The 258,552-nt window shown below is 49.5% G+C and overlaps 12 protein-coding genes and 5 pseudogenes across 17 annotated transcripts; 12 read left to right on the top strand and 5 right to left on the bottom strand.

Moving 5' to 3' along the window:
• Positions 1-5,987: 5,987 nt before the first annotated feature.
• Positions 5,988-6,920, top strand: LOC311428270 (olfactory receptor 14A16-like; the record flags this gene model as incomplete). The annotated part of the gene is made up of 1 exon (XM_084539799.1): positions 5,988-6,920. The coding sequence occupies one exon, from the start codon at positions 5,988-5,990 to the stop codon at positions 6,918-6,920; it is 933 nt and encodes a 310-aa protein (XP_084395925.1).
• A 2,001-nt stretch (positions 6,921-8,921) lies between these two features.
• LOC311428269 (olfactory receptor 14C36-like) lies at positions 8,922-9,871 on the top strand (annotated as a pseudogene). The gene has a single exon. The product of its transcript is annotated as an olfactory receptor 14C36-like (transcript).
• Positions 9,872-19,344: 9,473 nt separating this feature from the next.
• Positions 19,345-20,310, top strand: LOC311428268 (olfactory receptor 14A16-like; the record flags this gene model as incomplete). Its single annotated transcript, XM_084539798.1, has 1 exon — positions 19,345-20,310. One exon carries the CDS (start codon positions 19,345-19,347, stop codon positions 20,308-20,310), a length of 966 nt encoding a protein of 321 aa, XP_084395924.1.
• A 9,326-nt stretch (positions 20,311-29,636) lies between these two features.
• LOC311428267 (olfactory receptor 14C36-like) lies at positions 29,637-30,551 on the top strand (the record flags this gene model as incomplete). The annotated part of the gene is made up of 1 exon (XM_084539797.1): positions 29,637-30,551. The coding sequence occupies one exon, from the start codon at positions 29,637-29,639 to the stop codon at positions 30,549-30,551; it is 915 nt and encodes a 304-aa protein (XP_084395923.1).
• Positions 30,552-46,369: 15,818 nt separating this feature from the next.
• LOC311428266 (olfactory receptor 14C36-like) lies at positions 46,370-47,785 on the top strand (annotated as a pseudogene). Its single transcript has 2 exons — positions 46,370-47,061; positions 47,543-47,785. The product of its transcript is annotated as an olfactory receptor 14C36-like (transcript).
• A 9,350-nt stretch (positions 47,786-57,135) lies between these two features.
• On the bottom strand, positions 57,136-66,991 carry LOC311428265 (scavenger receptor cysteine-rich type 1 protein M130-like). Its single transcript, XM_084539796.1, has 16 exons — positions 66,606-66,991; positions 66,171-66,491; positions 65,776-66,090; positions 65,062-65,650; positions 62,894-63,000; positions 62,357-62,662; positions 61,922-62,248; positions 61,527-61,841; positions 61,087-61,401; positions 60,560-60,604; positions 60,164-60,472; positions 59,777-59,812; positions 59,376-59,516; positions 58,628-58,723; positions 57,772-57,924; positions 57,136-57,540 (listed from the first exon to the last, which is right to left on the bottom strand). Exons 1-16 carry the CDS (start codon positions 66,949-66,951, stop codon positions 57,284-57,286), a joined length of 3,978 nt encoding a protein of 1,325 aa, XP_084395922.1. The 5' UTR covers positions 66,952-66,991; the 3' UTR covers positions 57,136-57,283.
• A 21,324-nt stretch (positions 66,992-88,315) lies between these two features.
• On the top strand, positions 88,316-96,891 carry LOC311428264 (uncharacterized protein; the record flags this gene model as incomplete). The annotated part of the gene is made up of 3 exons (XM_084539795.1): positions 88,316-89,209; positions 89,298-89,382; positions 95,930-96,891. The coding sequence occupies 3 exons, from the start codon at positions 88,316-88,318 to the stop codon at positions 96,889-96,891; spliced, it is 1,941 nt and encodes a 646-aa protein (XP_084395921.1).
• A 14,730-nt stretch (positions 96,892-111,621) lies between these two features.
• On the top strand, positions 111,622-199,076 carry LOC311428258 (olfactory receptor 14C36-like; the record flags this gene model as incomplete). Its single annotated transcript, XM_084539792.1, has 3 exons — positions 111,622-111,999; positions 197,829-198,344; positions 198,996-199,076. The coding sequence occupies 3 exons, from the start codon at positions 111,622-111,624 to the stop codon at positions 199,074-199,076; spliced, it is 975 nt and encodes a 324-aa protein (XP_084395918.1).
• On the bottom strand, positions 154,162-155,115 carry LOC311428262 (olfactory receptor 14A16-like; the record flags this gene model as incomplete). The annotated part of the gene is made up of 1 exon (XM_084539794.1): positions 154,162-155,115. The coding sequence occupies one exon, from the start codon at positions 155,113-155,115 to the stop codon at positions 154,162-154,164; it is 954 nt and encodes a 317-aa protein (XP_084395920.1).
• On the top strand, positions 165,801-166,784 carry LOC311428261 (olfactory receptor 6E1-like; annotated as a pseudogene). Its single transcript has one exon. The product of its transcript is annotated as an olfactory receptor 6E1-like (transcript).
• Positions 171,552-172,487, bottom strand: LOC311428260 (olfactory receptor 14C36-like; annotated as a pseudogene). Its single transcript has one exon. The product of its transcript is annotated as an olfactory receptor 14C36-like (transcript).
• On the bottom strand, positions 176,981-177,937 carry LOC311428259 (olfactory receptor 14A16-like; the record flags this gene model as incomplete). Its single annotated transcript, XM_084539793.1, has 1 exon — positions 176,981-177,937. One exon carries the CDS (start codon positions 177,935-177,937, stop codon positions 176,981-176,983), a length of 957 nt encoding a protein of 318 aa, XP_084395919.1.
• A 9,504-nt stretch (positions 199,077-208,580) lies between the features above and the next one.
• LOC311428257 (olfactory receptor 14C36-like) lies at positions 208,581-209,543 on the bottom strand (the record flags this gene model as incomplete). The annotated part of the gene is made up of 1 exon (XM_084539791.1): positions 208,581-209,543. One exon carries the CDS (start codon positions 209,541-209,543, stop codon positions 208,581-208,583), a length of 963 nt encoding a protein of 320 aa, XP_084395917.1.
• A 6,983-nt stretch (positions 209,544-216,526) lies between these two features.
• LOC311428287 (olfactory receptor 14I1-like) lies at positions 216,527-221,936 on the top strand (annotated as a pseudogene). The gene is made up of 2 exons: positions 216,527-217,420; positions 220,998-221,936. The product of its transcript is annotated as an olfactory receptor 14I1-like (transcript).
• Positions 221,937-231,224: 9,288 nt separating this feature from the next.
• LOC311428256 (olfactory receptor 14C36-like) lies at positions 231,225-232,157 on the top strand (the record flags this gene model as incomplete). Its single annotated transcript, XM_084539790.1, has 1 exon — positions 231,225-232,157. The coding sequence occupies one exon, from the start codon at positions 231,225-231,227 to the stop codon at positions 232,155-232,157; it is 933 nt and encodes a 310-aa protein (XP_084395916.1).
• Positions 232,158-238,155: 5,998 nt separating this feature from the next.
• LOC311428255 (olfactory receptor 14I1-like) lies at positions 238,156-239,079 on the top strand (the record flags this gene model as incomplete). The annotated part of the gene is made up of 1 exon (XM_084539789.1): positions 238,156-239,079. The coding sequence occupies one exon, from the start codon at positions 238,156-238,158 to the stop codon at positions 239,077-239,079; it is 924 nt and encodes a 307-aa protein (XP_084395915.1).
• A 10,513-nt stretch (positions 239,080-249,592) lies between these two features.
• Positions 249,593-250,540, top strand: LOC311428254 (olfactory receptor 14J1-like; the record flags this gene model as incomplete). The annotated part of the gene is made up of 1 exon (XM_084539788.1): positions 249,593-250,540. One exon carries the CDS (start codon positions 249,593-249,595, stop codon positions 250,538-250,540), a length of 948 nt encoding a protein of 315 aa, XP_084395914.1.
• Positions 250,541-258,552: the final 8,012 nt, after the last annotated feature.

Below are 258,552 nucleotides of genomic sequence, written 5' to 3'. Positions count from 1 at the left end.
CTGAGGTCAACTGTGTTATAAATGGCTCAGGATTCAACTTAGGATTAAATAAAAAAATAGGATTTATTGAAAGAATATAAAGGAATAGAGGTAAGCAAACAGCGCTGGGTGCACCGGGAGTTTCCGCTCCACCAGGACACACACCAGTTACATCAAGCAGCTGATTTTTATGCTCCTAGACTAATACATATTCATTACTATTTCTAAAAAAATAGATTATTATAATTAGCTTCCGGGGTGCAGTCCCTCCTACTGGAGCATGCACAGTCTCCTCTGGGGTCTCTTCTGGGGGTCTCTAGGGGTCTTTCATGCTGAAGGCTCGTAGTCTTCCTCTCCCCCTTTGTACTTACTGGGCACCATACCAAGTTTATAGAACATCCTCTTCAAGTCTTGTCTCCCAGCCGTCCTTCAGCTTCTTTCTCCTTCCTCTTTATCTCTCGGCCCCCCCTAACCAGATACCAAAGATCCACATAGTATCCCATAACAGTCACTAGTTGTTATCAGTTGTTCTGAAACTCCCAGACACACAAGTAATTAAAACATTCTTCCCCAGCCATTCACAGACACATCTATAGCAGTGTTAGAAATAGAAGTCCGGAATAACAAAAGCAAACAGGTTCATAAATTTAAGAAGTGATAAATTGACTAGAATGAGGGGGAGACTGGGACACACTGCATCTGTGGTTCAAGAATTAAATTGCCAGTGCAGGGCCCAGAAGCAGACAGGATTCAAACACAATTGTTCTTTATGGACACGAATTGTTAAAACATTCCTCACAATCCCTTATCTTCTTTTTAATATCAACAATTCGTGTCACTTCTGTTGTTAATAACTGGATTTCATCAGTCCGTTCTTGGAGGGTCCTATTCTTAAACATCATAATTGACATATCCCCTTCCTTTTTTAATGAAGTTATTACCAATGTACAATTTATCACCCGGTGTATTAATAACGTAAGGCAAGGTATCATACAAGGTATATACAATAACATAATTACACCACGTGACAATAAAAATAACACTCTTTTAACCCATGGTCCACCAGGTAGCCATGAAAATAAATCCCATTCCATATCCTTCCAGGTTTGTGTTTGCTCGCTCACCTCCCCCATCCTTCTCTGGGATGGGAGAGAGAAATGGGAAAGTGAAGCCTGTGAGTTGAGATAAAAACAAGAAAATAATAACAATAATAATAACAATAATGATGATAATAGTACTACTAGTAATAATGTGTATGAAACAAGTGATGCACAATGCAATTGCTCACCACCTGCTGTCCGATGCCCAACCTAACCCCGAGCAGTGCGGCCCTCCTCCCAGCCTGCCTGCTGACAGGACAGTGAGAAGCTGAATTTGGCTTGGTCCTTGGCTTGGTGTAAGCACTGCTCTGTAACAATTAAAAACAATTAAAACATCAGCATATTATTAACATTCTTTTCATCCTAAACCAGAACATAGCATTCTATCAGCTACTAGGAAGAAACACCCTTTTTATCAATCTTTAAACAGCAATTACTAAAGCTAATTTTTCCACAGACTTCTCCTTCTTGTGCTAGTAAATAATCCAAAGCTAGGCAATTTTGATACAAAGCAGTTCTCATCTTTATAACTCATTTAGATCAGTTCTCATCATTTATAACTATTTCTATTACAGCTAATAACCTAATTATTCTATTAAGTATATATACTGGGGTCCTATAGTCCCAGGATCTGTCTTCTGCCCACGTAGCTGGATTATAATAGGCAAACGCCTTCAGTCAAGGAGTTAAGCCTGCTTTCAGGGTCAATTCAGGCTTGTGTTACCGTTCGGCCTGTCAGGGTGATCCAGCTCCTGGAAAACGAATCACAATTTTATTTACGTTTAAAAAAGAGTTTTTTTTATGTTATTTTCTCGGGACAACCTGATCTTAGTGTGGGAGAAGTCCGGTCGAGGCCCTCTCACTCGGCAGTCAATACCCATAGGGGTTGCCTCCCTCGGTAGACCATACACACCGCAGTGGAGGGTCCTGCCCCGGTCTTGCCTTCTCCCTTTTCTCCCTTTAGGCTTGTCCCCTTTATTTGGCATCCTTAATTCATGCAGAGCCTTGTTGCCAGAATATTAGTTCTTCCTTAGCTTGAGTTTCAGTTTCCCAGGAGCGGACTCAACCCTCCAAGTTTCAGTAGTGACTGGTCCTTTTATTCTGGATGCGTGGGTCCCTTTCTGCGGTTCTCACAGCTGTTTCAGTAGTCAGTAAAACAAGGTACAGTCCCTCACATCAGGGGTTCAGTGATTCTTCCCTCCCATGGCTGCTTGTTGAAACACTTTCTTTTTTATCTTCTGACAAGTTAAGCGACGGTTATGTAATTTGCTTTGCTGTAGCAGGATTCATCTGATAGCCACGGCTACATTCACATTTGTAGCCACCTTTCAGGTTGATACAGATTTGACTACAGATACCAGGGTTTTGGCATTCATCACTATCTCCACAGTTTCCCAGCTGGACAGTCACATTCATTTATGTTGCATTCCTTCAGGGGCTCATCACCCCAGTCCTTGCAGTCTCTCTGCTGGTTACACACGCTATTGATATCTATGCATTCTCCACTTCTGCACTTGAATTTGCCAGGTCCAGAGCACTGAATAACATTGTTACAGTTTGCTTCATCAGTGCTATCCAGACAGTCTCTCACACCACTGCACTGCCTACTCCTATGGACACCGTTCCCATCTTCACATCTGAACTAGTCTGGTCCACAGGTCCAAGAAGGGCAGTTAATTTCATCACTTCCATCCTTGCAATCAGGATCTCTGTCACATCACCACTTCTTGTAGATACATTCACCTGAGCTGCACTGCACCTCACTCACAGAACACTTCACCGGAGGTGCAGGCTGGGGTCCACACTGCTCCAAAGATTCATCCGAGTGGTTGGAGCAGTCACCTTGACCATTGCAGACAAAGCTTTTGGAAATACATTGTCCACTGCTGCATGTGAACTCTGCTGCACTACAAGTCACATAGCCACAATTTTCTTCATCTTCTCCACTGTCACAGTCTTTTTCACCATCACATTTCCATGACACTGTTCTCATATGACACAGCCCAGCACTCTCATCAGACCCATTTTCACAGTCTGGATCCCCATCACACTGCCATCTGTTTGGCACACACCGACCACTGTTGCACACAAAGTCAGATTCGGCACACGTCTTCTTCACACAAGCACTCTCATCACTGCCATCTGAGCAGTCTTCACATTTTGCTCTAGCACCGTTGGCAGCAGTGCACAGGCAGGCGAAGGCGAGCAGCAGGCAGAGCGCCCCGCACCATCACCTGTGTCACTCGTACTACTCCTATTACCCGTGCTGTTAGTGTCAGTGGCATCCTCCTGGTACCGTTTCTGTCTTTGTCGCCCCTTACTCTCCCCCTTTTCTTTTTGCCACTGACCATTCACCACAAATGGATGAGACACATGATTACTAGTTAGGAAAGAGAGTGTTAACATCTGCTATACGGCTGCAGGCAGTGCCAGCTGCAACCTTAAATGCGGTTTGTGAAAATCATTAGTAATGTGGTTCGTCATTAGTAATAGTTATAACACCGATCTGAGGACGAATAGTCTTTTTTCATTGCAAGATAAACCTCTTATGAAAAGAATGCTAGAGTGAAGCAGCACAGCTCAGCACAGCTGCCACTGCCTCCATGGTTATGTCAGACAGGCTGCAGGGTCCTGATGTCCGCCCCTCTGCTCTGTGCCGACTCGCCACACGGTGAGGGTCGGCTGCCGGAGTCCACTGACGCCTCTGGTCTCCCGTACCAACTCGATCTCTCGGCGCCGCTCCGGGCTCCCAGCCTGTTGGGGTCTCAGCCTGTTCGGATCCTGGATGGGACCTTGAGCACTTCTGGTCTAGTGGGAGGTGACTCTGCCAATTTCACGGGAACTGGAACTAGAGCTTAAGGTCTTTCCTAACCACAAACATTCTATGACTCTATGAGCTTGCTGGGTTGTGTAGTCTGTGTAGACAGAGGGATTTCATTTGCAGTGAAAAAGATTAGTTCTCTGGAATATCAACAGGTGCTTGAAAGAAATGCAATAAAATTTGTGGGTGTCCTAACTAATAAAAGGACATGAAAAGATGATTCCCATAACAAACACGTATTTTGATTTAAGAGAAAAGGTAGCACTGGAAATAGGTGTCTCTCCCTAGCTGACAGCAGGAAGAACAGTGACTGCATCGGTTTGATTCCAAGTTGATTCCCCTGGAGGCCCAGGGGCTTGTCAAGAGCTCCCAGTGCTGTTCACAGTAGAGGCAGTGAATGGTCACTGTGTAACATAGCCAGGGCAGTTTCCAAATGTGAGGCATGGGAGAGAGCAGAGACCCCTTCTAGCCTCTGGACAGCAAACAAAGAAGGAGGTGCCTTGGTTGGCTCAGTTGTAACCTTTCCCTCAGCAGGGAGAAGGAAGATCCATCCCTGTCCTTGCAGGAGTGTCCTGCCTAAAAACAGGGCATGGAAAGGTGATCCTTGGACCTCATCCATTTTCTGAATAAGGAAGGATGGAGCTGGAAATGAGATTCCTTCAGCAGCTGAAGGAAGGAAAATCAGTAATTATTTCAGTGTGTTTCAAAGGTGGTTCCCCTGGAGGCCCAGGGAGATCTCAAAAGACATAAGAAAGGGGAGAGACAGAGAGGCGTTGGGCTGGAGCTGTGCTGCTGAGCTGGGCCGGGCTCATGGGCCCAAGGGGAGCTCCTGGCAAGCGGGCAGCACTGCAGAGAGACAGCTCTGCCCAGGAGCAGCTCCTCTGCACAGCGCAGCAGGGCTGGGGGCACTGCCTGCAGGGGACAAGGGTGGCTGAGAGAAGGGAGGGAGATGTTAAAGGCAGTGTGGAGGGGGGATGCTGAGAGCTCACTGCAGGAGAAATCTTCAGAGCCCTGAACAGGGTAAGTCTCTCTCTGCAGGGCAATGCAGCTGTTGTTCCTGGTGCCATCTTCAGATTTTATGGCAGATCCAACAGCCTATGGGATCTTTCAGGAGAACTCTCAGAGTTTCTTTGGATAACAGAAGAATGTCAAGCTCCAGAGCAGGGATTACCTACCAAAGCTGTCAGAGGGACAGGACTTGAGGGTTCCTTCTCTTGGGGCTGGCTTCAGGCTGTGCAAGCAGGGTGCAGGCAGGGGTGCCCAGGGCTGTGGTGCAGAGTAGGGTCCCTGCTGTGCCTCAGCAGCTGTGTGCTGGGGCAGGGCCTCTGCTGCCTGAGAGGCTCAGCACTCAGCCTGCCCGGGGAGCTACCCAGGACACTGCGGGGAGAAGCTGTGGCTGGAAGGACCAAAAAGCCAGGGCAGAACAGGGTCCTGCTGCTGGCAGGGGGCTGCTACATGGGCCAGGCTACTCATATCTCCCCAGCACCCCCAGGGCATTTCTGGGGGAGATTCTTGAAAGGGAAGAACAACACCTGCCATAACTGACAAGATGGCACTCTCTGAGGTCTCATTTTTTAATTTCCTGCTTTGGATGACAGTCAGGGAGATTATAATTGTGTTGTTAGGATTGTAGAAGGGACCTAAACTCATAGAGTATTACAGTTAAAAGAGATGTGTAGGTCTTTGAGGAACCTCACAACTTCACTCCGCACCCTTTAGCCTACAGACAGCACCAGCACAACCTTCTTTGTTTCTTGTGGGATTGGTGGATGTCCTTCTCAGCACCTGTAAATAGGGAGATACCTCTGGCCAGAGGATGCCTGAGATGCACCCCTGGTGTTCTTTACCAGCAGCACTGATTACTGCTGAGATTACAGAGGATCTTCATGGTCTCTGTGGCATCTTTAGGCAGACAGATGCAGAGCTCCAGGCAGGAGCAAGTCTTCTTGAGATGAAGAGGCAGTGAGGATACAGCCTTGGTGAGGATGTTTTCTATGAAATAAGGTTTAGTTTTTGCTCAGAAAAGTCTCTCTAACATGTCACTGTCTATTACTCCATGGACAGGCAACCATGCCCTGAGGCAGCAAATGTCCAACAGCAGCTTCCCCACTGAGTTCCTCCTCCTGCCATTCGCAGACAAACGTGAGCTGCAGCTCCTGAACTTCGGGCTCTTCCTGGGCATCTACCTGGCTGCCCTACTGGGCAACGGCCTCATCCTCACTGCTGTAGCCTGTGACCACCGCCTCCACACCCCCATGTACTTCTTCCTCCTCAACCTCACCATCCTCGACCTGGGCTGCATCTCCACCACAGTTCCCAAAGCCATGGACAATTCCCTGTGGGATACCAGGGCCATTTCCTCCTATGGATGTGCTGCTCAGATTTTATTCTTTGTCTTTTTCATTTCAGCAGAGTTTTCTCTTCTCACCATCATGGCCTATGACCGCTATGTTGCCATCTGCAAACCCCTGCACTACGGGACCATAATGGCCAGCAAAACTTGTCTCAACATGGCAGCAACTGCCTGGGGCATTACTTTTGTCTATGCTGTGCTGCACACTGCCAATACCTTTTCTCTTCCCCTCTGCCAAGGCAATGCCCTGGACCAGTTCTTCTGTGAAATTCCCCAGATCCTCAAGCTGTCTTGCTCTGATGCCTACCTCAGAGAAGTTGGGCTTCTTGTGGTTAGTGCCTGCTTAGCATTTGGATGTTTTCTTTATGTTGTGCTCTCCTATGTGCAGATCTTCAGGGCAGTGCTGAGGATCCCCTCACAGCAGGGACGGCACAAAGCCTTTTCCACATGCTTCCCTCACCTGGCCGTGGTCTCCCTGTTCATCAGCACTGGATTATTTGACTATCTGAAGCCCCCCTCTGTATCCTCCTCCTCCCTGAATCTTTTGCTGGCAGTTTTGTATTCAGTGGTGCCTCCAGCAGTGAACCCCCTCATCTACAGCATGAGGAACAAGGAGCTCAAGGATGCAGTGTGCAAATTGATAACTGGATATTTTCAGAACCAATAAACTGCCATTCTTCCTCTGCATATCATTTATAATGTAGCTCATTACAGGCCTAGAAGTTGGAAATTTGTGTGTGGTTGTGTTGCATTATCTTATCTTTGATTTATATGTGATGGTGTTGCACACAAAGGTATCATTATTCATCCCCTTCCATTTCAGTATCTACCTGTCTGTGTGACTCTGAGACATGGAATAAATGAGAAGCCAAGCTCTGTGTATTTAAATAAAAGAAAGAACCCTGCTGTGATTTGCTTGCCTGAGATTCTTCCTCAGAGACCTGTGGTGGAGCTGCAGGGGCACTTGGTTGTGTGCAAAGGTGGAGGGAAAGAGTCCTGGCACAGCAGCACTGCCAGGGAGTCCCAGGATTTATTTTATTTTGTTTTGTTTTGTTTTGTTTTGTTTTTATTTATTTTATTATTTTATTTTATTTTTTTCCCAAGCTTCCCTCTTTCACCTCCCACATTCTTCTTCAGAGCCCTTGTGTTACTGTGAGGACTGATTCTTCTTGTTGCTCAGGAGAGGCAGGAGAGCATGGAACATACAGAACATGAGTCTGTCCAACGTGGAGGCAATCAGGTGCTAAGCATTCAAGGTGCTAAATCAGTGCAAGGAGAGCTCTGCAACTCCAGGAAACATGGCAGGCATAGGGAAAACAATCTCCTGGATTTGTTGTTATTCCTCTGGTTGAATTTCACAGAATCACAGAATCACAGAATTTCTAGGTTGGAAGAGACCTCAAGATCATTGAGTCCAACCTCTGACCTAATGCTAGCAGTCCCCACTAAACCATATCCCTAAGCTCTACATCTAAAGGTCTTTTGAAGACTTCCAGGGATGGTGACTCCACCACTTCCCTGGGCAGCCTGTTCCAATGCCTCACAACCCTTTCAGTAAAGAAGCTCTTCCTAACATCTAACCTAAAACTCCCCTGGCTCAACTTAAGCCCATTCCCCCTCGTCCTGTCACCAGGCACGTGGGAGAACAGATTTATATACTGAATACTGTGAAAAACAGCTCCCAACATTGGAAATGAGTTGGACTTGATGCTTCTTGTGGGTCCTGTCCAGCTCAGACTATTCCATGAGTCTCTGACTCCGAAGAAGGCCAGCTATCTGTGCGCAGCCTCCATGGCCAAGGAACCACTTGTGTGGGAGGCACTCAGTGGCAGTGCCCCCCACCAGCTGGCTCTGCCTTCCCAGCCTGACCAGCATGGCCCTGCAGAGTGCCCCCACGGCCCTGTGCACCACAGCCCTCGCTCTGCAAAGCAGCACCACCAGCTGGGGGGCTGTGGGCAGCATGGGAACGGGCTGCAGGAATGGCTGCTCAGGCCAGCCCAGACGTGCTGGGCTGGGGCAAGGCTGTGTGGGACATGGGGTGTCCCAGGAGCAGAGCAGGGCGCTGAGTGTGTGCAGTGTTGCTGCTTGAGGAGCCCCAGGGCCAGCAGTGTGGTGCTGTGCTGTGCTGGGGAGTGGGTCTGGACTGGGGGGCTGCAGGATGTCTGAGAAGGTGGAGTGGCGGGGTTTACATCCTGCAGATGGCAGCAGCAGGGACACTGCTACTGACCTCCCCTTCTCCATTTCCTGTTTGTGTGCCATCCCAGCATGGGCTGTTCTGCTGGGCTGGGCTGGGCTGTGCTGGGGAGAGGAAAGGAGGTGTGGAGAGCTGGGGAGGGTTTGGGCTGGGGTGGCCTCCTGAGAGGACAGCAAATGTCCAACAGCAGCTTCCCCAACTTGTTCCTCCTCTTGCCATTCGCAGACACACGCAAGCTGCAGATCCTGCAGGAAGGACTCCTCTAGAGCCTGAAGCAGCCCCTGCTCCCAGTGCCTCCCTCAGCCAACACCAGCTGCAGCTTGAGCTGGAGAGCTGCAGAACAGTTCTCGTGCTAAGAGAGAGGCTCTGTTTGGGGGTGCTATATGACTTGCATTAGGTTTTCCTCAGAGAAGTCTGTTCTAACTTTGTTTTGCTTTCTCCTCTTCAGCAGACAGCCTTGTCCAAAGTCAGAGAATGCCCAACAGCAGCTTCCCCAATGAGTTCCTCCTGCTGCCATTCACAGACACGCACGAGCTGCAGCTCCTGCACTTCGGGCTCTTCCTGGGCATCTACCTGGCTGCCCTCCTGGGCAATGGCCTCATCCTCACTGCTGTAGCCTGTGACCACCGCCTCCACACCCCCATGTACTTCTTCCTCCTCAACCTCGCCCTCCTTGACCTGGGCACTATTACTACCACCATTCCCAAAGCCAAGGCCAACTCCCTATGGGATACCACAGCCATTTCCTACACAGGTTGTGCTGCTCAGGTTTTTTTATTTTTCTTTTTTTTTTTTTTTCAGCAGAGTTTTATCTTCTCACCATCATGGCCTACGACCGCTACATTGCCATCTGCAAACCCCTGCACTATGGGAACCTCCTGGGCAGCAGAGCTTGTGCCCAGATGGCAGCAGCTGCCTGGGGCAGTGGCTTTCTCTATGCTATCTGGCACACGGCCACTACATTTTCCCTGCCCCTCTGCCAAGGCAATGCTGTGGACCAGTTCTTCTGTGAAATCCCCCAGATCCTCAAGCTCTCCTGCTCTCACGCCTATCTCAGGCAAGGTCATCTTCTCATCTTTAGTGCCTGTTTAACCATTGTATGTTTTGTCTTCATTGTGGTGTCCTATGTGCAGATCTTCAGGGCCGTGCTGAGGATGCCCTCTGAGCAGGGCCGGCACAAAGCCTTTTCCACATGCCTCCCTCACCTGGCTGTGGTCTCCCTGTTTCTCAGCACTGTCATGTTTGCCCATCTGAAGCCCTCCTCGATCTCTTCCGCATACCTGGACTTGTTGGTGTCATTTCTGTACTCGGTGGTGCCTCCAGTAGTGAACCCCCTCATCTACAGCATGAGGAACCAGGAGCTCAAGGATGCCTTGAGGAAACTGGTGCATTGTTGTGTTTCAGAAACAAGAAATTTCCCTTAATCTTCTGCATAAGAGTGATAATGTAAAGCATTTCAGGCACAAGATGAATTCTGGTGTCTTTTTGGACATTTTTAATAGTCTGCAGAACAGCACCGTCTCTGGGCTGTATGGAATGGGAGTTGCATGGTGAAGGGGTGCAGCTCTGTCTGTCCAGGCCAGCACAGATGCACTCAGCTGCAAATTGTCCCCTGGGAGACTGTATGTCTCAGGAGAAGAGCAACTCCCTGTTTGTGTGCAGTGGAGATATGGGGAGAGAAACCCTTTGCTACTGGTGCCAGTAGCCACATTGTATGCACACAGGAGAAATGAACACAAAGGAGCACAAAGGCCATCAGTTATTCCCATATATTTCATGAAGGCCAGTGGGGCAAGATAGTGTCACGAGGCCAAGTAACGTCTCCTGGGAAGCCACCTGAGTGCAGTCCTGGGGTGTGATTCCTTGAACCGAGGTCCCTGTGCCCATTCCTCATGCCTTGGGGCATCTCAAAGGAGGGTAGAGCAGGAGAAAGCACCGCAGGGCTGAGGTGCCTTCCAGCCTCTGGCAGTGGCTACAGGACCAAGAGGGACATTGCAAGCGCTGCAGTGCACTGCATGTGGTGTGCAAGTCAGGGACTCTATGACATTTGGAAAAGAGGGTGGGCCACTCAGGAAGACTATAAGGATGTGGTAAGGCTGTGCAGGGACAAAATTAGAAAGGCCAAAGCTCACCTGGAGCTTAATCTGGCTACTGCTGTTAAGAATAACAGAAAATATTTTTATAAATACATAAACATGAAAAGAAGGACTAAGGAGAATCTCCATCCTTTGCTGGATGTGGGGGGAAACTTAGTGACAAGAGATTAGGAAAAGGCTGAGGTGCTTAATGCCTTCTTTGCCTCAATATTTAGTGGCAAGACCAGTTGTTCTCTGGATACCCAGTACCCTGAGCTGGTGGGAGGGGATAGGGAGCAGAATGTGGCCCTCATAATCCACAAGGAAATGATTGGTGAACTGCTACAGAACTTACATGTACGCAAATTGATGGGGCCGAAAGGGATCCACCCAAGGGTGCTGAGAGAACTGGCAGAAGAGCTGGCCAAGCCACTTTCCATCATTTATCAACAGTCCTGGCTATGAGGGGCGGTCCCAGTCAACTGGCGACTAGCAAATGAGATGCCCACCTACAAAATGGCTGGAAGGAGGATCTTGGAACGACAAGCCTGTCAGTCTGAACTCGGTACTGGGGAAGCTCAAGGAAGCTTGTGCCATCACACAGCACTTGCAGGGCATCCAGGCAATCATGCCCTGCCAGCATGGGTTTATGAAAGGCAGGTCCTGCTTAACACACCTGTTCTCATTCTATGACAGTGACACACTTAGTGGATGAGGCTGTGGACTGTGGCTGTGGTCTATCTTGACCAGTAAGGCTTTCGACACTGTTTCCCACAGCATTCTCCTCGAGAAACTCACTGCTCATGGCTTAGTCTCATGTACAGAATCACAGAATCACAGAATTTCTGGGTTGGAAGAGACCTCAAGATCATCGAGTCCAACCTCTGACCTAACGCTAGCAGTCCCCACTAAACCATATCCCTAAGCTCTACATCTAAAGGTCTTTTGAAGACTTCCAGGGATGGTGACTCCACCACTTCCCTGGGCAGCCTGTTCCAATGCCTCACAACCATTTCAGTAAAGAAGTTCTTCCAAACATCTAACCTAAAACTCCCCTGGCGCAACTTAAGCCCATTCCCCCTCATCCTGTCACCAGGCACATGGGAGAACAAACCAACCCCCACCTCACTACAGCCTCCCTTGAGGTACCTGTAGAGAGCGATAAGGTCGCCCCTGAGCCTCCTCTTCTCCAGGCTGAACAAGCCCAGCTCCCTCAGCCTCTCCTCGTAGGACTTGTTCTCCAGGCCCCTCACCAGCTTCGTCGCCCTTCTCTGCACCTGCTCAAGCACCTCCATGTCCTTCTTGTAGCGAGGGGCCCAAAACTGAACACAGTACTCGAGGTGCGGCCTCACCAGAGCCGAGTACAGGGGGACGATCACCTCCCTAGCCCTGCTGGTCACACTGTTCCTGATACAAGCCAGGATGCCATTGGCCTTCTTGGCCACCTGAGCACACTGCTGGCTCATATTCAGCCAACTATCCACCATCACTCCCAGGTCCTTCTCTGCCTGGCAGCTCTCCAACCATTCCTCTCCCAGCCTGTATCTCTGCTTGGGGTTATTGTGCCCCAGGTGCAGGACCCGGCACTTGGCCTTGTTGAACTTCATGCAGTTGACCTCAGCCCATCGGTGCAGCCTATCCAGATCCTCCTGCAGAGCTTTCCTACCCTCGAGCAGATCGACACACGCACCTAACTTGGTGTCATCTGCAAACTTACTGAGGGTGCACTCGATGCCCTCGTCCAGATCATCGATGAAGATATTAAAGAGGACCGGCCCCAGCACCGAGCCCTGGGGGACGCCACTAGTGACTGGCCTCCAACTGGACTTGGCTCCATTCACCACGACTCTTTGGGCCTGGCTATCCAGCCAGTTTCTAACCCAATGAAGCGTGTGACAGTCCAAGCCAAGAGCAGCCAGTTTCTTGAGGAGAATGCTGTGGGAGACGGTGTCAAAAGCCTTGCTGAAGTCAAGGTAGACCACATCCACAGCCTTTCCCTCATCCACCCAGCGCGTCACGTTGTCATAGAAGGAGATCAGGTTCGTTAAGCAGGACCTGCCTTTCATAAACCCATGCTGACTAGGCCTGATCGCCTGCTTCCCCTGCAAGTGCCGCGTGATGACTCTCAGGAGGATCTGCTCCATGAGCTTCCCTGGCACTGAGGTCAAACTGACATGTCTGTAGTTTCCCGGGTCTGCCCTCCGGCCCTTCTTGTAGATGGGCGTCACATTTGCTAGCCGCCAGTCAACTGGGACCTCCCCCAATCGCCAGGACTGCTGATAAATGATGGACAGTGGCTTGGCCAGCTCCTCTGCCAGTTCTCTCAGTACCCTTGGGTGGATCCCATCCGGCCCCATCGACTTGTGCACATCCAAGTGCCGTAGCAGGTCACCAACCAGTTCTTCGTGGATAGTGAGGGCCACATCCTGCTCCCCATCCCCTTCAACCAGCTCAGGGTACTGGGTATCCAGAGAACATCCGGTATTGCCGCTAAAGACTGAGGCAAAGAAGGCATTGAGCACCTCCGCCTTTTCCTCATCTCTTGTAACTATGTTTCCCCCCGCATCCAGTAAAGGATGGAGATTCTCCTTAGTCCTCCTTTTTGTGTTGATGTATTTATAGAAACGTTTATGTTATCTTTAACGACAGTAGCCAGATTGAGCTCCAGATGAGCTTTGGCCTTCCTAATTTTGTCCCTGCACAGCCTCTCTACATCCTTATAGTCCTCCCTAGTGGCCTGCCCACTTTTCCAAAGATTATAAACCCTCTTTTTTCTCCTAAGATCAAGCCACAATTCTCTGTTGAGCCAGGCTGGTCTTCTTCCCCGCCAGCTTGTCTTTGGGCACGTGGGAACAGACCGTTCTTGTGCCATTAAGATTTCCCTCTTGAAGAGCGCCCAGCTTTCCTGGACCCCCCTGCCCTTCAGAACCGCCTCCCAAGGGACTCTACCAAGTAGTGTCCTGAGCAGCTCAAAGTCAGCCCTCTGAAAGTCCAATACAGCGGTTTTACTGGTCCCCTTCCTGGCCTCACCAAGAATAGTGAACTCCACCATTTCGTGGTCACTCTGCCCAAGACAGCTCCCGACAATCACATCCTCCACCAGTCTTTCTCTGTTTGTGAAGAGAAGGTCTAGTGGGGCACCACCCCTGGTAGGTTCACTAACCAGCTGCGTCAGGAAGCTATCTTCCACGCTCTCCAGAAACCTCCTAGACTGCTTTCTCAGGGCTGTGTTGTGCTTCCAGGATATGTCAGGGAAGTTGAAGTCCCCCACGAGAACAAGCGCTGAAGATTTCGCAACTTCTGTCAGTTGCCTGTAGAACTCCTCAGCCATCTCCTCATCCTGGTTCAGCGGTCTATAGCAGACCACGACCAGGACGCTCCGTGCTGCTGGATGGCTGTCTGTGGGAAGCTGGAGTGAGGCCTCTGCACCCTCACCTGGGAGGGAAGAGCTGAGATCCATCTCAGGCCCCCAGGGACAAGGTGAGGATTCTGTCCAGCTGCACATGGACTTGGGTCTTCTTTGCTCTCAGCTGTCTCCCTTTTCTTGTACATTAATCACATTCAAGTACATGAATGTGATTGTTGTCCTAAGCATTACAGGGGTAACTGCAAAAAAATGAAGCAAGGAAAATATGCTTTCCACAACTCTGTGGTCAGATGAGTTGTTCACAAGGCTCATTCATCTGACAAGTGGACTGAACTAGAGGTTGCTCCATGTTCCTGCTTCCCTCCTGCTTCATAACAGGAACACCTCCTCTGGAGCCCACAGCAGCCCCTGCTCCCAGTGCCACTCTCATCCAGCATCAGCCACAGCTCAAGCAAGAGAGCTGCAGACAGGTTCTCCTGCAAAGAGAAAGGCTGGTCTGGGGGGCTATTCTAAGACTTGCAATAGGTGTTCCTTGGAGAAGTCTGTTCTAACTTTGTCCTGCCTTCTTCTCTTCAACAGACAGCTGTGTCCAATGTCAGCAAATGTCCAACACCAGCTTCCCCACAGAGTTCCTTCTCCTGCCATTTGTAGACACACGTGAGCTGCAGCTCCTGCACTTTGGGCTCTTCCTGGGCATCTACCTGGCTGCCCTCCTGGGCAATGGCCTCATCCTCACCACAGCCTGCGACCACCACCTCCACACCCCCATGTACTTCTTCCTCTTCAACCTTGCCCTCCTTGACCTGGGCTCCATCTCCACCACTGTCCCCAAAGCAATGGCTAATTCCCTGTGGGACACCAGGGCCATTTCCTTCTTTGGCTGTGTTACCCAGGTCTTTATGTTTGTTGCATTTGTCACAGCACAGTTTTATCTTCTAATCATCATGGCCTATGACCGCTACATTGCCATCTGCAAACCCCTACACTAAGGGAGAATAATGGCCAGCAAAACTTGTGTCAACATGGCAGAAGCTGCCTGGGGCAATGGCTTTCTCTATTCTGTGCTGCACACTGCCAATACCTTTTCCCTCCCACTCTGCCAAGGCAATGTCTTGGACCAGTTCTTCTGTGAACTTGCCCAGATCCTCAAGCTGTCTTGCTCAGATGCCTACCTTAGAGAAGTTGCATTCCTCATCTTTAGCGTTTGCTCAGGTACTGCATTTTTTGCTTTTCTGTTGCTGTCCTATGTGCAGATCTTCAAAGCTTTGCTGAGGATCCCCTCACAGCAGGGACAGAACAAAGCCTTTTGCACGTGCCTCCCTCACCTGGCCATTGTCTCCCTGTTCATCAGCAATATCATGTTTGCTTATCTGAAGCCCCCCTCTATTTCCTCCTCATGCCTTGATCTCTTGCTGGCAGTTCTGTACTCGGTGGTGCCTCCAGCAGTGAACCCCCTCATCTAGAGCATGAGGAACAAGGAGCTCAAGGATGCTGTTAGGAAACTGATTTGGGGAATGTTTTTCAGTACTCATAAAGTTTTTTTCACTCTCCAGAAGTGAAAATTGTGCATCTCATTCCAACACTTTTTTTTTTTTTTTTTTGCTTCTTTGTTTGTTTTTATCATTATTAATAAAATTGCTTTTTCCTTATTGTCATTTTTACTGTTTTTGCTCCTTGCATTCTGATATAAATGTTTGGATTCTTCCCACTACAACGAATGACTGAAACTGCTCTGTATCATATAAATGCTTTATACATGTACAAGTAACTGTGAGTCAGTGAAGGCTCTCATAACACTTTTGGTAATAAACAGGATAACTCATGTACACTGCCTGAAGGCTGGAATTTCCTAGCCAAGCCAGTGTCAAGAATAGGCCCAAAGAATTGCTCCCTACAAGAGTCTGTTTCTGCTTTGGTTCAGGATGGAATGGCTCATTGTTGCATTGTCACCTGTCAGAGACCAAGGGCTAGATTTAAGACTCACCTGTGGGTGTCTGCTCACAGCAGAGGCAGCGCATGGTCACTGCATTATGTAGCCAGGGCTGTTCCCACATGTGGCCTGTAGGTGGTGTCCTTCAAGAGGGGAATCTGGAGCTGCCTCCAGAACCCAGGGTACCTCCAGGGACAGCGGAGCATGGCATGAGCACTGACTGCAGCCCCTCTGAAAGTGAGAGATCTCCCACTGCGTGCTCAGTCACAAGGAAAGAAGTAAACCCAGGTATTCACAGGGAAACTGCTACTCTGCAGTCTCAGAGAAGAAAGTCTCTGAGCCCAGCCCTGAGCTCTACAATATCAAAACACTCTCTAATATCAGGCACTACACCACCGAGCCTCCTTCATTGCCTGTCCCTTCTGAAGAACTTATGGCCATTCTTAGCAGCACTCCAGGGAGGCTGACGAGGCATAGGCAAGCTTGAGAGGTCGGCCTGTGCAAAACTCATGAAGTTCAACAAGGCAAAGTTCAAGGTCCCACATGTCCTTGGGGTAATCCCAAGGACAAATACAGGCTGGGCAGAGAATAGATTGAAAGCAGCCCTGAGGAGAAGAATGTGGGGGTGTTGGTGGAGCTCACCATGAGCCGGCAGTGTGTGCTTGCAGCCCAGAAAGCCAACCGTATCCTGGGCTACATCAACAGAAGCATAGCCAGCAGGGCAGGGGAGGGGATTCTCCCCCTCTACTCTGCTCTCACGAGACCCCACACAGAATACTTTGTTAGCTCTGGGGCTCCCAGGACAAGAAGGAAGTGGGAATATTAGAACAAGTCCAGAGGAGGGCCACAAAGATGATCACAGGGCTCAAGGTCCTCTCCTATGAAGGCAGGCTGAGAATTGTGTTTTTTCAGCTTGCAGAAGAGAAGGCCCTGAGGAGACCTTCTAGCAGCCTTCCAATACCTAAAGGGGGCTGTCCTGGTTTCAGTTAGGACAGAGTTGGTTTTCTTCCTAGTAGCTGGTGGAATGCTGTCTTTTGGCTTGGGATGAGAGGAGTGCTGATAACATGTTGATGTTATAATTGTTGCAGAGCAATGCTTACACCAAGCCAAGGATGTTTCAGCTTCTCACCTTCCAAGAGGCCAAAGACTGCTCTCCCGAAGACCAGAGTTGTGAGCTTGCTATTTGCCAGCTGTGCTGCCCTCCTGCAGGATCAACTCCACCATGGTCCCTGCAGGGAACATTGTGGAACATCAGCCCCGAGATCCTTTTCTGCAGAGTTATGCTCCATCCACTTGTCCCTCAGTCTATATGTATATTCAGGAATACACGGCCTGATGTACAGAATCTGGCACTAGTTCTTGTTGAATTTTATATTGTAGGCGACTGACCAATGTTCCAATCTATCAAGATGTCTCTGTAACGCCCCTCTACACTCAACTCAATTGACTAAGCCTACTAATATAGTAGATGTAGGGCAGTCTACTCATGTGCCTAAGCTTTCAAACACCTTTTAGAAAGTACTGTCTCTAAATTACCGCTTCTCCATTAATCTACTCCCACTTTTGGGAATGAGAGAGATATGTTAAAGGGGAGGTTTATATTATTTAGCTAAATGACAAGGGACAGCTTCCAGGTTAGTGACAAGGCACAAAGGGAGGCCACATTTTTAGGCAGTCTACACTGAAAAAACTCTAATACCTACATTCCCAGTCTCTGAAGTCCTAACTTAAAGGATTACTGCTTAGTCGGACATCCTCGGGCACCTCAAATGTCAAATGGCATTTGCATTTGAACAACTCACTGTTCTTCTCTATCTCCTTTAATTACCGTGGGAGCTTAGCCTAGAGTATTTTGTACATATCTGAACAGAGGTGAGAGAAATCCCATATCATGTGGGTTTGTGGCTGATATGGAAGGTTCTGGGCCCCATTACAGGCCTAGGACATCAAACTCAGAATGAGATGCATCAGTTGACTCCCTGTGATCACTTCCCTCAGCTTGGGAAAATGTGATCCCTGCCAGTCACATTCTGGGTGTCCTGCCTAAAAGTGGAAGATGACAAGGGAATTCTTTGATGAAACTTCTCCTGCTACAAGAAATGACACTGCTGGAAGTAAGTATCTCTCCTCAGCTGTGGGAGGGAACATCAGGGATTGCTTCAGCCTGTTTCAATGTTGATAACCCTAGAGACCCAGGGATATCTCAAGGGACACAAGACAGGGCAGAGACAGTGAGGCCCTGGGCTGAAGCTGTGCTGCTGAGCTGGGTTGGGCTCTTGGGCCCAAGGGGAGCTCCTGGCAAGCGGGCAGCACTGCAGAGAGACAGCTCTGCCCAGGAGCAGCTCCTCTGCACAGCACAGCAGGGCTGGGGGCACTGCCTGCAGGGGACAAGGACAACTTAGAGAAGGGAGGGAGATGTTAAAGGCAGTGTGGAGTGGGGGATGCTGAGAGCTCACAGTAGGAGAAATCTTCACAGCCCTGAATAGGGTAAGTCTCTGGCTGCAGGGCAGCACAGCTGTTGTTCCTGATGCCATCTCCAGATTTGCTGGCAAATCCCACAGTCTACGGGAGCTTTCAGGAGCACTCTGCTTTCTCTATGGTAGAGAAGAATGACAAGGTCCAGAGCAGGGATTCTCTGCCGTAAATAACAGAGGGACAGGACATGAGGGTTCCTTCTCACAGGGCTGGTGGCAGGCTGTGCAGCCGTTGTGCAGGCAGGGGTGGCCAGGGCTGTGGTGCAGAGTAGAGTCCCTGCAGTGCCCCAGGGGCTGTGTGCCGGGGCAGGGCCTCTGCTGCCTGCCAGGCTCAGCACTCAGCCTGCTTGGGGAGCTGCCCAGGGTGCTGTGGGGAGAAGCTGAGGGTAGAAGGGAAGGAAGGAGCTGTGACAGGGCAGGGTCCTGCTGCTGCCCAGAGGCTGCTCCCTAGATCAGGCTGCTCACATTTCCACAGCAGCCCCATTGCATGTCTGGGGGAGATTCTTCACAGGGAAGACCAATGTCTGCTGTATCTGAAGGGAAGGCACTCTGTGAAGTTTCTGCTTTCACTTTTCTGTTTTGAAGGGCAGCTAGGGGGATGGTAATAGAGTTGTCAGGTTTGAATGAATGACTGAAGATCAGAGAACATTACACTGAAAGGTCTGTCGGTCTTTGAGGAAACTCACAATTTTGTTCTACACCCTTTCACCTAGAGAGCACCAAAACCACTGTCACTGTTTCTTGAAAGATTGTTGGATATCCTGCTCAGGATCTGCAAATAGGGAAATACCTCTGGCCAGTGTGCACCTGAGATCCATATCTGGTGCTCTTTACCAGATGCTGTAAAGTAGTACTGACTTCTGATCTCACAGAGGATCTGCCTGATCCCTGACACCCTTAGACAGAAAAAAACATGGCTCACAGGGAAGAAGCAGAGTGTCTTGCTGTGGAGGGTTCTGTGAAATATGTTAGAGGTTTTGGTCACAGAAGTCTACCTAACTTGTGTCTGTCTTTTCCACCATGGACAGCCAGCCATGCCCTGAGACTGCAAATGTCCAACAGGAGCTTCCCCAATGAGTTTCTCCTCCTGCCATTTGCAGACACACGCCAGCTGCAGCTCCTGCACTTCGGGCTCTTCCTGGGCATCTACCTGGCTGCCCTCCTGGGCAATGGCCTCATCCTCACTGCTGTAGCCTGCAACCACCGCCTCCACACCCCCATGTACTTCTTCCTCTTCAACCTTGCCCTCCTTGACCTGGGCACTATTACCACCACTGTCCCCAAAGCCATGGCTAATTCCCTGTGGGACACCAGGGCCATTTCGTACTTGGGTTGTGCTACCCAGATTTTTATGTTTGCTCTCTTCGTCGCAGCAGAGTTTTCTTTCCTCACCATCATGTCCTATGACCGCTATGTTGTCATCTGCAAACCTCTGCACTATGAGACAATAATGGACAGTAGAACTTGTGCCAACATGGCAGAAGCTGCCTGGGGAAGTACTTTTCTCTATGCTGTGCTTCACACTGCCAATACCTTTTCCCTTCCCCTCTGCCAAGGCAATGCCCTGGACCAATTCTTCTGTGAAATTCCCCAGATCCTCAAGCTCTCCTGCTCACGTGCCTACCTCAGAGAACTTGGTCTTGTTGTGGTTACTTTATGTTTACTCTTTTTGTGTTTTGTTTTCATTGTGCTGTCGTATGTGCAGATCTTCAAGACTGTGCTGAGGATCCCCTCACAGCAGGGACGGCACAAAGCCTTTTCCACATGCCTCCCTCACCTGGCCGTGGTCTCCCTCTTCATCAGCACTGGCACATTTGCCTACCTGAAGCCCTCCTCCATGTCCTCCTCCTCCTTGAATCTGATGCTGGCAGTTCTGTATGCAGTGGTGCCTCCAGCAGTGAACCCCCTCATCTACAGCATGAGAAACCAGGAACTCAAGGATGCAGTTAGGAAAATGATGACAGAATGTTTCTCAGAGGCATTAATCTTCCTGTTTTCGTCTACATATCACTCATAACATAACTTGTTACAAGCCCTGATTTTCTACTTTTAATTTTATTTTTATTTATTTTGTTTTTATTATTTTTATTTTGTTTTTATTTGTTATTTCTTTGCTTCAGTTGTCATAGTGTTTTCCACAAAGATATGACATTATTCATTCCCTTCTACAGGCAAAGAAGAGCTCTGCTACACTAGGTAACACAGCAGCCATAGAGAAAGGAGCCTGGTGAATTATTTGCCATTCCTCTATTGAAATCAGTGGATCTAGTGAATCACCCCAGAAGACTCTGGAAATGGTGTGAACTCTATGATCCATGTGATCCGTGGATTCTGTGATTCTTGTGAATCCCTTCCAACTCAGGATATTCCACGTGTGGAGAGTAGTTAGACTTGTTTGTGTCACTGATAGGCACCAACACAGGACAAAAGGGGAGTTGAACAGCTTGTTCCTGCTTTCTCTTGTATAAACTTAAAGATGGTGATCCACAATCTTGGTGTGAGAGACAGCTGAAGGAGGGAGTGTTCTAGTGGCAGGACAACCCTGTTTGGTGACAGAACAAAATATTGGCAGCTATAATGTCTAGAGTGAAAGCTTTTGCATGATTATTTGTAAAATGAATATTGATGTTAAGATCTCTGAATATGATAATGAGCTCAATGAAGTACATGATAAACATATGTGACTATAGTAGTCAACTCTGCACCCAAATCATGCTAAATGTCACTTCTCAGGTGGTGAGGGGATGGCAGGGTGGGGGGGTGATGGTAACAGATAACAGTAGGGTATGAAAGAGTGTTGGTGATAGGAGCATAATTTAGAGATAGGGAAAAAAAGGAGTAAGAGTGAGGAAAAAGAAGGTCGGGGGGGGGGAGGAAGAAGAACCTGGGGACCTTGTCCTGGTTTCAGTTAGGACAGAGTCAATTTTCTTCCTAGTAGCTGGTAGAATGCTATGTTTTGGCTTAGGATGAGAAGAGTGCTGATAACACCCCGATGTTTTAATTGTTGCAGAGCAGTGCTTACACCAAGCCAAGGACATCTCAGCTTCTTGCTTTGTCCTGCCATCGGGCAGGCTGGGGGTGCAGCAAGAGCTGGGAGGGGACAGACCCAGGACAGGTGACCCAAACTAGCCAAAGGGGTATTCCGTACCATCTGACATCATGCTAAACAATATATAGGGGTGGCTAGCCGGGAGAGGGTGGCCAGACTGCTTGGGGTTAGGCTGGGCATCGGTCAGCGGGTGGTGAGCACTTGCATTGTGCATCACTTGTTTGTACACATTATTATTAGTAGTACTATTATCATCATTATTGCTTTATTATTGTTATTATAGTTATTATTATTATTGTTATTATTATTTTCCTGTCTTAATAAACTGTCTTTATCTCAACTCATGGGCTTCACTTTCCTGTGTCTCTCACCCATCCCAGAGAGGGAGGGGGAGGGTGAGCGAACAGCTGTGTGGTGTTTAGCTGCTGGCCGGGTTAAACCACAACAGTCCTTTTGGCGCCCAACGTGGGGCACGAAGGGTTGAGGTAACGACAGATCTGACCAGAGTGTGTTAAACTAAAATTGGTATAAGTATTAGACCTGTTTAATAGTCACTTGTCATAATGCTGATTGCTTTAATCTCAACTCTGCTGCACTTGCTTTCCAAATTGAGTATTATAGCACATTATTTTCCGTATGTGCTCCCTGTCATGTTGTTTATCCTCTCCGGGCCCTGGTTTAAGATCATTATGGTACTGTGCGTTGTAACAGTGGCTTATGAGACGATGAAATATCTGGTCATGACTCTAACTTGGTATTTGTACTCAGCAAAGTCGTCGACTCTATACTTTGGAAATCATATCTCAGAAACTATTAGCAATCATACCTATTGCCTTTTTTCAGCAGGGAGTCAATCTGTGGAGGGGAAAGGGGAAGATATTTTTTCTCACTCGTTCACTCTCCCTTTCTCCTTCACCACCCTCTTATCCTCCGAGCTTGTTACAGTAGCTCTCCAAGATATTGAATATCCTTGGGATACTTAGACCAGCATGGTCTTGTTGTTCTGCCTCCTGAATGTGCTTCAGGTTTTGCTTAAATTTAAACAACTACTTAGGAATCTCATCCAGAGATCTGCCTGGAGGCAGTATAGTTGTGGGTGGCAGGGAGTATGGGAGGATATGGGCAGGCATTTAGAGCAGTGGGCACCTCCAGTGTTTTGGAAATTCACCCCTGAACAACTGCAAAATCCTAAAAAACTGGTAGAATGCTTGAAAAAAAGGTGTCATGACTATGGCAGTTCCAAAGTGACATAAATCATTGTAAAGTGCTGGGGCCTGACTCATGCCTATTGAGCTGCAAATGATATTACTATCAACTCAGTGACAGACCCTATGGCCACTCCAAGTCCTGTGAAAGATCCAATGGCCACTGCGACCCCTACGGTGGACTCTGCAGCCACTCCAGCTCCAGTTCCTGCAGCCGCTCCAGTTCCTGCAGCTACTCCAGTTCCAGTTCCTGCAGCTGCTCCAGCTCCTGTGGCTGGGTCAGAGAAACGAGCTGTAGCAGTGCAAGTTGCCCCTGTAGAGGAGGTGAAAAAATGGTATAGGAATTCAGGTTGTTTAGAACGCAGAGAGTCTTCTGCCAAATCTAGGTATAGAGACGACGATTCTGGGCCATCAGGGATTCAGGAGGAGGAAGATGAGGATGACGAAAAATCAACAGTAACTACCCAAAAGCTACACCAGCGTGAGCTATGAGATGTACGAAAAGATTTTGGTTGTTGCATAGGTGAGCATCTTGTCACCTGGCTGCTCCGGTGCTGGGACACTGGAGCCAATTTTGTGGAATCAGAAGGCAGGGAAGCCAGGCGGCTGGGATCCCTTGCTAGAGATGCAGGCATTGACGAAGCAATTGCAGATGGAGCACAATCTCACAACCTCTGGAGGCATCTCCTCTCAGCTGTGAGGGAAAGGTATCCCTTCCAAGAAGAACCTGTACGTTTACCAGGCAAGTGGACCACTATGGAGAAGGGAATCCAGTACCTGAGGGAATGAGCTGTACGGGAGGTGATTTATGAGGACCCAGACCTCAGAAAAACATCCACAGATCCAGATGAAGTCAGGTGTACACGACCCATGTGGCGGAAGTTTGTACGGAGTGCACCATCATCATATGCCAGCTCATTGGTGTCGTGGTTCCGCTCGAGTGGGCAGCCGAGCTCCACCACAGCCGCTCTCTCACTCCCCCTTCTCAAAGAGGAGTGGGGAGAAAATATGTGAAAAGGGCTCAAGGGTTGAGATTAGGACGAGAAAATCACACAATAATTATTGTAACGGGCAAAACAGACTCAGCATAAGAAGATAGTAAGATTTATTGCTCATTACGAACGAGCTAGAGAAGTGAGAAACAAAGGAAAGAAACCAAAAGCACCTTCCCCCCCCATCCACCCTCTTCCACCTCCTCCCCCCGAGCGGCGCAGGGGAACAGGCAAATGGGGGTTATGGTCAGTCTACAGCACTTCTTCTCTGCCGCTCCTTCTCGGTCACTCTCGTCCCCTGTGCTGTGGGGTCCCACCCACGGGATGCAGTCCTTGATGAACTGATCCAGCGTGGGCTTCCCATAGGCAGCAGCTCTTCCAGAACTGCTCCAGATATGGGTCCATACCATGGGGTCCATCCCTCAGGAGAAAACTGCTCCAACCTGGCCCCCCTACGGGCAGCAGCTCCTGCCGGGTCACCTGCTCCTGCGTGGTCTCCTCTCCACGGGCTACAGGTCCGGCCCGGAATCTGCTCCGGCAGGGGTCTTCCACAGGCAGCAGCCTCCGTCGGTGCAGGGCCACCTGCTCCACCGTGGTCTCCTCCACGGGCTGCAGCGTGGAACCCTGCTCCACCGTGGTACTCCATGGGCTGCAGGGGGACAGCCTGCTTCACCATGGTCCTCACCACAGGCCACAGGGGACTTCTGCTCCGGTGCCTGGAGCACCTCTCTCCCTCCTTCTTCACTGACCTTGTCACCTGCAAGGCTGTTCCTCAATCCCTTCACTCTCCTGGCTGCTGTGTGGCGCAGCGTTTTTTTCCCTGTCTTAAATATGCTCTCACAGAGGCACAAAACAACATCGCTTATTGGCTCAGATCTGGAAAACAATGGGGCCCTTCCCAAACATGGGGCAGCTTCTAGATCTTTCTCACAGAAACCACCCCTATGGTCCCCTGCTACCAAAACCTTGCCACGTAAACCCACTACAATTGGCAATAATGGCCTGGAAAGACGATGAGGAACCTACAGTGGATAAAGTGGCTAAACAATTCTGGCAGTACGAAGAAAGTCTCTCCTCTTCCTTACAGGCCTGTGTCTCAGCTGTGGAGAAACTTTCAGAAGAATTCCACCAACTTAAAGAGAATTTATCTTTCTCCCCACCTCAACGAACCAGTGTCCACCAACTAAAAGAGAATACGTTGGAGAAACTTTCTGAAAAGGTCCACCAACTTGAAGAGAGTTTATTTTCTTCCCCACCTGTACAAAGCAGTGTCTCAGCTATCAGGAGTAAGCATTCATCCACACAAGGAAGACAATATGGTGGGTACACACCCCGTGCCACACTGTGGTTTTACCTACATGACCATGAAGAGGACATGAGAAAATGGGATGGAAAATCTTCCTTGACCCTGGAGGCACGGGTATGGGAGTTGCAAAAGAAAACAATTGGGAAAAAGAGGTTCTCTGAAAAATTTGCTGCTCCAATTTCCAGCAGGCAGTCCTTTAGACACAGAAACAGAGATTCTGACTAGGATTAGAGGGGCACTGCCTCCAGCCAGGGGGAGAAGAGGGACAACTGAGTTTATTGGACTGTGTGGATTTGGTGGCCTGGCATGTCAGATGCACAGAAGTAGAAGGCTTTAGTAGATAACAGTGCACAGTGTACTATAATACCATCAAGCTATAAAGGGCCAGAACCCATCTGCATTTATGGGGTGATGGGGGGATCCCAGCAGTTGACTGTATTGGAGGCTGAAGTGAGTCTGACTGGGAATGAGTGGCAAAAACATCATATTGTGACTGGCTCAGCTGCTCTGTGCATCCTTGGCATAGACTATCTCAGGAAAGGATATTTCAAGGACCCAAAAGGGCTTTTGGCATAGCTGTCTTAGAGACAGAGGACATTAAACAGTTGTCTACCTTGCCTGGTCTCTCAGAGGACCCTTCTGTTGTGGGGATGCTGAGGGTCGAAGAACAGCAAGTGCTAATTGCTACCACAACTGTGCACTGGCAGCAATATCGCACCAACCAAGACTCCCTGATTCCCATCCATGAGCTAATTCATCAATTGGAGAGCCAAGGAGTGATCAGCAAGACTCATTCACCTTTCAATAGTCCCATATAGCCAGTGCGAAAGTCTAATGGTGAGTGGAGACTAACGGTGGACTATCATGGCCTGAACAAACTCACGCCACCACTGAGTGCTGCAGTGCCAGACATGCTGGAACTCCAGTACAAACTAGAATCAAAAGCAGCCAAGGGGTATGCCACAACTGATATCGCTAATGCATTTTATTCAATCCCTTTAGCAGCAGCGTGCAGGCCAGTTTCCTTTCACTTGGAGGGGTGTCCAATACACCTGGAGTTGGCTACCCCAGGGGTGGAAACACAGCCCTACCATTTGCCATGGGCTGATCCAGTCTACGCTAGAGCAGGGGGAAGCTCCTAAACATCCGCAGTACATCAGTGACATCATTGTGTGGGGTGGAACAGCAGAGGAAGTTTTCGAGAAAAGGAAGAAAATAGTCCAAATCCTTCTGAAAGCCGGTTTTGCCATAAAACAAAATAAAGTCAAAGGACCTGCACGAGAGATCCAGATTTTAGGAATAAAATGGCAAGATGGATGCTGTCAAATCCCAATGGATGTGATCAACAAAATAACAGCTATGTCTCCACCAACTAGCAAAAAAGAAACACAGACTTTCCTAGGTGTTGTGAGGTTTTGGAGAATGCACATCCCAAATTACAGTCTGATTGTAAACCCGCTCTGCCAAGTAACCCGTAAGAAGAATGAGTTTGAATGGGGCCCTGAACAACGACAAGCCTTTGAACAAATCAAGCAGGAAATAGTTCATGCAGTAGCCCTTGGGCCAGTTCGAACAGGACCAGATGTAAAGAATGTGCTCTACACTGCAGCCGGGGAGAACGGCCCCACCTGGAGCCTCTGGCAGAAAGAACCTGGGGAAACTCGAGGTCAACCCCTAGGGTTTTGGAGTCGGGGATACAGAAGATGTGAGGCCCGCTACACTCCAATAAAAAAGGAGATGTTGGCAGCATATGAAGGAGTTTGATCTGCTTTGGAGGTGGTCGGTACAGCACAGCTCCTTCTGGCATCCCGACTGCTGGTACTAGGCTGGATGTTCAAAGGAAGGGTCTCCTCTACACATCATGCAACTGATGCTACATGGAGCAAGTGGGTTGCACTGATTACTCAGCGGGCTTGAATAGGAAACCCCAGTCACCCAGAAATATTGGAAGTGATTATGGACTGGCCAGAAGGCAAATACTTTGGGATATCATCAGAGGAGGAGGTGGGTCATGCTTAAGAAGCCCCACTGTACAACCAGTTACCAGAGAATGAGAAGAAATATGCCCTGTTCACTGATAGGTCCTGTCGTATTGTGGAGAAGCATTGGAGATGGAAGGCTGCTGTATGGAGTCCTTCAAGACGAGTTGCAGAAGCTGCTGAGGGAGAAGGTGAATCGAGTCAGTTTGCAGAAGTGAAGGCCATTCAGCTGACTTTAGATATTGCTGAATGAGAAAAGTGGCCAGTTCTCTATCTCTACACTGATTCATGGATGGTAGCAAATGTCCTGTGCAGGTGGTTACAGCAATGGAAGCAAAACAACTGGCAGCGCAGGGGTAAACCCATGTGGGCTGCTGCACTGCGGCAAGATATTGCGGCCCGTGTAGAGAACCAGGTTGTAAAGGTATGCCACGTAGATGCTCATGTGCCCAAGAATCAGGCTACTGAAGAACATCAAAACAACCAGCAGGTGGATCAGGCTGCTAAGATTGAAGTGGTTCAGGTGGACCTGGACTGGCAACATAAAGGTGAATTATTTATAGCCCGATGGGCCCATGACATGTCAGGCCATCAGGGTAGAGATGCAACATACATGTGGGCTTGTGATCGAGGGGTGGACCTGACCGTATAGCTATACGGACAATATAGCACAGGTTATTTAGGACTTTGAAACGTGCGCTTCAATCAAGCAAGCCAAATGGTCAAAGCCTCTTCGGTATGGAGGACAATGGCTGAAATACAAATATGGAGAGGCCTGGCAGATTGATTACATCACACTCCCTCAAACACACAAGGGCAAGCACCATGCACCTACAATGGTGGAAGCAACCACCAGATGGCTGGAAACATGTCCTGTGCCCCATGCCACCACCCAGAACACTATCCTAGGCCTTGAGAAGCAAGTCCTATGGCGACATGGCACCTCAGAAAGAATTGAGTCAGACAATGAGACACATTTCCGAAACAACCTTATAGACACTTGGGCCAAAGAACATGGTATCGAGTGGGTGTAACACATCCCTTATCATGTACCAGCCTCCGGGAAAATGGAGCTATACATTGGACTGTTAAGGACAACACTGAAGGCAATGGGTGCTGGGACATTCAAACATTGGGAAATATATTTACCAAAAGCCACCTGGTTAGTCAACACGAGGTGATCTGTAAAAAAGCTGGACATGCCCAATCAAACATGTTATGTTCTGCAGAAGGAGATAAAGTCCCTGTAGTACACATAAAAAACATCCTGGGGAAGACAGTCTGGGCTATTCCTGCCACAGGCAGAGGAATGATATGCTGAACAATTAATATGGGGAGGCTGGCTGGGGTGGGAAGACCAGCTGCTGCTTGGGGATAGGTTGGGCATCGGTCAGTGGGTGGTGAGCAATTGCGTTGTGCATCACTTGTTTTGTACACATGATTATGAGTAGTACTATTAGCATTATTATTATTTTCCTTTGCTTTCTGTGCTAATAAACTGTCTTTATCTCAACTCAAAGGCTTTCATTTTTTCTGCATTCTCTCCTCCATCCCAGAGAGGGAGTGGGGAGTATGAACAAATGGCTGTGTGGTGCTTAGCTGCTGGTTGGGTTAAACCACAACATCATGGTAGAAACCCTCACCCTAATAGCAGAAAGCATACTTTTAAAATCCATCTACCTTTTGTTCAGAGAGGAGCAGTTGGTGATGACATCAGTCTGCTTCAAGCACCACACCCCAGCAGAGACCCTGCTGCCTTCAAGAGCTGTCAGCCCTGAGGCCTTGGGGACACTTCAAGGGAGCCCAATGGCACAGAGCAAGCGATGCCATGGTCGGGTTCTGTGCTGCTGAGCTGGGCTGGGCTCCTGGGCACAAGGGGAGCTCCTGGCAAGAGGGCAGCGCTGCAGAGATACAGCTCTGCCCAGGAGCAGCTCCTCTGCACAGCGCAGAAGGGCCGGGGGCTCTCACCACAGGTGGCACGGGGAGAGGAGAGAAGGAGAGAGGGCTTGGAGGCAGTGAGGAGTGCAGCAACAGTGGGTAGAGTGTGGCAGGACAGATTTGCAGCCTCTTGACACCATGAGGCTCTGGCAGCAGGGCAAAGCCGGTGGGGTTGCCTGAGGGGTCTTCTACAGCTGGCACATCCGATGCCTGATACAGCATCTGTCCAGACTGTTCTCTCTGTTTCTGAAGTGCTTTAGAGAATGGCATTTATGAGAGGGCATTTCAAGAGGAAGATTGAGGCTTGATTTATCTGAAGGGTAAGTCTTTTTCTGCAGTCTGTGCTTTCAGATTCCTGCAGAGGAGGGGAGGCAGGTTTCATGGTAATGGACTCTCAGTATTTTGCAGGAGACTCAGATGCCCAGGATTTCTGTTTTAGAAAAACTCATCAGGTGTGGTGGGGTAGCAACAACAAACAATCTGACCCCATAAAAGGAAAATTAAAAAAATATATATCCATATATATATATATATATCTGATCTGAAGTTAGGTGACCTGGGAGCAACACTGGGGCAAAATTCTTTGATATCAGGGGTGAAGTGAGTCTGAGATTACTCTGTGTTCCTCTTTACTTCTGCCAGGGCATAACTGACTCTTCCATTTCCCACAGAGGAGTCCCCTGCTCACAGGGATACCCTCAGGCAGCATCAGGAAGAACTTATGAAAAGAACCTGCCAAATGACTTCCTGGAAGTGGATAATGTTTTTGGCAATTTTAAATAAGAGATGGGATGAGTTTTCTTCTGATAAGTCGGTTGTACGTTATTACTGTTCTTTCTCTTCTTTGTGCAGGACCACATCCCCAGAAAGGCAGATGTCCAATAGAAGCTCCATAACTGAGTTTCTCCTGCTGCCATTCGCAGACACACGCGAGCTGCAGCTCCTGTATTTCGGGCTCTTTCTTGTCATCTACCTGGCTGCCCTCCTGGGCAACGGCCTCATCCTCACAGCTGTAGCCTGTGACCACCACCTCCACACCCCCATGTACTTCTTCCTCCTCAACCTTGCCCTCCTTGACCTTGGATCCATCTCCACCACTGTTCCCAAAGCCATGGCCAATTCCCTGTGGGACACCAGGGCCATCTCCTATCAAGCGTGTGCTGCACAGGTCTTCTTTTTTGTCTTCTTGGTTGGAGCAGAATATTGTTTTCTCACCATCATGGCCTACGACCGCTACATTGCCATCTGCAAACCCCTGCACTACGGGAGCCTGCTGGGCAGCAGAGTTTGTGTCCAGATGGCAGCAGCTGCCTGGGGCAGTGGCTGTCTCAATGCTGTCCTGCACACGGCCATTACATTTTTACTGCCCCTCTGCCAAGGCAATGCTGTGGACCAGTTCTTCTGTGAAATTTCCCAGATCCTCAAGCTCTCCTGCTCAAATGCCTACCTCACAGAAGTTGGGGCACTTGTATTGAGTTTTTCTTTAGCATCTGGCTGTTTTTTCTTCCTTGTGTTGTCCTATGTGCAGATCTTCAAGGCTGTGCTGAGGATTCCCTCTGAGCAGGGTCAGCACAAAGTCTTTTCCACGTGCCTCCCTCACCTGGCTGTGGTCTCCCTGTTTGTCAGCACCACCATGTTTGCCTACCTGAAGCCCCTCTCCATCTCTTCCCCATCCCTGGACCTGATGGTGGCAGTTCTCTACTCGGTGCTGCCTCCAGTAGGGAACCCTTTCATCTACAGCATGCGGAACAAGGAACTCAAGCAAGCTCTATGGAAACTGATGACTTGATGTGTTTCAGAAGAAATTAATTTTCAATCTACTTCTGCAAATGATTTAAAATGTCACTTATCAAAAGAACAGACTATATTCTCTTTCTTTTTTCTTTGTGTGTGTCTGTGTGTATATGAGCATGTGTTTTTAGTATTGGTATTTTTTAGTTTCAATTCATCTATGGATTTCCAATAAACTGTCATTATTTGTCCCACTTCCATTTCAGTATGTATGTGTTGAATGTATATACTGAAACTCTATACATGAGGAGCCTATCTCCCTGTGAATTTAAATAAAAGAAAGGATCCTGCAGTGCCTTCTTTGTCTGACGTCCTTCCTCTGAGACCTGGTCTGGATCTGCAGGGGCAGTGCCCGTGTGCAGAGGAAAAGAGTCCCATCCCATCAGCACGGCCAGGGAGCACCAGCACTTGGTGCATGCAGAGTTGCTCTCTTGCCACTGCCACTCTCTCCTACTGAGCCCTCCTGGTGGAGGCAGGCCCAGCTGCTCCTGTAGCTTGGTGTCAGTGCTGCTGTGGGGCTGTGCTGGGACTGCAGGTAGGGACAGGAAGTGGGCACGACAGTGGCACAGCTGGTCTCCAGAGAAGTGTTTCAGTACTCAGAAAAGATCTTCTCAGGGCACTGCTTGAAGGCTGATGTCTTCTTAAAAAACTGTGGTCAAGAACATTTTCAAGGAATAGACAGCAAAGATCATTGCCTTTCATGTTTCTCCATTAGCTCAGTGTGTTGAAGTCAGGATCACAGCATGGTCGTGTAGGGACTGAGGGCTCAGCAAGGACTCATTTGCTGTTGGTTGCACCTGGCAGGCAGGGAAAAACCATAGAGCCATTAGCTCACTGCCACCATATGAGTCAAAAACAGAAGAAGTGCAAGAACTCTTCACTTGAGGTAAAGTCAATCTAATAAGAAAACAAATAACAACAACAAAAGAATAAAAATAAAACATAAAAAGATAAATATAAAAAAATAAATAAAAAAGAATAATAAAATAATAAAAAAATAAAAAGAAATCCACCTGTAGCCCATGGAGAGGAGCCCACACAGGAGAAGCTGACCTGGCAGGAGCTGCTGCCCATGGGGGGGCCAGGTTGGAGCAGTTTGCTCCTGACTGATGGACCCTGTGGTATGGACCCATGTCTGGAGCAGTTCTTGAAGAGCTGCTGCCTGTGGGAAGCCCATGCAGGATCAGTTTGGGAAGGACAGTATCCCATGGGAGGGACCTCACAGCACAGGGGAAGAAAGCAACCGAGAAGGAGTGGTGAAGACAAAGTGCTATAGACTGACCACAGTCCCCGTTCCCCCATTCCCCTGCACCACTTGGGGGGATGAGGTGGAAGAGGGTGGATGGGCGTAAGGTGTTTTTGGTTTCTTTCCTTTGTTTCTCACTTCTCTAGCTTGTTAGTAATAGGCAATAAATTTTACTGTCTCCCTACTCTGAATCTATTTTGCCCGTCATGATAATTGATGAGTCATCTCCCCATCCTCATCTAAACCCTTGAGCCTTTTGTGTCATATTTTCTCCTCCTTTCCCTTCGAGGAGGGGGAGTAAGAGAGTGGTCGTGGTGGAACTTGGCTGCCCACCGGAGTAAAACCACAACTGTGGCAAACTCATAAAGCTCAACAAGGCCAAGTAGAAGGTCCTGCACCTGGTCAGGGCACTCCAAGCACAAATACAGTCTGGGTGGAGAATGGATGAGGTGATTCTCCCCCTTTATTCTGCTCTCATGAGACCCTACCTAGAGTAGTGTGTTAAGTTCTGGGGTTCTCAGTATGAGAAGGATATAAAGCTATTAGAGTGAGTCCAGACAAGGATGCAAGGATGATCAAGAGGTTGTAACACCTCTCATGCATGGCATCGCTAGTCAGTTGAGGGAAGTGATTGTCCTGCTCTACTATGCACTGGTGCAGCCTCACCCTGAGTACTGTGTGCAGTTCTGGGCACCACAGTACAAAAAGGATGTAAAACTGTTGGAGGGTGTCCAGAGGAGGGTTACGAAAATGGTGAAGGGTCTAGAGGGGAAGACGTATGAGGAGTGGCAGAAGGCACTGAGCCTGTTAAGCCTGCAAAACAGGAGGCTGAGAGGAGACCTCATCACGGTCTACAGATTCCTTGCAAGGGGGAGTGGAGGGGCAGGCACCGATCTATTCTCCTTAATCACCAGTAATAGGACCTGAGGGAATGGTGTCAAGCTGAGAAGGGGGGGTTTAGGCTAGACATCAGGAAGAGGTTCTTCTCTGAGAGGGTGGTCGCACACTGGAACAGGCTCCCAAGGGAAATAGTCACTGCACCAAGCCTGGTGGAGTTTAAGAAGTGTTTGGACTGTGCACTTAGTCACATGGTCTAAAATTTTGGGTAAACGTGTGTGGTGCCAGGAGTTGGACTCGATGATCCTTATGTGTCCCTTCCAACTTGAGATATTCTATGATTCTATGATTCTATGATTCCTATTAAAACTTGCTGAGGGAGCTGAGGTTGTTCAGCCTGGAGAAGAAAAGGCTCTGAGGAGGCCTTATTGCGTCCATCCAATACTTAAATGGGGCTACAGAAAAGCTGGGGAGAGACTTTCTTTCAGGGTGTTCAGTGAAAGGACAAGAGGAATGGTTTTAAACTGAAAGAGGGTAGATTTAGAGTAGATACTCAGATGAAATTCTTGACTTGAAGGTGAGGCTCTGGCACTGGTGCTGTGGGTCCAGAGGTCACCCAGAGAGAGTTTGGATCAGGTCATGCCCTTGTGTTTGAAGGAACAGCTGGCAAGAATGGAGAGGCATCAGTGAAATCATGGGAATAGCAGAGTGACAGCCAGGTGGGGAAGAGAAGTGGCTGTCTGCAGCCTTCAGAGAGAAGTGGGACAGCATAGGAAAGCCTGTGGAGGAGAAGGCAGAGGGCTCTGAAAAGAACAGAAGGCTTCAGCAGCACTGACATCTTTGTTCCTTTGGCCATGGCTTATGAGGAGACGTGTTATGGCATTGGGACCATGTATTCTCCTTTCAGCCATCTGAAAACGCTGGAAGGTATCATAACATTGTCCTTCACATGATATTATGGGCATTAAACCCTACCCCACAGACTCCAGGAAGAGCCCTGAGTGAGACATGCAGGTGCTGGGGGTACAGGATCTCCCCTCCCAGTGGCTGGGGTCAGGCTTTGGCCTTCTGCTTCACCAAAACAAACCAAGACTTTTCTCAGCACAGTGCCTTTGGCTATCTGTAATCATGGCTTCCAATTATCTGCCTTAACAGTTCCCATGGGAGACTTTCATAGTAACAGACTTGAATAGCCAACAGAGTATAGAGTATAGAGTACTCTAATACTACGGAATAGAGTAGTCAACAGAGGTGAGACAGGTGCTCTGATGTTATGAAAGCCATCAGAAGGCTGATCACAGTTAGATGACTGATATGGGAAGGTCAGAAGTAGCCTGACCAGGACAAATTTGGGGGAGGGAAGAGGAAAGGAAAAGGAGCTTGGAAGCTTACCTTTGTAGAGGTAAGACAGTTCATGTAATGTTGATGCTGCTGTAACACTGACTTAAAACATGTCACATATGGCCCTTACAGTATTTTCAACAGTAACAATAATCCCTCAACCTATACATTAGCCCAACACCCTGACAGGAATCCACTACTATAAGGCAGACCTCAAAGTATCACCTGAAGCAAAACTCAGCCCATAGTCCCTTTCCCTTACCTTTACTCTCTTGCAGTGTCACTGCCCTTAACACTAACATTAAAATGTTCTATTTAACCCTAGACTTCTTGACAGACCTAAACAAAACCCTTAACCATAATGCGTGCCCATACCCTAACCAGAGACCTGACAGCACAAGCAGAACACCAAACACTCCATCTAAAACTTTGTTTAATCTCTAACCCAGAAAGGTAAAATCTAGTCCCTAGGAGACTAGAGAGAAGTCAGCTCTGCCTCAGGATATCCTGCCCCAGCAGGAGGAATGTGACTGTGGAAGGGACTGTGAGGTCACTTCTGTCTGTAGGTGGCAGGTCACCCTTGACTTCTCCCTGGGATTGGTACGTTTTGGCTGACATCTGCCAGTGGTACTGGTAGGCCAGCAGAAGGCACCTGCTTGGCATGCTTACTGTGGGATACCCTCTGCCTACAGACCCAGGAGGACCCAGACAGAAAGAAGGCCCCAAGATGGGTTGTCCTGTCTCTTCTCAGAATCACAGAATCACAGAATTTTCTAGGTTGGAAGAGACCTCAAGGTCATCGAGTCCAACCTCCAACCTAACGCTAACAGCCCTCCACTAAACCATATCCCTAAGCTCTACATCTAAATGTCTTTTAAAGACTTCCAGGGATGGTGACTCCACCACTTCCCTGGGCAGCCTGTTCCAGTGCCTCACAACCCTTTCAGTGAAGAAGTTCTTCCTAACATCTAACCTAAAACTCCCCTGGCTCAACTTAAGCCCATTCCCCCTCGTCCTGTCACCAGGCACGTGGGAGAACAGGCCAACCCCCACCTCGCTACAGCCTCCCTTGAGGTACCTAAAAAGAGCGATAAGGTCACCCCTGAGCCTCCTCTTCTCCAGGCTGAACAAGCCCAGCTCCCTCAGCCGCTCCTCGTAGGACTTGTTCTCCAGGCTCCTCACCAGCTTCGTCGCCCTTCTCTGCACCCGCTCAAGCACCTTCATGTCCTTCTTGTAGCGAGGGGCCCAAAACTGAACACAGTACTCAAGGTGCGGCCTCACCAGAGCTGAGTACAGGGGGACGATCACCTCCCTAGCCCTGCTGGTCTACTTGAGTCCATGACTGGACAGCAGGAGGCACAAGGCTTGGCTATGTCTAGCCAAGAAGCTGCAAGGCCAGCAGCAGGCCCATGGCTTGGACGATGCTGGTGAGGTGACTTGTGTCTGGTTGGCTGACAGGCTGCAAGGAGCCTGATGAGTTGGGATGCCTACTTTAGGAGTGGTTTCCGCCGAGATGGAGCTTTCTTTGGTGGTAGGAAAGAGTAGGAGAAAAAACTTCCACAGAGTGCACCTTGGAAGGTTGACTCTGGCCATGAGGAGGAAGAAATGTCCCTCAAATGGTCATGTTGTGGTGCCAGAGGTCACCCAAAGAGTGTGTTTAATCAGACCCTAGCTTTGTGTTTCAAGGACCAAGTGGTGAGGGTTGATGAGACATTGGTGAAATGACGGAAATGCTGGGAGGAGAGCAGGGTGGTGAACAGAGATAGGTGTCTGAAGACTTCAAGGAAATAAGACAAAGTGTTGGACAGAATGGGAAAGCCTGCAGAGGAGAAGCAGAGGGTGCTTTTAAAAATGAAAGACCCCAACAAAGGTCCCCTTTGCTAGAACTTATGAGGAGATATTTTATATTCACTGTGATGAGGCTTCATTGATTCCTTTCAACCCCGTGCAGCACCTCAGAGCTGTCATACCACTGTTCTTGTGGCATCACACTGCCCACCACATCCCCCAGACCCCAGGAAGAGCCTTGAACTGGATGTGGGGGTGCAGGATCTCCCCTCCAGTGGCTGGGGTCAGGCCTTGGCTCTTCTGCTTCACCAAAACCAACCAAGACTTTTCTCAGCACATCGCTTTGCCTGTCTGCAATCATGGCCTCCAATTGTCTTCCCTAACAAGTCCCTGAGGAGAATCTCTTGGTAACGGCCCTCAGTGGGGCCCATTAACACTCCAAGTCACTTCAACTTGTCCTTCTGACTTTACTTGATCAAGCGGTTACGCATTGGGTGCTGCCATGTTCTGCCTGCTGCCATGTTCTGTCCTGCGGGCCTCCGCTCACCCACCGCCACCGCTGCTTTCCCCCCCCGCCAACCTCCACCCCTGGGCGCCCCCCCCTCAGCCCGCCGGCCCCTCTGCTGGTGCTGCGGGCCACTGCCAGCAGCTCGGCCAAGGATGTGGGTGGATCCCCTGAAAAGGCGGACACAGATCTCAGCAGTGAAAACAAGAAACTCAATAAATGTCAGCAGCTGAAAAAAGTTTTCAAAGAGTGTGGTGTTGTAGGGGTCTCATTCCATGTTGGAATTTCATTAGTATTTCTAAGAATCTTTTACCTGACTGTATCAAGTGGTGTGACGTAATTATTTGCCATTATATCACAGAATAAAAACAGAATGGATGACATTCTGTTTTGTAGGCCAGAATGCTTCCAGGATTCAGATCTAAAGTTTATTCAGAATACGCTAGAAGCAAAACGGTGGAAGTTAGCCCCAGAGAAGGTTCAACGGAAACAGCCATGGCTATACTTAGGATGGAAAATATCAGACTCTACCATTCGTCCACAGAAAGTTGATATATCTACAGTGTTACTTAATTTGACAGATGCACAAACGGTCCTGGGTAACATTCAGTGGGGTTGCCACATTGTATGGATTACTAATGATGACTTAGCTATATTATTACGTCTATTGTGAGGAAGAAGTGCAGAGCAGGAGGTTAAACTAACAAATGAGCAAGGGCAGGCTCTTTCACAAATAGTTGCTAAGGTTGCAGCTGGCGCTGCTTGCAGATGTATAGCATAAGTTGCACTCTCCTTACTAGTTAGCAATCATGTGTCTTGGTCAGTGGCAAAAAGAAAAGGGGGAGAGTAAGTTGCGACACAGACAGAAACAGTATCAGGAGGTTGCCGCTGACACTAACAGCACTGGTAATAGGAATAGCATAAGTGAAACAGGAGATAGCAAGAGCAGAATGATAGGACAGGATTTTTGAGTCCTGGAGTGGATTTTCTGGCTGATTCAGCCAAAAACGAGTGCTCAAACATAGGCAGAAGCTATCGCAGAGTTAGTACATAAGGGTCGTTCTCGGAGTATTGAGATCAGCAGGCAGGAATCAGGAGACATTAGTCTGCCAATGACTCGGGATCTTTTGGAATGGTGTTTACAGTAGTCCATACCGCTACAAGAAGCTGTGTTAGGTTATCCGGGATTGGTGCATTCCTGAACCTCAAAGGGGCCTCTCTGGCAAGTTATAAGATCATATAAATGGCAGGTAGTACCACGACTCTCATCCCGACCAGTGGTGGGCTGCACTGTATACACCGATACAGGTGCAGAAAGTAGGAAGGCTGCGTGTGTGTGGTACAAGAATGGGAGTTGGGAAAAATACTTAATTCAGGGCAGACAGGGGATTCATTACAAACACTGGAATTGTCAGTAGTTGTTTGGGCTTGTCGGTGCTGGATGTATGAGCCAATCAATATCGTCTCAAACTCTCTGTATGTTGTCAACATGGTAAGCCGGACAGAGGATGTCTTGATATGGCAAACTAAGAGGGACATATTGTTGTCATTATTTCTGCAGCTGTGAGATGCCATTCAGGGGAGAACTTCACCTTATTATGTTATCCGTATACATAGTCATCAGTTCTCGATTGGGTTAGCGGAAGGTAATGCACAAACAGATAAGTTGGTGAGTATGGTCACAGTGGGGCCAGAGAGTGATTTTGCACGTGCGTGAGTGTTGCACGAAATGTTCCATCAGAATGCAAAGGGTCTTCGGAGGTTTTTTAGACTTACCTGGACAGAGGTGAAAGGCATAGTAAGAGCGTGCCCTTCTTGTAGTCACCATGGACCAGGGTTAGGTTTGGGTATTAATCCATGGGGTGTTAAGGCACTAATGTATGGCAAATGGATGTAACACATGTAACGGAATTTGGTACTAAAAGGTATGTGCATGTGAGTATTGATACTTTTTCAAGATTCATGCAGAGCAACTGCGCAGGGGGGAGAAAGAGCACTCCATGTGTGTACACATCTGACGGTATGTTTTGCCATTATGGGAGTGCCACAGCAGGTCAAAACGGACAATGGTCCAGTGTATGTTAGTGAAGAAGTTAGAAAATTTATGAAAATGTGGGGAGCAAAGCATATCACATGTATTCCATATTCTCCCATGGGCCAAGCAATTATCAAACAATCACATCAGGTTTTAAAGGAACAATTAGTGAAATTAAAAGAAATCAAGGACATGGGTGTGAGGACTTTGAGGGAATGTGCTGTTTGAACCTTTCTGATCATAGTGAGTCAATTCACAAATCCATTACTTTCCTGAAGGAGCACATGGAAAAGATTCAACACGATATTAGTCCTTTCGATCAATGGCTCACTGATTTGTTTGGGATGATACCTAGATAGTTACAGGGATTAATCACAGGGATTAAGGCTTCTGTTTATTGTGGTGTTAATCATCATTGCGTGTTGTATTGTAGTAAATGTGGTTAAAAGGTTACTTGCAAAAATGTTACATCAGGCTTGGATTGCTCAAAAAGAAAAAGGGGGAATTGTTGAGGGATTTTTGAAACAGCAAGGAGGCCGTGACTTGCTGCAGCTGAGCAAACCAAGGTACCAGGATGACTACGAGAAGTTGCCATAACGATGTTCTTCTATCGCCCGATTGAGGAATTAAAAAAATTGTTGCAAGCAGCTGGCACTGCTTCAAGGACAAGATCTACATGACTGCTAATCACAAAGGGGGTTGTTTTCTTGCAGGTGGGGTTGTTTTCTTGTAGTTGTATGTTTGAGTGATTTAACCATATGATTTCACCACATTGGTGTATGTCATGTCTTCGGCCATCCTTCCTGCAACACTTCTGTTGGAGTCTGACAGCAGCAGCGGTGGGTATGCCTGTGGGAGGTGTGCACAGGCTGAAGAATTGCTCAGCCCAGTGGCGAAGCTTTGGGAGGAGGTGAACAGGCTGAGGAGCATCAGGGAGGCAGAGAGGGAAGTTGACTGGTGGAAGCATACTCTACCTTCCTTGAGACAGACTGATGAGCCAACCACAACACAAGTAACAAAGGTTCCTCTATCCCACCAGGCAGCCACCACACAAAAGACAAAAGTTCCCCCATCTTGCCAGGCAAGGAGGGGACCTAGGCCAAGGGGGGGAATGGAAGCAGGTTCCTGCTTGGGGTGGTAGGCGAGCCTTCTCCCTGCCCACCTTTCCTTCCTGACTACCCCTTTGTAACAGCTATGAAGCTCTAGAACATGGCAGTCAAAACAACGATGTAGACAAAAGCCCATCCCAGTTGGAAGGGGTGCCTAAGGGAAGGCAACCTACCCCTTGCAGGACTACATCTTCTGTCAAGAAAGAAAGAAGGCTTATCATCATGGGGACTCCCTTCTGAAAGGGACAGAGGGCCTGATATGCCATCCAGACCCAACCCACAGGGAAGTCTGCTGCCTCCCTGTGGCTTAGGTAAAAGGTATTGCCAGGAAAGTCACTCACCTGGTACAGCTGTCTGACTACTACCCACTACTGCTTTTTTTTTCAGGCTGGTAATAACGATGTAGCAAGGAGAAGTATGAGATCAATCCAAAGGGACTTTAGGGCTTAGGAGAGACTGGTTAAAGGATATGGGGCACAGGTCATATTTGCCTCTTCCTTCCAATAGGAGGAAAATATGTTGACAGGCAGACTCGGCTCATCAATACGTGGCTCTGAGACTGGTGCCACCAGCAGAACTTTGGGTTTGTTCATCACGGGAAGGTCTACGCAACACCAAGCCTCCTGGCATGAGATGGGATGCACCTTTCTCAGAGGGGGAAAAGGATTTTTGCCCAGGAATTATTAGGGCTGATAGACAGGGCTTTAAACTAGAGTCAAAAGGGGAAAGGGATAAAACCAGGCATGTCAGTGATAAAATAAGGGATGGAGTGCCAGAATTAGAAGGAATGTGTGCTAGTGAGGTCCTTCGGGCTTCTCCACCAGGTTCTGCATGCTATGAGGTGCATTTGAAGTGTTTCTACACAAATTCACACAATATGAGGAATAAACTGGATGATCTAGAATTCTTGGCCCAATTCTGGAGCAATGATATCATCAGCATAAGCGAAACCTGGTGGGATGAGTCCTGTGAATGGTGTGTTGCAATAGATGGTTACAGGCTCCTCAGTAGGGACAGGCAGGGCAGGCAAGGTGGTGGGGTGGTGCTGTATGTAAAGGAAAGGCTGGACTGCATGGAGCTTGCAGTTGATGATGGCGATGTTGAGATCCTCTGGGTTAGGATTAAGGGAAAAACAAAGAGGATGTCATTGTGGGAGTCTATTACAGATAACCCAGCCAGGATGACAACACTAATTATTCTTTGAGGAACTAAGAAATACATTGAGATTGACTGCCCTTGTCCTTATAAAGGACTTCAACTTGCTTTGTTTTCTCCCTTTCTTCATAGGGAAGATGCTTCAGGCCCCATATCATCTTTGTGGCCCTCCGCTGGATTCTTTCCAGGAGATCCCTGTCTTTTTTTTTGTACCGCGGAACCCAGAACTGCACACAGGATATCAGAAGTCAATAAGAAGCATAGAATCACAGAATTTCTAGGTTGGAAGAGACCTCAAGATCATCAAGTCCAACCTCTGACCTAACACTAACAGTCCCCACTAAACCATATCCCTAAGCTCTACATCTAAACATCTTTTAAAGACTTCCAGGGATGGTGACTCCACCACTTCCCTAGGCAGCCTGGCTCACTGGCTCAAGGTGCTCGCATAACCCTCACCTGGCGACGTGAAGAGAAATCTGAGGTCACGGGTTCGAGACGCAGCATGGGGGTGCAATGTCCCTCCTTACTAAAAGGACTGTGGTGGTTTTACTCAGGTGGGCAGCCGAGCTCCACCACAACCGCTCTCTCACTCCCCCTCTCCTCAAAGAGGAAGGGGGAGAAAATACAACACAGAGAACTCGAGGTTTGAGATGAGAAAGGTTTAATTAAAGGGAAAGGGAATGGGGAGGAAAAACAGAAACAAAAGAAATAATCAGTCCGCGCGGAAGCACAGAGAGAGAGAAAAAAATTATTCTCTACTTCCCATCAGCGAGAGGTGTTCGGCCACATCCTGGGAAGCAGGGCCTCAAACGCGTAGTGGTTGTTCAGGAGGAACAGCCCCCTCCCCCACGAGAGCCTCCCTTTTTATTGCTGAGTGTGACATCAGCTGTTATGGAATATCCCTTTGGTTGGTTTAGGTCAGCTGCCCCGGCAATGTCCCCTCCCCATCACTTGCCCACCCCCAGATTGCTGGCTCTTGGGGGCTTGGAAGGAGTCCTGATGCTGTGCCAGCACTACGCAGCAATAGACACAACACTGGAGTGATATCAGTGCTGTTCCAGCTACGAGTGCAGAGTACAGCACTGTGCGGGCTGCTGCAGGGAAAAGGTGACTCCAGCTCAGACAGACCCAACACAAGTGTCTAACAACCCTTTCGGTAAAGAAGTTCTTCCTAAGATCCAGCCTAAAACTCCCCTGGCGCAACTTAAGCCCATTCCCCCTCATCCTGTCACCAGGCACGTGGGAGAACAGACCAACCTCCACCTATCTACAGCCTCCCTTGAGGTACCTGTAGAGAGTGGTAAGGTCACCCCTGAGCCTCCTCTTCTCCAGGCTGAACAAGCCCAGCCCCCTCAGCCGCTCCTTGTAGGACTTGTTCTCCAGACCCCTCACCAGCTTTGTTGCCATTCTCTGGACCCGCTCAAGCACCTCGATGTCCTTCTTGTAGTGAGGGGCCCAAAACTGAACACAGTACTCAAGGTGCGGCCTTACCAGAGCCAAGTACAGGGGGACAATCACCTCCCTAGCCCTGCTGGTCACACTGTTTCTGATACAAGCCAGGATGCCGTTGGCCTTCTTGGCCACCTGAGCACACTGCTGGCTCATATTCAGCCGACTAACAACCATCACTCCCACATCCTTCTCTGCCTGGCAGCTCTCCAACCATTCCTCTCCCAGTCTGTAGCTCTGCTTGGGGTTGTTGCATCCCAGGTGGAGGACCTGGCACTTGGCCTTGTTGAACTTCATGCAGTTGACCTCAGCTCATCGGTGCAGCCTATCCAGATCCTCCTGCAGAGCCTTCCTACCCTCAAGCAGATCAACACACGCGCCTAGCTTGGTGTCATCTGCAAACTTACTGAGGGTGCACTTGATGCCCTCGTCCAGATCATCGATGAAGATATTAAAGAGGACAGGCCCCAGCACCGAGCCCTGGGGAACACCACTAGTGACTGGCCTCCAACTGGACTTGACTCCATTCACCACGACTCTTTGGGCCCGGCTATCCAGCCAGTTTCTAACCCAACGAAGCGTGCGCCAGTCCAAGCCAAGAGCAGCCAGTTTCTTGAGGAGAATGCTGTAGGAGACGGTGTCAAAAGCCTTGCTGAAGTCAAGGTATTTCCTAACATTCTGCACACCATCAATAAAAGAAAAAACTTTTTTTTTTTTTTTTCAGTGTTGCTTAATTAACTCAATAAACACATATGTTTTACTTAGTACTCAGCTCAGCCTCAACTTTGTCTTCCAAACAAAGACTTCTGTAACATCTGCTGTCTTCCAAGACTTGGTCACATGTTAAAGGAAAGATGAAAACAAAACAAACACTCTTCAAGACAGCTGTTGCACAGGGTTCTCCAGGGATGAGGTGTTTTAGTGCAGGGGGTAACTGGCTTTGAGAAGGTTTAGAAACAGTCATGGAGTGTGTCTACACAGCATCAAGGGTTTCTGATTCTAATACTGCCCCTCATGACATGTAGGTTGGAAGTGTGCAGGACATTGCGATGGGACACAGCCAGGAGAGCTAACTCAGAGTGATCAAATTGATTTTCCTCATCATCCAGCACCCCCTGCAACCTACCACCTGACTACCAAAAGCATGCCATGCACACCAAATACATGTCCTGTGAAGAGCAGCTGAGAGAGTTGGGATTAGCCTGAAGAAAAGAAGACTCCAGGAAGCATTATTGTGGTCTTCCAATACACAAATGGGCCTACACACGTGTGTAGTGACTAGACTAGACAAGACTAGACTAGAACAGAATAGTTCAGTTGGAAGAGACCTTCAAAGGTTGTCTGGTCCAACTACCTGATCTCTCCAGGGCTAAACAAAAGTTACAGCATATCAATGAGGACAATGTCCAAATGCTTCTTGAACACTGACAGGCTGGGAAAAAAAAAAAACAGGTCTCAAGGAAGCCTATTCTAGTGTCTGACCACCCTCACAGTACAGACAACTTTCCCACTCTCCAGTCTGGACCTCCCTGGTGCGTCTGTGTGCCATTGCACACTTTCTCTGATCATTTACTAGTGAGAAGAGGTCATCACCTCCCTCTCCACTTGCCCTCCTAAGACAGTGGCTGAGAAAAATTAGGTTGCTCCTCAGCTTTCTTTTCTCCAGACTAGACAACCCAAGTGTCCTCAGCCTCTCCTTATAGGACATCCCCTTTTACCAGTATTCCCTGTTTTCCCTTGGTTTCTCAACTGACGAGAAACCTGGTCAGATAAACTCGTTGGAAGAAACATCCTCTCATACTCTCACCAGTCAGTGTGACTGACCAGGTCTGGCTCCCTCACTGCCTCCTTTATCACTTGTTTGTCAGGTTTGTGTCCCCAGATGTGTTGTGCTTTATCCCCAGGAGGTAGCCAAGCACCGCACAGACACTCTCTCCCTCCCTACTCTTAAGAGAACAGGGGGAGACACATAGGATAAATATCTGGAGAGACTGTATCAGGGAGTATAGTGATAGGACAAGGGGCAGTGCTTTTAAGCTAAAAGAGAGCAGATTTAGATCAGATCTAAAGAAGAAATTCTTCACGCAGCGGGTGGTGAGGCTCTAGAACAGGTTGCCCAGAGAAGTGGTGCGTGCCTCATCGCTGGTAATGTCTAAGGTCAGGTTGGATGGGACCTTGGGCAAACTGGTCTAGTGGGATGAGACTCTGCCCATTTCACGGGGACGGGAACTAGACCTTAAGGTTCCTTCCAACCCCAAATATTCTATGATTCTATGAGCTTGCTGGGTTGTGTAGTCTGTGTAGACAGAGGGATTTCATTTGCAGTGAAAAAGATTTGTTCTCCGGAATATTAACAGGTGCTTGAAAGAAATGGAATAAAATTTGTGGGTGTCCTAACTAACAAAAGGACAAGAAAAGATGATTCCCATATCAAACACGTATTTTGATTTAAGAGAAAAGATAGCACTGGAAATAGGTGTCTCTCCCTAGCTGACAGCAGGAAGAACAGTGATTGCATTGGTTTGATTCCGAGTTGATTCCCCTGGAGGACCAGGGACTTGCCAAGAGCTCCCTGTGCTGTTCACAGTAGAGGCAGTGAATGGTCACTGTGTAACATAGCCAGGGCAGTTTCCAAATGTGAGGCACGGGAGAGAGCAGGGTAATACATCTGGATTACATTAGGGTATCCTTCTAGCCTCTGGACAGCAAAGAAGGAGGTGCCTTGGTTGGCTCAGTTGAAACCTTTCCCTCAGCAGGGAGAAGGAAGATCCATCCCTGTCCTTGTAGGAGTGTCCTGCCTAAAAACAGGGCATGGAAAGGTGATCCTTAGACCTCATCCATTTTCTGAATAAAGAAGGACAGTGCTGAAAATGAGATTCCTTCAGCAGCTGATGGAAGGAACATCAGGGATTACTTCAGTGTGTTTCAAAGCTGATTCCCCTGGAGGCCCAGGGACAGCTCAAGGGACATGAGAGAGGGGAGAGACAGAGAGGCATTAGACTGGAGCTGTGCTGCTGAGCTGGGCCGGGCTCCTGGGCCCAAGGGCAGCTCCTGGCAAGCGGGCAGCACTGCAGAGAGACGGCTCTGCCCAGGAGCTGCTCCTCTGCACAGCGCAGCAGGGCTGGGGGCACTGCCTACAGGGGACAAGGGCAGCTGAGAGAAGGGAGGGAGATGTTAAAGGCAGTGTGGAGGGGGGATGCTGAGAGCTCACTGCAGGAGAAATCTTCAGAGCCCTGAACAGGGTAAGTCTGTGGCTGCAGGGCAACATAGCAGTTGTTCCTGTGCCATCTCCAGATTTGCTGGCAAATCCCACAGCCTATGGGATCTTTCAGGAAAACTCTTTGGATATTTATCTTTGGAGAATTCTCTTTGGATAACTCTCAGAGTTTCTTTGGATAACAGAAGAATGACAAGCTCCAGAGCAGGGATTACCTACCAAAGCTATCAGTGGGACAGGACATGAGGGTTCCTTCTCACAGGACTGGCTGCAGGCTGTGCAAACAGGGTGCAAGCAAGGGTGCCCAGGGCTGTGGTGCAGAGCAGGGTCCCTGCTGTGCCCCAGGGGCTGTGTTCCGGGGCAGAGCCTCTCCCACCTGCGAGGCTCTGCACTCAGCCTGCCTGGGGAGCTACCCAGGACACTGTGGGGAGAAGCTGTGGCTGGAAGGACCAGAAGGCCAGGGCCGGACAGGTTCCTGCTGCTGGCATGGGGCTGCTACATGGGCCAGGCTCCTCATATCTCCCCAGCACCACCAGGGCATTTCTGGAGGAGATTCTTTAAAGGGAAGAACAACACCTGCCATAACTGAAGGGATGGCACTCTCTGAGGTCTCATTTTTCAACTTCCTGCTTTGGACGGCAGTCAGGGAGATGATAATTGTGTTGTTAGGATTGTAGAAGGGACCTAAACTCATAGAGCATTACAGTTAAAACAGATTTGTAGGTCTTTGAAGAAACTCATATATTCACTCCACACCATTTAACCTACAGGCAGCACCAGCGCAACCTTCTTTGTTTCTTGTGGGATTGGTGGATGTCCCTTTCATCACTTGTAAATAGGGAGATGCCTCTGGCCAGTGGATACCTGAGATGCACCCCTGGTGTTCTTTACCAGCAGCACTGATTACTGCTGAGATTACAGAGGATCTTCATGGTCTCTGTGGCATCCTTAGGCAGAGAGATGCAGAAATCCAGGCAGGAGCAAGTCTTCTTGAGATGAAGATGCAGTGAGGATACAGCCTTGGTGAGGATGTTTTCTATGAAATAAGGTTTAGTTTTTGCTCAGAAAAGTCTCTCTAACATGTCACTGTCTATTCCTCCATGGACAGGCAACCATGCCCTGAGGCAGCAAATGTCCAACAGCAGCTTCCCAACAGAGTTCCTTCTCCTGGCATTCGCAGACACACACGAGCTGCAGCTCCTGCACTTCGGGCTCTTCCTGGGCATCCACCTGGCTGCCCTCCTGGGCAATGGCCTCATCCTCACAGCCATAGCCTGCGACCACCGCCTCCACACCCCCATGTACTTCTTCCTCCTCAACCTTGCCCTTCTTGATCTGGGCTGCATCTCCACCACTGTTCCCAAAGCCACGGTCAATTCCCTGTGGGACACCAGGACCATTTCCTCCTATGGATGTGCTGCTCAGATTTCTTTTTCTTTTTCTTTTTCATTTCAGCAGAGTTTTCTCTTCTCATCATCATGGCCTATGACCGCTACATTGCCATCTGCAACCCCCTGCACTACGGGACCATAATGGACAGCAGAACTTGTGTCAACATGGCAGAAGCTGCCTGGGGTAGTACTTTTCTCTACGCTCTGTTGCACACTGCCAATACCTTTTCCCTCCCCCTCTGCCAAGGCAATGCCCTGGACCAGTTCTTCTGTGAACTTCCCCAGATCCTCAAGCTCTGCTGCTCAGATGCCTACCTCAGAGAAGTTGGGCTTCTTGTGGTTAGTGCCTGCTTAGCATTTGGATATTTTATTTATGTTGTGCTTTCTTATGTGCAGATCTTCAGGGCAGTGCTGAGGATCCCCTCACAGCAAGTGTGGGAATAGAAATGTTGTTTTTGCAGAGTTACATTGTTTAGAAGGAGGGAATGTGGTACTGAGATATGCTTACAGTGATAAGAAAGTTTAGCAGGCGACCTTGTAAAATGCAGACAATCAGACTCCTTAGGACAATTAGGTGAAAATCACGGTGTCAAGTCAAGTCAGATAAGTGAAGAAACATTACCACTTCAAGCAGTAAAAATGTCAAAAGAAATTTGAAATTTAACAGGCCGGCGACTGAAGGCCATGCATTGTTTGTGAAGCATCAGATAGACTGTGAATCTGGATTACCCACTCAGTGGGGAAACAGGGGAGGGTCCTGCCATCAAAAGGTATATAAACTGTGTTTTGGAACTAGTAGATGCGCTCTCTCCTGCTTGTGGGGCGCCCGCCATTGCAATCGCGAATAAATTACTACTTCAGTGAGATCCTCGCCTGAGCCTAAGTTATTGGCTACGGAGTGTTTCTCACACAAGGACGACACAAAGCCTTTTCCACATGCCTCCCTCACCTGGCTGTTGTCTCCCTGTTTCTCAGCACTGCCACATTTGCCTATCTGAAGCCCCCCTCTGTATCCTCCTCCTCCCTGAATCTTTTGCTGGCAGTTTTATATTCAGTGGTGCCTCCAGCAGTGAACCCCCTCATCTACAGCATGAGGAACAAGGAGCTCAAGGATGCAGTGTGTGAAGTGGTAACTGGATATTTTCAGAACCAATAAACTGCTGTTCTTCCTCTGCATATCACTTATAATGTAGCTCATTACAGGCCTAGAAGTTGGAAATTTGTGTGTGGTTGTGTTGCATTAACTTATATTTGATTTATTTGTGATAGTGTTGAACACAGAAAATGTCATTATTCATCCCCTTCCATTTCAGTATCTACCTGTCCATGTGATTCTGAGACATGGAGTAAACGAGAAGCCAGGCTCTCTGTGTATTTCAATAAAAGAAAGAACCCTGCTGTGATTTGCTTGCCTGAGATCCTTCCTCAGAGACCTGTGGTGGAGCTGCAGGGGCACATGGATGTGTGGAAAGGTGGAGGGAAAATGAGCCCTGGCACAGCATCACTGCCAGGGAGCCCCAGGAGTTATTTATTTTATTTTATTTTATTTTATTTTATTTTATTTTATTTTATTTTATTTTATTTTATTTTATTCATTTTTTTTTTCCAAACTACTCTCTTTCACCTCCCACATTTTTTTCGGAGTCCTTGTGTTACTGTGAGGACTGATTCTTCTTGTTGCTGAAGAGAGTAAGCAGAGCATGGAACATACAGAACGAGTCTGTCCAATGTGGAGGCACCCGGGTGCTAAAGCATTCAAGATGCTAAATCAGGGAAAGGAGAGCTCTGCAACTCCAGGAAACACAGCAGGCATAGGGAAAACAATCTGTTGGATTAGTTGTTATACCTCTGGTAAAATTTCATAGACTGAATACAGTGAACCACCCTGTTATAAATGAAGTCTCAACTCTGAATTTAGTAACATAAAAGAATATTTATAAAAGGCAAGTAAATAGCGCTGGGTGCACAGGGAGTCTATGCTCTACCAACACACACACGCACCCGTCGAACTTTCCAAATATATATAGGACATTGCTGTTACATATTTACAAGAAACCCGAGTACACCTATACATATGGATATCCTATCCCCGCTTCATATTATAATTCTCTTTGTGGTGGTCTTTGTGGGTGAAAGGCTCACAGTTTCCCCATCACCATTAGCAACCTTTTGTTCCAGAATGCAGGAGTGGCTTCGACTGTCTCCCTTTTCTTCTGCACACGCTCAGCCCACCACAAGGTTCCCGAAAGCAACAAAACGTGATTGCTTTTCCCGCGTTTCGTTAACCCTTGAAATCACACTAATAATATTATTATCATATAACATTAAACAATAAATGTTAACAGTTCTAACCAGCAACCCCCCCAGCAACTTCCGTGCCTTAACAGAGGGGAAAACAAGCAATCCCAGATGGCAGGGTGTCACCTCAATCACCCTTCTTTGTTTCCTCTAAACTCTTTCCATTCCTGATGACCTCATCATTAAGAGTCTGATGTTATCACCAACCACTAGGCTTTCCAACCCCCATTGCTACATTCCCAAATCTCCCCCTTCTTTATTAATATCAATCATTTTTCTGACATGAATTACCACTCCATATATAACAACCCCAAAACATCTAATGACATTGGAAATGAGTTGGACTTGATGATCCTTGTGGGTTCCTCCTTGTCAGGCTATTCCATTAGTCTCTGACTCTGAAGAAGGTGATCTGTCTGTGTGCACCCTCCACGGCCAAAATCCACTTGTGTGGGAGGCAGTCAGTGGCTGTGCCCCCCACCAGCTGGCTCTGCCTTCCCTGCCTGACCATCACAGCCCTGCAGAGTGCCCCCATGGCCCCACACACCACAGCCCCCTCGCTCTGCAGAGCAACACCGCCAGCTGGGGGGGCTGTGGGCAGCATGGGCAGAGGCTGCAGGAATGGCTGCTCAGGCCAGCCCAGACGTACTGGACTGGGACAAGGCTGTGCGGGACATGGGGTGTCCCGGGAGCAGAGCAGGGTGCTGTGTGTTTACAGTGGTTCTGCCTGAGGAGCCCCAAGGGCAGCAGTGTGGTGCTGTGCTGTGCTGGGGAGCGGGGCTGGCCTAGGGGGCTGCAGGCTGTCTGAGAAGGTGGTGCAGTGGGGTTTACATCCTGCAGATGGCAGCAGCAGGGACACTGCTACTGACGTCCTCTTCTCCATTTCCTGTTTGTGTGCCATCCCAGCATGGGCTGTTCTGCTGGTCTGGTCTGGGATGGGCTGGGGAGAGGACAGGGAGGTGTGGAGAGCTCAGGAGGGTTTGGGCTGGGGTGGCCTCCTGAGAGGACAGCAAATGTCCAATAGCAGCTTCCCCAACGAGTTCCTCCTCCTGTTGTTATATATGGAGTGGTAATTCGTGTTGAGAAAATGGTTGATATTAATAAAGAAGGGGGAGATTTGGGAATGTGGCCATGGGGGTTGGAAAGCCCCATGGTTGAGATAACATTAGACTCTTAATGACGAGGCAATCAAGAATATAAAAGAGTATAGAGGGAACAAAGGAGGGTGGTTCAGGAGACTCCATGCAGTCTCCGGTTTCTTGTTCTCCAGATGGTTCTCTTGTTCTCCAGCCCTTAAGGCATGGATGTTTCTGGGTGTTTGCTGTTGTTGTTACATTCAAAGTTGTTTGACCAATGAAAAGTTGTTTTGAAAAGAACTGCTGTGGAGAGAAGGGTATAAGAGGGGAGCCTGCCCTCAAGATAAAAAAAAAAAAAAAAAAAAGGCAACACAATGAAGTTACATCATCAATAAAGAAGCAGAAAAAGAAGTGAAGAGGAACAGGCTGGCAGAATGGAGACCAGGATGGGAACAGGCATTTTGATTGCCTCATGAAGATAGGTTTGGCCAGACTCAGCAAACCGCTCAGAGAAGCTCGTCGCTGGAAATAGGCGCACTGGAGCTGGAGAGAAGCTCGAGCTGAGAGAAGTGGACCTGTGCACACAACTGCCTCTCGCTGGTAAGCCGTTGCGCATTATGGGGAATCATACGTCCTTAGGAACAAAGACTGTCCTGGTAAACTTACAGCTTATTCTCCTTATTAACAATTGGACAGTTTATGAGCCTGAAATATGGGACCAAACTGCGGTCAAGGTGTGGGACTCTGCAACTAAAAATGACAACGTTGCGGTGGGATTGCTTGGCACCTGGCGAGCAATCTCTGAGGCCTTAAAGAGCCATGTGGAGCCACAATCACAAACGTGTGGCTTGCCTGATAGTGAGGGAGCTGTAGGCTCCTTTACTGATCTGACTGCTATGCCACAGGCCACTCTGCTGCTGCAGCCATCGAAGGCCTTTGCTATTACGCCCCCTGCTGACCTGGACGTGCCTTTTGACCCAGGCCTCATTGGCCTTGCAAAGGAGATGGATATGTTTTTCTTCGATCCGGGAAGAACGGGATACAAAAGGCCTGAAGACCGAGTTGCTTGACAACTTAACGCGAGACATATTGTTCAGAAGCAATGGAAAATGGAGACTTGTTAGTAATCAAGTAAAGGAATGGAAAATGGAGACTGTTAAGTCATGGAACTTAAAGCATTGTTTGTTACCTTTCCTGAGTGTACGTATGTATAGGCATACTCAGGTTTAGTATGTAAAGCAATGTTCTGTATATTTAGAATGTTTGATGTTCGTGTGTGAATGTTGGTGGAGCGTAGACTCCCCGCACACCCAGTGCTGCTTACTTGCCTTTTATACCTTTTAGAAATATTTGTTTTATAAATATTACAAAATTCAGATTGAGTTGAGACCTCATTTATAACACTGCCATTCACAGACACACGTGAGCTGCAGCTCCTGCACTTTGGGCTCTTCCTAGGCATCCACCTGGCTGCCCTCCTGGGCAACAGCCTCATCCTCACAGCCGTAGCCTGCAACCACCACCCCCACACCCCCATGTACTTCTTCCTCCTCAACCTCTCACTCCTCGACCTGGGCTGCATCTCCACCACTGCCCCCAAAGCCATGGCTAATTCCCTGTGGGACACCAGGATCATTTCCTATGCAGGTTGTGCTACCCAGGTCTTTTTCTTTGTTATGTTTGTAGCAGCAGAGTTTTCTCTTCTCACCATCATGGCCTATGACTGCTACATTGCCATCTGCAAACCCCTGCACTATAGGACAATAATGGACAGCAAAGCTTGTGTCAACATGGCAGCAGCTGCCTGGGGTAGTACTTTTCTCAATGCTGTGCTGCACACTGCCAATACCTTTTCCCTTCCCCTCTGCCAAGGCAATGCCCATGGCCAGATCTTCTGTGAAATTCCCCAGATCCTCAATTCTCTTGCTCAGATGTCTTGATCTGGGAAACTGAGCTTGTTGTTTTTACTCCTTGTTCCCTTTTTGGGTGTTTCTTTTTCATTCTTTACTCCTATATGCAGATCTTCAGAGCTGTACTGAGGATGCCCTCTGAGCAGGGTCGACACAAAGCCTTTTCCACGTGCCTCCCTCACCTGGCTGTGGTTTCCCTGTTCATCTGTACTGGATTATTTGCCTACCTAAAACCCCCCTCCATGTTCTCCTCCTCCCTGAATCTTTGGCTGGCAGTTTAGTACTTAGTTGTACCTCCAGCAGTGAACCCCCTCATCTACAGCATGAGGAACATGGAACTGAAGGTTTCCGTGTGGAAAGTGATGACTGGACAGTTTTCTGTAGCAATAAACTGCCTATCTTTTACATATAGCTAAGGTAACTTCTTACAGCTGCAGGGACCCAATATATATATATATATATGTATATATAATTTTTTTTTTTAATTTTATGTTTTAAAATTCATTTCCTTTATTCATGATAGAATAAGAAATGTATTTTTTCATCCCCTTCCATTTCAGTATCTACTTGTCTCTTGTGACATAGAAACTTGGTGTGAAGGAGCCAGGCTCTCTGTGCATTTGCATTATAGAAAGGACGTAGCAAGGAATCGTTGCCTGAGATCCTCCCTCAGAGACCTGTGATGGAGTTGCAGGGGCACTTGTCTGTGTGCAGATGTGCACGGAAAGAGAATCTTGGCACAGCAGCAATGCCTGGGAGCCAAACAGCTTGGTCTGCCCAGAAGTGCTTTCCTTCACCACCCACGTTCTCCTACAGAGCCCTTGTGTTGCTGTGAGGACTGATTGTTCTTGTCGCTTGCTCACTGTTCTGCTGTGTGGCAGTCCTGTGTCCACAGACAGGGACAGGCCAGTGGCACTTCTCTAACACAGACGGCTCCATACCAGCATCTCCAGCATAAAAGGGGATCTGCTGAGGGCAGTGCCTTAAGGCTCAGATCTTCTCCTGGAGCTGTTGTCATGGATATTGCAAAGGAGTAGACTTGAAGGAGGCTCCTTGCTTTGTCTATTTCTCTTCTATGAGTCTCTGACTCTGAAGAAGGCCGGCTATCTGTGCGCAGCCTCCATGGCCAAGGAACCACTTGTGTGGGAGGCAGTCAGTGGCAGTGCCCCCCACCAGCTGGCTCTGCCTTCCCAGCCTGACCAGCATGGCCCTGCAGAGTGCCCCCACAGCCCCACGCACAACAGTCCCTCACTCTGCAGAGCAGCACCGCCAGCTGGGGGGCTGTGGGCAGCATGGGAAGGGGCTGCAGGAATGGCTGCTCAGGTCAGCCCAGGCAAGCTGGGCTGGGGCAAGGCTATGTGGGACATGGGGTGTCCCGGGAGCAGAGCAGGGTGCTGTGTGTGTGCAGTGGTGCTGCCTGAGGAGCCCCAGGGGCAGCAGTGTGGTGCTGTGCTGTGCTGGGGAGCGGGGCTAGCCTACACAGTTGCAGGATGCCTATGGGAGGAGAATCTCCTGCAGATGGCTGCAGCAGGGACACTGCCACTGACCTCCACTCCTCCATTTGCTGCTTTGGGGCCTTCCCAGCCTGGGCTGCTGGGCTGGGCTGGGCTGGGAAAAGGAGAAGTAGGTGTGGAGAGCTGGGGATGGGCTGAGCTGGGCTGGCCTCCTGGGAGAGACAGGAAGGACCAGCAGAGCAGGGGCTGGGCTGGGCTCTTCTTCTCTGGACACCCTGGCAGATGCTGCCGCAGGAGGTCAGCATCAGCCCTAGATCAGCCCCGTTCAACCACCGTTCACAGCACTGGGCTCCAACCCCAGCTCACACAGGCAGTTTCTTTCTTTCTGTGAGAAGAATCCAGAAGTTGTTCCATCTTATATAAGGGGCCTGCCGCTAGTCAGAGCTGAGCCAATAAGCAATGTTGTCTGTGCTTCTCTGAGAGAATATTTAAGGAAAGGGAAAATAAATAAATAAATGCTGCTACATGGCAGCTGGGAGAGAGAGGAGTGATAAATAGCCAGGCAGTGGCCAAGTGAAAGAGGGGAAGGAGGTGCTCCAGGTGCCAGAGCAGAAGCTCTCTTGACGCCTGTGTTGAGGACCGTGGTGGAGCAGGTAGTCCCCCTGCAGCCCATGGAGTACAAGGGTGGAGCAGATCTCCATGCTGCAGTCCATGGAGGAGACCATGGTGGAGCAGATGGACCTGCACTGATGGAGGCTGCGGTCTGTGGAGAACCCCCACCAGAGTAGATTCCAGGATGGAGCTGTAGCCCATGGAGAGGAGCCCACATGGGAGCAGGCGACCTGGCAGGAGTTGCTGCCCACGGGGGACAAGGTTGGAGCAGTTTGCTCATGATGAATGGAACCCGTGGTTCGGAGCCATAACTGGAGCAGTTCTTGAAGAGCTGCTGCCTGTGGGAAGCCCACTCAGGATCAGTTCAGGAAGGACGGCATCCCATGGAAGGGACCCAACCTTAGAGCATGGGCAGAGAGTGACTCAGAAGGAGCGGTGGAGACAAAGTGCTATAGATCGCCCATAAGCCCTATTTCCCCATTCCTCTGTGCCGCCTAAGTGGAGGAGATAAAAGAGGGTGGATGGGGGAAAGGTGTTTGGGGTTTCTTTCCTTTGTTTCTCACTTTTCTAGCTTGTTAGTAGTAGACAGTAAATTTTAATATCTTCCTAATCTGAGTCTGTTTTGCCCATGATGATAATTATTAAGCGATCTCCCTGTCCTTATCTCAACATTTGAACTGGTTTCATCATATTTTCTCCTCCTTTCCCTTAGAGGAGGGGGAGTGATAGAGCAGCTGTGATGAAGCTCAGATGCCCACCTGTATAAAACCACCATAGAAGGCTGCAGAAAGTGGAAGCGAGGACAGGTAACCTGAGAGGAATGCAGAGACATCACCTGAGCAGCCAGGGATCAAGTCTGGAAAGCTAAGGCTATGGTAAAATTGAATCTAGATAGGAAGTTCAAGGGCAACAAGAAGGGCTTCTATAAGTACGTCAGTGATAAAAGGAAGACTAGGGAAAACATGGACCCTCTCCAGAAGTAAAGAGGAGACCTGGTTACCCAGGATGTGGAGAAGGCTGAGGTACTCAATGACTTCTTTGCCTCATTCTTCACTGGAATAGCTCCAGTTACACCATCCAAGTCCCAGAAGGCAAAGGCAGGGACTGGGAGAGAGAAGAACCACCTACTGTAGAAGATCAACTTTGGGAGTATCTGAGGAAACAGAAGGTGCACAAGTCTATGGGACTAGGTGAGATGAATCCCAGAGTCTTGAGGGAACTGGCAGATGAAGTTGCAAAGCCACTACTTGTCATATTTGAAAAGTGGTGGCTGTGCAGTGAAGTTTCTACTGATTGTAACACAGAGAACATAACCCCCACTTTTTAAAAGGGAATAAAAGTAGGCCCAGGGAAGTCTAGCCCAGTCAGACCCACCTCTGAGCCCAACAAGATCATGGAACAAATCCTCCTGGAAACTCGGCTAAGGCACATGACAAAAAAAGATGTGATCAGTGACAGCCAATACTTCTTCACTAAGGGCAGTGAAGTAGTCTGTAGGCCTACTGCAATGGTGTTACGGTGTTTGTGGGTAAGAGAAAAGAAACTGACATCATCTACCTGATTCGTGCAAAGTATTTGACATATCCCATGTGGCATTCCTGTCTCTAAATTGGAGAGACATGGATCTGACAGATGGACCGCTCAGTGGATATAAGGAATTGTCTGGATGGTCACACTCACAGGGTTGTGGTCAACAGATCAATGTCCAAGTCGAGATCTGTTACGAATGGTGTTCTTCAGGGCTTGGTACTGGAACCGGTACTATTTCACATCTTTGTCGGTGACATCGGCAGTGGGATCGAGTGCACCCTCAGCGAGTTTGCTGATGACAGCAAGCAGTGTGGTGAGGTTGATGTGCTGGAGGGAAGGGGTGTCATCTAGTGGGGCCATGACAAGCTTGACAGGTGGGCCTGTGTGAAACTCATGAACTTCAACAAGGCTGAGTGTAAACTCCCACACATGGGTTGAAGCAGTCCTATGCATAAATACAGGCTGGGTGGAGAAGGGAGTGAGAGCAGCCTTGTGGAGAGGGTCCTGGGAGTATGGTGCTTCAAAAACTCAACGTGTGTAGGCAATATGCACTTGTAGCCCTGAAAGCAAAATCCTGGGCTGCATCAGAATGAACATCGCCAGCAGGTCAGGGGAGATGATTCTCACTTTCTCTTCCTAACTTGTGAGACCCCACTTAACATAGTGTGTTCACCTCTGGGATCCCCAGCGTGAGAAAGACATGGACCCATTGGAGCAAGTCCAGAGGAGGGCCACAAAAATGATGAGGGCTGGAGCATCTCTCCTATGAAGAGGGAGAAGAGGGGGAATTAAGAACAGAAGGCCCTGGGAAGAACATAGAGCAACCTTCCAGTAGCTCCAGAGGGCATAAAGGAAAGCTGGAGAGAGAGAATTTATTAGAGGATGTAGTAATAGGACAAGGGGAAATAGCTTTAAACTCAAAGAAGGTAGATTGAGATTAGATATTCAGAAGAAATCATTTACTCTGAGGGTGGTGAGGCACTGGAGGAGGTTGCCCAGAAAGGTTGTTGGATGGTGTCCCATCCCTAGAAGCATTCAAGGCCAGGCTGGATGGGGCTTTGAGCAACCTGATTTTGAGGAAAGTGTCCCTGACACAGCTAGGACAGCTGACACAAATGGATCAAACAGATGTTCCAGACCATCCAGCACCCCCTGCAGCCCACCACCCTACTACCAAAAACATCTCTCAGCCTGCAACAGAGGCGCCTGCTGGGGAAGAGCTGGGGAGGACCTAGCAGCAGGATCAGGGAGGGCAGTATGGGTACTAAGTCCTGCCCAGGGGTCCAACACTTCTCACCACTCTGATCCTGCAGGAGAGGTTCTTCTGTCTGTGGGTTCTGGACAGTCATCCCTGGGTTCCACGGGGGCCCAAGGCTGTAGAAGATGGGTGCTACCAGCGAGTGCATCATGGGACATCACATAGAGCCACTTTTGCTGGAAACTGCCTGTGGCTGGCAGGATGGAAATGCCTCTGTCAGTAGGAATAGTGTCTAGGCACTGGGGGTTGTGGCAGCCCCCCAGCCTGATCCCAACCCTCTTGGTCCCAAGAAATGACCATTCCCCACTATTGCATCTTTGAGCTCTACTCCAATTGGTTAGCCTCAGAGAGAGACCCCGACACCTGGGCAGGGAAACACTGGACCTGGGGCAAAGCCCCCAGAATGTTTTAATATAAACATTTGCCAACACAAAGCACAAAAACAGGGAATACCAAGAGGGGAAATACCCATGTGTGTCTGCAGACTGCTGGAAAAGGGAGACCGTTCCCTGGCACTCACGGCTCTCCCAGTGGCACTGAGCTCTCCTCCTTCCTGGTTGCAACCAGCTGCTCGGCAGGGCTGGGCTCTGCTGGCCTGGAGCTCTGGGACACTTGTGCAGGTGGCTCTGGTGTCACATCCTGGGTGTCCTCATGGGGACATGCCAGAGACACCTCTTCAGCATCGTCATAGCACATGTGTACCAGAAAAGGGGACAAGGTGTCTCCCTCAGCTCCAGGGTGCCCAGCACTTCTCCGGGAGCGCAGGCTTCCCTCTGTAAGCATCAAGGCAGGCTGCTGTGGTTGGGCCTGTGGGGTGCTCCTCAGGGCTGTACAACACCTTCCCCCTCCGCACCAGCCTGAGACACTCGGCCCATTCTCCCAGCCCCCCAAAATATCTCAGGACAGGTTCTCCATGTCAGGAGATCAGGCTCTAAATATTTCATGGATTCTCCTGGCCCTGGGATTGGCACATAGGAAGTGGAAGTGCTGCAATGCCCTCTCACCTGTGGCTGTATTCCTGGGCCCATCTCCTTCCTCTGGTGTCCTGGGCACTTCCCAGTCCCCCTGCCCAGGGAAAGGATGCTCCCCAGGGTCAGAAACCTCCTCAGCATCATCGTAGCCATCCACTGGGTCACCTCCAGGCAGGACAGGGACATCTGAAAGGAGAGGAGAGGTGGTGGCAGTGAGAAGAGACGTTCTGCAGAGCAGAGGATGGAAGGGTGTGTGGGGACACAGGGCTGACATGCTGCTGGTGTCAGGGCCAAAGCAGAGCCCTCGTCCTTCCAGCTCTGATGGTGGCACTCAGTGGCACTGCTGTCTGTCTGTCTTCTGGGAGGAGAGATAGAGCCCTTCCTCTCCCTCCCCCTCCAATCCCTGGGGCTGGCCCCAGACCATCCTCCTCCTCTCTGTGCCTGGAGTAGGGCTTCAGCTGGGGCAGGGACCCCTCTGAAAAGGAGGCTGCAGAGAGCTGCAGTGGGTGCTGTGGGATGAGCCCTGCTGCCCCATCTCGTGGTCAGCACTGCTGGGGATGGGCAACCACAGCACTGGGTCAGAGTGGGGGGGAGACCACCCCTGCTACCCTGGGATGAGCCCATCCCGTAGGGGCTCCCAGAGCTGCCCTGGGACAGCCCCTTCGCTCAGCCCTTGGATGTCCCCAGGGTGCAGGGCCAGGCAGAGAGGGGCTGTCCCCTCTGGGATGGGCAGAGCTGGTGTGGAGGAAGCTCCTCTGTGGGGGCCAACACCTGGATCTCTCCCACAGATCCCATGGTCCAACCATTTCAGGGACCATTGGCAGGAGTTGCAGGGGACAGCCCTGGTCTGGGGTAGGGAGAAAGATCCCCTTCATGAACATACACCCACCTGAGAGACTGAACCTCGCCTGCTTCTCCCACGCCAGGCTGTAAGCGATCTCCTCGTACACGGCCTCAGGGAAGGGCTCCCCAGCTCTCCCAGAGCCTGGGGACAGAGGCAGGGCAGGTCTGGGAATGGGCAGAGAGGGACAGGACCCCACTGGGTTCCCGCAGCCCCATTCCCTAGGCCAGCACAGGGCTGTCCCCACAGCACAGCCCCTCTGTGTTGTGTTGGCACTGAGGCCACATCCCCATGGAGGGCAGCATCCCCATGGAGATGGTCTGGGGCAGCATCAGCCTTGCACCATCCCTTTGGAAACAGCCCTTGTGCCCCTTTGGTCCCTGGGTCATGTCCGAGTGCAGACCCTGCACAAATTCCCTCATTTCCCCTTCTCATGGAGCTGCTCCATCTCTGCCCCACACATCAAAAGCACAGCCCGTGTCCTGTTGGGGGGTGGCTGACACCACAGTGATGGACCCTGCTGCCCCATGCTCCTCCTGGCAGAGCTGCTCAGAGGACTGCCAGCAGTGCATCTTCCCCTTCTCACCCAGCCCAGCTCTCACATTTCTCTCCTCACCCCAGAACTGATGCCCCAGGGTCTGGACTCTCTCTATCCCTTGATGTTCGTCTGTCAGTCAGTGGGGCAGCACATGGGGCAGGAGGCAGCACACGGCTCTGTTTCTGTGTCCCAGGACACCAACACGCCCATCCCTGCCAGGAGGCATCTGCCCCCCAGGACCACTGGGGAAGGACCCACCTCTGCGCCGAGCCCTGGCGCTTCGCACCTGCCCAGCCAGGAGGGCCAGGAGCAGGCAGATGAGGGCCCCAAGGATGATGCAGAGGATGACAGGCACCGAGAGTCTCTCGCTGCTGGTGGTCGGACGGCTCCGTGGGGGATCTGCATGGGCAGGAACATGGCAGGGGCAGCATCAGACAAGGGAGAGGCTGGGGGCAGGATGAGCCACTCCTGACCACACAAGGCAGCAGGGGCTGGGGGGGACAGGGCTGGGTGATGGGGCAGCTCCCACCCTGCTGGGTACATCACAGACTTCTCCCATCTCCCTCAATTTCCTGAGAGCCCAGCAAGGAGCCCCTTTCCCTGGCTGTAGGTCACAGCTTCTCTGTGGGCAGACCCAGCCCTGGGGAAGGACAGCTTACCTGCTTGTGGGGAGGATGTTGCTGTCCTGGGTGCAGCTACAGGGGAGCAGAAGGAGAGCTGGGCTGAGAGGCTGGGGCTGTGGCACCAGGCAGCCTCTCTGGCAAATGACGCCAAAATTTGCCACCTGAATTGTCCCTCCTGTGGGGCTGGGCAGGGTGGCAGGGACAGGGCCCAGCACCACTGCTCTGGGCTGCTCACAGGACAGTGCAGGCAGCCCAGGGAATGTGCTGGCACATCCAGCCCCACAGAGGCTGCTCCCCACCCACCACCAGCCTCCCACTCTGCAGGGACACCCTTGCTCAGGCCAGCACTGGGGCCATGCCAGGATCCAGCAGGGCAGACACCCAAGCCAGCTCCCAGCCATGTCTCCCAGCCCCACTGCTCACCTGAGCAATGCACAGCCGCATCTGCCTTATGCTGGCAGGCACCGCTGTCCCCTGGCTGGGCCCAGCAGTCCTGCAGAGACAGCTCCGTCCCCCTGCACTCCATCAGCCACATGGGGCCCGTCCCCTCTCCAGCAGCAGCCTGGCCCAGGGCATAGACCGCGGGGCCACAGCCCAGCTGCCTGCACGCCACCTCGGCATCCCGCATGTCCCAGGCATTGTCACACAGCGTCCCCCAGGTGCCGCGGTGCCAGATCTCCACTCTGCCCGAGCAGCCGTCCTTGCCTCCCACGGTACGGATCTTCTCCCTGTCTGGGGAGGCAGCAATGTCCCATGGCACCAGGACAACTGGGGGAGCCCTGCCAGGTAAGGGGGGCACGTGCAGGGGCAGCTCCCTACCTGTGCAGCTGGTGGAGTTGGGGCATGCAGCCACCTGCGGCCTTTCTGTCCATGTCCCAAAGGAAAGAGAAGTTGGGCTGAAAAGGGCTGCTCTGGGGGTCATGCAGAAGAGAGCAGAGCTGACCTCTGCTCACATGTCCCCATGCTGGGTCAGGGCAGCAGCAGAACCCTGTTCACTCAGGGGACACACACGGCACTGCAGAGGGGAACCAAGTGCTCGGCCCCACAGGGTCCCTGGTTCACAGAGCAGCAAGAGGCTGTCCCAGGAGGGGGGACTCCTGAAAGCCCTGCATGGTCTCCTCTCAGACCTTGCGTGGAGATGCCTCTGCATCCCCTAGGGGCTGAGGGCAGCCCACATGTTGACTGCTGCTGGTGGACATGGGTGGCTCTGAGAGCTGAAGTCACCTTTGTGCCACCAGCAGCAACAGGGTCTAAAGCAGGAAGTCAAAGCCCCTCTGGGTTCCTTCTCTGCATTTCACCATACCCAGTGGGGAACAGGACCTGGTGCCTTGATGGCTCGGATTTACCATTGCAGGTGATGTGTGTCTCTTCTCGGCTGTCATCACACGACTGCGGATCCCAGGCAGCAGAGGGACACTGCCAGAAGGAGCTGTTGCTTTTCCCACACTCCACGTGATCCAGCCACGCAGTGCCAGACAGCTTCTCATAATTTGAGATTGTTTCCAGTTCCCCCTCATTCCCGCAGCCCAGCTCCTTGCACACCAGTGACGCCGTCTCGGTGGTCATGGAGTTGGAGCAAACGCTGCCCCACGTCCCGTTGTAGAAAACCTGCAGGCGCCCGGAGCAGCCATTGCTGTTCTCCAGCCTCAGGGCCATGAACTCTGGAAGGAGGAAAGGCCCCAGGGATGTCCTTGGATGTCAGACACTGATAGCCTTAGCCTTACCTGGCTCTACCCTCACCCTGGCCTCACTGGCCCCAGCTTTCCTCCCAGCTCACAGCACAGACCTGAGCAGATGACTCCCGCGTCCTCCTTGTGCCTGCAGTCGTGCTGCCCCCAGGCCTTGGCAGGGCAGTCCCAGAGAGCAGCTTCGGCCCCGGAGCAGTTGATGCCATCCAGCCAGATCTGCCCAGAGCCCTCCCCAAACCGAGCAGAGCCGGCTGCCTCCAGGGCCCCTCCGCAGCCCAGCTGGCGGCAAACGACGGCGGCGTCGGCCAGGTCCCAGGCGTCATCACAGACGGTGCCCCAGCGCCCCTGGTAGTAGATCTCCACTCTCCCGGCACAGCGCCCGGCCCCGTCCACCAGCCGCACCCGCCGGCTCCCTGCAGCGGGAAGAACCCCGGCCGTCAGGGGCTGGCTGCCCTCCTGGACCATCAACTGGGGGACGTGCAGCACCACTCACCCCGGCACATGACCCCCACGTCCTCCATGATTCCTGCTGCTGGTGTGATCTCGGGCAGGGAGGTGTTGCAGAGGCTCAGGTCAGCCTCGTGCCCTGCACACTGCACACCACGCAGCCCCACAGGTCCTGGTCCTCGCTCGGCCCTCACGGGGGTGTAGGCTGCCTCTGCCTCTCCGCACTGCAGCTGCCGGCACACCACGCTGGCCTCCTGCATGTCCCATTGCTCATCCAGGACTCTGCCCCACGTCCCGTGCTGGAAGACCTCCACGCGCCCATCGCACCGGCTCTCTCCGCCCACCAGCCGCAGGGGCATGGGGCGAGCTAGGCCTGGTAAGAGGAGAAATTCAGCCTGGTGCTGCCGTGGGGTCCCCAGCTGTGGGTGGCCGTGTCACACACCAGGGGCAAATGGACTTTGCAGCACTGCCCAGCACTCACCTGAGCAAATGACAGCAGCAGCGTTCTCCTGGGAGCACGGCGAGGCCCCCAGGGCAGTCACCGCGCACTGCCCCAGGTGGGCTTCAGTCCCGTCACAGTGGAACGAGTCTCTCCAGACGGGGCCGGTTCCTCTCCCAAAATGCCCTCCTCCAGGAATGGACTCAGCAAAGCCACAGCCGAGGTGCCGACACAGAACGTGGGCGTCCGAGAGGTCCCAGCGGGAGGCACAGAGGGTCCCCCACGTCCCCAGCACCTCCACCTCCACCCTGCCCTCACACGCTGTGCTGCCGTTCACCAGCCTGAACCCTGTGTACTCAAGGACAAAGGAGGGTGAGAGAGGCCACATTTGTGCTCTTGCTCCCACAAGATCTGCAGGAGATGCCAAAGGGACAGTGTGCCTTTCTCCTCCTGCAGCACTCTCATTTTAGGGCTGTAGACCACCACCTCACCCCACCTGTCCCCCACCCAGCACAGCCCAATGCCCACACTGCCCACAACCACAGCCCCAGTGGACACCATCCCTACCCAATTCCTTACGTGTGCAGGTGACATGAGTGCCATTGCTGTGGGTGCAGGTCTTGTCCCTGGCAGCACCCGTGGGGCAGAAGAGGATGGTGGATTCATTCCCCACACACTGCAGCTCTCTGTCCCAGACAGGACCGGCCCCTTCTCCCAGCTGAGCTGCCCCATGGACAGACAGGGCTGTGCCACACTGCAGCTCCCTGCACACCACCTCGGCAGCTTTGGCACCAAAATGGGAGTGACAGACAGCTTTCCACTGGTCCCTGTCGTGGACCTCCAGACTTCCTGAGCAGGGGCTGTCCCCTCCAACCAGCCGGACAAATCCTGGAGCAACCAAGGAGACCTGTGAGTTCCCAGAGCCCTCTGGCACTTCCATGCCCACCTCCCACCTCATCCCTGAGGTGGCCGCATGCAGAGCCCCACGGCCAGCCCAGCAGCTCTCCGTGGGTGCTGATGGCACAAAGAGTTCAGGGCCCCCCTGCTGCTCCTCAGAAACCAGCCCAGCCCCTGGGCTGCCTGCAATGAAACACGCACAGCATGTGGGCCCAGCGAAATGGGCCCAAGCACTGGGGGCTGCTGCAGCTGGCTCTGTCCCACCGGGCTCAGGCCAGGCTGAGGAACCCCTTGGAGTTGCCAGAAAAGCCCCCTGTTCCCAGGGGCTCCTGGGGCTCTTCGGGAACTGCTGTTACATGGGGCACATCTGGGGAGCAGGTAAAGGGGGGTCCTCAGGCAGGGAGAGTGTGTGTCGCTAATCATTCACAACCCCAGCCACCAGCCACACATGGAGAAAAAGTGCAGGCAGAGAGCAGCCCTGGGTTGATACGAGCTCTCGGTATGAGTGCAGACACCGAGGAGAGACAGGAGGTGCTGGCACAGCCCCTGGGGCACAGGGCAGGCAGGAGAGGCTGGGCAGTGGGTCAGCATAGCCTAGAGGGGCCGTGTCCCTGGAGGCTGGTTCTCATGGGGTGACCCTGGGACAGGAACAGGGTGCCATTTGCCACCCTGCTCCTCTGCTCAAGCCCAGTGCTCCTGCCCTCTGAGCAGCCTCTCTGCTTTGGCCGACATTCTCTTGTCTGCTCGGGGTACAACCCAAAAGTCCTGGGCCATTGCACGCCCTTCCCTGAGGCTGCTGGTGGCTGGGGGAGCTGCTCTAGATTCCCCCGGCATAGGGACCAGCCTGCCAGACAGGGCCTGGGTGAATGGGAGGAGAAAGATGGGAACGAGGCAACACAATGGGGAAGGGTGAGGGCTTTCCTCTCCCAGCCCCGGGCACCTCCCCAGGGTTGGCTACTCCAGCTTCAGGGCGAGGCTCAGTGTGCTCCCACTGGGCTTTCCCCAGGGACTAGGGACACCAGCAGTGACAAACCCAGCTCAGAGTGCAACTTGACACACAGAGCCATGTTCTGGTGTCCACTTGTTGCTTCCTGAGGTCACAGCCACGTCCCTTAGAAGTGTCCTCATCCCAGAGATAGGGAACAAGTTCAGTCCTTACCTGAGCATGTCACTCCAGCATCCCGTCTGTGATAGCAGCCTGTTTGACCCCAGCCATTGTGTGTGCAGTCAGACAGGGCAGACTCAGTGCCATTACATTCAACATCATCCATCCAAATGGGACCAGATCCTGGCCCAAAGTGTGCATTCCGAGGAGCTTCAAGGGCAACCCCACAGCCCAGCTGCCTACAAACCACTGCAGCATCGAAGATGTCCCAGCGGTCACTGCACACAGTTCCCCACTGGCCCTGATGTTTCACCTCCACTCTTCCAGCACAGCGCTTACCGCCATCCACCAGCCTCACCTCTGCAGTTCCTTCAAACACCAACACAGGAAGGGTCAGGAGAGCTTCGAGCCCCACAATATGGGTCTGTGAGTGCTCCCTGCCCAGGCAGAGTCACAGGCCCCAGGGTGGGAGCCCTGTCCCCACAGACTGTCACTGGGGTGTTCAGTGGGGTCCTTCCTCTGCCCATGTGCTGCACTGGTCTGGGAGTGCACTACTCCAGCCTTCCTGGGCAGTTTGCTACCCCTCAGCCCCATACCCCCTCTTTCCACCCCAGTGGCCTCCTGGGCAGTTTGCTACCCCTCAGCCCCATACCCCCTCTTTCCACCCCAGTGGCCTCCTGCCCATGCCCACCCACACACCACCCCCTGTCTAGAACAGAGTTCCCACTCCTGCCCAACCCCGTACCCTCTCCAAAGCCCCATGACTCTAGCCCCATATTTCTTCCTGTCCATCTTCTGCCCCAGGCACTTCTCAAATGCACAAAACCCACAGGAGCTGCTAGCAGCCTGGCCATTGACTTCTGCTGGTGAATCTGGGTGGCTCTGAGAACTGAAGTCACCGTTGTGCAACCAGCAGCAACAAGGTCTAATGCTGGAAGTTGGAACCTCTGGGTTCCTTCTCTGAATTTCACCATACCCAGTGGGGAACAGGACCTGGTGCCTTGATGGCTCAGATTTACCATTGCAGGTGATGTGGGTCTCTTCTCGGCTGTCATTACACGACTGCGGATGCCAGGGAGCAGAGGGACACTGCCAGAAGGAGCTGTTGCTTTTCCCACACTCCACGTGATCCAGCCATGCTATGCCAGACAGCTTGGCAGAGGTAGAATCTGTTTCCAGTTCCCCTTCATTCCCGCAGCCCAGCTCCTTGCACACCAGTGACACGGTCTCGGTGGTCATGGAGTTGGAGCAAACGCTGCCCCACGTCCCGTTGTAGAAAACCTGCAGGTGCCCGGAGCAGCCATCGCTGTTCTCCAGCCTCAGGGCCGTGAACTCTGGAAGGAGGAAAGGCCCCAGGGATGTCTTTGGATGTCAGCCACCGATAGACTTGGCTCTAACGGGCTCTACACTCACCCCGGCCTCACTGGCCCCAACTCCCCTCCCCACTCCCAGCACAGACCTGAGCAGATGACTCCCACGTCTGCCTTGTGCCTGCAGTTGTGCTGCCCCCAGGCCTTTGCAGGGCAGTCCCAGAGAGCAGCTTCAGCCCCGGAGCAGTTGACGCCATCCAGCCAGATCTGCCCGGAGCCCTCCCCAAACCGAGCAGAGCTGGCTGCCTCCAGGGCCCCTCCGCAGCCCAGCTGGCGGCAAACGACGGCGGCGTCGGCCAGGTCCCAGGCGTCATCACAGACGGTGCCCCAGCGCCCCTGGTAGTAGATCTCCACTCTCCCGGCACAGCGCCTGGCCCCGTCCGCCAGCCGCACCCGCCGGCTCCCTGCAGCATGGAGAACCCCGGCCGTCAGGGGCTGGCTGCCCTCCCAGCCCCACACCTGGGGGACGTGCAGCACCACTCACCCCGGCACACGACCCCCACGTCCTCCATGATCCCTTCTGCCGGTGTGCTCTGAGGCAGGGAGGTGTTGCAGAGGCTCAGGTCAGCCTCGTGCCCTGCACACCGCACCCCACACAGCCCCACAGGGCCTGGTCCTCGCTCGGCCCTCACGGGGGTGTAGGCTGCCTCTGCCTCTCCGCACTGCAGCTGCCGGCACACCACGCTGGCCTCCTGCATGTCCCATTGCTCATCCAGGACTCTGCCCCACGTCCCGTGCTGGAAGACCTCCACGCGCCCATCGCACCGGCTCTCTCCGCCCACCAGCCGCAGGGGCATGGGGCGAGCTAGGCCTGGTAAGAGGAGAAATTCAGCCTGGTGCTGCCGTGGGGTCCCCAGCTGTGGGTGGCCGTGTCACACACCAGGGGCAAATGGACTTTGCAGCACTGCCCAGCACTCACCTGAGCAAATGACAGCAGCAGCGTTCTCCTGGGAGCACGGCGAGGCCCCCAGGGCAGTCACCGCGCACTGCCCCAGGTGGGCTTCAGTCCCGTCACAGTGGAACGAGTCTCTCCAGACGGGGCCGGTTCCTCTCCCAAAATGCCCTCCTCCAGGAATGGACTCAGCAAAGCCACAGCCGAGGTGCCGACACAGAACGTGGGCGTCCGAGAGGTCCCAGCGGGAGGCACAGAGGGTCCCCCACGTCCCCAGCACCTCCACCTCCACCCTGCCCTCACACGCTGTGCTGCCGTTCACCAGCCTGAACCCTGTGTACTCAAGGACAAAGGAGGGTGAGAGAGGCCACATTTGTGCTCTTGCTCCCACAAGATCTGCAGGAGATGCCAAAGGGACAGTGTGCCTTTCTCCTCCTGCAGCACTCTCATTTTAGGGCTGTAGACCACCACCTCACCCCACCTGTCCCCCACCCAGCACAGCCCAATGCCCACACTGCCCACAACCACAGCCCCAGTGGACACCATCCCTACCCAATTCCTTACGTGTGCAGGTGACATGAGTGCCATTGCTGTGGGTGCAGGTCTTGTCCCTGGCAGCACCCGTGGGGCAGAAGAGGATGGTGGATTCATTCCCCACACACTGCAGCTCTCTGTCCCAGACAGGACCGGCCCCTTCTCCCAGCTGAGCTGCCCCATGGACAGACAGGGCTGTGCCACACTGCAGCTCCCTGCACACCACCTCGGCAGCTTTGGCACCAAAATGGGAGTGACAGACAGCTTTCCACTGGTCCCTGTCGTGGACCTCCAGACTTCCTGAGCAGGGGCTGTCCCCTCCAACCAGCCGGACAAATCCTGGAGCAACCAAGGAGACCTGTGAGTTCCCAGAGCCCTCTGGCACTTCCATGCCCACCTCCCACCTCATCCCTGAGGTGGCCGCATGCAGAGCCCCACGGCCAGCCCAGCAGCTCTCCGTGGGTGCTGATGGCACAAAGAGTTCAGGGCCCCCCTGCTGCTCCTCAGAAACCAGCCCAGCCCCTGGGCTGCCTGCAATGAAACACGCACAGCATGTGGGCCCAGCGAAATGGGCCCAAGCACTGGGGGCTGCTGCAGCTGGCTCTGTCCCACCGGGCTCAGGCCAGGCTGAGGAACCCCTTGGAGTTGCCAGAAAAGCCCCCTGTTCCCAGGGGCTCCTGGGGCTCTTCGGGAACTGCTGTTACATGGGGCACATCTGGGGAGCAGGTAAAGGGGGGTCCTCAGGCAGGGAGAGTGTGTGTCGCTAATCATTCACAACCCCAGCCACCAGCCACACATGGAGAAAAAGTGCAGGCAGAGAGCAGCCCTGGGTTGATACGAGCTCTCGGTATGAGTGCAGACACCGAGGAGAGACAGGAGGTGCTGGCACAGCCCCTGGGGCACAGGGCAGGCAGGAGAGGCTGGGCAGTGGGTCAGCATAGCCTAGAGGGGCCGTGTCCCTGGAGGCTGGTTCTCATGGGGTGACCCTGGGACAGGAACAGGGTGCCATTTGCCACCCTGCTCCTCTGCTCAAGCCCAGTGCTCCTGCCCTCTGAGCAGCCTCTCTGCTTTGGCCGACATTCTCTTGTCTGCTCGGGGTACAACCCAAAAGTCCTGGGCCATTGCACGCCCTTCCCTGAGGCTGCTGGTGGCTGGGGGAGCTGCTCTAGATTCCCCCGGCATAGGGACCAGCCTGCCAGACAGGGCCTGGGTGAATGGGAGGAGAAAGATGGGAACGAGGCAACACAATGGGGAAGGGTGAGGGCTTTCCTCTCCCAGCCCCGGGCACCTCCCCAGGGTTGGCTACTCCAGCTTCAGGGCGAGGCTCAGTGTGCTCCCACTGGGCTTTCCCCAGGGACTAGGGACACCAGCAGTGACAAACCCAGCTCAGAGTGCAACTTGACACACAGAGCCATGTTCTGGTGTCCACTTGTTGCTTCCTGAGGTCACAGCCACGTCCCTTAGAAGTGTCCTCATCCCAGAGATAGGGAACAAGTTCAGTCCTTACCTGAGCATGTCACTCCAGCATCCCGCTTGTGAGTGCAGTCAGATAACCTCTCTTTTAAATACTTGCAGTTAGTCAGGGCAGACTCCATGCCATTACAGTGAATAGGATTCACCCAAATGGGACCAGATCCTGGCCCAAAGTGTGCTTTCTGATGAGCTTCAAGGGCAACCCCACAGCCCAGCTGCCTACAAACCACTGCAGCATCGGACATGTCCCAGGAGTCACCACAGACGGTCACCCATTGGCCCTGGAGTTTCACCTCCACTCTCCCAGCACAGCGTCTGCTGCCATCCACCAGCCTCAGCTCCGCAGCCCCTTCAAAAACCAACAGGAGAACGGTCAGAAGAGCTTTGAGCCCCACATTGTGTCTGCGAATGCCCCCAGCCCAGGAAGAGTCACAGGCCCCAGGGTGGGAGCCCTGTCCCCATAGGGTGCCCCTTGGTCATTTGGGACCCAATCCCTCTCCTCCCCATGGGCTATGCTGGGATGAGGGTACCACGCTCCAGCCCTCCTGGGATATTTGCTGTCCTACAGCCCTCAGCACCTCCTCCCACCCCAGTGTCCCCCTTTCCCTGCTAATGCCCACCCCCACACCACCTCCAGCCCTGCACAGGGCTGCATCTCCTCCCCAGCCCCATGTCCCTCAAATATCCCCCTGCCCTTGAGCACATTCCATTGCCCATTGTCTGCCACAGGCACCTCCCAAACCCACTATCAAACACAGGACCTCTTGTGTGCCTACAGAGCACAGAGTTGATCACAAGGATATCAACAGTCCACATCCCTTCCCCGTCGCTGCTGTCAGACCTGTGCCTCTCCCACAAAGATAGGCACAGATTAAAGCATGCGACTGGGAGACTGAGAACATCGTCCCTCTCATTTCAGTGGTGCCTGGAAAACAACCCCACTCCCAGAGGGATCCCAATGACCCCACTGGTGCCCACTCACCCAAGGCTATGAAACAGACGAGCTGGCACTTACCTCTGCATGGATGCACCCAGAGGAGCAGCCACAGCACCCAAGGGGATAGGAGTCCTTCTGTCCCCATCCTGAGGGTCCTGTCCTGACAGCAAGGCCCTGCTGATGGAACTTCTGGGGACCCACAGTGAAACGGCGATGATGGGAGGGCAATATATCTGTGCAGATGCTGTCCCAGCTGCAGGAGGAGCCAATCGAAGCAGCAGGCACCTTTTTAGACGTTATCGGCACTTATCTCCCCTCCGACGCAGCCCAGCTCTCCAATGAACTTCTCCAGCGCTCTTCATGACCATATATGAGGGACGGCTCCACTGCGGCTCTCACGTCACTGCGGTGGGACATCATTGTGGGGTAGGGCTGGGTGTGGGGGCAGATGGCTCTGACACCCCTTGCAGCCTGCTGTGGGAGCACGGAGCATCTCCTAAGCTGTAGCATCCAAGAGCCCAAGGTACGATTGTCCGGCTGTCCTTGCGCCATGGAATCCTTGGGTCTGTGCCTGCAGCAGGGCTGTGTCAGGCTGGGAAGGGACCAGCCCCTGCCTCTGCTACAGCCCCCTCTGTGCTGGCAGCAGCAGCTGGGAAAGGCCCTTGGGCAGGGCCAGAGCCCCATTATGGGGGTGCTGGCTGTCCCGTCCCTCCCCAGGGAGCCTCCTGTGGGGTCCCGGCAGCAGCCAGAGCTGGTCCAGGGCCTGCCCTGGCAGCAGAGCTGCAGCCCAGAGCCTCAGGCGTCTCCCTGGCTCTCAGCGTGTCACCCAGGGGCCGTTATTCCCCGCGGCGGGTCGGGAGCTGGAGCCTGCCTGCCACTGCAGGTGCACAAACCGCAGCCCACGTGACATGGCGCCCGGGCAGGAAGACGGTGGTTTCCTCCTGGCCCCGTGCCCAGGCATGGCCCTGTGGTGCCTCCCAGCCTCCGCACAGCTCCAAGCCCGGCAGAGTCCAAGAAGTGTTGGGACAATGCTCTCAGACGTATAGTTTATTATATATATATGTGTGTATATATATATATACACATATATATATATACACACACATATATACATATAGTATTTTTAATGGATCACAAAATTTTATAAATACATACAAAATATATTTTTTACTTATACACTATTATGTTATATTATTATGGATTTCATTAGATTACATGTTATTAATAATATTTTATATATTATTTATATATATATAAAATATATAAATAGATTTTATATTATATATATTTATATATATTTATATATATTTATATATATTTATATATAATAATATTTTATATATTATTTATATATAATAATATTATTTATATATAATAATATTAATAATAATACTTGATATTTTATATATTTAAATATTTTATATTTTAATATTTTATATTTCATATTATGTGTTATGTATATTACCAATAATATATATCATATTACATTATGTTATTTGATATATCTTTATATTACATACAGTATTCTAGTATATTATATAGTATTGTTATATTATACAGTATATTATATAATAATAATTATTTTATATATTTTATTTTATTTTATTTTATTACCTTAATTTTATACACATTACATATATATAATCTTTATTTTATATATGTATTATACTTTTAAATATTTTTTATTTATTTATAGCTTTTATAATTATTAAATATATATATATATTTTTTTTTGGTCTGGTGGCTGGAGTTGGACTCTCTGATCTTCAGTTCTTTCCAACTCGGGATATTTCATTATTCTGACCAATCCAGCTCCAGGTGATGCCATAGCATCTTCACCTGCCATGGGCTTGCTCCTGGCCTGTAGTCAGGCAGCAATGACCTCACAAACACCTACACAATTCTTGGTCTGCCAGCTCCTCAGGCACCAGTGGCCTCACAGGTACAATGCATGGGCCTTGCCCTGACCTATCAGCTAATTGATCACCAATGACCTCCCCACAGACCTACACAAGCCATGTGCTTATTCCTGGCCTCCTGGCTTCTCAGGCACCAGGGTCCTCCCAGCATCTAGCACAGGCCATGTTTGCTCTTGGCCTGTCAGCTACTCAGGCACCACTGGCATCGCAGGAACATTCACCTGCCGTGGGCCCGCTCGTGGCCTATCAGATCTTCAGCTGACAGTGACCTCATAAGCACAGATGATCTATTGGAAGATGTCAGAGTCCCTGCCCATGACAGGGGGTGGGTGCTCATGCTCAGCTGGCTGTTGACCAACATCCCCAGGTGCTTTTCTGTTGGCATCTGTCCAGCCACTCTTCCCCAAGCCTATGCTGCATAGGATTGATATGATCCAAGTGAAGGAGCTGGCACTTAATCATTGTTGAATGTCATGTGATTGGACTCAGTCCATCAATCTGGCCTTTCCAGATGCCTCTTAAATGCTTTCCTTCCTCAAGAAGATCAACTGTCCCAACTAACTTGTTATCATCTGCAAATGTACTAGGGGTGTACTTGATCCTCTCAGTCAGATCATCCATCAAAATAGTAAACAAAGCTGGACCCAGTACAGAGGCCTGGGGAATGCCACCCACGACCATCCACCAACTGGATTGATCTCTCTTCACTCAAACTCTTTGAGCATGGCCATCCAGACAGTTCTTCAGCCAGCAAACTGTACACCTGTCCAAGCCATGAGCAGACGGATGGGTTGTCATTCTGCAGGGCTGCTGCTACTGAGTCCACACTGAGAAGATGTAGCTCCTTGTATTAGGCTTTTTGTGATGCCCTGTGCTCAGTCCTTTCAAATCAACTAAGCATGAATTTGGTGCTTGTGATGAGCTGGTTCTCAGCTCTTGTTCCAGTTACTTCCTAGCATGTATCATTGTTGTTGAGTTTATACAGCACTGGCATTCTTGCATTCCCTTTTGTCTCTGTTTGCTTGAGTCTGCATTGTCAGTGGTAGTTCAGGAATACTGGAGGGGTGGCTGCGGGGAAGCATGAGGTTGCATCTGTCATGGTGGGACCTCGGTCAGCATTCACAGTGCAGTGACTCAACTGTGACACAGACAGGAATTCTATCCTTTGAGGGAATCCCAAAGGTAATTCCTTCTTGAAGGGTGATGCCATCCTGAGTCGTGTCCTTGCCTGTGCAGCATCTGTCAAATGGCTGATATAAGTTTCTCCTCAGAAGAAAGTCCCTATCATGAGGGGCTGTCTAGAGCTGGGCTCCTCTCCACAGTTCTGACACAGAGTCTTCTCTTGCAGGGGCTCTCCAAGGGCTGCAGCCTCCTTCAGGCCACATCCACCTGCTCCCACATGGGGTCTTCCATCAGCTGCAGTGTGGAGATCTGCTCCAACATGGTGCACCACAGGTCTCACGGAGAACTTCTCCAGCACCTGGAGCACCACCTCACCCTCTTTCTTCACTGACCTTGCTGTCTGCAGGGTTGTTTTCTCTCACAGTTTCTCAATCTTCTCTCCCAGCTATTCCCTCACGTCATTTTCAACCCCTTTCTTTAAAAAAGTTCTCACAGATGTACAAACAACATTACTCATTGGCTGAGTTTGGCCAGCAGCATGTCCCTTTTGGAGCCAGCTGGAAGTGGCTCTTCTCTAAGAAGGGGCAGCTTCTGGACTCTCCTCACAGACACCAGCCCTGCAGCTGCCCCTGCTAAAAAACCCTTTCCATGTAAGTCCAATACAACCTCCCACCCGCAAAGTAAAAACAGAGCCCAGACAAGCAGCAGCAGACCCATGAGCTGGCAATGGCAAGGCACATAAAGACCTTCTAGCAGAGGCAAACCCTGGGAGAACTGCTCTGAGTTTTTTTGGCTCTGCCCTCCATGGATGAGATAAAACAAGGAGGGTTTTGGCAGGGGTTGAGCTATTCCTCATTTGTGCTTATGTGGGAGGTTAGAAACCAGCCCAGGTGTTTGTACCAAACCCAACACACCCACACATATCCCAGAGCAACAGGGACTGCACTACCACAGGCCACCTCTGCACACCTGTGCATTTCCCTACAGGACACATTGGGTGACACACACCTTGGACATTCCAGGATGAAGGGGCCTCTGCAGAGATACTGTAGCTTGGCTCAGGGCATGTGCTAACCCTGCTCTGGGCTGGAAAGATTCCCAAAGTGCTCAGTGCAGTATTTCCAGCCTGTAGAATTCAAGTAATAGTCAAACAAGCTTTGAGAATGTGCCCCAACACCCTTCTGCACAGCCATGGGCCTCCTGCTGCCTCCTCACACCCTGAATAACAGCTAACCTCAGCAGAGCATCCCCACCCATCTCCTCTTTGAGTCCTGTGACCTGACCACATCCGTCTCACCTCACCTGCTTCCTCCAAGACCAAGTGATTGCTGCAGGACCTCTCAAACCCTGCCCAGCCTCATGAGTTCAAACAGCTTCAGTTAGGTGTCTAGACCACAGGAATGCAGGATTTGGGGATTAGGTGTTCAGGTTAGGGTTTAGGGATTAGATCTAGCCTTCCAGGGTTAGTGTTTGGGCAGCGTATCAGAGGGAGGCCTGTGTTTACTGCTTTGGGTAGTAAACACAGTCTGTGTGTAGTGTTGAGACTATGTTATTTGTTGGGATTTTCTTCAGGGCTCTGTTGAGGAATCATATCATCAGTGCTAAGGATGAAAGGCTGAGGAATAGGTTGAGAAATGAGCTAAGAGTGTATGGTAAGGCCTTATGGGTTTTGGACTTGGCTAACCCATGCCAGGTGAGGTTTGAGGTAAGTAGTGGATTCCTTGCAGAGAGAGGGATAGCATTTAGATGTAGGGGTAGGGCTTATGGTTACTGCTTAGAAATATTGCCAGGGCTTGACCTGGATGTTTTCCTAGTAAGTGTTGCAGCTCAAAGTCTTACCTGAGCCCCTCTCACCTCTTCCAAATCTTTCCTTTCTGTTAGCCAAACCCCTCTTGTCTCCACCAGATTTCCCGCCTTTATTCACCCAGCATTCCCCTGGCCTCCCCAAATGTGTCTCCCTGTTGGGGGCAGCTTTCTGATGGCCTTTATGACCTCGGAGGCTCTGCCTCCCTGCTGTTGTCCAGACAGGGGCTGGGACAGAAGTGACCTCACAGCCAGCATCTACAAGGCTACAAGGAGCTGCTGTGCTCAGGAGGCCTCTTCCCAGCCCACTCCCCCCAGGAGCACTGGGTGCAGGGGATTGTGCCCTGCACAATCCCACAGGTACTCTGCCTGCCAACCAGTTCCTGCTTCAGAAGGCCTGCCACACATCCAGACTCATGTTTCTCCCTTTGGACCTTCAGCTCCTCCAGGATTGCTTTAGAGGAAATTGCCACCTTTGTATGGACAAGTGAATCAAGCACTGAATGTGTGTTTAAGAGAAACATCAAGAACTTGTCAGAAAAATGTTGTAAGAGCTGAAAAATTCCTTCAGATCCATTCTCAGGGGACAGAATCCTCTAAGGGAAATGAAACCAAGAAACCGTTTGTCCCAGAGGAAATGATGGCACCCATAGTTTATAGTCTATGGCACTTGTGCTCACATAGGTCCATCTCACTGCACCAATACTATTGTCAGTCTCATATGGACAAGGGAAACAAGGATTTCTGATTTAGCCATTTGGTGTCCTTCCATGTAGAAACAAACCACCTGTGTGAGCTGGGAGAAGAGCCCAGTGCTGGGAAAGGTGGTTGTGAGGGGCCGCTTTCGGACCACTGCCCTGGGGCAGCATCTGCCAGGGTGTCAAGAGAACAAGGGCCCACCCCAGCCCCTGCTCTGCTGCTCCTCCCTGTCTCTCTCAGTAGGCCAGCCCAGCCCAGCCCCTTCCCAGCTCTCTACACCTCCCTGTCCTCTCCCCAGCCCAGCCTAGCAGAGCAGCTCAGGCTAGTCTGGCCCCAAAGCTGCAAATGAAGCAGGGGAGATCAGTGGCAGTGTCTCTGCTGCAGGAGATGCCCTGCCACTTCCCCCCCCCCCCCCTCCCAGCTTGGCCCTGGGACTGCTCAGGCAGCACCACTGCACACACTCAATGCCCTGCTCTGCTCCTGGGACATCCCATGTCCCACACAGCCTTGCCCCAGCCCAGCACATCTGGGTTGGCCTTAGCAGCCATTCCTGCAGACCCTGCCCATGCTGCCCACAGCCGCTGAGCTGGCGGTGCTGCTCTGCAAAGTGAGGGGCTGTGGTGTGTGGGGCCTTGCATTGAACTTGTGTGATTACCTTTTATTGCACAGATGCTATGAGAAAGTCTTCACTGACTCACTTAAAGTGTTGTTGCACATTTATACAGCCTCCATATGAGACAGAACAGTTTCACTCATTCATAGTAGTGGGGGGAATTAAAATATTTATGTAGGAATGCAATGAGCACAAGCAGTCATAATGACAATAAAAAAGGAAAGGAAATGAACGGGAAAGGGAAGGGAAGGGAAGGGAAGGGAAGGGAAGGGAAGGGAAGGGAAGGGAAGGGAAGGGAAGGGAAGGGAAGGGAAGGGAAGGGAAGGGAAGGGAAGGGAAGGGAAGGGAAGGGAAGGGAAGGGAAGGGAAGGGAAGGGAAGGGAAGGGAAGGGAAGGGAAGGGAAGGGATAAACATAAGCCTAGAAGGGGATGTACTAGGATTCATTATTAGAGAGTGAAGGGATCTTTATGAGTATTGAAAAATATCCCACATACTTGTTTCCTAACTGCAACCTTGAGCTCCTTGTTCTTCATGCTGTAGATGAGGGGGTTCACTGGTGGAGGCAGCACTGCCAGCAAAAGGTTGAGAAATGGCAAAGAGATGGAGGGGGACTTCAGGTAGGTAAATATAGCAGTGCTGAGAAACAGGCAGACAACAGCCAGGTGAGGGAGGCACGTGGAAAAGGCTTTGTGCCGGCCCTGCTGTGAGGGGATCCTCAGCACAACCCTGAAGATCTGCACATAGGACAGCACAAGGAAAATAAAACAGCCAGATGCTAAAACAGCACTAACCACAAGAAGCTCAATTTCCTGGAGGTAGGCATCAGTGCAGGAGAGCTTGAGGATCTGGGGAATTTCACGGAAGAACTGGTCCAGGACATTGCCTTGGCAGAATGATAGGGGAAAGGTATTGGCAGTGTGCAGCACAGCATAGAGAAATGTACTGCCCCAGGCAGCTGCTGCCATGCTGACACAAGTTCTGCTGGCCATTACTGTCCCATAGTGCAGGGGTTTGCAGATGGCAATGTAGCGGTCATAAGCCATGATGGTGAGAAGATAAAACTCTGCTGAAAGAAAAAAGAAAAAGAAAAATACCTGAGCAGCACAACCTGTGTAGGAAATGGCCGTGATGTCCCACAGGGAATTGGCCATGGCTTTGGGAACAGTTGTGGTAAAAGTGCCCAGGTCGATGAGAGAGAGGTTGAGGAGGAAGAAGTACATGGGGGTGTGGAGGTGGTGGTTGCAGGCTACGGCTGTGAGGATGAGGCCGTTGCCCAGGAGGGCAGCAAGGTAGATGCCCAGGAAGAGCCCAAAGTGCAGGAGCTGCAGCTGGCGTGTGTCTGCAAATGGCAGGAGGAGGAACTCTGTGGGGAAGCTGCTGTTGGACATTTGCTGCCTCTGGGCATGGTTGGCTGTCCATGTTGGAAAAGATATAGACAATTAGGACAGGGTTTTTGAGCAAAACCCACTTCATTTCTCACAGACCCTTTGCACACCCACTTTCATTCTCCCCACTCAGGATGGTATAGTTATAGCTACCCAGCTGGCAATATGCTCTGTGTTAGTTGAGTGCACTGTGAGAAACCTGGAGGCTTCCTCACAGAAAGCCCCCCACTTCTGGGGAGGTTCCTGTTGGTGGATGGCCTGAGATTTGAGAAGGGAATTTGTAGCTTTGTCCATGTGGGACTAATCTCCAAGCCCAGCATTCAGCATTTATGTTGGCACCCATGGCCATCTGCCCCTGAGACAAGATCACTGGGAGGGATTCTTCTGCTTACAATCATAGAATCATTAAGGTTGGAAAAAACCTCCAACATCATCTGGCCCAACCATTCTCCTATCACCAATATCACCCACTAAACTATGGCCTTAAGTATTACATCCAAGCTTTCCTTAAACACCCCCAGGGAACGTGACTCCAACACTTCCCTGGCAAGCCATTCCAATGCCTGACCACTCTTTCTGGGAAAAACATTGCTCCTAATTTCCAACCTGAACCTCCCTGGTGCAACTTGAGGCGATTCGCCCTTGTCCTACTGCTGGTTATCTGTGCGAAGCGGCCGACCCTCAGCACCCCACAACTTCCTTCCAGGTAGTTGTAGAGTCCTTTCTCTTCACCTTCTTCAGTGACCAGGTGACAGAGCCAGTAACCACTGAGACAAAGCCTGTTCTCACCTCAGCCTGTCCTCTGCTCTTTCTCTCCAGGCATGAGAATTGGAGAGGGCAGGCTGGAGGAAACAAGAGTCACTGTGCTGTGTGCCCTTGGTGAATTGTACACATTGTACAGAAAGGCTGTGCAGTAGCTTCATGCTCATTCTTCAGAAGATGGGCTGTGACACGGGGTCATACTGATGCCATTCCATAGGGCTTAGCTTCTCCCACTACACCTGTGCAATGTTCTCAAAGGGGTAACCATCCTTGTCTTCGGGCCGATGTGAAGTGCCCTAAGGATCAGTACTTGCGAAGGCAGAGCCAGATCATTTCTCAGTCCTCTTGACTGCCCTGCCAGGAGCTCCACAGGTTAGAAGGGCCCTTTGGCACCTTGTTCCCCTGCAGACACCTCCTGAACACCAGCGTCTGATCCTCAGCTGAACTCCTCCCCACCACTCCAAGGAGCTGACACACCCAAGAGCCCCAGCTGAAGAGAAAGACTGAAAGAGGTTGAGGGAAAAGGACAAGCAGCATGACCGAGAGAGAGGAGGGGAGAGACAGATGAGCAAGCAGAAAGGGGTTGCCCTGCCAAGCCATGCCTGCTGCCTGCCAGGCAGCACCATGGCAGAGCAGTGGCTCTCAGCCCATTGCTGAGCACTGGGACAGGGCACATAACAGGAAAGGAAGATCTGCCTTCTTCTGGGGCTCTGGCTACACAGGAGGCAGTTGCTACCCAGGACCCCCCAGCCCAGAGGGCAGAGGCTCTGCTGGGTTGGAGAGGAGAGCTGAGGGGGGTTGCTCAGGGACAGAACCTGCACTGCAGGGGATGGCAGGAGGTGCCTATATGTCTTCTGCAGCAGGGTTTCTCTTTGCAGTTCCCTCTTTCCCTGCTGATCTCTGCTGCCTGCAGCCGTTCCTGCCAGGAGCTGCATCTCTGTCGCCACATCTGTGCCCTGACAGTGCTCCCAGAACCCATCCCATCTGCTGTGGGATATGTCAGCAAATCTGGAGATGGCACCAGGAACAACAGCTGTGCTGCCCTGCAGCCAGAGACTTACCCTGTTCAGGGCTCTGAAGATTTATTCCACAGTGAGCTCTCAGCATCCCCCCTCCACACTGCCTTTAACATCTCCCTCCCTTCTCTCAGCCACCCTTGTCCCCTGCAGGCAGTGCCCCCAGCCCTGCTGCGCTGTGCAGAGGAGCTGCTCCTGGGCAGAGCTGTCTCTGCAGCGCTGCCCGCTTGCCAGGAGCTCCCCTTGGTCCCAGGAGCCCAGGAGCCCAGCTCAGCAGCACAGGGAGCTCTTGCCACGTCCCTGGACCTCCAGAGGAATCAACTTTGAAACAGGCTGATGCAATCACTGATTTTTTTCTCTCAGCTGGGGATGGTCACTTATTTCCAGTAGTGTGTTTTCCCCTAATTTGAAAGAAGGGTTTGGCGTGAGAGTACTCTTTTCTTGTCCCATTATGAGATCAGACACCCACAAAGTGACAGGGAGGCTGCATCCCATCACTTCCAAATGTTTGTTGATATTAAGTGGGAGAAACATTTTGACAGAAACTGAAATCCCTCTGTGTACATAAGCTACACAACCAATTGCTGGCCTGCAGGATCATTGTATGCTAGAATCCTTTGGGTCTGAATGGATCTTACAGACCATCTAGTCTCAACCCCCATGCCATGGGCAGGGCAACTTCTCCTAGGCCAGGTTGCTCAAGGTTCCGTCCACCCTGATCTTTGGTCAGTTTGGTTAGGCTTTGGAACAGGTTCTTCAGGGACGTGGTGAAGTCACCTTCTATAGGGATGTTTAAGGAAAGCTTCATGCCTGGGACACTGTTTAGAGCGTAATATCGATGGTTGGGTGATGGTTGATTTGGAGGTCTTTTCCAACCTTAATGGTTCTATGATTCTATGAATTGTAGGCTTCCAGGATCTAAGAATCATAGAATGCTTTGCATTAGACAGGACATTAAAGACCATCTAGTTCCAGCCCCCTTTCCATGGGTAGGGGCTAATCCCATGAGATCGGGTTTTTCAAGCTCTCATCCACCTTTATGTTGAACACTACCAGGGAGGGGGCATCTACAACCTCTTTGTGTAATCTTTTCCAGTGTCTCACCACCCTTTGTGTGAATAATTTCTTCCTTAGATCTGATCTAAATCTACTCTCTTTTAATTTAAAACTTGTTGTCCTAGCACTACACTCCCTGGAAAAGGGTCTTTCCAGCTCTCTCCTATTTTTCTCCATCTGTTCTGCTAAGGAGGGTGAGGGCGAGAGTGGCTGTGGGGAGCTTGGTTACCTCCTGGGGATAAAGCACAACACATCCAGAGACACAAACATGACCAACAAGTGATAAAGGAGGCAGTGAAGGGAACTAAACATGGTCAGTCACACTGGCTGGTGAGAACATGGGAGAGAGAGAAAACACTTCTTGCGGTCAGGTTATCTGATCAGGGACCTTGTCAGTTGGGAAACCAAGGGAAAAGGGGAAATGCTGGTAAAAGTACATATCCTAGGAGGACAGCCTGAGGACCCTTTGGCCATCTAGTCTGGAGAAAAGAAGGCTGAGGAGTAACCCCATTGCTCTCAACAACTTCTTAAGGGGGCGAAGTGTTGAAGGAGGGGATGATCTTTTCTCTCTTTTAACTGATCACACAACATGTGGGAATGGCACATAGATGCACCAGGGGACATTCAGATGGGGCATTAGGAAAATTTTACGTACTGTGAGGGTGATCAAACACTGGAACAGGCTTCCTAGAGACCTGGTTGATGCCCCATGTCTGTCAGTGCTCAAGAGGCATTTGGACAATACCCTCATACATAGTCTCTAATTTTTGTTTAACCCTTAAGAGGTCAGGAAGTTGGACTAGATGACCTTTGAAGGTCCCTTCCAACTGAACTATTCTGTTCTAATCACTACAGACTTGGCTAAGCCCCATTTGTGTATTGGAAGGCCACGATAATGTCTACTGGAGTCTTCTCAAGGCTAAGCAATCCTAACTTTCTCAGGCTGTCTTCACTGGAGGTGCCCTTCTTGTGCATGGCATACTTTTGTTAGAGGTGTAGTGGGCTGCAGGGAGTGCTTCAGTTAGTTGTCCTTGCTGTGCCAAAGAATCACAAAATGGCTTAGGTTGAATGGAACCTAAAAGATCTTCTTGTTCCAATGTATGTGCCTTAAACAGACATGCCACCAACTAGATCAGGTTGCCCAGGGTGTTCTCCAGTTTGGCCTTGAACACCTCCAGGGATGGGGGATCCATAGTTTCTCTGCACAACCTCTTCCAGTGACTCACTATCCATGCAGTCAAGAATTTCCTCCTAACGTCTAGTCTAAATCTATCCTCAGTTACTTGAAGACCTTTCCCCTTGTCCTATCATTATCAACTCGAGTAAAGAGTCCATCTCCATCCTTTTTTAAGAGCCCTTTAAGAACTGAAAGGACACAATGAGGTCTCCTCAGAGCCTTCTCTTCTCCAGGCTGAACATCCCCAGCTCTCTCAGCCTTTTTTCATAGGAGAGGAGCTCCAACCCTCTGATCATCTTTGTGGCCCTCCTCTGAACTTGCTCTAACAGGTCCACATCTTTCTTGTGCTGGGGTCCCAAAACCTGAACACAGTACTCCAGGCGGGACCTCATGAGGGCAGAGTAGAAGGAGACAATCACCTTACTTGTCTGCTGGCCATTCCTCTTTTGATGCAGCACAGGATGCAAACTTCACGATGTTTTGCACACCCCCAACCTACATGTCATTGGAGGCAGGATGAGAAACGGAAACCCTTGATGCTGTGCAGACATGGTTCATCGATATGTGAATATCTAATATTTAATCTAAATCTACCCTTTTTTACTTGAAAGCCATTGCCCCTTGTCCTATCACTACATTCCCTGGTAATGAGTCCTTCCCCAGGTTTCCTGTAGGCTCCCTTTATGTACAGGAAGGTTGCTGTAAGGTCTCTCCAAAGCCTTCTCTTTTCCAGTAAATGATAATGATAATGATAATGATAGTCATCATCATCATCATCATCATCATCATAGTTCTCCCAGTCTCCTCTCTTAGCAGACGTGCTCTAGATCATTTTTGTGGTCCTCCTCTGGTCCTGCTCTACTAAGTCCATGTGTCTACTGAGGTGAGCTGAGACATGAATAAAAAGATAGGCATTTATTTAACTATTTAAGCAACACTAGCAAAATCTGTTTTTGTCTTTTATTGGTGGTATGAGGAACATTGCAAATGGCTAAACATCTGCCTGTCAATGGCAAATGGTGAATAATAAAATAATAAGTTCTGGTTTTTGTTTGTTTGTTGGTTGGTTGTTTTGTTGTTGTCGTTGCTTGTGTGCACATCTAGCTGTTAAACTTTCTTTATTCCAGCCCACTTTTTTTTTTTTTTTTTTTCACTTTTACCTTCAGTTCTTTTCAAAACACCCCACTAGGTAGGAGGAATGAGCTTGTAGCCCTGTGGTGCTTAGCTGCCTACCAGGTTTAATCTACCTCGCAACTTTACTGAAGTCAAAGTGTATCGATATCCACTGCTCTGCCCTCTTCTACCAGGCCTGTTATTTCATCAGGGGTATTTCATGTCCCAGTTGGTCAAGATTGACTTCCCCTACATGAAGATATCCCAACTGCTCATGATGATATTATTGTTGCTCCTGTGCCTGGAATAGGGTTCCAGGATGAGCTGCTCCATCACCTTTCCTGGGATGGAGTGGAGCCTAAGCAGCCTGCACTTCCCTGGGCCCTCCTCCTTGCCATTCTTGCAGCAAAGATGGACATTTGCTTTCCTCCAGTCTTGGGGCACTTCTGCTAGTCACCAGGATTGATCCAAGATGACCAACAGTGACCTTGCAAGGACATCAGCCAGTTCCTTCCACTCTCATGGGTGAATCCCATCAGGTCCAATAGAATCACAGAATCTTAGAATGGTTTGGCTTGGAAGGGATTTTATACATCATCCAATTACAACCCCCCTGCCATGGGTAGGGACACCTTCCACTAGATCAGTTTGCTCAAAGCCCCATCCAATCTGGTCTTGACCAATTCCAGGGATGAGGCATCCACAACTTCTCTGGGCAATCTGTTCCAGTGCTTCACCCTCCTCAGAGCAAAACATTTCCTCCTTAAATCTAATTGAATCCTACCCTTCTTTAGGTTAAAACCATTACTCCTTGTCCTATCGCTATGCTCCCTGACAAGGAGTCCCTTCCCAGCTTTTTGTAGGCTTCCTTTAGGTATTGGAGGGCTGCTATACAGTCACCCTGGAGCCCTCTCTCCTCCAGGCTGAACAACCCCAACTCCCTCCCAGCTCTCCTCTCCAATAGGAGAGGTGCTTGAGACCCTTAATCATCTTTGTGTCCCTCCTCTGCACTCATTCTAATACTTCCATGTCCTTCTTGTGCTGGGGACCCCAGAGATGAATGCAGGACCCCAAGTGAGTTCTCACAAAAGCAGAGCAGACGGGGAGAATCACCTTCCTTCACCTGCTGGCCATGCTTTCTTTGATGTAGCCCAGGATAATGTTATTTTTCTGTGCTGCAGGCACACATTGCTGGCTCATGTTGAGCTTCTCATCTACCAGCACCCCCATGTCCTTCTCCTCAGGGCTACTTTCGATCCATTCTCTACCCAGCCTGTAAATATGTTTGGGATTGCCCCAGTCCAGATTCAGGACCTTGCACTTGGCCTGGCTGAACTTCATGAGGTTCACACAGGTCCACCTCTCAAGTCTGTCAAAGTCCTTCTGGATGGCTTCCCTACCCTCCAGCATGTTGACTTCTCCACATAGCTTGCTGTCATAAACAAACTTGCTGAAGGTGCATTTGATCCCACTGGCCATGTCACCAACAAAGATGTTAAACAGTGCCAGTCCAATACTGACCTGTGAGGAACACCACTCGTTACTGATCTCCACTTGGACATTGAGTCATTGACTGCAACTCTTTGAATGCAACTATCCAGCCAATGCCTTACCCACTGAGTGGTCCACTCGTCAAATCATTGTCCAATTTAGAGACAAGGATATCATGGGGGACAGCATCAAATGATTTCCACAGTTCCAGGTAGATGATGTTAGTCCTTCCTCTATTCGCCAGTTCTGTAACCCTTTTGTAGAAGTCCAGACAATTTGTCAGATATCACCAGATTTGTCAGGCAATCCATAGACTTGTATATATCCCATTTTGTCAAGTATGCCCTGACCTGATCCACTCCCTCCAAGTGCCCATGCCCCAGACCTTCCTACGTTCTCTGTGACCTGGGATTCCTGAAGGGCAGTCTTGCCAGTAATGACTGAGGTGAAGAAGGAATTCAGTACCTCAACTTTTTCCATGTCTCATTTCAACTGGTATTGGGCCTCATTCAGCAGTGGGTCCACATTTTCTGGAGCCTTCCTTTTGCCACCTATGTACTTTCAGAAGCCCTTCTTACTGCCTTTGAAATCCTTGCCCAAGTTCAATTACAGGTAGGTTATAGCTTTCCTAAACTCACAGGATTCTTCCATGCAGATAGGTGAGGAGGCCAAAGACGGCTCTCCCGACGGCCAAGATTTTGAGCTTGCTATTTGTGAGCTATACTATCCTCCCCTCTGAATCAGCTCCACCATCTCATGGTCGCTGAAGGAAACCATGATGCAATTAGACAAATATGACCTAACTGCTCTCATGGAAATGTGGTGGGACGGTTCACACAACTGGAAGCACTGAGGGTTACAAGCTCTTCAGAAGAGATAGACAGCGAAGAAGGGGAGGGAGTATTGCCCTGTATGTTAGGGAAAGGATTGATTGCAAAGAGATGCTTCTGAGAAACAACCATGGACAGGTCGAGAGCTTGTAGGCAAAAGTTAAAGACCGCACCAATAAAAGACACCTTGTGATTGGGGTCTTCTCCAGGTTACCTGATCAAGAAGAGCTTGTGGATGAGGCCTTCATGCTTCAACTACAAGAAGTGCCATGCTCTCATGCTCTCATCCTGATGGGGGAATTCAACTACTCGGGTGTCTGATGGAAAAGCTACAAAACATGCTGTAAGCAATTCAGGAGACACTTAGAGAGCATTGAGGATAAGTTCCCAGTCCAGGTATACAGAGCAACTAGAGAAGTGTTACTGGCACCGGTGCTCACTAGTGCTGACAAACTCATGAAAGAGGTTAAGATTGGAGGCAGTCTGGGCTGCAGTGACAATGTCCTCATTGAGTTTGTGATCTCAAGGAATGTGGGCCTGGCGAAGAACAAAGTCAGGACCCTGAACTTATGAAGAGCCAACCTCAAGCTACTTAAAGACCTTGTGGACGAGATCCCCTGGAATACTGTCCCTAGGGACAAAGAAGCTGAACAGAGCTGGCAACTCTTTAAGAATGTTCTCCTTAGAGCATAGAAACTCTCCATCCTCCTGCATAAGAAAGTGGGCAGGGAGGGCAGACAACTGGGGCAGCTCAGCAAGGACCTGATGGTCAAACTGAGGCACAAGAAGGAAATGCACAGGCAGTGGAAATGGAGACATGTGGCCAGGGAAGAGTACAGGGATGCAGTCCGGATATACAGGGATGGGATCAGGAAAGCCAAGGCACAGAACTAGAACTTAGAACTGAGCTTGGCAAGGGATGCAAAGAATGACAGGAAGGGATTCTAGAGGTACATTGGCCAGAAAAGAAAGGCAAATGAGAGTGTGTCCCTTCTGACGGATAAGAAGGGTGAACTAGTAATAGCAGATAAGGAGAAGGTTAAGGTACTCAGCAATATCTTTGCCTTGGTCTTCACTGCCAGTCAGGCTTCCCAAGTCTGAACTTTTGTTTCCTTGAACCTGTAAATGGAGGCTGAGGAAGTCAAGTCTCACCCACTGTAAGTGAAGAGCAAGTTTGAGACCACCTGATGAAAGTAAAGGCATGCAAGTCTATGGGGCCTGATGACTTGCATCCAAGGGTCCTGAAGGAACTGGCTGATGCAGTTGCCAAGATTCTTTCCATCATATTTAAAAAGGTGTGGCAGTCAGGTGACTGGAAAAAGGTAAACATCATTCCCATTTTTAAAAAGGGTAGAAAAAGGACATGGGGAACTACAGAATGATGAGCCTCACCTCTGTGCCTGACAAGATCTTGGGAAATCACAGAATCACAGAATTTCTAGGTTGGAAGAGACCTCAAGATCACCGAGTCCAACCTCTGACCTAACACTAACAGTCCCCACTAAACCATATCCCTAAGCTAAGCTCCTTCTGGAAGATCCTCCTGGAAGCAATATCAAGGCAGGTGCAAGAAAAAGAGAAAGAAAGACGTGATCCAAGACAGCCAGAATGGCTTCACTAAAGGCAAATCATGCCTGACCAATCTGCTGGTTTTCTACAATGAACTGACTGCATCAGTTGACAAAAGAAGACTGACTGATGCCATCTACATGGACTTCTGTAAGGCATTTGACATGGTCCCACATGACATCCTTGTCTCCAAATTGGAGAATCCATCCTGGTCCAAATGTCTGGACTAGAAACTTATCCTCAACATGCTCTAGGAGTCTCTTGAATTGCTTGAATGTTGAACCAGTCAGTGGGTAAGGAATTGGCTTGAAGGTCACACCAAGAGAGTGGTGGTCAATGGCTCCATCTCCAAGTTGGAGGCAGGTGAAGAGAGGTTTACCTCGGGGGTCTCTCCAAGGACTGGGACTATTGAAAATCTTTATCAATGAAATAGACAGTGGGGTTGAGTGCACCATCAGCAAGTTTGCAGATGACATCAAGCTGAGAGTGCAGTTGATTGAACAGAAGGAAGAGAAGCCATTCAAAGGGAGCTGGACAAGCTTGGGAAGTGGGCCCAATGTTAACATAATGATGTTCAACAAGTCCAAATGCAAGATTCTGCACCTGGACCAGGGCAACCTCAGCCATGAGTACAGACTGGGAGAAGAAATCGTTGAGAGCAGCTCTGCAGAGAAAGGTCACTCATGGAACAAATACTTTTTCAGATATGAGGTACGATAGTGCTGGAAAAGAGTTTCTTTCCTTAGTGGAGGGAAATAATATTAGTGATCGTTTCAGTCTGCTTCAGGCTGGATTCCCCTGAAGGCCCAGGGACTTGTCAAGAGCTCCCTGTGCTGTTAAGCTGGGCCAGCCTCCTGAGGCCAAGGGGAGCTCCTGCCAAGTGGGCAGTGCTGTAGAGAGACAGCTCTGCCCAGGAGCAGCTCCTCTGCACAGCACAGCAGCGGGGCTGGGGGCACTGCCTGCAGGGGACAAGGGCAGCTGAGAGAAGGGAGGGAGATGTTAAAGGCAGTGTGGAGGGGGGATGCTGAGAGCTCAGTGTGGGAGAAATCTTCACAGCCCTGAACAGGGTAAGTCTCTGGCTGCAGGGCAGCACAGCTGTTGTTCCTGGTGCCATCTCCAGATTTGCAGACAAATCCTACAGCCTGTGGAGCTTTCAGGGCGACTCTCAGAGCTTCTTTGGATTAGATGAGAATAACAAGGTCCAAAGCAGGAATTCCCTGCCACAGCTGTCAGAGGGACAGGACTCGAGGGTTTCTTCTCACAGGGCTGGCTGCAGGCTGTGCAGCCAGTGTGCAGGCAGGGGTGTCCAGGGCTGTGGTTCAGAGCAGGGTCCCTGCTGTGTCCCAGGGGATGTGTGCTGGGGCAGGGCCTCTGCTGCCTGCCAGGCTCAGCACTCAGCCTGCCCGGGGAGCTGCCCAGGACACTGCGGGGAGAAGCTGCAGTTGGAAGGAGCTCCCGCAGCAGGGAAGGGCAGGGCAACATCCTTCTGGTGCTCAGAGGCTGCCTGGGCAGGCTGGTTACAGCTCCACAACATCCCCAGGGAATCTTTCAGGGAGATTCTTGAAACGGAAGAGAAATGCCTGCACTAGAAGTAGGGAAGACACTCTCCTGGGTCTCTACTTTCAATTTCCTGCCCTGAAGGACTTGCAGGACAGGTCAGAGCTGCTGTATATCTGCTGAACATGAAGAGATATTCCTGGACAGTTCTCTGGGACAGGAGGTGTGTGCAGAACAAAGCTGAGCACACATCAGGTGGGATAGGGTCTGTGAGCAATGGCAGGGAGGAGATGTGGGAACAGGGAAGGAGCTGCCAGCAGGGAGAGCTCCAGGCAGCAGAGACCTGGGCAGGGAGCGAGAGGGAGCTGCTGCCTGAAACACCAAGGGAGGTGATTTTCAAGCACTCCCTGCCAGGCCTGCAGTGCAGGCCCCTTCTCTGCAGCAACCCCCTGCTCTCCTCTGTCACCCAGCACAGCCTCTGCCCTCAGGGGCTTTAGGGCATGAGCCACCTCCTCTTCAACTGGACCTTCAGAGGAGGAGAGGAGCCTGTGTCCTGCAAGGTGATACATAACGATGAGGCTAAGAGTACCTGCCCTGCAGTGTCACTTCCATAGCTGAAATGCAAGGTCAGAGAACGGTGATTTCTGTGAGAGAATCAGGGGAGTTTGTTCAGAGAAGTTTCAGTATCTCATCTCTGTGTTTTTTTTTTTTTTTTTTTTTTTTTGTCCCAGAGACAGCAAATGTCCAACAGCAGCTTCCCCACTGAGTTCCTCCTCCTGCCATTTGCAGACACACGTGAGCTGCAGCTCCTGCACTTCGGGCTCTTCCTGGGCATCTACCTGGCTGCCCTCCTGGGCAACGGCCTCATCCTCACAGCCGTGGCCTGCAACCGCCACCTCCACACCCCCATGTACTTCTTCCTCCTCAACCTCGCCCTCATCGACATGGGCTCCATCTCCACCACTGTCCCCAAAGCCATGGCCAACTACTTCTGGGACATCAGGGTCATTTCCTATGCAGGTTGTGCCACACAGGTCTTTTTCTTCGTTGCCTTTGTCACAACAGAGTTTTCTCTTCTCATCATCATGGCCTATGACCGCTACATTGCCATCTGCAAACCCCTGCACTACAGGACAATAATGGACAGCAGGACTTGTGTCAACATGGCAGCAGCTGTCTGGGGCAGTGGCTTTCTCAATGCTGTCCTGCAAACTGCCAATACCTTTTCCCTACCCCTCTGCCAAGGCAATGCCCTGGACCAGTTCTTCTGTGAAATTCCCCAGATCCTCAAGCTCTCCTGCTCAGACACCTACCTAAGAGAAGTTCAGCTTCTTGTGGTATGTGCCTGTTTATTTTTTGTGTGTTTTGTTTTCTTTGTGCTATCCTATGTGCAGATCTTCAGGTCAGTGCTGAGGATCCCCTCGGAGCAGAGCAGGCACAAAGCCTTTTCCACGTGTCTCCCTCACCTGGCTGTCGTCTCCCTGTTTCTTACTACTGTCACATTTGCCTACCTGAAGCCTCCCTCCATCTTTTCCTCATCCCTAAATCTTTTGTTGGCAGTTCTGTACTCGGTGGTGCCTCCAGCAGTGAACCCCCTCATCTACAGCATGAGGAACCAGGAAATGAAGGATGCAGTTTGGAAAATGATGATGTGGATTTTTTTCAGTACTCATAAAGATCCCTTCACTCTCCAGTAATGAACCCCAGTACATCCCCTTCCAGGACTGTGTTTTGGTTGCTCTTATTCTTGTTCTTATTGTTATCATCACCATCATCATCATCGTCATCATCAGCAGCATCACTATGAGTTCTTGTGCACCTTGCATTCCTACATGTGTTTGCATTTCTCCCATCCCGCTTTCCACTCCACCCCCCGCTATAAATGAATGAACCTATTCTGTCTCATATGGAGGCTGTATAAATGTGCATCTAACACTGTGAGTCAGTGAAGACTCTCTCATGACATCTCTGTAATAAAACAGAATTACCCCAGTGCAATGCCTGAAGACTGGGCTTTCCTTCCCAAACCACTGCCAAGAATAGGCCCAAAGGATTGCTCCACACAAGCATCTGTTCCTGTTTCAGTTCTGGAGATAATGGCTCATTGTCACATTGTGACCTGCCAGAGACCAAGGGCTAGATTTAACACTCACCCATGGGTCTCTACTGACAGCAGAGGCAGTGAATGGTCACTGCATTACATAGCCAGGGCTGTTCCCGTATGTGACCCGTAGGTGATGAACTTCAGGAGGGAAATCTGGAGCTGCCTGCAGAGACCAGGGTACCTCCAGGGAAAGTGGAGCCTGTGACTGCAGCCCTTCAGAAAGTGAGAGATCTCCCACTGTGGGCTCAGCCACAGGGAAAGAACTAAAGCCTGGTATTCACTGGGAACCTGTGACTCTGCAGTCTCAGAGAAGAGAGTGGGCACCCAGCAGGCAGAGAGGAGGGAAGCTGGTCAGTGATTCACTTCCCCCTTTGTGAAGTACCTCTGTCTGGTCCAGCCCAGTGATCCGGACCTGGCTGAGTCTGCTTCCCACCCTGACCAGCATGGCCATGCAAACTCATTCCACAGCACCACAACCCATTTGCTCTGCACAACAGCACCAACAGCTTGGCAAACACTTGTGGGGAGCATGGGAATGGCCATTCCCCACTGCCCAAAGGGAGATGATCTTTGAAATTTGACCAGCTCCATCCTTCTGCTGGCATCAGTGTCTATACTAGGGGAACAGCCATCAAGACAGTAGATCATCACTGGGTCATGGGCACACAGATTTTCAAAACCCAGTTGCAGAAAGCACTGACTAACACAATCGACCTGTAGAGCTATCACTACTCAGAGAAAATGATGGTAATGAACATCTCCAGAGGTCCCTTCTGACTCGGGGAAGAAGGTGTTGGACTCTACTGTCAGAATGTGTGACAATCCTGTGTTTTAATCATCAACCAATGTAACAGAAGATTCCAAGAGATTCTGCAACAATAGAAACAGTGACTTAGTTAAAGGTTTGAGAATGGCAAGGTTCTTTAGGTCACTAATAGAAAGGCCACTTTCTGTGGCAAAGTGACATGCTTAGTAAATTAGGGAAAGGCTGTGGATGTGGTATACCTTGATTTCAATAAGGCTTTCGACACTGTTTCCCACAGCATTCTTATGAAGGAACAAGCTACCCATGGCTTGGACTGGTGTATGCTTCTCTGGATTAAAAACTGGCTGGATAGCCAGGCCCAAGGAGTCATGGTGAATGGAGTTAAATCCAGCTGGAGGCCGGTCACTAGTGGAGTCCCCCAGGGCTGAGTATTACTGCCATTTCTCTTCAATATCTTTATTGAAGATCTGGATGAAGGGATCAAGTGCACCCTCATTAAGTTTGAAGGTGACACATGTTAGGTACATGTCCTGATCTGCTCGAGGGTAGGAAGGCTCTGCAGGAGCATCTAGATAGGCTGGACAGATGGGCTGAGGCCAGCTGTATGAAGTTCAACAAGGCCAAGTGCCGGGTCCTGCACCTGGAGCACAACAACCCCAAGCAGCGCTACAGACTGGGAGATGAGTGGTTAGAAAGCTGCCTGGTAGAGAAGGACCTGGGAGTATTGGTGGATAGTCGGCTGAATATGAGCCAGCAGTGTGCTCAGGTGGCCAAGAAAGCCATCAACATCCTGGCTTGTATAAGAAGCAGTGTGGCCAGCAGGGCTAGGGAAATGATTGAACCCCTGTACTCAGCTCTGGTGAGGCCGCACCTCAAGTACTGTGTTCAGTTTTGGGCCCCTCGCTACAAGAAGGACATTGAGGTGCTCAAGAGAATCCAGAGAAGGGCAATGAAGCTGGTGAGGGGTCAGGAGAAGAAGTCTTACGAGGAGTGGCTGAGGGAGCTGGGCTTGTTCAGCCTGGAGAAAAGGAGGCTCAGGGGCAACCTTATCTCTCTCTAGAGGTACCTTAAAGGAGGCTGCAGCGAGGTGGGCATTGGTCTGTTCTCCCACGTGCCTGGTGATAGGACAAAGGGGAATGGGCTAAAGTTGTGCCAGAGGACGTTTAGCTTGGATATTAGGACAAACTTCTTTACTGAATAGGTTGTTAGACATTGGATGTATCAGTGTTAGGCATCAAGGTACTGGAGGTGTTTATAAGCTTCCCCTTGTCCCAGAGCAGTCTGGATCAGTCCATAGCAAATGGCAGAGCTGTGTATCCACCCCTGGGACAGTCAATTCTAGGTGTATTGGACACCCCTGATGTGAAAGTGAACTGTGGTCTTCACACTGCTGTCAAAGGGCTGGCTAAAAATGCATTAGTGATATCCATTGTGGCACACCACTTGGCTGCCTTTGACTCCAGCTCGTATTGCTGTTCTGGCATGTCCAGCATATCAGCACTCAGTGGTGGAGAGACTTCATTCAGGCCACAGTAGTCTACCATTAGTCTCAACTCAGCATTATACTTTCACCCTGGCCATATGGGACTATTAAAGTGTGAGTGAGTCTTGCTTGTCACTCCTTGGCTCTCCGGTTGATGATTTACTTTATGGATGGAATCAGGGAATCTCAGTTAGTGTAACAGTGTCTCAGGTGCACTATTGTGGTAGTGATGGACACCAGTTGTTTGTCAACCTTCATCAACCCCACAACAGAAGTGTCCTGTGAGAGACCAGGCAAGGCAGACAACTGTTTACTGTTCTGTCTCTAAGGCAGCTATGCCAAAAACCACTGGTACCTTTTTGAGTCTTTGAAGTTTCTTCTTCTGAGGCTGTCTATGCCAAGGATGCAGGGAGCCTCTAGGCCAGTCCCAATGGGGTGCTTTTGCCACTCTTTCCCAGTTAGACTCACTTCAGCCTCCAATACAGTTAACAGAAATACAGATGGGTTCTGCCCCCTTATAGCTTGATGATAATAGGGTACACTGTGCACTGGTGTCCACTAGAGCCTTATGGTTCTGTGGGTTGCAGATGCCAGGCCATTGAATCCACAGTGTAATATACCTAATTGTCCCCTTCCTCTCCTTGGCTTAAGGCAGGGTTCCTCTAGCCTTGCTCATGGTATTCATTACTGTGTCTTAGGGACTGTCTGATGGAAACTGGAGCAGCAATTTTCTGAGAAGAACCTCTTTTTGTGTGTGTTTTTCCTTGCAACTCACGTACCCATGCTCCTAGGGTCAAGGTAGATTTTCTATCCCATTTCCTCATGGCCTGTCCATGGTCAGATTGCAGGGAGGCATGTGGTGTGTACCCAATATATCCCCTTTCTTGAGCAGAGGGACGTTTACTGCTGATAGATGAACTATTGTTTCATAGAGGTGGGAAGGAAGCTACATTCTCTTTATGATGTTGGACCTCTTGGGAAAGTTTCTCCATAGCATTCTCTTGGAGTTGGTGAGCCTCTTGAGAAAGTTTCTCCTCAGACAATACAGAAGCCCATTGGAAAGAAGAGAGACTTTCATCATACTGCTGGAGTTGAGTAGCCAATTCATCCACTGTGGGTTTCACCTGACTTTCACATCCATTGTTTTCTTTTGCCTAGAGGAGCAACTGATACTGGCTTAGGCTGTTTCTCTTGGCCAGACATGGGGCCATCATATTGGCAGGAGTAGCTGCAGGGACTGTCACAGATGGAGTGTCACAGGAGCAGGAGTGGCTGCAGGGCCTGTTACAGGGGTTGAGGTCTCTGATGGGCCCGTGGCAAGAGTCACTGTGGCTGCAGGAATACTAAACAATTGTTTGACCTTAAACAAAAGCTGAAACACATTCATGAGACATAACAATAGGAAAATGTTGGTTTTACCATCCCAAGGATATTCAAAGCTTTGCAGAGCTATTGGGAGTACCCTGAAGGAGAAGGGGGAAGTGAAGGAGAAAGGGAGAGTTAACAAGTGGGGAAAAGTGTCCCCCTCTTGTCCTCTCCATGTCCCTGTCTAACACTTCTGGGGGCTGAGTATCAGGACAACGACTGGTGCTGCTGCTAAAGACTGAGGGAAAGAAAGCATTGAATACCTCAGCCTTTACCTCATCTCTTGTCACTATGTTTACCCCACCTACAATAAAGGATAAAGATTTTCCTTAATCTTCCTTTAAAGTATTTCTATAAAGAGTTTTGATTGTCTTTGACAGTAATAGATGGATTGAGCTCCAGCTGGGCACTGACACTTCTAATTTTGACCCTGCAGAGTATCATAACATTTATAACATCTGGACAAAATGACAGCACACACGAAAAGGAAGCACAGAAAAGCTGGAACCTAGCAGCCTGCAATTCCCTACCCTTCTGAGACTCTGTGTTGCAATTCCATTCAGCTGGTTACCTCTGTATTATCCAAACTTGCCTGCAAGTCCTGATGCTGATCTCTTGTCAGAGATAACACAATCACAGGAAGGTTGAACCGTCTGCCTGCAGACATTAACAGCTGACAGAATGGAGCGTCAGTGTGGGGGAGCCTTGAGAAACTGTATGGATTTGCCTACAGAAATCTCTTGACATTTACAAGGAGAAGAGTCTAGTCCTGCACCAGAGGAAGAGGAGCCCCACACATCAGGGCAGCCTGGGACCCTGCTGAGTGAGCAGTGCCCAGGAGGAAGAGGAGGGCCTGGGCACCACCATGGATGCCATACGACCAGTGGTGCCTGCTCACCATGAACCAGGCCAGATTCCTACAGAGCTGCCTTACAAGGAGCATGGCCACCAAGAAAATCTCAATTACCAGACTCGTCTCAGATCTGGTGAGACACCACATGGAAGAGGGTCTACAGCCAGCAGGGAAAGAGGTGGAGTTATGAGAGTCCCAAGGACTGCATGGTGTGGAATGGAACAAGGGCTGTGGCAAGGCTGAAAGTCCAAAGACAACCAAGTTCTTTGTGTCCATGGCTATGGCTGTTGTCAGTGTCACTGAGGCCTATGAGGAGGCAGCTTATCGCTAAAGTGCCAGGGCCTCATTGCCTCCTGACACCCAACCATGAACCAGGCAGAGGTCATACCACTGTCCTGCACTTGGCAATGCACATCCCCATCTCCTACTGTCCCGGAAAGAGCCCTGAGCAATGTGTAAAGAGAAAGGATCTCCCTTCCCAGAGGCCAGGGATCAAGGCTCAGCCTTTGTGCTTGGTGAAACATATCCAGTTTTTCCAAAGATCACTGTCAATTTCACATTGCCTTTGCCTCCTTGGCCTCACCACTTCCAATGTTTGTCTCTAACGAGCTCCAAGGGAGGCTATGTCAGTGCTGGCCCTTGGGGGGAAACTCCAGAAAACTTGCATCTGACTTGGACTTCTTGAGAGAGTTCTTCACTTTCCACTCAGTGCCTGAGGTTCATGAGCTCATCACCAAAGACACCAGAGGGGTGATTCCACTGTCTTGGGCTGGGCCTCTGCTGCTGAGCTGGGTCGGGCTCCTGGGACAGAGAGAGCTCCTGGCAAGAGGGCCCTGGTGCAGAGAGACAGCTCTGCCCAGGAGCAGCTCCTCTGCACAGTGCAGCAGGGCTGGGGGCTCTCACCACAGGTGGCATGGGGAGAGGACAGAAGAAGAGAGGGGCTGAAGGCAGTTGGGAGTGGGAGAATGCTGAGAGCTGACTGCAGGAGAAATCTCCGCAAGGTAAGTCTCTGGCTGCAGAGCCATGCAGCTGCAGGTCCTGGAAGGGTCTCCTGCTGGGTCTTGTTTCTGGGAGGGCAGTGGGCAATGCAGTAGGCTTTGAGAGTCCTGCTGGGTTGCACTGCAAGGGGAGGAAGTCTGGCAGAAGCCCCTCGGAGTGACCTAAGCCAGGTGCCCCCAGTCAGCCCAGAACACCCTGCCCTGGCTGGCCATGCAGAGCCCAGATGAGGAGAAGCTTCCAGACTCCTTCTAGCTGAGAGCTTCTCCTGGAGACAAGGTGAGGATTTGGTCCAGCTGCACTCGGACTGGGGCTTCTCTGCTCTAAGCTGTCTCCAGTTTCTTCTCAGGAAAACACCTGAGTGGGATTGTACTGCAGCTCACAGAGGGGTAATACAGGGCAGCTGAGAGCAGGACTGGTTGGCAGGTCTGCTCTGCTCAGTCTTCACCAAGGCACAGTCCTGTTGCCTCCTGGAACCCACAGGGTTTCACTAGGAGTGTACATGACCTGTCAGGCCATTCAACCGTCTCATACATCTCTTAAGCATTATAAGGGCAACTCTGATAAAATAAACCAATAAAATATCTGCAGCTCTGCTCATCATTCAGATGAGGTGTTTGCAACAGCACTGCAAAGCTCATGTCTTATTTGTGGACTGAACATGAGTTTCCCTTACTCTCCTCTTTCATTTCCAGTTTTTCTCATTTAATTCTGCTTTCTCTCTCTCTTTTTTTTTTTTTTCTTCTTTTTTTTTTTTTTTTTTTTTTTTCCTTCTTCTCTTCAACAGACAACTGGGTCCAATGTCAGCAAATGCCCAACATCACCTCTTTGAGTGAGTTCCTCCTGCTGGCATTTGCAGACACATGCAAGCTGCAGCTCCTGTACTTCGGGCTCTTCCTGGGCATCTACCTGGCTGCCCTCCTGGGCAACGGCCTCATCCTCACCGCTGTAGCCTGTGACCATCACCTCCACACCCCCATGCACTTCTTCCTTCTCAACCTCGCCCTCCTTGACCTGAGCTGCATCTCCACCACTCTGCCCAAAGCCATGGCCAATTCTCTCTGGGACACCAGGGCCATCTCCTATCAAGGATCTGCTGCACAGGTCTTTCTTTTTCCTTTCTTTCTCACAGCAGAGTATTCCATGCTTACTGTCATGTCTTACGACCGCTACATTGCCATCTGCAAGCCCCTGCACTACGGGAGCCTCCTGGGCAGCAGAGCTTGTGCCCAGATGGCAGCAGCTGCCTGGGCCAGTGGCTTTCTCAATGCTGTCCTGCACACGGCCAATACCTTTTCCCTTCCCCTCTGCCAAGGCAATGCTGTGGACCAGTTCTTCTGTGAAGTCCCCCAGATCCTCAAGCTCTCCTGCTCAGATGCCTACCTCAGAGAAGTTGGGGCTCTTGCGTTTAGTTTTTCTTTAGCATTTGGGTGTTTTGTTTTCATTGTGGTGTCCTATGTGCAGATCTTCAGGGCTGTGCTTAGGATGCCCTCTGAGCAGGGCCGACACAAAGCCTTTTCCATGTGCCTCCCTCACCTGGCCGTGGTCTCCCTCTTTGTCAGCACAGCCTTTTTTGCCTACCTGAAGCCACCCTCCATCTCTTCCCCATCCCTGGACCTTGTGGTGTCACTTCTGTACTCGGTGGTACCTCCAGCAGTGAACCCCCTCATCTGCAGCATGAGGAACCAGGAGCTCAAGGATGCAGTGAGAAAACTGTTTCTATATGTGCTTCTCAAGCATAAGTACTGATACCATAATTGTGATTCATATCACAACGTTTTTCTCATTAGCAACACTACCATAATATAACCATTAATAATAACCCTGTCAAGATGTTTGAGAAACTGAGGTGCCAATTTTCATATTATTTTGTGCATTATTCTTTTCATAAATTTTGATATTGTTTGAAATGGTCTTATTATTTACATGTATACTTCCTCTTAATTAATTTGACTAAATCTTCTAATTTACCTAAAAAACTAGGCTTCCAGTGTACATAAAGACAATAAAGAATCCATCAGAAATTCATTGATCTCATCTGCCATCTCTTGCCATCAGCTCTGGAGCTTGGAGAGTAGCCCCAGCACACAGGAGGGGCTCAGGAGCCCTCGGGGCTGCCCCTCACTGCCTGCTGGGCTCTGCCTTCCTGGGTCGGGGCTGCTGCTTCCCTGGAACCATGGCCATGGCCAGCAGCAGGACATGGCCTTTTCACTGCTGCTCTCTTTTGGCTTCCACATTGTTCCTCTGTGCTCTTGCATTTCTCTTAGCCCCCAGATCTCATGTATCTTGGTGACAGTCCTGTTGTCTCTGCAGTGGCATCCCTGTGGCTGTGGGCAGCAGCAGGCAATGTGCAGCCCTGGGTCACAGCTGGCCTCCCTGCTAGCACCACAGTAACAAAAAGGGCTGCTCAGGGCAAACCCAGAAGCCTGGACACCTCTTCCAAAGCTGCTGTAAGACATACAGCCAGGGAGTTACTCCCTGGTTTTCTGTTTTCTGTGATTTTTCCCAGAGTGAAGGACACAGGCTGAAAGTCCCAGCATGGTCTGTGAGGAACCAAGGGCTGGACCAAGAGCTCCCTTTGTGGTGGCACATGCCCAAGCAGACAACAACTGGTCTTGGACTCATCTACATTGGAATGTGTCCCTGCAGTGGGGCAGATAGCCAATGCCTGCCTGGAGAGGAATCTGGAGCTGCCAGATGGCAGGGGAACCCAGGGAAAATGTGCTTATTGGATAGTGATTAGAACCTCATAAAAGGAGTAACCAAGAAGAGTCTGGGAAAGGAAAAGGAAAATGTGAGGTGTCCAGGGGCTAAGGAAGACTCTGCAATTCCTGCTGAGGTGGTGAAGAGCCAGCAGGTGAAGGCCCATAAGAGTAATTGAGGACACCCACCTTGAAGCCTGCCTCATGGGCCAGGTCTGATATAGCACTCACCTTCCCTTTGTGCCCTTAGAGACATCCCATGGCCCTACCAAGCATGGCCCTATAGTTCTGAGCCATCAGGGGAGCTGGAAGGGGGCTCAGCAGCAGAGATCCCCATGGAGTTGGGGCTGATGACCACCTGGAGAAGAATGGGTGTGTCGGAGTCCTCCAGGGGACCCTGGGCACCACAGCCTGCTGGATCTGCAGAGCAGAATCGCCAGCTCAGGACCCTCCATTTCCTGAGCCATGGCTGGTCCCAGCCTGGGGGCTTCTGGGGAGGCCCAGAGCCACCTTTGTCCTAGCAGCTGTGGTGCCTTGTGAGAGGCTGCAGCTGTGGTGGCCATGCCCAGAGCCCTACAGCAGCCTGTGGTGGGCACTGCCCTGGGGCTAGCCCATACTGGGCTGATGGGCTGGGCTGCTGGGGTAGGCTGGGAAGAGGGCAGGGTGGTGGGGCGAGGTGGGCAGGGGCTGGACTGCGATGGGCAGTGCCCGGTACAAGGCAACAGCAGCATCAGGGAGCAGTGGGAGCACGCAGGGGAGGGCTCCCAGCAGGGCTTGGTGCTGCAAAGCCAGGGATGCGCAAAGGGAGCCCAGAGGTGCAGGGGAGAGGAGGCCGCTCTGGGCATTTGCTGGCCTGGGCAGAACAGGAAGGTGGCCCAGGGCATTTGTCCCCTCACCATGGCCTGCCAGAACCTGCAAGGTGGTCATGGAGTGTCCAGGGCCAGGCTCTGCACTGTGGCAGTGAGTCCTGCCTGTCCTCGTCCTGACACGCTCCGTGCGGTGGCTGCAGCAGAGGAGACCCCTAGCCAGTCCCTGCATGAGCCTCTGCCCCCCGCTTTGCCCTAGCCCTCTCCAGCAGCATCCTTGCTGCTCTCTGATGCACACCAGGACCTCCCAGTGCATGCCAGCCAGCACATCTGCTGAGGGCCAGTGCAGCTGCTGCAGGGGCAGGGAGCTCAGCATGGCACATGCAGCCACCTGCGCCTGGGCCTGCCTCTCCCCTTAGCCTCGGCCCCGGCCTTGTCTCTGCTGGCAGGAGGGCTCTTGGCATGTGCTCCCTGGCCTCCCCTCACCTGCACACAGCTGCTGCCCACTCAGGCTGCTGCCACAAACTTGTTCTCACAAGCAGCACCACCCGTTGGGCTGCTCTCCTGCTTCACTGCCTTAACTCCTTGTCTCTGCTGGGCCCCCTCATTGACACCCAAATGTGTCCCTTGGCTGTTGGCTCCATCTGTCCTGCCCCACAGGATGGTATATATGGGGTGGGACATGTTACTTTTACATGTGGAAGTGTTTATGTAATCCTAATTCGTGATGGCACAAAACAACAGTTCTTTCACCAGTGATCTACATCCTTCTTCAGGTGAATTTTCAGGATCTATATTCATCACAGGAGAAGAAATATTGATGGTCACGAGCACTTGCATTTTACTGCTTTCTCCATCATGCTGTATTCCCTCATCTTCCAAGCACTTCCACCCATCTAGAAATAAACAATCCCTGTTGAATGTCCCTTTTCCAGCTGCCTGTCTGGACCTATGCACTTCCCATGGTTCTCCTGCTTCTTCCTCCCCTTACTCTTTGATCATTCAGACCACTCTCACTGACCCAGTTGCTGCTTTGAGATTCATTGAGTTCAAGCTTGCCCATCAATTAGCAGTCTGCCTAATGGTTTCTGTAGCAAGCTCCTCATCATTTATCACTGAATTAAAATCATATGGAATAATACTAATCTTAATACCTATAATTTCTTATCAATCAGTATAAAATACTTAATCTACAGTCATCCTTTTGTGAAGATAAGCCAGTGAAGTAAACCTGACTGGAGACATACAAGATGAGGAGCTTGCTTTGCTGTTTGGAAAATTGCTGCATGTTTTCTTGTTGTTTGTTTTAAAATAAGGAAAAACCCTTCTGTGTGCAGCCAGGTTTCTAAGGAAAGCAGGTGGGAGCTTGTGCAAAGGGGCTGTATCATCCATCTGCAGACTTCAGTGCAGAAGTCTGGTGTGAGGGAAAGTGATGCAAGCGCCAGGTGGCCAATGAGAGAAATGTCAGGGTTGGGGTGGTGAGGAGCAAGGTTGTCCGTACATTGTCAGACCTCAAAAGGCTGCTTTCCCTCCCTTTGGACGTCTCCATAGGGGAAGTGCTAGATTAATATCAATTGAAGAAAGATACTCAAAACTGAAATGCAACAAAATCCACCCTTTAAAATGAGAGGAGACATTTATTAGGTGCTTTTTGAAATCTTCCTCCTTAACTACACTATGAAATCTCTCCAATTAGTTCTCCAACTCTTGAATACTTGAATAACACTATGAAAGACATATGGTTCCTTAGGTGTTTCTGCATTTTAATGAGTTCCATGGTGGATTCTGGTGCTCTGTCTGTGAATGTCAGGTACTGAGAGGAGAATGATGCAATTGGTTGAGAAAGTCAAGTCCGAAGGAAAAGCTGAAGTGACTTGGAGTATTAATGGGCCCCACTGAGGGCTGTTACCAAGAGATTCTCCTCAGGGACTTGTTAGGGCAGATAATTGGAGGCCATGATTACAGATAGGCAAAGCACTGTGCTGAGAAAAGTCTGGGTTTATTGTGCTGAAGTAAAAGGGCCAGGTCCTGACTCCAGCTACTGGGTGGGGAGATCCTGCACCCCCACGTCTTGCTCAGCGCTCTTGCTGGGGGTCTGTGGGATATGGTGGGTAGTGTGATGCCAGGAGAACAATGGTATGACACCTCCCTGCCTCTGCACAGGGTCTCAAGAAAGCAATGAGCCCCCTTGCAATGACTGTACCTCATCTCCTCATAGGCTCTATCCAAGGGGACAAAAATATCAGGGCTGCTGGTGCCTTCTCTTCTTGCCAGCACCCACCTCCTTGTCACCTCCAGACTTCCCTGTGCTGCCCCACACCTTGTCCAGTTTCCCTGATGGCTGCAGATACCCATCTCTGTTCACCACCTTGCTCACATCCTGGCATTCCTCTGGTTTCACCAATGTCTTGTGAACCCTCACCAGCTGTTCCTTCAAACACAAAGCCATAATCTGATCAAAGACACTCTTTGGGTGACCTCTAGCACCACAGCACAACCCTTTGAGGGACATTTATTCTTCTTCATTGCCAGTGCTAACCTTCCAAGGTGCATTTTCTGGCAGGTTTTACTCTCCTGCTCTTTCCTACTACCAAAGAAAGCTCCATCAGTGTGGAAACCACTCCTAAAGTAGGCATCCCAACCCAATGGCCTTCTTGTGGCCCGTCAACTAACCAGACAGCAGTCACCTCACCAGCATCTTCTAAGATGTCCATCTGCTGACCTTACAGCTTTTTCTGTAGACACAACCAAGCCTTGTGCCTGCTGCTGTCCAGTCATGGACTCAAGTAGAAGGGACAGGACAACCCATATGTGGGCCTTCTTTCTGTATGGATCCTTCTGGGTATGTGGGCAGAGGGGATCCCACAGTCAGCATGCCAACCAAGTGCCTTCTGTTGGCCTTCCAGGACAACTGTCAGATGTCAGCTGAAAAGTACACATCCCAGGTAGAAGTGTGACCTGTCAGCTGCTTCAGACAGAAGTGACCTCACAGTCCCTTTCCGTGACATGTTCCTGCTGCTGCCCTATCAACTGCAGAGATAGAAGTGACCTCATAGTCACTTCCACAGTCACATTCCTCCACCTGGACTCCCACAACGACATCACTTTATTTGTTCATCCCTTAATCCTTACTCAAAGGCTCTCAACTTTGCCATCACCAACTTGAAGTTCAACACAGTGCTAGTGTGGAACCTGCTTTGTGTTAAGGGAAGGAATCAGGGTGAGCAAGAGAGGAAAGGTAATGGAAAGGGGTTATGGACTAATTTTGGATTCAAGGGATATTGTGGTCAAAATGAGAGAAGTGGATTCCTGTCAGCGTGTAGAGTGGCATTTAGATGTAGGTATTAATGTAACAGGTTAAAAAAGGGTAAGGGCCTCACATGACTGCTTTAAGTCAGCTTTATGGTGGGATCAACATTTCCTGAATATTCTTACCTCTCCAAAATTGTTACCTTCTGCTATCCAAGCTCTTCTTTCCTCTCCCAAATCTCACATCTCTCCTGGCCAGGCTCCTCCTGCCTTCCCCATATCAGTCATCTTCTTAGGGGCAGCTTTCTGATGGCTTTCATGAACTCGAGAGTATCTGTCTCACCTCTGTTGGCTACTCTGTTCCTGAGAAAGAAGCAGCTCCTAAGGCAGCATGGAGAAGGACACAAAGGCTGTCAGAGCACCCCGTGCAATGTGCCCTGGAGGTCTGCAACACCACAAAAGTGCGCTTCCTGCCTACATGTTTTGGTTCCAGAATGATTCCTATGGACCCAGGGTAACTTTTTCCCTCCCCTCATGAAGGCTTTGTGTTCCCCCAGCCATCTCAGAGGCAGTGGCCCCCTCTGTGTCAAAAACTGAATGCAGAACTGAAGGATGAATTAGGCAAAAGCTGAAACTTCTGACATGACAACACCTCTTCAAGACCTCTTCCTCTATGGGGCCTGCCAGGGACTTAGGAAGAGAGGATCTCAGAAACTATGTGCAAAGCAGGTGCATCTGCTGGCTTGTCATGGAGACCACCAGAGGTGAGCCTAAAGGCACAGATCCCAGCCAGGAGTCAAGGGATGACCTGTCAGCTACTTCAGAAAGAAGTCAACTCACAGGCTGTTTAACAGCCATTTGCTTCCTACTGGACTTTCTGGACTTACTGAAGTTTCTGAGGCACCACTGCCCTCGTAATACCATACTTATAAAACACTCCCTTCTTGGGCCAGAATCTGCCCAGGTGGAAGTGAGCTGGTTGTGATCCTTCCAGCCCATGGCACTGCTGCAGGACTCCCAGCCTCTCTGACGCACAGCAGCTAGTTCCACCAGATCATCCCCCTTCCACCAGATCAGGGGGATGAGTACCCAGAGAACGACTGGTCTTGCTGCTAAAGACTGAGGCGAAGAAGGCATTAAGCACCTCAGTCTTTTCCTCATCTCTTGTCACTAAGTTTCCCCCCACATCCGGTAAAGGATGGAGATTCTCCTTAGTCCTCCTTTTTGTGTTTCTGTATTTATAAAAACATTTTCTGTTATCTTTAACAGCAGTAGCCAGAGTGAGCTCCAGATGAGCTTTGGCCTTTCTAATTTTGTCCCTGCACAGTCTCATGACATCCTGATAGCCCTCCTGAGAGGCCTACCCTCTTTTCAAATGTCCTAAACCCTCTTTTTCTTCCTAAACTCTAGCAGCAACTCTCTGTTCAGCCAAGCCAGTCTTCTTCCACATTGGCTCGTCTTTGGGCACATAAGGACAGACTGCTCCTGAGCCTTTAAGATTTCCTTCTTCAAGAGTGCCCAGCTTTGCTGGACTCCTCTGCCCTTCAGAACTGCCTCCCAAGAGACTCTGCCAACCAGTGTCCTGAAGAGCTCAAGGTCTGCCCTCTGGGAGTCTAAGACTGGTTTTACGATCCCTCTCCTGACTTCACCAAGAATGGAGAACTCTAACATTTCGCGGTCACTCTGCCCAAGCCAGCTCCCAAGCACAACATTTCCCACCAGTCCTTCTCTGTTTGTGAAGAGAAGGTCTAGCATGGCACCTCCCCTGGTAGGCTCACTAACCAGCTGCGTCAGGAAGCTTTCTTCCACTCTCTCCAGAAACCTCCTGGACTTCTTCTTCTGAGCTGTAATGCTTTTCAAGGATATATCTGTGAAGTTGAAGTCCCCCATGAGAACAAGCACTGATGATTTTGCAACTTTTGCCAGCTGCCTGTAGAATTCCTCATCTGTCTCCTCATCGTGGTTTGGTAGTCTCTAAGATATCCCCACCAGGATGCCTGCCTTGTTGGCCTTCCTGCTGACCCTATCCCACAGGGACTCAACATTATCATTCTCAGCCTCGAGTTTCACAACATCAAAACACTTTCTAATATAGAGCTATGCCACCACTCCTTCTGTGCTGCCTGTCCCTTCTGAAGAGCTTATAGCCAGACATTGCAGTACTCTAGTCATGGGAGTGCTCCCACCAAGTTTCAGTGATGGCAACCAAGTCATAGCTTGCCTTTTGTTTCTTTGCTATTGAACAATGGCTAGAGCTATATTATAATGGACATGCATCAATAAAATCTCTGTTTATGGCCCAGAGGAATTTGGCACTTGAAACATCACTCAAATGTCACCATGGCACCTCCAATGTCACCTGGTGTCTGCATCTGAACAGCTCCCTTCTGCTCTCTGTTGCCATTCAATATGCTGTGAGCTGAGACAGGCAGCTGACATGCAGCTGCCTGGTTTGTGCCCACCTGAACCAGGTCAAGAGGAATCCCAACTCGTGTGGGTTGTGTGTGGAATGGGAGAGGAAGCTGAGCCCCATTCTAGCCTCTGGACAGCAAATAAAGAAGTAGATGCCTTGTTTTACTCAGTTGAAACACTTCCGTCAGCAGGGGGAAGGCAGGTCCCTCCCTGTCCTTGCATGGCTGTTCTGCCTAAAACCACGACAGGGAAAAGTGATTCTTGGACCTCATAGTTTTTCTGTATGAGGAATAACAGTGCTGGAATAGTTTCCTTCTGAAGTAGTGGGAGGGAACATCAGTGATTACTTCAGTTGATTCCCCTGGAGGCCCAAGGACTTGTCAAGAGCTCCCTGTGCTGATGAGCTGGGCTGGGCTCCTGGGCCCAAGGGGAGCTCCTGGCAAATGGGAAGCACTGCAGAGAGACAGCTCTGCCCAGGAGCAGCTCCTCTGCACAGCACAGCAGCAGAGCTGGGGACACTGCCTGCAGGGGACAAGGGCAGCTGAGAGAAGGGAGGGAGATGTTAAAGGCAGTGTGGAGGGGGGATGCTGAGAGCTCACTGCAGGAGAAATCTTCAGAGCCCTGAACAGGGTAAGTCTGTGGCTGCAGGGCAACACAGCTGTTGTTCCTGGTGCCATCTCCAGATTTGCTGGCAAATCCCTCAACCTATGGGAGCTTTCAGGAGGACTCTCAGTGTTTGGATAAGAGGAGAACGACAAGCTCCGGAACAGTGATTATCTGCCATAAATTACTGAAGGACAGGACATGATGTTTCTTTCTCACAGGGCTGGCTGCAGCCAGGTTGCAGTCAGGGGTGTCCAGGGCTGTGGTGCAGAGCAGGGTCCCTGCTGTGCCCCAGGAGCTGTGTGCTGGGGGAGAGCCTCTGCTGCCTGCCAGGCTCAGCACTCAGCCTGCCTGGGGAGCTGCCCAGGGCACTGCAGGGAGAAGCTGTAGGTGGAAGGAGCACCCCCTCCCCTGGCAGGGCAGGCAGGGCAGGGTCCTGCTGTTGCCCAAACGCTGCTTCCTGGGGTAGGCAGCTCTCAGCTCTACAGCACCCCCAGGGCATCTCTGGCGGTGATTCTTGACAAGATGGACCAACTCCTGCACTATCTGCATGGAAGGCACTCTCTAGAGTTTCTTCTTTCATTTTCCTGACCTGAAGAGCAGTCAGGAGAACACTAATGGAGTTGTCTGGTTGTGTCAGTCAGTGAGGCTGTTAGATTATTCCACTGAAAGAGATCTGTAGGTCTGTGAGGAATCTCACAGTTTTCCTCCACACTCTATAACCCTACATAGTTCATTGTTTTGTGACAGATTTTTAGATGTCCTTCTCAGCACCTAAAACACTGAGACACCTGTGGCCAGTGGGCACCTGAAATCCATCCCCACTGGTTTTCAGCAGACGCTGTAGGGTAGTACTGACTCTGGCTGAGCCCACAGAGGATCTGTCTGGTCCCTCTACACCCTTAGGAAATAAAACTGAGCGCTAGATGCAGGAGCACATCTTCCTCAAAGGGAAGGAATAGTCTGCCTTGCTGAGGAGGTTTCGATGAAACATAACATGTAACTATAGGTATTGCTCAGAGAAATATCTCTAACTTGGCTCTGTGCAGAGGTGGAGGAGAGAAGAGTCCTGGCACAGCAGCATTGCCAGGGAGCCTGAGGGCTTGGTCTGTCCTGAGGTGCTCTCTTTCACCTCGCACACTCTCCTTCAGAGCCCTTCTCTTGCTGTGAGTTCTGATTGCTTTTGTTGCTTGCTCATTGTGCTGCTGTGGGGAAGTCCTTTGTCCACAGGCCAGGGTCTCTAACACAGCTCCGTACCAGCACCTCCAGCATGAAAGGGGATCTGGCACTGAGGGCAGTGCCTGAAGGCTCAGCTCTTCTCCCACATCTCATCTCATGGATATTGCAAAGGAACGGACTCAAAGGAGGCTCCTTGCTTTGCTTGTTTCTCTGTGGGCTCAGGGCGACGAGATCAGCTGATCACCAAGGATCAGCTTTTAGGCAGGGAGGGCTGATTTCGGAATTGCCTGCTGGTGTCTGGCACCCATAGAGATGGTGACTTCTCTTGTCTGTATCCACAGCATGCAATAGGTGTGAAAGTGGGCAGGTGTCAGGGAAGTGCAAGTCACCAGGAGAGCCCAGGGGATTGGCAGGGACAGTGTGTGCCAGGGAGTCAGCAGGACATGGAGCCCACAGAGCATGAGCATGTCCAAGGTGGAGCCACCCAGAGGTAAGATGCTAAACCTGGGATGGAACAGGCAAAGGAGAGCTCTGCAACTGCAGGGAACACAGCAAGCATAGAGAAAGCAGTCTGCTGAATTAGTTGTTAAACCTCTGGTGAAATTTCAAAGACTAGATTGAATGAATCACCCCAAAATGTCTCTGCCATTGAAAATGAGTTGGACTCAATGAGCTTTGTGTGTCTCTTCTACAAGGGGAAGGCGAGGAGGTGAGGTAATTTGCAGATGTCAGCAGCAGGGACACTGCCACTGCCCTCCACTTTTCCACTTGCTGCTTTGGGGGCATTCCAGCCTGGGCTGCTCTGCTGGGCTTGGCTGGGGAGAGGACAGGGAGGTGTGGAGAGCTGGGGAGGGTCTGGGCTGTGCTGGTCTCCTGGCAAAGACAAGGAGGAGCAGCAGAGCAGGGGCTGGGCTGGGCCCTCTTTCTCTGGACACCCTGGCAGATGCTGCCCCAGGGCAATGGTCCCAGAGCAGCCCCTCACAAAGACCATTCCCAGCACTGGGCTCTTGACCCAGCTCACACAGGTGGTTTGTTTCTACATGGAAGGACACCAAATGACTACATAAGGAATCCACGCCTGCCCTGTCTAAATGAGACGGCCCATAGTATTGGTGCAGTGAGATGAGCCTGAGTGAACACAAGTGCCAGAAACTATTCCCTAAGGCTGCTATCATGTGGACAGACAGAGTCTCAAGGTCCCCTCTCTTTAGAGGTATGGTCTCCTGGGAAACCAGCTAAATAAAGCAAAATTAGACATCATGACTTTCACATCAACTCCTCTGTAGAGTTCTCACCATTTTCCTAAAATTCATTTCTTGATTCATTTTTCCACACAGAGATGGGCATTTCCTTCAGGATGCACTGGTATTGCTAAATGCTACATGGGGAAACATGAGGGACTGTGCAGGGCATCCCCTGCACCCACTGCTCCTGGGGGGGGAGGACGTAGCCTGGGAAGAGACCTCCTGAGCACAACTACTCCTTGTAGCCCTGTGGATGCTGGCTGTGAGGTCACTTTTGTCCCAGCCCCTGGCTGGCCAACAGCAGAGAGGCAGAGCCTCCGAGGTCATAAAGGCCATTAGAAAGCTGCCCCCGGCAAGATGACATTTATGGGAGGCCAGGGGAAGGCCAGGAAAATAAAGTGGCAGATTGGTGGAGAGAAGACTGAAGTGGCTAAGAGAAAGGAAAGATTTGGAAGAGAGAAAAGGGTTTCAGGTAAGGGTGCTGATGCTGGAAAATATTCAAGTTTGGCAATATTTCTTACTTGCAACCTTAGGACATACATGTAGTTCTACCCAAAATGCCATCCCTCACCCTGAACAAATCCACTGCTCTAATCCCCAGCATCAAATCCTACCTTGAACTCAAACTCCAAACACATCTCCTGTTACCATTAGTCTTAACCTATTGATCACCCTTATCTCAGGCCTTTAATTTCTATTATTAAATTCACAGTTTTAATAGCAGCCCTTATCCCCAAACAAAGCAGATAATAAAACCGTAACCAAAAATCTAGCCCATACCTTAAACAGTAACTGGCTACCCAAAGCAGAACACCAAAGCCTCCCTCTAAGACTCTGACAAATCCCTAAACCTGGAAAGCAAGATCTAATCCCTAGACCCTAACTTGAAGACCTAACTCCCAAATCCCTGCACTCTGATCATGTAATCAAATCAGGTTGGCCCCAAGAGGCTGATATAGATCTGGCCAGGTCATAGGGCTCAAGGAGATGGGTGGGGATGTTCTTCTGAGGTAGGTCACCTGTGCCTCAGGATCTCAAGAGGAGGCCCATGGCTATGCAGGTGGGTGTTGGAGTATTGTGCCTAAGGGCCTGATAGGCCGCCTTCAGGCACATGGCTGGTGTATCATAGAATGATAGAATATCCCGAGTTGGAAGGGACCCATAAGGATCATTGAGCTCAACTACTGGCACCACACAAGTCTACCCAAAAATTCAGACCATATGACTGAGAGCACTGTCCAAACCCTTCTTAAACTTCAGCAGGCTTGGTGCCGTGACTATGTCCATGGGGAGCCTGTTCCAGTGGGCGACCACTGAAAACAATAAAATAATAAACAAAGAAAATAATTCGGTGCCTGCCCCTCCATTCTCCCTCATGAGGAAGCTGTAGACCACGATGAGGTCTCCCCTCAGCCTCCTCTTTTCCAGGCTGAACAGGCCAAGTGCCCTCAGCCGCTCCTCATACGTCTACCCCTTAGGCCCTTCATCATCTCTGTAGTCCTCTGGACGCTCTCCGATAGTTCCACAAAGAAACCCATGTGAGCCTCACCCATAACCTAAATCTCCCCTCTTTTAGTTTAAAACCATTCTCCCTTCTTCTGTCATTAAGTGATTGAGAAAATAAAATAATAAAAAAAAAAACCTCCATCTTTTTAATAAGCCCTCTTTAAGTACTGAAAATTTGCAATGAGGTCACCCCGGAGCCTTCTCATCTCCAGGCTGAACATCCCCAGCTGTCCCCCGGGAGTCAGTACTGGGTCCAGTCTTGTTCAACTTACTCATCCTAGACAATGCAACAGAGTGCAACCTTAGCAAATGTGCTGAAGATACAAAACTGGGAGGAGGGGCTGATACTCCAGAAGTCTGTGCCGCCATTTGGAGGGACCTCGGTAGACTGTAGAGCAAGGCAGTGAGGAACCTCATTAAGTTCAAGAAAGGCAAGTGCAAGGTCCTTCTCCTAGGAGGAATAACCCCATGTACCAGTAGAGGTTGGGCGGTGACCTGTTATAAAGCAGCTCTGCAGAGAAGGACAAGGCAGTCCTGGTAGACAGCATGTTAGCCATGAGTCAGCAATGTTCCCTTGCACCAGCAATGTTCCCTTGGCCAAGAAGGCCAACGGTATCCTGGGGTGCATTTCAAAGAGTGTTGCCAGCAGGTCAAGAGAGGTGATCCTCCCCCTCTACTCAGCCCTGGTGAGGCCTCAACTAGAGTATTGTGTCCAGTTCTGGGCCTCCCAGTACATGGAACATGGAACTGTCCCAGTACAGGGACATGGAACTACTGAAGAGAGTCCAGAGGAGGGCTACAAAGACGATGAGGAGACTGCAGTATCTCTTATACGAGGATAGGCTGAGAGAGCGGGGCTTGTTTAGCTTGGAAGAAGAAGTCAGAGAGGGGATGTCCCTTAGAGGGGGATGAGAGAGATATGTTCTAGGGGAGTTTTATATATTTTTTTAGCTAAAGGTAAAGATCCCATGTTAGGGAAAAGACAAAAAGGAAGGCAATATTTTTAGGAGGTATACCCTGACAAAATTCTACTACTTACATTTCCAGTCTCTGAAGTTCTCATGGAATCTATCTTATACAACGTCTGGCACCTCAGAGGTGCTGTACTTGAGAAGAAGTTAAGAGAAATCCCAACTTTTTGTATTGAAAGTTCTGGGCCCCAGTTGAGCCTTAAGACAACAAACTCAGGATGAGATGTCTCAACTGAGTCCTTGTGATCTCTTGCCTCAGCTTGGGAAAATGGGATTCCTGCCAGTCACAGTCTGGGTGTTCTGCCTAAAAGTGGAAGAGGACAAGGTGATTCTTTGATGCAACTCCTCCTGATAGGAGAAATGACACTGCTGAAAGTAAGTGTCACTCCTCGTCTGACGGAGGGATCATAGGGGATTGCGTCAGCCTGTTTCAAAGTTGGTTCCCTGAAGGCCCAGTGACAGACATCTCAAGGGACACAAGAGAGGGCAGGGACAGTGAGGCCTTGGGATGGAGCTTTGCAGCTGAGCTGGGCTGGGCTCCTGTGTCCAAGGGGAGCTCCTGGCAAGCGGGCAGTGCTGCAGGGAGACAGCTCTGCCCAGGAGCAGCTCCTCTGCACAGCACAGCAGGGCTGGGGGCACTGCCTGCAGGGGACAAGGGCACCTGAGAGAAGGGAAGGAGATGTTAAAGGCAGTGTGGAGGCGGGATGCTGAGAGCTCACTGCGGGAGAAATCTTCACAGCCCTGAACAGGGTAAGTCTCTGTCTGCAGGGCAATGCAGATGCAAGTATCCTAGGGCTCTCTTCTACAGTTGTCAGTTCCATGGCTGGTAGTCCCGAGGGATGTGTGGCTCTAAACTACAGTAATATACGTTTCCTGGTTTATATACTGGCTTCTCCAGTGCAGAGGATGGGGCTGTTTCCTGGATCAATGATTTCCTGCCTAAACTGTCAGAGGGGCAGGACATGAGGTTTCCTTCTCACAGGGCTGGTGGCAGGCTGTGAAGCCAGGATGCAGGCAGGGTGCCCAGGGCTGTGGTGCCGAGCAGGGTCCATGCTGTGCCCCAGGGCAGTGTGCTGGGGCAGGGCCTCTGCTGCCTGCCAGGCTCAGCACTCAGCCTGCAGAGGAGCTGCCCAGGGAGCTGTGGGCTGAAGCTGTGGCTGGTAGGAGCAGGGCTGGGTCCTGCTGGTGTCCAGAGGCTGCTGCCTTGTTCAGACTGCTCACAGATCCACAGCACCCCAGGGGCAACCTTAGGCGAAAACAAAAGGAAAGACCAGCACATGCACTAATGGAAGGGAAGGAAATCTCTGGTGTTTCTCATTTCTTTTACATGCCCTGAAGGAGAGTCTTGGGGCATGATAATGGAGTTGTCAGGCTGTGTCCTTCACTGAGGCTTTCAGAGCATGACACTGAAAGAGAACTGTAGGTCAATGAAGAGCCTCAGAATTTCTCTTCACACCCCTCTCCTTACAGAGAACACCAGCACCACCTTTAGTGTTCCTCATGGGATTGCTGGATGTCCTGCTTGGAACGTGAAAATAGAGGTGCCTCTGGCTATTGGGCACCATAGATTCATCCCCAGCGCCCTTCACCGGATATTGTAGGGCAGTACTGACTTCTGCTGAGCCCTCAGAGGATCTTCCTGGACATTGAGGCACCTGAGAAAGAATAAAACAGAGCTCATAAGGAAGACACAGTGTATCTTGATGAGGAGGAATCTCTGAAACACAGTAGCAGTTTTACTCAGACAAGTCTCACTAATGTGACTATTTTTCCTCCAGTGAAAGGCATCCATACCCAGAGGCAGCAAATGTCCAACAGCAGCTTCCCCAATGAGTTCCTCCTCCTGCCATTTGCAGATACACGTGAGCTGCAGCTCCTGCACTTCGCGCTCTTCCTGGGCATCTACCTGGCTGCCCTCCTGGGCAACGGCCTCATCATCACAGCCGTAGCCTGCGACCACCGCCTCCACACCCCCATGTACTTCTTCCTCCTCAACCTCGCCCTCCTCGACCTGTGTTCCATCTCCACCACTGTCCCCAAAGCCATGGCCAACTCCCTCTGGGACATCAGGGCCATTTTCTATGCAGGTTGTGCTACTCAGGTCTTTTTCTTTGCTGTCTTTGTCGCAGCAGAGTTTTCTCTTCTCATCATCATGGCCTATGATCGCTACATTGCCATCTGCAAACCCCTGCACTACAGGACAATAATGACCAGCAGGACTTGTGTCAACATGGCAGCAGCTGCCTGGGGCATTACTTTTGTCTATGCTGTGCTGCACACTGCCAATACCTTTTCCCTCCCTCTCTGCCAAGGCAATGCCCTGGACCAGTTCTTCTGTGAAATTTCCCAGATCCTCACGCTCTCCTGCACAGATGCCTACCTCAGAGAAGTTGGGCTTATTGTGGTTAGTGTCTGTTTATTATTTGGTTGTTTTGTTTTCCTTGTGCTGACCTATGTGCAGATCTTCAGGGCTGTGCTGAGGATCCCCTCGCAGCAGGGCCAGCACAAAGCCTTTTCCACATGCCTCCCTCACCTGGCTGTGGTCTCTCTGTTCATAAGCACTGCCACATTTGCCTACCTGAAACCCCCCTCCGTGTCCTCCTCCTCCCTTAATCTTTTGCTGGCAGTTCTGTACTCGGTGGTGCCTCCAGCAGTGAACCCCCTCATCTACAGCATGAGGAACCAGGAGCTGAAGGATGCAGTGTGGAAAGTGATGACTGGAGTTTTTGAGAAGCAAATAACTGCATGTCCATTTCATATCACTCTTAATGTAACTCATTAAAGGCCAAGGAAGATCTTGTTGTTTTCTTTTTTTCCTTTTTCTTTTTTTTTTTTTCTTTTATCTTTTTTTTTTTTTCTTTTTGCTTTACTTATGTGGTGATATATTTAAAAAAATAAAAAAATCCTTTTATTTCCTCTTCCAGTTCGCTACTGAATGTCTCATGTGACTCTGAGACTTGGTATAAAATAGGTGTATTTAATGGGCAATTAAATATTTAATGTGTATTTAAATAAAAAGATGGTTCCTGCAGTGACTTGCTTGCGTGAGATGCTTCCTCAGAGAAAGGTGGCGGCACTTGGCTGTGTGCAGAGGTTGAGGGGAAAAGAGTCCTGGCACAGCAGCAATGCCAGGGAGCCCCAGGGCTTGGTCTATCCAAATCAGCTCTCCATTTCACCTCCCACACTCTCCTATGGAGCTCTTGTGTTGCTGCAAGGACTGATTGCACTTGTTACTTGCTCATCGTGCTGCTGCGGGCAGTCCTGTGTCTACAGGCAGGGAGAGGCCAGAGGCACTTTTCTAACACAGCTTGCTCTATACCAGCATCTCCAGTATAAAAGGGGATCTGCTCAGGGCAGTGCCTGAAAGCCCAGCTCTTCTCCCAAAGATGCTCTCATGGATATTTCAAAGAAACGGACTTGAAAGAGGTTCCTGGCTTTGCTTGTTTCTCTGTGGGCTCAGGCAGATAAGATAGGAGTCCCAGGATCATATTTTAGGCAGGGAGGGATGATTCCATTCCTGCCTGTTAGTGCCCAGCACCCAAGAGATTTTGACTTCACCGGCCTGTATCCACAGCATGAAAGGCTGTCTTCCTGGGAGAGTCAGGGAGGACCAGCAGAGCAGGGGCTGGGCTTGGACCTTGTTCTCTGGACACCCTGGCAGATGCTGCCTCAGGCCAATGGTCCAAGAGCAGCCCCTTGCAACCACCGTTCCCAGCTCTGGGCTCTCGCCCCAGCTCACACAGATGGTTTCTTCCTTTGGATATGGACACTAAATGACTACATCAGGAGTCCATGTTTCCCTTGTCCATATGAGACTGCACCCAGTGTGGGTGTGGTGAGGTGAACCTGAATGAGCCCAAGTGCCATAAGCTGTTCCCTAAGGGAGCCAGCCATGAATTCCAGTGGGACAGAGAGAGTCTAAAGTTCACTTCCCATTGGAGGTACGGTCCCCTAGAATACCATCTGAATAAAGCAATCCTAGTCATCATAACTGTCACACCAACTCCTTCTCTGCAGAATTTGCCTCCTGAGCACAACAGCTTCTTGTGACCCCTGTGGATGCTGGCTGTGAGGTCACTTCTGTCCCAGCCCCTGTCTGGACAACAGCAGGGAGGCAGAGCCTCTGAGGTCACAAAGGCTTTCAGGAAGCTGCCCCCAACAGGGTGACACATTTGACGAGGCCAGGGAAAATCTGTGTGAATAAAAGTGGGAAATTTGGGGAAGAGAAGAGGGATTTGGCTAACAGAAAGGAAAGATCTGGAAGAGGTGAGAGGGGTTCAGGCAAGGCTGTGCTGCTGCAACACTTACTAGGAAAACATCCATGTCAAGCCCTTTTGTGGTTCCGCTCGAGTGGGCAGCCGAGCTCCACCATAGCCGCTCTCTCACTCCCTCTCCTCAAAGAGGAATGGGGAGAAAATATGTGAAAAGGGCTCAAGGGTTGAGACAAGGATGAGAAAATCACTCAGTAATTATTGTAACAGGCAAAACAGACTCGGCATAAGGAGATAGTAAGATTTATTGCCTATTACTAACAAACGAGAGAAGTGAGAAAACAAAGGAAAAAAAAAAAAAACAAAAGCACCTATCCCCCCCATCCACCCTCTTCCACCTCCTCCCCCCGAGCGGCGCAGGGGAACGGGGGAATGGGGGTTATGGTCAGTCTACAGCACTTCTTCTCTGCCGCTCCTTCTCAGTCACTCTCGTCCCCTGTGCTGTGGGGTCCCACCCGCGGGATGCAGTCCTTGATGAACTGATCCGGCGTGGGCTTCCCACAGGCAGCAGCTCTTCCAGAACTGCTCCAGATATGGGTCCGTACCACGGGGTCCATCCCTCAGGAGAAAACTGCTCCAACCTGGGTCCCCCACGGGCAGCAGCTCCTGCCAGGTCACCTGCTCCTGCGTGGGCTCCTCTCCACGGACTACAGGTCTGGCCTGGAATCTTCTCCAGCAGGGGTCTTCCACAGGCAGCAGCCTCTGTCGGTGCAGGGACACCTGCTCCACCGTGGGCTCCTCCACGGGCTGCAGCGTGGAACCCTGCTCCACCGTGGTACTCCATGGGCTGCAGGGGGACAGCCTGCTTCACCATGGGCCTCACCACAGGCCGCAGGGGACTTCTGCTCCGGCGCCTGGAGCACCTCTCCCCCTCCTTATACACTGACCTTGGCACCTGCAAGGCTGTTTTCTCACTCCCTTGACTCTCCCGGCTGCTGTGTGGCGCAGCGTTTTTTTTCCCTGTCTTAAATATTCTCTCACAGAGGCACAAAACAACATCGCTTATTGGCTCAGCTCTGGAAGACAATGGGGCCTTTCCCAAACATGGGGCAGCTTCTAGATCTTTCTCGCAGAAACCACCCCTATGGCTCCCTGCTACCAAAACCTTGCCACGTAAACCCACTACAGCTGCTAAGATTGAAGTGGTTCAGGTGGACCTGGACTGGCAAAATAAAGGCGAATTATTTATAGCCTGATGGGTCCATGACACGTCAGGCCATCAGGGTAGAGATACAACATACAGGTGGGCTTGTGATCGAGGGGTGGACCTGACCATATAGCTATATGGACAATATAGCACAGGTTATTCAGGACTTTGAAACATGCGCTGTAATCACGCAAGCCAAACAGTCAAAGCCTCTTTGGAATGGAGAACGATGCCTGAAATATAAATATGGAGAGGCCTGGAATATTGATTACATCACACTCCCTCAAACACACAAGATTGATTTATTGACAAATGGTACTCCTCTGTGTCTAAGGACTTCCAGAATGCGTCAGCCTATGTGTCTTGAATAAAGTTTATATTTTAGACTATTAGAAAGCTCTATAGCACATTATCATTCATTAATGGAAATAGCATTCAGGTGCATTTTATTAAATAAATATTTTGTTTATTGTATTTATTTGAGTCATATATCAAAATTCTGGAACCTATAATGTTACAATGCACACATGCTACTTGATCTCCACCTACTATATTTTACCACCAGCAGTTATTGCCATGAATACTGCACCAAATATGCAAAAGAGTTGCATGAACTCTCTATCATACAAGAAAATTATATATTATGTTTTCTATTTTAGAAGTGTATCTGATTTTAAGCGGCCCTTAAGCACTCACTCTAAGAAATTTTTAGTAGGAAGAGTGTGTGCTGTAAAGCTGAAATTGGATGTAAAATGCTTCATTAAGCATTATCTAACATGTCTAAACCAAAATGCAACTAAAGACGTGGTACTTTGGATGTTATTATAATTTCCCCTAGCATCATATGTAGAATTACAATGCCAAGTGATTAATTTCCACACTTAAATGTCAGCAGAAAATGAAGCTCTAAGTTTGATTTCAGAATATAAATATACTGTGGTAGTGGAGAATAATTAAGGGCTTGATGTTCTCGTGTACTTTCTTGCAGATGGTTGGAGTCCTGTTAACTGAACCATAGGCTCCACATGGGAGAATAGGTCTGCCCAGGCAGACTGTAGTGCTCATGTCTCAGGCTTTCAAATGCACTGGTGTTCAGACCTTTCGGACTGCCTTTGTCACTAGTTCATAATTCTTTGGGGATAAGGAACAGAGTTTAAAAAAAGACTGGATTTGGAGACGTGGCATTTTTCAGGCTCAAGACTGGCGAACTATCCCTGATTAAACTGGTGTTTTTCAGAACTATTTTCCAACCTTTTTGCCATTTGACTTTCTCATTGTTGGAGAAAAATGTGTGAATGGCAATACTGTCTAATAAGCAATAAAATGAGAAGAGATCATGTGTTATTCAGACTCTCAAAAACAAATCTGAAAGGTTTTTTGTATGTTTGTTTGTTTGTTTGTTTGTTTTTTTCCTTGATGTTTTGTCTCAGTGCTAAGATGCTTGAAACAGGGTCTAATCACATTCCCTGCATGGGTATGATCTTCATTGTTTCTGTTCAGATTTCTTAAAATCATTGCAAACATCTACTGACAGTATCCATTTAGAACATTTCTCAGATCTTTCCTGTACTGATAATTATTTGGCAGGGACCAGGACTTGCTACTACAAGACTGTTTTTTACTAGGGTGAGACTACTATCAACGGAAGGAGAAATTTGTTGGATTATCGGAAATCCAGAGGAAACCAGCTGTGAGGCCTACCATTGAACACTGCTCTATGAATGCCAAGCAACATCTAAAATGTTAAAAATAGGCTTCAATCCTTAGAGCCATAGGCTTTCAAACCTCAACGTTTTTTCTAATTGTCTTGGTGTGAGAAAGCTGCTGATACTCTCATTTCTTGAGTAGTTCCAGGAAGAGAAAGTCTCAGCCTCTTGCTGTGTCATGGGTTTACGTGGCAAGGTTTTGGTGCTAGGGGGCCACAGGCGTGGCTTCTGTGAGAAGGATCTAGAAGCTCCCCCATGTTTGGCAAGGGCCCCACTGCTGGCCAAAGCTGAGCCAGTAAGTGATGTTGTTTTGCGCCTCTGTGAGAGCAGATTTAAGAAAAAAAAAAAAAAAAAAAACACAACACTGCGCCACACAGCAGCTGGGGGAGTGAGAGGAGTGAGGAACAGCCTTGCAGGCACCAAGGTCAGTGAGGAAGGAGGGGGAGAGGTGCTCCAGGCGCCGGAGCAGAAGTCCCCTGCGGCCTGTGGTGAGGCCCATGGTGAAGCAGGCTGTCCCCCTGCAGCCCATGGAGTACCACGGTGGAGCAGGGTTCCACGCTGCAGCCCGTGGAGGAGCCCACGCAGGAGCAGGTGACCTGGTAGGAGCTGCTGCCCGTGGGGGACCTGTGCTGGAGCAGTGTGCTCCTGAGGGATGGAGCCCATGGTATGAAGCCATGTGGGAGCAGTTCTGGAAGAGCTGCTGCCTGTGGGAAGCCCACGCTAGGTCAGTTCAGCAAGGCCTGCATCCTGTGGGAGGGACCCCACAGCACAGGGGAAAAGAGTGATTGAGAAGGAGCGGTGGAGAAGCGCTATAGACTGACCATAACCCCCATTCCCCCACTCCCCTGCGCTACTCGGGGGGAGGAGGTGGAAGAGGGTGGATGGGGGGGATAGGTGCTTTTGGTTTCTTTCCTGTATTTCTCACTTTTCTAGCGGCTTACAAATAGAGAATAAATCTTACTGCTGAGTCTGTTTTGCCAGTCACAATAATTACTGTGTGTCCTCCCTGTCCTTATCTCAACCCTTGATCCCTTTTGGTTGTATTTTCTCCCTGTTCCTCTTTGAGGAGGGGGAGTGAGAGAGCGGTTGTGGTGGAGCTCGGCTGCCCACCCGAGTAAAACCACCACACTGTGTAAGGAGAAAAGCAAGGCAGAGCACACATACCCACACTTCAGGTCACATAGCAATCCAGGTGGCCACACTGTGACCCGTGTTGTTTATGCATGTTTCTACTCCTTGCTATTTTTCCCCTAAAATATTGTTCCTTTCAGGGAAAGGATTACATAACTGCTTTTTCTCTTTAATCATCAACTTGGTGATGAGCTTGAGACATTTAGAAGCTACTTAGAGAACCAAAATTTTATATCAAACTTTGACTTAAAAGTTGGACATGCAAAATCTACAGATCCAAAGGCAGATGCAGGGATAAAACTGTATGGAAACTGACTTTTAGATCAATAAAACTCACAGATACTTTGTTGTTGTTATTATTAAAAGTCCATGCAATGGCCAATTGTACAAATTGTCAACTGTCAATTGTAGAAAACTGGAGAGCAGCTAAAACTGAGCCATACAAGGCAGTAAACTTCTGAACAGTAAATGCAATTACCTTTTATAAAATGAACTTTTAAATTTTAGTTTATTTATTTATTTATTTATTTATTTATTAAGAAATAGCTTCCTGAGTCCAATCTCTGTTAGCAAAAATATGATCTTGAATCTAGGTTCCTCACATTGGTGTGAGTGTCTGCCTGTAATGTGCTGTGGAGGTTGGCTATTAGGCTTTGTGCGTGGCAGCAAGGTCATTTGTGAACCTCATTCACTGGAAACAGGGAAATGTCAGAGAAACTATTTAAACATGTATCATTTCTCTCTTCACAGCTAGTCTCTACTTTTCATCTGCAGTCCCTTCTCATCTACTCACATTTTTCTTCCAGCACCAGTAGCAAAACAGATGGGCTCACAGGTCATGGGGAATTTATGGGGAATGCTGTTTCAAACGTGTTACTGGCCACAAGATCCTTCTTTTCCTCTTGTTCAGTGAATGGGACTAGATAAAGCACTACACTTCCCTGATATAATTGCAGTTTTTTTTTTTTTTGTTTTGTTTTTTTTTCTGGCTTCATCCCTGATGAATTACTTGTATTTTGAAAATATATTCTTAAATATATCTCAGATTTTTCCCTGCATTTCCTTTGGTGAAGCTTGATTCTTTTGGGCTACTTTTAATTTATTTAATATTCAGTAAGGGTCTGATTTTATTTAACATGCAAGTGCAACTTACCCCCCCCCCAGTCTTAATGCCATTGCAACCACATGCACTGCACTATATATTTATTGTAATACTCTCCCAGCTTTCATTGTATTCATCGTGTCTAGTTTATTTCTATTCACTATATCCACATTACCCTTTTCCTGTGGCCTGAGTGGCTTTTGAGCATATTCCGTAAGGAAGCAATCCTTTTTTACTCTTATAATCATGCTTGCATGGTAGTTTTTCCCACTAACATTTTCCTAGGAAATGTCTAGGTAATTGAACTCCTCCACTGGATCATTACGCTGGATTCGATACAGACTTCCTTCATCTGTAAAAATGTTTCCTGATACGCTTTCTCATCCTCTCCTGAAAATCTCTGGCAAGGTCCAAGGACTAACTTTTTCCATATCTCATTCTTCTGTTTACTTCCAATAGTCCCTGTTGTGTCAGCCAAAATCCTAGTGTCATTTATTTCTGTTTATTCAGTATTCTCCCTGTATGCAAATTACTCCCTCCCTCATTACTTATGTTTTACCTCACCCATCCGCAAACTTTATACCTTGGTAATTTTATCTCCCAGTTGATAGCTTGAATTAACGAAGTCTCTGTCATTCCAATGTAATCATAATTTTCCCTCAACATATGTTTCTAATACAGCAATCTTGTTTAATACATGTATCTTTCTAGCATTTGTAAAACACATTCATCCTGTTCTTAGTCCTTTATGATCGCTTTTTTTTTTGAATGTGTAGAAAGAAAGGGTTTCGACATTGACTTAATTTACAAATTCAGTGCCCCTTTCTCTAAGCGTTAAAGTCGTTATCTTTTTTGTCTATGTGAACTCTGGCTTCTGAGCAATAAAAGAAAATTAAGACTCATTAAATTACTTTTCTCATCTCAGTCTGAAAGTGTTTCTGCAGAGTCAATCTCTTTTGATTTTGAAGGGTTGTTAAGCCTTCTCTTTAGGGAAGAGACCTCAAACTTCTCTCCACAGAGGATTTTGAACCAGCATACCAGTAGTTAGCCTATAAGATCAATCCTTTGCCTCCTTTATTCAGATTGCCCTTTGAAAGTTACTTAAATGGTAGACCCACGTGATTAGTTCTTTCTTTGTCAAGCAGACACTCATGCTGTCAGTCCTCTCTGGGTGCCAATACCTTCAGTGTGCACTAAAATTCCTGGAAGCTTTCTGACACCCTTTCAGTATTTTGAACTTTTGTCTGGTTGAGAATTGGAATATTGATTTACTTGTCTGGGTTGCTTATACCACGTGTCGTCGTTCCCCCCCTTTTATTTTCTTCATTGTTCTCCTTTTCTGACAGAGATAGGGTGATACAGAAGAGTTTGGATGCTTATTAATCAAAAATAAATCGAATTTTGGAAATGGAAAACAATCACTTATCTATCTGTAAATGGCAGAGAGCTGCTCTCTAGCTATCTTGCAGCTGCCCTTGGAAAGCAGAAATCTGGGCTCAGAGGGCTGAAATAATTACACCCTGTTCTGTTTTGCACCAGTCTAATCTTCACTCCAGCTGCTTCTGCCTAAACACAGGGCAGCACCTTAACTATCCAAATGGCTGATTAAATGATAGATTTATCACTTTTCCTAATCTGTGAAAAGCGCAGTTCAAAACTATGTGTTTCTTAGTTGAATAAAGCCTGAAGAAAAAGTGATTCTTCCATAACTCAGATTTATAGCTTCGCTCTTCCTTTCCTCCTTTCTCACTTTCACTGTGTCCTATTGTCAGCTGTTCCTCTCCAGTTGCCTTATTTTACAGCTATTGCTTCCCACTTCTTCTGATATATTTACCTATAACCCATGTCTACATCTGCACATCAACCTTCTCTTGTCTAGCTAACCGGAGACATATTTCACTGCAGTTCTGTGAGCTGCATGAGCTCTTATGATTCTGCCAGCTGATGAAGATTGACCTGCTGTAGAGGGAATGAAAAACTGGGACGTCTTTTCATTCTTCCTGTCAGTAAAACACCTGTTTCTAAGCCTTCCATTAAGAGAAATAATAATAAAATAAATCCACCATATTATATTACAGTAAAACTACACAGTGCAGGGAGATTGATTTAGGCAATATGTGTTTATCCAGATTGGAATATACTTCGAAGTCTGAGGGTGAGGGCCTCATACTTCAAAGAGCTCTAAGGATTTATGGAACAGATGGTAAGACTGAGAGTGCCGTGTGAACCCATCAGCGTGGACACAGATCTTGGAATCTAGATGTTCGTGTTTGACACATGACTGAACACATGAACCATAAATAACACTGATCCCTGTTTGTAGGAGATGAGCCTTTGATGCGTGGAAGTGGTTCTATTTTGCTGTATCATGGGATAGAGAGCATGGGAAGCAGTGCATCACTAGTTAGTTCAGAAGTGACTGATAGATAGGGAGGACCTTGCTAGCTCTTGTGTAATCTGTTTGCTACTTGGAGAACTCCTTTCTGCAGTGAGATGTATCTTGCTCAAAACTAAATGGAATCTAATTATTTGTGGGCTGAAATAAGAACAAATGGAGATATAGGAAGAACTATGTCTAAATCAGCAGAGCAATGAAGAAACAGTCCAAGAGAGGAAAAAGTGTATGACAGCATAAGAGAGGAAAAAGGTAATTCAGAATGCAAGTGAATGCATGTAGGAGAAGAAACTAAACAAAGTTACACAACACGATTGTAGAAATAGATTAAGAATATAGACGTAAAAGATAAGTAATAGAGAATGAAAACATGATTACACCAAGAAAACTGTGTTTAAAAACATGCATTTACCTAACTTAGGACTTTAACTTGCAAAATACCATGGCATCAGTGCCAAAGATTACTTGACTACTGTTAGCTTGTGCAGCACTGAAAGCATAATCATGTCAATTGCTTATTTGCAGGATTTTTCGTATTTCTAAGAGTTGATGTGGAAATGATCCGTTCTGTATCAGTGCAATTTCTGAACACTTGAAAAGAGATACTGTGGCTTCCCCTTCAGAAAAGAATCTCAAGAGCCAAGTACAGGGGGACAATCACTTCCCTAGCCCTGCTGGCCACACTGCTTCTTATTCCAGCCAGGATGCTCTTGGCCCTCCTGGCCACCTGAGCACACTGCTGGCTCATATTCAGCCGAGTATCAACCAATACTTCCAGGTCCTTCTCCGCCTGGCAGCTTTCCAACCACTCATCTCCCAGCCTGTAGCTCTGCTTGGGGTTGTTGTGCCCCAGGTGCAGGACCCGGCACTTGGCCTTGTTGAACTTCATGCAGTTGGCCTCAGCCCATCGGTGCAGCCTATCCAGATCCTCCTGCAGAGCCTTCCTACCCTCGAGCAGACCGACACACGCACCTAACTTGGTGTCATCTGCGAACTTACTGAGGGTGCACTCGATCCCCTCATTCAGATCATCGATAAAGATATTAAAGAGGACTAGCTCTAGTCCTGAGCCCTGGGGGACTCCACTAGTGACCGGCCTCCAAGTGGCTTTAACTGCAGTTAAATGTAACTGGATTACAACAGCAGGCATGTTTCTAGCCACACATGCCTTCTTCCAGAGAGAAAGCTGAAGAACATGGTGTACTGGGTCTGGCTGGAATGTTAACTTTCCCAGCAGCAGCCCATACAGTGCCGTACTCTGTACTTGTAGCTGGAACAGCAGTGTTATCACACCAGTGTTGTGTCTACTGCTGAGCAGCAGTGGCACAGCATTGGGCCTTTCTCTAACCCTCCTAGGGGGTGGGCAAAAAAGTGAGGAGAGAAACATCACTAGGGCAGCTGACCTAAACCAATCAAAGGGATATTCCATACCATGTGGTGTCACACTCAGCAATAAAAGGTGGAAACAGGAAAGAAGAGGGGAGGGGTGGGCTCTCGTTGAGAAGACGTCGGTCCTCCTCTCGAACACCGGCTGCGTGCGTTGAGGCCTTGCTTCAAGGACGTGGTCAATCATCGCTCATTTGTGGGAAGTAGAGAGTAATTTCTTTCCTCTGCACTTCCATATAGCTTTCATTTATTTTGTTTGTTTGTTTTCCTCCCTTTTTCCCCTTTCCCTTTTATTTCCCCTTAGTTAAATTGTTTAGTTCATGGTAGTCTTTATTTAATTATTATAATTATTTCCCTTTAATTAAATTATCCTTATCTCAACCCGTGAGTTGTTCTTTGCTTTACTTCTCCCCCTCCTTATCTAAAGGAGGGGGAGTGAGAGAGCGGTTGTGGGGTTTAGCTGCCCAGCACGGTAAAACCACCACAGTCCTTTTTGGCGCCCAACGTGGGGCTCGAGGGTTGTGATAACAATAGAATTGATTAAACGCATACAACTAACACACTTGCTTGCTAGTAACCATGTTCCTTGCCCTGTTAATAATAATGGCTTTGTTCATATGTCATGCAATTCGTGTCATATTCTTCTTTCTCCTATATATCCGATCCGACAAAGTGCTACAATCTGTGTTCACTTTTTTTAATTCGTTGTGCTGCCAAGCACTGACCTTGGTTTTACTCTGGAATTCAGGCTCTGCGCTGTTATCATTTGGGTCCCATGGAAACTATCTTTCAGAGAATATTCAGAACTACACTGCCTTCCTTTTTTCATCTGGACACCAGTTTATTAATAATATCAGGAATGGTACCTTTCCCTTCTTTCACAGTGGGCTAATTACAACAGTTTGGGAGTATTTTGAAGATCCATCTGTAACCCATGTATTGCTATTTCTAATTCTGAATAACAGGTTTCATTTTCTCTCTAAGATTAGTCGATTGTTTAGAAAACTTATTTGGGAATCTGTCCCGAAACAGTCTCGTGGTGAGTGGCACGGTGTGTGGGATGATGTTAGCAGATACCTGTCACGAGTGTCTCCTCCAATAGTTTTGAACTTCACCCCTGAGCAAGTGCTAAATCCTAAAAACTTGGTAGAATGTTTGAGAGTTGTATGTCCTGATCCTGATAATGCCGGAGAACAACAGCTTGCAGCATTGTGCTGGGTCCTGGTTTATTCCTATCAAACACTGTTTAACATCATCCAGCAACTTGAAGAGAGGGAGGAAGTCTCTGAATCTGATGACCAAGTAACACACGCTGTGGCTGACCCAGAGGACCAACCAACTATGGTATCAGTCGCCCCCATAGTCAAGTCAAAACAATGGAAACGGAGGTCAGCTCGTTTAGTAAGGGAAGAAGGCTCTCCTAAGAAGGAGGGAGAAGGGGAATTGGCAGGCACCTCTAAAGCAGAGCCATCACAAAAACAGCAGGAAGATGAGACGGAAATCATAAAGGAATCAGAAATCACTCGATCCATATCCCTGAGTGAGATGCGAGAAATACGAAAGGATTATGGTCGACGCCCAGGTGAACACATCCTCACTTGGCTGCTCCGATGCTGGGATGCTGGGGCCAATAGCATACAATTAGAAGGCAATGAAGCCAAGCAGCTGGGATCCCTCTCTAGAGAAAGGGTAATCGACAAAGTAATTGGGAGAGGAGCACAGGCCCTCAGCCTCTGGAGACGACTCCTGGCAGCTATCAAAGAAAGATATCCCCATAAGGAAGATATTGTATATCACATAGGCAAGTGGACCACTGTGGATAAAGGTCTCCAGCATCTGCGGGAATTAGCTGTGCGGGAGATGATTTATAGTGATTTGGACAATGCCCAGACACCTCAAGACCCCGATGAAGTCCAGTGCACAACATCCATGTGGCGTAAATTTGTGCGGAGTGCACCAGCAGCACATGCCAGTACCCTGGCAGCAATTCACTGGGATGAGGGGATGGGACCAACAATGTATGATGTCTCCTGCCAGCTTCAAAAATATGAAGACAATCTCTCTGCTCCGCTACAGTCCTGTGTCTCAGCTGTGGAGAAATTGTCTAAAGGACTTGACAAGCTTGTGGAGAAAGTATATTCCCCCTCATCTAGACAGAGTGATACTTCAGCCACTAAGAATCAGCATTCGCCTGCTCAAGAGAGAGAGTACCCAAGACGTACACCACATGGCACCTTGTGGTTTTATCTGCGTGACCATGGGGAAGATATGAGGAAATGGGATGGTGTACCTACTTCAACCCTAGTTGCTCGGGTACGTGAACTGAAAGGAAATACAGCAGCAAGAAGAGGGGCTCCTAAGAGAAATGCTGCTCCAGTTTCTATTGGGCAGTACCCCAGAGGCAGTAGAAGAGCTGATGTTATTCTTGACCACGATGAAGGGACCTCTACCTCTCATTTGCCAGAATTTGTGCATTTGCAAGAATTAAGTGGCAGACGCTCCAGCCAGGACTAGAGGGGCCCTGCCTCTGGCCAGGTAGAGGAGAGGGATAACCGGATTTATTGGACTGTGTGGATCCGATGGCCAGGAACATCAGAACCACAGGAATACAAAGCTTTAGTGGACACTGGCGCACAATGTACCATAATGCCATCAGGCTACCAAGGGACAGAACTCACCTGTATCTCTGGAGTGACAGGGGGATCCCAACAACTATCTGTACTGGAAGCTGAAGTGAGTCTAACTGGGAATGAGTGGCAAAAGCATCCCATTGTGACTGGCCCAGAGGCTCCGTGCATCCTTGGCATAGACTATCTCAAGAGAGGGTACTTCAAGGATCCAAAAGGATACCGGTGGGCTTTTGGCATAGCTGCTTTGAGCACAGAGAAGATTAGGCAGCTGTCTACCCTGCCTGGCCTTTCAGAAGACCCTTCTGTTGTAGGATTGCTGAAGGTTGAAGAACAACAGGTACCAATTGCTACCACAACGGTGCACCGACGGCAATATCGCACCAACCGAGACTCCCTGATTCCCATCCATGAGTTGGTTCACCGACTGGAGAGTCAGGGAGTAATCAGCAAGACTCGCTCACCCTTTAATAGTCCTATATGGCCAGTACGAAAGTCTAATGGCGAGTGGAGGCTAACAGTGGACTATCGAGGCCTGAATGAAGTCACGCCACCACTGAGTGCTGCAGTGCCGGACATGCTAGAACTTCAGTACGAACTAGAGTCAAAGGCAGCCAAGTGGTATGCCACAATTGATATTGCTAATGCATTTTTCTCCATCCCTTTAGCAGCAGCATGCAGGCCGCAGTTTGCTTTCACTTGGAGGGGCATCCAATACACCTGGAATCGGCTGCCCCAGGGGTGGAAACACAGCCCTACCATTTGCCATGGACTGATCCAGTCTGCACTGGAGCAAGGGGGAGCTCCTGAGCACCTTCAGTACATTGACGACATCCTCATGTGGGGCAACACAGCAGAAGAAGTTTTTGAGAAAGGGAAGAAAATAATCCAAATTCTCCTGAAAGCTGGTTTTGCCATTAAAAAGAGCAAGGTCAAGGGGCCTACACAGGAAATCCAGTTCTTGGGGGTAAAATGGCAGGATGGACGTCGCCATATTCCAATGGATGTGATCAATAAAATAACAGCAATGTCTCCGCCAACTAGCAAAAAGGAAACGCAAGCTTTCCTAGGCCTCGTGGGATTCTGGAGAATGCATGTGCCAGGCTATAGTCAGCTTGTGAGTCCTCTATATCGAGTGACTAGAAAGAGAAACTATTTTGAGTGGGGCCCTGAGCAACAACAGGCATTTGAACAAATCAAACAAGAAATAGCTCGTGCAGTAGCCCTTGGGCCTGTCCGTACTGGACCAGCTGTGCAAAATATACTGTACACTGCAGCTGGGGAGCATGGGCTCACCTGGAGCCTTTGGCAGAAAACCCCAGAAGAAACTCGAGGTCGACCTCTGGGCTTCTGGAGTCGGGGCTATCGAGGATCAGAAGCCAATTACACCCCAACTGAAAAAGAAATACTCACAGCATATGAGGGTGTTCGAGCTGCTTCAGAAGTTGTGGGTACAGAGGCACAGCTCCTCTTGGCACCGCGGCTACCTGTGTTACATTGGATGTTCAAAGAGAAAATTCCCACTACACACCATGCAACTGATGCTACATGGAGTAAGTGGATAGCGTTAATTACACAGCGGGCTCGAATGGGAAAACCCAATCGCTCAGGAATCCTGGAAGAGATTATGGACTGGCCGGAAGGCAGAGATTTCGGAGTGCCAACAGAAGAGGTAACCCGTGCTGAAGAGGCACCACCATACAATGAGTTGCCAGAAGACAGAAAGCAGTATGCGTTGTTTACTGACGGATCCTGCCGTGTGATAGGGAGCCATCGGAAATGGAAAGCTGCTGTGTGGAATCCCATACGACGAGTTGTGGAAGCCATGGAAGGGGAAGGTGAGTCGAGTCAGTATGCAGAAGTAAAAGCCATACAACTAGCCCTAGATATCGCCGAAAGAGAAAATTGGCCAGTATTGTATCTTTATACTGACTCATGGATGGTGGCAAATGCTCTGTGGGGGTGGCTGCAGCAATGGAAAGAGAGCAACTGGCAGCGCAGAGGTAAGCCTATCTGGGCTGCTACCCTGTGGCAAGATATTGCTGCCCGGGTAGAAAACCTGGATGTTAAAGTACGTCATGTAGATGCCCACATGCCCAAGAGTCGCACTACTGAAGAACATCAGAACAACAAAGAAGTGGATCGAGCTTCGAAAATTGAAGTGGCTCAGGTGGACCTAGACTGGGAACGTAAGGGTGAGCTGTTTGTAGCTCGATGGGCCCATGAAACATCAGGACATCTGGGGAGAGATGCCACTTACAGATGGGCTCGTGATCGAGGGGTGGACTTGACCATTGAGGCCATCACACAGGTTACCCATGAGTGTGAGACCTGTGCTGCAATCAAGAAAGCCATGAAGGTAAAATCTCCCTGGAACAGGGGGAGATGGTTAGGGTTTCAATATGGTGAGGCCTGGCAAATTGACTATATCGGACCACTCCCAAAAACTCGCCAAGGCAAACGGTACATACTCACCATGATAGAAGCAACTACTGGGTGGCTGGAAATATACCCTGTAAACCATGCCACAGCCCGAAACACTATCTTGGGCCTGGAAAGACAAGTATTGTGGCGTCATGGTACACCAGAGAGAATTGAGTCTGACAATGGGAGTCATTTCCGAAACAATCTTGTTACCTCCTGGGCAAAGAGGCATGGCATTGAGTGGGTGTACCACATCCCTTACCACCCACAAGCCTCTGGGAAGGTTGAGAGGTACAATGGACTGTTAAAGACTATGTTACGAGCATTAGGTGCTGGGACGTGGAAACAATGGGACACAAATCTACCAGAAGCCACTTGGCTAGTTAACAATAGGGGGTCTGACAGCCATGCTGGTCCTGCCGAAACAAAACCCCTACACACTGTGAAAGGAGCTAAGGTTCCCATAGTGCATATAGGAAGGTGGATGGGGAAGGCAGTGTGGGTTGCTCCTGCCTCGGGAAAAGGCAAACCCACTCGTGGGATTGTCTTCGCCCAAGGACCAGGGTATACCTGGTGGGTCATGCAAAAGAATGGGGATATCAAGTGTGTGCCTCAAGGAGATTTGACATTGAGAGAAAACTAATCTATAATCTAAGTTATATGTTGTAGGAAGATGCTGTAGGATCAACGACAGGTCAACTTTGCAAGGAGCCGGGCAGTGCAACAAGGACTTGAACTAAGCTGGTGCTGGTGTCCAGACATCCAACTCCGCCTGCCTTGAGTGGCCACTTTGGCAGATGAAGACCTAATCATCAACAGTTCTTATGAACATTTTCCAAGAAAGACCTATGGAATGAAAAGATACATCTGCCTATTAATCCTGTCCTGTTAAATCCCTGTCCTGTTAAAGGACAAGGGATAATGATGAGAATGCTTGTATGCTAAAGTATGGGGATCTGAGTGTGACACAAATGTTATGGAATAAGGGGTGGAGGTTGTACTGGGTCTGGCTGGAATGTTAACTTTCCCGGCAGCAGCCCATACAGTGCCGTACTCTGTACTTGTAGCTGGAACAGCAGTGTTATCACACCAGTGTTGTGTCTACTGCTGAGCAGCAGTGGCACAGCATTGGGCCTTTCTCTAACCCTCCTAGGGGGTGGGCAAAAAAGTGAGGAGAGAAACATCACTAGGGCAGCTGACCTAAACCAATCAAAGGGATATTCCATACCATGTGGTGTCACACTCAGCAATAAAAGGTGGAAACAGGAAAGAAGAGGGGAGGGGTGGGCTCTCGTTGAGAAGACGTCGGTCCTCCTCTCGAACACCGGCTGCGTGCGTTGAGGCCTTGCTTCAAGGACGTGGTCAATCATCGCTCATTTGTGGGAAGTAGAGAGTAATTTCTTTCCTCTGCACTTCCATATAGCTTTCATTTATTTTGTTTGTTTGTTTTCCTCCCTTTTTCCCCTTTCCCTTTTATTTCCCCTTAGTTAAATTGTTTAGTTCATGGTAGTCTTTATTTAATTATTATAATTATTTCCCTTTAATTAAATTATCCTTATCTCAACCCGTGAGTTGTTCTTTGCTTTACTTCTCCCCCTCCTTATCTAAAGGAGGGGGAGTGAGAGAGCGGTTGTGGGGTTTAGCTGCCCAGCACGGTAAAACCACCACAGCAAGTAAGTGTGCAGAGACACCTGTAGCAGGAAAATATCCTCAGAACAACACTCCCAGGCAAGAGGTCTCCTGAGGATGGGACTAAAGATTGTGTTCAAAACATATTCAGGCCTCACAGTTGTCTTTGTGTTTCCCAAGAGGAAAAATGGACCAATGTCCGATGGTTTAATGTGCATTATTCTCCTCTCAGTACCTGACATTCACAGACTAAGCACCAAAATCCACCATGGAACTCATTACAATGCAGAAACTCCTAAGCAAACATATGTCTTCCATAGTTTTATTCAAGTCTTCAAGACTTGGAGAACTAATTGGAGAGCTTTCATAGTGTAGTTAAGGAGGAAGATTTCAAAAAGCACCTAATGAATGTCTCCTCTAATTTTAAAGGGTGAGTTTTATTACATTTCAGTTTTGAGTATCTTTCTTCAATTGATATTAATCCAGGGCTTCTCCAATGGAGACATGCATAGGGAGGAAAAGCATACTCTTGAGGCCTGACAGTGCATGGACAACCTTGCTCCTCACCACCCCAACCCTGACATTTCTTTCATTGGCCACCTGGTGCTTGCATCACTAGACAGGCAGCTAGAAAGGGGACATTCAATATGGATAGTTTATTGAAGAGGGGTGGAAGTGCCTGGAAGATGAGGGAGTACACCATGATGGAGAAAGCAATGAAATGCAAGTGCTCGTAACCATCAGTATCTCTTCTCCTGTGATGAATAGAGATCCTGATAATTCACCTGAAGAAGGATGTAGATCACTGCTGAAGGAAGTGACATTTTGTGTCATCACCAATGCAGATTACAAAAATACTTCCACACGCCATGGTAATATGTCCCACCCAATTCTTGTCTTCCTGTGGGGCAGGGCAGAGGGAGCTGACAGCCAAGGGACACATTTGGGTGACAAAGAGGGGACCCAGCAGAGACAAGGAGTCAAGGCAGTGGGGTGGGGAAGGCCAGGAGAAGCAGCCCAAGGGGTGCTGCTGCTTGTGAGGACACGTTTGTGGCAGCAGCCTGAGTGGGCAGCAGCTCTGTGGAGGTGAGGGGAGGCCAGGAAGTGCATGCCAAGAGCCCTCCTGCCAGCAGAGACAAGGCCAGGGCTGAGGCCAAGGGGAGAGGCAGGCCCAGGGCAGGGGGCTGCAAGGGCCATGCTGAGTTCCCTGCCCCTGCAGCAGCCGCACTGGCCCTCAGCAGATGTGCTGGCCGGCAGGCACAAGGAGGTCCTGGCATGCATCAGAGAGCAGCAAGGAAGGTGCTGGAGAAGGCTGGGGTGAGGCACGTGGCACAGCCCCATGCAGGAGTTGGCCTGGGGTCCCCTCTGCTGCAGCCACCACATGGAGCATGGCAGGAGGAGGGCACACAGGGCTTGTGGCCACAGTGCAGAGCCTGGCTCTAGACACTCCGTGACTGCCTTGCAGGTCCTGGCAGGCCATGATGAGGGGACGAATGCCCTGGGCCCTCTTCCTGCTCTGCCCAGGCCAGCAAGGGCCCAGAGCGGCCTCCTCTCCCCTACCCCTGCAGCTCTGGCCTCCCTTTGCGCAGCCCTGGCTCTGCAGCACCAAGCCCTGCTGGGAGCCCTCCCCTAAATGCTCCCACCACTCCCTGATGCTGCTGTTGCCCTCTGCCGAGCACTGCCCAGCCCAGCCCAGCCCCTGCACACCTCTCCCCACTTCTATGCCCTCTCCCCAGCCCAGCCCAGCACAGCCCAACAGCCCAGGCTGGGCTGGCCCCAGGGCCGTGCCCACCACAGGCTGCTGCAGGGCTCTGGGCATGGCCACCACAGCTGCAGCCTCTCGCAAGGCACCACAGCTGCTGGGACAAAGGTGGCTCTGGGCCTCCCCAGCAACCCCATGTCCTGGTTTCAGTTAGAACAGAATTAATTTTCTTCCTAGTAGCTGGTGGAATGCTGTGTTTTGGCTTAGGATGAGAAGAGTGCTGATAACACCCCGATGTTTTAATTGTTGCAGAGCAGTGCTTATACCAAGCCAAGGACATCTCAGCCTTTTGCTCTGTCCTGCCAACAGGCAGGCTGGGGGTGCAGTAAGAGCTGGGAGGGGACAGACTCAGGACAGGTGACCCAAACTAGCCAAAGGGGTATTCCATACCATCTGACGTCATGCTAAACAATATATAGGGGTGGCTAGCCGGGGGGAGGGGGCCGGAAAGCTCGGGGTTAGGCTGGGCATCGGTCAGCAGGTGGTGAGCAATTGCATTGTGCATCACTTGTTTGTACTTATTATTATTACTTTCCTATTATCACCATTGTATCATTATTATTATTATTATTATTATTATTTTGTTATTATTATTTTCCTGTCTTATTAAACTGCCTTTATCTCAACTCACGGACTTCACTTTCCATTTCTCTCCCCCGTCCCAGAGAGGGAGGGGGGAGGGTGAGCGAACAGCTGCGTGGTGTTTAGCTGCCGGCTGGGTTAAACCACGACACCCCAGGGCTGGGGGCAGCCATGGCTTGGGACATGGAGGTTCGTGAAGCTGTAGGAGTCCTGGTCTCTTGCCTGGGAGATCCCCAGCACAGAGTGCCTGTGTCCCGCAGGGCCAGCCCCACTCCCCAGGCCAGCACAAGGCACAGGGCAGCTCCAGATTCCCCTGCAGGATGACATTTGCCATCAGTCCCAGCACCTTTGGGACACTCCCAGGCCAGTCAAAGGCCAGCTACTATTTGCTGGCACCACAGCTGCTGGGACAAATGCAACTCTGGGCTTCCTCAGCAGCCCCCATGCTGGGGCCAGCCATGGCTCAGGAAATGGACGGACATTAGGCTGCATTCTTCTTCACCAATGTTATAAGTTGCCCCCTTAATTAATTGTCAGAGAGCATTGTATTAATCCTATAAAGGAATCTATTGAGTAAGCAACAAGCAAGCAAAACAGCACTTGGCGGCCAGGGAGTCTCTGCTCTGGCAACAGCGCACACCTTACCCCCGCCAGGGTCCCTTTTTATATCTTGGTAATTCCAGAATTATGCAGCACATCTTGGTATGTTCTGCAACCGTGCGCACTGTTGCTAGGGGGTCATCTCTGTCCCTCTGGTGGTCGTGAAGATGAAGGCCATAGTCTTCCTCGGCATTGTGGTTCAACTTCTTTTTTTTTTTAATTTGGTCATGTTGGCCCAGCATGAGACAGGAAGGCAGGATGTTGATACACTAGTTTAGCAACTTATCAGGAGATGGTTACATGAGCTTTGCAACAGTGTCTTTGAACAAAAGAGGCAACTGAGATGCAGAAAGAGAGAAGGGGAGGGGGTCCTCTTTTTTTGTTACATTAAGCAAAAGAATTTTCATAGTGTCTAGCCAAGCATTATACCGCTCCTTACTTCAGCAGGGAGCTTTCGCAACTCCCGCTCCTCAAACAGAACTCCTTGTTTTTTATAATACAAAAGACAATGAACAAACATTTATGGTTTGTTCATAAACCCCCTTCCTCTCTGCTCTAGCGACTCACTGATGCTGTCTGTGACCCGTCATCCTCATGGAGTGGTCACTGCCTTCATAGCCCCTGCGTGTCACCATCCTGCTTGCTGTTACAGCCTGCAGAGCGGTGGTTGAGGAGATCTTAACTGTCCTAGAGAGCGCTGGAAGTTCCTTCCAGCTGACTTCTCAAGGGCAGAGTGCTCTGGAGTCAATCCTGTGTGTGTCTGGCTGAAAGAGAAGAAGCACAAAACAAAGCAGCACCTCTCTGTGACCATGGGCAGCCCCTGCCTCTCTGCTCAAGAGTTTCTACCGACTCACCGAGGCTGTCTGTGTCCCGTCTTCCTCATGTAGCATTCACTGCCGTCTTGCCCCCATTCTGTCAGCTTCCTGCTTGCTGTGGACCATTATGGGTGTAGTTTAGGGTAATCTTACCTGTCCTGGAGAGCATTAGCAGATCTTGCTTACAGCTGAATTTTCAAAGGGACAGCAGCAAGGTTGTGCTATGGTCTGGTTCCATCGCTGTGCGTTTCTGGCTGAAAGAGAAGCACCAAGAGACAGAGCAGCATGGCTCTGTGAACACGAGCAGCCCCTGCCTCTGTGCTCGAGGGTCTCTAGCGACTCACTGAGGCTGTCATTGTTCTGTCATACTCATGCAGCGGTCACTCCCATCATGGCCCGAGTGTGTCACCATCCTGCTTGCTTTTACAGCCTGCTGGGCATAGCTTGGGGAGCTCTTACCTGTGCTGGAGAGCACTGGAAGTTCCTTCCAGCTGACTTCTCAAGGGGAGAGAAGCCAGGATTGTGCCGTGCTCTCGTCCCATCGCTGTATGTGTCTGACTTTAATAAAAGAGAGAACAAACGGAGCAGCACCCCCGTGTGACCACAGGATGACCCTGCCTCTGTGCCCGAGGTTCTCGAGCATCTTACCAAGTCTGACTCCTGCCATCATCCTGTTGGAGTGCTCACTGCCGTCCTGGACCAATCGAATCACCTTCCTGTTTGCTGTGGACCTTGGTGAGTGTGGTTTGGGGTGATCTTACCTCTCCTGAAGAGCATGGCAAGTTCTTCCTTACAGCTGACTTCTCAAAGGGAGAGAGACCAGGATAGTGTCATGGTCTGGAGTCAATTCTGTGTGTGTCTGGCTTTAATAAGAGAAGGAAAAAGAGGAGCAGCATCCCTCCATGACCATGGGCAGCCCCTGCCTGTCTGCCCGAGGCTTTACCACGACTCACCGAGGCTGTCATTGCTCCATCATACTGATCCAGTGGTAACTCCCGTCCTACCCCGATCATGTCACCATCCTGCTTGCTAATAGAACCTGGTGGGTGTGGGCTGGGGAAATCTTGCCTGTCCTGGGGAGCATTGGCAGCTCTTATTCCAGCTGATTTCTCAAGGGGAGAGTGGCCTGGATTGTGCTGTGGTTTGGTGCCAATGGCTGTGTGATTCTGGCTGCAAATGAGAAGCACCAAAAGGAGCAGCATCCCTCTGTGACCACAGGCAGCCCCTGCCTCTCTGCCCGAGGGTCTCCAGTGACTCACCGAGGCCTTCTGTGTCTCGTTGTCCTGATGGAGCAGTCACTCCCATCCTAGCCTGATCGTGTAACCGGCCTGCTTGCTAATAGTACCCGGCGGGTGTGGGTTGGGGCAATATTACCTGTCCTGGAGAGCGTTGGCAGCTCTTTTTCCAGCTGACTGCTCAACGGGAGAGCGGCCAGGATTGTGCCTTGGTCTGGTCCAATCGCTGTTGGATTCTGGCTGAAAGAGAAGAAGCACCAAACAGAGCAGCATCCCTCTGTGAACCCGGGCAGCCCCTACCTCTGTGCCCGAGGGTCTCCAGCAACTCACCGAGGCTGTCATTGTTCTGTCATCCTGATGCAGTGACCACTCCTGTCCTACCCCGATCATGTCACCGTCCTCCTTGCTGTTAGTTCCTGGTGGGTGTGGGTTGGGGAAATCTTACCTGTCCTGGAGAGCGTTGGCAGCTCTGATTCCAGCTGATTTGTCAAGGGGAGAGTGGCCAGGACTGTGCTGTGGTTTGGTCCCATCACTGTGTGAATCTGGCTGCAAAAAGAGAAGTACCAAAAGGAGCAGCACCTCCCTCTGACCACGGGAAGCCCCTGCCTCTCTGCTCAAGAGTATCTAGCGACTCACCGAGGCTGTCAGAGTCCTGTCGTGTTGATGGAGCGCTCACTCCCGTCCTAGCCTGATCACGTCACCGTCCTGCTTACTTTGGACAGTGGTGGGTGTGGATTTGGGCAATCTTACCTGTCCTGGATTGCGATGGCAGCTCTTATTCAAGAAGACTTCTCAAGGGGAGAGCGGCCAGGATTGTGCCTTGGTCTGGTCCAATCGCTGTGTGATTCTGGCTGAAAAAGAAGAACCAACAAACGGAGAAACATCCCCCTGAGACCACAGGCTGCCCCTACCTCTGTGCCCGACGGTCTCCAGCGACTCACCGAGGCTGTCATTGTTCCATCATCCTGATACAGTGACCACTCCCGTCTTACCCCAATCATGTCACCGTCCTGCTTGCTGTTAGTACCTGGTGGGTGTGGGTTGGGGAGATCTTACCTGTCCTGGAGAGCGCTGGAACTTCCTTCTACCTGACTTCTCAATGGGAGAGCATCCAGGATTGTGCCTTGGTCTCATCCCATCTCTCTGTGTGTCTGGCTTTAATAACAGACAGAACAAAGGGAGCAGCATCCCTCTGTGACCATAGGCAGACTCTGCCTCTGTGCCCAAGGGTCTACCAGGACTCACCGAGGCTGTCCCTGTCCCATCGTCCTCATGGAGCAGTCACTGCTGTCCTACCCCGATCACGTCACCTTCCTGTTTGCAGTTAGAGTCTTGTGGGTGTGGGTTGGGGTGATCCTACCTGTCCTGGAGAGCGTTGGCAGCTCTTCCTTCCAGCCCAGTGGTCAAGGGCAGAGAGGCTAGGAGTTTGCTGTGGTCTGGTCTCATCGCTGTGTGTGTCTGACTGAAAGAGAAGAAGCACAAAACAAAGCAGCACCTCTCTGTGACCATGGGCAGCACGTGCCTCTCTGCTCAAGAGCATCTAGCGACTCATCGGGGCTGTCTGTGTCCCGTCTTCCTCATGCAGCATTCACTGCCATCCTGCCCCCATTCTGTCAGCTTCCTGCTTGCTGTGGACCTTCGGGGGTGTAGGTTGGGGTGATCTTACCTGTCCTACAGAGCATTGGCAGCTCTTCCTCCCAGTTAACTTCTCAAGGGGAGAGCAGCCAGGATTGTGCCGTGGTCTGGTCCAATCGCTGTGTGATTCTGGCTGAAAGAAAAGAAGCACCAAACGGAGCAGCATCCCTCTGTCTACATGGGCAGCCCTTACCTCTGTACCCGAGGGTCTCCAGCAACTCACCGAGGCTTTCCGTGTTCCGTCGTCTCCATGGAGTGGTCACTGCCATCCTAGTCTGATAGTGTCACATTCCTGATTTCTGTGGACAGTGGTGGATGAGGCTTGGGGCAATGTTACTTGTCCTGGAGAGTGCTGGATGTTCCTTCCAGATGTCTTCTCAAAGGGAGAGTCGCCACGATTGTGCCGTCGTCTGCTTCCCATCGCTGTGTGAGTCTGGCTTTAATAAGAGAAAGAAAAAACAGAGCAGCATCCCCTTGTGACCAGGGGCTGAACCTGCCTCTGTGCCCAACAACCTCGAGTTTCTCACCACGTCAATCCATCTCCCGGCATCCTGATGGAGCGGTCACTCCTGTCCTGACCCAAGCGTGTCACTGTCCTGCTTGCTATGACACCGTTGTTGGGTGTGGGTTGGGGCGGAATTACCTGTCCTGGAGATTGTTGACACCTTTTCCAGCTGACTTCTCAATGCGAGACAGTCCAGGAGTGTGCCATGGCTTCATTCCAGCACTCTCAGTGTCTCCAGCTCTAATAGAGGAGGTGACAAACCGAGCAGCCACACCCTCTCAGCACTGGAAGCCATTCCTCCCTCCTTGCAGAAGGCTCTCCCAGCCTCACACCAAGGCTGTCCATCTCCCATCTTCCTGATGTCCAGGAGATGTTTGTTTGTTGTAGATTAAATGTGCCATATTCCCACTTAGTGTGGTGACACCGTGGCGGGGAATGGCTTGGGGCTGTCTTATCTGTCCTGTAGAGCGCTGGCATCTTTTCTGGCTGAGTTCTCAAAGCGAGAGAGGCCAGCAGTGTGCCATGGTCTGGTCTCATTGCTAGGTATGTTTCTGTCTGAAAGAGGAAAAGCACCAAACGGAGCAGCATCCCCCTCTAACCATGGGCATCCCCTGCCTGAGTGCCCAAGGGTCTCCAGCGACTCACCGAGGCCGTCCCTGTCTCCTCATCCTCATGCAGCGGTCACTCCCTTCCTGACCCGATCGTGTCACCATCCTGCTCGCAGTTAGAGAGGAAAAAGAAGCTGACTCCCTCTGGTTGAGGTTGTGTCTGGAGCGGACACTTGAGCGGGAGGAGCAGGCAGCCGAGCAGCCTCCCCGTCAGCACGGGCAGCCGGTACAGGCCTGCCCAACCGCCCAACCGCCCTTGGGGCCAGCATTCCGCAGCCATGGCCGTCCCCAATGCTTTGTGTTGTGCCAGCCTGGGCTTTGCTCTGCCCTTGCCCCTCAGGGTGCAGCAGCCTGTGGGTTGCCATGTGCTTCATCTTGCTCTCTGGAAAAAGGCATGTGTGGCTAGAAGCATGCCTGCTGTTGTAATCCAGTTACATTTAACTGCAGTTAAAGCCACTTGGAGGCCGGTCACTAGTGGAGTCCCCCAGGGCTCAGGACTAGGGCCAGTCCTCTCTAATATCTTTATCGATGATCTGAATGAGGGGATCGAGTGCACCCTCAGGAAGTTTGCAGATGACACCAAGTTAGGTGCGTGTGTCGATCTGCTCGAGGGTAGGGAGGCTCTGCAGGAGGATCTGGATAGGCTGCACCGATGGGCTGAGGCCAACTGCATGAAGTTCAACAAGGCCAAGTGCCGGGTCCTGCACCTGGGGCACAACAACCCCAAGCAGAGCTACAGGCTGGGAGATGAGTGGTTGGAAAGCTGCCTGGCAGAGAAGGACCTGGGAGTATTGGAGGATAGTCGGCTGAATATGAGCCAGCAGTGTGCTCAGATGGCCAGGAAGGCCAACAGCATCCTGGCTGGAATAAGAAGCAGCGTGGCCATCAGGGCTAGGGAAGTGATTGTCCCCCTGTACTCGGCTCTTGAGATTCTTTTCTGAAGGGGAAGCCACAGTATCTCTTATCAAGTGTTCAGAAATTGCACTGATACATAACGGATCATTTCCATATCAACTCTTAGAAATAGGAAAATCATGCAAAGAAGCAATTGACATGATTATGCTTTTGGTGCTGCACAAGCTAACAGTAGTCAAGTAATCTTTGGCACTGATGCCATGGTATTTTGCAAGTTAAAGTACTAAGTTAGGTAAATGCATGTTTTTAAACACAGTTTTCTTGGTGTAATCATGTTTTCATTCTCTATTACTTATCTTTTACGTCTATATTCTTAATCTATTTCTACAATCGTGTTGTGTAACTTTGTTTAGTTTCTTCTCCTACATGCATTCACTTGCATTCTGAATTACCTTTTTCCTCTTTTACGCTGTCATACACGTTTTCCTCTCTTGGACTTTTTCTTCATTGCTCTGCTGATCTAGACACAGTTCTTTCTATATTTGAATTTGTTCTTATTTCAGCCCACAAATAATTAGATTCCATTTACTTCTGAGGAAGATATATCTCACTGCAGAAAGGAATTCTCCAAGTAGCAAACAGATTGCACAAGAGCTAGCAAGGTCCACCCTATCTATCAGTCACTTTTGAACTAACTAGTGATGCAGTGCTTCCCATGCTCGCTATCCCATGATACAGCAAAATAGAACCACTTCCACGCATCAAAGGCTCATCTCCTACAAACAGGGATCAGTGTTATTTATGGTTCATGTGTTCAGTCATGTGTCAAACACGAACATCTAGATTCCAAGATCTGTGTCCACGCTGATGGGTTCCCACGGCACTCTCAGACTTTTCCATAAATCCTTAGAGCTCTTTGAAGTATGAGGCCCTCATCCTCAGACTTCGAAATATTCCCATCTGGATAAACACATATTGCCTAAATCAATCTTCCTGCACTGTTTAGTTTTACTGTAATATAATATGGTGTTTTTTTTTTTTTTTATTATTTCTCTTAATGGAAGGCTTAGAAGCAGGTGTTTTACTGACAGGAAGAATGAAAAGACGTCCCAGTTTTTCATTCCCTCTACAGCAGGTCAATCTTCATCAGCTGGCAGAATCATAATAGCTCAGGCAGCTCACAGAACTGCAGTGAAATATGTCTCCGGTTAGCTAGACAAGAGAAGGTTGGTGTGCAGATGTAGACGTGGTTTATAGGTAAATACATGTATATCAAAAGAAGTGGGAAGCAATAGCTGTAAAATAAGGCAACTGGAGAGGAACAGCTGACAATAGGACATAGTGAAAGTGAGAAAGGAAGAAAGGAAGAGCGAAGCTATAAATCTGAGTTATGGAAGAATCACTTTTTCTTCAGGCTTTATTCAACTAAGAAACACATAGTTTTGAACTGCGCTTTTCACAGATTAGGAAAAGTGATAAATCTATCATTTAATCAGCCATTTGGATAGTTAAGGTGCTGCCCTGTGTTTAGGCAGAAGCAGCTGGAGTGAAGATTAGACTGGTTCAAAACAGAACAGGGTGTAATTATTTCAGCCCTCTGAGCTCAGATTTGTACTTTCCATGGGCAGTTGCAAGATAGCTAGAGAGCAGCTCTCTGCCATTTACAGATAGATAAGTGATTGTTTTCCTTTTCCAAAATTCGATTTATTTTTTATTAATAAGCATCCAAACTCTTCTGTATCACCCTATCTCTATCAGAAAAGGTAAACAATGAAGAAAAAAAAGGGGGACGGGGGGTTGGAGGGGACAACACATGGTATAAGGAACCCCGAGAAGTAAATCAATATTCCAATTCTCAACCAGACAAAAGTTCAAAATACTGAAAGGGTGTCGGAAAGCTTCCAGGAAGTTTAGTGCACACTGAAGGTATTGGCACCCAGTGAGGACTGACAGCATGAGTGTCTGCTGGACAAAGAAATTACTAATCACGTGGGTCTACCATTTAAGTAACTTTCAAAGGGCAATCTGAATAAAGGAGGCAAAGGATTGATCTTATAGGCTAACTACTGGTATACTGGGTCAAAATCCTCTGTGAAGAGAAGTTTGAGGTCTCTTACCTAAAGAGAAGGCTTAACAACCCTTCAAAATCAAAAGAGATTGTCTCTGTAGAAACACATTCAGACTGAGATGAGAAAAGTAATTTAAAGAGTCTTAATTTTCTTTTATTACTCAGAAGCCAGAGTTCACATAGACAAAAAAGATAAGGACTTTAATGGTTAGAGAAAGGGGCACTGAATTTGTAAATTAAGTCAATGTGGACACCGTTTCTTTCTACACATTCAAAAAAAAAAAAGTGATCATAAAGGACTAAGAACAGGATGAATGTGTTTTACAAATGCTAGAAACATACATGTCTGAAACAAGATGGCTGTATTAGAAACATGTGTTGAGGGAAAATTATGATTACATTGGAATAACAGAGACTTGGTTATATCAAGCTATCAACTGGGAGATAAAATTACCAAGGTATAAAGTTTGCGGATGGGTGAGGTAAAACAAAAGTAATGAGGGAGGGAGTAATTTGCGTACAGGGAGAATACTGAATAAACAGAAATAAATGACACTAGGATTTTGGCTGACACAACAGGGACTATTGGAAGTAAACAGAAGAATGAGATATGGAAAAAGTTAGTCCTTGGACCTTGCCACAGACTTTCAGGAGAGGATGAGAAAGCCTATCAGGAAACGTTTTTACAGATGAAGGAAGTCTGTATCGAATCCAGCGTAATGATCCAGTGGAGGAGTTCAATTACCTAGACATTTCCTAGGAAAATGTTAGTGGGAAAAACTACCAAGCAAGCTTGATTATAAGACTAATATAGGATTGCTTCCTTACAGAACATGCTCAAAAGCCACTCAGGCCACAGGAAAAGGGTATTGTGGATATAGTGACTAGAAATAAACTAGACACGATGAATACAATGAAAGCTGGGAGAGTATTACAATAAATATATAGTGCAGTGCATGTGGTTGCAATGCCATTAAGACTGGGGGGGGGGGAAGTTGCACTTGCTTGTTAAATAAAATCAGACCCTCACTGAACATTAAATAAATTAAAAGTAGCCCAAAAGAATCAAGCTTCACCAAAGGAAATGCAGGTATTTTCAAAATACAAGTAATTCATCAGGGATGAAGCCAGAAAAAAAAACTGCAATTTTATCAGGGAAGTGTAGTGTTTTATCTAGTCCCATTCACTGAACAATAGGAAAAGAAGGATCTTGTGGCCAGTAACACGTTTGAAACAGCATTCCCCATAAATTCCCCATGACCTGTGAGCCCATCTGTTTTGCTACTGGTGCTGGAAGAAAAATGTGAGTAGATGAGAAGGGACTGCAAATGAAAAGTAGAGACTAGGTGTGAAGAGAGAAATGATACATGTTTAAATAGTTCCTCTGACATTTCCCTGTTTCCAGTGAATGAGGTTCACAAATGACCTTGCTGCCACGCACAAAGCCTAATAGCCAACCTCCGCAGCACATTACAGGCAGACACTCACGCCAATGTGAGGAACCTAGATTCAAGATCACATTTTGGCTAACAGAGATTGGACTCAGGAAGCTATTTCTTAATAAATAAATAAATAAATAAATAAATAAACTAAAATTTAAAAGTTCATTTTATAAAAAGTAATTGCATTTATTATTCAGAAGTTTACTTCCTTGTATGGCTCAGTTTTAGCTGCTCTCCAGTTTTCTACAATTGACAGTTGACAATTTGTACAATTGGCCATTGCATGGACTTTTAATAATAACAACAACAAAGTATCTGTGAGTTTTATTGATCTAAAAGTCAGTTTCCACACAGTTTTATCCCTGCATCTGCCTTTGGATCTGTAGATTTTGCATGTCCAACTTTTAAGTCAAAGTTTGATATAAAATTTTGGTTCTCTAAGTAGCTTCTCAAGGTCTCAAGCTCATCACCAAACTGATGATTAAAGAGAAAAAGCAGTTTGTAATCCTTTCCCTGAAAGGAACAGTATTTTAGGGGAAAAATAGCAAGGAGTAGATACATGCATAAACATCACAGGTCACAGTATGGCCACCTGGATTGCTATGTCACCTGAAGTGTGGGTATGTGTACTCTGCCTTGCTTTTCTCCTTACAGAGTGTGGTGGTTTTACTCGGGTGGTAGCCAAGCTCCACCACAACCGCTCTCTCACTCCCCCTCCTCAAAGAGGAACAGGGAGAAAATACAATCAAAAGGGCTCAAAGGTTGAGATAAGGACAGGGAGAATGCGCAGTAATTATTGTGACTGGCAAAGCAGACTCAGCATAGGGAGACAGTCAGATTGATTGCCTATTCCTAAGCAGCTAGAAGAGCGAGAAACGAAAGAAACCAAAAGCACCTATCCCCCCCATCCACCCTCTTCCACCTCCTCCCCCCGAGTAGCGCAGGGAGGAGCACCTCTCCCCCTCCTTCTTCACTGACCTTGGCGCCTGCAAGGCTGTTCCTCACTCCTCTCACTCTCCCAGCTGCTGTGTGGCGCAGTGCTGTGTTTTTTTTTTTTCTTAAATCTGCTCTCACAGAGGCACAAAACAACATCACTTACTGGCTCAGCTCTGGCCAGCAGTGGGGCCCTTGCCAAACATGGGGCAGCTTCTAGATCCTTCTCACAGAAGCCACGCCTGTGGCCCCCTAACACCAAAACCTTGCCACTTAAACCCATGACACAGCAAGAGGCTGAGACTTTAAATTCCTGGAAGTACTCAAGAAATGAGAGTATCAGTAGCTTTTTCACACCAAGACAATTAGAAAAAACGTTGAGGTTTGAAAGCCTATGGCTCTAAGGATTGAAGCCTATTTTTAACATTTTAGATGTTGCTTGGCATTCATAGAGCAGTGTTCAATGGTAGGCCTCACAGCTGGTTTCCTCTGGATTTCCGATAATCCAACAAATTTCTCCTTCCGTTGATAGTAGTCTCACCCTAGTATACAACAGTCTTGTAGTAGCAAGTCCTGGTCCCTGCCAAATAATTATCAGTACAGGAAAGATCTGAGAAATGTTCTAAATGGATACTGCCAGTAGATGTTTGCAATGATTTTAAAAAATCTGAACAGAAACATTGAAACATGCAGGGAATGTGATTAGACCCTGTTTCAAGCATCTTAGCACTGAGACAAAACATCAAGGGAAAAAAAAACAAAAAAACAAAAAAACAACTTTCAGATTTGTTTTTGAGAGTCTGAATAACACATGATCTCTTCTCATTTTATTGCTTATTAGACAGTATTGCCATTCACACATTTTTCTCCAACAATGAGTAAGTAAAATGGCAAAAAGTTTGGAAAATATTTCTGAAAAACTCCAGTTTAATCAGGGATAGTTCGCCAGTCTTGAGCCTGAAAAATACCTTTGATGAGTGGAAGATGTTCTATTTTGCTGTATCATGGGATAGCAAGCATGGGAAGCACTGCATCACTAGTTAGTTCAAAAGTGACTGATAGATAGGGTGGACCTTGCTAGCTCTTGTGCAATCTGTTTGCTACTTGGAGAACTCCTTTCTGCAGTGAGATATATCTTCCTCAGAAGTAAATGGAATCTAATTATTTGTGGGCTGAAATAAGAACAAATTCAAATATAGAAAGAACTGTGTCTAGATCAGCAGAGCAATGAAGAAAAAGTCCAAGAGAGGAAAACGTGTATGACAGCGTAAAAGAGGAAAAAGGTAATTCAGAATGCAAGTGAATGCATGTAGGAGAAGAAACTAAACAAAATTACACAAAACAATTGTAGAAATAGATTAAGAATATAGACGTAAAAGATAAGTAATAGAGAGTGAAAACATGATTATACCAAGAAAACTGTGTTTAAAAACATGCATTTACCTAACTTAGTACTTTAACTTGCAAAATACCATGGCATCAGTGCCAAAGATTACTTGACTACTGTTAGCTTGTGCAGCACTAAAAGCATAATCATGTCAATTGCTTCTTTGCATGATTTTTCCTATTTCTAAGAGTTGATATGGAAATGATCCGTTCTGTATCAGTGCAATTTCTGAACACTTGATAAGAGATACTGTGGCTTCCCCTTCAGAAAAGAATCTCAAGAGCCGAGTACAGGGGGAGAATCACTTCCCTAGCCCTGCTGGCCACGCTGCTTCTTATTCCAGCCAGGATGCTGTTGGCCTTCCTGGCCATCTGAGCACACTGCTGGCTCATATTCAGCCGACTATCCTCCAATACTCCCAGGTCCTTCTCTGCCAGGCAGCTTTCCAACCACTCATCTCCCAGCCTGTAGCTCTGCTTGGGGTTGTTGTGCCCCAGGTGCAGGACCCGGCACTTGGCCTTGTTGAACTTCATGCAGTTGACCTCAGCCCATCAGTGCAGCCTATCCAGATCCTCCTGCAGAGCCTCCCTACCCTCGAGCAGATCGACACACGCACCTAACTTGGTGTCATCTGCAAACTTCCTGAGGGTGCACTCGATCCCCTCATTCAGATCATCGATAAAGATATTAGAGAGGACTGGCCCTAGTCCTGAGCCCTGGGGGACTCCACTAGTGACCGGCCTCCAAGTGGCTTTAACTGCAGTTAAATGTAACTGGATTACAACAGCAGGCATGCTTCTAGCCACACATGCCTTTTTCCAGAGAGCAAGATGAAGCACATGGCAACCCACAGGCTGCTGCACCCTGAGGGGCAAGGGCAGAGCAAAGCCCAGGCTGGCACAACACAAAGCATTGGGGACGGCCATGGCTGCGGAATGCTGGCCCCAAGGGCGGTTGGGCGGTTGGGCAGGCCTGTACCGGCTGCCCGTGCTGACGGGGAGGCTGCTCGGCTGCCTGCTCCTCCCGCTCAAGTGTCCGCTCCAGACACAACCTCAACCAGAGGGAGTCAGCTTCTTTTTCCTCTCTAACTGCGAGCAGGATGGTGACACGATCGGGTCAGGAAGGGAGTGACCGCTGCATGAGGATGAGGAGACAGGGACGGCCTCGGTGAGTCGCTGGAGACCCTTGGGCACAGAGGCAGGGGATGCCCATGTAGACAGAGGAACGCTGCTCCGTTTGGTGCTTCTTCTCTTTCAGCCAGAATCACACGGTGATTGGACCAGACCACGGCACAATCCTGGCCGCTTTCCCCTAGAGAAATCAGCTGGGAGGAAGAGCTGCCAATGCTCTGTAGGACAGGTAAGATCACCCCAACCTACACCCCCGAAGGTCCACAGCAAGCAGGAAGTAAACAGAATGGGGGCAGGATGGGAGTGATCACTGCATGAGGATGACGGGACACAGTCAGCATCGGTGAGTCGCTAGATACTCTTGAGCAGAGAGGTGCTGCTTTGTTTTGTGCTTCTTCTCTTTCAGTCAGACACACACAGCGATGAGACCGGACCACAGCAAACTCCTAGCCTCTCTGCCCTTGACCACTGGGCTGGAAGGAAGAGCTGCCAACGCTCTCCAGGACAGGTAAGATCACCCCAAACCATACCCACAAGACTCTAACTGCAAACAGGAAGGTGACACGATCGGGGTAGGACAGCAGTGACTGCTCCATGAGGACGATGGGACAGGGACAGCCTCGGTGAGTCCTGGTAGACCCTTGGGCACAGAGGCAGAGTCTGCCTATGGTCACAGAGGGATGCTGCTCCCTTTGTTCTGTCTGTTCTTAAGGCCAGACACAGACAGCGATGGGATGAGACCAAGGTACAATCCTGGATGCTCTCCCATTGAGAAGTCATCTGGAAGGAAGTTCCAGCACTCTCCAGGACAGGTAAGATCTCCCCAACCCACACCCACCAGGCACTAACAGCAAGCAGGAAGGTGACACGCTTGGGCCAGGAAGGCAGTGACCTCTCCATGAGGACGATGGGACAGGGACAGCTTTGGTGAGTTGCTAGAGACCCTCGGGCACAGATGCAGGGGCTGCCCATGTTAAAAGGGATGCTGCTCTGTGTCGTGGTGCTTCTCTTTCAGCCAGAAACGCACAGCGATGGAACCAGACCACGGCACAATCCTGGCCACTCTCCCCTTGAGAAGTCAGCTGTAAGGAAGAGCTGCCAATGCTCTCTAGGACAGGTGAGATTGCCCCAACCTACACCCACCAGGTACTAACAGCAAGGAGGACGGTGACATGATCGGGGTAGGACAGGAATGGTCGCTGTATCAGGATGATGGAACAATGACAGCCTCGGTGAGTCTCTGGAGACCGTCAGGCACAGAAGTAGGGACAGCCTGTGGTCTCAGGGGGATGCTGCTGCATTTGTTGGTTCTTCTTTTTCAGCCAGAATCACACAGCGATTGGACCAGACCATGTCAAAATCCTGGCCGCTCTCCCCTTGAGAAGTCTTCTTGAATAAGTGCTGCCATCGCAATCCAGGACAGGTAAAATTGCCCAAATCCACACCCACCACTGTCCAAAGTAAGCAGGACAGTGACGCGATCAGGCTAGGACGGGAGTGAGCGCTCCATCAAGACAACGGGACACGGACAGCCTCGGTGAGTCACTAGATACTCTTGAGCAGAGAGGCAGGGGCTGCCCGTGGTCACAGGAAGGTGCTGCTCCGTTTGGTGCTTTTCCTCTTTCAGCCAGAAACGGCAGAATCTTGGACTGTCTGCCTTCGAGCACTCAGCTGGACAGAAGAGCTGTCAGTGGTCTGCAGGACAGGTAAGATCACCCCAACCCACACCCACCAGGCTCTAACAGCAAGCAGGAAGGTGACACGCTCGGGTCAGGAGGTCAGTGACTGCTCCATGAGGATGACGGGAAATGGACAGCCTCGGTGAGAAACTGGAGACCCTCAGGCACAGAGGCAGGGGCTGCCCATGTTGACAGAGGGATGCTGCTCCATTTGGTGCTTCTTCTGTTTCAGCCAGAATTACACGGAGTGTGGACCAGACCATGGCACAATCTTGGCTGCTCTCCTGTTGAGCAGTCAGCTGGAAAAAGAGCTGCCAACGCTCTCCAGGACAGGTAAGATTTACCCAACCTAAACCCGCCGGGTTGTATTAGCAAGCAGGATGGTGACACTATCAGGCTAGGATGGGAGTGACTGCTCCATCAGGACAACGAGACACAGACGGCCTTGGTGACTCGCTGGAGACCCTCGGGCAGAGAGGCAGGGGCTGCCCGTGCTCACAGAGGGATGCTGCTCCATTTGGTGCTTCTCTTTTGCAGCCAGAATCACACAGCGATGGCACCAAACCACAGCACACTCCTGGCCTCTCTCCTCTTGAGAAATCAGCTGGAATAAGAGCTGCCAACCCTCTCCAGGACTGGTAAGATCACCCCAAGCTACACCCCCGATGGTCCACAGCAAGCAGGAAGCTGACAGAATGGGGGCAGGACGGCAGTGAATGCTGTATCAGGAAGATGGGACACAGACAGCCTTGGTGAGTTGCTAGATAGTCTTGAGCACAGAGGCAGAGTCAGCCCCTGCTCACACGGGGATGCTGCTCCATTTGTTCTTTCGCTTATTAAAGCCAGACACAAACAGCGATGGGACCAGACCACGGCAATATCATGGAGACTCTCCCTTTGATAAGTCATGTGGAAGGAATTTCCAGCGCTCTCCAGGACAAGTACGATCGCCCCAGACCACATCCACCACTGTCCATAGAAAGCAGGAAGGTGACACGCTCAGGCCAGGAGGGCAGTGACCACTCCATGAGGATGACAGAACACGGACAGCCTCAGTGAGTTGCTAGATACTCTTGAGCAGAGAGGCAGGGGCTGCCCGTGCTCACAGAGGGACGCTGCTCTGTTTGGTGCTTCTCTTTTGCAGCCAGAAGCACACGGCCATTGGCACCAAAACACAGCACACTCCAGGCCACTCTCCCCTTGAGAAATCATCTGGAATAAGAGCTGCCAACCCTCTCCAGGACAGGTAGTATCCCCCCAACCCACACCCACCAGGTTCTAACAGCAAGGAGGACGGTGTCATTATCGGGCTAGGAGGGGAGTGGCTGCTGTTTGAGGACGACAGGATAATGACAGCCTCGGTGAGTCACTGGAGACCCTTGGGCAGTGAAGTAGGGGCAGCCTGTGGTCTCAGGGGGATGCTGCTCCGTTTGGTGCTTCTCCTTTTGCAGCCAGATTCACACAGTGATGGGACCAAACCACAGCACACTCCTGGCCACTCTCCCCTTGAGAAATCAGCTGGAAGGAAGAGCAGCAACACTCTCCAGGACATGTAGTATCCCCCCAACCCACACCCAACAGGCTCTAACTGCAAGCAGGACAGTGACAAGTTCGGGGTAGAACGGGAGTGACTGCTGGATCAGGATGACGGAACACGGACAGCCTCGGTGAGTCGTGGTAGAGACTCGGGCAGAGAGGCAGGGGCTGCCTGTGATCACATGGGGGTGCTCCTCCATTTGTTTTGTCTTTTATTAAAGTCAGACACATACAGCGATGGGACGAGACCACGGCACAATCCTGGCCTCTCTCCCCTTGAGAAGTCAGCTGGAAGGAACTTCCAGCACTCTCCAGGACAGGTAAGACCTCATCAACCTACGCCCAGCAGGCTGTAACAGCAAGCAGTATGGTGACACGCTCAGGCCAGGAGGGCAGTGACCGCTCCATGAGGAGAACGGGACACTGACAGCCTCGGTGAGTCGCTAGATACTCTCAAGCAGAGACACAGGGGCTGCCATGGGTGCAGGGGGCTGCTGCTACGTTTGGTACTTTCCCACTTTCAGCCAGAAACGGCACAATCCTGGCCTCTCTGCCCTCGAGCACTCAGCTGGAAGGAAGAGCTGCCAATGCTCTCCAGGACAGGTAAGGTCGCCCCAGCCCACACCCACCAGCCTCTAACTGCAAGCAGGAAGGTGACACGCTCAGGCCAGGAGGGCACTGACCGCTCCATGAGGACGATGGGACAGGGACAGCCTCGGTGAGTAACTGGAGACCCTCAGGCACAGAGGCAGGGGCTGCACGTCTTGACAGAGGGATGCTGTTCTGTTTGGTGCTTCCTCTCTTTCTCGCAGAATCACATGGTGATTGGAGCAGGCCACGGTACAACCTTGACCACTCTCCCCTTGAGAAGTCATCTTTGAGGAAGAGCTGCCAATGCTCTCCAGGACAGGTAAGATTGCCCCAATCCATACCCATCGCTGTCCACAGTAAGCAGGAAGTTGACACAATCAGGCTAGGACGGGAGTGACCACTCCATGATGACGATGGGACACATACAGCCTTGGTGAGTCGCTAGATACACTTGAGCAGAGAGGCAGGGGGTGCCCATTAAAATGCACCATAAATGTTTGTTCATTGTCTTTTGTATTATAAAAAACAAGGAGTTCTGTTTGAGGAGCGGGAGTTGCGAAAGCTCCCTGCTGAAGTAAGGAGCTCTATAATGCTTGGCTAGACACTATGAAAATTCTGTTGCTTAATGTAACAAAAAAAGAGGACCCCCTCCCCTTCTCTCTTTCTGCATCTCATTTGCCTCTTTTGTTCAAAGACACTGTTGCAAAGCTCATGTATCCATTTCCTGATAAGTTGCTAAACTAGTGTATCAACATCCTGCCTTCCTGTCTCATGCTGGGCCAACATGACCAAATTAAAAAAAAAAAGAAGTTGAACCACAATGCCGAGGAAGACTATGGCTTTCATCTTCACGACCACCAGAGGGACTCTGGCTTTCATCTTCACGACCACCAGCCGAGACTCCCCCGCCGCCAAGTGCTGTTTTGCTTGCTGTTTGCTTAATCAATAAATTCCTTTCCATGATTAATACAATGCTCTCTGACAATTAATTAAGGGGGCAACTTATAACATTGGTGAAGAAGAATGCAGCCTAATATCCGTCCAATTCCTGAGCCATGGCTGCCCCAGCATGGGGGCTGCTGAGGAAGCCCAGAGTTGCATTTGTCCCAGCAGCTGTGGTGCCAGCAAATAGCAGCTGTCCTTTTACTGGCCTGGGAGTGTCCCAAAGGTGCTGGGACTGATGGCAAATGTCATCCTGCAGGGGAATCTGGAGCTGCCCTGTGCCTGGGCCAGGCCTCATGTGCTGGCCTGGGGAGTGGGGCTGGCCCTGCGGGACACAGGCACTCTGTGCTGGGGATCTCCCAGGCAAGAGACCAGGACTCCTACAGCTTCAGGGACCTCCATTTCCCGAGCCATGACTGTCCCCAGCCCTGAGGTTGCTGGGGAGGCCCAGAGCCACCTTTGTCCCAGCAGCTGTGGTGCCTTGCGAGAGGCTGCAGCTGTGGTGGCCATGCCCAGAGCCCTGCAGCAGCCTGTGGTGGGCACTGCCCTGGGGCCAGCCCAGTCTGGGCTGTTGGGATGGGATGAGCTGGACTGGGTAGAGGGGATCAAAGTGGGGAGAGGTGGGCAGAGGCTGGGCTGGGCTGGGCAGTGCCTGGCAGAGGGCAACAGCAGCATCAGGGAGCAGTGGCAGCATTTAGGGGAGGGCTCCCAGCAGGGCTTGGTGCTGCAGAGGCAGGGCTGCGCAAAGGGAGCCCAGAGCTGCAGGGGCAGGGAACTCAGCATGGCCCTTGCAGCCCCCTGCCCTGGGCCTGCCTCTCCCCTTGGCCTCAGCCCCGGCCTTGTCTCTGCTGGCAGGAGGGCTCTTGGCATGTGCTCCCTGGCCTCGCCTTGCCTCCACACAGCTCCTGCCCACTCAGGCTGCTGGCACAAACGTGTCCTCACAAGCAGCAGCACCCCTTGGGCTGCTTCTCCTGGCCTCCCCCACCCCACTGCCTTGACTCCTTGTCTCTGCTGGGTCCCCTCCTTGTCACCCAAATGTGTCCCTTGGCTGTCAGCTCCCTCTGCCCTGCCCCACAGGAAGACAAGAATTGGGTGGGACATATTACCATGGCGTGTGGAAGTATTTTGTAATCTGCATTGGTGATGGCACAAAAAGACACTTCCTTCACCAGTGACCTATATCCTTCTTCATTTGAATTTTCAGCATCTCTATTTATCACAAGAGAAGAAGTAATGATGGTCACCTGTACTTGCATTGTCATTGCTTTCTCCATCATGGTGTACTCCCTCATCTTGCAGGCACTTCCACCCATCTTGAATAAACAATCCCTGTTGAATGTCCCCTTTCTAGCTGCCTGTCTGGACCTATGCACTTCCCACGGTTCTCCTGTTTTGCCCCCCCCTTACTCTTTGATCATTCAGACCACTCTCACTGACCCAGTTGCTGCTTTGAGCTTCATTGAGTTCAAGCTTGCCCATCGATTAGCAGTCTGCCTAATTGTTTCTGTAGCAAGCTCCTCATCATTTATCATTGAAATAAGATCATATGGAATATTACCAATCTTAATACCTATAATTTCTTATCAGTCAATAGAAAATACTTAATTTACAGTCATGCTTTTGTGTGGTAAACCTGACTGGAGACATACAAGATGAGGAGCTTGCTTTGCTGTTTGGAAAATTGCTGCATGTTTTCTTGTTGATCATTGTAAAATAAGTAAAAACCCTTGTGTGCTTGTGTGCAGCCAGGTCTCTTAGGAAAGCAGGTGGGAGCTGGTGCAAGGGGGCTGTAACATCCAGCTGCAGACTTCAGTGCAGAAATGCGGTGCAAGGAAAAGTGATGCAAGAGCCAGGTGGCCAATGAGAGAAATGTCAGGGTTGGGGTGGTGAGGAGCAAGGTTGTCCATGCACTGTCAGACCTCAAGAGTCTACTTTTCCTCCCTATGAATGTCTGCATAGGAGAAGCCCTGGATTAATATCAATTGAAGAAAGATGCTCAAAACTGAAATGCAATAAAATTCATCCTTTAAAATGAGAAGAGATATTTATTAGGTGCTTTTTGAAATCTTCCTCCTTAACTGCACCATGAAAGCTCTCCTATTAGCTGTCCAAGTCTTGAAGACTTGAATAACGCTATGGAAGACATATGGTTCCTTAGGTGTTTCTGCCTTTTGATGAATTCCATGGTGGATTTTGGTGCTCTGTCTGTGAATGTTAGGTACTGAGAGGAGAATAATGCAACTGTTTGATAAAGTAAAGTCAGAAGGAGAAGTTGAAGTGACTTGGAGTATTAATGGGCCCCACTGAGGGCTGTTACCAAGAGATTCTCCTCAGGGACTTGTTAGGGCAGATAATTGGAGGTATCTGTATTTGCCAATACAAATTGGCAAAGCACTGTGCTGAGAAAAGTCTCGTTTTGTTTTTGTCAGGCAAAGCAGAAAGGCCAAGGCCTTACCCTAGCCTGGAGGAGAGATCCTGTACCCCCATATCTCATTCAGGGCTCTTCCTTGGGGCTGTGGGGTAGGGGGTGATTCCCATAATATCATGTGAAGGACAATGGTATGACACCTCCCAGCATTTGCACACAGTTGAATGGAGAATACATGGTCCCAATGCCATGAGTATAATTTGTTTCCTCATAAGCCATGGCTGCAGGGACAAAGATGTCAGTGCTGCTGAAGCCTTTCATTCTTGTCAGAGCCGTCTGCCTTCTCCTCTGCAGGCTTTCCTGTGCTATCCCACACTTCTCTGATGGTTGCAGACAGCTACTTCTCCTCCCCACTTTGCTCTCACTCTGCTATTCCCATGATTTCACTGATGCCTCTCCACTCTCGACAGTTGCTGTAAAGAAGTTGTAAAGAAGTTCTTCCTAATATCCAACCTAAACCTCATGTGGTGCAACATTAGTCCATCTCCCCTCGTCCTGTCACCAGGCATGCGGGACAATAGAGCAACCCCCACCTCGCTACAGCCTCTGTTAAGGTACCTGTAGAGAGCGATAAGGTCACCCCTGAGCCTCCTTTTCTCCAGGCTGAACAACCTCAGCTCCCTCAGCCGCTCCTCGTAAGACTTGTTCTCCAGGCCCCTCACCAGCTTTGTTGCTCTTCTCTGGAAACGCTCCAGCACCTCGATGTCCCTCCAGTAGTGAGGGGCCATAAAACTGTAACAGTACTTGAGGTGCAGCCTCACCAGAGCTGAGTACAGGGGGACAATCATTTCCCTAGTCCTGCTGGCCACAGAATTACGGGAAAAATACAGTGCTGCAGCCGGCAAGGGAGCTCATAAAAAAATCAAAATCTTTGCTTACGTTTATTCAGGTTCAAGATGGCATTAGTCCTGACCCAACTCAAACAGGAGCCACCAAATAGTGGGGCGCCTTTCCTAGACCAAATCAGAATTCAGGAACCAAAGCCATCCCGGACGAGCCCCCATTTGTAATAAATGGCTCAGTCTTCAAAATAGGACTATAATCAAAGTTTACAATTAATTAAAGGAATAGAGGTAAGCAAACAGCACTGGGTGCGCCTGGAGTCTCTGCTCCACCAAGACGCACACCAGTTACATCAAGCAGCTGATTTTTATGCTCCTAGGATGATACATATTCATTACTACTAAAAAAAAAACACAGGGTTATTATAATTAGTTTCCGGAATCCAAACCCTCCTACTGGAGCATGCGTATCAGTCTCCGGTGGTCCCTCTGGGGGTCTCTGGGGGTCTCTCATGCTGAAGGCTCATAGTCTTCCTCCCTCTTGTCCTTCTCCTTTGTCCAACTTGGCTGTACGTCAGAGACTTGTGCAATGTCCCCTGCAAGCTTTGTCTTTTAGTTGTTCTTCAGCTCTCCCCATCTCCTTAATCTCCGGGCCAGATATCAGAGACTTGCTTAGTGTCCCATGCAATAGTCATAATAGTTAGCAGTTATTCTGAAACTCCCCAGATATCAGAGACTTCAAGGAAAAGCCTACAAATACATTTCCCTTCAAGCTCTCTATTGACATGAAATGCTAAAACATTCCTTTGCAAGATACAAGAATTATATACATTAACCACTCTGTTTTTCTTAGACTTGTGGTTATACAAGGGTATGTAAGACAGAAAGTCACATTCATCATACCATGCGGCCCTAGCATTGTTCCATACGGACACGAATCAAATGAACATATCTCACAAAGCTATAATGAGAACAGCAAAAACACAAACCTAGAATGGGATGTACTGGGATTCATTACTGGACAGTGAAGAGATCTTTATGAGTACTGAAAAACATCCCCCAAATCAGTTTCCTAATTGCATCTTTGAGCTCCTTGTTCCTCATGCTGTAGATGAGGGGGTTCACTGCTGGAGGTACCACTGAGTACAGAACTGCCAGCAAGAGATTCAAGGATGGGGAAGAGAAGGAGGAGGGCTTCAAGTAGGAAAACATGACAGTACTAAGAAACAGGGAGACCACGGCCAGGTGAGGGAGACACATGGAAAAGGCTTTGTGCCTGCCCTGCTCAGAAGGAATCCTCAGCACGGCCCTGAATATTTGTACATAGGACATCACAAGGAAAACAAAACACCCAAATGATAAAACAGCACTAACCAGAAGAAGCCCAAACTGTCTAAGGTAGGTTTCTGAGCAGGAAAGCTTGAGGATCTGGGGAACTTCACAGAAGAACTGGTCCAGGACATTGCCTTGGCAGAGGGGGAGGGAAAATGTATTGGCAGTGTGCACCAAAGCATTGAGAGCACCACTGCCCCAGGCAGCTGCTGCCATGTTGACCCAAGCTCTGCTGGTCATTATTGTCCCATAGTGCAGGGATTTGCAGATGGCAACATAGCGGTCATAGGCCATGACAGTGAGAAGGCAAAACTCTGCTGTGACAAAGACAACAAAGAAAAAGACCTGGGTACCACAATCTGCATAGGAAATGGCCCTGGTGTCCCACAGGGAATTGGCCATGGCTTTGAGAACTGTGGTAGAGATGGAGCCCATGCCAATGAGGGCGAGGTTGAGGAGGAAGTACATGGGGGTGTGGAGGCGGTGGTTGCAGGCTACGGCTGTGAGGATGAGGCCGTTGCCCAGGAGGGCAGCCAGGTAGATGCCCAGGAAGAGCGCGAAGTGCAGGAGCTGCAGCTCGCGTGTGTCTGCAAATGGCAGGAGGAGGAACTCTGTGGGGAAGCTGCTGTTGGACATTTGCTGCCTCTGGGCATGGTTGGCTGTCAATGGATGAAAAGAGAGTAACTGTTGCGAAGCACGGACGAAAGCACGACAGACACCAGCAGAGTCAGATCATGCTTCACCATTTTATTGCCTGAATAGCCCAACTTTTATAGTGAATTTTACAGGGGTGGACAGTGTTTCACACAAGATTATTGGTCAAAAGCACCCAGACAAACTGTTAAGAAAATAACACCACCTGCAAGAAAAGAACCCCCCTTTTTGATTAGAAGTTAGGAAAACAACCCCCTTTGTGCTTAACGGTCACGTAGGCCTAGTCCTTGAGGCCAGCTGCTGATAACAATATTTTCTGAGTTCCTTAATTGGGTGATGTGGGAGTCATTGCCGTGGGAGCTTCTCACAGTTACTCTGGCAGCCTGGTTTGCTCAGCTACAGCAGGCCCTGAGATTTCTAAGGCCTACCCTGGTTGCTTAAAGCAAGCTTAGATCGAACAATTATGCCAATTCCCAACAAGTAACAAGTTAGAAAGACTTATCCAAGCAAAACCCATTTCTTTTCTCACAGAAATCATTGCTCCCTGAGCTGAATGAGGAATGAGTCAACTCATTCTCCAACCCTCCCAACTGGATAACAGTGTGCCTGACATTTTAAAATGAAGCATGGGCACCTTGTTCCCAAGAAGACACCCTCAGGGCAGGGCCCAGAATTCCATGTCAGAAGAGAAGCTTGCACCCACCTGCACCCCAGACAAAGACAGCAGGAGAACCACACACAGGTGGAGAAATAAGAAAGAATGCCACTATGTTCCAACCAGTTGACACAGAGAAAGGCAGATCGGCATGCAGGGAAGCCTTCACCTTACCAAGCTTGCATGCCTCCTATGAAAGTGACATTGCAGGACAGGTACTCTTAGCCTCCTCATCATGTATCACCTTGCAGGACACAGGCTCCTCTCCTTTTCTGGAGGTCCATCTGAGGAGGAGGTGGCTCATGCCCTAAAGCCCCTGAGGGCAGAGGCTGTGCTGGGTGTCAGAGGAGAACAGGGGGTTGCTGCAGAGAAGGTGCCTGCACCACAGGCCTGGCAGGGAGGTGCCTGAGTGCTTCCCTTGAAATATCCTTTGCTCTGACCTTCCTAATGAAGAGTCCCCTCTAAAACCCCCAGGGTGTAATGTGCAGCTGTGAGCATCCTGACCCATGCAGGAGCCTCTGGGCAGCAGAAGGACCCTCCTGTTTTATGAAGTGCATGGACCTAAATAATCTCTTCCACAGTAGTGCTTTAGGAGCTTTAGATAATTTAGAAGCATTAGGAGCTTTAGATAATGGTGTAGAAAATGTTATACACCATTATCATTCCCCTGACTGCTCTTCATATTGGGAAAGTGAAAGCAGATACACCAGAGAGTGTCTTCCCTTCAGGTACTGTAGGGTAAGATCCTACCCCAGAGATGCCCTGGGGTTGCTGGGGAGCTGTGAGCTGCCTGACCAAGGCAGTAGGCTCTGGGCACCAGTAGGATCCTTCCCTGCCCTGTCCTTCCAGGAGGCTCCTTTCACCCGTAGCTTCTCCCTACAGTGCCCTGGGCAGCTCCCCAGGCAGGCTGAGTGCTGAGTCTGGCAGGCAGCAGAGGTCCTGCCCCATCACACAGCCCCTGGGGCACAGCAGGGACCCTGCTCTGCACCACAGCCCTGGGCACCCCTGCCTGCACCTCTGCGTACACCGAAGCTGCACAGCTTCAGACGGCCCCAGAAGAAGGAACACTCATCTCCTGTCTCTCAGACAGATTTGTCAGGTAATCTTTGACCCAGGAAACATCCCTGTCCTCTGCACTGGAGAAGCTAGTATATACACCAGGAAAATTATATTCCTCCAGTTTAGAGCCACACATCCCCGATGGCTATCAGCCATGGAAGTGGCAGCTGTAGACGAGACCTCTAGGATACTTGCATCTGCCTTGCCTTCAAACAGACACTTACCATGTTAGAGCTCTGAAGATTTCTCCTGCAGTAAGCTCTCAGCATCCCCCTCCACACTGCCTTTAGCATCTCCCTCCCTTCTCTCAGCTGCCTTGTCCCCTGCAGGCAGTGCCCCCAGCCATGCTGCACTGTGCAGAGGAGCCCAGTCCAGCTCAGCTGCAGCACAGCTCCAGCCCAAGGCCTTGCTGTCTCTCCCTACTCTTGTGTCCCTTGAGGTGTCTCTGGATCTCCAGGGGAATCCACTTTGACTACACAATAAAGTAAGCATTTATGTTCCTTCCCACCACTGGGGAAGGAAACTCATTTCCAGAACTATTCTTCCTCCTTTCAGAAAATGGATGAGGTCCAAGAGAAACCTTTCCCTGTCCTGGTTTTAGGCAGGACAATCATGCAAGGGCAGGGAGAGGTCTCCCTCCTGCTGAGGGAAGGGTTTCAGCTGAGTCAACCAAGGCATCTCCTCTTTTGTTTGCAGTCCAGAGGTTAGAAGGGGGCTCAGCTCTCTCCCATGCCTCACACAAGCCCACAGGAGTTGGGATTCCACTTGCCCTGGCTCAGGTGGGCACAAACCAGGTAGCTGCATGTCAGTTACTTTTCATAGCTCCCAGAACACTGAATGGAGGTGGGGGGCAGGAGGGAGCTGTTCAGATGCAGACCCCTGGTGACATTGGAGGTATCAAACGTGGTCAAAGACATATACAGGTATCTGCATGCTCTGATGGATTAATTCTGGGAGTCTGAGAACATCTGGGGCATCCTTTTTAAGTGTGAGGAGATGTCATCCAGAAGGACCTGGTCAGACTTGAGATGTGTGCCCTTGTCAACCTCCTGAAGTTCAAGAAGGAGCAGTGCGAGGTGCTGCAACTGGTTCAGGGAAATTCCATATATCAGTATAGGTTGGGTGATGAATGGATTGAGAGCAACCCTGCCAAGGAAGACATCAGAGTATTGGTGCTTGAAGAACTGGATACGATGTGTCAGGGTGCACTTGCAGCCCAGAAAGTCAATCGTATCCTAGACTGCATGAAGAAAGCCCAGCAGGCTGAGGCTGGTGATTCCCTTCTTTGACTGGGCTCTGCTGAGACCTGATTGCACCATGTAGTTCTGGAGCCCCAGTGCAACAAACATCTAGACCTGTTAGCGTGGCTAAAGAGGAAGGCCATGAAAATGATCAAAGAGGTGAAATAGCTCTTCCACAAAGAAAGACTGAGAGTATTGCGGTTGTTCAACCAGGAGAAGAGAAGGCTCCAGACACAGGTTATTGCTCCCTTCCAGTATATCAAGGGAACTTATAAGGAAGACGTTGTTTTTTTTTTTTAATTTTAATATTATTATTCTTTTTATAATTGTCTGTGTAGACAGGACAAAGGGTTATGTGTTTGAACTGAAAGGGTGTAGATTTAGATTAGATATAAGGAAGAAAGATCATAGGATGAGAGTGATGAGAGACTTAAAAAGGTTTCCCAGAGAAGTTGTGAATGTCCCATCATTGGAAATGTTGAAAGTCAGGTTAAAAAGGGCTTTCAGCAACCTTTTCCTTATCATGGCAGGGGGGTTGGACTGGATGATTTAGAGTCTTGTTCCAGCCCAAATCAATTCAATACACTATCATTCTTTCATTCAATGATTCGATGACTCCATCATGCTATGATCTAGCTGCTGCTTTAAACCTCAGAGAGATCAAAACTTCAATTGTCTTTATGTATTCTAATGCTATCTTTAGGCAACACCTGATCTATCTTCTTACACGATCTTTAATATCTACATGCTGGAAAAAAAAAAAAAAAAAAAAAAAAAGCTAATAAGATTACCTCTTGTCAGAGGTGAGCATAAATTAGCGAGTGAGTTTCATTGACTGTTAAGCTTTCTCATACTTTATCTTAGTTTGCTCGCAATTAAGAATCATTCTTCTCTACCTGTGTGCAGCCTGTACTCTAAGGAAAGCAGGAGGCAGTTGGGACAAAGGAACTACAAGGTGCAACTGCAGATTTGAGTGGAGAAGTCTGATGTCAGGAGAAGTGATGCAAGTCCTAGGGGATCAATGAGAGAAACGGTGCGAGCTGGGGAAGTGAGGAGCAAGTTTGTCCTACAGGGTCATATTTGTATCTACCCAGACCTCCTTCAAAGAAACTCTGTTCTAGTAAGTCCCAAGGGGTAGTTGGTGGCAGGTCCATGAACTTCATTTCCTGAGAGGAGACTGATGAAATCTCTCATAAAACCAAAGTCAGAAGCCAAACCCAAAGATCTTCAAAGCACTGACTGGTCTTGCAAAAGGCCATTTCTGAAAAAGCCCTATGGACTCCTTAGGGCAGGTAACTGGAGGCCATGATTACAGGTAGGCCAAGGCCCTGTGCAGGTGGCTCTGAGGCTGAGAAAATGCTGGGTTTGTTTCATCAAGCAGAAAGGCCAAGTCCTGCTGCCAGCTCTGGGCAGAGAGGTCCTGTCCCTCATGTGGGGCTCTGGGCTCTTGCTTGGGCAGTGGGATGTGGGGTATGCTGTACTGTGACAAGAAAATACAACTGGATCCACATCTCCTCTTTGCACCTCCTGAAGGTGTCACACCAATGTGTGTCATTTGGCACTGCATACCCCACATCCCACTTGCTGAGGAAGTGCCTGGAGCAACACGTGAGGGACAGGACCTTTCTGCCCAGAGCTGGCAGCAGGGCTCGGCCTTTCTGCTTGATGAAACAAAGCCAGCATTTTCTCAGCCTCAGAGCCACCTGCACAGGGCCTTGGCCTACCTCTGATCATGGCCTCCAATTGCCACCACAGTGCTCTAAGGTGCCCATGGGGCTTTTTCAGAAATGGCCCTCATTGCGACCAATCAATGCTTCGAAGAACTCTGGGGTTTGGCTTCTGACTTTGACTTTCTGAGAGATTTCATCAGTCTCCTCTCAGGAGCTGAAGTTGATAGACTTAGCAGCAACTACACTTTGGGGCTTATTAAGACACAGAAAGGCCTAACAGCCTCTTAAGGAGATCTGGACAAGTAGGAGAAGTTTGACCCTGTAGAGACAACCTTGCTCCTCACCTCCCCACATCGCACCATTTCTCTCATTGATCCCCTAGGACTTGCATCACTTCTCCTGACATCAGATTTCTCCACTCAAATCTGCAGTTGCACCTGGTAGTTCCCTTGTCCCAAATCCCTCCTACTTTCCTTAGAACATCCTATAACATAAAGGACTATACATGGTACATATATTACTACGTTTAGCCTATTTATATTATATATATATATTACTATATATATATTACTGTTATAAATGAGGTCTCAATTCAATCTGAATTTTGTAATATTTATAAAACAAATATTTCTAAAAGGTATAAAAGCTATAAAAGGTATAAAAGGCAAGTAAACAGCTCTGGGTGTACGGGGAGTCTACGTTGCACCAACACGCACACACGAACATCAAACATTCTAAATACACGTATACAGAACATTGCTTTACATACTAACCCGAGTATGCCTATACATATGTACAATCAGGAAAGGTAACAAACAATCCTTTAAGTTCCGTAACATAACAGTCTCCATTTACCATTCCTTTTGAACAATATGTCTCGCTTTAAGTTGTCAAGCAACTTGGTCTTCAGGCCTTATGTATCCTGTTCTTCCCAGATTGAAGAAAAACATATCCATCTCCTTTTCAAGGCCAGTGAGGCCTGGGTCAAAAGGCACGTCCAGGTCAACAGGGGGCATAACAGCAAAAGCCTTTGATGGCTGTAGTAGCAGAGGGGCCCATGGCGTAGCAGTAGGATCAGTAAAGGAGCCCGCAGCTCCCTCACTATCTGGCAAGGCACACGTTTGTGACTGTGGCTCCACAGGGCTCTTCAAGGCCTCAGAGATTGCTCACCAGGTGCCGAGCAGAGCAATCCCACTGCAACCTTGCCATTTTTAGTTGCAGATTCCCACATCTTGACCTCAGTTTGGTCCCATATTTCAGGCTCATAAACTGTCCAATTGTTAATAAGGAGAATTGTGATAAATTAGTAGGGGTTTGTTCATTGTCCTTGAGAATTTAAAGAATCTACTGAGTGTTATAAATTAGACCACACAATTTACTGGTCTATTGAAAATTATTTTATTAATCAAGTAAGCAGGCACAAGCAAAACAGCGCTGGGCGGCTGGGGAGTCTCCGCTCCGCAACAGCACGCAACTTCCCTTTCCAGTGTTGCTGTTTTATAGCAGTTGAATTCCGGCTTATCAGGACTTGTTGAACTAGCTGAGGATGCGCAGTCTATTGTTGAGAGGGGGGTCGTTATTCCTCTGCTTCCTGTTCAGGTGGGGGTAGTGAAGCGGCAAGAAGGATGTCTTGTGATAAGGAATTTCACAGAGTCTGGTTTAACTCAAGGATGTTCATCCAACACCCCCTCCTGCTTCCTCCTTTATCAAGGCCATTAAATTTTACAACCTTCTCTCCCCAACAGATACTCCAAATTCCTCAAAGACAATGAACAAACCCCCACTAATTTATCACACTGAGAAGATAAGGTTTCACAGCTCACGGCATTGTAACATGGGGACAAATGGGGAAGGGGGGTTGGGTAAACATCCTTGTTAAAACAAAGATTTTGTAAGATACCACCCACCCACAGCAAGACATCCTGTTTTGCCCCCACCTGAACACAAGCACAACGCATGATCACCGGAAGAAGAATAACGACCCCCAACAACAGACTGCGCAGCCTCAGAACAAGTCTCGACAAGTCGACAAGTCAACAGGTCTCGACAAGTCTCGACAAGCCGGAACTTGAATGCTATAAAACAGTGACACTGGAAAGGGAAGTTGCGTGCCGTGGCGGAGTGGAGACTCCCCAGCCGCCCAGCGCTGTTTTGCTTGTGTCTGCTTACTTGATTAATAAAATAATTTCAATAGACCAGAAAATTGTGTGGTCTAACTTATAACAAGAATGAGCTGTAAGGTTACCAGGACAGTCTTTGTTCCTAAGGACGTATGATTCCCCATAATGCACAGCTGCTTACCAGCGAGAGGCAGTTGTGTGCACAGGTCCACTTCTCTCAGCTCGAGCTTCTCTCCAGCTCCAGTGTGCCTATTTCCAGCGACTTTCTGTACGAGCTTCTCTGAGAAGTTTGCTGCGTCTCGCCAAACCTATCTTCATGTGCCTGTTCCCGTCCTGGTCTCCATTCTGCCAGCCTGTTCCTCTTCACTTCTTTTTCCTGCTTCTTTATTGATGTAACTTCATCGTGCTGCCTTCTTTTTTATCTTGAAGGCAGGCTCCCCTCTTATACCCTTCTCTCCACAGCAGTTCTTTTCAAAACAACTTTTCATTGGTCAAACAACTTTGAATGTAGCAACAGCAAACACCCAGAAACATCCATGACTTAATGGCTGGAGAACAAGAAACCAGCTGGGGAACAAGAAACAGGAGACTGCATGGAGTCTCCTGAATCACCCTCCTTTGTTCCCTCTAAACTCTTTTATATTCCTGATGGCCTCATTGTTAAGAGTCTAATGTTATCTCAATCATGGGGTTTTCCAACCCCCATGGCCACATTCCTAAATCTCACCCTTCTTTATTAATATCAACCATTTTCTCGACACGAATTACCACTTCATATATAACATTACCATATATATATTACCATATATTACTAAGTTTTTCTTGTATATTGAACAATATCGTGCATCTTTCTTGTAACATATCAAACAATACCCTCTCACACGCACACAAAAAAATATAAACAGCACCTTTAATGAGTACCTTAATCAAATCAAGTGCCTTCAATCAAAACTCAGGGGTGAATAAATAAAACTTTTACTCCTTTCTTTACCCCATGTCTCAGAGGCTTCCTTACCAAGGTTCTGGTTTGCTCAGTGCCAGCTGGCAGCATCCTTCCTCAGCACAGAGGAGAATTGAAACACAGGGCTTCTTTAGCCCACCAGAGATCACAATTCCAGGACTGTCTGCTTCTCAGCTTTCAGAACCCACACAGATCCCCACACTACCCACACAGATCCTTGCTCGATGAATACTTTGATTGATGGGGATATTTCTCTGGAGTTTCACAAAGAGACAAAATTTTTCTGAAGTCTGTAGCTCATCAGATAAGATTTCTTCCAGATGAGAAAGCCAGATGTGAGACTAGAAGAGGAAAGGAAATTCTCTTAACCCCCACCATGAGCAATAGCCCAGGCGCAGCATGGACAACCAAGTTGCCAACATACTGAGATGATGCAGCCCACTGGGGGCAAAGGAATTAGATGTGAAGGAAGGGGTCCAGCTGGAGGAGAGGTACCATGCAGATGAGAGCCTGCGAATAAAAATAGATGGGATAACCCAAACATTGGTTTCTGGGGTCATTTCTGATACCTTTGGTTATCTGAAAATTCTGCATTTCAGAAAAGCATGACATAGACCTTTAAGGTGACTTACCCCCATTTCAGTAGTTGCAGGAGGTAGAAAATACATGGACTGGGACAGATGCTGTGCACTTCTTTGCTGGGTGCTTACAAAAGAGTGTTCCTCTTCCTTGACTATCTCCACCAGAATGAGGAGTTCATGTATCAGGCTTGCACATGAACCCTGTGCACCTACATTTCAGTGTGAGGCTCCTGAGACAGACTGGGATGCATAGCTCTTGTCCTTAGAAGCAGCAGCACAAACAACTGTGCCCAGTGGGTCTCCCTGTCCTGCATTTCCATTCAAGACAGAGGTAGCTTTTAAACTAAAAGAGATTAGTTTTAGACTGGATATTAAGAAGAAATTGATTTCTCTGAGGGCGGTGAGATACTGTAACTGGTTGACCAGAGAAGTTGTGGGTGCCCCATTCCTGGAATTCATCAAGGCCAGGTTCAATGGGGTTTGAGCAACCTGGTCTGGTGCAAGGTACCCCTGCCTATGGCAGGGCAGTTAGAATTAGGTGATGTTTTAGGTACCTTTGAGACCAAATCTTTCTATGTTTTTGTGATCTTAGGATTAATGTGACTGACCAGACTTGTTTCCCATCACTTTCTCCCATGCTTTTTTACCCTTGTTGTAGGGGAAAAGGTCCTTGACCAGATCCCCTCAGTGCTTAGCTGCCTGTCAGGTCTAAACCACAACATATTGCTGTTGGTGACTGGGCCAATCTTCAGCTAAAACAATTACAGCCAATGGATTAATCTGAACAAGTTTTCCAGATGAAGCCAGTGCACAGATTCCCCTTTGCCAGTCAAGAGGCAAGGAGCAAGGCAGGTTATTTGGGGTCTAAGAGCAGCCCAAACCCCAGGCTGAAATGTCCATGCAAACATGGTTGTACTCCCCACTTCTGAGCTTCCCATTTTCCTGCCTAAGTGCACCCATTCTGCCCTGGGACAGGTCCTGAGGGGACAATACAGCCCACTGAGAAACTACTTTTCTGCCTCAAATCCGTCATCTCCTCCTCTTCCACCCCTACATTTTGAGGCGGTCTCTTTTTGCAGTCATTTCTCTGATCCTTTCTGTCTAAAAACATAGGGAAAGGTGAAAGAGAAAATGTCTGTTTTATTAAACAAGTTTCTCTCTCTCTCTCTCTCTCTCTCTCTTTATTTATTTATTTATTTATTTATTTATTTATTTTCTGTTAGAAGAGTAGTTTGATTTACAGAAGAGAATAATTACCAAAATCATCAGACACCTGAGACTTCAGTAATGAGTTTCACCTACTTCACTCCTGGTGCCTGTGAGAACTTGTTCTCCCGAGGCTCCCCCAACAGTCAATGGAGACAAGAGAAAGTGCTCGTGGCTGGGTCATCACAGCCTAGAACTGTAATGCAAAATAAAGGTGAAGAATCTCTTTCAGATGCTCTTCTCTCTCTCAGCATTGACAGGATAGGAGTAAGTTAAATCGTTCAACCTGAATGATATAACTTTTAGACAACTGAAACATACACCTGCATGGTAATACTTGGCACTTTGTTTTTTCTAGGTGCTTCCTCTTTCTACATCAAGGACTGTCCTTAAGCTTTCAAAGATGACAATTTTTTTCCACCTCTCAGTAAAGTAAGGCAGTTAGGTGAGGCCATTTGATTGTACGAGAGAATAGCAAATATTTAGAAACAACTGCATTTCCACACAGAATGAGGTCAGATGCGACTCTGTGACAGATCTGTTTCCACTGACCTGGTGGGACCGTAATGAATTTTGACTTTAATTTAGAGTACTGAAAAAAGCAAGCTACACTTGCTACTTGTATTCCATCTTTCCTAAAGAAGCAAAGGAAGATGATGTAGAAGAAAACAGGGCATTACAAAAGAGGTACTTGAAATTTGCTTAATTTGAAATCAAGCAAGGGATTCCCAGTGGTTGCTACTCCAAAAAGGGTGGATATCGAAGAGGAGAGATAATAAATTCCAATGTACATATTTGAACTGATGATTTAGCTTTTACATAATAGAAAGCATTTATGCAGGACATGAAATTCCCTTTGGAAACACTGGTATGATGGATGCTTGCAATTCTTCTGAGTGGAATTTCACAGGAATAGAGTATAACAGAGTAACAATCCGTTCTTAGCCCTGTGTTTTTGTAGCGAGAATCATTTGTAGCTGATGGATAAAGGTGGAAAGAAGACAAGAAATTCTCTGAGGATTCTGCATGATATGTGAAACAGAAAAGTCAGGGTGTGAGGAATGTGCAAAAGAATCTGTGTGTGTGTTACATAGGAAGTCTGCAAGCAAGGCAAGAGAGAAGGAAGGATATAGCCTTCTGTCCAGACCATGAAATTATTGGACTTGTTTTTGCCATGTTCCTACGTCAGCAGGATGAATGGAACTTGGGTATGGGAACAGGCAATGGAACTGTCATTTCTGAATTCATTCTTATGGGCTTCTCAGGGCTAGATCAAAGGCTACGGCTGTTTCTCTGCCTGGTCCTTCTACTCATGTACCTGACAACGGTGATGGGGAATGCAGCCATCATTTTCCTGGTGTGTGTGGATAACCGCCTGCAAACCCCCATGTACTTTTTCATTGGCAATCTGGCGTTCCTAGAAATCTGGTTTACGTCCTCCACAAGCACCAAACTGTTGGTGATTCTGAGCTCTGGCAGGAGAACTATCTCAGTAGGTGGATGCTTTGCCCAGTCCTCCTTCTATTTTGCCCTGGGTGCTGTAGAGTTTGTTCTCCTTGTTGTCATGTCCTTTGACCGTTATGTTGCCATCTGCCAGCCTTTGCGCTATGCTGCCATCATGAAGCATCAGCTCTGCATCCAGCTGGTTGCTGCTGTTTGGGTCATGGGCTTCACATTCTTGATTTACCGCCTGGTGCTGCTCTCCAAGCTCACTTTCTGTGGTTCGAACAAGATCCAGCATTTTTTTTGTGACTCCACCCCCTTATTCCAACTGTCCTGCTCTGATGTCACCCTGCTTTGGAAAACAGATGCGGTTTTCTTATTGTTTATTGTGCTGTCTTCCTTGTTTCTAACTCTGGCATCTTACACAAGCATCTTCTTCTGTATCCTACAAATGCCAGCAGCCTCTGCAAGGAGAAAAGCTTTTGCTACGTGCTCTTCCCACCTCACGACCTTGGCCATTGTCTATGGAAGCTGCATTGCTCTCTACGCACCCTCCTAAGGACATGTTTCTTTGGAGACCAACAGCATTGTAGCTTTGCTGAACACTGTCCTGTACCCATTCTTAAACCCATTCATCTACAGTCTTAGAAACAAGGCCGTGATGCTGGCCCTGAAGGAAGCTATGGCCCGTGCAACAGCACAGCTTTTCGCCTAATCGTGATGTATTTCTGAAGAGCAATTTAAGTTCTCTGCTGTCATATCTTATGTAATACCACCATCATATACATGTGACCTCCACATGCAGAAGTCTCCAGAGGTTTATGTTCTTGCTGGATTGTGTTAGGCTGTGTGATAAGAAGCACGTCTGTACACAAAATGAAGGCCCAAAGAAATGATGTCAGGATGAATAATTCAGTTCATGCCCTGCTCTGACTGCTTCCAGGCCCATCACAGGAGAGCTCTCAGCTCATCAAGGACCCATCTCCATGAGCCCAGAGGAGCACAAAGCACAATGGCAGGAGGGAATCCAAGTCACTGGCTCCTGTGGAACTAAGATCATGTCCCAGCTCCTTCCAGGACTGCCTTGGGAGGGCTGTCACCCCACCGTCCAGGCAGAAACCCATCCAGATGTATCACTGGCAGCAGCTCTCCACATCACCATTTGGACTAAGGGGATTGCTGCCAAGGGCTGTAAGTCACCTGATGGTTGTACATAGGGGTAAGGGCAGCAGCTGGACTAGAACCAGGGCATCAGAGGGCCCATGTGTCATTGTAGTCAGCAACAGGAGAGATGGGAGTGTGTGGACTTAATGTGTGTGTGCCTGTGTCTTTGTGAGCGTGTGTTAGATTGGGGTGGTGTGTGCCAGCAGCTACAGTGAGGCTGCGCCTACGAGGGCTCATATGTCCAACTGTCTTCATCTGGGCAGACTGGGAGCCAGGAACTTGTCATAGGCAGGCTGAGTATCTGATCCCAGCTGCTGGAGGGATCTACCTTGCACACACGCACATGCACATGCATTTGCGCACACAAGCACTTTACATTTCCCACTAATGGGCCTCCATCTTGCTCTGCCAGAGTGGCAATCAGGATAATGATGCTGGTGCTGTTTGTGTTTGTGTGAATGCTGAGTGTGCCTGCCTGCATTCACCCGTGTCCTGTGTCATTGTGGACTGCACTCTGCTGCTAAAGGGATTGAGAAAAACACATTAGTGATATCAGTCGTGTCATGCCTCTTGTCTGGCTTTGATTCTAGTTCATATTGGAGTTCTACCACGTCCAATGCTGCAGCACTCAGTAGTGGCATGATTTCATTCAGGCCATGATAGTCCACTGTTAATCTCCACTTTTCGTCAACCATTCACACTGACCATATGGGACCATTAAAGGGTGAGCAAGTCTTGCTGATCACTTCTTGTCTCTCCAGTCAATAAACCAACTCATGAATGTGAATCAGGGAGTCTCAGTTAGTGCAATATTGCTCCCTCTGCACCACTGGGGTAGTGATCAGCATCTGCTGCTCTTTGACCCTCAGCAACCCCACAACAGAAGGGTTCTCCAAGAAACACGGCAAGGTAAACAGCTGTTTAATGTCATCATCTTAATGTAACTCTGCTTCAGCCTCCAATACAGTTAACTGTCAGGATTTCCCTGTCACTCCAGAAATAAAAATGAGTTCTGCCCCTTTATAGCTGGATGGCATTACAGTACGCTGTGAGCTGGTGTTCACAAGAGCCTTAAACTTCTGTTGGTCTGATGTGTCAGACCATCGAACCCACACAGTGCAATAACCTCAGTTGTCCCTCCACCCGATTGGAGGCAGAGCACCTCTAGTTCTGGTCAGAGTATTCATGGAAATTGGAGCAGCAATTTTCCTGGACGAGCCATTCCCCCCCCCCCTCCACCCCCTTTTGCAATTGTTTTTCCTTGTAACTTATATACCCATGCCTCTAGGGTTGAGGTAGTTTTCCCAGCCCATTTTCTCATGTCCCCTCCATTGTCACATGGGTAAAACCACAGAGTGGTATGTTGTGTGGACCCACCATACCCCTTTCTTGAGCAGAGGCATGCTTACTCCTAACAGCTGAGGTACTGGTTCATACATGTAGAGCAAGGAAAGTATATGCTCTTTGAGTTGGTGGACCTCTTGGGAAAGTTTCTATACAACCAAAACACAGGCCCATAGTGCAGAAGAAATGCCTGCCATGACCATGCTGCATCTAAGGGCTGTCTGCACAGGAAAAGTCTTAGAAAAACAGACCATAGAAAGAAAAATACTGTAAAGGAGTTCATGAGAGTTCTGGGAGATGGGGCAAGTTTCTAACTCCCTGAAGCTCATACAGCAACTGGGCAAAATAGAATCATAGAATCATTGGAGGAGAGACCTCCAAGGTCATCTGGTCCAACCATGCCCCTACTACCAATGTCACCCACTAAATCATGTCCCTAAGCACCAGGTCCTAGCTCTCCTTAAAAACCCCCAAGGACGGTGACACTACTGCTTCCCTAGGCAACCCATTCCAATGCCTGACTACTCTTTCTGAGAAGAAAATTCTAATTTCTTCTAATTTCCAAACTAAACCTCCCCGGAGCAATCTGGGGCCATTCCCTCTAATCCTATCAGTAGTTATCTGCAAGAAGAGGCTGACCCCCAGCTCCCCACAACTTCCTTTTGGTAGCTAGAGAGAGCAATTAGGTCTCCCCTGAGACTCCTCTTCTGCAGACTAAACAACCCCAGTTCCCTCAGCTGCTCCTCAAGGCACTTATGTTCCAGACCCTTCACCAGCTTTGTAGCTCTTCTCTGGATGTTTTGCAGGGCCTCAATGTCCTTCTTGTAGTGAGGGGCCCAAAACTGAACACAGTACTCAAGGTGCCGCCTCAGCAGAGCAGAGTACAGGGGGATGATCACCTCCCTGGTCCTGCTGGCTGCACTATTCCTGACACAAGGCAGGATGCCATTGGTCTTCTTGGCCACCTGGGCAGACTGCTGGCTCATGTTCAGGTGAGCATCAACAAACACCCCCAGATCTTTTTCCTCTGCACAGCTTTCCAGACACTCTGCCACAAGCCTGTAGCGTTGCATGAGGATGCACTTAACCAAGTTGAACCTCATCCCATTGGCCTCTGCCCTTTGATCCATCCTGTCCAGGTCACTCTGAGGGGCCTTCATACCCTCTGGCAGATAGACACTTCTCCCTAACTTGGGCTCTATCCCTGCACCAGCCTGTCCTTTCTGTCCCACACATGGTCCCATGGCCCCACTGTTCAGGCACAGCACAGGGAAGGGTGTGGTCAGGGTGGGTAATGGTCCCCAAGCACGATCCCCACTGCAGCCCTTGCTTCCCTTTCTGTATAGCTCTCCCCTTCCCCCTGCACCTGATGCCTGCCTTGCCCTGACCATGTCCCACGGGAGGTTTCATAGACATCCCTGATCTGGGATCTGAAGGTGTCTGGTCCAGGGAAGACATTGGACAGGGTTGGCCATTCCCCCACACAGGAAGGGAGCTGAAGGTGAGGACGGGGGTGGCCTGGCAGCAAACCCCAGCCATAAATCAGAGTGAGCAGCCAGTACTAGGAACAGCCATCGCTAGAGGCTGGGGATGACGAATGTCCTGGGCCACCTTCCCAGGCTAATCATTCCACCAATGGCCCAGAGTGACCACGTGCCTCCTGCAGTTGCATGTTACTCCTGTCCACGAGCTCTGGCTCTGCACCACAAATGCCCTGCTGTGAGTCCTCACCCAGCATGGTCACATAACTCAGACAACATCTGAGTTTTCCTCTGGCAGGACAGGACCTGCCACTCCTGTCCCCTCCCTGTGCTTCATGCAGTGCTCAGAGCTGGTGGTGATGCTCTGCAGAGTGAGAGGCCTGGTTTAAAGCCATTCTCTCTTGTCCTGTCATTACTGGCCCAAGCAAAATGTTACTCTTTATCTTATTTATAAGACTCCTTTAAGAACTGAAAAGCTGCATTGAGGTCTCCCAGGACCCTTCTTTTCTTCAGGCTGAACAGCCCCAGCTCTCTCAGCCTTTCTTCACAGGAGATGTGCTCCAGTCCTCTAATCAGCTATGTGGACCTCCTCTGGACCCACTCTAACAAATCAACTTCCTTTTCGTGTTGGGGACCCTACACTCCAAATGAGGCCTCACAAGGGCAGAGCAGAGGGGCACAATCACCTCCCTCATCCTGCTGGACACTCCTCTGTTGATGGAGCCTGGGGTGCAGTTGGCTTCTGGGCTGCAGGTATGCACTGCTGGCTCATGTCAAACTTTTTCTCCACCAGAACCCACAAGTCCTTCTCAGCAGGGCTGCTCTCAAGGAGTTCTTCTCCCAGTCTGTTCTCATGTCTGGGATTGCCCTAGCCCAGGTGCAATGCCTTGCACAAGGACTTGTTGAACCTGTTTAGATTCACATGGGCCCACTTCTCAAACTTGCTCAGGTCCAAACAGATATCATCCCTTCCTTTTGTTGTATCAACAGCACCACTCAGCTTGGTGTCATTGGCAAAGTTGCTGAGGGTGCACTTGATCCCACTGTCTACATCTTCTGAAAATAATATTAAACAGTGCTGGTCCCAAGACAGACCCTGAAGGACACTACTCCTCACTGGCCTCCACCTGGACATAGAGCCATGGATAGCAATTTCATACAGCAATGACCTCCACCTGATAATAAAACAATTTCTTCAACCTGTTCCTGACCACAACATTGGAATTAGAACCAGCATCAGCACTGAAAAACAGCTGGTCCAGGTACCAGCACTGAGGAAATACCCTTTTATTAAAGAGACCTGACAGGCGTAGCCAGCTATACCTTAATAATAGATACAGATACAAGGGCCTCTGCGTAAAAGAGAGTGGGTTTAGGCCACTCTGCAGAAGTGGAGTGAAGGAAGAAAAACAAGATTATCACAGAAAAAAAGAACAAAGACCAGCAGTTTCCTGAGATGAACTGGAAATCCCTCGTGAAGAGACATGGGCAGATTATTGCTGCTGAAGGACTACTGATTGACTCAGCTTCTTCAGTGCATCCTTGAGCTCCTGGTTCCTCATGCTGTAGATGATGGGGTTCACTGCTGGAGGCACCACTGAGTACAGCACTGTCACCACCAGGTTCAGGGATGGGGAGGAGATGGAAGGGGGCTTCAGGTAGGCAAATATGGCAGTTCTGGAAAAGATGGAGACCATAGCCAGGTGAGGGAAACATGTGGAAAAAGCTTTGTGCTGTTCCTGCTTGGATGGTATCCTCAGCACTGATCTGATGATCTGCACGTAGGAGAAAAGAATAAAAATAAAACGCTCTGAAGCTAAAGGGAGATAAATCAGAACAAGTCCAAATTCCCTGAGGTAGGCATCTGAGCAGGAGAGCTTGAGGATCTAGGGAATTTCACAGAAGAACTGGTCCAGGGCATTGCCTTGGCAAAGAAGAAGGGAAAATGTACTGGCAGTGAGCACCATGGCATTGAGAAAGCCACTGCCCCAGGTAGCTGCTGCCATGTTGACACAAGTTCTGCTGTCCATTATTGTTCCATAGTGCAGGGGTTTGCAGATGGCAACATAGCGGTCATAGGCCATGAGGGTGAGAAGACAATACTCTCCTCCAATCATGAACAGAAAGAAAAAGACCTGGGCAATACATCCTGAGTAGGAGATGTTCCTGGTGTCCCAGAGGAAATTGGCTATGGCTTTGGGAACAGTGGTGGTAATAGTGCCCAGGTCAAGGAGAGAGAGGTTGAGGAGGAAGAAGTACATGGGGGTGTGGAGGTGGTGGTTGCAGGCTACAGCTGTGAGGATGAGGCCATTGCCCAGGAGGGCAGCCAGGTAGATGCCCAGGAAGAGCGCGAAGTGCAGGAGCTGCAGCTCGCGTGTGTCTGCGAATGGCAGGAGGAGGAATTTGATGGTGAAGCTGCTGTTGGACATTTGTTGCCTCTGGGCATGGTTGCCTGTCCATGGAGGAAAATGCATAATCAGGACAGGGTATCCGAGCAAAATCCACTCTGTTTCTCATGGAGCTCCTGCACACTAACTTCCATTCTTACCTTCTCAGGATAGCATACTTCCCTCTCCGCAGCTGGCACTCTGCCCTGTGCTGGGTGAGTGCACTGTAAGGAACACAATTCTCTGCCTGAGTACCAGCATCTGCTCCTCTGCTGACCCCCAGCTGGCTGTCCCAAATTACTTACATATCCAAGACCTCCAGTGTATGAGAACAAACAATACAGAGAGGTGGAGGTAAGAGGACAAGAAGCATGACTGAGAGAGGGGAGGGAGAGACAGATGAGCAAGCAGAAAGGGGTCAACCAGCCCAGCTGCGCATGCTGGCTGCCAGGCAGCACCATGGCAGAGCAGTGGCTCTCAGCCCTTTGTCAGGCAGTTGGACAGGGCACATGGCAGGGGAGGCAGATCTTCCTTCTTCTGGGGCTCTGGCGACCCAGGAGGCAGCTCCTGCCCAGGACCCCCCAGCCCAGAGGGCAGAGGCTCTGCTCGGTGGGAGGGAAAGCTGAGGGGGGTTTCCTTTTTCACAGAATCACAGAATCACAGAATTTCTAGGTTGGAAGAGACCTCAAGATCATTGAGTCCAACCTCTGACCTAGCACTAACAGTCCCCACTAAACCAGATCCCTAAGCTCTACATCTAAACGTCTTTTAAAGACCTCCAGGGATGGTGACTCCACCACTTCCCTGGGCAGCCTGTTCCAATGTCTAACAACCCTTTCGGTAAAGAAGTTCTTCCTAACATCCAACCTAAAACTCCCCTGGTGCAACTTAAGCCCATTCCCCCTCGTCCTGTCACCAGGCACGTGGGAGAACAGGCCAACCCCCACCTCACTACAGTCTCCTTTAAGGTATCTGTAAAGAGCAATAAGGTTGCCCCTGAGCCTCCTTTTCTCCAGGCTGAAAAAGCCCAGCTCCCTCAGCCGCTCCTTGTAGGACTTGTTCTCCAGGCCCCTCACCAGCTTCGTCTCCCATCTCTGCACCCGCTCAAGCACCTCGATGTCCTTCTTGTAGTGAGGGGCCCAAAACTGAACACAGTACTTGAGGTGCGGCCTCACCAGAGCCGAGTACAGGGGGACAATCACCTCCCTAGCCCTGCTGGTCACACTGTTTCTGATACAAGCCAGGATGCCGTTGGCCTTCTTGGCCACCTGAGCACACTGCTGCCTCATATTCAGCCGACTATCCACCATCACTCCCAAGTCCTTCTCTGCCTGGCAGCTCTCCAACCATTCCTCTCCCAGCCTGTAGCTCTGCTTGGGGTTGTTGTGCCCCAGGTGCAGGACCCGGCACTTGGCCTTGTTGAACTTCATGCAGTTGACCTCAGCCCATCGGTGCAGCCTATCCAGATCGTCCTGCAGAGCCTTCCTACCCTCGAACAGTTCGACACATGCACCTAGCTTGGTGTCAACTGCAAACTTACTGAGGGTGCACTCAATGCCCTCGTCCAGATCATCAATGAAGATATTAAAGAGGACCGGCCCCAGCACCAAGCCCTGGGGAACGCCACTAGTGACTGGCCTCCAACTGGACTTGACTCCATTTACCACGACTCTTTGGGCCCGGCTATCCAGCCAGTTTCTAACCCAACGAAGCGTGCGCCGGTCCAAGCCTAGGGCAGCCAGTTTCTTGAGGAGAATGCTGTGGGAGACGGTTTCAAAAGCCTTGCTGAAGTCAATGTAGACCACATCCATAGCCTTTCCCCCATCCACCCAGCGCGTCACTTTGTCATAGAAGGAGATCAGGTTCATCAAGCAGGACCTGCCTTTCTTAAAGCCATGCTGCCTCGGCCTGATCGCCTGCTGGCCCTGCAAGTGCCGTGTGATGACTCTCAAGAGAATCTGCTCCATGAGCTTCCCTGTTACTGAGGTCAAACTGACAGGCCTGTAGTTTCCCGGGTCAGTCCTCTGGCCCTTCTTGTAGATGGGTGTCACGTTTGCTAGCTGCCAGTCAACTGGGACCTCCCCCGATAGCCAGGACTGCTGATAAATGATGGATAGGGGCTTGGCCAGCTCCTCTGCCAGTTCTCTCAGTACCCTTGGGTGGATCCCATCCAGCCCCATCGACTTGTGCACATCCAAGTGCCGTACCAGGTCACCAACCAGTTCTTCGTGGATAGTGAGGGCCACATCCTGTTCCCCATCCCCTTCCACCAGCTCAGGGTACTGAGTATCCAGAGAACAACCGGTATTGCCGCTAAAGACTGAGGCGAAGAAGGCATTGAGCACCTCCGCCTTTTCCTCATCTCTTGTAACTAAGTTTCCCCCCACATCCAGTAAAGGATGGAGATTCTCCTTAGTCCTCCTTTTTGTGTTGATGTGTTTATAAAAATATTTTTTATTATCTTTAACGGCAGTAGCCAGATTGAGCTCCAGATGAGCTTTGGCCTTTCTAATTTTCTCACTGCAGAACCTCACAACATCCTTATAGTCCTCCCTAGTGGCCTGTCCACTTTTCCAAAGATTATAAACCCTCTTTTTTCTCCTAAGCTCAAGCCACAATTCTCTGTTGAGCCAGGCTGGTCTTCTTCCCCGCCAGCTCGTCTTTGGGCACGTGGGGACAGACCGTTCCTGCACCATTAAGATTTCCCTCTTGAAGAGCGCCCAGCCTTCCTGGACCTCTCTGCCCTTCAGAACCGCCTCCCAAGGAACTCTACCAACCAGTGTCCTCAGCAGCACAAAGTCAGCACTCCGGAAGTCCCATAAAGCAGTTTTACTGGTCCTCTTCCTGGCCTCGCCAAGAATAGTGAACTCCACCATTTCATGGTCACTCTGCCCAAGACAGCTCCCGACAATCACATCCTCCACCAGTTCTTCTCTGTTTGTGAAGAGAAATTCCCTTTCTCCCTGCCCATTTCTGCTGCCTGCAGGAGTCCCTTCCAGGAGCTCTATTTCTGTCCCCATGTCTGTGCCCTGCCAGTGCTCACACACCCCACCCCATCTGCTGTCTGCTCAGCTCTGTCCTGAACCCTCTCTGTGTGTGCAGGTGCAGAAGAGCAGGTCACACAAGCCCTGATGAAACTGGGAGGTGATGCTGCTGCATTATGAAAGACTGAGAGTGCTGAAGGCACTTTTTGAGGTTCCTCATAAAAATTGAGGTGACTCCAAATCTTCTGTACTCTGTACAGTTCTGTTTCCATTCCTATCCTGATGAACCAAAGAAACCTGAAAGTACAGCTTCAGGAAAGCCCAGCCCACATAAGGCAGCCACAGACTTGGCCTTCTGTCTGAAGAGTCCCATCTGAGGGAGTCAGGAGGGACCTCTGGAGGTGTCCAATACCATCATCTCTGAGCAGCGATAGCTTTATAGGTAGATCAGGTTAGTCAGTCTTTTCTGCAGCTGGGTATTGAAATCTCTGGGCCCATGACCCAGTGTTGATCCACAGTAACTGTTCCCCCAGTACAGACACTGATGCCAGCGGGAGGATGGAGGTGATCAAATTTCAAAGATTGGCTCCCCTTGGGCAGTGGGGAATGGCCATCCCCATGCTCCCCACATGTGGTCCCCAAGCTGTTGGTACTGCTATGCAGAACAAACAGGCTGTACAGAGGTATTTCGGACAAAGGTACTTCACGAAGGGGGAATTGAATCACTCCCCACCTTCCCTTCCCTCTGCTTGCTGGGAGCCTACTCTCTTCCCTGAGATTGCAGAGTCACAGGTTCCCTGTGAATACCTGGCTTTAGTTCTTTCCCTGTGGCTGAGCTCACAGTGGGAGATCTCTCACTTTCAGAGGGGCTGCAGTCACTGCCCACCCCAGGCTCTGCTGTCCCTGGAGGTGTCATGGGCTCTGCAGGCAGCTCCAGATTCCCCTCCTGAAGGACATCACCTATGGGTCACACATGGACAGAACCCTGGCTATGTAGTGCAGTGACCATTCGCTGCCTCTGCTGTGAGCAGACACCCATGGGTGAGTCTTAAATCTAGTCCTTGGTCTCTGACAGGTCACAATGCAAAAATGAGCCATTCCCTCCTGAACTGAAGCAGGAACAGATCCTTGTGGGGAGCAATTCTTTGGGCCTATTCTTGACACTTTTCTGGGGGGGAAGGAAGTTCCAGGCTTCAGACATTGCACTGGGGTAATTCCAAGATGTCATCAGAGAGTCTGCTCTGACTCACAGTGTTAGATGCACATCTCTATGACATGCTAATGGAACTGAATAAGTTTGTTCATTCACAGCAGTGGGGGGAATCCAAATATTTATGTACAAATGCAAAGAACAGAAGCAGTAATAATGACCCACCCCACCCCCCCCCCCAAAAAAAAAAAAAAAAAAAAAAAAAAGAGTACGAAGACAACACAAGCTTGGAAGGGGATGTACTTGTATTCATTGTATAGTGTTAGGTCAGAGGTTGGACTCGATGATCTTGAGGTCTCTTCCAACCTAGAAATTCTGTGATTCTGTGATTCTGTGATTCATTATTGGAGAGTGAAGGAATCTTTATAAGTACCGGAAAACATTCCCCAAATCTGTCTCCTAACTGCACACTTGAGCTCCTTGTTTTGCATGCTGTAGATGAGGGGGTTCAGAGCTGGGGGCACCATGGAGTACAAAACTGCCAGCAAAAGGTTGAGGAATGGAGAAGAGATGGAAGGGGGCTTCAGGTAGGCAAATATGCCGGTGCTGATGAACAGGGAGATCACAACCAGGTGAGGGAGGCATGTGGAAAAGGCTTTGTACCGGCCCTGCTGCGAGGGGATCCTCAGCACCGCCCTGAAGATCAGCACATAGGACAGCACAAGGAAAATAAAACACACAAATCCTAAAATAGCACTAACCACAAGAAGCACAGCCTCTCTGAGGTAGGCATCTGAGCAGGAGAGCTTGAGAATCTGGGGAACTTCACAGAAGAACTGGTCCAGGAGATTTCCCTGGCAGAGGGGCAGTGAAAATGTATTGGCCATGTGCAGCGCAGCATAGAGGAAAGTGCTGCCCCAGACAGCTGCTGCCATGCTGACACAAGTCCTGCTGTCCATTATTGTCCCATAGTGCAGGGGTTTGCAGATGGCAATGTAGCGGTCATAGGCCATGATGATGAGAAGATAAAACTCTGCTGTGACAAAGACAATAAAGAAAAAGGCTTGGGTAGCACAACCTGAGTAGGAAATGGTTGTAGTATCACACAGGTAATTAGCCATGGCTTTGGGAACAGTGGTGGTAATAGTGCCCAGGTCAATGAGAGAGAGGTTGAGGAGGAAGAAGTACATGGGGGTGTGGAGGCGGTGGTTGCAGGCTACAGCAGTGAGGATGAGGCCGTTGCCCAGGAGGGCAGCCAGGTAGATGCCCAGGAAGAGCCCGAAGTGCAGGAGCTGCAGCTCGCGTGTGTCTGCGAATGGCAGGAGGAGGAACTCAGTGGGGAAGCTGCTGTTGGACATTTGTTGCCTCAGGGCAGGACTGGCTATCCATGGAGGAAAAAAAAGAGAGACAAGTTAGAGAGATTTCTCTGAGCAAAATTCACACCTTCTCCCTCAGAATTTACCCTTCCCTGAACTGAATGAGGAATGAGTCAGCTCATCTCCAACACTCCCAACTGGATGACAGTGTGTCTGACAGTTTAAAATGAAGCTTGGGCTCCTTGTTCCCAAAAAGATGCCCTCAGGGCAGGGCCCAGCAATCCATGTCAGAACAGAAGCTTACACCCACCTGCACCCCTGACAACGAGATTAAGAGACCCCCACACAGGTGGAGAAATAAGAAAGAATACCACAATGCTCCAACCTACTGACATGGTGAAAGGCAGATGGGCATGCATGGAAGCCTTCAGTTTATAAAGCTTGCATGCCACCTTTGGAAGTGACACTGCAGGGCAGGTACTCTTAGTCTCATTCTTGTGCATCACCTTGCAGGACACGGGCTTCTCTCTTCTGGAAGTCCAGCTGAGGAGGAGGTGGCTCATGCCCTAAAGCCCCTGAGGGCAGAGGCTGTGCTGGGTGGCAGAGGAGAGCAGGGGGTTGCTGCAGAGAAGGAGCCTGCACTGTAGGCCTGGCGGGGAGTGTCTGAATCCTCCCTCCATTGGTGTTTCAGGCAGCAGTTCCCTCTCCATCCCTGCCCAGGTCTCTGCTTCCTTGAGCTGTCCCTGCTGGCAGCTGCTTCTCTCCCCCCACTTCTCCTCCCTGCCATGGCTCACAGACCCCATCCCACCCGCTGTGGCTCAACTCTGTCTTGCAGACTCCACCTGTTCCTGTGTAATTTTCAGGGATATCTCCATGTGTTCAGTGGTTATGGAGTAGCAAGTACTTATCAAGAGCTAAGAAGAACTGGGCTCTCAGGGGCTTCATCAAAATGTAGAAATAAATTCCCATCTCCCACTGCCACCCAGGAAAGCAAGAGGAGAGAAGTTGAAATGCAAACACCTTCCCTTCAAGAATTCCTTGCTCTGATCTTCCTCCTGAAAAGTCCCTTCCAAAATACCCTCGTGGTGCTCTGGAGCCTGACTCATAGAGCAGCATCTGGACAGGAGGAGAGTTCTGCTGAGTTATGAGGTTCCTCATAGACCTACAGATCTCTTTCAGTGTAAAGATCCAGGGGCATTTGTCACTAATACAAACCTGACAACTTCATTATGATCCTCCTGACTGCCCTTCAGGGAAGGAAAGTTAAAGCACAGACTCCAGAGAGTGTCTTCCCTTCAGGTAGTGCCTGCCTTGGTTTTCACTGTCAAGAATATCCCCAAAGATGCAGTGGCAGTGCTGTGGAGCTGTGAGCAGCCTGCCCCAGGCACCAGCCTCTGGGCACCAGCAGGACCCTGACCTGCCCTGTCCTGCCAGGGGGCTCCTAACACCCACAGCTTGTTCCCGCAGTGCCCTGTGCAACTCCCCAGGCAAGCTGAGTGCTGAGCCTGGCAGGCAGCAGAGGCCCTGCCCCAGCACTCAGCCCCTGGGGCACAGCAGGGACCTTGCTCTGCACCACAGCCCTGGACACCCCTGCCTGCACCCTGGTTACACAGCCTGCAGCTGGTCATGTGAGAAGGAAACCTCATCTCCTATAACTCTGACAGCTTTGGAAGGTAATCTCTGCTCTGGAGCTTCTCATTCTTCTCTTATCCAAAGAAACTCTGAGAGTCCTCTTGAAAGATCCCGTAGGCTGTGGGATGTGCCAGCAACTCTGGAGGTGGCACCAGGAAGAACATCTGTGTTGCCCTGCAGCCAGAGACTTACCCTGTTCAGGGCTTTGAAGATTTCTTCCGCAGTGAGCTCTCAGCATCCCCCCTCCACTCTGCCTTTAACATCTCCCTCCCTTCTCTCAGCCACCCTTGTCCCCTGCAGACAGTGTCCCCAGCCCTGCTGTGCTGTGCAGAGGAGCTGCTCCTGGGCAGAGCTGTCTCTCTCCAGTGCTGCCCACTTGCCAGGAGCTCTCCTTGGGCCCAGGAGCCCAGCCCAGCAAAGCAGCATAGGTCCACCCCTAGGCTTTGCTACCTCTTTACTTCTTGTCTCCCTTGAGATGTCCCTGGCGCTCCAGGGCTGACACCTCCTGCAACACAACAGTCACTTCTGCAGAACATACTTTGAAGTCAACTGAAATAATGAAGTCAACTGAAATAATTACCAAATGTCCCTTTGAAACAGCAGAGAGAGGCTGAGTTCAGAATTATGGTTAGTCCTAAGAGAGTTTGATTGTCACTGAGAGGTGCAAACAGTCCCTCTGGAAAACTCTGTTTATGGCCAATAACAGATAGGGCAGACAGGCAGGGATGGGGAGGGGTTAGGTACCCTTGTGCAGTGCACTGATCCATCTGAAGCATCTCATCCTGAGCAGGAAACCCTTTGATCCATGTGATGATCTTTGTGTGAGAAGCTCCCCTCACACACCCTACAAACCCACGGGAGCTTTTTCAGTTGCTTCAGTTCAGTGTGGGCTCTATGTGTGTGAGCAGCTGGAGTGCATGGAGCTCTGCCTGGGGATGAGTGAGGATCTGACAGCAAGCTGATGGGTCAGGAGAAAGAGAGGGTAGGGACAGGGGACATTATAGTGGGAGTCTGCTGCAGGCCACCTGATCAGGAAGACCAGCAGATGAGGCTCTCTATAAACAGATAGAAGCAGCCTCACATTTAAATGCCTTGGTCCTCAGGGGGGACTTCAACCACCCTGGTATCTGCTGGAGGGACAGCACAGCAGGGCACAGTCAATCCTGGAAGGTCCTGTTATGCATTAATGATACCTTCTTTCTTCCACTGATAGTGCAGAAAAGTGCTATGCTGGACCTTGTTCTCAGCTGGTGGGGAATGTGAAGCTCAAGGGCAGCCTGGGCTGTAGTGACCATGAAATGGTGCAGTTTAGGATGCTAAGCGCAGCAAGGAGGGAGCACAGCAATCTCACTTCCCTGGACTTCAGGAGAGCAGACTTTGGCCTCTTTGGGCATATCCTTTGTAGAGTCCCATGGGACAAAACCCTTCAGGGGAGAGGGGCCCAAGGAAGCTGCTTGGTCTTCATGGATCACCTCTTCCAAGCTGTGGTGGTTTTACTTGGGTGTGTGGCTGAGCTCCAACACAACCACTCTATCACTTCCCCTTCCTCAAAGGGAAAGGGGGACAAAATAAGATGCAAAGGGCTCAAAGGTTGAGATAAGGACAGGGAGATCACTCAGCAATTATTTTGATGGGCAAAACAGACTCAGAGTGAGGAGACAGATAGTAAAATTTATTGCCTATTACTAACAAACTAGAGAGGTGAGTAACAAAGTAAAGACACCCAGAAACACCTTCCCCTGATCCACCCTCTTCAATGGGGGAATGGGGGCTGCGGTCAGTCTATAGCATTTCATCTCCACTTCTCCTCATCTGTCACTCTCTTCCCTTGCTCCAACGTGGGGTCCCTTCCACAGGATGCTGTCCTTCCAGAACAGATCTTGCATGGGCTTCCCACAGGCAACAGCTTCTCGAGAACTGCTCCAGATATGGGTCCGTACCACGGGGTCCATCCCTCAGGAGCACACTGCTCCAACCAGGGTCCTCCATGGGCAGCAGCTCCTGGATCCTGCTCCTGCGTGGGCTCCTCTCCACAGGCTACAGCTTCAGGCCCTGCAAAGGGCCATTTCTGACAAAGACCCATGGACTCCTTAGAGCTGGAAATAGGAGGACATGATTACAGGTAGGCAAAGGCCCTGTGCAGGTGGCTCTGAGGCTGAGAAAATGCTACGTTTGTTTCATCAAGCAGAAAGGCCAAGGCCTGCTGCCAGGCCTGGGCAGAGAGGTCCTGTCCCTCACATAGGGCTCTGGGCTCTTCCTTGGGGAGTGGGATGTGTGGTATGCAGTGCCAAGTGAAAGACAGAGGTGTGACACTTCCTGGCCTCCCTTTGGATGTGCAAAGTGGGGATAAAGGCCCAGTGGTAAGAAGACAACATGTCTCCTCCTAGGCCTCAGTGGCAGAGAGACCTGCCTTAGCCAAGGGGACAAGACCTTGGTTTTCCTGGCTATGTTTCGCCTTCCCAGTGCCCTTGTCCCTCTCCACTGCTGGCTGTCCTATGCTGTTCCGCACCTGCCCCTGTTTCACTGCATGTTACAAACATCCATCTTGCTTTCCCATCTTGCTCACCCCTTGACATTTCTGTGCTTTCATTGATGTCTGTACCCTCTCCAGCTGTGCCCTGAAACACTATGTCATGGAGGGGTAAGAGATTCCCTCCAGGTCACCTCTGACAATTTTTCACATCTCTTCCACTATCTTATCTTCTCTCTCAAGCCTTATCTCCAGCACCCAAGCTTTCCTTTAAGGCAGGTTTTCCCTCACATGCTGTTTCCCATGACCAAGGAAAGTTCCAACACTTCAAAAAACATTCTTTACACAGGAATCCTCCTCACCCATCAACTTTTCTGTGGCTTGTCAGCTGGCCAGACACAAGGAACCTCATCATGATCCTCCAGGCCACGTGGCCTTCCTGCTGGCTTTTCAGTTCCTCAGAAAGAAGCAACCAAGCCACATGCCTGTCTCTCTCCAGTCATATACTCAGGCACAATACACTTAAAAAAACACAACCAAGGCCAGTTCTGCATGGGCCTTTCAGGTACTTGGGCAGAGGGCATCACACAAGCACCATGCCAGACAGGTGCCTTCTGCTGGCCTGTGAGAGATGCTGGGAGATGTGAGCCTAAAAGCCCATCTGTCAGCCAAGGGGCAAAGGTTGACCTGACAGATACTTCAGAAAGATGGGACCTCCCAGTCCCTTGCCCAGCCATGCTCCTGCTGCTGGCCTCTCATCTCCAGAGGCAGAAGTGACCTCACATTCCCCACTAAAGACAACTGTTTCTGACTGGACACCCTATAAGGACATCCAAAACTGGCACCCTCCTTGACGCCCAGCACCTAATGCAATAAAAGCAAGGTCATTGTCATCATCCAAGGCCATAGAGCTCCTGATGGCCTTTCAGGTTCTCTGATGGAGAGCAGACTACTACATGCAAGCTTTGTTAGGTACTAGGTTAGGAATGACTTTGAAATAAATATTAACACTAGCTGCATGTCTGCAGCTCCTTAGTTCTTTATGACAACTTAAATGCCACACGCATACACCAGCCATGTGCCTGAAGGTGGCACATCAGGCCCTCAGGCAGAAGTTCCCCGACACCCACCTGCACAGCCATGGGCTTCCTGCTGCCTCCTGAGATCCTGAGGCACAGCTGACCTCCGCAGAGAATCCCCACCCATCTCCTCCTTGAGCCCTATGACCTGACCAGATCCATGTCATCTCCTCCAAGACCAAGCAATTGCTGCAGGACCTCTCCAACCCTTCCTAGCCTCATGGGGTGAAACCACTTCAATTTAGTGATAAGAGTGCAAGAACAAAGTATGTGAGGATCAGGTGTTTAGGTTAGGGTTTAGGGATTAGATTTTGCCTTCCAGGTTAGGGATTGAACAGCGTTTTAGAGGGATGCTTCTGAGTTCTGCTTTGGGTAGACAGTCAATGTTTACGGTATGAGCTAGATCTTTGGTTAGGGTTTCATTATGTGCTTTGTTATGGGATGAGGGTTGGTGTTAAGGATGGCAATTTAATGTAAGCGATTAAGGGCTAGGGATTAGTAAAAGCAATAGATTAAGATTAACCGTAACAGCTGATGTGTTTGGGGTTTAATATAAAGGTAGGTTTTGAGGTAAGGGATTAGATTCCTTCCATGGTGAAGCATAGCAATTAGGGTATCACTAGGTTTTAATGTTCCTGGTTAGAAATATTGCCAGAGTTTGAAGTGAAAGTTTTCCTAGTAAGTGTTGCTGCAGCATCAGCCTTACCTGAACCCCTCTCACCTCTTCAAAATCTTTCCTTTCTATTAGCCAAGCCAATCTTCTCTCCCACAAATCTCCTAGCTTTATTCTCCCAGATTTCCTCTGACCTCCTCAAATGTATCACCCTGTTGGGGGCAGCTTTCTGAAGGTCTTTATGACCTCAGAGGCTCTTCCTTCCTGCTGTTGGCCAGCCAGGTTCTGGGACAGAAGTGACCTCACAGCCAGCATGCACAGGGCTACAAGGAGCTGTTGTGCTCAGGAGGCCTCTTCCCCGCACACCCAGGAGCACTGGGTGCTGGGGATGCCCTGCACAATCCCTCAGGTACTCTGCCTGCCAACTAGCTCATGCTTCAGAAGGTCTCCCACATGTCCAGATCACTTTTCCCAATTCTGCCTTTAGCAAGTCCAGGTCATACTGAAAGAAATGACCACCTCTTTGTGGAAAAGTGAATCAAGAACTGTATATATAGTTTAGGAAAAAATCAAGAACTCTGCAGAGAAGGAGTTGGTGTGAAAGTCATAGAATCATAGAATTCTAGAATGGTCTGGGTTGAAAAGGACCTTAAAGATCATCTAGTTTCAGCACTGCTGCTCTGGGCAGGGTTGCCAACCACTAGAGCAGGCTGCCCAAAGCTGCATCCAGCCTGGCCTTGAATGCCTCCAGGGATGGGGCATCCACAGCCTCCCTGGACAACCTGTTCCAGTGCCTCACCACCCTCTGAGTGAAAAACTGTCTTCTAATTTCTAACCTAAATCTCCCCTGCCTTAGTTTAAAACCATTTCCCCTTGTCCTATCACTATCAACACATGTAAACAGGCGTTCCCCCTCCTGTTTATACGCGCCCTTCATGTACTGGAAGACTGCAATGAGGCATAGGAGAGGTGCTTTCTGCATAGGAGAGGTGCTCCAGCCCTCTGATCATCTTCGTGGTCCTCCTCTGGACGCCTTCCAAGAGCTCCACATCCTTCTTGTGCTGGGGGTCCCAGGCCTGCACACAGGATTCCAGGTGGGGTCTGACAAGAGCAGAGTAGAGGGAGACAATCACCTCCCTCTCCCTGCTGGACTCCCCTTTTTTAATGCAGCCCAGGACATAGTTGGCCTTCCGGGCTGCAAGCACGCACTTCTGGCTCATGCCCATCTTCTAATCCAGCAGGACCCCCAGGTCCTTCTATGCAGGTCTGCTTTCAAGTTCTTCTTCTCTCAGTCCATATAAATACTAGGGATTGCCCCAGCCCAAGTACAACACCTTGCACTTGGCCTTCTTGAACCTCATTAGGTTCCCATAGGCCCACTTCTCCAGCCTGTCCAGGTCCCTTTGGATGGCATCCCTTCCTTCCACTGTTTCGACTGCACCACTCAGTTTGGTGTCATCTGCAAACTTGCTGAGGGTGCACTCGATTCCATCATCTATGTCATTGATAAAGATGTTGAAAAACATCGGGCCCAAGACCGGCCCCTGAGGGGCACCACTTTATTTATTTAATGACTGCATTGCTTTATTCAGCTGGTTTTTTTTTTTTGTTTGTTTTTGTTTTTGTTTTTGTTTTTGTTTTTTTTTTTTTTTTTTTTTTTTTTTTTCATGATGCATTGCTTTATTCAGCTGGTTTTCAAGAGGACCATACCTCCAAATGGGAATTGACCTTGAGACTCTGTCTGTCCCACTGGATATGATGTCACCCTTAAGAAACAGCTGATGGCACTTGGGCTCATTCAAGTTTATCTCACCACACCCACACCATGGGCTGTCTCAGATGGACAAGACAAACATGGACTTCAGATGTAGTCATTTAGTGTTCGTAGCTGGAGGAACAAACCACCAGTGTGAGCTAGGGCGAGAGCCTAGTGCTCGCGATGGTGGTTGTGTGGGGCTGCTCTGGGACCATTGTCCTGGGGCAGCATCTGTCAGGGTGTCCAGAGAACAAGGGCCCAGCCTAGCCTCTGCACTTCTGGTCCTCCCTTTTCCTACCAGGTGGCCAGCACAGTCCAGACCCTCCCCAGCTCTCCAAAATTCCCTGACCTTTTCACAGCCCATCCCATCCCAGCAGAACAGCTCAGGCTGGGATGGCTCCGAAGCAGCAAATGGAGAACAGGAGATGAATGGTTGCCTCTCTTCTACTGCAATTTCCTCTCCCTCCTTTCCACCCTGCCTCCAAACCTTTTCCCTCTCACAGGGAGCCTGCAGCCCCCCAGCCTAGCCTCACTCCCCAGCACAGCACAGCACCACACTGCTGGCCCTGGGGCTCCTCAGGCAGCACCACTGCACACACACAGAGCCCTGCTCTGCTCCCGAGACACCCCATGTCCCACACAGCCTTGCCCCAGCCCAGCACATCTGGGCTGACCTGAGGAGTCATTCCTGCAGCCCCTGCCCATGCTGCCCACACTCCCTGAGCTGGCGGTGCTGCTCTGCAGAGTAAGGGGGCTGTGTTCCGTGGGGCCATGGGGGCACTCTGCAGGGCCGTGCTGGTCAGCCTAGGAACACAGAGCAAACTCAAGGGGGACACTGGCACTGACTGCCTCCCACGAGTGGTTCTTTGGCCATGGAGAATGTGCACAGGTACCTGGCCTTCTTCAGAGTCAGAGATTAATAGAAGAGAAATAAACAAAGCAAGGAGCCTTGTCCAAGTCCGTCCCTTTGAAATATCCATGAGACCAGCTTTGGGAGAAAAGCTGAGCCTTCAGGCACTGCCCTCAGCCGATCCCCCTTTATGCTGGAGATGCTGGTACGGAGCCAGCTGTGCTAGAGAAGTGCCCCTGGCCTGTCCTGCCTTTGGATGCATGACTGCCACACAGCAGCACAGTGAGCAAGTGACAAGAGCAATCAGTCCTCACAATAACACAAAGACTCCGAATGAGAGTGTGGAAGGGGAGCAGCTCAGGAAAGACCAAGCCCTGGGGCTCTCTGGCAGTGTTGCTGTGCCAGGACTCTTCTCCCCTTCCACCTCTGAACACAGCCAAGTCCCCCTGCAGCTCCACCACATGTCTCTGAGGAAGGATCTAAAGCAAGCAAGTCACAGCAGGGTCTTTTATTCAAATACATCTCAAACACACTATAAATACACCTTACTTATACCAAGTCTTGGAGACACACAAGGTAGATACTGAAATGGAAGGGTTTGAAAAACATTTATTTGTGGACAACTGTATTGGAAGTAAAGAAAAACAAAGAAAAAGAATTATATCTGGTCCCGTATTGGGTTATATTATGACTGATATACCAAAGAAGGCAGGCATTTCATTGGTTCTGAAAAACCTCCAGTCATCAGTTTCCAAACTGCATCCTTGAGCTCCTTGTTCCTCATGCTGTAGATGAGGGGGTTCACTGCTGGAGGCAACAATGAATACAGAACTGCCAACAAAAGATTCAGGGAGGAGGAGGACATGGAGGGGGGCTTCATGTAGGCTAAAAAGGCAGTGCTGAGAAACAGGGAGACCACAGCCATGTGAGGGAGGCATGTGTAAAATGCTTTGTGCCATCCCTGCTGCAAGGAAATCCTAGTCACGACCCTGAAGATCTGTACATAGGAGAAAAGAATGAAAACAAAACACCCAAAAAATAAACAGGAACTGAACACAACAAGGCCAATCTCTCTGGGGTAGGCACCTGAGCAGGAGAGCTTGAGGATCTGGGGAATCTCACAGAAGAACTGGTCCAGGACATTACCTTGGCAGAGGGGGAGGGAAAAGGTATTGGCAGTGTGCAGCACAGCATTGAAAACACCACTACCCCAGGCAGCTGCTGCCATTTTGGCACAGGTTCTGCTGTCCATTATTGTCCCGTAGTGCAGGGGTTTGCAGATGGCCATATAGCGGTCATGAGCAATGACGGTGAGAAGATAAAACTCTGCTGTGAGAAAGAAGGCAAACATAAACACCTGGGTAGCACAACATGCATTGGAAATGGTCTTGGTGTCCCACAGGGAATTGGCCATGGCTTTGGGGACAGTGGTGGAGATGGAGCCCAGGTCGATGAGGGAGAGGTTGAGGAGGAAGAAGTACATGGGGGTGTGGAGGCGGTGGTCACAGGCTAAGGCTGTGAGGATGAGGCCGTTGCCAAGGAGGGCAGCCAGGTAGATGCCCAGGAAGAGCACAAAGTGCAGGAGCTGCAGCTCGTGTGTGTCTGCAAATGGCAGGAGGAGGAACTCTGTGGGGAAGCTGCTGTTGGACATTTGCTGCCTCTGCACATGGTTGCCTATCCGTGGAGGAAAAGAGAGACAAGTTAGAGACTTATCTGAGCAAAACCTCTACCATTCTTCACAGAAAGCTGCTCAACAAGACACGCTGCCTCTTCCCTGTGAGATTCCCTGTGAGATCTGTTTTTTTTTTTTTTTTTTTTTTTTTTTTTTTTGAGTTTAAAGTTGTCTCAGAGATCGGGCGGATCCTCTCTGGGCTCAGCAGGAGTTTGTACTTTCCTACAGTGTCTGGTAAAGCGCACCAGAGACGTATCTCAGGTGCCCACTAGCCAGAGGCATCTCCCTATTTGCAAGTGTTGAGCAGGATATCCCACAATCCCACAAGAAACAATGAAGATGTTTTTGGTGCTGTCTGTAGGCTAAGGGCTGTGAAGGGAAATTAGAAGGTTCCTCATAGACCCGCAATTCTATTTCAGTGTAATGATCTCTGAGGTTCAGTCACTGATACAAACCTGACAATTCCATTACAATCCCAGTGATTGCCCCCTTAGCAGGAAAGTGAAAGCAGAGATCCTAGAGAGTGCTTTCCCTTCAGGAAGCTTCTGCCTTGGTCTTCCCTGTCAGGAATCTCCCCCCGAGATGCCCTGGGGTGCTGTGGAGCTGTGAGCAGCCTGCCTTAGGCAGCAACCTCTGGGCAGCAGCAAGGTTCTGCCATGTTAGGAGGCCTCCTTCACACAAGCACACAATGTCCAGGGTTGGAATGGACCTCTGAAGATCATCTAGTCCAATCCCTCCACCAAGCAGGATCACCTAAGGCACATTGCACAGAATAGTACCCAGGCAGGTTTTGAATATCTTCAGAGGAGGAAATTCCACAGCCTCTCTGGGCAACCCATTCCAGGGCTCTGTCACCCTCACAGTAAAGAAGTGCTCCCTCATATTCAGCTGGAGCTTCCTGTGCTTCAGTTTGTGCCCATTGTCTCTCGTGCTGTCTTTGGGCACAAATGAAAAGAAACTTGCTCCATGCTCTCAACACCCTCCCCTCAGATATTCATATACATTTATGAGGTTTCCCTTCATTCTTCTATTTTCAAAGCTAAAGAGGCACAGCTCTCTCACCCAGTCCTCATACAACAGGAGCTACAGTCATCTAATAATCTCATTTTAGTAGCCCTCTTCTGAACTTGTTCCAGTAGTTCTATGTCTCTCTTGTATGGGGGAGTGCTGAACTGGACACAGTACTGGAGGTATAAACTTCCACCCACCGCTTCTCCCCACAGCGCCCTGGGCAGCTCTCCAGGCAGGCTGAGTGCTGAACCTGGAAGGCGTCAGAGACCCTGCCCCAGCACATAGCCCCTGGGGCACAGTAGGGACCCTGCTCTGCACCACAGCCCTGGCCACCCCTGCCTGCACCGTGGCTACACAGCCTACAGCCAGCCCCATGAAACAGAACCCTCGTGTCCTGTCCCTCTGACAGCTTTGGCAGGTAGTCCCTGCCCTGGAGCTTGTCATTTTCTTCTCCAAAGAAGCTCTGAGGGTCCTCCTGAAAGCTCCTACAGGCTGTGGGATTTGCCAGCAAATCTGGAGATGGCACCAGGAACAACAGCTGTGTTGCCCTGCAGCCACAGACTTACCCTATTCAGGGCTCTGAAGATCTCTCCTGCAGTGAGCTCTCAGCATCCTCCCCTCCACACTGCCTTTAACATCTCCCTCCCTTCTCTCAGCCACCCTTGTCCCCTGCAGGCAGTGCCCCCAGCCCTGCTGTACTGTGCAGAGGAGCTGCTCCTGGGCAGAGCTGTCTCTCTGCAGTACTGCCTGCTTTCCAGGAGCTCCCCTTGGGCCCAGGAGCCCGGCCCAGCTCAGCAGCACAGGGAGCTCTTGACAAGTCCCTGGGCCTCCAGGGGAACGGACTTGGAATCTGACTGAAGCAGTCACTGATGTTCCTTCCCTGCACTGGGGAAGGAAACTGATTTCCAGCACTGTCATTCCTCATATCAGAAAAAATATGAGGTCCAAGAAGCACCTTTTCATGTCCTGGTTTTAGGCAGGGCACCCACACAAGGACAGGGAGAGATCTGCCTTCCCCCTCCTGAGGGAAGTGTTCCATCTGAATCAAACAAGGCATCTCCTTTTTTTTTTTTTTGCAGTCCAGAGTCTAGAGGGGGCTTAGATGCCTCTCCTATGCCTCATGGAATTCCACAGCCATTTCCTCTTGCCGTGGTTTAGATGGGTGCACACCAGACATCTGCATGTCAGCTGTGTGTCTCTGTTCCTAACACATCAAATGGAGGTGGAGGGCAGGAGGGAGCTGCTGAGATGCAGACACCAGGTGACATTGGAGGTGCCAGAGTGACATTGACTGACATTTTTGGTGTCAGATTTCTCTGGGTCATAAACAGAGGTGACATGAGGAAACTGCTACCAGCTGTAGCCCAATGGCAAAGAAGTAAAGGCAGGATCTATTCAACCTCTGAAGACTTTATTTCTCCCAAATCCATTTAGATATGAAATGTAGATGTGAAATGTGCCAATGTAAGTATGTTTGGGAGATATAATATTTCCATTTAAGTTATTGGGAGGATATGCATTTTTGGCAATATCTATATAAATTTATATTTGCATAGAGAGAGTGTCCTCATCTTGCTGGGACATGTCCCAGACCTACGAAAAAAATCATGAGATCTTCTAGACAATCTACAAAATTCTGAAAATGAAGACTTCTTACACACCGACAACAACACAACATGTTTTTATTTATTTCACAGAATTACTGAATGGTTGAAGGGCCCTCCAGAGATCATCTATTCCAACTCCCCTGCTCCAGCAGGCTCACCTACAGCATGTTACACAGGATCACATCCAGGTGGATTTTGAGTATCTCCAAATAAGGAGACTCCACAGCCTCTTCGGGCAGTCTGTTCTCGTGCTCTCTCACCCGAACTGTAAAGAAGTTCTTCCTTATATGACAATGAAATCTCCTGTCATTCAATTTACACCCATTACCCCTTGTCCTATCACTCACCACCACTGAGAAGAGTTTGGCCCCGTCCACTTTACATTGTCCCATCAAGTATTTCTAAAGGCTGATAAGATCCCTTCTCAATCTCGTTGTGAGATACGTTCAACTGATTCGTGTCAGTATGGAACAATGCTAGGGCCGCATGGTATGATGAATGTTACCTTCTGTCTTACATACCCTTGTATAACCACAAGTCTAAGAAAAACAGCATGGTTAATGTATATAGTTCTTGTACCTTGCAAAGGAATTTGTGTCACTAGAGAGCAGTTCTGTCTGTCTCTGGGTCCTGCACTGGCAATTTAATTCTTCCACAGATGTGGTTTCTTCCCTTTCCTCCCAGTGTCCCAGTCTCCCCCTCATTATAGTCAATTTATCAAATCTTCAGAAATATTCCTCAAATCCATGAGCCTATTTGCTTTTGTTACTGATTCCAAACTCTTATTCCTAACAGTTACAGCCTTTTTGCCTTCTTTGTGGTTGATTTAGCACTGCTATAGATGTGACTGGACTGTCCCTGTGAATGGCCTGTGAGGAATGTTTTAACTACTCGTGAAGTGTCAATAAGAGAGCTATTTGTATTTGTGTGTTCTTTCTTTGAAGTCTCTGATGTCTGGGGGTTTCAGAACAACTGATAACAACTAGTGACTGTTATGGCTTCTGAATGGGACAATATGCAAGCCCCTGATATCTGGCCAGGTGGCCAGGAGATTAAGGAGAAGAAAAAAGAAGCTGAAGAACGGCTAGGAGACAAAACTTGCAGGGGACGTTGTGTAAGCTTTTGACATGCTGCCAAGGAGTACAAAGGGGAAGGACAAGAAAAAATCTTGGAGAGGAAGACTACGAGCCTTCAGCATGAAAGACCCCCAGAGACACCCAGGGGGACCACTGGAGACTGATGCGCATGCTCCAGTAGGAGGGTTTGGATCCCGGAAGCTAATTATAATAACCCGTTTTTTTTAGAAGTTGTAATGAATATGTATCAGCCTAGGAGCATAAAAATCAGCTACTTGATATAACTGGTGTGCATCTAGGTGGAACGGAGACTCCCGACGCACCCAGCGCTGTTTGCTTACCTCTATTCTTTTAATAAATTGTAAACTTTGATTTTAATTCTATTTTGGGACTGAGCGATTTAAAACATCGTCTTCTCTAGGGTAAACTGACCAAGCTTATTTAGAGTTTCCTCACAGGACAGATGTTACAATACCTTAATCATCTTTGTGGTTCTACACTGGACCCTGTCTAGAAGTTCTATATCCCTCTTGTACTGGGGAGCCCAGAACTGGACACAATACTCCAGTTGTGGCCTCACCAGGGTTGAGCAGAGGGGGAGGATGACCTCCCTCGACCTGCTGTCCACACTCCTCTTGATGCAAGCTAGGACCTCATTGGCCTTCTTGGCCACAAGGGCACATTGCTGGCTCACAGTTAACTTCTCCACCACAACTCCCATGTCCCTCTCCACAAAGCTGCACTCCACCAGGTCAGCCCCCGACCTGTACTGGTGCCTCAGGTTGTTCCTCCCCAGGTGCAGGACCCTGCACTATCTCCTGTTGAACCTCAGTGAGGTTCCTCTCTGCCCAGCTCTCCAGCTTGTCCAGGTCCCTCTGAGTGGCCGCACAGGCCTCTGATGTGCCAGCCACTTTGACAAGCTTTGTATTGCCCACCAACTTGCTGAGGGTGCACTCTGCCCTTTCATCTAGGTCACTGATTAATAAATTGAATAGCACTGGACCCAGTACTGACCCCTGGGGGCACTGTTGAGCACAACACAGAGCTCTGCCATTCAGCCAGTTCTCGATCCACCCCACTGTGCGCTCATGGATCCCACAATCCAAGAGCTTGCCCAGGAGGATGTTATGGAAAACAGTGTCTAAAGTCTTGCTGAAGTCAAGGTAGACAACATCCACTGCTCTTCCCTCATCCAGCCAGCCATTAGTCTCAATGTAGAAGGCTATCAGGTTGGTCAAACAGAACTTCCCCTTGAATTCATGTTGACTGCTTCTGATCACCTTCTTTTCCTCCATGTGCTTATCCAAGACCTTTTGAAGATGATAGAGAGAGGCTTAGCAATAATCTTTGACAGTTCCCTCAGCACCCTCGGTTGCATCCCTTTGAGGCCCATAGATTTCTGGGTGTCCAACTTGCCTAAATAACCTCTAACCCAATCCCCTTTAACATGGGGAAAGTCTTCTACCCTCCAGGTTTTCCCTGTTGTTTCAAGGCTCAGTAGTGCTTGGGTTCTAGCCTTAGCAGTGAAGACCAAAGCAATGAAGGCATTCAGTAACTCTGCCTTCTGTGTATCCACAGTCACCAAGGTACCCACCTCCTTTAGCTGAGCACTCACATTTCCCTCAGTCTTCCTTTTGCTGCTGATGTATTTGAAGAATCCATTCTTGTTATCCTTGATGTCTGTCGTTAAATTGCATTCTAACTGGGCCATGGCCTTCCTCATTGCACCCCTGCATTCTCTGACAATGTTCCTAAATTCCACCCAAGTTGCCTGTTCCTTCTTCCACATCATGTATGCTTTCTTCTCCTGTTTAAGTTTTCCCAAGAGCTCCTTGCCCATCCACGGAGGTCTCCTGCTCCCCTTGTTCGACTTCTTTCTTATAAGGATGCACCAACCCTGAGCTTGGAGGAAGTGGTTCTTTAATATCAGCCAGCTCTCCTGGACCCCCTTTCCCTCTCAGGCCCTGGCCCAGGGGATTCTTCCAATTAGGTCCCTGAAGAGGTCAAAGTTAACTCTCTTGAAATCCAGGCTTGCAGTCCTTCTTTTGGCCTGATCCCTCCTCTCAGGATCTTGAACTCCAACATCAGTGCAGCCAAGACTGCCCTCAACCTTCATGTTTCCAATTAGACCATCTCTTTTTGTTAGCACCAGGTCCAACAGCACCCTTCTCCTTGTTGGCTTACTTTCTTCCTGCATCAAGAAGTTATCTGCAGTGGTCTGTAGCAACCACCTGGACCATTTTTTCTGAGCTGTGTTGTCTCCTCAGCAAATATTTGCATGCATAAAGTCCCCCATAAGAAGCAGGGCCTGGGAACGTGAGGCAACTTACAGCTGCTTGTAGAAGGCCTCATCCACTTCCTCTTCCTGATCTGGTGGCCTGTAATAAACACCCACCACACCATCACCCCAGTTGGCCTGCCCTTTAATCCTCACCCATAGGCTCTAGACTTGCACTTTGTCCCCTCCTAGGCAGAGCTGCATAGATTCCAGTTGCTCACTCACAAAAAGAGCAACTACAACACCTTACCTTCCTGGCCTGCCCTCACTAAAATCACAGAGCTGTCCATGGCCACATTCCGGTCATGGGAGATGTCCCACCATCTCTCAGTCATTGCAATGAGATTATAACCCCGCAACCGCACACACATCTCCAGTTCCCCTTATTCCCCATGCTGAGTGCATTTACATAGAAACATTTGAGTTGGACTCCCAATGCATCTGCCTTTCTGGATGAGGCAACTTTAACTCATCCATGTGGGCCTACAGTAGCTCTCCTGTTAAGCTCTGTTCTCTCTCTAGGCTCTGGGCATCCTTTGTCGGCTCTAATGTTTAGCTGGGGTGAGTGAGATGACATGTCATCCCATACCTTATCTCCAGCATCCTGGATGATATCTCCCTCCCCCATCGATACAAACTGGAGTCAAAAGCAGCCTACTGCTATGCCACGATTGATATCCCTAAAGCATTTTTCTCCAATCCTGTCATGGTTTAACCTGGCCGGCAGCTAAACACCACGCAGCCGTTCGCTCACCCTCCCCCCTCCCTCTCTGGGACGGGGGAGAGAAATGGAAAGTGAAGCCCGTGAGTTGAGATAAAGACAGTTTAATAAGACAGGAAAAATAATAATAACAATAATAATAAGAATAAGAATACAATGATGATAATAGTACTACTAATAATAATATGTACAAACAAGTGATGCACAATGCAATTGCTCACCACCTGCTGACCGATGCCCAGCCTAACCCTGAGCAGTCCGGCCCCCTCCCCCCAGCTAGCCACCCCTGTATATTGTTTAGCATGACGTCAGATGGTATGGAATACCCCTTTGGCTAGTTTGGGTCACCTGTCCTGGGTCTGTCCCCTCCCAGCTCTTACTGCACCCCCAGCCTGCCTGTTGGCAGGACAGAGCAAGAAGCTGATATGTCCTTGGTTTAGTATAAGCACTGCTCTGCAACAATTAAAACATCGGGGTGTTATCAGCACTCTTCTCATCCCAAGCCAAAACACAGCATTCCACCAGCTACTAGGAAGAAAATTAATTCTGTTCTAACTGAAACCAGGACAACTCCTTTGCCAACAGCATGCAGGACACAGTTTGCTTTAATCTGGAGTGGCGTCCACTTCACCTGGAATCAACTGCCCCAGGGATGGAAACCCAGCCCTATCATTTGCCATGGACTGATTTAGACTGCCCTGGAGCAGGGGGAAGCTCCTGAACACCAGCAGTACATTGATAGCACTCTAACAGCAGAAATCACACTTGTAAAATCTGTCTCTCCCATGTTCAGCAAAGAGCAGTCAGTGATGACTTCAGTCTGCTTCAAACACCACACCCCAGCAGAGACTCTGCTGCCTTCAGGAGCTGTCAGCCCTGAGGCCCTGGGGGCACCTCGAGGGAGCCCAATGGCACAGAGCAAGTGATGCCATGGTCGGGTGCTGTGCTGCTGAGCTGGGCCAAGCTCCTGGGCCCAAGGGGAGCTTCTGGCAAGTGGGCAGCACTGCGGAGAGACAGCTCTGCCCAGGAGCAGCTCCTCTACACAGCACAGCAGGGCTGGGGGTTCTGACTGCAGGTGGCACGGGGAGAGGAGAGAAGGAGAGAGGGCTTGGAGGCAGTGAGGAGCGCAACAACAGAGGGCAGCGTGTGGCAGGACACATCTGCAGGCTCTTGGCACTGTGAGTCTCTGGCAGCAGGACAATGCAGATGCAGTTCCCAACGAGGTCGACTACAGCTGGCACATCTTATGGCTGATAGCATCTCTCAGGATAGTTTTCTCTGTTTCTCCAGTGAGGAGCAGGAGGTGCTCTAGAGAACAACATTTATAACGGGGTCTTTCCAGTGGAAGACTGGGGCTTGGCTTACTTGAAAGGAAAGGCTTTTCTGGATTCTGTGCATTCAGATTTCTGCAGTGGAGGGGAATCTGAGTGAATCTGAGCACACAGCTTGTGAGATGGGGTCTGCAGGACATGGACAGGGAGGAAACGTGGACGCAGAACCAGCTCCCAGCATGGACATGGGCAGGCAGGGAGAGGGAGCTGCTGCCAGAAATGCTGTGTGAGGGAGGGCTCAGGCACCTCCCTGCCATCCCCTGCAGGGCAGGTGCCTTCCCTGGGCCACCTCCTGCTCTCCTGTCCCACCAGCACAGCCTCTGCCCTAAGCCCCTGGTGTCCCCAGCAGGAGCTGACTCCTCGTCAGGCAGAGCTGCAGCAGAGAAGGGTCTGCTGAGTGTCCGTCTGTCCCTCCCTGGCCTTGCCTCGTCTGGCAGCAGCACGCTGGCATTCCTGCTGGCTTCTCCACCTGGCCGTGATGCTGCTGTTCTTGTTTCCAGGCTGGTAGGGGATGGGGCTTTCAGATGCACATAGAGTGAGCCCTCAGTGTGCTTGGCTGGTTAGGGGGTACAGGGACAGGGACAGGGTCTGGAGATGTGCCCTTTGAACCTGGATTCCTTTACTCCCAACATTGTCATGGTTTTGTAGGCACTGGAACAGGCACCACAGGGAAGTGGTCACAGGCTGCCAGAATTCAACAAACATTTGGACAACCCCCTCAGGCATATGGACAGATTTTTGGGTGTTCATGTACCAATTCAGGGGTGGGATTTGGTTATCCGTGTGGGTCCTTTCCATGTCAGGATATTCATTCTATGCCTATATGATCCTCTGAGTGCAATTGTCTTGCACCACAAAGTGTCAAATGAGGCACAGGTCAAATGAGACCAGTCTTGTCTGTTCTATCTGAAGGACATTGCACTAAAGGCACCATCCCCTTGTGTCTGAGGATCCACAAGGTTTCACTTGAACTGCCCGGGATTTATGCCTTAGAAAAAGTCCTCAGGAGTGGGGTGGGCAGCTAGACAGAAAACAAGAAATAAATCCCCACAGCCTTGCCGTGCAGTTGGGTGAATTATCAGTAACAATAAGGAAATACAAAATAACAATACAAACAACACAAAAGTTCTGTATCATGAGGTGATTGAATCTGAGATTACCCCATGTTCCTCTTTACCTCTGGCTATGGGGCAGGACTTATTCCTGCATTGCCCACAGCAGAGTCTCCTGCTCCCAGGGACACCCTCAGGCAGCATCAAGCAGAGCATATGAAAGTGACCTGCTAAACAGCTGTCTGAAAGGGGAAAATTGTTTACAGGGGGGCTATATGAAAAATTGAACAAGTTTTTCTCTGGTATGTCTTCGTTATTAAAGCTTTTTATTCTTTAATGTATTTAATTTATTATTTTATTATTATTTTTAATTTATTAATGATTTTTTCATGCTCGGAAAGGCCTCCATGTCCAGCATCAGCTCAGCGAGTGAGTTTCTCCTCCTGCCATTTGCAGACAAGCACGAGCTGCAGCTCCTGCACTTCGCGCTCTTCCTGGGCATCTACCTGGCTGCCCTCCTAGGCAACAGCCTCATCCTCACCACCATAGCCTGTGACCACCGCCTCCACACCCCCATGTACTTCTTCCTCCTCAACCTCACCCTCCTGGACCTGGGCACTATTACTACCACTGTTCCCAAATCCATGGCCAATTCCCTGTGGGACACCAGGGCCATCTCCTATGAAGGATGTGCTGCTCAGGTCTTCTTTTTATTCTTCTTGCTTGGAGCAGAGTTTTCCCTCCTCACGGTCATGGCCTATGACTGCTATGTTGCCATCTGCCAGCCCCTGCACTACGGGAGCCTCCTGGGCAGCAGAGCTTGTGCCCAGATGGCAGCTGCCATCTGGGGCAGTGGCTTTCCCAATACTGTCCTGCACACTGCCCATATATTTTCCCTGCCCCTCTGCCAAGGCAATGCTGTGGACCAGTTCTTCTGTGAAATCCCCCAGATCCTCAAGCTCTCTTGTTCACATGCCTACCTCAGGGAAGTTGGACTACTTGTCTTTAGTCTTTCTTTAACATTTGGTTGTTTTGTTTTCCTTGTGCTGTCCTATGTGCAAATATTCAGGGCTGTGCTTAGGATGCCCTCTGAGCAGGGCCGACACAAAGCCTTTTCCATGTGCCTCCCTCACCTGGCCGTGGTCTCCCTCTTTCTGAGCACTGGCATGTTTGCCTACCTGAAGCCACCCTCTATCTCCTCCCCATCCATGGACCTTCTGGTGTCATTTCTCTACTCAGTGGTACCTCCATCAGTGAACCCCCTCATCTATAGCATGAGGAACCAAGAACTGAAAAATGCAGTAAGGAAATTACTTGCATAAATTGTTCTTAAGCATCAGTTATAAGCCCTCATGTTAAAAGTAGTAACAGGGTTTTTCACAAAATGTTAGGGAAATATTTTGAAATTGTCTTTATTATTACTTTTTCAAACATCTGATAGTATTATTTTTATTTAAAGAAGTTTCTTCTTATCTTCCTACCTGTCGATTTTTATTTTGACTTAGTCTACAACTTCCTCATAAGGGGGTGTCGAGAGGCAGGAGACCTTTTCTCCATTAACACTAGTGACAGGACCCGCGGGAACGGGGTTAAGCTGAGGCAGGGGAAATTTAGGCTGGACGTCAGGAGGGGGTTCTTCACAGAGAGGGTGGTTGCACACTGGAACAGGCTCCCCAGGGAAGTGGTCACTGCACCGAGCCTGTCTGAATTTAAGAAGAGATTGGACTGTGAACTTAGGCACATGGTCTGAACTTTTGGGTAGACCTGTGCGGTGTCAAGAGTTGGACTTGATGATCCTTAAGGGTCCCTTCCAACTCAGGATATTCTATGATTCTATGATTCTATGATCTGCGGTACTTTAAGAACCAATATTCCTGTGCAGAGGAAGTCAATAAAGAAGCCATGAGATATTTAATGGTCTCAGAGCCTGTCTCTTCTCATCTCCTCTGCAGCAGGTGGAGCAGCCCCAGCATGGAGGAGGCATGGAGTCCCAGCAGGGACTCAGGGCCAAGAGCCCAGCTGCCACTTTGTGAAGAGGCCCAGGTGCCTTCTCGGGGCTGCCCTCACCATTGGTAAAGAAGAATACAGCCTAATGTACGTCCATTTCCTGAGCCATAGCTGGCCCCAGCCCTGGGGCTGCTGAGGAGGCCCAGAACCTCCTTTGTCCCAGCAGCTGTGGTGCCTTGCGAGAGGCTGCAGCTGTGGTGGCCATGCCCAGAGCCCTACTGCAGCCTGTGGTGGGCACTGCCCTGGGGCCAGCCCAGACTGGGCTGTTGGGCTGGGCTGTGCTGGACTGGGGAGAGGACATCCAAGTGGGGAGAGGTGTGCAGGGGCTGGGCTGGGCTAGGCAGTGCCCGGAACAGGGCAACAGCAGCATCAGGGAGTGGTGGCAGCATTTAGGGGAGGGCTCCCAGCAGGGCTTGGTGCTGCAGAGCCAGGGCTGCGTGAAGGGAGCTCAGAGCTGCAGGGGCAGGGGAGAGGAGGCCGCTCTGGGCCCTTGCTGTCCCGGGCAGAGCAGGAAGAGGGCCCAGGGCATTCGTCCCCTCACCATGGCCTGCCAGGACCTGCAAGGCAGTCATGGAGCATCCAGGACCAGGCTCTGCACTGTGGCCACAAGCCCTGTGTGCCCTCCTCCTGCCATGCTCCATGCAGTGGCTGCAGCAGAGGGCAACCCCAGCCAGCCCCTTAATGGGGCTCTGCCACCTGCCTCACCCCAGACCTCACCCGCGCCTTCCTTGCTGCTCTCTGATGCATGCCAGGACCTCCCTGTGCATGCCGGCCAGCACATCTGCTGAGGGCCAGTGCGGCTGCTGCAGGGGCAGGGAACTCAGCATGGCCCTTGCAGCCCCCTGCCCTGGGCATGCCTCTCCCCTTGGCCTCAGCCCCGGCCTTGACACTGCTGGCAGGAGGGCTCTTGGCATGTGCTCCCTGGACTCCCCTCACCTCCAGACAGCTGCTGCCCACTTAGGCTGCTGGCACAAACGTGTCCTCACAAGCAGCAGCACCCCTTGGGCTGCTTCTCCTGGCCTCCCCCACCCCACTGCCTGGACTCCTTGTCTCTGCTCGGTCCCCTCCTTGTCACCCAAATGTGTCCCTTGGCTGTCAGCTCCCTCTGCCCTGCCCCACAAGATGGTAAAGATGGGGTGGGACATATTACCATGGAGTGTGGAAGTATTTTATAATCTGCATTGGTGATGGCACAAAAAGACAGTTCCTTCACCAGTGATCTACATCCTTCTTCAGGTGAATTTTCAGAATCTCTATTCATCACAGGAGAAGAAATACTGATGGTCACGAGCACTTGCATTTCATTGCTTTCTCCATCATGGTGTACTGTCTCATCTTCCAGGCACTTCCACCCCTCTTGAATAAACTATCCATATTGAATGTCCCCTTTCTAGCTGCCTGTCTGGACCTATGCACTTCCCATGGTTCTCCTGCTTTGCCCCCCCTTACTCTTTGATCATTCAGACCACTCTCACTGACCCAGTTGCTGCTTTGAGCTTCATTGATTTCAAGGTTGCCCATCGATTAGCAGTCTGCCTAATTGTTTCTGTAGCAAGCTCCTCATCTTTTATCACTGAATTAACATCATACAGAATAATACTTAATTTAATACCTAGAATTTCCTATAAGTCAATATAAAATACTGACTAATAATTTACAGTCATGCTTTTGGGAAGGTAAATCTGACTGGAGACATATAAGATGAGGAGCTTGTTTTGCTGTTTAGAAAATTGCTCCTTGTTTATTCCTGCCTGTTTTATAATAAGGAAAAACCCTTCTGTGTGCAGACAGGTCTCTAAGGAAAGCAGGTGGGAGCTGGTGCAAGGGGGCTGTAACATCCAGCTGCAGACTTCAGTGCAGAAGTGTGGAGTAAGGAAAAGTGATGCAAGCTCCAGGTGGCCAGTGAGAGAAATGTCAGGGTTGGGGTGGTGAGGAGCAAGGTTGTCCATACATTGTCAGGCCTCAAAAGGCTGCTTTCCCTCCCTACGGATGTCTCCATTGGAGAAGCCCTGGGTTAATATCAATTGAAGAAAGATGCTCAAAACTGAAATGCAATAAAATTCACCCTTTAAAATGAGAGGAGACATTTATTAGGTGCTTTTTGAAATCTTTCTCCTTAACTACACTATGAAAGCTCTCCAATTAGTTCTCCAAGTCTTGAAGACTTGAATAAAACTATGGAAGACATATGTTTGCTTAGGAGTTTCTGCATTGTAATGAGTTCCATGGTGGATTTTGGCGCTTAGTCTGTGAATGTCAGGTACTGAGAGGAGAATGATGAAATTGCTTAAGAAAGTAAAATCAGAAGGAAAAGTTGAAGTGACTTGGTGTATTAATGGGCCCCACTGAGGGCTGTTACCAAGAGATTCTCCTCAGGGACTTGTTAGGGCAGATAATTGGAGGCCATGATTACAGATAGGCAAAGCACTGTGCTGAGATAAGTCTGGGTTTGCTGTGCTGAAGTAAAAGGGCCAGGTCCTGACTCCAGCCACTGGAAAGGAATGTCCTGCACTCCCATGTCTGGCTCTGGGCTCTTGCTTGGGGTCTGTGGGATATGGTGGGCAGGGTGATGCCTCAAGAAGAACAATCGTATGACACCTCCCTGCCTCTGAACAGGGTTTCAAGAAAGCAATAAGCCCCCTTGCAATGACTTTCATCTCCTCAGAAGCTCTATCCAAGGGGACAAAAATGTCAGGGCTGCTGGGGCTTTCTCTTCTTGATAGCACCCACCTCTTTGTCCTCTCTAGACTTTCCTATGCTGCCCCACACTTTGTCCTATTTCCCTGAAGGCTGCAGACACCCATCTCTGTTCACCACCTTGCTTTCATCCTGGCATTTCTGTGGTTTCACCGATGTCTCGTCAACCCTCACCAGCTGTTCCCTCAAACACAAAGCCATGGTCTGATCAAAGACACTCTTTGGGTGACCTCTAGCACCACAGCACAGCTCTTAGAGGGACATTTCTGCGGGTGCGGGACCCTCCGATTTTGGCGTGGGGAAGCAAGTGATCAACTCAATATGAGTGGTAATACGAGCTTCAACTTTATTGCACAGATGTCCATATATTTATACACAGCAATAATTATGCCTACTGGTCAATATCCTATTGGCTAAGCCTAGAAGTGTTGCAAAAAACACTGTTCGTCCTATTTGCAGTTACAGCGTATAAACTTCTTCCTTATCTTCCCGAGACTCAGATCCACCTGCTTATCTCTCTCTCAAGGACTGACTGCTCCTTGCATATTTCACAAGAATGCTTCTCATTCAGCCTACTCCATGACTATAAACGTTGTATTTTCATTGCCTTGCTTGTACAATTGCTCTAGGGACCCATGCCCTTGCTCTTTGAGCCATTCTTCAACACATTTCTTCCTCTTCATGGCCAGTGCTAACCTTCCAAGGTGCAATTTCTGGCAAGTTTTTCTCTCCTGTTCTTTCCTACTACCAAAGAATGTTCCATCTGGGTGGAAACCACTCCTAAAGTAGGCATCCCAACCCATTGGCCTTCTTGCGGCCTGTCAGCCAACCAGAAAGAAGTCGTCTCACCAGCATCTTCCAAACCATGGTCCTGCTGCTGGCCTTACAGCTTCTTGTGTAGACACACCCAAACCTTGTGCCTCCTGCTGTCCAGTCATGGACTCAAACAGAAGGGACAGGACAACCCATATGAGGGCCTTCTTTCTGTCTGGGTCCTCCTGAGTATGTAGGTAGAGGGGATCCCACAGTCAGCATGCCAACCAGGTGCCTTTTGCTGGCCTGCCAGGACCATTAGCAGTTATCAGCTGAGAAGTACAGATCCCAGGTAGAAGTGTGACCTGTCATCTACTTCAGACAGAAGTGATCTCACAGTCCCTTTCTGTGACACGTTCCTGCTGCTGCCCTATCAACTGCAGAGACAGAACTGACCTCACAGTCCCTTTCACAGGCCAATTCTTCCTGCTGGTTTGGGAGATCCTGAGGCAGAACTGAGCTCATCAGAGCATTCCCACCCAACTCCTCCTTCTGGCCTACAAGCTGATCAAATCCATGGCCCCTCACATTCATTCATGCCATGTGACTGCACAGCAGTCTCACGGTTCTTGCCCTGCCCCGAGAGAACAGGAACCTGAAGTTAAGGGTTAGGAAAAGGGTTAAAGGTGAGAAGGTTAATGTACAGGAAGACAGGCTTAGGAAGTTAGTTGCTCATGAATGGCATTAGGGACTGTGGTAAACTTTTCTGGGTGAGAGATTAAGCAGACGTTTAGTGGGAGGGTTTGGTGTTCTGCTTGTGGTGTCAGATCTGTGGTTAGGGTATGGGCAAGCTCTTTGGTTGAAGGTTTTGTTTAGGTCTAGAAGAAGACTAGGGATAAATAGAGCGTTTCAATGCTATTGTTAAGGGCAGGGATGAGGGTGAGCAAGAGAGGAAAGGTAATGGAAAGGGGTTATGGACTAATTTTGTCTAATTTTGGAAAAATTAGAGCAGTGGATTCCTGTAAGGGTGTGGCACTCAGTGGCACTGAGATTTGGATATTAATATAACAGATTAAAAAAGGGTATTAAAAAATGGTCTCACATGACTGCTTTAAGTCAGCTTTATGGTGGGATCAACATTACCTGAATAGTCTTACCTCTCCAAAATCGTTAGCTTCTGCTATCCAAGCTCCTCTTTCCTTCCCCAAATCTCACATCTCTCCTGGTCAGGTTCCCCCTGCCTTCCCCATATCAGTCATCTTCTTAGTGGCAGCTTTCTGATGGCTTTCATGAACTCAGAGTATCTGTCTCACCTTTGTTGGCCACTCTGTTCCTGAGAAAGAAGCAGCTCCTAAGGCAGCATGAAGAAGGACACAAAGGCTGTCGGAGCACCCCGTGCAATGTGCCCAGCAGCTCTGCAACACCACAAAAGTGTGCTTCCTGCCTACATGTTTTGGTTCTAGAATGGCTCCTATGGACCCAGGGTAACTTTTTCCCTTCACTCATGAAGGCTTTGTGTTCCCCCAGACATCTCGGAGGCAGTGGCCCCCTCTGTGTCAAAAACTGAAAGCAGCCCTGAAGGATGAATTAGGCAAAAGCTGAAACTTATGACACGACAACACCTCTTCAAGACCTCTTCCTCGATGGGGCCTATCAGGTACTTAGGAAGAGAGGATCTCACAGACTATTTGTAAAGCAGGTGAATTTCAAAAAAGTCTTCAAAAGACGTTTAGATGTAGAGCTTAGGGATATGATTTAGTGGGGACTGCTGGCGTTAGGTCAGAGGTTGGACTCGATGATCTTGAGGTCTCTTCCAACCTAGAAATTCTGTGATTCTGTGATTCTGTGATCTGCTGGCCTATCATGGAGACCAGCAGATGTGAGCCTAAAAGCACAGATCCCAGCCAGGAGTCAAGGGATGACCTGTCAGCTGCTTCAGAAAGAAGTCAACTCTGAGGCTGTTTAACAGCCATTCACTGCCTACTGAACTTAGAGCTTCTGAGGTACCACTGCCCTCGTAATGCCACACGTACAAAACAGCCTGTTCTTGGATGAGAATCTGCCCAAGATGAAGTGAGCTGGTTGTGATCCTTCCAGCCCATGGCATTGCTGCTGGACTCCCAGCCTCTCTGACGCACAGGATCCAGTTCCATGCCACTCCTGTGTGGTGCTAGGGCAGGAGGGAGCTTGCAGGCAATGTTCCAGCCCCCTGTCTGTTGGTGCTCTCTCAGCTCCTTGTGCAGAGTGAAGATCACGTTATTATTCAGAAGCCATGTGCCTGAAGCTGGCCTAGAAGACACTCAGGGGAAGTGCCCTCCCAGCCCCAGCCCCAGCTCCAGCCACAGCTGGGGGTGCTGCTCTGTAGAGCAAGGGGCCTGTAGTGCCCAGAGTATGGGGGCACTATGCAAGGTCATGCTGGGCAGTCTGGGAGGCAGACCCAGCTCAGGGGGTCACTGCCATTGCCCCAGGGCTGTAACAAATCACTCGCCAGTCTCCTTCAGTGGGGCTGCTGTGTGCCTGGGGGCTGCAGAGCTCTCCTCTGCCTGCTTGCACCAGATTGAGCACTTGAGCCCTAGTCAGTCCACCTTGGACAGGCTCACGCTCTGCGGTTGTCTCCCAGGCTCATATTGTCCGTGCAGATCACCTGGGCTCTCCTGGAAGCTCCTGGCTCCCTCCAGGAAAATAAATAAATAAATAAATAAATAAATAATAAAAAAAAAAGGGGGAAAAAAAACCTCATGTACCATCAGCACCATCATGTTCCGTGGAGCCTGAGTGTCTAGGAAATAGAAATATTCATCAGGTGCATGGCCACTAGCAACTAACAGGGAACTGCCTGTCCCTGCCTGCAGTCCCAGCACAGCCCCACAGCAGCACTAGCACCAAGCTCCAGGAGCAGCTGGGCCTGACCCCACCAGCAGGGCTCAGCAGGAGAGGGCGGCAGTGGCAAGAGAGCAGCTCTGCATGTACCAACCACTTGTGTTCCCTGGCTGTGCTGCTGGGACAGGGCTCTTTTCCTCAGCACCCGTGCACACAGGCACTGCCCCTGCAGATCCAGACTAGGTCTCAGAGGAAGGATGTCAAAGAAGGCAGTGCAAGCTCCTTTCTTTTGTTTATATTCACAGAGAGCCTGGCTCGTTGTGTGCAGGGTTTTTGAACTATGCTCAACAAGTAGATAATGAAATGGAAATGGGATGAATAATACAATTTTAATGTGCAAAATTAGCTGAATTAAAAATAAACATACACACACACACAGAGAATACTGACCATTCCTGTAATAACTGACATTATCACAGAACCATAGAATCACAGAATCATCATCAACACATGCACCTAATTTGTTGTCATCTGCAAACTTACTGAGGGTGCACTCGATTCCCTCATTCAGAGCTTTGATAAAGATATTAAAGAGAATTGACCCTAATACTGAGCCCTGGGGGATGGCACTAGTGACCAGCCTCCAACTAGATTTAACTCCATTCATCACAAGTCTTTGGGCCTGGCTACCCAGACAGTTTTAACCCAATGAAGAGTACACCAGCCCAAGCCATAAGCAGCAAGTTTCTTGAGGAGAATTCTGCAGGAAACAGTGTGGAAAGCCTTACTGAAGTCAAGGTAGACCACATCCACAGCCTTTCCCTCATCCACTAGGCACGTCACATTGTCATAGAAAGTGATCTTTCTATTAGTGACCAAAGAACCTTGTCGTTCTCAAACCTTTAACTAAGTCACTGTTTCTATTGTCGCAGATTCTGTTGGAACCATTCTGTTACATTGGTTGATGATTACATGTTGATTCAATGCACTTACAAACCTTACCATCTAACTTTGCTATTTACCTTCAAAGTATAAAATAAATCATAAATGTCTGCTGTATTCAAGTTGTATAAAGTCTAATTTGTGACACCCCCCCAGGAGCTAGAGAAAGCCCCTCGGGCACATGCCTGGAGTGCTCCTTCTGCAAGCAGCACTCCATCCCCTGGGAGTTTGCCCGAGCAGAGAATTTCGCCTAAAGACTTGCTTTCAGGAGACTTTGCAGTCCTCTCCTGCTCTGCACATCCCTTTCCAACAGGTTAGCAGCTGGTCCCAAGACAGTAGGAAACAGCCCTTCCTGTCTTGGTCATTTGCAAAGCCAGCTTCCCCAGAAATGGAAATGTAGCAAGTCTGTTGACAACACCGAGCTGTGTGGTGCCGTTGACACGCTGGAGGGAAGGGATGCCATCCAGGGGGAACTTAACAGGCTTGAGAGGTGGGCCTGCGCAAATGTCATGAAGTTCATCAAGGCCAAGTGCAAAGTCCTGCTCCTGGCTCAGGGCAATCCCAAATATCAGTACTGAGTGGACAATGAGCAGATTGAGAGCAGCCCTGCAGAGAAGGATTTGAGAGTACTGGTGAATGAGAAGCTTGACATGAGCCATCAGTGTGCACTTACAGCCCAGAAAGCCAACCAAATCCTGGGATGCATCAAAAACAATGTGACCAGCAGGCTGAGGCTCTACTCTGCTCTCAAGAGACCACACCTGGAGTACTGCATCCAGCTCTGTGGCTCAAGCACAACAGATGTGTTAGACTTAGGACAGGACTTCTGGTATGAGCCCAGAGAAAGGCTCCAGAAATGATCAGAGGGCTGGAACACCTCTGCCATGAAGACAAGCTTAGAGGGTCATTCTGGAATGAATTTCAATGTTTCTGAAAACTTTTCTGTAGTTTTCTTGCACCCATTTTACTGCAGGTTCCCACGGAGCAGAGATTCATTTTGGAAATTACCCCACTCACCAGGTAACCTTGAGGACCATAGATTACAAACACCAGCTTCAAAGGCCTCAAAACATAGGATTTTCATGCACTCTAACTGCGCTGTCCTGCGCCTACTGCCCTGAATCAGAACGGACCTCTGGAGTAGCCCACTACCATCATCTTCTCTAAGCACTGATAGTTTTACAGGCAGATGATATTAGTCAGTGCTTTCTGCAGCTGGGTTTTGAAAATTTCTGGGCCCATGACCCAGTGTTGATCCACTGTCTTGGTGTCTGTTCCCCCAGTATAGACACTGATGCCAGAAGGAGGATGGAGCTGGTCAAATTTCAAAGATCAGCTCCCCTTGGACAGTGGGGAATGGCGGTCCATGTGCTCCCCACATGTGATCCCCAAGCTTTGGTACTGATTTGCAAAGCAAATGGTCTGTGTTCTGTGGGATAAATCTGCATGGCCGTGCTAGTCAGAGTGGGAAGCAGATTCAGCCAGGTCCGGATCACTGGGCTGGACCAGACAGAGGTACTTCATGAAGGGGAAAATGATTAACTCCTTAGCTCCCCTTCCCTCTGCCTCGCAAGTGCCCACTCTTCTCTGAGACTGCAGAGTCACAGGTTCCCAGTGAATACGAGGCTTTAGTTCTTTCCCTGTGGCTGAGCCCACAGTGGGAGATCTCTCACTTTCTGAAGGGCTGCAGTCACTGCCCACACCAGGCTTCGCTGTCCCTGGAGGTACCCTGGGCTCTGAAGGCAGCTCCAGATTCCCCTCCTGACATCATCATCTACATGTGGGAACAGCCCTGGCTACATAATACAGTGACCATTCGCTGCCTCTGCTGTGAGCAGACACCCGTGGGTGAGTGTTAAATCTAGCCCTTGGTGTCTGACAGGTCACAATGCAACAATGAGCCATTCCCTCCATAACCAAAGCAGGAACAGACTCTTGTAGGGAACAATTCTTTGGGCCTTTTCTTAGCACTGATTTGGGAAGGAAAGCCCAGCATTCAGGCATGGCATTGGGGTAATTCCGTTTTATTACAGAGATGTCATGAGAGAGTCTTCACTGACTCAGTGTTAGACACACATTTATACAGCCTCCATATTGGACAAAACAGGTTCATTCATTCCTATTCATTGGAGGGTGGGGAATCCAAACTCTTCTGTAGGAATGCAAGAAAAACAAGCACACAAAATGACCAAAAAATAAATTAATTAATTTTAATTTTATTTTTAATTTTAATATTAATATTAATTTCAACTTTAATTTTAATTTTGACAATTTGAACAACCAAGATACGAGCCGGGAAGGAAATGTACTGGGGTTTGTTATTGGTACTGGAGACTGAAGGGATTTTTGTGAGTACTGAAAAACATCCCCCAAATCAGTTTCCTAACTGCAACCTTCAGCTCCTGGTTCCTCATGCTGTAGATGAGAGGGTTAACTGCTGGAGGCACCACCGAGTACAGAACTGCCAGCAAAAGATTCAGGGAGGAGGAGGACATGGAGGGGGGCTTCAGGTAGGCAAATGTGACAGTACTAAGAAACAAGGAGACCACGGCCAGGTGAGGGAAGCATGTGGAAAAGGCTTTGTGCCGGCCCTGCTCTGAGGGGATCCTCAGCACAACCCTGAAGATCTGCACATAGGACAGCACAAGGAAAACAAAACACCCAGATGCTACAGCAACACTAAACATAAGAAGTCCAACTTCTCTGAGGTAGGCATCTGAGCAGTAGAGCTTGAGGATCTGGGGAACTTCACAGAAGAACTGGTCCAAGACATTGCCTTGGCAGAGGGGAAGGGAAAAGGTATTGGCAGTGTGCAGCACAGCATAGAGAAAAGTACTGCCCCAGGCAGCTGCTGCCATGTTGACACAAGCTCTGCTGTCCATTATTGTCCCGTAGTGCAGGGGTTTGCAGATGGCAATGTAGCGGTCATAGGCCATGATGATGAGAAGAGAAAACTCTGCTGCAACAAAGACAACGAAAAAGAAGACCTGGGCAGCACAACCTGCATAGGAAATGACCCTGGTGTCCCACAGGGAATTGGCCATGGCTTTGGGAACAGTGGTGGAGATGGAGCCCATGTCGATAAGGGCCAGGTTGAGGAGGAAGAAGTACATGGGGGTGTGGAGGCGGTGGTCGCAGGCTATGGCAGTGAGGATGAGGCCGTTGCCCAGGAGGGCAGCCAGGTAGATGCCCAGGAAGAGCGCGAAGTGCAGGAGCTGCAGCTCGTGTGTGTCTGCAAATGGCAGGAGGAGGAACTCAGTGGGGAAGCTCCTGTTGGACATTTGCTGCCTCAGGGAATGGTTGGCTGTCCATGGAGGAAAAGAAGATGTGTTACATAGACTTCTCTGATCAAGAAGTAAACCATATTTCATAGAAAACATCCTCACCAAGACTGCATCCTCACTCCATCTTCTTCTGAAGAAGACTTTCTCCTGCCCAGAGCTCTGGGTTTCTCTGCCAAAGAGTGCTTCAGGGAAAAGGAGATACTCTGTAGGCTCAGCAGGAGTCCGTACTGCCTTACAGTATATGGTAAAGAGCACCAGGGACAAATCTCAGGCATCCAGTGGCCAGAGGCATCTTCCTATTTCAAGTGCTGAGAAGGACATCCAACAATCCTACAAGAAACAACGAAGGTTGTGCTGATGCTGTCTGTAGGCTAAAGGGTGCGGAGTGATGTTGTGAGGTTCCTCAAAGACCTACACATCTCTTTCAGTGTAATGCTCTGTGAGTTTCAGACCTTTCTGCAATCCTGACAACACCATTATCATACCCCTGACTGCCCTCCAAAACATGAATTTGAAAGCAGAGATCTCAAAGAGTGCCTTCCCTTCAGGTACTACAGGTGTTCCCTTTCAAGAATCTCCCCTGAAGATGCATTGGGGGTGCTTTGGAGCTCTAAGCAGCCTGCCCGAGGCAGCAGCCCCCTGCCAGCAACAGGACCCTGCTCGGCCCTGCCTGGCTGGGGGAGCTCCTTCCACTGACAATTTCTCCCCGCAGTGCCCTGGGCAGCTCCCCAGGCAGGCTGAGTGCTGAGCCTGGCAGGCAGCAGAGGCGCTGCCCTGGCACACAGCCCCTGGGCCAAAGCAGGGACCCTGCTCTGCACCACAGCCCTGGACACCCCTGACTGCACAGCCCGCAGCCAGCCCCTCTAGAAGGAGCCGTGTGGTGGTTTTACTCAGGTGGGCAGCCGAGCTCCACCACAACCGCTCTCTCACTCCCCCTCTCCTCAAAGAGGAAGGGGGAGAAAATACAACACAGAGAACTCGAGGTTTGAGATAAGAAAGGTTTAATTAAAGGGAAAGGGAATGGGAGGAAAAAAAACAGAGACAAAAGAAGCAATCAGTCCGCGCGGAAGCACAGAGAGAGGAAAAATTATTCTCTACTTCCCATCAGCGAGCGGTGTTCGGCCACGTCCTGGGAAGCAGGGCCTCAAACGCGTAGTGGTTGTTCAGGAGGAACAGCCCCCTCCCCCACGAGAGCCCCCCCTTTTATTGCTGAGTGTGACATCAGGTGTTATGGAATATCCCTTTGGTTGGTTTAGGTCAGCTGCCCCAGCAATGTCCCCTCCCCATCACTTGCCCACCCCCAGTCTGCTGGCTCTTGGGGGCTTGGAAGGAGTCCTGATGCTGTGCCAGCACTATGCAGCAATAGACACAACACTGGAGTGATATCAGTGCTGTTCCAGCTACGAGTGCAGAGTACAGCACTGTGTGGGCTGCTGCAGGGAAAAGGTGACTCCAGCTCAGACAGACCCAACACACCCTCCCTTCTCTCAGTCGCCCTTGTACCCTGCAGACAGTGCCCGCAGCCCTGCTGCGCTGTGCAGAGGAGCTGCTCCTGGGCAGAGCTGTCTCTCTGCAGTGCTGCCCGCTTGCCAGGAGCTCCCCTTGGGCCCAGGAGCCCGGCCCAGCACAGGGAGCACAGGGAGCTCTTGCCAAGTCCCTGGGCCTCCAGGGGAATCAGCTTTGAAACAGACTGAAGCAATCCCTGATGCTCCTTCTGTCCATTTCCAGCAGTGTTTTTCCTCATATCAGAAAAAAATTTGAAGTACAAGAATCTCTTGTCCATGTTCTGGATTTAGGCAGGACACCCAGGCAAGGGCAGGGATGGATCACCCTTCCTTCTGCTTAGGGAAGGGTTTCAGCTGAGTCAAATAAGGCATCTCATTCTTTGCAGTCCAGAGGCTACAAGGGGCCTCAGCACACTCCTATGTCTCATACAAGCCCATAGGAGTTGGAATTCCTATTGCTTTATTTCAGGTTGGTACAAACCAGGCATCTGCATGTAAGCTGCTTATCTCAGCTCTCAGAACATTTAATGGAGACAGAGACCAGGAGAGAGCATTTCAGATGAAGACCCCTGGTGATCTTGGAGGTGCCAGAGCTGGTCAAGGACATATCTAGCTATCTCCACACTCTGATGAATTAATTCTCAGAGTCAGAAAACATCTGGGGACATCATTTTTAAGTGTAGGGAGATTTTCATAGGGAAATGTGAGCAGATGCCTACATTTAGGACCACTGAATCTTTTACTGCTCATTAGTATTTTTCTGAGCAGCAGACAAAATTGAGTCATGTACCATTGTCCTGGTTTCAGTTAGGATAGAGTTAATTTTCTTTCTAGTAGCTGGTGGAATGCTATGTTTTGGCTTAGGATGAGAAGAGTGCTGATAACACCCCGATGTTTTAATTGTTGCAGAGCAGTGCTTACATCAAGACAAGGACATCTCAGCTGCTTGCTCTGTCCTGCCAACGGGCAGGCTGGGGGTGCAGTAAGAGCTGGGAGGGGACAGACTCAGGACAGGTGACCCAAACTAGCCAAAGGGGTATTCCATCCCTTCTGACATCATGCTAAACACTATATAGGGGTGGCTAGCTGGGGGAGGATCAGCCAGGTCTCTCAGAAGTCTGTTCCAGTGTTTGACCAACCTCACAGTAAAGAAGTGTTTCCCAATGTCCAGTGTCTCCCTTGTGCAGCCCTGTGCTGTTCCCACACATCCTGACAGTTACCAGGGAGAAAAGATCATCACCTCCAACACCAATTCCCTTTCTCAGGAGCTTGTTGTCCAGAGTAATGAGGTCACCTCTCAGCCTACTTTTCTCCAGACTAGACAACCCAAGTGTCCTCAGGCTCTCCTCACAGGGCATACCTTCCAGCCCTTTGACCTATTATTTTTTATTTTTTTCCCCTATATGTGGTGGTTATACTCAGCTGGACAGCTGAGCTCCACCACATCTGGTCTCTCAATCTGTTCTCCTCAAAGGGAAAGGGGGAGAAAATACAATGAAAAAAGGCTCAAGTGTTATGGTAAGGACAGAAATATCACTCAGCAATTATTGTCACGGGCAAAACAAGCCAAACAGACTTTTCCTCAGGGAAGCCTGGTAACCAGTGCCCACTATCTCATGTATGCCAAATCTTCAGAGCAGAGACAGGCCAGAGTAAACAGAAGATGGGAATTTAACCATGAAAAGGGCTGCCAACAGAGTGAGCAAACCTTGCTGTTTGCAAGGACAAATAGAAAGAGAACTGGGATGGGCAGCCCTGGCAAGAAATGGGTTTGCTTTCAGTCTATCTCTGCAGCCGCAGAGGGCCATTGGTAGAGGTTACACTGTTCTTCAAGAATCACAATGTACTGCTGACAGGCACACTCTGGAAATAGTTGGTCTGTTCCTTGACAGATACACCAAGGGATAAGTAAAGGAGGGAGGAGAGAAAAAACAGGAATTTGAGAGTGTAGGCACGTGAGCGGACTGCCCTACATCTACTAAATTAGGAGGCTCTGTCAATTCCCTTGAGGGTAGAGAGGCCTTACAGAGAGATCTTGATAGACCGGAAGACTGGTCAGTCACCTACCGTATGAAAATTAACAGAACTAATGTCAGATTCTGCACCTGGAGCAGTATATTTCTGGATGTATGTATAGACTGGAGGACATGTGCTTGGAGCATAACCCTGCAGAAAGGGACCTGGGGCTTGTGGTTCATGGTAAGTTCAGGAAGAGTTAACAATGTTCCCTGCAGTGACCAGGAGATGGTGGAGTTGATCCTGTGGGAGGACAGCATAGCTCAGAAAAAGCAAGAAACATTACTTGCAAAGGCAAATGCCATATTTCCTAATGTTCCTCACACCATCAATAAAAGAAAAACACACTTTTTTATGTGTTGTTTAAATAGCTCAATAAACACATATTTCTTACTTATTTCTCAGCTCAGCCTCAACTTTGCCTTCCAATCAAAGCCTTTTGTAGCATCTTCCATCTTCTAAGATTTGATCATATGTTAAAGGAAAGATGAAAGCAAAATAAACACTCTTCAAAAAAGCTGTTGGACAGGGGTTCTCCAGGGCAGAGGTATTTTAGTGCAGGGGGAAACTGGCTTTGAGAGGGTTTAGAAACAGTCATGGTGTGTGTCCACACAGCATCAAGGGTTTCTGTTTCTCATAATACCCCCAACGCCATTTATGTTGGAGGTGTGTAGAATATTGTGATGGGACACATCCAAGAGAGCTAACCCAAAGTGATCAAACTGAAGTTCCTCACCATCCAGCACCCCACTGCAGCCTACTACCTGACTACCAAAACATTCAATTCACACCAAATACATGTCCTGTGAAGGGCAGCTGAGAGAGTTGGGATTGCTTAGTCTTGATTAGACAAGACTCCATGAGAAATTATTGTAGCCTTCCAAAAAAAGGGGACTTGCCAATGTGTGTAGTGTAGAGAGATGAGGTAAGGCAAGAAGAGGCGAAAGGAGACGCGAGGCAAGGCGAGGCGAGGTGAGGCGAGGCGAGGAGAGGACAGAGAAGGGCGACAAAGCTGGTGAGGGGTCTGGAGAACAAGTCTTACGAGGAGCAGCTAAGGGAGCTGGGCTTGTTCAGCCTGGAGAAAAGGAGGCTCAGGGGCGACCTTATCGCTCTCTATAAGTACATTAAAGGAGGCTGAAACGAGGTGGGGGTTGGTCTATTCTCCCATGTGCCTGGTGACAGGACGAGGGGTAATGGGCTAAAGTTGCACCAGGGGTGTTTTAGGTTGGATATTAGGAAGAACTTCTTTACCGAAAGGGTTGTTAGACATTGGAACAGGCTGCCCAGGGGAGTGGTGGAGTCACCATCCCTGGAGGTCTTTAAAAGACATTTAGATGTAGAGCTTAGTGATATGGTTTAGTGGAGGGCTTGTTAGTGTTAGGACAGAGGTTGGACTAGGTGATCTTGAGGTCTCTTCCAACCTAGATAATTCTGTAATTCTGTGATTCTGTGAAAAGTTACAGAATATTAATGAGGGCAATGTCCAAATGCTTCTTGAACACTGACAGACCTGGGGCAACAACCAGGTCTCAAGGAAACCTGTTCCAGTGTTTGATCACCCTCAGAGCACAAAAAAATTTTCCCTGCTGTCCAGTCTGAACACCCCCCAGTGCATGTATGTGCCTTTCCTACATATTCTCTGACCAGTTTGCAGGGAGAAAAGATCATCACCTGCCTCTCCACTTGCCCTTCTCAGGAAGTTGCTGAGAGCAATGAGGTTGCCCTTCAGCTTTCTTTTCTCCAGACTAGACAACCCAAGTTTCCTCAGCCTCTCCTCATAGGACATCCTCTTTTCCCAGTATTCCCTCTTTTCCCTTGGTTTTCCAACTGACAAGGTTTCTGGTCAGATAACCTTGCTGGAAGAAATATATTCTCTCTCCCATGCTCTCACCAGTCAGTGTGACTGACCAGGTCTGGCTCCCTCACTGCCTACTTTAACACTTCTAGGTCAGGTTTTGTCCTCAGATGTGGTGTGTCCCAGGAGGCTCTCTCCCTCCCCATTCTTAACAGAACAGGGAGAGAAAAATACGAGCAAGATGTGGAGAGACTCTACCAGGGAGTGTAGTGGTAAGACAAGGAGCAGTGCTTTTAAGCTAAAAGAGAGCAGATTTAGATCAGATCTAAAGAAGAAATTCTTCAAAGGCAGGTGGAGAGACACTGGAACAGGTTGTCCAGAGAAGTGGTGGATGCCTCATCTGTGGTAGTGTCCAAGGTCAGGTTGGATGTGACCTTGAGCAAACTGGTCTAGTGGGACTAGACTCTGCCCATTTCATGGGGACTGGAACTAGACCTTAAGGTTCTTTCCAACCTCAAATATTCTATGATTCTATGAGCTTGCTGGGTTGTGTAGTCTGTGTAGACAGAAGGATACCATTTGCTGTGAAGAAGATTGCTTCTCCTGAATATTTACAGGTTCTCAAAAGAGATGGAATAAAATTTGTTGTCCTAACTAATAACAGGACAACAAAAGGTGATTCCCACAATGAACACATATTTTGATTTAGGGGAAAAGATAGCACTGGAAATAGATGTCTCTTCCTAGTGGAGAGAAGGAAGAACAGTGATTGCATCAGTCTGATTCAAAGTTAATTCCCATGGAGGTCCTGGGACTTGTCAAGAGCTCCCTGTGCTGCTTAGCTGGGCCGGGCTCTTGGGCCCAAGGGGAGATGCTGGCAAGTGGCAAGATGCTGAAGAGAGACAGCTCTACCCAGGAGCAGCTCCTCTGCACAGCGCAGCAGGGCAGGGGGCACTGCCTGCAGGGGACAAGGGCGGCTGAGAGAAGGGAGGGAGATGTTAAAGGCAGTGTGGAGGGGGGATGCTGAGAGCTCACTGTGGGAGAAATCTTCACTGTGAGCTCCTTCCAGACTGCAATCCCTCCCATAGCAGATCTGCTTTACCTGATGGAGAAGTGCAGAAATCCTATGGGCAGGGAAAGGCTTTTGGAGAGGTGAAAGGAACTCCTGGGCTAGCACTGGGGTGGTGAGACCTTGCTTAGGTTCAGGTACCTGGAGGCAGTGTGAGGCACTCAGAGGTGTTTGGTTTCTACTCAGGGGGACACAGGACATTAATCCCCCTCCTTCTGCATCCAACTGTCTTGGAATTGGGGGTGCAGATGCTGACAAACTTTGCTGTTTTCAGAGGGATTTCACCTGGGAGATCTTGAATATCAGATCTGGCCTCTGCATCCCTTCTGTTCCCAGGTACCACAAAATCAGAGCATGACCAACACCTGGGGAGTCTATGGGAAGAGGCCCTGCTCCTCGTGGCATGCTCATTCATCAGAAAACAGAATTCCAAGGAAGGGAACTGCATCAAGGTCCTGCCAAAAGGGACTAAGGATCAGAGTGTTTTGAGGGGGAGTCTATGAGGAATTGCTTTGACTTTTTCTGCAGAGAAGTCTGTTCTAACTTTTCCCTGTGTTTTCCTCCTGGGACAGTCATCAGGGCCCACAGGGAGAAAATGTCCAACAGCAGCTTCCCCACAGAGTTCCTCCTCCTGCCATTCGCAGACACACGTGAGCTGCAGCTCCTACACTTCGGGCTCTTCCTGGGCATCTACCTGGCTGCCCTCCTGGGCAACGGCCTCATCCTCACCGCCATAGCCTGCAACCACCGCCTCCACACCCCCATGTACTTCTTCCTCCTCAACCTCGCCCTCCTCGACCTGGGCACTATTACCACCACACTCCCCAAAGCCATGGCCAACTCCCTCTGGGACACCAGGACCATCTCCTACTTGGGATGTGCTGCACAGGTCTTTCTACTTGTTTTTTTGATTGGAGGAGAGTATTTACTTCTCATTGTCATGGCCTATGACCGCTACGTTGCCATCTGCAAACCCCTGCACTACGGGACCCTTATAAATGGCAAAACTTGTGTCAAAATGGTAGCAGCTGCCTGGGGCAGTAGTGCTCTTAATGCCATGGTACACTCTACCAATACCTTTTCCCTCCCTCTCTGTCAAGGCAATGTCTTGGACCAGTTCTTCTGTGAAGTTCCCCAGATTGTCAAGCTGTCTTGCTCAGATGCCTACCTCAGGGAAGTTGGGTTTCTTGTGGTTACTGCATGTTTCCTCTTTGCTTGTTTTGTTTTCCTTGTGGTGACCTATGTGCAGATCTTCAGGGCTGTGCTGAGTATCTCATCTGAGCCTGGACAGCACAAAGCCTTTTCCACATGCCTCCCTCACCTGGCCGTGGTCTCACTGTTTATCAGCACTGCCTTTTTAGCTTACCTGAAGCCCCCCTCCATGTCCTCCTCCTCCCTGAATCTTTTGCTGGCAGTTCTGTACTCGGTGGTGCCTCCAGCAGTGAACCCCCTCATCTACAGCATGAGGAACAAGGAGCTCAAGGATGCAGTAAGGAAACTGATTTGGGGGATGTTTTTCAGTACTCTTAAGGATCCCTTCACTCTCCAATAATGAATCCCAGTACATCACCTTCCAAGCTTTTGTTTTGGTTGCTCTTATTATAATAATTATTATTTTCTTATTAACATTAGAACAGCTTGTGGTACTTGCATTCCTACATAAATATTTGTATTCTCCCTACTGCTAAGATTGAATAAAACCTGCTCTGTCCTATATGGAGGCTGTATAAATGTGCATCTAACACTGCGAGTGAGTCAGTGAAGACTCTCTTATAGCATCTCTGTAATAAAATGGCATCACCCCAGTGCAGTGCCTGAAGGCTGGGATTTCTTTCCCAAACCAGTGCCAAGAAAAGCCCCCTAAAATTGTTACTGTATTCCTTTGGTTCAGGAAGGCATGGCTCGTTGTCACATTATGACTTCTGAGAGACCTAGGGCCAGATATAAGACTCACGCATGGGTGTCTGCTGACAGCAGAGGCAGATCCCATTGGGCCCAAGAGCCCGGCCCAGCACAGGGAGCACAGGGAGCTCTTGACAGGTCCCTGGGCCTCAAGGGGAATCGACTTTGAAACAAACTGAAGCAATCCCTGATGCTCCTTCCCTCTACAGGATAAAGAAACTCTTTTCCAGTACTGTCATTCCTCATACAGGAAAAGTATGCAGTCCAGGAATCACCTTTCTGTGCCCTGGTTTTAGGCAGGACACACAAGGACAGAGAGGGATCTCCATTCCCCCTGCTGAGGGAAGAGTTTCAGATGAACCAAGCAAGGCATCTCATTCTTTGCAGTCCAGAAGCTAGGAGGGGGCTCAGCTGTCTCCCATGCCTCACACAAGCCCACAGGAGTTGGGATTCACAGAATCACAGAAACGTCTATGTTGGAAGAGACCTCCAAGATCACCAACTCCCACCTGTGACCTAACATTAACAAGTCCTCCACTAAACCGTATCCCTAAGCTCTACATTGAAATGTTTTTAAAATGTTTTATTTTAATGTTTTTAATGTTTTTTAAATACCTCCAGGGATGGCGACTCCACTACTTCCCCACTCAGCCCATTCCAATGCCTAACAACCCTTTCAGTAAAGAACTTTTTCCTAATATCCAACCTAATATCCAACTGGCAGAAGAGCTGACTAAGCTACTCTGCATCATTTATCAACAGTCCTGGCTATCAGGGGAGGTCCCAGATGGCTGGCAGCTAGCAAATGTGACACCCATCTACAAGAAGGGCTGGAGGGTAGACCCGGGAAACTATAGACCCGTTAGTTTGACTTCAGTGACAGGAAAGCTCATGGAACACATTTTCTTGAGTGTCATCACGCGGCACTTAGAGAGCAACCAAGCAGTTAGGCCCAGTCAGTATGGATTTATGAAAGGCAGATCTTGCTTGATGAACCTGATCTCCTTCTATGACAAAGTGTTGTGATTAGTGGGTGAGGGAAAGGCAGTGGCTGTGGCCTACCTTGACGTCAGTAAGGCTTTTGACACTGTTTCCCACAGCATTCTCCTGAGGAAACTGGCTGCTTATGGTGTTGGCTGTCATACGCTTTGTTGGGTTAAAAGTTTTCTGGGTAGCCACGCCCAGAAAAAGAGTCAAAAGAGTCATGGTAAATGGAGTTAAATCCAGTCAGAGGCTGGTCACTAATGGCGCCCCCAGCGCCCAGTACTAGGGCCATTTTTATCAATGATCTGGATGAGGGGATCGAGTGTACCCTCAGTAAGTTTGCAGATGATGCCAGGTTAGGTGCATGTGTTGATCTGTTCGAGGATAGGAAGGCTCTGCAGGAGGATCTGGATAGGCTGGACCAGTGGGCTGAGGTCAACTGGATGAAGTTCAACAAGGCCAAGTGCCGGGTCCTGCACCTGGAGCACAACAACCCCAAGCAGCATTACAGGCTGGGGGAAGAGTGGGTGGAAAGCTGCCTGGCAGAGAAGGACCTGGGAGTATTGGTGGATAGTCGGCTGAATATGAGCCAGCAGTGTGCTCAGGTGGCCAAGAAGGCCAACAGTATCCTGGCTTGTATCAGAAACAGTGTGGCCAGCAGGACTAGGGAAATGATTGTACTCGGCTCTGGTGAGGTCACACCTTGAGTACTGTGTTCAGTTTTGGGCCCCTCACTACAGGAAGGACATGGAGGTGCTTGAGCGAGTCCAGCGAAGGGAAATGAAGTTGGTGAGGGGTCTGGAGAACAAGTGTTACGAGGAACGGCTGAGGGAGCTGGTGTTGTTTTGCCTGGAGAAGAGGAGGCTCGGGGGTGACCTTATATCTCTCTACAGATACCTTGAAGGAGGCTGTAGCGAGGTGGCATTTGGTCTATTCTCCCTTGTGCCTGGTGATAGGATGAAGGGGAATGTACAAAAGTTGCACCAGGGGAGGTTTAGTTTGGATATTAGGAAAAAATTCTTTATTGAAAGAGTTGTTAGGCATTGGAATGGGCTGCCCAATTAAGTGGTTGAGTCACCATTCCTGGAGGTCTTTAAAAGTCGTTCAGAGGTAGAACTTAGGGATATGGTTTAGTGGAGGACTGGTTAGTGTTAGGTTGGAGTTTGGACTCAGTGATCTTGGAGGTCTCTTCCAACCTAAATGATTCTGTGATTCTCTGATTCTGTGAAAAGCTTGTGTGCTGAGATAAAGACTGTTTAATAAGACAGAAAAGGAAGAGAAATTATTATTATTATTATTATTATTATTATTATTATTATTATTATTATTACTACTACTACTGTTATATCCTCCCACAATCCCTGCCACTCCTAACTCTCCTGCCTCTGGACAGATCTCTGGATGACATTCTTAAATATTTGTCTGATGTTAAACAAAAGCTGAAACACATTCATGAGACATAACAATAGGAACATGCTGGTTTGACAATTCCAACGATATTCAAAGCTTTGGAGAGCTATTGTGAGTATCCTGGAGCAGCCCCTCCCTGGCCTCCTCTCCCCTCTGGGGCTGTGGGGTATGCATGGCCAGCACAGCAGGCAGAGACCAGATGAGGAAAAGCTCCCAAGCTCCTTTTGGCTGAGAGCTTCTCCTGGAGACAAGGTGAGGATTCGGTCCATCTGCACTTGGACTGGGGCTTCTCTGCTCTAAGCTGTCTCCAGTTTCTTCTCAGGAAAACGCCTGAGTGGGATTGTGCTGCAGCTCACAGAGGGGTAATACAGGGCAGCTGAGAGCAGGACTGGTTGGCAGGTCTGCTCTTCTCAGTCTTCACCAAGGCACAGTCCTGTTGCCTCCTGGAACCCACAGGGTTTCACTAGGAGTGTACATGAACTGTCAGGCCATTCAGCCGTCTCATACATCTCCTAAACATTATAAGGGCAACTCTGATAAAATAAACCAATAAAATATCTGCAGCTCTGCGCATCATTCAGATGAGGTGTTTGCAACAGCACTGCAAAGCTCATGTCTTATTTGTGGACTGAACATGAGTTTCCCTTACTCTCCTCTTTCATTTCCAGTTTTTCTCATTTAATTCTGCTTTAACTTTTTTTTTTTTTTTTTTTTTTTTTTTTTTTTTTTTCTTCCTCTCCTCTTCAACAGACAACTGGGTCCAATGTCAGAAAATGTCCAACATCAGCTCTGTGAGTGAGTTCCTCCTCCTGGCATTTGCAGACACACGCGAACTGTAGCTCTTGCACTTCGGGCTCTTCCTGGGCATCTACCTGGCTGCCCTCCTGGGCAATGGCCTCATCCTCACTGCCATAGCCTGTGACCACCGCCTCCACACCCCCATGTACTTCTTCCTCCTCAACTTCACCCTCCTTGACCTGGGCACTATTACCACCACTGTTCCCAAAGCCATGGCCAATTCTCTCTGGGACACCAGGGCCATCTCCTATCAAGGATGTGCTGCACAGGTCTTGCTTTTTCTTTTCTTTCTCACAGCAGAGTATTCCATGCTTACTGTCATGGCCTATGACCGCTACATTGCCATCTGTAAACCCCTGCACTACGGGAGCCTCCTGGGCAGCAGAGCTTGTGCCCAGATGGCAGCAGCTGCCTGGGGCAGTGGCTTTCTCAATGCTGTCCTGCACATGGCCAGTACATTTTCCCTGCCCCTCTGCCAAGGTAATGCCCTGGACCAGTTCTTCTGTGAAGTCTCCCAGATCCTCAAGCTCTCCTGTTCAGATGCCTACCTCAGAGAAGTTGGGGCTCTTGCGTTTAGTTTTTCTTTAGCATTTGGGTGTTTTGTTTTCATTGTGGTGTCCTATGTGCAGATCTTCAGGACTGTGCTGAGGATGCCCTCTGAGCAGGGCCGACACAAAGCTTTTTCCATGTGCCTTCCTCACCTGGCTGTGGTCTCCCTCTTTGTCAGCACAGCCTTTTTTGCCTACCTGAAGCCACCCTCCATCTCTTCCTCATCCCTGGACCTCGTGGTGTCACTTCTGTACTCGGTGGTACCTCCAGCAGTGAACCCCCTCATCTACAGCATGAGGAACCAGGAGCTCAAAGATGCAGTGAGAAAACTGTTTCTATATGTGCTTCTCAAGCATAAGTAATGATACCATAATTGTGATTAGTATCATATCATTTTTCTCATTAGCAACATTACCATAATATAACCATTAATAATAACCCTGTCAAGATATTTGAGAAACTGACGTGCCAATAAAGAATCCATCAGAAATTCATCGATCTCATCTGCCATCTCTTCCCATCCCCTCTGGAGCTGGGAGAGCAGCCCCAGTACACAGGAGGGGCTCAGGGCCAAGAGCCCAGCTGCCACACGAAGGAGCAGCCCCGGTGGCCCTTGGGGCTACCCCTCACTGCCCGCTGGGCTCTGCCTCCCTGCTGCATTCAGGTCAGGGCTGCTGCTTCCCTGGAACCATGGCCATGGCCAGCAGCAGGATGTGGCCTTTTCACTGCTGCTCTCTTTTGGCTTCCACATTGTTCCTCTGTGCTCTTGCATTTCTCTTAGCCCTCAGATCTCATGCACCTTGGTGACAGTCCTATTGTCTCTGCAGTGGCATCCCTGTGGCTGCAGGCAGCAGCAGGCAATGTGCAGCCACAGCTGGCCTCCCTGCTAACACCACAGTAACAAAATAGCTTAGGGCAAACCCAGAAGCCTGGACACCTCTTCCAAAGTTGCTGTAAGACATACAGCCAGGGAGTTACTCCCTGCTTCCCTGTTTTCTGTGATTTTTCCCAGAATGAAGGACACAGGCTGAAAGTCCCAGCATGGTCTGTGAGGAACCAAGGGCTGGACAAAGATCCCCCTTTGTGGTGGCACATGCCCAAGCAGACAGCAACTGGTCTTGGAATCATCTACATTGGAATGTGTCCCTGCAGTGGGACAGATAGCCAATGCCTTCCTGGAGAGGAATCTGGAGCTGCCAGATGGAAGGGGAACCCAGGGAAAATGTGCTTATTGGATAGTGATTAGAACCTCATAAAAGGAGTGACCAGGAAGTGTCTGGGAAAGGAAAAGGAAAATGTGAGGTGTCCAGGGGCTAAGGAAGACTCTGCAATTCCTGCTGAGGTGGTGAAGAGCCAGCAGGTGAAGGCCCATAAGAGTAATAGAGGACACCCTCCTTGAAGCCTCATGGGCCAGGTCTGGTACAGCACTCCCCTGCCCTTTGTGCCCTTAGAGACATCCCATGGCCTTACCAAGCATGGCCCTATAGTTCTGAGCCATCAGGGCAGGTGGAAAGGGGCTCAGCAGCAGAGATCCCCATGGAGTTGGGGCTGCTGACCACCTGGAGCAGAATGGGTGCGGCAGAGTCCTCTGGAAGACCCTGGGCACCACAGCCCCCTGGATCTGCAGAGCAGAATCACCAGCTCAGGACGCTCCATTTCCTGAGCCATGGCTGGTCCCAGCCCGGGGACTGCTGGGGAGGCCCAGAGCCGCCTTTGTCCCAGCAGCTGTGGTGCCTTGCAAAGGGCTGGGGCTGTGGTGGCCATGCCCAGAGCCCTACAGCAGCCTGCGGTGGGAACTGCCCTGGGGCTAGCCCATACTGGGCTGGTGGGCTGGGATGCTGGGGTGGGCTGGGAAGATGGCAGGGTGGTGGGGGGAGGTGGGCAGGGGCTAGGCTGCGATAGGCAGTGCCCGGCAGAGGGCAACAGCAGCATCAGGGAGCGGTGGGAGCATGCAGAGGAGGGCTCCCAGCAGGGCTTGGTGCTGCAGAGCCAGGGATGTGCAAAGGGAGCCCAGAGCTGGAGGGGCAGGGGAGAAGAGGCCGCTCTAGGCCTTTGCTGGCCTGGGCAGAGCAGGAAGGGGGCCCAGGGCATTCGTCCCCTCACCATGGCCTGCCAGAACCTGCAAGGTGGTCATGGAGCGTCCAGGGCCAGGCTCTGCACTGTGGCAGTGAGTCCTGCCTGTCCTCGTCCTGACACACTCCGTGCGGTGGCTGTAGCAGAGGAGACCCCTAGCCAGTCCCTGCATGAGCCTCTGCCCCCCGCTTTGCCCCAGCCCTCTCCAGCAGCATCCTTGCTGCTCTCTGATGCACACCAGGACCTCCCAGTGCATGCCAGCCAGCACATCTGCTGAGGGCCAGTGCAGCTGCTGCAGGGGCAGGAAGCTCAGCATGGCACATGCAGTCACCTGGGCCTGGGCCTGCCTATCCCCTTGGCCTCGGCCCCAGCCTTGTCTCTGCTGGCAGGAGGTCTCTTGGCATGCACTTCCTGGCCTCCCCTCACCTGCACACAGCTGCTGCCCACTCAGGCTGCTGGCACAAACATGTCCTCACAAGCAGCACCACCCTGTTATAAATGGCTCAGGATTCAAATTAGTATTAAATAAAAAAAAATAGGATTTATTAAAAGAATATAAAGGAATAGAGGTAAGCAAACAGCGCTGGGTGTACCGGGAGTCTCTGCTCCACCAGGACGCACACCAGTTACATCAAGCAGCTGATTTTTATGCTCCTAAACTAATACATATTCATTACTACTTCTAAAAAAATAGATTATTATAATTAGCTTCCAGGGTGCAGTCCCTCCTACTGGAGCATGCGCAGTCTCCTCTGAGGGTCTCTTCTGGGGGTCTTTAGGGGTCTTTCATGCTGAAGGCTCATAGTCTTCCTCTCCCCCTTTGTACTTACTTGGCACCATGCCAAGTTTATAGAACATTCTCTGCAGGTCTTGTCTCCCAGCCGTCCTTCAGCTTCTTTTTCCTTGCTCTTAATCTCTCGGCCCCCCTAACCAGATACCAAAGATCCGCATAGTATCCCATAACAGTCACTAGTTGTTATCAGTTGTTCTGAAACTCCCAGACATCAAACACAAACAGCTTTCTTATTTGACGCTTCACGAGTAATTAAAACATTCTTCCCCAGCCATTCACAGAAACATCTATAGCAGTGTTAAGTTAATCTCGAAGAAGACAGGAAAAAAGGCTGTAACTGTTAGAAGTAGAAGTCCAGAATAACAAAAGCAAACAGGTTCATAAATTTAAGGAGTGTTTTCTGAAGACGTGATAAATTGACTAGAATGAGGGGGAGACTGGGACACACTGCATCTGTGGTTCAAGAATTAAATTGCCAGTGCAGGGCCCAGAAGCAGACAGGATTCAAACAGAATTGTTCTTTATGGACACAAATTGTTAAAACATTCCTCACAACCCCTTGGGCTGCTTCTCCTGGCCTTCCCCACCCCACTGCCTTGACTCCTTGTGTCTGCTGGGCCCCCTCATTGACACCCAAATTTGTCCCTTGGTTGTTGGCTCCATCTGTCCTGCCCCACAGGATGGTATATATGGGGTGGGACATGTTACTGTTACATGTGGAAGTGTTTATGTAATCCTAATTCGTGATGGCACAAAACCACAGTTCCTTCACCAGTGATCTACATCCCTCTTCAGGTGAATTTTCAGGATCTCTATTCATCACAGGAGAAGAAATACTGATGGTCATGAGCACTTCCATTTCATTGTTTTCTCCATCATGGTGTACTCCCTCATCTTCCAGGCACTTCCACCCATCTTGAATAAACAATCCCTGTTGAATGTCCCCTTTCCAGATGCCTGTCTGGACCTATGCACTTCCCATGGTTCTCCTGCTTTGCCCTCCCCTTACTCTTTGATCATTCAGACTGCTCTCACTGACCCAGTTTCTGCTTTGAGCTTCATTGAGTTCAAGCTTGCCCATCGATTAGCAGTTCTGCCTAATTGTTTCTGTAGCAAGCTCCTCATCATTTATCATTGAATTAAGATCATATGGAATAATACTAATCAGAATGGTGGATAGTCGGCTGAATATGAGCCAGCAGTGTGCTCAGGTGGCCAAGAAGGCCAACGGCATCCTGGCTTGTATCAGGAACAGTGTGACCAGCAGGGCTAGGGAGGTGATCGTCCCCCTGTACTCAGCTCTGGTGAGGCCGCACCTCGAGTACTGTGTTCAGTTTTGGGCCCCTCGCTACAAGAAGGACATGGAGGTGCTTGAGCGGGTCCAGAGATGGGCGACGAAGCTGGTGAGGGGTCTGGAGAACAAGTCCTACAAGGAGCGGTTGAGGAAGCTGGGATTGTTCAGCCTGGAGAAGAGGAGGCTCAGGGGCGACCTTATCGCTCTTTATAGGTACCTCAAGGGAGGCTGTAGCGAGGTGGGGGTTGGCCTGTTCTCCCATGTGCCTGGTGACAGGACGAGGGGGAATGGGCTTAAGTTGCACCAGGGGAGTTTTAGGTTAGATGTTAGGAAGAACTTTTTTACTGAAAGGGTTGTGAGGCACTGGAACAGGCTGCCCAGGGAAGTGGTGGAGTCACCAACCCTGGAAGTCTTCAAAAGACGTTTAGATGTAGAGCTTAGGGATCTGGTTTAGTGGGGACTGTTAGCGTTAGGTCAGAGGTTGGACTCGATGATCTTGAGGTCTCTTCCAACCTAGAAATTCTGTGATTCTGTGATTCTGTGATTCTGTGAATACCTATAATTTCTTATCAATCAGTATAAAAAACTTAATCTACAGTCATCCTTTTGTGAGGATAAGCCAGTGAGGTAAACCTGACTGGAGACATACAAGATGAGGAGCTTGCTTTGCTGTTTGGAAAATTGCTGCATGTTTTCCTGTTGATTGTTTTAAAATAAGGAAAAAACCTTCTGTGTGCAGCCAGGTTTCTAAGGAAAACAGGTGGGAGCTGGTGCAAGGGGTTCTAACATCCAGCTGCAGATGTCAGTGCAGAAGTCTTGTGTAAGGGAAAGTGATGCAAGCGCCAGGTGGCCAATGAGAGAAATGTCAGGGTTGGGGTGGTGAGGAGCAAGGTTGTCCGTACATTGTCAGACCTCAAAAGGCTGCTTTCCCTCCCTATGGATGTCTCCATAGGTTAAGCGCTGGATTAATATCAATTGAAGAAAGATGCTCAAAACTGAAATGCCATAAAATTCACCCTTTAAAATGAGAAAAGATTTGTATTAGGTGCTTTTTGAAATCTTCCTCCTTAACTACACCATGAAAGCTCCCCAATTAGTTCTCCAAGTCTTGAAGACTTGAATAAAACTATGGAAGACATATGTTTGCTTAGGAGTTTCTGCCTTTTAATGAGTTCCATGGTGGATTTTGGTGCTCAGTCCGTGAATGTCAGATACTGAGAGAAGAATGATGCAATTGCTTGAGCAAGTAAAGTCAGAAGGAGAAGTTGAAGTGACTTGGAGTATTAATGGGCCCCACTGAGGGCCGTTACCAAGAGATTCTCCTCAGGGACTTGTTAGGACAGATAATTGGAGGCCATGATTACAGATAGGCAAAGCACTGTGCTGAGAAAAGTCTGGGTTTGTTGTGCTGAAGTAAAAGGGCCAGGTCCTGACTCCAGCTACTGGGTGGGGAGATCCTGCACTCCCATGTGATTCTGTGATTCTGTAATTGAGGAAAGGTAATGGAAAGGGTTATGCACTAATCTTGGCTTCAAGGGATATTGTTGTAAAAAATTAGAGTGGTGGATTCCTGTCAGGGTGTGGAGTGGCATTTAGAATTAGGTATTAATGTAACAGGTTAAAACAGGGTAAGGCCCTTACATGACTGCTTTAAGTCAGCTTTATGGTGGGATCAACATTACCTGAATATTCTTACCTCTTCAAAATTGTTAGCTTCTGCTGTCCAAGCTCCTCTTTCCTTCCCCAGATCTCACAACTCTCCTGGCCAGTCTCCTTCTGCCTTCCTTGTAAAGAAGTTTTTCCCAATATTCAACCTAAACCTCCTCTAGTGCAACTTTAACCTATTCCCCCTTGTCCTATAAAAGGCCATGTTGGAGAATAGACCAATGTCCACCTTGTCACAGCCTCCTTTAAGGTATCTATAGAGAGCGATAAGGTCGCCCCTGAGCCTCCTCTTCTCCAGGCTGAACAATCCCAGCTTCCTCAACTGCTCCTTGTAGGACTTGTTCTCCAGACCCCTCACCAGCTTCATCGCCCTTCTCTGGACTCGCTCAATCACCTCCATGTCCTTCTTGTAGCGAGGGGCCCAAAACTGAACACAGTACTCGAGGTGCGGCCTCACCAGAGCCGAGTACAGGGGGACAATCACTTCCCTAGCCCTGCTGGCCACACTGCTTCTTATACAAGCCAGGATGCTGTTGGCGTTCTTGGCCACCTGAGCACACTGCTGGCTCATATTCAGCCGACTACCCACCAATACTCCCAGGTCCTTCTCTGTCAGGCAGCTTTCCAACCACTCATCTCCCAGCCTGTAGCTCTGCTTGGGGTTATTGCTCCTCAGGTGCAAGACCTGGCACATGGCCTTGTTGAACATCATACAGTTGGCCTTAGCCCATGCATCCAGCCTATCCAGATACTTCTGCAGAGCCTTCCAAGTGCTGCATGATGACACTCAAGATAACCTGTTCCATGAGCTTCCCTGGTACTGAAGTCAAACTAACAGGCCCATCATTTCCTGGGTCCACCCTCCAACCCTCATTGTAGATGGCTGTCACATTTGCTAGCCACCAGTTGACTGGGACCTCCCCAGGTAGCCAGGACTGTTGATAAATGATGGAAAGTGTCTTGGTCAGCTCTTCCACCAGTATCCTCATGTGGATCCCATCTGACTCCACTGACTTGTGTACATCTAAGTGCTGTAGCAAGTCTCCAACCATGTCCTCATGGATTATGAGGGCCACATTCTGCTCCCCATCCTCTTCCACCAGATCAGGGGGATGGGTACCTGGACAACAACTGGTCTTGCCACTAAAGACTGAGGCAAAGATGGCATTAAGCACCTCAGCCTTTTCCTCATCTCTTGTCACTAAGTTTCCTCCTGTATCCAGTAAAGGATGGAGATTCTCCTTAGTCCTCCTTTTTGTGTTTTTGTATTTATAAAAAACATTCTGTTATCTTTAACATCAGTAACGAGTGAGCTCCAGATGAGCTTTGGCCTTTCCAATTTTGTTCTTGCTCATCCTCATAAGATCCTTTTAGTCCTCCTGAGTGGCCTGCCAAAGGGTTTAGGCCTGAATGGCCTTTCCAAAAGTCCTAAACCCCCTTTTTTCTTCCTAAGCTCTAGCCACAACTGTCTGTTCAGCTCTGTGTTCTTCCACACTGGCTGGACTTTGGGCACGTGGGGATGGACAGTCTGCTCCTGAGCCTTGAAGATTTCCTTCTTGAAGAGTGTTCAGCCTTTCTGGACTCGTCTGCCCTTCAGACCTGCCACCCAAGGGACTCTGCCAACCAGTGTCCTGAACAGCTCAAAGTCTGCTTGTAGAATGCCTCATCTGTCTCCTCATCCTGGTTTGGCGTTCAATAAGATATCCCCACCACGATGCCTGCCTTGTTGGCCTTCCTACTGACCCTGACCCATAGGGACTCAATATTATCATTCCCAGATTGAAGTTCTGCAACATCAAAATGCTCTCTAATATAGAGAGCCACACCACCACCCCTTCTGTTCTGTGTGTCTCTTCTGAAGAGCCCATAACCACCCATTGCAGCACTACAGTCATGGAAGTGGTCCCACCGCATTCCAGTGATGGGAACCAGGTCACAGAGTGCCTTTTATTTCTTTTATTTCTTTGCTATTGAGTAATGGCTACAGTTATATTATATTGTACATGCAATAATAAAATCTCTGTTTATGGCCCAGAGGAATTAGGCACTTCAAATGTCACTCAGAGGTCACTCTGATATCTCCAATATCACCTGGTGTCTGCATCTGAACAACTCCCTTCTGCTCTCTGTCTCCATTCAATATCCTGGGAGCTGAGACAGGCAGCTGACATGCAGCTGCCTGGTTTGTGCCCACCTGAACCAGGTCAAGAGGAATCCCAACTCGTGTGGGTTGTGTGTGGAATGGGAGAGGAAGCTGAGCCCCATTCTAGCCTCTGGACAGCAAATAAAGAAGTAGATGCCTTGTTTTACTCAGTTGAAACACTTCCGTCAGCAGGGGGAAGGCAGGTCCCTCCCTGTCCTTGCATGGCTGTTCTGCCTAAAACCACGACAGGGAAAAGTGATTCTTGGACCTCATAGTTTTTCTGTATGAGGAATAACAGTGCTGGAATAGTTTCCTTCTGAAGTAGTGGGAGGGAACATCAGTGATTACTTCAGTTGATTCCCCTGGAGGCCCAGGGACTTGGCAAGAGCTCCCTGTGCTGATGAGCTGGGCCGGGCTCCTGGGCCCAAGGGGAGCTCCTGGCAAATGGGAAGCACTGCAGAGAGACAGCTCTGCCCAGGAGCAGCTCCTCTGCACAGCGCAGCAGGGCTGGGGGCACTGCCTGCAGGGGACAAGGGCAGTGAGAGAAGGGAGGGAGATGTTAAAGGCAGTGTGGAGGGGGGATGCTGAGAGCTCACTGCAGGAGAAATCTTCACAGCCCTGAACAGGGTAAGTCTCTGGCTGCAGGGCAGCACAGCTGTTGTTCCTGGTGCCATCTCCAGATTTGCTGGCAAATCCCTCAACCTATGGGAGCTTTCAGGAGGACTCTCACTGTTTGGATAAGAGGAGAACAACAAGCTCCGGAACAGTGATTATCTGCCATAAATAACTGAAGTACAGGACATGATGTTTCTTTCTCACAGGGCTGGCTGCAGCCAGGTTGCAGTCAGGGGTGTCCAGGGCTGTGGTGCAGAGCAGGGTCCCTGCTGTGCCCCAGGAGCTGTGTGCTGGGGGAGAGCCTCTGCTGCCTGCCAGGCTCAGCACTCAGCCTGCCTGGGGAGCTGCCCAGGGCACTGCAGGGAGAAGCTGTAGGTGGAAGGAGCAGCCCCTCCCCTGGCAGGCAGGGCAGGGTCCTGCTGTTGCCCAGACGCTGCTTCCTGGGGTAGGCAGCTCTCAGCTCTACAGCACCCTCAGGGCATCTCTGGCAGTGATTCTTGACAAGATGGACCAACTCCTGCACTACCTGCATGGAAGGCACTCTCTAGAGTCTCTGCTTTCATTTTCCTGCCCTGAAGAGCAGTCAGGAGAACGCTAATGGAGTTGTCTGGTTGTGTCAGTCAGTGAGGCTGTTAGATTATTCCACTGAAAGAGATCTGTAGGTCTGTGAGGAATCTCACAGTTTTCCTCCACACTCTATAACCCTACATAGTTCATTGTTTTGTGACAGATTTTTAGATGTCCTTCTCAGCACCTAAAACACTGAGACACCTGTGTCCAGTGGGCACCTGAAATCCATCCCCACTGGTTTTCAGCAGACGCTGTAGGGCAGTACTGACTCTGGCTGAGCCCACAGAGGATCTGTCTGGTCCCTCTACACCCTTAGGAAATAAAACTGAGCGCTAGATGCAGGAGCACATTTTTCTCAAAGGGAAGGAATAGTCTGCCTTGCTGAGGAGGTTTCGATGAAACATAACATGTAACTATAGGTATTGCTCAGAGAAATATCTCTAACTTGTTCCGTGTCTTTTCCACCACTGACAGCCATCCTTGCTCTGAGGCAGCAAATGTCCAACAGCAGCTTCCCCACCGAGTTCTTCCTCCTGTCATTTGCAGACACACGAGAGCTGCAGCTCCTGCACTTTGGGCTCTTCCTGGGCATCTACCTGGCTGCCCTCCTGGGCAACGGCCTCATCCTCACAGCCATAGCCTGCGACCACCACCTCCACACCCCCATGTACTTCTTCCTCCTCAACCTCGCCCTCCTTGACCTGGGCACTATTACCACCACTCTTCCCAAAGCCATGGCCAATTCCCTCTGGGACACCATGGCCATTTCCTATGCAGGTTGTGCTGCTCAGGTTTTTTTCTGTTTCTTTTTCCTTTCAACAGAGTTTTCTATTCTCACCATCATGGCTTATGACCGCTACATTGCCATCTGCAAACCCCTGCACTACAGAACAGTAATGAACAGCAGAACTTGTGTCAACATGGCAGCAGCTGCCTGGGGCATTATTTTTCTCTATGTTGTGCTGCACACTGCCAATACATTATCCCTTCCCCTCTGCCAAGGCAATGCCCTGGACCAGTTCTTCTGTGATATTCCCCAGATCCTCAAGCTCTCCTGCTCAGATGCCTACCTCAGAGAAGTTGGGCTTCTTATGCTTAGTGTCGCTGTAGCATCTGGCTGTTTTGTTTTCCTTGTGCTGTCCTATGTGCAGATCTTCAGGGCTGTGTTGAAGATCCGCTTGGAGCAGGGACGGCACAAAGCCTTTTCCATGTGCCTCCCTCACCTGGCCGTGGTCTCCCTGTTTATCAGCAGTGGCACATTTGCCTACCTGAAGCCTCCCTCTATGTCCTCCTCTTCTCTGAATCTTTTGCTGGCAGTTCTGTACTCAGTGGTGCCTCCAGCAGTGAACCCCCTCGTCTACAGCATGAGGAACCAGGAGCTGAAGGATGCAGTGTGGAAAGTGATGACTGGAGTTTTTCAGAAGCAATAAATGGCCTGTTTTCTTCTGCATATCACTCATAATGTAACTCATTATATTCCCAAATTTTTGTTTTCTGTGAGTGCGCTTTGCTGTTTGTTGTTGTTGTTGTTGTTTTTTGCCTTGCTTATGATTGTGTCTGCAAAGGTACAAAGACATAACATTTTTCCTCCCCGTCATTTCAGTATCTACCTGCCTTGGGTGACTCCAAGACTTGGTGGAAGCAATGAGCCAGGCTCTCTGTATATTTCAATAAAAGAAAGGACCCTGTAGTGACTTTCTTGCCTGAGATCCTTCCTCAGACACCTGTGGTGGAACTGCAGAGCCACTTGGCTGTGTTCAGAGGTGGAGGGGAGAAGAGTCCTGGCACAGCAGCATTGCCAGGGAGCCTGACGGTTTGGTCTGTCTTGAGGTGCTCTCTTTAATGTCCCACTCTCTCCTTCAGAGCCCTTCTCTTGCTGTGAGTTCTGATTGCTCTTGTTGCTTGCTCATTGTGCTGCTGTGGGGAAGTCCTTTGTCCACAGGCCAGGGTCTCTAACACAGCTGGCTCCGTACCAGCACCTCCAGCATGAAAGGGGATCTGGCACTGAGGGCAGTGCCTGAAGGCTCAGCTCTTCTCCCACATCTCATCTCATAGATATTGCAAAGGAACCGACTCAAAGGAGGCTCCTTGCTTTGCTTGTTTCTCTGTGGGCTCAGTGCGACGAGATCAGCTGATCATCAAGGATCAGCTTTTAGGCAGGAAGGGCTGATTTCAGAATTGCCAGCTGGTGTCTGGCACCCATAGAGATGGTGACTTCACTTGCCTGTATCCACAGCATGCAATAGTTGTGAAAGTGGGCAGGTGTCAGGGAAGTGCAAGTCACCAGGAGAGCCCAGGGGATTGGCAGGGACAGTGTGTGCCAGGTAGTCAACAGGGCATGGAGCCCACAGAGCATGAGCATGTCCAAGGTGGAGCCACCAAGAGGTAAGATGCTAAACCTGGGATGGAACAGGCAAAGGAGAGCTCTGCAACTGCAGGGAACACAGCAAGCACAGAGAAGGCAGTCTGCTGAATTAGTTGTTAAACCTCTGGTGAAATTTCAAAGACTAGATTGAATGAATCACTCCAAAATGTCTCTGCCATTGGAAATGAGTTGGACTCAATGAGCTTTGTGTGTCTCTTCTACAAGGGGAAGGCGAGGAGGTGAGGTAATTTGCAGATGTCAGCAGCAGGGACACTGCCACTGCCCTCCACTTTTCCACTTGCTGCTTTGGGGGCATTCCAGCCTGGGACGCTCTGCTGGGCTTGGCTGGGGAGAGGACAGGGAGGTGTGGAGAGCTGGGGAGGGTCTGGGCTGTGCTGGTCTCCTGGCAAAGACAGGGAGAAGCAGCAGAGCAGGGGCTGGGCTGGGCCCTTGTTCTCTGGACACCCTGGCAGATGCTGCCCCAGGGCAATGGTCCCAGAGCAGCCCCTCACAAAGACCATTCCCAGCACTGGGCTCTTGACCCAGCTCACACAGGTGGTTTGGAAGGACGTGGAAGGACACCAAATGACTACATCAGGAATCCACGCTTGCCCTGTCTATATGAGACGGCCCATAGTATTGGTGCAGTGAGATGAACCTGAGCGAACACAAGTGCCAGAAACTATTCCCTAAGGTTGCTATCATGTGGACAGACAGAGTCTCAAGGTCCCCTCTCTTTAGAGGTATGGTCTCCTGGGAAACCAGCTAAATAAAGCAAAATTAGACATCATGACTTTCACACCAACTCCTTCTCTGTAGACTTCTCACCATTTTCCTAAAATTCATTTCTTGATTCACTTTTCCACACAGAGATGGGCATTTCCTTCAGGATGCACTGGTGTTGCTAAATGCTACATGGGGAAACATGAGGGACTGTGCAGGGCATCCCCTGCACCCACTGCTCCTGGGGGAGGACGTAGGCTGGGAAGAGACCTCCTGAGCACAACTACTCCTTGTAGCCCTGTGGATGCTGGCTGTGAGGTCACTTTTGTCCCAGCCCCTGGCTGGCCAACAGCAGGGAGGCAGAGCCTCCGGGGTCATAAAGGCCATTAGAAAGCTGCCCCCGGCAAGATGACATGTATGGGAGGCCAGGGGAAGGCCAGGAAAATAAAGTGGCAGATTGGTGGAGAGAAGACTGAAGTGGCTAAGAGAAAGGAAAGATTTGGAAGAGAGAAAAGGGTTTCAGGTAAGGGTGCTGATGCTGGAAAATATTCAAGTTTGGCAATATTTCTTACTTGCAACCTTAGGACATACATGTAGTTCTACCCAAAATGCCATCCCTCACCCTGAACAAATCCACTGCTCTAATCCCCAGCATCAAATCCTACCTTGAACTCAAACTCCAAACACATCTCCTGTTACCATTAGTCTTAACCTATTGATCACCCTTATCTCAGGCCTTTAATTTCTATTATTAAATTCACAGTTTTAATAGCAGCCCTTATCCCCAAACAAAGCAGATAATAAAACCGTAACCAAAAATCTAGCCCATACCTTAAACAGTAACTGGCTACCCAAAGCAGAACACCAAAGCCTCCCTCTAAGACTCTGACAAATCCCTAAACCTGGAAAGCAAGATCTAATCCCTAGACCCTAACCTGAAGACCTAACTCCCAAATCCCTGCACTCTGATCATGTAATCAAATCAGGTTGGCCCCAAGAGGCTGATATAGATCTGGCCAGGTTATAGGGCTCAAGAAGATGGGTGGGGATGTTCTTCTGAGGTAGGTCACCTGTGCCTCAGGATCTCAAGAGGAGGCCCATGGCTGTGCAGGTGGGTGTTGGAGTATTGTGCCTAAGGGCCTGATAGGCCGCCTTCAGGCACATGGCTGGTGTATCATAGAATGATAGAATATCCCAAGTTGGAAGGGACCCATAAGGATCATCGAGCTCAACTACTGGCACCACACAAGTCTACCCAAAAATTCAGACCATATGACTGAGAGCACTGTCCAAACCCTTCTTAAACTTCAGCAGGCTTGGTGCCGTGACTATGTCCGTGGGGAGCCTGTTCCAGTGGGCGACCACTGAAAATAATAAAATAATAAACAAAGAAAATAATTCGGCGCCTGCCCCTCCATTCTCCCTCATGAGGAAGCTGTAGACCACGATGAGGTCTCCCCTCAGCCTGCTCTTTTCCAGGCTGAACAGGCCAAGTGCCCTCAGCCGCTCCTCATACGTCTACCCCTTAGGTCCTTCATCATCTCTGTAGTCCTCTGGACGCTCTCCGATAGTTCCACAAAGAAACCCATGTGAGCCTCACCCATAACCTAAATCTCCCCTCTTTTAGTTTAAAACCATTCCCCCTTCTCCTGTCATTAAGTGATTGAGAAAATAAAATAATAAAAAAAAAGCCCTCCATCTTTTTAATAAGCCCTCTTTAAGTACTGAAAATTTGCAATGAGGTCACCCCGGAGCCTTCTCATCTCCAGGCTGAACATCCCCAGCTGTCCCCCGGGGGTCAGTACTGGGTCCAGTCTTGTTCAACTTATTCATCCTAGACAATGCAACAGAGTGCAACCTTAGCAAATGTGCTGAAGATACAAAACTGGGAGGAGGGGCTGATACTCCAGAAGTCTGTGCCGCCATTTGGAGGGACCTCGGTAGACTGTAGAGCAAGGCAGTGAGGAACCTCATTAAGCTCAAGAAAGGCAAGTGCAAGGTCCTTCTCCTAGGAGGAATAACCCCATGCACCAGTAGAGGTTGGGCGGTGACCTGTTATAAAGCAGCTCTGCAGAGAAGGACAAGGCAGTCCTGGTAGACAGCATGTTAGCCATGAGTCAGCAATGTTCCCTTGCACCAGCAATGTTCCCTTGGCCAAGAAGGCCAACGGTATCCTGGGGTGCATTTCAAAGAGTGTTGCCAGCAGGTCAAGAGAGGTGATCCTCCCCCTCTACTCAGCCCTGGTGAGGCCTCAACTGGAGCATTGTGTCCAGTTCTGGGCCTCCCAGTACATGGAACATGGAACTGTCCCAGTACAGGGACATGGAACTACTGAAGAGAGTCCAGAGGAGGGCTACAAAGACGATGAGGAGACTGCAGTATCTCTTATACGAGGATAGGCTGAGAGAGCGGGGCTTGTTTAGCTTGGAGAAGAGAAGTCAGAGAGGGGATGTCCCTTAGAGGGGGATGAGAGAGATATGTTCTAGGGGAGTTTTATATATCTTTTTAGCTAAAGGTAAAGATCCCATGTTAGGGAAAAGGCAAAAAGGAAGGCAATATTTTTAGGAGGCATACCCTGACAAAATGCTAATACTTACATTTCCAGTCTCTGAAGTTCTCATGGAATCTATCTTATACAACGTCTGGCACCTCAGAGGTGCTGTACTTGAGAAGAAGTTAAGAGAAATCCCAACTTTTTGTATTGAAAGTTCTGGGCCCCAGTTGAGCCTTAAGACAACAAACTCAGGATGAGATGTCTCAACTGAGTCCTTGTGATCTCTTGCCTCAGCTTGGGAAAATGGGATTCCTGCCAGTCACAGTCTGGGTGTTCTGCCTAAAAGTGGAAGAGGACAAGGTGATTCTTTGATGCAACTCCTCCTGATAGGAGAAATGACACTGCTGAAAGTAAGTGTCACTCCTTGTCTGACGGAGGGATCATAGGGGATTGCGTCAGCCTGTTTCAAAGCTGGTTCCCTGAAGGCCCAGTGACAGACATCTCAAGGGACACAAGAGAGGGCAGGGAAAGTGAGGCCTTGGGATGGAGCTCTGCAGCTGAGCTGGGCTGGGCTCCTGGGGCCAAGGGCAGCTCCTGGCAAGCGGGCAGCGCTGTAGAGAGACAGCTCTGCCCAGGAGCAGCTCCTCTGCACAGCACAGCAGCAGGGCTGGGGGCACTGCCTGCAGGGGACAAGGGCAACTGAGAGAAGGGAAGGAGATGTTAAAGGCAGTGTGGAGGCGGGATGCTGAGAGCTCAGTGCAGGAGAAATCTTCACAGCCCTGAACAGGGTAAGTTCAAGGCTGCAGGGCAAGGCAGATGCAAGTAACCTAGGGGTCTCTTCTACAGTTGTCAGTTCCATGGCTGGTAGTCCCGAGGGATCTGTGGCTCTAAACTACAGTAATATAGGTTTCCTGGCTTATATACTGGCTTCTCCAGTGCAGAGGATGGGGCTGTTTCCTGGATCAATGATTTCCTGCCTAAGCTGTCAGAGGGGCAGGACATGAGGTTTCCTTCTCACAGGGCTGGTGGCAGGCTGTGAAGCCAGGTTGCAGGCAGGGTGCCCAGGGCTGTGGTGCCGAGCAGGGTCCATGCTGTGCCCCAGGGCAGTGTGCTGGGGCAGGGCCTCTGCTGCCTGCCAGGCTCAGCACTCAGCCTGCAGAGGAGCTGCCCAGGGAGCTGTGGGCTGAAGCTGTGGCTGGTAGGAGCAGGGCAGGGTCCTGCTGGTGTCCAGAGGCTGCTGCCTTGTTCAGACTGCTCACAGATCCACAGCACCCCAGGGGCAACCTTAGGCGAGAACAAAAGGAAAGGCCAGCACATGCACTAATGGAAGGGAAGGAAATCTCTGGTGTTTCTCATTTCTTTTACCTGCCTTGAAGGAGAGTCATGGGGCATGATAATGGAGTTGTCAGGCTGTGTCCTTCACTGAGGCTTTCAGAGCATGACACTGAAAGAGAACTGTAGGTCGATGAAGAGCCTCAGAATTTCTCTTCACACCCCTCTCCTTACAGAGAACACCAACACCACCTTTAGTGTTCCTCATTGGATTACTGGATGTCCTGCATGGAACCTGAAAATAGAGGTGCCTCTGGCTATTGGGCACCAGAGATTCATCCCAGCACTCTTCACCGGATCTAGTAGGGCAATAGTGACTTCTGCTGAGCCCACAGAGGATCTTTCTGGACACTGAGGCACCTCAGAGAGAATAAAACAGAGCTCATAAGGAAGACACAGTATATCTTGTTGAGGAGGAATCTCTGAAACACAGTAGCAGTTTTGCTCAGACAATTCTCACTACTGTGACTCTATTTTTCCTCCGTGGAAAGGAATCCATGACTGGAGGCAGCAAATGTCCAACAGCAGCTTCCCCACAGAGTTCCTCCTCCTGCCATTTGCAGACACACGCGAGCTGCAGCTCCTGCACTTCGGGCTCTTCCTGGGCATCTACCTGGCTGCCCTCCTGGGCAACGGCCTCATCCTCACAGCTGTAGCCTGCAACCACCACCTCCACACCCCCATGTACTTCTTCCTCCTCAACCTCGCCCTCCTTGACCTGGGCACTATTACCACCACTGTCCCAAAAGCCATGGCCAACTCCCTGTGGGACATCAGGGCCATTTCCTATGCAGGCTGTGCTACCCAGGTCTTTTTCTTTGTTGTCTTTGTCACAGCAGAATTTTACCTACTCACGATCATGGCCTATGACCGCTACATTGCCATCTGCAAACCCCTGCACTACAGGACAATAATGACCAGCAGGACTTGTGTCAACATGGCAGCAGCTGCCTGGGGCTGTACTTTTCTCTATGCTGTCCTGCACACTGCCAATACCTTTTCCCTACCCCTCTGCCAAGGCAATGCCCTGGACCAGTTCTTCTGTGAAATTCCCCAGATCCTCAAGCTCTCCTGCTCAGTTGCCTACCTCAGAGAAGTTGGGCTTCTTGTGATTAGTGTCTGTTTATTATTTGGTTGTTTTCTTTTCCTTGTGCTGTCCTATGTGCAGATCTTCAGAGTTGTGCTGAGGATCCCCTCCCATCAAGGACGGTACAAAGCCTTTTCCACATGCCTCCCTCACCTGGCTGTGGTCTCTCTGTTCATAAGCACTGCCACATTTGCCTACCTGAAACCCCCCTCCGTGTCCTCCTCCTCCCTTAATCTTTTGCTGGCAGTTCTGTACTCGGTGGTGCCTCCAGCAGTGAACCCCCTCATCTACAGCATGAGGAACCAGGAGCTGAAGGATGCAGTGTGGAAAGTGATGACTGGAGGTTTTTGAGAAGCAAATAACTGCATGTCCATTGCATATCACTCATAATGTAACTCATAATGTAACTCATTAAAGGCCAAGGAAGATCTTGGTGTTTTTTTTTTTTTTTTTTTTGTTTTGTTTTGTTTTGTTTTGTTTTCTTTTTGCTTTAATTATGTAGTGATATATTTTAAAAAAATAAAAAACCCTTTTTCTTCCCCTTCCAGTTCACTACTGAATGTCTCATGTGACTCTGATACTTGGTATAAAAGAGGTGTATTTAATGGGCAATTAAATATTTAATGTGTATTTAAATAAAAAGATGGTTCCTGCAGTGTCTTGTTTGCCTGAGATGCTTCCTCAGAGAAAGGTGGTGGCACTTGGCTGTGTGCAGAGGTTGAGGGGAAAAAAGTCCTGGCATAGCAGCAATGCCAGGGAGCCCCAGGGCTTGGTCTGTCCAAATCAGCTCTCCATTTCACCTCCCACATTCTCCTACGGAGCTCTTGTGTTGCTGCGAGGACTGCTCTTGTCGCTTGCTCACTGTGCTGCTGTGGGGCAGTCCTGTGTCCACTGGCAGGGACAGGCCAGGGGCTCTTCTCTAACACAGCTGGCTCCATACCAGCATCTCCAGTATAAAAGGGGATCTGCTCAGGGCACTGCCTGAAAGCCCAGCTCTTCTCCCAAAGATGCTCTCATGGATATTTCAAAGAAACGGACTTGAAAGAGGTTCCTGGCTTTGCTTGTTTCTCTGTGGACTCAGGCAGATAAGAGAGGAGTCCCAGGATCATATTTTAGGCAGGGAGGGATGATTCCATTCCTGCCTATTGGTGCCCAGCACCTATGAGATTTTGACTTCACCGGCCTGTATCCACAGCATGAAAGGCTGTCTTCCTGGGAGAGTCAGGGAGGACCGGCAGAGCAGGGGCTGGGCTTGGACCTTGTTCTCTGGACACCCTGGCAGATGCTGCCTTAGGCCAATGGTCCAAGAGCAGCCCCTTGCAACCACCATTCCCAGCTCTGGGCTCTCGCCCCAGCTCACACAGATGGTTTCTTCCTCTGGATATGGACACTAAATGACTACATCAGGAGTCCATGTTTCCCTTCTCCATATGAGACTGCACCCGGTGTGGGTGTGGTGAGATGAACCTGAATGAGCCCAAGTGCCATAAGCTGTTCCCTAAGGGAGCCAGCCATGAATTCCAGTGGGACAGAGAGAGTCTAAAGTTCACTTCCCATTGGAGGTACAGTCCCCTAGAATACCATCTGAATAAAGCAATCCTAGTCATCATAACTGTCACATCAACTCCTTCTCTGCAGAATTTGCCTAAAATATATGTTTTCCCAAAGTATATATTCAGTTCTTGAATCACTTTTCCACACATGGGTGGGCATTTCCTTTAGGATGCAATGAAGTTGCTAAAGGCTGCATGAGGAAACGTGAGTCTGGACATGTAGAAGACCTTCTGAAGCATGAGCTGGTTGGCAGGCAGAGTACCCGAGAGACTGTGAACAGCATGCATCTGGTGCTCCAGGGGGGGCTAGAAAGAGGCTTCCTGAGCACAACAGCTCCTTGTGTCCCTTTGGATGCTGGCTGTGAGGTCACTTCTGTCCCAGCCCCTGTCTGGACAACAGCAGGGAGGCAGAGCCTCTGAGGTCACAAAGGCTTTCAGGAAGCTGCCCCCAACAGGGTGACTCCTTTGGGGAGGCTAGGGGAAATCTGGGTGAATAAAGGTGGGAAATTTGGGGGAGAGAAGAGGGACTTGGCTAACAGAAAGGAAAGATCTGGAAGAGGTGAGAGGGGTTCAGATAAGGCTGTGCTGCTGCAACACTTACTAGGAAAACATCCATGTCATGCCCTGGCAATATTTCTAAGCAGTAACTGTAAGCCTTACCGCTACAGCTAAATGCTGTCCCTCTCTCTGCAAGGAATCCACTACTCTTACTCCTAATCCCAAATCTCACCTGGCGTGGGTGTCGCGTTAAGGGGTGTAGCTGATTAACCGTTACGGGCCCGGTCAGATTCAGGGTACTGAACCAGTCGGACATTCACCAAAAACACATTAACCGTCTGGGGGTCCGTTTGGACATTCACCAAAAATGCATTAACCGTCTGGGGGTCTGGTTAGATTCAGAACACTGGACTATCACGGATAACCACCCTCACCCTCGTTGCATTCATGAGAGCTATCACAATGCAATCAAGTATGGTTTATTACAGCAACAGATAATCAGGTTCTTTTGGATTGCCGGTGATAGGGACTGTCTGCAAAAGCAAGCTAGTATGCATGAAATACACAGGTGTTATAGGTGTTACAGATGTTACAGGTGTTATAGATGTTATAGATGTTACAGGTGTTACAGGTGTCACAGGTGTCACAGGTGCGCAGCCTAGAAATAAACGCGTTAAAAGGATCAAAGACTCTATAGAGATTTATAAGCAAGTATTCAGATGTCACCCAAAGGCATCCCAATGAGGGGGGAAGAGAGGCTCAGCCCGTTGACTGATCCCAGGAGTCAGGAGGTCCTAAGGATGTTGTATTTCCTCGGGATGGTATCTCCCCTGACGGTGGTATCTTCCCTAACATCCCCTTTCTCTTGGGCCAATTTATATTATTTTCTATTTTTTAGGTGGAGCTTGAGTGGCTCTAGTCAAGCATATCTTAGTTATGATTGGTGTAAAGTTTTCCCGTCTCCGTTTAAAGTAATAGCCTTCGAGAAATTCAGAGCGCATGCTCAGTGAGGGGTGGTCACACCTTGGAGGCGGGTAGCTTTTGGGATGGAGGTGTGTTTTGGTATTATAATGATATTATAATGAGCAAAAAGTACACTAGGGTCCAGCATTTGTCAAAACATGACAGGTCTTTGGCTCAGGGTGGCAAAAAGTGCAGCTTTGTGCACAAGAACAATCGAGGCCCCACCTGATTACAGAGTCTAGCCGTGGTGTCTCCACTCCACTCTACGCTCCGTGCTGTTCCTTGGAGCTAGCACACCAAGTTTCCCCAGCGCGATAGCATCTAAGGTTGGGAGCCTAGGAAACGCACAGGTAATGCAGTTATGCCCTACCCTGAAAGCCTCTTCAATGCTGTACCTTTTCCTTAAAAACGGGAATGTTAGTTTTATTTTCCTAGTTACTTCAGGCATTTACACCACAGGCAGTCCACTCATGTGCCTAAGCTCTCAAACACCTTTTAGAAAGTACTGTCTCTAAATTACCACTTCTCCATTAATCTACTCCCAATTTTGGGGAGGAGAGAGATATGTTAAAGGGGAGGTTTATATTATTTAGCTAAATGACAAGGGACAGCTTGCAGGTGAGTGACAAGGCACAAATGGAGGCCACATTTTTAGGCAGTCTGCACTGACAAAACTCTAATACCTACATTCCCAGTCTCTGAAGTCCTAACTTAAAGGATTACCGCTAAGACAGACACCTTTGTGCACCTCAAATGTCAAGTGGTGTTTACATTTGAACAACTCACTGCTCTTCTCTATCTCCTGTAATTACTGTGGGAGTTTAGCCTATATTATTTTTTACATATCTGAGCAGAGGTGAAAGAAATCCCAAATTGTGTGGGTTTGTGTCTGATAAGGAAGGTTCTGGCCCCCTTTACAGGCCTAGGACATCAAACTCAGAATGAGATGCATCAATTGACTCCCTGTGATCACTTCCCTCAGCTTGGGACAATGTGATCCCTGCCAATCACATTCTGGGTGTCCTGCCTAAAAGTGGAAGAAGACAAGGTGATTCTTTGATGAATCTTCTCCCAGTAGGAGAAATGACACTGCTGGAAGTAAGTGTCTCTCCCCAGCTCAGAGAGGGAACATCAGGGATTGCTTCAGCCTGATTCAAAATCATTTCCCTGGAGTTCCCTCGTGTCAAGAGCTTCTTATGCTGCTAAGCTGGGCCGGGCTCCTGGGCCCAAGGGGAGCTCCTGGCAAGCGGGCAGCACTGCAGAGAGACAGCTCTGCCCAGGAGCAGCTCCTCTGCACAGCACAGCAGCAGGGCTGGGGGCACTGCTTGCAGGGGACAAGGGTGGCTGAGAGAAGGGAGGGAGATGTTAAAGGCAGCGTGGAGGGGGGGATGCTGAGAGCTAATGTCGTCTACCTGTAAAGCTATCACTGCTCAGAGAAGACGATGGTAGTGGACACCTCTAGAGGTCCCTTCTGACTCAGGGGAGAAGGGGCTGGACTGTGCAGTCAGAGTGTATGACAATCCTGTGTTTTGAGGCCTTTATGGTGTTTGTAATCCCTGCTTCTCAAGGTTACCCAGTGAGTGGGGTAATTCTCAAAACAATGTTCTTCCCCAAGGGAACCTGGAGTACAGCTGGTACAAGAATACTACTGAAAACTTCCCAGAAACTCTACCAGGCATTCCAGAATAAAGAAATCACAAACTTGTGATCACAAATAAGGAGATCGGTTCCAGGGCAGATGTGTTCTGTAGCGGAGAGGGCATTGAGGCAGGCAAGGCTCTTTCCTGCACTGAGGCCACTCGGGAGCAACCAGGAGCCAGAAAGGACAGCAGGAAGAGGTTCTTCACCAAGAGGGTGGTTGCACACTGGAACAGGCTCCCCAGGGTCGTAGTCACTGCACCAAGCCTGTCTGAATTTAAAAAGTGATTGGACTGTGCACTTAGTCACATGGTCTACACTTCTGGGCAGACCTGTGTGGTGCAAGGAGTGTGACTTGATGATCCTTCCAACTCGGGATATTCTATGATTCTATGATTCTATGACTTCCTTCTGAAAGAGACAGAGGGTCTGATATGCTGACTGGACCCAGCCCACTGGGAAGTCTGCTGCCTCCCTGTGGCTTGGGTAAAAGGCATTGCCAGGAAAGTCACTCGCCTGGTACAGCTTTCTGACTACCAGCCTTTACTGTTTTGTCAGGCTGGTAATAAGTAGCAAGGAGAAGTCCAAGAGCAATCAAAAGGGACTTTAGGACTTTGGGGTGACTGGTTAAAGAATCAGGGGCACAGGTTGTGTTTGCCTCTGTCCTTCTGATAGGAGGGATCAGTGTTGACAAACACACTCACCATATTAATTTGTGGCTTCGGGACCAGTGCAAGTGGCAGAACTTTGTGTTTGTTGATCATGGGAAGGTCTATGCGACACTGGGCCTACTGGCACCAGATGGGATGCGCCCCTCTCAGAGGGGGAGAAGGATTTTTGCCCAGGAGTTAGCGAGGCTGATAGACAGGGCTTTAAACTAGAGTTGAAGGGGGAAAGGGATAAAATAAGGCCCGCCGGTGATAAGCTAAGTGATGGAGTGCAAAACCTTGTCAGATGTCAAGTGGGAGTATCACAAGGCTGACACAAGCAGGTCCAGGAGGTTCCTAAAGCACCGCGATGATAACTTCTTGGTGCAAGTGTTAAGGGAGACAACTAGGAAAGGTGCCCTCCTAGATCTGTTGCTGGAGTATACAGAGAGTTTTGTGGGGGCTGTGGAAATTGGTGGCTGTCTTGGTCATAGTGACCATGAAGTGGTTGAGCTTAAAATTTTTGTGACAGGAGGAAAACTGCTGCCAAAACTTCAGCCCTGGATATGGGGAGAGCAGACTTCAGGCTGCTCAGAGGACTAGTTAGCAAGGTCCCCTGGGAAACTGCTTTTGAAGGTGTCAGCATCCATCAGTGCTGGTCAGTCTTTAAACACTGCATCCTAAAAACACAGGTAGTCAAGAAGGTGGGGAAGCAGGCCAGCTTGGCTGACCAGGGATCTTATTCTGGAGCAGAGGGATGAAAAGAAAGTGTATGGCTGTTGGAAGCAAGGTCAGGCAAAGTGGAAGGACTACAGGGATGCTGTTCGCGTTTGTAGGGAGAAGATTCCTGTGGCCAAAGCCCACTTAGAGTTGAAGCTGGCCACATCTGTGGGTGACAATAAAAAGTTTTCTTTTAAATATATGAATAGAAAAAGGAGGACCAGAGAAAATATAGATCCTCTACTTGATGGGGAAGGTCACCTCACAGACAAGGACATAGGAAAAGCAAAGATGTTTAATGCCTTCTTTGCCTCCATCTTCAATGCCGAGGATGGGCTTCAGGACCCTGGGTGCCCTGAGCTGGAGAACCGTGACAGTGGGAAAGATGAACGCCCAACTGACCCTCAAAGTGTGTGTGATTTGCTGCTACACCTGGATCCATTCAAGTCCATGGGTGTCCTGGTTTCAGTTAGGACAGAGTTAATTTTCCTCCTAGTAGCTGGTAGAATGCTATGTTTTGGCTTAGGATGAGAAGAGTGCTGAGAACACCCCGATGTTTTAATTGTTGCAGAGCAGTGCTTATACTAAGCCAAGGACATCTCAGCTTCTTGCTCTGTCCTGCCAACGGGCAGGCTGGGGGTGCAGCAAGAGCCGGGAGGGGACAGACACAGGACAGGTGACCCAAACTAGCCAAAGGGGTATGCCATACCATCTGACGTCATGCTAAACAACATATGGGGTGGCTAGCCAGGGGGAAGGGGTGGGACTGCTCGGGGTTAGGCTGGGCATTGGTCAGCAGGTGGTGAGCAGGTGCATTGTGCATCACTTGTTTGTACACATTATTATTAGTAATACTATTATCATCATTGTTATTATTATTATTGTTGTTATTATTATTTTCCTGTCTTATTAAACTGTCTTTATCTCAACTCACGGGCTTCACTTTCCATTTCTCTCCCCCATCCCAGAGAGGGAAGGGGGAGGGTGAGCGAATGGCTGTGTGGTGTTTAGCTGCTGGCCGGGTTAAACCACGACAATGGGTCTGGATGGGATTCATCCCAGAGTGCTCAGAGAGCTGGCTGACATTATCACAGGGCCTCTCTCAATTATTATAAGAGTCGTGGGAATGTGGAGAGGTCCCAGTTGGCAAATGTCGTGCCAGTTTCAAGAAGGACAAGAAAGAAGACCCTGGTAACTACAGGCCTGTTAGTCTCATGTCAGTGCCTGGTAAAAGTATGGAGAAGATTGTTCTGGTAGCTCTTGAAGTGTGCTTGGGGGACAATGCAGTCATTGATCCCAGTCAACATGGGTTCGTGAGAGGTAGGTCCTGTTTGACAAAACTGATTTCCTTTTATGATAAGATCACCCATCTAATTGATCAAGGGAAACCAGCTGATGTGATCTTTTTGGATTTCAGTAAAGCTTTTGTCACAGTTTCACATATGATCCTACTGGACAAAATGTCCAGCATATAGCTGGACAAAAATATCATACCTTGGGTGAATAACTGGCTGACGGGTAGCACTCAAAGGGTTGTGGTAAATGGCTCCGCATCAGGTTGGCAGCCAGTCACCAGTGGGGTCCCTCAAGGCTTCGTTTTAGGGCCAGTTCAATTAAATGTTTGTATAAACAATTTGGATGTAGGACTAGAAGGTGTTTATAGCTAATTTGATTATGATACTAAACTGGGAGGAGCTGTTGACTCTGTTGAGGGTGAAAATGCCTTGCAGAGAGATCTGGACAGATTAGAGAGATGGGTGATCTCCAACTGCATGAAGTTTAAGAAGACCAAGTGCCGGGTCCTGCTGGTCACTAAAAAGAATAGATCAGCACCTGCCCCTCCACTCCCCCTCGTGAGGAAGCTGTAGACTACGATGGGGTCTCCCGTCAGCCTCTTCTTTCCCAGGCTGAACAGTCCAAGTGACCTCTTCCGCTCCTCATACATCTTCCCCTCTAGGCCCTTCACCATCTTTGTTGCCCTCCTCTGGACACTCTCCAACAGTTTCATGTCCTTTTTGTACTGTGGTGCCCAGAACTGCACACAGTACTCGAGGAGAGGCCACATCAGCCCAGAGTAGAGCAGGACAGTCACTTCCCTCAACCAACTAGCAAAGCCATGCTTGATGCACCCCAGGATACGGTTGGTTCTCCTGCCTGCCAGGGCACACTACTGGCTCATATTCAGCTTGCTGTCAACCACAACCCCCAGATCTCTCTCTGTGGGGCTGCTCTCCAGCGTCTCGTCCCCCAGTCTGTAAGCATAGCCAGGGTTGCCCCATCCCAGCTACAGGACTCAGCACTTTCTCTTTTAAAACTTCATGCAGTTGGTGATTGCCCAGCTCTCCAATCTATCTCTGCAAGGCTTTTCCACCTTCAATGGAGTCAACAACTCCTCCAAGTTTAGTATCATCAGCAAATTAGCTCAAAACACCTTCTAGTCCTACATCCACATTGTTTATAAAAATATTTGGGTAGACCCATGTGGAGCTAGCAGTTGGACTCAATGATCGTTATGTGTCCCTTTTAACTTGGGATATTCTATGATTCTATAGTAATATTCAGAGTTATGAATATAAATATACATAGCTATGGGCATATATATAGGAAAAAAAAATAATCCCTGATTAATTTCTGGCAATTTCCAAATGCCTCTTGAACACTGACAGGCATGGGGCATCAGTCAGGTCTCTAGGGAGCCAGTTCCACATTTAACCACCCTCACAGTACAAAATTTTTTCCTGATGTCCCATCTGAACGTCCTCTTGTGCAGCTTTGTGCCATTCCCATACCTTCTGTGGTCAGTTACCAAGGAGAAAAGATCATCACCTCTCTCACCACTTCCCCCACTCAGGAAGATGTTGAGGACAATGAGGTCACCCCTCAGCCTTCTTTTCTCCAGACTAGACAACCCAAGTGTCTTCAGCCTCTTCTCATACCCTTTAACCAGCATTCCCCCTTTTCTATTGGTTTCCAGACCAACAAGTCCCTGATCAGATAATCTCACTGGAAAAAATATTTTCTCTCTCTCCCGTGCTATCTTCAGTCAGTGTGATTGACCATGTCTGCTTCCCTCACTGCCTCCTTTATCAATTGTCAGTCAGGTTTGTGTCCTCAGATGTTTTGTGGTTTATCCCCAGCTGTTAGCGAAGCACAACGCAGCCACTGTCTTCCTGACTCTCCTTAACAGAACCGGGGGAGAAAAATAGGAGAAAGATAGGGATAGAATCTTTATCAGGGATTGTAGCTCTAGGAAAGGGGCAATCCCTTTAAACTACAAGACAGTCCATTTACATTAAATCTAAAGAAGAAAATCTTCACTGGGAGGTTGGTGAGGGACTGGAACAGGTTGCCGAGAGAAGTGTTGGATGCCCCCTCCCTGATAGTGTCCAGGGCCAGGATGGATGGGACCTTGAGCAACACTAGTAGGATTTGTTCCTGCCCATGGCAGGGGGGACTGGAACTTGATGGTCTTTGGGGTCCCTTTAACCCAAAGCATTGTATGTTTCTTGACTCTGTGGGCTGACAAGTGGTTTTGTAGCATATGTAGACAGAGAGATTTGAGTTTCTGTGGAAAAGTCGTGTCATCTCTTCCCCCACACATACTCCACACCATCCCACCAATATCTACAAGTGCTTGGAAGAGGTGGTATTCACCCTGCCTTTCACGTTGAGGGTGTCTGGTCACATAATGGGACAAGAATAGATGATTCTCCTGCCAACATCTTCTATGGAATTAGGAGCAAAGACAGCACTGGAAATAAGTCCCGATCAAAACTTTAGAGAAGTGATTGTATCCCAAAAGACTGCTTGAGTGTGATTCAAAGTTGATTTCCTTGGAGGCCCAGGGACTTGTCAAGAGCTCCCTGTGCTGCTGAGCTGGGCTGGGCTCCTGGGCCCAAGGGGAGCTCCTGGCAAGCGAGCAGCACTGCAGAGAGACAGCTCTGCCCAGGAGCAGCTCCTCTGCACAGCACAGCAGCAGGGCTGGGGGCACTGCCTGCAGGGGACAAGAGTGGCTGAGAGAAGGGAGGGAGATGTTAAAGGCAGTGTGGAGGGGGGATGCTGAGAGCTCACTGCGGGAGAAATCTTCAGAGCCCTGAACAGAGTAAGTCTCTGGCTACAGAGCAATGCAGCTGTTGTTCCTGGTGCCATCTCCAGATTTGCTGGAAAAACCCACAGCCTATGGGAGCTTTCAGGAGGACTCAGGACTCAGGAGTAGTTTTTTTGGATAAGAGGAAAATGACAAATTCCAGAGAAGGATTACTTTCCAAAGCTGTCAGAGGGATAAAACATGAGGTTTCCTTCTTGTGGGGCCAGCTGCAAGTTGTGCAGCCAGGCGTTTAGACGGGGTGGCCAGGGCTGTGGTGCAGAGTAGGGTCCCTCCCTGCTGTGCCCCAGGGGCTGTGTGCCGGGGCAGGGCCTCTGCTGCCTGCCAGGCTCAGCACTCAGCCTGCCTGGGGATCTGCCCAGGACACTGCGGGAAGAAGCTGTGGGAGGAAGGAGGCCACTCAGAAGCGTAGGGGGGAGTCTGTCTGCTTCCCAGAGCCTGCTACCTGGGGCAGGTACCTGGCTCAGAGACCACCACCAGTCCCCGGTGGTCTTTATCATGTACCTACAGGGCAGTACTGACCCTTCCAGAGAGCAAAGTTGACTAACCTGATCTCTTAGGCATTCTTAGGCAACCAAATCAAAAGCTCCAGGCAGAAGCATGTATTCTTCCCTGGAAAGGAAGTGTGTCTTGTTGAGGATGTTTCAATGAGATATGGCTTAGGTTTTGCTCAGAAAACACTATCTAACTTGCCTCTTTAAATTCCTCCATAAATAGGCTGCTATGCCCAGAAGCAGCAAATGTCCAACAGCAGCATCCCCACAGAGTTCCTCCTCCTGCCATTCGCAGACACACGCAAGCTGCAGCTCCTGCACTTTGGGCTCTTCCTGGGCATCTACCTGGCTGCCCTCCTGGGCAACGGCCTCATCCTCACTGCCATAGCCTGCGACCACCGGCTCCACACCCCCATGTACTTCTTCCTCCTCCACCTCGCCCTCATCGACCTGGGATCCATCTCTACCACTATTCCCAAAGCTATGGCCAATTCCCTGTGGGACACCAGGGCCATTTCCTTCTTCGGTTGTGCTACCCAGGTCTTTATGTTTGTCACATTTGTCACAGCAGAGTTTTCTCTTCTCACCATCATGGCCTATGACCGCTACATTGCCATCTGCAAACCCCTGTACTATGGGACAATAATGGACAGCAGAGCTTGTGTCAACATGGCAGCAGCTGCCTATGGCAGTACTTTTCTCTATGCTGTGCTGCACACTGTCAATACATTTTCCCTTCCCCTCTGCCAAGGCAATGCCATGGACCAGTTCTTCTGTGAAATTCCCCAGATCCTCAAGCTCTCCTGCACTGATGCCTATATCAAAGAGGCTAGGCTTATTGTGGTTAGTGCCTCTTTATTATTTGTGTGTTTTGTTTTCCTTGTGCTGTCCTATGTGCAGATCTTCAGGGTTGTGCTGAGGATCCCCTCACAGCAGGGCCGACATAAAGCTTTTTCCACATGCCTCCCTCACCTGGCCGTAGTCTCCCTTTTCACCAGCACTGCCATATTTGCCTACCTGAAGCCTCCCTCCATGTCCTCCTCTTCCCTGAATCTTTTGCTGGCAGTTCTGTATTCGGTGGTGAGTCCAACAGTGAACCCCCTCATCTACAGCATGAGGAACCAGGAGCTGAAAGATGCGGTGTGGAAAGTGTTGAATGAGTGTTTTTCAGAAGGAATAAACTGCCTGTCTTAGAATCATAGAAACATAGAACTGCCTGGTTTAGAAGAGACCTCAAAGATCATCTAGTTCCAACCCCCCCACCCTGGGCAAGTATGCCACCCACTAGATCAAGTTTGCCAGGGCCCCATCCACCCAGGCCTTGTAGACCTCCAAGGATGGGGCATCCAGAAGTTCTGTGGGCAACCTCTTACAGTGCCTCACCGCCCTCTGAGTGAAGAATTTCCTTCTAACCTCTAATCAAAATCTCCGCTCTTTTAGTTTAAAACCATTCCCCCTTGTCCTGTCATTATTTGATTGAGCAAAGAGTTGTTCTCCATCTTTTATTATGCCCCCTTTAATTACTGAGAAGATGCAATCATCACAGACAGCCCCTCGTAACCACCGTTCCCTGCACTGGGCTTTTGCTCCAGCTCAGACAGGTGGTTTGTAGGCAATGAATTCACCCTAAAGCCTTCTCTTCTGCAGGCTAAACCAACCCAACTCTCTCAGCCTTCCTTCATAGGAGGGGTGCTCCAGCTCCTTGATCATCTTTGTGGCCCTCCTCTGCACCTGTTTTAACCGATCAACATCCTTCTTGTGCTGGGGCGCCAAACCTGGATTCAGTACTCCAAGTGGGGCCTCACAATAGCAGAGTAGAGGGGAACAATCACCTCCCTCGACCTTCTAGCCACTCATCCTTTGATGAATCCCGGGATGCAGTTGGTCTTCTGGGATGCAAGCTCACTCTGACGGCTCATGTTGAACAGTTCACGTCCACGAGAACAAGAATCTTCTCTGCAGAGCTGCTCTAAATGCGTTCTTCTTCCAGTCTGTCCTCGTGTCCAATTGCCCTGAGACAGGTGTAACGCCTTGCACTTGGACTTGCTGAACGTCTTCAGTTTCTCATGGACCCACTTCACAAGCTAGTTCAGATCCCTTTGGATGGCATCCCTCCCTTCTATTGCATCAACTGCACCACTGAGTTTAGTGTCACCTGCAAACTTGCAGAGGATGCTCTCGAACCCACTGTCTAGTTCTTTTTCTGCATATCATTCATAATGTAACTCATTAAAGGCCCAGATGCAGGTTTGTTTGTTTTTTATTTTGTTTGAGTGTATATTTTTCTTTATATTGCTTGTGAAATTATTGTCCACAAAGAAATGTCTTTGTTCATATTCTTTCATTTAAGTATCTACATGTCCCATGTGACTCCCGGACTTGGTGTAAACAAGGAGGCAGGCTCTCTGTGTATTTAAATTAAAAAAAACGACCCTGCAGTGATATGCTTGCCCGCGATCCTCCCTCAGAGACCTGCAGTGAAGCTGCAGGGGCACTTGGCTGTGTGCAGGGGTGGAGGGAAGAAGTGTCCTGGTACAGCAGCACTGCCAAGGAGCCCCAGAGCTTCTTCTTTCCCAAGCTGCTCTCCCTTTCACCTAGTACTCTCCTACAGAGCCCTTGTGTTGCTGCGAGGACTCATTGCTCTTGTCTCTTGCTCACCGTGCTGCTCTGGGGCAGTTCTGTGTCCACAGGCAGGGACAGGCCAGGGGCACTTCTCTAATACAGCTGGCTCCGTACCAGCATCTGCAGCATAGAAGGATCTGCTGAGGGCAGTGCCTGAAGGCTCAGATATTCTCCCAAAGCTACTCCCATGGATATTGCAAAGTAAAGATAACTTTTTGAAGTATAGATATAGTGCTAAATCTGGGTGGGAACAGGCAAAGGAGAGCTCTGCAACTGCAGGGAACACAGCAGGTACAGGGAAAGCAGTCTGCTGCATTGTCATACCTCAGTTGACATTTTGTAGACTGAATACAGTGAATCACCCCAAAACATCTAATGACATTGGAAATAAGTTGGATGCAATGATCCTTGTGGGTCTCTTCCATCTTGGCTATTCCGTGAGTCTCTGACTCTGAAGGAGGCCAGCTATCTGTGCGCACCCTCCATGGCCAAAGAACCACTTGTGTGGGAGGCAGTCAGTGGCAGTGCCCCCCACCAGCTGGCTCTGCCTTCCCAGCCTGACCAGCACGGCCCTGCAGAGTGCCCCCACAGCCCCATGCACCACAGCCCCCTAGCTCTACAGAGCAGCACTGCCAGCTGGGGGGCTGTGGGCAGCATGGGCAGGGGCTGCAGGAATGGCTGCTCAGGCCAGCCCAGACGTGCTGGCCTGGGACAAGACTGTGTGGGACATGGGGTGTCCTGGGAGCAGAGCAGGGTGCTGTGTGTGTGCAGTGGTGGTGCCTGAGGAGCCCCAGGGCCAGCAGTGTGGTGCTGTTCTGGGGAATAAGGCTGGCCTGGGTGGTTGCAGGCTTCCCTGGTGAGTAGTGTCCTGGGGTATCTCCTGCAGATGGCAGCAGCAGGGACACTGCACTGACCCCCCACTTCTCCATTTGCTGCTTTGTTGCCATCCCAGCCTAGGCTGCTCTGCTGGGCCAGGCTGGGCTGGGCTTAGCTGGGGAGACTAGAGGCAGGTGTGGAGAGCTGGGGAGGGTCTGGGATGTGCTGGCCTCCTAGGAGACACTGGGAGGACCAACAGGGTGGACACTGCCACTGTCCATTTCCACGTGCCTCCCTCACCTGGCTCTGGTCCCCCTGTTTGTGAGCACTGGCTCGTTTGCCTACCTGAAGTTCCCTTCTTTCTCCACCCCATCCACGGACCTGCTGGTGGCAGTTCTGTACTCATCCCTGAATCTTTTACTGGCGGTTCAGTACTCAGTGGTGCCTCCAGCAGTGACCTCCCTCATCTACTTCATAAGGAACCAGGAGCTCAGGGATGCAGTGAGGAAACTCTTTGAATACATGCTTCAAGCAAGTCTTTGCAGACATTCTTCTTCTACATTAATCATGTGCCTACAATCATTTCAGGACACTGATGTTTTCTGAAATAAACTGTTAGGACAATTGTCTTTAATTTTATTTATTTATTAATACTGTCTAAAGCTGGTGAATTTGACTTTTATTCTTAGTGTCTCCTATGTTTTTTGTTGTTGTTGTTGGTTTTTTTTTTTTTTTTTTTTTGTTTGTTTTTTAAGTTTTGACCCAATGCTCTAATGTACTTATAGAACTGGGCTTCTTGTGCAGATAATGACAATAAAGAAGAGAGCAGAATTTTACTGGTCTCATGTCCCATCTCCTCCTATTTCTTCTGCACCTGGGGGAGCAGCCCCAGCATGCACGAAGAGCTCAGACCGAGAGCCCAGCTGCCACATGGAGGAGCAGCCCCAGTGGCCTTTGGGGCTGCCCCTCACTGCCCACTGGGCTCTGCCTCTCTGCTGCCTACAGGTCGGGGCTGCTGCTTCCCTGGAGCCATGGCCATGGCCAGCAGCAGGAAATGGCTGTTTCCCTGCTGCTCTCTTTTGGCTTCCACTTTGTTCTCTTGTTTCTTTGCATTTCTCTTAGCCCTCAGATCTCGTGTACTTTGGTGACAGTCCTGATGTCTCCACAGTGGCATCTCTGCCACATCTCTGCACTCGTCTTCCAAAGATAGTGTCAGAAATACAACCCAGGACACCTTCCCTGGACAGGCCTGTTACTTTTCTGGGCTTCACCATGGATCAGAGTCCCCTAGAGATCACTGAAAGACTGTGAGATGTCTTCTTGGTTGCACATAGCCTAGCAAATAGTAGCTGGCCTTTCACGGGCCTGGGAGTGTCCCAGATGTGCTGGGACTTATGGCAAATGGTATCCTGGAGGGGAATCTGGAGCTGCCCTGTGCCTGGGCCAGGTCTCTTGTGCTGGCCTGGGGACTGGGGCTGGACCTGTGGGACACAGGCACTCTGTGCTGGGGATCTCCCAGGCAAGAGACCAGGAGTCCTACAGCTTCATGGACCTCCATTTCCAGAGCCATGGCTGGCCCCAAAGGATCTACATCCTTCAGGTGAATTTTCAGGATCTATATTCATCATAGGAGAAGAAATACTGATGGTCACCTGTACTTGCATTGTCATCGCTTTCTCCATCATTGTGTACACCCTCATCTTCCAGGCACTTCCACCCATCTTGAATAAACAATCCCTGCTGAATGTCCCCTTTCCAGATGCCTGTCTGGACCTATGCACTTCCCATGGTTCTCCTGCTTTGTCCTCCCCTTACTCTTTGATCATTCAGACCGCTCTCACTGACCCAGTTACTGCTTTGAGCTTCATTGAGTTCAAGCTTGCCCATCGATTAGCAGTCTGCCTAATGGTTTCTGTAGCAAGCTCCTCATCATTTATCATTGAATTAAGATCATATGGAATCATACTAATCATAATACCTATAAATCTGACTGGAGACATATAAGATGAGGAGCTTGCTTTGCTGTTTGGAAAATTGCTGCATGTTTTCTTGTTGTTTGTTTTAAAATAAGGAAAAACCCTTCTGTGTGTAGATAGGTCTCTAAGGAAAGCAGGTGGGAGCTGGTGCAAAGGGGCTGTAACATCCAGCTGCAGATGTCAGTGCAGAAGTATGGTGTAAGGGAAAGTGATACAAGCACCAGGTGGCCAATGAGAGAAATGTCAGGGTTGGGGTGGTGAGGAGCAAGGTTGTCCATGCACTGTCAGGCCTCAAGACTCTGCTTTTCCTCCCTATGGACGTCTCCGTAGGGGAAGCCCTGGGTTAATATCAATTGAAGAAAGATGCTCAATACTGAAATGCCATAAAATTCACCCTTTAAAATGAGAAAAGATTTGTATTAGGTGCTTTTTGAAATCTTCCTCCTTAACTACACCATGAAAGCTCCCCAATTAGTTCTCCAAGTCTCGAAGACTTGAATAAAACTATGGAAGACATATGGTTCCTTAGGTGTTTCTGCCTTTTAATGAGTTCCATGGTGGATTTTGGTGCTCTGTCTGTGAACATCAGGTACTGAGAGGAGAATGATGCATTGCTTGAGCAAGTAAAGTCAGAAGGAAAAGTTGAAGTGACTTGGAGTATTAATGGGCCCCACTGAGGGCTGTTACCAAGAGATTCTCCTCAGGGACTTGTTAGGACAGATAATTGGAGGCCATGATTACAGATAGTTGTTGTGCTGAAGTAAAAGGGCCAGGTCCTGATTCCAGCCACTAGAAGGGAATGTCCTGCACTCCCGTGTCTGGCTCTGGGCTCTTTCTGGGGGTTTGTAGGGTGTGGTGGGCAGTGTGATGCCATAAGAAGAACAGTGGTATGACACCTCCCTGCCTCTGAACAGGGTCTCAAGAAAGCAATGAGCCCCCTTGCAATGATGGTATTTCATCTCCTCAGAAGCTCTATCCAAGGGGACAAAAAAGTCAGGGCTGCTGTGGCCTTCTGTTCTTGCCAGTGCCCACCTCTTTGTCCTCTCCAGACTTTCCTATGTTGTCCCACACTTTGCCCTATTTCCTTCAAATCTGCAGACACCCATCTCTGTTAACCACCTTGCTCTCATCCTAGCATTTCCGTGGTTTCACCAGTGTCTCATTAACCCTCACCAGCTGTTCCTTGAAACACAAAACTGATCAAAGTGTCTGATCAAAGACACTCTTTGGGTGACCTCTAGCACCACAGCACAACTCTTTGAGGGACATTTTGTCTTCTTCATAGCCAATGCCAACCTTCCAAGGTGCATTTTCTGGCAGGTTTTTCTCTCCTGCTCTTTCCTACTAATAAAGAAAATTCCATCAGGGTGGAAACCACTCCTAAAGTAGGCATCCCAACCCATTGGCCTTCTTGCGGCCTGTCAGCCAACCAGACAGAAGTTACCTCACCAGCATCTTCCAAGCCATGGGCCTGCTGCTGGCCTTGCAGCTTCTTGTTTAGACACACCAAAGCCTTGTGCCTGCTGCTGTCCAGTTGTGTACTCAAACAGAAGGGACAGGACAACCCACATTCAGGCCTTCTTTCTGTCTGGGTCCTCCTGGGTATGTGGGCAGAGTGGATCCCACAGTAATATGCCAACCAGGTGCCTTCTGCTGACCTACCAGGACCATTGGCAGATGTGAGCTGAAAAGTACAGATCCCAGGTAGAAGTGTGACCTGTCAGCTACTTCAAACAGAAGTGACCTCAGAGCCCCTTTCTGTGACATGTTCTTGTTGCTGCCCTATCAACTGCAGAGAAAGAAGTGACTTCACAGTCACTGCCACAGGCCAATTCCTCCTGCTGGTTCAGGACATCCTGAGGCAGAACTGAGCTCATCAGAGCATTCCCACCCATCTCCTCCTTGTGGCCTACAAGCTGATCAAATCCATGGCCCCTCACATTCATCTTTGAATGCCATGTGACTGCACAGCAATCTCATGGTTCCTGTCCTGCCACAAGGGAACAAGAACCTAAACTTAAGGGTTAGGAAAAGGGTTAAGGGTGAGCAGGTTAATGCACAGGAAGACAGGCTTTGGAAGTTAGTTGTTCATGTATGGCATTAGAGACAATGGCGAACCTTTCTGGGTGAGAGATTAAACAGATGTTTAGTGGAACGGTTTGGTGTTGTGCTTGGGGTGTCAGGTCTGTGGTTAGGGTATGGGCAAGTTGTTTGGTTGAAGGTTTTGTTTAGGTCTGCAAGAATACCAGGGTTAAATAGAGCATTTTAATGGTATTGTTAAGGGCAGGGATGAGGGTGAGCAAGAGAGGAAAGGGGTTATGGACTAATTTTGGCTAAGGATATTGTGGTCAAAAATTAGAGCGGTGGATTCCTGTAAGGGTGTGGAGTAGCATTTAGATTTAAATATTAATGTAAGAGGTTAAAATAGGGTAAGGGCCTCACATGACTATTTTGTCAGCTTTAAGGTGGATTCGACTTTACGTGAATATACATACCTCTCCAAAATTGTTAGCTTCTGCTATCCAAGCTCTTCTTTCCTCCCCCAAATCTCACATGTCTCCTGGCCAGGCTCCTCCTGCCTTCCCCGTAAAGAAGTTTTTGCCAATATCCAACCTATACCTCTGGCACAACTTTAGCCTATTCCCCCTTGTCCTATAAAAGGGCACATGGGAGAATAGACCAATGCTCACCTTGCTACAGCCTCCTTTAAAGTACGTATAGAGGGAGATATGGTCGCCCCTGAGCCTCCTCTTCTCCAGACTGAACAAGCCCAGCTCCCTCAGTAGCTCCTCATAGGACTTGTTCTCCAGACCCCTCACCAGCTTCGTCAACCTTCTCTGGACTCCTTCGAGCACCTCCATGTCCTTCTTGTAGCGAGGGGCGCAAAACTGAACACAGTACTTGAGGTGCGGCCTCAACAGAGCTGAGTACAAGCCAGGATGCCGTTGGCCTTCTTGGCCACCTGAGCACACTGCTGGCTCATATTCAGCCGACTATCCACCAATACTCCCAGGTCCTTCTCTGCCAGGCAGCTTTCTAACCACTCATCTCCCAGCCTGTAGCTCTGCTTGGGGTTATTGTGCCCCAGGTGCAAGACCTGGCACATGGCCTTGTTGAACATCATACAGTTGGCCTTAGCCCATGCGTCCAGCCTATCCAGATACTCCTGCAGAGCCTTCCAAGTGCTGCATGATGACACTCAAGATAACCTGTTCCATGAGTTTTCCTGGTACTGAAGTCAAACTAACAGGCCCATCGTTTCCTGGGTCCACCCTCCAACCCTCATTGTAGATGGGTGTCACATTTGCAAGCCACCAGTTGACAGGGACCTTCCCGGGTAGCCAGGACTGTTGATAAATGATAGAAAGTGTCTTGGTCAGCTCTTCCACCAGTTCTCTGAGCATCCTCATGTGGATCCCATCTGACCCCACTGAATTGTGTACATCTAAGTGCTGTAGCAGGTCTCCAACCATGTCCTCATGGAATATGAAGGCCACATTCTGCTCCCCATCCCCTTCCACCAGATCAGGGGGATGGGTACCTGGAGAACAACTGGTCTTGCCACTAAAGTCTGAGGCAAAGAAGGCATTAAGCACCGCAGCCTTTTCCGCATCTCTTGTCACTAAGTTTCCCCCCACATCCAGTAAAGGATGGAGATTCTCCTTAGTCCTCCTTTTTGTGTTGATGTATTTATAAAAACATTTTCTGTTATCTTTAACCGCAGTAGCCAGAGTGAGCTCCAGATGAGCTTTGGCCTTTCTAATTTTGTCCCTGCACAGCCTCATGACATCC

The sequence above is a fragment of the Aythya ferina genome (assembly GCF_964211825.1).
Source record: "Aythya ferina genome assembly, contig: HAP1_SCAFFOLD_37, whole genome shotgun sequence".
NCBI classification, from domain to species: Eukaryota; Metazoa; Chordata; class Aves; order Anseriformes; family Anatidae; genus Aythya; species Aythya ferina.
The sequence above is the reverse complement of the archived record's forward strand: the minus strand, read 5'-3'. Positions and strand labels throughout refer to the sequence as shown.

Bases quoted from the DNA above. Each gene is read 5' to 3' on its own strand.
- LOC311428265 (XM_084539796.1), bottom strand. From the start codon at position 66,951: ATGTGGCCTCTCTCACCCTCCTTTGTCCTTGAGTACACAGGGTTCAGG. The intron at 61,402-61,526 runs GTCTGTGCTGTG...TCCTCCTTCCAG, and splicing joins CGCGGGAGTCATCTGCTCAG to AGTTCATGGCCCTGAGGCTG. The intron at 59,813-60,163 runs GTGAGCAGTGGG...GCTCCCCTGTAG, and splicing joins TGCGGCTGTGCATTGCTCAG to CTGCACCCAGGACAGCAACA.